Raw genomic sequence first — 266,365 nt, forward strand, 5'->3', positions numbered from 1 at the left:
TAACCTCACATTTATCCACATTAAATTGCATCTGCCATGAATTTGCCCACTCACCTAACCTATCCAAGTCACCCTGCATCCTCTTAGCATCCTCCTCATAGCTAACACTGCCGCCCAGCTTCGTGTCATCCGCAAACTTGGAGATGCTGCATTTAATTCCCTCATTTACGTCATTAATATATATTGTAAACAACTGGGGTCCTAGCACTGAGCCTTGCAGTACCCCACTAGTCACTGCCTGCCATTCTGAAAAGGTCCCGTTTATTCCCACTCTTTGCTTCCTGTCTGCCAACCAATTCTCTATCCACATCAATACCTTGCCCCCAATACCGTGTGCTTTAAGTTTGCACACTAATCTCCTGTGAGGGACCTTGTCAAAAGCCTTTTGAAAATCCAAATATACCACATCCACTGGTTCTCCCCTATCCACTCTACTAGTTACATCCTCAAAAAATTCTATGAGATTCATCAGACGTGATTTTCCTTTCACAAATCCATGCTGACTTTGTCCGATGATTTCACCACTTTCCAAATGTGCTGTTATCACATCTTTGATAACTGACTCTAGCATTTTCCCCACCACCGACGTTAGGCTAACCGGTCTATAATTCCCCGTTTCTCTCTCCCTCTTTTTTTAAAAAGTGGGGTTACATTAGCCACCCTCCAATCCTCAGGAACTAGTCCAGAATCTAACGAGTTTTGAAAAATTATCACTAATGCATCCACTATTTCTTGGGCTACTTCCTTAAGCACTCTAGGATGCAGACCATCTGGCCCTGGGGATTTATCTGCCTTTTATCCCTTCAATTTACCTAACACCACTTCCCTACTAATATGTATTTCGCTCAGTTCGTCCATTTCACTGGACCCTCTGTCCCCTACTATTTCGGGAAGATTATTTATGTCCTCCTTAGTGATGACAAAACCAAAGTAGTTATTCAATTGGTCTGCCATGTCCTTGCTCCAAATAATCAATTTACCTGTTTCTGTCTGTAGGGGATCTACATTTGTCTTAACGAATCTTTTTCGTTTCACCTATCTATAAAAGCTTTTACAGTCAGTTTTTATGTTCCCTGCTAGTTTTCTCTCATAATCTTTTTTCCCCTTCCTAATTAAGCCCTTTGTCCTCCTCTGCTGGACTCTGAATTTCTCCCAGTCCTCAGGTGAGCCACTTTTTCTGGCTAATTTGTATGCTTCTTCTTTGGAATTGATAGCATCCCTAATTTCCCTTGTCAACCACGGGTGCACTACCTTCCTTGATTTGTTCTTTTGCCAAACTGGGATGAACAATTGTTGTAGTTCATCCATGCGATCTTTAAATGCTTGCCATTGCATATCCGCCGTCAACCCCTTAAGTGTCATTTGCCAGTCTATCTTAGCTAATTCACGTCTCATACCTTCAAAGTTACCCTTCTTTAAGTTCAGAACCTTTGTTTCTGAATTAACTATGTCACTCTCCATCTTAATGAAGAATTCCACCATATTATGGTCACTGTTACCCAAGGGGCCTCTCACGACAAAATTGCTAATTAACCCTTCCTCATTGCTCAATACCCAGTCTAGAATAGCCTGCTTTCTAGTTGGTTCCTCGACATGTTGGTTCAAAAAACCATCTCACCTACATTCCAAGAAATCCTCTTCCTCAGCAGCCTTACCAATTTGGTTCACCCAATCTATACGTAGATTGAAGTCACCCATTATAACTGCTGTTCCTTTATTGCACACATTTCTAATTTCCTGTTTAATACCATCCCCAACCTCACTACTACTGTTAGGTGGCCTGTACACAACTCCCACCAGCGTTTTCTGCCCCTTAGTGTTATGCAGCTCTACCCATATCGATTCCACATCCTCCCGGCTTATGTCCTTCCTTTCTATTGCGTTAATCTCCTCTCTAACCAGCAATGCTACTCCACCTCCTTTTCTTTCATGTCTATCCCTCCTGAATATTGAATATCCCTGAATGTTGAGCTCCCATCCTTGGTCACCCTGGAGCCATGTCTCTGTGATCCCAACTACATCATATTCATTAATAACAATCTTCACTTTTAATTCATCCACCTTGTTACGAATGCTTCTTGCACTGACACACAAAGCCTTCAGGCTCGCTTTTATAACACTCTTAGCGCTTATACAATTATGTTGAAAAGTGGCCCTTTTTGATATTTGCCCTGGATTTGCAGGCCTGCCACTTTTACTTTTCACCTTACTACTTTTTGCTTCTACCCTCATTTTACAACCCTCTGTCTCTCTGCACTGGTTCCCATCCCCCTGTTGTGAACTAACCTCCTCTCTCCTAGTCTCTTTAGTTTGATTCCCACCCCCCAACCATTCTAGTTTAAAGTCAGCTCAGTAGCCCTCGCAAATTTCCCCTCCAGGATATTGGTCCCCCTAGGATTCAAGTGACTGGTTTTTAGATGCCAGTAACCCACCCAGTTTGCCAGAGGTTGCTTGGTGATGCAGCTCAAAGTTCCGGAAGGGCCTATTCTGCATTGTATCTCTAAGTAAAATAAAATATAACCAAATCTCATCTAATGATGTAGAATGTTCAAAGATCACAATGACCTTATCCTTTCTGCTGCTGACCCCTCAATGATGGTTTGTGTGTCTCACAAACTTCCCCTTCCTGAACTCCACAATCATTTCCTTGGTCTTGTTGACGATGAGTGCAAGATTATTGTTGTGACACCTCTCAACCAGCTGATCTATCTGACTCCTGTATGCCTTATGGGAAGGTTCTGGGAAACTAATGAGGCTAAAAGTTACAGATGGACTGTGTCCTAGATATGGCTGCAGAGATACTGAAAGCATTGTTTGTGATCTTGAACACTCTGCTAAGGTTTAACCAGATTACCAAACAGTAAAAGTCACCATCAACATCACGTGCCATGTCGTATGATGTGGGCGATCAGGGTCTTTGATCATGACTGTTCTTGGCAAATCTTTCTACAGAAGTGGTTTGCCACTGCCTCCTTCTGGCAATGCCTTTACAAGACGGGTGACCCCAGCCATTCTCGATACTCTTCAGAGAATGTCTGCCTGGTGAAAATGATCGCATAACCAGGACTTTTGATATGGACCAGCTGCTCATACGACCATCCACCGCCTGCTCCCATGTCTTCACATGACCTTGATCAGGGGGCTAAACAGGTGCACCTTGCCCACGGATAACCTGCAGGCTAGCAGAGGGAAAAGTGACTTTCGCCTCCTTTGGTGGCGACCACCTATGGTAAAAATAACACTCATAATTAAGAAAGGAAGGAGACAGAGATCTTTAGGCCAGTTAGCCTGGCATATTAGGGAAACTCTAGAAACCTTTCATAAGGAAATAATAGCAGGACACAAGTAAAATCAGTACAGTCAACCAGAATAACACGGTTTTACCAAAGAGAATTGTGGTTGACAAATTTAATAGATTTTGGTGCATAAAGGCAGCTTCTAAATGAAGTGTATTTAGGGTTTCATAAGACATTTGATAAGATGTCACATAAAAGCTAACTTCACAAGGCACTGGGTTTATTTATCACTGTGGATTGAGGACTGACTAACAGGAAAGGAAGATTCACGATAAAGGGGATGTTATTTGGTTGGTAAGTCTTCAGCTGATTGCCACGAGATGATTTGCTGGGATCACAGCTATTTACAACCTATGTTAAATCTCCAGATGAGGAGCCTGGGTGTTACAGACAGGTTTGTAGATAATAGAATGATATGCAGGAAAGTAAGTTCTGAAGAGGACAAAAAGGCCAAAACACTTCTGATGAAGGGTTTCTGCCCTGAATCATTGACTCTCTTTTATGAAAAAAAAGAGAGTCAATGATTCAAGTCGCTGATTCCTGAAATGCTGATTTTCTGTTTTTGCTTTGTAGGGACATCTGATCCACACCTGAGTTTCATGCTTTGATTAATGCTGAGTTTTACTTTAATTTGTGCTTTGCAGCAGTAGGGTCAATATATGTAACTGAGACGATCTCCCATTTTATGTCCTCACTTAATGCCTTTTTATTCATTGTTGTTTATTCTGAAATATTAGTGAATCAAGGTTGATTTATCATTGCCTAGATTTGTTATTACGTTGTTGCTTACGCAGATTGGACTTACAAGGTGATGTAATGCAAGTAATCGATATAAATATTTAGCCAAATTTTGCAACATTTGGCCAAATATTTTAATTGTATTAATTTGGGATACTCCATTAAGATGTCTTCCAAATGCTCACCAAGTGGTATGACTGTGCCTGGAGCTAAGCAGCGTTGAAGGGACACAGGTCCACAAAATTAGAAATTTCATGTTGATTCCACGTGGTACAAACGTTTGTACATACACCGTGGATACTGCAGTGGTGCTCAATTTGTGATCTATTGATGGTCAAGCTGAAAAGTTGATAGCCGGTGCTAATAGTGACGCCCCTTCCAGTGCTATCAAATTTTGTAGAATCAGAAGTATGTTAACGCAGTAAACTGAAAAATTGGTGTTCAAACTCAGCAAACTATAAGACCATAAGATATAGGTTGTTCATTGCACAACACCCAGTTGAGAATAGCTGATCCTTTAGTGGGCTCAACCACAAGCTGCTCTAAAGAGCCATCTCTAGGCACTCTAGAAATTCACCCTCCTGGAATCTAACACCAACCCCATTTTCCCAATCTACCTGCATATTGAAGTCCACCATGACAATTGTAACATTGCCCTTTTGGCATACGTTTTCTATCTCCCATTGTAATTTGTAGGCCACATCCTTACTACTGTTTGCAGGTCTGAATTCAACTCCCAGCAGGGTCATTTTACCCTTGCAGTTTCTTATCTCTAGCAACAATGATTCAACACCTTCCGACTTTATGTCACCTCTTTCTAATAATTTGATTTCATTTTTTACCAACAGAGCAATGCTGTCCCCTCCACCCTCTTGCCTGTCCTTTCGATACAATGCTTATCCCAGCTATAATCTTTCAGCCATGATTCAGTGATGTTACAACATCATACCTGCCAATCTGCAACTGTGCTGCAAGTTCCTCCACCTCATTCTGTATACTGTGCGCTTTCAGATACAACACCTTCTGTCCTGTCTGCACACTTGTTGATTTTGCTGCCTTTTACATTGCAACACATCCTGTTGACTACAATTTTGCCCTATCAACAGCCTCTCCTCACCACACATTGCCTCTGTTTGTAAACCAGCTACGTTATCTTCAGCACTATCATCCACTGTTCTGCATTTAAATACAGGCAACTCAGGACACTAGTCACACCATGCTCAACCTTTTGATTCCTAACTTTGTCTGAGGTCTTACCAACATCTGCCTCCACAACCTCTCCACTAATTTCAGGCACTCTGGTTCCCATCCCCTGCAACTCTAGTTTAAACCCCTCTGTGCAGCATTAACAAAACTTCCTGCTAGGATATTTCCCCTCCAGTTCAGGTGTAAACTGTCCCTTCTGTACAGGTCCCACCTTCCCTGGAAGAGAGCCCGAAGATCCAAGCATTTTATGTACCCTCCCTTCTACTCCTTAACCACGTGTTAAACTGTATTCTCTTCCTAGTTCTGGCCTCACTAGCACATGGTATGGGTAGCAATCCCAAGATCACAATCCTGGAGATCCTGCCCTTTAAATTTAACTTCCTCAACCCCCTATGTAGAACCATGTCACTCGTCCTACCCATGTCACTGGTAACCATATGGCCCACGACAACTGGCTGTTCAACCTCCCACTTCAGAAAGCCGAGGACTTCATCTGTGATGTCCTGCACTGGAGGCAACACACCACCCGGGAATCTCGTTCTTGCCCACAGGACCTTCTGTCTGTTCCCCCAACTAATGAATCCCCTATCTTCACAGCGTGCCTCTTCTACCCCCTTCCCTCCTGAGTGACAGAGGTAGACTCAGGGCCAGAGAACCGACGACTGTGACTTTCCTCTGTGGGTCATTCTACCCCCACCCCCACCAGTATCCAAAGTTATTGAGGGGGATGGTCACGGGGTTACTCTGCACTGGCTCCTTAACCCCTTTCCGCTTCCTGACTGTCACCCAGTTTCCTGTGTCCTGCGCCTTGGATGTAACTACTGTTTTGTATATTCCATCTATCACCCCTTCAGCCTCCTGAATGGTCCAGAGTTCATCCAGTTCCAGCTCCAACTCATTTACACGGTTTTTTAGAAGCTGCAGCTGGATGCACTCCTTGCTGTTGTAGTTGGCAGGGACACTGGAGGTCTCCCTGCTTTCTCACATCCCACAAGAGGAGCATTTCACAATCCTGCCTGTCATCCCTGCTCTCCTAGCTGAGCAGTTATAAAGAAGGGAATGAAAAAACTTGAGTTTTTCTTTTCTTTGCTTTCTCTGAGTGAAGCCTCTCTTTGTGGAACCACTCTGACTACGTCCATTCAGACAATGACTGCTGTGCCTGACCCTGTCTTCCTTTAGCTTGCTCTTACTAATCAATCCCAAACACTGATTGGCCGCTGGTCGAAGCTCTATTACACTGCCGTGACCCGCTCCTGCCTTTTATCCTTAGGCAGTGAACCTGGTTGAAGTCCCCTCCTCTCCAAACTTCCGACATCTGGATTGGCTGCTGGTCAAAACTCCAATGAGCTATCCCAGTGAGTTCTCTGATTATTCAGAATATTCTGCTTAGAAAACTCCTAAAATTATTGAAGAGAGAGGCTTCTCACTAATGCATTTTTTCCAAAGTGGATGAAGCTGGATTCTTTTGCAAATAAATGCCAAAAAGGACTTGCATTTCTCAGGACAGGAAGTCAGTGCTTGGATTTAAAACAATGAACAACCAATTAACTTGGCTACTTTGAGCCAATTTTACTACTAACTTAAAGTTGAAACTTCTCTTGGTCTTCAGGCCAGTGGACTTCTGTGGCCTCAAAGATTATTACAACAGATATCTTCCATCGACTTCTAAGGATACGTAATAAGAAAATAAAGAATGGTTGCCATAGAAACATAGAAACATAGAAAATAGGTGCAGGAGTAGGCCATTCGGCCCTTCAAGCCTGCACCGCCATTTATTATGATCATGGCTGATCATCCAACTCAGAACCCTGCACCAACCCTCCCCCCATACCCCCCGATCCCCACAGCCACAAGGGCCATATCTAACTCCCTCTTAAATATAGCCAATGAACTGGCAACTGTTTCCTGTGGCAGAGAATTCCACAGATTCACCGCTCTCTGTGTGAAGAAGTTTTTCATAATCTCGGTCCTAAAAGGCTTCCCTTTTATCCTCAAACTGTGACCCCTCGTTCTGGACTTCCCCAACATCGGGAACAATCTTCCTGCATCTAGCCTGTCCAATCCCTTTAGGATTTTATACGTTTCAATCAGATCCCCCCTCAATCTTCTAAATTCCAACGAGTACAAGCCCAGGTCATCCAGTCTTTCTTCATATGAAAGTCCTGCCATCCCAGGAATCAATCTGGTGAACCTTCTTTGTACTCCCTCTATGGCAAGGATGACTTTCCTCAGATTAGGGGACCAAAACTGCACACAATACTCCAGGTGTGGTCTCACCAAGGCCTTGTACAACTGCAGTAGTACCTCCCTGCTCCTGTACTCGAATCCTCTTGCTATAAATGCCAGCATACCATTCGCCTTTTTCACCGCCTGCTGTACCTGCATGCCCACTTTCAATGACTGGTGTATAATGACACCCAGGTCTTGTTGCACCTCCCCTTCTCCTAATCGGCCACCATTCAGATAATAATCTGTTTTCCTATTTTTGCCACCAAAGTGGATAACTTCACATTTATCCACATTAAATTGCATCTGCCATGAATTTGCCCACTCACCCAACCTATCCAAGTCACCCTGCATCCTCTTAGCATCCTCCTCATAGCTAACACTGCCGCCCAGCTTCGTGTCATCCGCAAACTTGGAGATGCTGCATTCAATTCCCTCATCCAAGTGATTAATATATATTGTAAACAACTGGGGTCCTAGCACTGAGCCTTGCGGTACCCCACTAGTCACTGCCTGCCATTCTGAAAAGGTCCCGTTTATTCCCACTCTTTGCTTCCTGTCTGCTAACCAATTCTCCATCCACATCAATACCTTACCCCCAATACCGGGTGCTTTAAGTTTGCACACTAATCTCCTGTGAGGGACCTTGTCAAAAGCCTTTTGAAAATCCAAATATACCACATCCACTGGTTCTCCCCTATCCACTCTACTAGTTACATCCTCAAAAAATTCTATGAGATTCGTCAGACATGATTTTCCTTTCACAAATCCATGCTGACTTTGTCCGATGATTTCACCACTTTCCAAATGTGCTGTTATCACATCTTTGATAACTGACTCCAGCAGTTTCCCCACCACCGACGTTAGGCTAACCGGTCTATAATTCCCCGGTTTCTCTCTCCCTCCTTTTTTAAAAAGTGGGGTTACATTAGCCACCGTCCAATCCTCAGGAACTAGTCCAGAATCTAACGAGTTTTGAAAAATTATCACTAATGCATCCACAATTTCTTGGGCTACTTCCTTAAGCACTCTGGGATGCAGACCATCTGGCCCTGGGGATTTATCTGCCTTTTATCCCTTCAATTTACCCAACACTACTTCCCTACTAACATGTATTTTGCTCAGTTCCTCCATCTCACTGGACCCTCTGTCCCCTACTATTTCTGGAAGATTATTTATGTCCTCCTTAGTGAAGACAGAACCAAAGTAATTATTCAATTGGTCTGCCATGTCCTTGCTCCCCATAATCAATTCACCTGTTTCTGTCTGTAGGGGACCTACATTTGTCTTTACCAGTCTTTTCCTTTTTACATATCTATAAAAGCTTTTACTGTCAGTTTTTATGTTCCCTGCCAGTTTTCTCTCATAATCTTTTTTCCCCTTCCTAATTAAGCCCTTTGTCCTCCTCTGCTGAAATCTGAATTTCTCCCAGTCCTCAGGTGAGCCACTTTTTCTGGCTAATTTGTATGCTTCTTTTTTGGAATTGATACTATCCCTAATTTCTCTTGTCAGCCACGGGTGCACTACCTTCCTTGATTTATTCTTTTGCCAAACTGGGATGAACAATTGTTGTAGTTCATCCATGCAATCCTTAAATGCTTGCCATTGCATATCCACTATCAACCCTTTAAGTGTCATTTGCCGGTCTATTTTAGCTAATTCACGTCTCATACCTTCAAAGTTACCCCTCTTTAAGTTCAGAACCTTCGTTTCTGAATTAATTATGTCACTCTCCGTCTTAATGAAGAATTCCACCATATTATGGTCACGCTTACCCAAGGGGCCTCTCACGACAAGATTGCTAATTAACCCTTCCTCATTGCTCAAAACCCAGTCTAGAATAGCCTGCTCTCTAGTTGGTTCCTCGACATGTTGGTTCAAAAAACCATCCCGCATACATTCCAAGAAATCCTCTTCCTCAGCACCTTTACCAATTTGGTTCACCCAATCTACATGTAGATTGAAGTCACCCATTATAACTGCTGTTCCTTTATTGCACACATTTCTAATTTCCTGTTTAATACCATCTCCGACCTCATTACTACCGTTAGGTGGCCTGTACACAACTCCCACCAGCGTTTTCTGCCCCTTAGTGTTATGCAGCTCTACCCATATCGATTCCACATCTTCCCGGCTTATGTCCTTCCTTTCTATTGCGTTAATCTCCTCTTTAACCAGCAATGCCACCCCACCTCCTTTTCTTTCATGTCTATCCCTCCTGAATATTGAATATCCCTGAACGTTGAGCTCCCATCCTTGGTCACCCTGGAGCCATGTCTCTGTGATCCCAACTATATCATAATCATTAATAACAATCTGCACTTTTAATTCATCCACCTTGTTACGAATGCTCCTTGCATTGACACACAAAGCCTTCAGGTGCTCTTTTACAACCCTCTTAGCGCTTATACAATTATGTTGAAAAGTGGCCCTTTTTGATGCTTGCCCTGAATTTGTCGGCCTGCCACTTTTACTTTTCTCCTTACTACTTTTTGCTTCTACCCTCACTTTACACCCCTCTGTCTCTCTGCACTGGTTCCCATCCTTCTGTTGTGAACTAACCTCCTCTTGCCTAGCCTTGTTAATTTGATTCCTACCCCCCGACCATTCTAGTTTAAAGTCACCTCAGTAGCCCTCGCTAATCTCCCTGCCAGGATATTGGTCCCCCTAGGATTCAAGTGCAACCCGTCCTTTTTGTACAGGTCACGCATGCGCCAAAAGAGGTCCCAATGATCCAAAATCTTGAATCCCTGCCCCCTGCTCCAATCCCTCAGCCACGCATTTATCCTCCACCTCATCGCATTCCTACTCTCACTGTCGCGTGGCACAGGCAGTAATCCCGAGATTACTACCTTTGCGGTCCTTTTTCTCAACTCCCTTCCTAGCTCCCTACATTCTCCTTTCAGGACCTCTTACCTTTTCCTACCTATGTCATTGGTACCTATATGTACCACGACCTCTGGCTCCTCACCCTCCCACTTCAGGATATCTTGAACACGATCAGAAATATCCCGGACCCTGGCACCAGGGAGGCAAACTACCATCCGGGTCTCTGGATGCGTCCACAGAATCGCCTATCTGACCCCCTTACTATCAAGTCCCCTATCACAACTGCCCTCCTCTTCCTTGCCCCACCCTTCTCAGCTACAGGGCCAGACTCTGTGCCGGAGGCACGGCCACTGTCGCTTCCCCCAGGTAAGCTGTCCCCCCCAACAGTACTCAAACAGGAGTCCCTATTGTCAAGGGGCACAGCCACCGGGGTACTCTCTATTACCTGACTCTTCCCCTTCCCCCTCCTAACCGTGACCCACTTGTCTGCCTCCCGTGGCCCTGGTGTGACCACCTGCCTATAACTCCTCTCTATCAACTCCTCACTCTCCCTGACCAGATGAAGGTCATCGAGCTGCAGCTCCGGTTCCGTAACGCGGTCCCTTAGGAGCTGCATCTCGATGCACTTGGCGCAGATGTAGACGTCCGGGAGGCTTAGAGACATCTTTAGCCAAAAGCTGGCAATTTGAGCTGCTTCAACATGGTAAGGATTGTGTTAAAGAGAATTACAACATGAATGTTCTTATTACAGTATAACCTTCAAAGCTGAAGACCTCCCCAGCAGTGATGATTTCAGTGGTAGTGTGGAAGTTTGATTGTTTTGCTACCTTTGGCCATCCAAGATCTCATCACCACCTTCAATCCATTTTGTTAACTGTGAGCTTTTGACCAGTTCCTCAATGCTTCTGATGAAGATAACGATAAACCATTAATCTGGGAATATTTTGATGAACACAACATTCTCAAAGATGCTGATAAAGCATAGGAAGACATATCTTGAAGTTGTATGAATGGTGTTTGGTGTAATTTATGGCCAGGGTGCAGCAATAACATTAGAAACTTCACAGATATTTTACAAAGAGTGAGAAATTATATCCCCAGGTGTGTGAAAAAGACAGTATTTAAAGACCATAAGGAGCAGAATTAGGAAATTCAGCCCATCGAGTCTGCTCCAACATTCCATCCTGGCTAATTTATTATTCCTCTTAACCCTGCCTTCTCCCTGTAACCTTTGACATTCTTACTAACCAAGAAACTATACACCTCCGCTATAAATATGCCTAAGGATTTGGCCTCCAGAGCCGTTTGTAACAATGAATTCCACAGATTCACCACGCTCTGACTAAAGAAATTCCTTCCTCATCTTTACTCTGAAGGGATGTCCTTGTATTCTGAGGCTGTGCCTTTTGGTCCTAGACTCCCCCACTATAGGAAACATCCTCTCCATGTCCATTCTATCTAGGCCTTTCAATATTTGATAGGTATCAATGAGATCCTCCCTCATTGTTCTAAACTCCAGTGAGTACAGGCCCATAGCCAGCAAATGCTTCTCATATGTTAACCCTTTTATTCCCATGATCTTTTTCATGAACCTCCTCAGGACCTTCTCCAATGCACGCACAACCTGTCTCAGACAAGGAGTCTAAAACTTCACAATGCTCCAAGTATGATCTGAGCAAAGCCTTATAAAGCTTCAACATTACATTCTTGCTTTAAAATTCTAGTCCTCTGGAAATTAATGCTAACATTACATTTGCCTTCCTTACCACTGACTCAACCTACAAGTTCAACTTGCCTGAGGTTTTCCAAGTCCCTATGCATCTCTGATCTGAATTTTTTCCCCACATATAGACTATGCCTTTATTCCTTCTACCAAAGACCATAACTATGCACTTCCCTACACTATATTTCATCTGCCACCTCTTCGCCTATTCTCCCAATCTGTCTAAGTCCTTCTGCAGACTCCCTGCTGCCTCAGCACTACTTGCCCCTCTACCTAGCTTTGTATTGTTTGCAAACCTGGCCACAAAGCCATCAATTCCATCATCCAAATCACTGACACATAATGTGAAAAGAAGCGGTCCCAACACCAACACCTAAGCAGCCGGCCAGAAAAGGCCCCATTTATTCTAATCTTTACCTCCTGCCAATCAGCCTATCTTCTATCCATGTTAGTATTTCTCCTGTAATAGCATGGGCTTGTTTAGCAGCCTCATGTGTGGTCTTCATAAAATCCGAATAAATAGTATCCACCGACTCTCCTTTGTCTATCCTACCTGTAAACACAAAACTCATCCTTAATAAATGACTCCAACATGTTTCCAACTATTGAAGTCAGGCTAACTGGCTTATAATTTCCAGTCTTTCTGCCTCCCTTCCTTCTTAAAGAGTAGAGTGAAATTTGTAATTTTCCAGTCCTCCAGAACCATTCCAGGATCTAGTGATTCTTGAAGGACAACTACAAATGCCTTCACAGTCTCTTCAGCCACCTCTTTCAGAACCCTGTGGTGTGGTCCATCTGGTCTAGGTGACTTGTCTACCCTCAGCCCTTTCAGTTTTCCAAGCACCTTCTCATTAGCAATAGCAACTACACTCACTTCTGCCCCCTGAGACTAGGGGAATGGCAAATCTGGATTGGGTGATGTGAAATGAAAAAGACTTGATTAGAGAGCTTAAGGTAAAGGAGCCCTCAGAAGCCAGTGGTCATATTATGGTAGAATTCACCCTGCAGTTTGAAAAGGAGAAGCTAAAACCAGTTGTATTACAGTGGAATAAAGGGAATTACAGAAGAAGCATGAGAGAGAGAATCTGGGCAAGGCTGATTGCAAAGGGACACTAGCAGGGATGCCAGCAGAACAGCAACAGCTGGAGATTTTGGGAACAATTTAGAAGGTACAGGACAAATACACCCCAAAGAAGAAGTACTCTAAAGGGAAGATGAAGCAATCATGGCTGACAAGGGAAGTCAAAGACAACATAAAAATTAAAGGGAGGGCACATAATTTAGGAACAATTAGTGGGAAGTTAGAGGATTGGGAAGCTTTTAAAAACCAAAAGAAGGCAAGAAAAATGCAATAAGGAGAGAAAAGATGAACTATGAGGGTAAGATAACCAATAATATAAAAGTTTTTTATGATATATAGAGTTTAAAAAAAGGCGAGGATGGATATCTGACCCCAGGCAAATGATACTGGCGGAGATAGAGAGGGGGAGAGAGAGAACGAAAGAGAGAAAAAGAGAAAAAAATGCCATCCCGGTTGCACAAGGTGCTTTGTGCAGCTGAATGGCTTCAAGAAGGAAGAACCACTGCTCCCGTGGGCGACCTGTTTGTTCGAGATGGATTTCGAACGAAATTCAGAGGGCGGTGAGTACTTTCACACAGAGGTTCCAGCGCATGAGTTACAGACAATTTCAAGATGAGCTCCAACTTAAAGTGTACATTTCACTGTTTAAGAGTAATGGGCCCTTTTCTCTCTTTCCTTTATTTAATAACTGTTCACTTAAATTAACATTTTAAAATATACTTCTTAATTGTATGCAGTGTACGATCAGTTATTTCTTGCTGAGGGCAGTAAATCACACAACAGTCACACTGTTATAATGTGAGCATTATTAAAAGTAAGTTAATACTAATTAGGATAATGGGGGCTTACTTCCATTCTTTTTACTTCCGGTGGGCTTTTTACATAGTGTTCCTGCCATGCTGTATGGGTTGTGAAAGCCTCTGTATATACATATCGGTTTTGACGTTCAAGATAAAGTGGTTTCTTTGGGCATGAAGTTGTCGAGTGTGCCTTTTTAAGGTAGAAGTTACCACATATTTTTGTTGATGAGGTAAACTGGTTTTGTGGACGTGCTCGGAGCAGCAGCGCCGATAAGGGGCCTCACGTTCAGTTGGCTACATTTGGGACTATCACTGAATTTGTGGAGTTAACGGAGGACTGGTCGGAGTATGAGGAAAGGTTGAGACACTTTTTCTGTGCTAATGGAATTACTGAGGAGGCTAAGAAGTGCTCTGTTCTCCTGAGTGTGTGTTGGGCAAAGACTTACAAGCTAATAAGGAATTTAGCCACACCGTGGAAACCGGGGGACATTCCCTATGATGAACTGGTCAAGCTCGTGGGGAACCACTACAATCCAAAACCTTCTGTGATAGTCCAACGGTGTAAGTTTCACACAACACACATCAAAGTTGCTGGTGAACGCAGCAGGCCAGGCAGCATCTGTAGGAAGAGGTGCAGTCGACGTTTCAGGCCGAGACCCTTCGTCAGGACTAACTGAAGGAAGAGTGAGAATTCCTGTTGTTTGGGTGTAAGTTTCACAGCTGTTTCAGGAAGCCAGGTCAGTCTGTGGTCAATTTTGTGGCCGAGCTTCGGCAGCAGTCAGAGCGTTGTGATTTCGGAGGGGTGTTGGATGACATGCTCCAGGATAGATTAGTGGGCAGCATTAATAATGACGGCATACAATGCCACCTGTTAGGGGAAACTCCACCGTTGACTTTCAAGAAAGCCTTAGAGATTACCCAAGGCATGGAGATGGCTGCTAATAATGTCAAGGATGTCCAGAAAGGACATGTGGGGTTGCAGTCGGCGGCAGTGCACCTAGTCAGGAGGGAGACTGGTAAACAGGCAAAGCGGCTGGAATGTTTCCGGTGTGGAGGGACGCACTATGCAAATGATTGCAAATTCAAAGACACTGTCTGCCATGCTTGTAGCAAAGAGGGACACTTAGCTAAAAAGTGCAGAAGTTCAAAGGGTAAGATTAAGCCTGGGCAGGGGAAAGCTCAACAGGCTCAGGCAGCCACACACCATCTAGAAGATGCAGATGAAGAGGCAGCGTGTGCCTACAACATGTTTGTAGTGGAAACAGTTGAGGAACCACCTGAACCATATTATGCCACAGTCACTGTCAGGGGAAAGGACACTAAGTTTGAGATTGATTCAGGGACTACTGCATTGGTCATTAGTGAGGAGACCTACAGGAGGACATGGGGGTCCAACCTGCCTCCCATTAGACCATCAAAGCTCAAACTTAGGATCTATACGGGGCAGCCCATACCTCATTTAGGGGTGTTATATGTGGACATTTCAGCCGGGGGTCAGAAGGCTGAAGTCAGGCTAATGATAGCCAAGGGAAGGGGGGCCAGTCTTTTGGGTCGTGATTGGCTTTGCAAAATCCGGCTAAACTGGCATGAAATTAAGTATGCACACACGACGGAGGACATTCTGCAGCGGTACAGTGACGTTTTCAGGGACGAGCTGGGAACACTGAAGGGTGTGACAGTGAAACTCCATGTCAACCCTGAGGCTACACCACGTTTTTTAAGCCCAGGTCGGTGCCCTATGCCATGAAAGACAAAGTCGAGGAGGAGCCGGAATGTTTACAGAGGCTGGGCATTATTGAGCCCATCCAGATTTCAAGGTGGGCGGCTCCCATTGTTCCAGTACTGAAGGCAGACAAAACGGTGAGGATATGTGGGGATTATCAGCTTACAGTGAATCAGGTTTCTAGGCTGGAGGAGTACCCATTGCCATGGGTGGATGACCTGTTTACGACCCTGTCAGGGTGTAAGCTGTTCACAAAGCTGGACATGAGCCACGTCTACCAACAGCTGCTGCTCGACGAGGATTCAAAGGAGTATGTCGCAATTAATACGCACAGAGGATTATTCAAGTACAATCGCCTGGTGTTTGGAGTGGCGTCCAGCCCTGCTATTTTCCAAAGGACAATGGACACTTTGCTGCAGGGGATTCCGCACGTAGCAGTGTACCTTGATGATATTTTGATCACGGAGGCTACGGAGGTGGAGCATCTGGCTAATTTAGAACGGGTGCTGAAGAGGCTCTCAGACGCAGAGCTGCATTTGAAACGCAGAAGATGTGTGTTCCCGGCATCAAGTGTGACTTACCTGGGACACAAGATCACAGCTGAGGGGCTTTGCCCTGTGGAGGACAAAGTGAGAGCTATTAAGGAGGCCCCAAGCCCTAAGACCGTCACGGAACTCAGATCATTTTTGGACATGGTGAATTATTATGGCGAGTTTCTTCCTGACCTCTCAAGGGTTTTGACCCCACTGTATAAGCTGCTTTAGAATGACACTAAGTGGCAATGGGGTGAAGAGCAGGAAAAAGCTTTCAAGGAAGTGAAAGAACTCCTCCACTCAGCGAAGCTGCTTGTTCACTATGACCCAGACAAGGAGATCACCCTGGTATGTGATGCCTTGCCCTATGGAATCGGGGCAGTTCTCTCACATGTAATGGAGGACAGTTCAGAGAAGCCTATTGGTTTTGCTTCACGTACCCTGACAGCTGCAGAGAAGGGATATTCACAGCTAGACAAAGAAGGTCTGGCCATTGTTTTTGCGGTCAAACGCTTTCATCGATACCTTTATGGACGGGTATTTACAACTTATACGGACCATAAACCACTGATGAGCCTGTTCAGTGAGACTAGAGGCATCCCACCACTAGCTCTCACACTGTCAGGCTACCAGTATACTATAGTGTACAGAGTGGTTGGGGATAATGCAAACACCGATGCACTGAGTCGACCACCTTTACCTGAGACACCTGTTACTACACATGTGCCCCCAGAGACTGTGCTTACATTGGAGAGGCTGTCAGAGACACCTGTAAAGGTGACCCAGATCAAGCAGTGGACAGAGAGGGACCTAGTCCTGTCCCAAGTCAAGACTTTTCTTTTACGAGGTTGGCCCAGAGTCGTGGAAAGAGAGGAACTGAGGCCTTATGCCAAACGCAAGACAGAACTCAGCCTGCAGGATGGCTGCATTTTCTGGGGGGTGAGGGTCATTGTGCCTCCCCCTGGCCATTCACAGATTGTGGAGGAAATTCACGAGTGTCTCGGATGAAAAGCCTTGCGAGATCCTACGTTCGGTGGCCAAGAATGGATCAGGATCTGGAGAACAAGGTAAAATCATGTACGCAATGTCAGACTAATCAGAATATGCTACCACCAGCTCCTTTGCACCCATGGGAATGGTCAGACCACCCGGGGTCTAGGCTACATTTGGACTTTGCTGGCCCTTGTATGGGGAAGATGTTTCTTGTAATGGTAGATGCGCATTCTAAATGGATCGAAGCTCACGTCATGAACATCACAGCCCCCTCAACCAAAGACAAACTCAGGCAAGTGTTTGCAGTCCACGGGTTGCCTGACACTCTGGTCACTGATAATGGCCCAACGTTCACCAGTGAGTTGTTCAGTGAGTTCATGCAGCAGAATGGCTTTCATCACATTCAGACGGCCCCTTTCCACCCAGCCCCAAATGGTTTGGCTGAGCGGGCTGTTCAGACAGTGGAAGAAGGCCTGAAGCGGATGACAAGGGACTCTCTTAGCATTCGGCTTTCATGTTTCCTGTTTAAATACCGCCTCACGCCACAGACTACGACTGCCCGCACTCCAGCAGAGATGCTGATGGGCGTGGGCCCAAGTCAAGATTGGACCTGCTGCGCCCGGACATGAAGGCGAAAGTGGAGAGAAAGCAGGAAAAACAGAAGGAGGGACATGATCAACATGTGCGAGAGAGACAGTTAAAACCGGATGACAATGTTTATGTGAGAAACAATCAGCAATGGCTGCCTGGGGTTATTCTTAAGCAGAGTGGTCCCGTCTCCTATGTTGTTAAGCTGACTGATGGGCGTGTTTTCCGCAGACATCAGGACCATGTGCACCTGCGTCATGATACCGGCTCAGAGGCAGACAGTTCCATGGAGTTTCCATTTGTGAGACAGACTACGGTGGAAGCATGTCCACCAGTGACTTTGCCAGAGGGCGAGACGCTGGCAGAGGGGTCGGGGTCCCTTGAGGAGGATGGATATTCTCACGCAGACACACAGACCCCTCTCATGCCCCCAAAACCAGATCCACCCAAAACACCATCACCAGCGGTGCCTGCTGAATCACCGGGGGTAGTGCGCCGATCACAGCGCACTCGTAAACCTCCTGACAGATTGAATCTTTGACGGGACAGTTTTTTTTTGTTATTAGATTGAATGTTGAATCTGTCATGTTTTCCAGGTGTTTTGTGTTGATAAACTGTTGCTGAGATACTAGTAAACAACAGGAATTCTGCAGATGCTGGAAATTCAAGCAACACACATCAAAGTTGCTGGTGAACGCAGCAGGCCAGGCAGCATCTGTAGGAAGAGGTACAGTCGACGTTTCAGGCCGAGACCCTTCGTCAGGACTAACTGAAGGAAGAGTGAGTAAGGGATTTGAAAGTTGGAGGGGGAGGGGGAGATCCAAAATGATAGGAGAAGACAGGAGGGGGAGGGATAGAGCCAAGAGCTGGACAGGTGACAAGCAAAAGGGATACGAGAGGATCATGGGACAGGAGATCCGGGAAGAAAGACGGGGGGGGACCCAGAGGATGGGCAAGAGGTACATTCAGAGGGACAGAGGGAGAAAAAGGAGAGTGAGAGAAAGAATGTGTGCATAAAAATAAGTAACAGATGGGGTACGAGGGGGAGGTGGGGACTTAGCGGAAGTTGATGGCGTGAACATCGACTTCTCTAACTTCCACTAAGGCCCCACCTCCCCCTCGTACCCCATCTGTTACTTATTTTATGCACACATTCTTTCTCTCACTCTCCTTTTTCTCCCTCTGTCCCTCTGAATGTACCTCTTGCCCATCCTCTGGGTCCCCTCCCCCCCCCCCGTCTTTCTTCCCGGACCTCCTGTCCCATGATCCTCTCGTATCCCTTTTGCCTATCACCTGTCCAGCTCTTGGCTCTATCCCTCCCCCCTCCTGTCTTCTCCTATCATTTTGGATCTCCCCCTCCCCCTCCAACTTTCAAATCCCTTACTCACTCTTCCTTCAGTTAGTCCCGACGAAGGGTCTCGGCCTGAAACGTCGACTGCACCTCTTCCTACAGATGCTGCCTGGCCTGCTGCGTTCACCAGCAACTTTGATGTGTGTTGCTGAGATACTAGTATAAGTTTTCAGGGGTACGCAAGTTAATAACACCGCTGTTTTTATTTCCTAGTTTTTTACATTTGGGGAATATTGGATTTTAAAGGGGGGAGAAGTGTTGTAATGTGAGCATTATTAAGAGTAAGTTAATACTAATTAGGATAATAGGGGGTTTCACTTCCGGTGGGCTTTTTACATAGTGTTCCTGCCATGCCGTACGGGTTGTAAAAGCCTCTGTATATACATATTGGTTTTGACGTTCCAGATAAAGTGGTTTCTTTGGGCATGAAGTAGTCAAGTGTGCCTTTTTAAGGTAGAAGTTACCATACACACAAACCGGGATTTGGGTGGGCGAGACATCCCAAGCTCACGGATTTGGCGGGTCCAAAGTTGTACACGTCCCTGATATACAAAGGTGGGTTTATCGCCGCTGAATCCAGTGGCTGCGAGCAAGGAGCTAGCGAGCCGGTTTTCCAGAAACGCCCAGAAAAGGGCTGGCGGGAGGGGGTTAGTGAACACAGATGGAAATAAGATACCACATGAATCATGAGACATAGGGGAAATAAAACCTTGTGTGGAAAAAGAAGTAAACAGCTTGTTGAATAATGCCACTCAAAGCAATCTAATGCCATTGATACTGCTTCAGCTGCACATTTTATCTGCTGTACATTCTTGTCCATTTGATTTTTTTTGTAAGATAACTGTATTTAACTACTAGGCTGACAATCTTTATAGGACACTGCACCTCACAAGTCTCAAAGACTCTCTGGTACTGTTTTTCTCAATTCCCTTCCCCCAGAAATCCAAGATGGCAGTTATCTGTGTTATCTTCATTACCTTTCTATGGTGTGGAGTCCTGTTGCACTCCCCAGGTGCGATCCTGAAACAGAATCCAAACTATTTTAAGGTACTATTATAAACACTAGAAAGTCTGCAGATACTGGAAATCCAGAGCAACACAAACAAAATGCTGGAGGAACTTAGCAGGTCAGGTAACATCTATAAAAACGAATAAACAGTCGACCATTTGAGCCGAGACCCTTCTTCAGGACTGGAAAGGAAGCGGGGAACACTGTCCTTTAAGCTACTGTTGGTGCATTGATAACAATAGGTGAGGATCATCCAAATGGAATGCTTTCTACGGTGCATCAATAACAATTCGTGAGGATCAATCTGGATACACCAGATTTCTTTAGCCTCCCGAGGAAGTAGAAGCGTTGGTGAACCTTCTTGGCCATGGTGTCGCCATAGTTGGCCAGGACAGGCTATTTTTACGGCCGATGATCACTCAAGAATTTGAAGCTCTCAACTCTCTCAACCTCAGCAATATTGATGTAGACTGGTGCATGTGAACCTCTGTCTTCAGCAGTGTAAGAATCTCCAGTCTCCTTAATCATGTGGCCAACCAGGAGTACAGCCTAACAAAGAACACCCAAAATAAACAACCCCATTAAGATGGAAGAGTGATAGAGTTTTTCTTTGTAACTAATCCCTCCTGTGGCTGATGTGCGCAAATGTCTTTATGCCACCAGCTTATTCCCTGCCAGTTGACTCTGCTGATACCGAAAAATCAATATTGTAGCTTGTCAGGTCACCTGGGGAAAGGGGACAGAGGCTCACTGTGGTCTAGAACAAGCAAGATAAACATAGCTAACAGTAACTAGTTAACATCATGGTCCATCCAATTGATGGCCCTTCATTCACCCAAGTTTCTGATCTCTGCTGCATCATTTTTGGTAAATGCTCATTACAGGTCAATAATTTCTCTCAAGCTAAGAATGTGAATTTAAGCGAGAGAGAGACTGGGCTATCTTTTTTTTGTTAGCTGGAAGAGAGAGGCAGAAATATAAAATCAACTGGCAATTCAAGTCTTTTCCAGTAGTTTAGTAAGCAAGCATAATGGGAAAAATATTTTAAATTATCATTTCCTTTGGATGTGGAAAGCTTTTCTAATCAGCTATTTTCCAGCTTAGTTAGCCGCATAACTCGCAATTCTGTTAAACACTGGGGAAAACTTGACCTTTTTTTGAGGATTTCTTTTTCTCTTATTCTGATGTACCGCTGCAGCAACATCAATTGATTTAATGTTTTTGGGATAAACACGTTATCTTTATCATCTGGGACAGAATAAACTAAACCAAGGTTTTTATTTGGAAATGTATTTTCTTTGAAATGCTGGAATTCAGAAATATTTCCTCGATGACAGTTTGTCATGCATCACAACCAGTGATGTAACAATCTTTATGTAACAATCACGGTGATTTTTTTACCCTGATAATGTAATAAAGGTATGTTCTGTCACTGTAGCTGCCCTGCTCCAATTCACTGACGATGTCACAGAAGTACAAAATACAACACTGTAGTGGTAACATCTGTAGTTGTAAACAAAGGAAGATGGTTAATAGAGTGCTTTCAGTTGGACTGATCAACTCAGCCCAGAAATACTTGACAGCAGAGAACTTCAATTTCAAAGTCAATGCAACTAGCACAATCTTGAAGATAAAACAAATCTGGACTTTAGAGTTTTTGGAGGAAAATTCCTCTATGGTTTACATCAGAAGCTTTCTGACAAGGTACTTAGGTGGAGATAATAATGGGAAGATCACATGTAATTGGGAGGTTCCCAATCCTTATAACAAGTTTGTGATTATTACACATCCAGATGGCAAAGTCTCCTTCCAGTCGGAGGAGACCAAACGTTACTTGGGAGGTGCAGAGGACAATATCACTTGTTTTGCCCAGGCAATCACAGAAAGTGAGAAATGGGTGGTACACCTTGCCATCCATCCCCATATTAATATGTTCAACCTGGGCAAGAAGAAATACCTACGTTATGAAATCAATGAAAATGCGGTACAGTGTGACAGCGAATTACCCTGGGGTCGAGACTGTGTTATGACTCTCATCTTTAACTTCAGAGGTACAAGAACTAATAAAAATTTTTAATATTCTTGACACTATATTATATTCTGCATTATAATGAGAGGCATTGATCGTGTGGATAGTCAGAGGCTTTTTCCCGGGGCTGAAATGGCTAGCATGAAAGGGCACAGTTTTAAGGTGCTTGGAAGTAGGTACAGAGGAGGTGTTTTTTACTGAGAGTGGTGAGTGTGTGGAATGTGCTGCTGGCAACAGTGGTGGAGGCGGATACGATAGGGTCTTTTAAGAGACTCCTGGATAGGTACATGGAGCTTAGAAAAATAGAGGGCTATGGGTAACCCGAGGTAATTTCTAAGGTAAGGACATGGTCGGCACAGCTTTGTGGTCCGAAGGACCCGTATTGAGCTGTAGGTTTTCTATGTTTCCGTAATGATCCACAGTTTCCTCTCGCCTTCTGCCACTGTGGATCTGATTGATGTAAGGGCACATGAGAAGCAGTGGCTAAATCATCTGATGAAGGGTCTCGGCCCGAAATGTTGACTGTACCTCTTCCTATAGATGCTGCCTAGCCTGCTGCACTCACCAGCATTTTTTATGTGTTGCTTGAAATTCCAGCATCTGCAGATTTCCTCGTGTTTGCGGGCTAAATCGTCTGCTGATTTTATGTTCTCCCCACTGTTCCTTCCACAGGTTCTCAATAGTGTACTCGAAAATATTCTGTGAGAAAGAATTCCAGGCAGGAGTGTCTGACGGCCCTGAAATATTTTTGCTAATTTTTTTTCAGTTTATTTTCTTTGAGCACTCAGCTTCGAAGGACTATATTTCTTCCAGCTCTAGTGTGATTATTCATTCTCGTATTTGGAGTCAGCAAGGCTTTCAATGATGAATCACATAAGCCTGGCATTTATGTTTTCCGCTCGGAGACAATGGAGCTGGAACTCAGCTCAGAAGCAGTGACGCCATTTGCAGCAATCACATTACTGTGATTGAAATGACCATTTGCATTGAATCTTTAATGTAGCAAAACATTCCAAGGTGCTTCACAAGAGCATTATATAGAAAATCTGACACTCAGGTATATGAGGAGATATATTGGTCAGGTGACAAAAAATTTGGTCAAAGTGGCAAGTTTGGGGAACAGGAGAGGTAAAGAGACAAAGAGGTTCAATGGTAGTTGTTACGTTACATTGCTATTTAATTATATTTATATCTGCATTTGCATAGTTTGTTTATAGTTAACAGTTCCTGATGTTTACAGGTTACAATTATTGTTCTATACATTTGCTAAGTATGCCTGCAGAAGGCTCAGGGTTGTATATGGAGACATGTATAAAGTCTGATAATAAATTTGACTTTGACTTTGTTAGTTCAAAATGTTGGTAACTAAAGATGTAGTTGCCAGTAATAGAGCAAAGACAAACAGGGTGCGTAAGAGGCCAAGTGTGGGAAGCATACAGCAGCACAGAAAACTTGCAGAAGTTTGTACAAAAATATGATAATTGAGGTATTTTGCAGGAGAATGGGTAGGAGGAGGTGGACAGGGAGATCCTAAAACAGATTTAACGAGAGGAAAGTCATGAATTTGAACTGTTGCTGGATTGGTGGTCAAACAGAATTGTTGGGTTAAGGATAAGCAGAGCCCGGTGTGAAGCCCAAGAGGAGTTGCAATGTCCTGAATTGGGGCGGTTTAAGTGGAAATAACAAAAATATTCATGAGGTGAATAAAGTGCAATTAAAAGTTCGGAGGAGACCAGGGATAGCAGCAGTAACAGAGTGCAAAGTTTTTGCAGTTGATCTTTTGACTGTGATGGCATTGAGGAATTGGAATAAAACAAAGGTGGTCTTACTCAGTCAGACTGTAGAGACTGCTCTATGTTGCGGCCAATGACTCTAAAGGCCACATACGTCTTGAGAGGGATGAGGAGGAACAGTATATGATAAACATAATTACACTGGGCATAATTTGATGAATATCACTTATATGCTGTGGTAAGATTCATATATGGGCATGATTTAAGAAAAGACTACTTGTTCAAGAGCTCGGAACAGAAAAGATGAATGGCTAAAAGGGCAGTATAATTAAGAACAAGTATTTTGAAGAGTGATTTCTATCAGAGCAATAACATAATTGTTGCTGATGATAACCAGTGCACACTTAAAATATTACTATGATTTATAATGTTTAAAATTTGGCATGACATAAGGTTTTCTGCCTTTCATTTTATTCTTTAAGAGAAGAAATACAGTATAAGGACGAGTAGTGGAGATCTTATTGACTGCAGTGGCAAGCTTGAGGCATGCCAGTCATCAAGGACCTTATATACACCAGAGATAAGGTGTGGAATGTTTTGCTTGAAAGACTCTGAAGGAAGGTTTTTGAGTGGAAGGGAGTGCTATGTTAGAACCTTCAAAACTGACAATCCCAGCATGGATGAATTCTTCTCTGCTGACCCAAGCCCTGGACAAGTCACCATTCGATCATTGTTAAACTGCAAATATGTCAGTCTTAGACCAGGTAAGAAGCAAAGGAAAATGTGACATCAAGAAACATGATGAAAGCTTTCTTAACAAGTTAGATCAGGTGTGGAGATATTAATTATTTTAGTTTCTCCATTAATTTAAGGTTAATGTTCCTCCTTTTGTAACACCAACAGAGCAGAACAACGTAAATGCTTGTAATTTGGAAAGAAAATATAACATGCTGGAATATTATAGAAAATATAGATGACAGTAATTCAAGTTAATATTTCAAGAGCAGAATTTTAAAAAATTTAAATATTTCTGCTGGTACCCCAGAACCAAGCAAAATATTGTTCTAATTCAGCAATTGTTAATAGTAGAGGAGCTCAATATCCAATCACCATCACTACCAGATAATTCCATGGAGAGCTCTTCTCCGAGACATTTATCCGCCGCAAGCATTTTTAGAGAGACTTTTGATAATCCCTGTTAAAATTCAAAGCTGTCCTGGTCGTGTGCAACAAAACAACTGATTTAATTGACCATTCCACTCTGTGTAGTGGTTATGCTGAACTGTTTCAAATACAAAAGGACCTTTGAGGAGAAAGAAGAGTACATTGGGAATAAAAATTGAGTACTTGACAAGTTTTCTTGGCATTATATTTTCCAAACCTGTTTATTCATAGGATGTAAATGGGGCTGGACTACTGACCACTTCATTAATTATATATCACCACATATCCTTAACCAGTATGATTTAATCTACAGCATCTGGATCCCCAAATATAATTATAATTCAAAGCAAATCAAATCAAATCAAGTTTAATTATTATTCAGCTATACATGGATACAGCCGAATGAAACAGCGTTCCTCTGGGGCCAGGGTGCAAAGCATACACAGCATATTCATAATAGCATGCAAAAAACCCATAGCCATGCAAAAGATAAACACTTATATAGCACCAGACATGTCCTGCAGAATGATGGCACAGTTCCCGCACCGCAATCCGGCCTGTCATTCCACCAATTGAACACTTGAGAGCAGCACTGATGGGAGAGGCCAGCCCCCAACCAAGCACGGATGCCACTCTGTACTGCTTTTGGTGTCTCTGATTTACACCTCCTCCAGACAGATCAGCTATAATTAGCAGGACTTCACTGTCCTTTTAGTCAGTATCCTCACCACCTGCATCATTTAGTCTTTAAGGATCTTCCCACTGCAGACATTCCCTTTGCCCTCTGCAGCTTGAGGCCTAGTCCTAACTACAACCAAGGCTACACAGCTCCCACGTCACCTGTCACACCATCAAACAAGGGAAGCAGACCTGTGGCATCTTACATTATCAATATCAAACAGGGTCTTGCGATCGCAAGGGAAACATCCAAAGCAATCACCCACAGTTACACTGCATGCCACCTTTGCACACCAACTCCAGTGTTTCCAATGCAGCTCCTCTGAACCCAATCTAGTTCATCTGATATGCTGGCCAGCTCCTCCAATTAATGAGCAGCTTACTGATGGTGTAAGCCTGCAGTACTCAAAGTTCGTGGAGTCCAGTATTATCTTGTGATCATAAAAAACACATTTAACAAAGAAAAAAAAACATCTTTGGTTGGCCCCCGAGAAACCGCTGCATCCGAATGTGCTACCATCTTACCGGAAGTGCCCCCTGCCAAGTGCTTTTTACTTGAGGATCCTAATTCTGGAGATCCCTCATACTAAATGCATTGTTAATAATAGTTCCAGCAAATGTATCCATCTACACAAGTACCTTGCTGCACTTCCAACTATTCTATTGTTTTTTCTGCTGATTATACATGTAGGATATCAGCTCCTTAAATTACTACCCAATCTTTTAGTAGAATAGAAGGAGAGAACAGTGGTTTGAGTTTACATTTAGAATTGCATTTAGATTTCATGTAAATTTTCACTAAAATGCTACAGCAATCCTTTGATAGGTGGCAATGTCTATGCTCATCGAACACAAGTGAAAGATACCGAGATCTTTCAGATAACCATCAATAACACGACCAGAAAAGCTTGTTTTCGTGGTATTTCAAAACAATACCTTTCAGTGGTAAGTAATAACATACAGATCTTCAGAACTGGTTGATTCAGAAACTTGTGGGTAGAGTTAAGTAACTGCAAGGGTAAAAAGATCCTGATGGGAGTTATTTACAGGCCTCCAAAGAGTATCCAGAAAGTGGGGGATAGAAAACACGCGTCAAAAGGACAATGTAATGATGGACATGGAGGATTTCAATATGGAGCTAGACTGGGAAATTCAAGTTGGTGCTGGATCTAAGAGAGAGACTATTAAAAGACTTTTTAGAGCAGCTTGTGGTTGAGCCCACTAGGGGAAAGGCTATTCTGGATTGAGTGTTGTGTAATGAACTAGATTTGATTAGGAAGCTTAAGGTAAGGGAACCTTTAGGAGGCAGTAATCATAATGTGATAGAATTCCCCCTGCAATTTGAGAGGAGAAGCTGAAGTCAGATGTAACAGCATTACGGTGGAGTAAACGGAATTACAGAGGCATGAGAGAGGAGCTAGTCAAAGCTGATTGGAAGGGGATACTAGCAGGGATGCTGGAAGAACAGCAATGGCTGGAGTTTTGGGGAGCAATTCGAAAGGAACAGAATAGATACATCCCAAAGAAGAAGTATTCTAAAGGCAGGATGAAGCAACTGTGGCTGACAAGGGAAGCTACAAACAACATAAAAGCAAAAGCGAGGGCATATAATAGAGCAAATATCATTGGGAAGTTAGAGAAATGGGAAGCTTCTAAAAACCAGCAGAAGGCAACTAAAAAGCCACGAGGAGGGAAAAGAAGAAATACAAAGGTAAGCTAGCTTGTAATATCAAAGAGGATGCCAAAAGTTTTTTTCAGATATATAAAGAATAAAAGAGAAGTGAGAGTAGATATTAGACTGGTGGAAAGTAGTGCTGGAGAGGTAGTAATAGGGGACAACACTAGCAGAATGCTGGAGGTTCAAGAGTGTCAGGGGGAGTAATTACTTTTGCTAGGGAGAAGGTGCTTGTGAAGCTGAAAGGTCTGAAGATGGCTAAGTCATCTGGAGCAGATGGACTACACCCCAGGGTTCTGAATGAGGTAGTTGGTGAGATTGTGGAGGCATTGGTATTGATATTTTAAAAATCACTAGATTCTGGCATGGTTCAGGAGGACTGAAAAATTGAAAATGTCATTTCACTCTTTTGGATACTAAGGAAACCAAGGAGTACAATTACTATGTTGGAAAACGGTATTGAGGCAGAAGAGTAGCAATGATCTCATGATAAGAAGTGAGAGAGGCAGAAGAAAGGAAATTATAGACCAGTTAGCCTGACCTCAGTGGCTGGGAAAATGTTGAAGTTAATTGTTAAGTATGAAGTCTCAAGGTACTTGGAGGCACATGATAAAGTAGGCCAAAGTCAGCATGGTCTCCTTAAGGGAAAACCTTGCCTGTTAAATCTGTTGAAATTCTTTAAGGAAATAACAAGCAGGATAGACAAAGGAGAATCGGTGGATGTTGTGTACTTGGATTTGCAGAAGGCCTTCGACAAGGTGTCACACAGGAAGCTGCTAAACAAGAAAAGAGCCCATAGTATTACAGGAAAGATGTTAGCATGGATAGGAGGTAGGCTGATTGACAAGAGACCAAGAGTAGGAATAAAGGGAGCCTTTTCTGGCTGGCTGCCTGTGACTAGTGGTGTTCTACGGTGATCGGTGTTGGGACCGCTTCTTTTCACATTATATGTAAATGATTTGGATGTAGGAATTGAAAACTTTGTGGCTAGGTTTGTGGACAATGCCAAGATAGGTGGAGGAGCAGGTAGTGTTGAAGAGGCAAAGGTGTTGCAGAAAGACTTCGACAGATTAGGAGAGTGGGCAAAGAAGTGGCAGACGGAATACAGTGTTGGGAGGTGTATGGTCTTTCACTTTGGTAGAAGGAACAAAAGCGCGGACTATTTTCTAAATGGACAGAAAATTCATATAACCGAGGTGCAAAGGGACTTGGAAGTCCTTGTATTGGATTCCCTAAAGGTTGGTTTGCAAGCTGATTCAGTGGTGAGGAAGGCAAATGCAATGTTAGCATTCATTTCAAGAGAACTGGAATATAAAAGCAAGGATGTAATTCCTGCTTTATGAGACACTGGTGAGGCCTCAGTTGGAGTATTGTGAGCAGTTTTGGACTCCTTATTGAAGAAAGAATGTGCTGACATTGGAGAGGGTTCTGAGGAAGTGTACAAGGAAAATTCTGGGAATGAAAGATTTATCATTTGAGGCGCATTTGATGGCTCTGGGCCTGTACTCGCTGGGATTTAGAAGAATGAGGGGGTATCTCATTGAAACTTAATGAATGGCCTAGATAGAGTGTATGTGGAAAGGAAGTTTCAAATTGTGGGGTAATATATGTTGGACCAGAGGGCACAGCCTCAGAATAGGGCGATGTCCATTTAGGCTGAGATAAGACAGAGATTTAGCCCAGAGGTTGGTGAATTTGTGGAATTCATTGCCACAGGTGGCTGTGGAGGGTGTAATTAAGGCAGAGGTTGTTAGGTTCTTGATTAGTCAGGGAGTCTTGATTAGCCTTGTTAGTCTTGATTAGTCAAGGTTATAGGGAGAAGTCAGGACACTGGGGGTAAGAGGAAAAATGGATCAGTCATGATGAAATGGTGGAGCAGACTTGTTTGGCTGAGTGGCTTAATTCTGCTCCTATCTCTTATGGTCTTATGTTGAAGAGTGTAGTAACTATGTGTAGACTGGGCATAACTGGACAAATTTGAGAGTTTTTTCATTCCTGCTTGAATCCTTGAACTGTGGGATTTAAAGGATTAGGAAAGATATCCAGGTTTTGGCTAGTTGTTTAAAAGAGCTGAATTGATGCCAATCATGAAGTGCCTGCATTACAGGTGTGCTGTATGTCCTGTTTTGTGGCTGATGTACAGTATAATGGTTTTTATGTTCAACTGGTACATGTATTGGTGGGGTCTCAATTGCCTTAGTAAATTGTGTTATGTGAGTCACTATTACAAAATTGTATGGAATGGACCTACGTTCACTTCAGAGTCAGTGGCCACAATTCCATGTTTTAAATTAAAAACAGGAAATTCTGGAACTAATCAGCATGTCAGACAATATCTGCAGAGGTAGAAACAGAGTAACGTTTCAGATATTGTGAACACAGAAAAATCAGAAACCAAAGATATTTTAAGGTGCGGAAGGCAAAGGGAAAGTCTGTGATGGGAAGATCCATAAACTCTCAACGATGCAACTGGTGGTGATACAGTAAAGACTTGCTAATTATAGCTGATCTGTCTGGAGGAGATGTAAATAGGACATGAAAAGAGACAAGATAAAAAAATAGTGCAGGTACTGCGACATTAAAAACACTGAAAATCTGAAATGTAATAAATTCTGGAAATAATCAGTTACCATTATGTGTTGACAGTCTGGTCAGTTCTAATACAAAGACTGGTGATCTGAATTTGTTGAATCTAGTGTTGGGTGCTGATGGCTACAATGTGCCAAGATGGAAAATGAAACACTGTTCCTCAAGCATGTGTTGGGTTTCCTTGCAGTAGTGTTAGAGGCCAAACACAGAGTGGGAGTGGGATGGAAAATTAAGCCAATAGGGTGCTAGAAACTCAGGGTTGTTCGTGTTTTGTGAGGCAGTGACCAAATTTGCATTTAGTTTCTTCAGTGCAGTGGAGATCACATTATAATCACCAAATACAGTGTACCAAATGGGAAAAACAAGTGAATCACATGGGAAAGTAGGTGTTGATGGATTTTGGAGCATGAGGGAATGGTCCCTTTGGAATGCTGAAATGAGAGAGAAGGAGAAAGTGGCATAATGTTGCAGACATTGGAAATTATGGAAGATGAATCAATGATCGGGGGACTGGTGACATGGAAGATGAAAACTAGGTGGGAAGTTGCTCAGAGTGGGAAGCAAGAGGGAGAGAGCATACAAATATCTATTGCTCTTCAAACTATTATTGCTCCACATAACTTATTTCTTCCCAACTTTGCTCTATTTTTTTTGTCCTTATCCATTCTCTTCCTACTAAAAACCATGACATGTGTCCAGGCTATACCTGTCTCTTTGTGGGGAAAATCCTCTGCCTCTCTCACCTCTTTTCTCAGCATATTGATAGTTGCAGAGAGCAGTTACCTGTTGCTGTGTGGAACATGAAAACTTCAACACTTTGCTGCCAAGCTCTTCCCTGATCATAATGTCTATCTCTGATTCTTCTCTTTCCTCTTACCTTCATCATGAGGATAGCAAGACAATTCCACAAGCTTCCACTGATATCTTGACTACACTTCCATCCTAATTCCCAGAAAGACTCCATTGCATTCTCCCAGCTTCTCTAGCACCTGTTTTAAAGATGACACTCCTCCATACCATCACACGAGGTATTTTTTTCCCATCTGATTTGTCCTCCACCCTGATTCCCAAGACCCTAAACTGTGTATATTCTATTTCTTATTCTTCTGCTCTCATTTCCTTGCCTTCCATTCCACAGACATTCACATTCAACAGACCATCTTCTGCAATTTTTTTTTCATCTTCAACGTGATACCATCACCAGACACATCTCTTCCTCCCTTGGCCTTTCACAATTCTGAAGAGGACATCCTTTCTGCAATTTCTTGACTCACTCTTCCACCTCCACTAACCCCATTCTGCTTCTTGCAAAACCATCTCTTGTAACAGCACTAGGGAAAACATTTGCCTTTCTAACTTTTCCCTTCCTGCCCTCCAGGGATCCAAACATACTTTCTGAGTGAAACAGCAATTTGTTTGTATCTCTTGCAATCATGTACCGTATTCAATACTCAGGAATTTGGAGAAAAATGTATAGGTGACCACTTTGCAGAATATGTCCAGTGTCCAAAAGGTTGGCCTTGACCTTCCAGCTGCTTATCACTTTAATTCTCCACTCTCTGTCTCTGTCTCTGTCTCTCTCACCTGTTGTAATAGGAAGAGGATATAATTTTCTGAATAGGCACACTACAGCAGTGAATTCAGTAATTTCAGAAAAGCAAAGTTTCCAGTTTGAGAGAACTGGAAAGGTCATTTATCTGTAAGCTCAGCACAACTTTTTTTCTTTCTGAACATGCTAGCCGACTTACAAAATATTTTCAGCATTTTCTGTTTTTATTAATTCAGCATCATAGCCAAGCTGTTGAAAAAAATTCCCTCTTGTCCATAAAAATCTTCATTATTCTTTTGACTATTTTATATGCTTCCAAAATATATTTCTGTCAAATTTTAAATTGACATGTCTTCTTATCCTTTATTAGGTCCTCATATCCTCCATTAATTTTTCATAGCATGCTCTGAATGTAATCTGATTTCATGTGTATTATGTTCCTGTTGGTCATGATCATCCATTTTCTCTTTTATCAAACTTCTATTTTCTTCTCCTGGGAGCTCAGACTTTCAAGTTTTATCTTGTCCTGGTAGTGCATGCACCCTGAAGGCCTGTTATTGACAAGTTACTGTTTTCCCTGTCTAACTGTGATTCCAGTTGACTTGTGCTAGACTCTTTCACAGACTACTACAATTTTCTTTATTTGGGCCACCATTTTTGACCCTTTGCATAATTACTTTAAAGATGTATGAAATAATCAGATCTAAGACCAGATGTTCTCCTATATTATTCCCCTGAATTAGATACCATAAGACATATGAACTCAGCCCATCGAGTCTTGCCTTTCACAGCCATTTGTGGTAATGAATTCCACAATTCACCACCCTCTGGCAAAACAAATTCCTCCTCATCTCTGTTCTAAATGGACATCCCTCTATTCAGAGGCTGTGCACTCTGGTACTAGACACCCACTATAGGCACCATCATCCCACATCCACTCTCTTTAGGCCTTTCAATATTTAATAGGATTCAAAGAGATCCCCCTCATTCTTCTAAACTCCAGCAAACACAGGTCTAGAGCCATCAAACAATCTACATACATTAACCATTTCACTCCTGGAATCATTCTCATGAACCTCCTCTGTACTCTTTCCAATTTTAGGAAAGGGCTCAAAACTGCTCACAAAAATCCCAGTGTAGTCTGACCAATGCCTTATAAAGCCTCAGCATTATAATGATTGATTTTGTATTCTAGTCCTCTCAAAATGAATGCTAATGTTGCATTTGCCTTCCTCACCACCAACTCAATCTGCAAGTTACTCTGTAGGACAGGGGCTCCCAACCTAGGGTCCACAGACCTCTCGGTTAATAGTAAGCGTCCATGTCATTAAAAAAAGGTTAGGAACTTCTGCTGTAGGGAATCTTGCACAAGGATTCCCAAGTCCCTTTGCACCTCTGTTTTCTGAATTTTCTCCCCGTTTAGGAAACAGTTTACATCTTTATTCCTTCTATCAAAGTGCCTGACTAGACACTTCCCTGCCCTATGTTCCATCTACCATCTCTTTGCCCATTCTCACAATCTGTCCAGGTCCTTCCGAAAGAATCCCAACTCCCTCATCACTACCTGCCCCTCTACCTTTGTCTGTGTTGTCTGCAAACCTGGCCACAAAGCCATCAATTCTGTCATCCAAATCATTGACATATAATGTGAAAACAAGCAGACTGAACTCTGTGGCACACCACTAGTCACTGGTAGCCTTCTAGAATAGGCCCCCTTTATTCCCACACTTTGTCTCCTGCCAGCCAGCCAGTCTTCTATCCATGCTAGTATCTTTCCTGCAATACCATTGGGTTTTATCGTTTTTAACAGCCTCATGTGTGGCACCTTGTTAAAGGGCTTCTGAAAATCCAAGTAAACATAATCCACTGCCTCTCCTTTGTCTATCCTGTCTGTTACTTCCTCAAAGAATTCCAGCAAATGTGTCAGGCAAACTTCCCCCTTAAGAAAACCATGCTGACTTCATAGAACATAGAAACCTACAGCACACTACAGGCCCTTTGGCCTACAATGTTGTGCTGACCACGTAACCTACTCAAGAAGCTGCCTAGAATTTCCCTACCACATAGCCCTCTATTTTCCTAAGCTCCATGTACCTATCTAAGAGTCTCTTAAAAGAGCATATTCTATCCACCTCCACCACTGTTGCTGGCAGTGTATTCCACGCACTCACCATTCTCTATGTGAAAAACTTATCTCTGACATCGCCCTGTACCTACTTCCTCATGCTAGCTATTTCAGCCCTGGGAAAAAGCTTCTGGCTATCCACATGATCAATGCCTCTCATCATCTTATATACCTCTGTCAGGTCACCTCTCATTCTCTGTCACTCCAAGGAGACAAGGCCAAATTCACTCAATCTACTCTCGTAAAGCACACTCTCCAATCCAGGCAACATCCCTGTAAATCTCCGCTGCACCCTTTCTAAATTATCCACATCCTTCCTGTAGTGAGGTGACCAGAACTGAGCACAGTACTCCAAGTGGGGTCGAAGGTCTTACATAACTGTAACATTACCTCTCAGCTCTTGAACTCAATCCCACGATTGATGAAGGCCAACACACCATACACTTTCTTAACAACACTGTCAACCTGTGCAGCAGCTTTGAGTGCCCTATCGACACGGACCCCTAGATCTCTCTGATCCTCCACACTGCCAAGGGTCTTACCATTAATACTGTATTATATTCTGTCTGCGAGTTTGACCTACCAAAATAAACCACCTCACACTTATCTGGTTGAACTCCTCTGCCACTTCTCAGCCCAGTTCCGCATTCTATCGATGTCCTCCTGTAACCTCTGACAACCCTCCAGATCATCTACAATACCCTCAATTTATGTGACATCAGCAAACTTACTAACCCATCCTTCTTCTTCCTCATCCAGGTCATTTATAAAATTCACAAAGAGGAGAGGTCCCAGAACAGATCCCTGTGGAACACCACTGGTCACCGTCTTCCGTGCAGAGTATAAACAACTACACTTTGCCTTCTGTGGGCAAGCCAATTCTGGATCCACAAAGCAAGGTCCCCTTGGATCCCATGCCTCCTTACTTCTGAATGAGCCTTGCATGGGGATCCTTATTGAATGCCTTGCTGAAATCCATATACACTACATTCCACTACTCTACCTTCATCAATGTGTTTTGTTACAACCTCAAAGAATTCAATCAGGTTCATAAGGCATGACCTGCCCTTGACAAAGCCATGCTGACTATCCCTAATCAGATTATGTCTCTCCAAATGTTCATAAGTCCCTCCTCTCAGGATCTTCTCCATCAACTTACCAACCACTGAAGTAAGACTCACTGGTCTATAATTTCCTGGGTTGTCTCTACTCCCTTTCTTGAACAAGGGAACAACATATGCAACCCTCTAATCCTCCAGTATTTCTCCTGTCCCTATTGATGATGCAAATATGAATGCCAGGGGCTCAGCAATCTCCTCCCTCACTTCTCACAGTAGCCTGGGGTACATCTCAAACCCAGTGACTTATCTAACTTAATGCTTTGCAAAAGCTCCAGCACATCCTCTTAATGTCTATATGTCTTACTTTGGCCTACTTTATCATGTTCCTCCAAATACCCTGAAATCCCATCCTTAATTGGTCGTGGATTTATGGAATTTATTGCCACATACAGCTGTGGAGGCCCAGTCATTGAGGGTGTTTAAGGAGGAGATTGATAGGTATCTAATTAGTCAGGGTATCAAGCGATATGGGGGAAAAGCCAGATATTGGAACTAGATGGGAGAATAGTTTAGCTCATGGTGGAGTGGTGGAGCAGACTCGATGGGCCGAATGGCCTACTTCTGCTTCTTTGTCTTGTGATCTTAATAATGGGCTCCAACATCTTTCCAACCACTGAAGTCGAGTTAACTGCCTATAATTTCCTTTCTCCTGCCTTCCTCTCTTTTAAAAGGGTGCAGTGACATTTGCAATTTTCCAGTCTTTCAGAACCATTCTAGTGACTCCTGGAAGTTCATTACTAATGCTTCCAGAATCTCTTCAGTTTACCTCTTTCAGAAGCCTGGGGTGTAACTCATCTGGTCCAGGTGACTTATCTACCTTCTGATCTTCCAGCTTTCCAATCACCATCTCCTTAGTAATAACAATGGCACTCACATCTGCCCCCGACACCCCCAAATTTCTGGCATACTGCTAGTGTCTTCCACAGTGAAGACCGACGCAAAATACTTAGGTTTGAGTTCTGTTTATTTTTCCCTCTTTACTACCTCTCCAGCATCATTTTCCAATGGTCTGAACACCACTCTTGTCTCTCTTTTACTCTTTATATATCTGAAAAAACTTTTGGCATCCTCTTTTATATTATTGGCTAGTTTACCTTATAGCTTTTTTGTTGCTTTCTGTTGGTTTTTAAAAGCTTCCCAATCCTCTAACGTCCCACTGATTTTTGCTGTATTATGTCATTTCTTTTGTCTTTGATTTCCCTTGTCAGCTACGGTCCTCATCTTCCCTTTAGAATACTTCTTCATCTTTGGGACATATCTATCTTGCACCTTCTGAATTGCCCCCAGAAACTCCAGCCATTGCTGTCTACCTTCATCCTTGCTAGTGTCCCCTTCCAATCAACTTTGGCCAGCTCCTCTGTCATGCCTCTGTATTTCTCTTTACCCCACTGTAATACTGATACATCTGACTTTAGCTTCTCCCTCTCAAACTACAGGGTGAATTCTATCACATTATGATTGCTGACTCCTAAGGGTTCCTTTACCTTAAGTTCTCTAATCAATTCCAGTTCATTGCACAACACCTAATCCAGAATAGCTAATCCCCTAGTGGGTTCAACCATAAGCTCCTCTAAAAGACCATCTTGTAGGCATTCTACAAATTCCTCCTCTTGGGATCCAGCAACAATTGATTTTCCCAATCTATCAGTATACTAGAATCCCCTATGACTATTGTAACATTGCCCTTTCTACAAGTTTTTTCTATCCCCCATTGTAACTTGTAGCCCACATCCTGGCTACTGTTTGGAGGCCTGCATAGAATTCTCATCAGGGTCTTGCAGTTTCTTATCTCTACCCACAAGGTTTCTTCAACATCTGATTCTATGTCAACTCCCTCTTAGGATTAGATTTCATTTTTTACCAGTAGAGCCACACAACCCCTCTACTCAGCTGCCTCTCCTTTTGATACAATCTGTATCCTTGGACGTTAAGCACCCAACTATTATTTTCTTTCAGTTATGACGCAGTGATACTTTATACTTTATTGTCACCAAACAACTGATACTGGAACGTACAATCATCACAGCCATATTTGATTCTGCGCTTCCCGCTCCCTGGATTACAAATCGATAGTAAATATTAAAAATTTAAATTATAAATCATAAATAGAAAATAGAAAAATAGAAAGTAAGGTAGTGCAAAAAAACCGAGAGGCAGGTCTGGATATTTGGAGGGTACGGTCCAGATCTGGGTCAGGATCCATTCAGCAGTCTTATCACAGTTGAAAGAAGCTGTTCCCAAATCTGGCAGAATGAGTCTTCAAGCTCCTGAGCCTTCTCCTGGAGGGAAGAGGGACGAAAAGTGTGTTGGCTGGGTGGGTCGTGTCCTTGATTATCCTGGCAGCACTGCTCCGACAGCGTGCGGTGTAAAGTGAGTCCAAGGACGGAAGATTAGTTTGTGTGATGTGCTGCGCCGTGTTCACGATCTTCTGCAGCTTCTTTCGGTCTTGGACAGGACAACTTCCATACCAGGTTGTGATGCACCCTAGAAGAATGCTTTCTATGGTGCATCTATCCCACAACATCATACCTGCCAATCTCTAACTGCAGTACAAGATCATCTACCTTATTCTATATACTGTGTGCACTCAAATATAACATCTTCAGTCCTGAATTCATCACCCTTTTTGATTTTGCCCCCAAGTTACACTTCAACCCCTCCCACTGACTGCAATTGTGCCCTATCATCTGCCTGTCCTTCCTTACAGTCTCATTACAGTATACCAACTGCCCTATTCTCAGCCCTATCACTCCAGATCGCACCCCCCTGACAAATTAGTTTTAATCCTCCCCAACAGCTCTAGCAAATTTACCTGCAAGGATATTGACCCCCGTTATATTCAGGTGTAACCCATCCTTTTTTTTTATTGGTCATACCTTCCCCAGAAGAGATGCCAATGATCCAGAAATCTGAAACCTTGCTCCCCTGCATCAATTCCTCAGCCACTCATTCATCTGTACTATCATCCTATTCCTGCCTTGACTAGCACATGGTGCTGGGAGTAATCCAGAGTCACTACTTTGGAGGTCCTGTACTTCAGCCCCTTCATTAACTCCCTATACTCACTGTGCAAGACCTCTTCCCCTTTCTACTTAGGTCATTGGCGCCAGTGTGCACCACAACATCTGGGTACTCACCCTCACTCTTGAGGATTGTCTGCAGCTGCTCTGAGACATCCCGGACCCCAGCACTTAGGAGGCAGCACACCATCCTGGTTGCTCCTTCGCAAATGCGGGGTCTCCTGTCCATCTCCATAACTATCGAGTCTTCTATCATTATCATTCTGCCTGAGTTTACCTTTCCCTGAGTAGCTTCAGTGCTACTGGCCTGGCTGCTCCTGCTGTGCATCACCCCAGCAGTAATCAAAGGGATATACTCGTTGCTGAGGGGAATGGCCACAGGGGAACCCTGCACTGGCTGATTACTCCCTTTACTTCTCCCAGTGGTTATCCCTCTACTATCTGAAACCTGCACACTCTGGGTGTGACCACCTCAGTAAATATCTCATCTATGAGATCTTCAGCCTCATGAATGGTCCTGAGCACATCCAGCTCCAGCTCCAGCCCGAGTTCCATGACCTTATCTGTCAGGAGCTGAAGTTGGGTTCACTTCCTGCACATGTAGTCATCAGGGAGACCATTAAGTACCCTGCGATTCCACATCTTACTGGAGGAGCGTACCACTGCCTTAACTAACATCCTGCCCGCACTTGTCAAGCTTAAATTCCAACTTCTCAAACTTAAATTCTAGCCTGAGCCTGTTCTCACCCAAGCCTGGCCACTCTAATGCTGTGCACTCCATCCGTGGCCACTCCACTTATACCTCACTTCATTTTAATGGCCCCTGCTGAGTGACTAAGAGATCATTATGATTGCAGCCAACCAAAAAGTTCTGCAAGTTCCCAGGCTCTTCGTATTATCTGCAAACTTGGCCACAAAGCCACCAATTCCATCATCCAAATCATTGACATACTTTATACTATATTGTCGCCAAACAATTGATACTAGAATGTACAATCATCACAGCGATATTTGATTCTGCGCTTTCCGCTCCCTGGATTACAAATATTAAATATTAAAAATAGTAAAAATTAGTAAATATTAAACATTTAAATTATAAATCGTAAATAGAAAATAGAAAAATGGAAATTAAGGTAGTGCAAAAAAACCGAGAGGCAGGTCCGTATATTTGGAGGGTACGGCACAGATCTGGATCAGGATCCTTTCAGCAGTCTTATCACAGTTGGAAAGAAGCTGTTCCCAAATCTGGCCGTATGAGTCTTCAAGCTCCTGAACCTTCTCCCAGAGGGAAGAGGGACAAAAAGTGTGTTGGCTGGGTGGATCGTGTCCTTGATTATCCTGGCAGCACTGCTCCGACAGCGTGCGGTGTAAAGTGAGTCCACAGACAGAAGATTAGTTTGTGTGATGTGCTGGGCCGTGTTCATGATCTTCTGCAGCTTCTTCCGGTCTTGGACAGGACAACTTTCATACCAGGTTGTGATGCACCCTAGAAGAATGCTTTTTACGGTGCATCTATAAAAATTAGTGAGGGTTTTAGGGGGCAGGCCAAATTTCTTTAGTTTTCTCAGGAAGTAAAGGTGCTGGTGGGCCTTCTTGGCAGTGAACTCTGCTTGGGTGGACCAAGTCAGGTCATTTGTGATATTGACCCCAAGGAACTTAAAGCTTTTGACCTGTTCCACATATGAACTGGAAAGAAGCAGTCCCAACACTGACCACTGCGGAACAAAGTTGGTCACTGACAACCAACCAGAAAAGGCCCCTTTTATTCCCACTTTTTGCCTCCTGCCAATCAGCTAATCTTCTACTCATGCTCGTGTATTTCCTGTCATACCAAGGGTACTTATCTCATTAAGCAGTTTCATGTACAGCACTTTGTTAAAGGGCTTCTGAAAATGAAGTACAAAACATGTATATAGATTCTTCTTTGTCTATCCTGCTTGTTATTTCCGCAAAGAATTCTAACAGATTTGTCAGGCAAGATTTTTCCCTGAAGGAATGCATGCTGACTTTGACCTATTTTATCATGTGCCTCCAACTATCCTGAGACTTCATTCTTAACAATTGACTCCAACATCTCCCCAACCGCTGAGGTCGAGCTAACTGGCCCATAATTTCCTTTTTTCTGCCTCCCTCCCTCCCTTCTTATTGTGAGGTCATTGCTCCTCTTCTGGCTCAATACCATTTTCCAACATTATAATTGTACTCCTTGCTTTCTTTAGTACCTAAAAATTTCCTGTTCAATCACTGTGCAATCACTGACCTCCACAGCAGAGAACCCGAGACATTGACAAGACACAGAGGGCAAGGTTTTCTCCTCACTATAATCCTAAGTACCAAACCCTTATTCTAAGACAGTGAAACCTCAGTTCCAGCCTACCCTCTCAGAAAGTTCTCTTACCAAAGTCTTGTCTCAATGGAAAAGTCAGCAGAGGAATTGTGAACAGTTTTCATTTCGAAAACTAGGGGAAACCTTTTCCATGCCAGAAGAGTCAGAAGACAGACTGCATAGACTTAGGGTTGTTGCTAAAAGTACCAAAGGAAATAATATGCATTGTGGTTGTCAAGTTTATCTTTTTCTTTATATGAGTAAATCTGTAATATTTGCTTCCTCCAGTCCTCGTGTACCACACTCCACTCTGGCACCATTGGAGGATAGTGGTTAGGGTTTCTACTATTATTTATCTCCGCAGCTCTGATGCAACCATTTATGCTGAGAGACATTTCTACCCTTGAGTATCAGCAATGGTAACTCCTCTTACCATGAAATTTGCTAAGTACTTGAAGGGAAAGTTTTGAAGAATAGAGTAAAAGACAGAGCTCACTCTTTCACTGGCATAGGATAGGTGTGAATTACTTCCTGCTCTGCTTTATACTTTTACTGTGATTTGCAACTTAACCTTGTAATGTTTCTTACTTTAAAAGCCCACTAAGTTTCTTTGCATAGTTGCAGAAGTCCCTGAATAACTATGAACTGCCAATGATGTTAGTTTCATACCAAAATCTCAATTTAAATAACTAATTGTGAATAATGCCTAAATGTGCATAAGGAGGCCAGTGTGGAGTAATTGCCAAGTCAGGTGGTATAAGGAAGTTAGATTCATATACATTAAAGACATTCAGTAATATGGTATTCCTGCGTAGCTGGAGTTCTGGGATTGACACAGTGCCTCTGAGCTACCCAATACTTTCTGGGATATTAGACAAAGACAGAATTAAGCATGATTATGAAGTCCATTATCATATTATGGTGACAAGCAGTCACTCCAATATTCAGTGTCTTGGTTCACACAAGGATTAAATACTTGAGGGAGGCTTTAAAGCACTGACTGACATACACTAGATGTAAGTAGTACCTCCAAGGGGCAAGAAAAATGTTTTCAAATTTTGAGTACAATTGTGCAATCAGACCCTTACATCAAATGATTTTTTAAAAAATTTCTTAAGGGTCCTCAAAATACAATTATGACAAGTCCAATTCTGACTGATGATTGTTGGTTTAATATCATGTACAATGGACCTAAGGTGACTATAAAGACAGGAGATGGAAAACTTCTGAGCACAAAGTCCACTGGGCAGCTTGTAGTCGGATATTCTGCAGCTGGTGAGTTACAATTTATTCATTCATTCAGTCCTGTCCCTAAATGGATAAATAGATATATTAATAAATGTTTGAATATTTCTTCTCTGATAGATTGGTGGGAAAAATATTGCCAGGGTGCTCAGAACAACAGCTAATTGGGATGATTCTCAGTATGTGATGCTCTTGTCTGGTTGACTCCAGTAGTAGCATTTGGGCATATATGACAAATGGTACATTAATTAGGAGGAAAGAGCCAAGTTCACTTGCAGTCAGAGGGAGTGCTTGTACTTTCTCATATAACATTCAGTGACACAAATATAAACTCGAATTTAATTCAACAGTATGATGACTTTCATGGAATTTTTTAATAGAGGATTAGAAGACTTTTGGAGGTGGGAATGAAGGTGTGGTTAACAGGTTAATTGTTAAACCTCAGAAAGTGATGTGATGATGTTTGAGGATGCAGGGGTGCCAGAGATGGTACAGGAAGGAGGCACACTGTAATCCAGTGAAGAAAGTATAGTGTGCGGAAACTGAAGGGTAGAAGAAGACTGTAGAATGTGACTATGAAGCAATTTTAAATTGAAAACAGCAAATTCTTTGTCAGTTGATGGAGAACCAACAGAAATCTACAAAGACAAACAACTAGTAGAGGGTAGGATATAACTTTTCCCTCAGGATTGGACTCATTAGCATCTTGAACTTTTCCTGCCAAGGCTCTCCCCACTGGGAAACTGGATATCCTAATTCCAATTTAATTTCCCTTTATGTTTCCTCCAAGTCAATACAGGCAGCTTGCATTAGTAACTTACTAACAGATACTGGAACAAACTTTTACCTTTGTTGTTAAGGCAAAGTTTAACAAGAATGGCATCACATGAAAATTGTTAATTATGCCTAATGTGAAGAGTTTCTGCTGGGACTCCATTTTAAAACTTATCCACACATACTACCCAGTTATTTTAATGGAATAAAAAGTTTATTGCTAGCTGTGATGAGCACAGCATACCTACATTGATATCAACAGGACATTGGCACCTCAATGTGGCCCCACTGCTGCAGCCTCCTCCATTAACTTTGGGATCCCCATGGCTTGGACATGATTACACTATTCTATTTCTTCAGAGGGTCTCCATTTGGAGACCAGTGTGCCATTACACCACCTCCATTCTAACCCAAATCACTCCCACACCATTCGCCGATTTATTTCCCCTCATTATCTACAGACAGGTAAGAGTCTTGCAGACATTTGGTCAAAAAGACCCTTGCTCTGAAGCAACCAATAGGGCTAATGTCAATAAGGAGTCTGATAATGGAATACTCCCCAGATAGGTGCAGGAGTTCATCATTGACGGTGGTTGGTGGTTGGTATCCATTTGTGTCAAAGGACAATGGGTGATGGTGATCACCTTCACAAGCCAGGGTGGGAAGTATGGAGATCCTGAGATGCCAGCCTCTCGGCTTCACCAGTTGTAGTCCAAAGGAAAATTTATGAAGCAATATGCTTGGCACCAGCTTGGCTGTAGGAGCTGCTGGATGGATGTCTAATGACGTCCAGTTTAATGACTGAAATATTCAACCAATATTTTAGTTTGAATAGACTACTAAGGATGGAGCACCTGAGAGAATCAAAATGATGCAGCACAGAAATTCATCCCATTTCTATGAATATCCCTGTTTTTTAAACATGCTCTTCCAAATGATTCAACCTCAAGTATTGACCCAATTTATTTTGGATGTTATGAAGGAAGTTGTTTTTGCCAGTCCTGTAGCCCGTGCTTTCTAATTAACAACACACGATTGAATAGAAAACTATCTTCCTCATGCAACCATGAACAGAATAGGAACAAAAATTACAACTAAAAGTTGCTCAGCAGCTAATTAAATGAAGACTCTTCATTAAAACCGGAGGTTTTGATGATTGTATTATGATGTATTGGTTTTCAGATAATTCTCAAGAATTCATTATGAAACTCGTGAACCGACCACTCCTAATATTGCAAAGTGATTTTGGCTTTGTGGGATTTGGTTCTGGAACACAAAGATTAGATGGAAACAGGCCTATGTATGAGGCAAGTAGGATGACTTCTGATGAAGATGGCTATTACCAATTCAAACTTGGTAAGTTTATTAACTTTATTTAGTGTTAATAATCCTTTTGGATAAATTGTAATTGCTTTTAGATTTGCAACACAGCTCTAAATAAATCCATGATTAAATTATTTTTATTTTCTAATCTTTCAATCTTCTATTTTTACTTCTGTGATGGCTCTCGTAATATTACGAAGACAGAACTCCTTGAAGAACTCGGCCAGTCAAGCAGCATCCGTGGAAAGATTTTGGTCAGTGACCAACTTCACAGATTTCTAATCTTCCACTCACCCTTGACTTCTGAGAAAGGGTCAGTGATATAAAATTTTCCTTCTTTCAGTTTCTACAGAGGCTGCTTGACCAGCTGAATACTTCTGACATTTCTGTTTCTATTTCAGATCCAGCACCTGCATTTTCATTTGTTTCCCTTGCAAAGAAACAGTTTTGTGAGGGTGAGCTACCCTCTGGTATATATCCAAATGACCTTTCTTCCTTTATTATCCCTGTAGACAGTTCAACTGTGCAATGTACCATAATCAAGTCTAACATCATGGTCTCTTGATGACTTTCAGCTCACCTCCAGGTCTTATGCACCAAATAAGATGAAGAATTTACTGAACCAAGGATAGTGAAAAAATGAAAACATGCACTTGCAATTTAAAGAATCATGACTGTTAGACTACCCTCTCCAATGAAATGTATACCATATAATAAATCTGTAAGATAGATCTTAGTGATACATAGAAACATAGAAATATAGAAAATAGGTGCAGGAGTAGGCCATTCGGCCCTTTGAGCCTGCACCGCCATTTATTATGATCATGGCTGATCATCCAACTCAGAACCCTGCACCAGCCTTCCCTCCATACCCCCTGATCCCCGTAGCCACAAGGGCCATATCTAACTCCCTCTTAAATATAGCCAATGAACTGGCCTCAACTGTTTCCTGTGGCAGAGAATTCCACAGATTCACCACTCTCTGTGTGAAGAAGTTTTTCCTAATCTCAGTCCTAAAAGGCTTCCCCCTTATCCTTATCCTGATGAAAGCTGTAACGAAAGCTTTCAAATACAGCATTAATGTTGAAGTAACTCCTTTTGGAATTGTTCCACGTGGCTTGAAATTTTCTGGTTAAACTGATTATATTAATATATTTTAGGACCAGAATTGCTTTTCACATCTATTACGCAATTACTTTATTTTACTACATTAAGAATACAACAAGCAGTTGGGCAAGATGAGCTGCTTGAATGGTTCAGCATGGACTAGATGGCTGAAGGCCTGGTTCTGTGCTGTACTTTTCTATGACAATGGGAGATGGACAAGATTATTTGACGGGATGGTTTTGAGGACTGAGGGGGGAATTAGGGTTCAGGTTAGAGTTTTGGGACAGAAATGTGGGGTAGTTACAGGTCTAGGCCTCCACTTTGTGTTCAACAGCCAGGATGAAGGACTTCCATGGTCAGATGCTGGGCCGGCTGACCAGCGAAGAAGAGGGCTGGTGATATACCCCGCTCCCCACCCACCCCAGGTCAGGGAGTTTTTGGTGGGTTGTGGAACTGGTGTTCTGTGTGAGCTGGAGGTACAAGGCTGGTGACCCCCCAGGTATGCAAATCGGTGAGCCTGGAGTCCGAAGCCTAGTGTTCGGAGTCATGTCATCAGTGAGTTCGGAGATCGGGTCCTCATCCACCATCTTCATTCATTGTCGTTGACAAGTCCTGGAGTCAATGCTGAAGACTGAAACACGAAGGTCCATCAGAAATCCAGAAGTCACGGCAAATTCACTGGGGAAGATAAATGCCTATTTTCTGTGAATACTTGAATCTATTGGAGATTGGGGAACGAGGACGGCATGTCCTGGGGTTGGAGGACTGTGTGTGCATTTGGGAAATATGAATGGGCAGACACAAGGAAATCTGCAGATTCTGGAAATTCAAGCAACACACACAAAATGCTGGTGGAACGCTGCAGGCCAGGCAGCATCTCTAGGAAGAGGTACAGTTGACGTTTCGGGCCGAGACCCTTCGTCAGGACTAACTGAAAGAAGAGCTAGTAAGAGATTTGAAAGTGGGAGGGGGAGGGGGAGATCCAGAATGATAGGAGAAGACAGGAGGGGGAGGGATGGAGCCAAGAGCTGGACAGCTGATTGGCAAAAGAGATATGAGAGGATCATGGGACAGGAGGCCCAGGGAGAAGGAAAAGTGGGGGGGGGGGAACCCAGAGGATGGACAAGGGATATAGTCAGAGGGACAGAGGGAGAAAAAGGAGAGAGAGAAAAAGAATGTGTGTATATAAATAAATAACGGATGGGGTACAAGGGTGAGGTGGGGCATTAGCGGAAGTTAGAGAAGTCAATGTTCATGCCATCAGGTTGGAGGCTACCCAGACGGAATATAAGGTGTTGTTCCTCCAACCTGAGTGTGGCTTCATCTTTACAGTAGAGGAGGCCGTGGATAGACATATCAGAATGGGAATGGGATGTGGAATTAAAATGTGTGGCCACTGGGAGATCCTGCTTTCTCTGGCGGACAGAGTGTCGCTCCTCCTCTGCTGTAAAGATGAAGCCACACTCAGGTTGGAATGTGTGGCAACACTTGTCAGCTGCCTCCGGCACGTCCTTGGGTTTGTTGGTTGTTAACGCAGAAGACACAGTTCATTGTATGTTTCAACGTACAGTGGATTCCGGTTAATTAGGCCATCGCTTAATCGGGGCAGCTAATTATTTAGGACAACATTTAAAGAACAAAAACTTGTCAAGAAAATTACTGTGATTCACTTTGTTTATTTGGAACACCATGCTGCTTAACTGGGGCAGGAAACTGTTGCTGAACGGGGTCTAACTAGCTTCAGTCATGTGCATTTATGTGGCTGTTAGATGCCACAGCATGCTTAGAGCGAACAGTTTTTAAATAACATCAGTTGCGTGTGTTCGTGTTCAAAAAGCAGTAATCTTTGCCACTGATCACAGGTAAGAAATAGACAGCAAGAAAATTTAGAACTGTTTTGCTCACTGCAGTTTCAAGCATTAAGGCTGCGAGATGCCAGAAACGGCTGGGAGTGAAAATAAAACAATTTCACTACAAAACATTTGAAGGTATCAACAATCATCTTGAATGTTACAATGAAAATGAAGATTTTGACAATGCAGTCATTGATAGCATTGTATGAAGGCAGTCCATTATCTGCACTAGGTGTCTGAGCTTATTTTGTTCATTGCACACACTGGATGAATTCCTCCATCAATAACTATTAGGAACTAATGCAGTTTTATAGTACTTTAGTAGTATTGATAGTGTTCCGAATGTCATTTAAATACTTAATTTGTTACTCAGTTTGTCTTTTTTATACCGTTTTAACTATTTCTGTGAAACTTCGGCTAATTCAGGTAGCCGCCTAATTGGGCCAAAATGTACTGGCCGCAATGTGTCCCCATTAACCGGAATCCACTGTATTATGAGATAAGTAAATCTGAGAAGTAAGTAACTGCAAATGCTGGAATCCGGATCAAAAATTAAACTGCTGGAAGAAATGAGCAGCTCAAGTAGCATCAGTGGAGCCAAAGAGATGGTGAGACCCACCATCTGGACCAGGTGTGGAGGAGAGATAACTGGTACATAAAATTTGGGGAGACAAAGGCTGGTACGTGGTCGGCAGAACTAGCTGTTGAGGGAGGCAAGGTCTGATGGGCTGATGAGGCAAGTTGAGGAGAGGAGAGGGAGTGTTTTAGATAGAGGTTGGTAGGTGGCAGGCAGAAACATGAGAAATATAGGGTGGAAGAATAGAGAAAGAGACGGAGCAGATAGGTGGAAGCAGATAAGGGATGTTGAGTAGATCATTGTCTATTTCTTTGCTGTTGTTCTTCTTCTTCTCGTGTTTCCAGATAGACCAGGTTGTGGTAAGCCAAAACCATATTCCCAGACTGTTTCAAAGAGGATTTCCTTTAGTGATATTAATTTTATCCCAGAAATATTGTAAATGAAAATAAATATGAAAAATATAACTTTTCATTCTTAATCATTTAACTCCTTTCTCTTCTTCCCCAATGCATGGAATCTTGGTTTGTTCTTATTCTGTGCTCCTTCTTCTGTATTTATCTTTTTCTGGAATTTGAAAGTATCTCCTCACATTTTCCGACTGAGACAAGGCATCAGGCATCACTGGAAACAGGGCTCATCATTCCTAGCAATAGAGGAGTCCTTTTTTAAAGCTGGAAATGTTCTCTCAAAGGACAACCATGCAAAGGGGTAATGCAATGCTGGGCAAGTTGTTATAGATGAAACTGCCACCTGATACTCCAGGCATGAAGTCATCAAGAGACATAAATAAAGTAGTCCCTGCATAAATTGAGGGTTATTTGATCATTCTGACAGATCCTTTATATTAGGTGAACATTTTTAAATCCTCAGTTAAGACTGCTCAAATGACCTTTTCATTGTGTTAAATCCCAAGCTGACAAATGTCTGCTTCTTTCTGTTCTGGGTCAGTGTCCACAGACAAGCACTGGGAAATGGATAAAGATGGCTACATCACTGGTACAGGAGAGCAGCCAATCAACTTCATTATCCAGCTGGTCGGTTCGAATGTGCTGATCCTCAAGGCGCCCAATGGCAAGTACGTGATAACACAACAGAGAGGAGACTTCAGAGCAATAGGGGAGGATGCCAAGTCTGCCTCAATGTTTCTTTATTAACCAGCTTCGGATCTGATCTTGAAAGAAAAAACAAATGCATTAAAACCCTGTAAAATCTATATGAATAGCTAAAATAAATTATATATGTTATACTTTTAGATCTCATTCTTTGTTTCTTTATCAGCCTTCTTCAGGATAGGCATCCGAATCAATCAGTTGCTTTATAAGACAACTTTTGAAAATGGAGAAACCACATTAGAGATCTAGATTTCCTGTCTAAATTGTACTTTCAAAGCAGTTGTCATGAAGTTGAATTTGTAGCACATGAAACAAAACTTGGATTTACAACACTCAGTGACATATAATCACAGTGCTTGCGTTACTTAAAAGAGCAATAGGAGATATGGAATTCCTATTGGGAAAGTCTACAAATTAATTAGGTAGGAAATAGCACAAACATGCTCATTTTAATAAAATTAAAGTATACATTTAAATAATATACTGCCAGCTTGGGGATGTTTCAAGGAATAACAACACTGAAGATAACTTTGGAATAGATATTGAAGAAACACAGAAACTGTATTTCTGATTGTAAGATGAAGACAAATCTAAAGAAGGACCTAAAATGGACCCATTAAAGGTAAGAGCAGGGATATGCAGATGAGATTTCTTATAAAATATCAAAATAATTATTTATTAGGAACTGGAATAAACAAAATAAATATTGCCTAATGAGAGAGCTTGTAAAGTTCAAGAGTTGGCAATTCCACCTTTATATTGTTAAAGAAATAAAGATTAAATCCATTTAGGTTATATCCCGGAAAGCAATCTTGAAGAGCAAAATCATTTCCAGAACACTACAGTATCTCAAGTGGAGAAAGTTGTTGCTGTGAGGTGAGATGAGTGTCATCCTTTGTAAGTGAACAAATCATGAAGCTAGATAATTATGAAGTAGGTTTGGGGACTTTAAGGAGCCACAGAGTTATAGAACAATGTAGCTGTGGTAAACCATATATATGTTGTAACTGGGTTAACTGTCTGGACACGCCCCTCTGCTGACTGCCCCTGTGGCTCCTCCCACAGACCCCAGAGTAAAGGTGATTTCGCCTTGCCCCTCCCCCTCAGTCTGGGGGCAGACACTCAGCATGGAAGTCGTATCTTACTGGGAATAAAAGCCTTTCAGTATTTACCCTACTTCAGTCTTTTGGAGTTATTGAAGGTGCTTCAGTAGCATAGATGCCGACCCCTTGAGCCAACAAACCCATTTTGACTGTGGTGCCAATCCAGCTAGACCCAATTCATGAATGCATCAGGAGGTGAGATTTTATAGACCAGAAAATCTGAGATTTAAATAATATTCAGTCAAATCAGTTATTACTTTAAGGGGAAAAATTATCTCATTAAAAGGCAATGTCATTGTTAAAGATAATGGCAAACGAATTGCAACATACAAGGCTCTCCTTCAATGCAATTCTTTGTGATGAATCATCATCATCAGGTGCCATGTCCAGTTTGAGCTTTGACTGCCATGGCTCATACACTCCTGTTTCAGGTCAAGTGGAACAATTCACTGGTATTCATTTCCAGTTCTCTGGCTGCTGCCTCCAACATCATTTGTCTTTGCCTTCCTTTTGCTTTCTTCCCTTCAATCTTTCCGATAATTACCGTGCATTCTAACTCCTCTTTCCTAATCACATGTCCAATGAAGTTACGTTGCCTTTTCATGATCTCATACATTATTTCTCTTTTTGTGTTTGCTCTGTTCGTGACATGCTCGTTAGATATTCGTTTCGTCCATGATATTCTTTGCATCCTCCTCAAAAACCACATCTCTGCTGCTTCAATTCATTTCCTCATGTTACTAGATATTGTCCAACATTCTGATCCACACAACATAACTGGATAAACGTAACATTTCAGTACTCTGAGGCGGGTTGTCATGCCTAGTTTAGTATTGGTCAGTATACTCTTCATTCTCCTAAAGGTATTTTTTGCCATCCCTATTCTTCTTTTGATAGGGATGTGATTCTTCTTTTGAATAGGGATGTGATATCCTGATATTTTTTAATAGTGAAAACTAATGAAATGCAATCTTAAAAATCTTGAACATTTGGAAAGGCATTTTAGACCCATAGCAATTTGTACTTGCAGTATCATCAAGTGAAAAACATACATCATGGATTCAAAAAGCATCATCCATACTTTCTATTGCTTGATGAAATGAGGGATGTAGCCACATGGAAGACAACCTGCCCTTTTAGTCCTATGTATTTACAATCGCTACTCACAGTTTACTGAATTTAACAAACGTGTTAACCCACGAAAATTCCAGCAGGAGGCTCCTCGTCTCTGGGAACGAGACGCTGCATCAACCACAAGTGGTAGAGTCAATCCGTGACGCTGCGCCGCCTGCTGGCCGGAGGGCCGCCAGCGGCCGGTCGCCGGTCGCCGGTCTCCGGTCTCCGGTCTCCGGGCAACCAGAACGCGCACAGCGGAGCGCGGCCGGCGGCTGGCGGCCATGGATAGCCCTGCAGGTAAGGGCACTAGTGGCACACTGTCAAAGGAAGCGGAATTAGGAAAGGTCCTCAGTGAGCCAGCCTACAATCACGATGAACTGAGCAATGGATCATTTCTTAGAATCGCTTAAAAGTTATTAAATTGTCAAATATTTATACTGAGGAAGAGGAGGGGTGTTTTTTCGGAGGTGAGGGGCGTAGTTGCTGTGTTTCAGAATCACAAACATGTTTTTAAAAATTTTTTTTGCTGTTTTAAGCGTCCGACTGACTGGAACAGTATTGAAACGGGGCCATATTATTTTTCTCAGCACTCTCTCCAGCTCCTAACTTCTTCCTTTCTCCAAAAACGTTTCCTCGTGTTTAAGAAGTCCAGGTTCTCCCAAATACTTTGCATAAGGAGCCGTTCTTTCGCGAATGGTTACGCAAACAACTATTGCACAGTGTTTAGTCTCATTCCGAACTCTGCAAAGTATATACTTGTGCAAAGCAAGACTTGGCTGATATGTGATGCGTGAGATTTTCTCCAGTTACTAATTGGTCCAATAAGACAAAGTAGAATGACTTTCCCTTGACATTTAAAGAAATTACCATTGCTCAATCACCTGTTATTAGGGTCAGAATCAGGTTTATTATCACGGACATATATGGTGACATTTGTTGTTTTGTGGCAGTCGTATAGTGCAAGACCTAAAAGAAATTACCAAAAATTACAATAAACAATAAAATAAATAGTGCAAATATGGAATAATGAAGTAGTGTTCAAGTATCTGATTGCAGAGCAGAAGAAGCTGTGCCTTAAGTGTTGTGTGTGCGTGTCATCTAGCTCCTGGACCTCCTTTCCGATGTTAGTAATGAGAAGATGGCATGATGCCGCCATCTTGAGGCACTACCTTTTGAAGATATCATCATTGGTGGGGAGGCCTGTGCCCCGCCATGGAGCAGGCAGAGTCTCCAACACCCTGCAGTCGTCGTTCATCCCATGCCTTCCTACCGGCAGTGATACAACCAGTCAGAATGTTCTCCATGCTACATCTGTAGAAATAAGCATTTCTATGGAATTGGCATTTTCCGTGGAAAAGTGAAATAACAACAGAAAATGCTAGAAAAACTCACCAGGTTAGGTATCGATGGAAAGTAAAACAAAGCTAACTTTTCAGATTGAAGAACACCTAAAATCTTTTGGATGACTGCTTTTCCAATAATCCTAAAATAGGTTCATACAGTACAACTTTGATTGGACTGATTGACACTAATCTACCATTCCAAACATTCAACATATGGCTGCAGAGTGTACCATTAACAAGATTCACTAGACCATTTAAGCAAAGCTTTGCCCAAATATTAATTTCCATTGTATTGATGGGCAGGGTTAATGGGTACTTCGGAAGATGGCCAGTTGCAAAATTTTTCTCCACTCTCACCATATCCTGAATTGGAACAATATTACTGCTGGTGTGTTCTCACTGGGTCAAAATTCTGGAACTGCCAGCCTAATGATAAGGTGGGATTGTGTTCAACCCTTGTAGCAGTTTAAGAATCCTTAACAATGGTGAAGCTCAGTATATCAGTAAAAGAGAAAAAGCTGAAACAGTTTCAACCACACGGTTCAGTGGATGGATCCAGTTTGTCTCATTCTCTTACTGCCTTACACATGCTAATTTGATTCACTTCATGTGATGCCAAGAAATGGCTGAGAGAACTGGATACAGCAGAAGCAATGATTTCTGACAACATTCCGATTCTCAAGCCAAAGACCTGCTTCAGAGTAGGTTACATCTCTAGCATAAATATTAACAGAAGATAATTGAAATACTCAGCGGGCCAGCCAGATCTGTGGGAAGACAAATAGACTCACGTTTCAAGTCATAGACCCTTCATCTAACCACAAAGCAAAATAGCTGTATTTGTTCAAGGCCCATCATTCCTGACCACGGGTTCATCTAGCAAGTGTCCTAGTTTCAACTATTTATGGCTGCATTATCAGTTATCTTTCCATGCCTCTTACCCCTCCTTCAGCTATGCACCCAAGCCCCATTGAGCCAGTTACTGGAATGTACTCAGATGTGTGGTCAATTTGCAAATCCATTCACAACTCCTCAACTAGTGAAGGACCCTGCGCCTACATGAAACAAGATCTGGACAGTCACAAAGCACTGGAGGAACTCTGCACGTCAGGCCGCACTGATGGAGGGGAATAAACAATAAATGTTACCAACTCCTGATGAAGGGTCTTGGTCACTAATGTCCACTGTTTATTCCCCTCCATAGGTGCTGCCTGACTTGCTGAGTACCTTCATCATTTTGTGCGTGTTGCTCTAGATTTCCGGCATCGGCAGGTTTTTTTTGTGTTTAAGATCTGGACAATATTCGGGCATGTGGCAATTAACATTTGTAAGTATCAGGCAATGATCATCCCCATACAAAGAGAATCTAACCATGTTTACTTGATGATCATTACATTATTTTTACTGAATACTCTGTCATCAACATCTTGGAGATCACAGTTACCCAGAAATTTAGTTGAATTCCCACATAATCCTGGGGTTACAAGAACAAGTTAGAGGTTATGAATCTATTGAGTGACTCAAAGCAGAACTCACTATGAATATAATGGGAATACTTTCCAATTGTCTAGATAAGTACAGCTCCATTAACGTCCAGCAAACTTGCAGAAATCTAGGGACATAAGGAAGCTATTTGCCATCATGTTCATATCGGTCAAGACTTTTAGATATTTGGCTTATTTCCCCTTCCCCAGATCTTCATCTTCCCCAGATCTTCATCTTTAGCCTCTTGGCACTTCACTTCTACAGATGTACCGTGGGGAACACTCTAACTGGTTGCATCATTGTCTGGTGTGGAGGGGCCACTGCAGAAGATTGGAAAAAGCTGCAGAAAGTTGTAAACCCTGCCAGCTCCATCATGGGCACTAGCCTCTCCAGCACTGAGCGATGCTTCAAAAAGGCAGCATTCATCAGTAATGACCCTCGTCACCCAGGATGTGCCCTTTTCTCATTGCTACCAGCAGAGAGGAGGTACAGGAACCTAAAGGCACACGCTGAATGGACAATGAACCCATGAGCACTACCTCAGTGTGTTTTGCTCTCTTTTTGGAATACTAATTAAATTTTTTTAATATATACTTCATATTGTAATTTATATTTTTATTATTCTATATTGCATTATACTGCTCCTGCAAAACAACACATTTCATGACATATGCCAATGATATTAAACCTGATTCTGAAATTAATTCACCCTCTCCAACACTAGCATTCCATGATTACAGCATGTGGTGTTGACTGTGTATATAACAGCAGCTTCCCAAAGCATTTCCAACAACGCCTCCCAGCCTACAACCATGTAAAAGGACAAAAGTGGCAAGTGAGAACGCCTGCATTTACTTACTCTTTAAAGTCATGTACCGTAATGACTTGGTCATAGGTTGCTGTCTCTTCAACGCCATTGAGTCCAGTTTGGCATTGCACAAGCTACAACCTACTGCATGGTTCTGCCTAGCCCACCTACGTTTGTCACTCCTATGCCCACACCTACCAACAGCATCTCCTGGACATCTGAGGTTCCAGCATGATTATCATTGTGACTTTCACTACAATAACCAACTCCAGCAAGCCAGTCAGGTCCCCATAGCTGACCTGTAATCAGTAAGACTCTTTTAAGATTTGACAGCCAACCAAACTATGTCACCTGGCTGAACTGGCTGTCAAACCTATGACAATATTGCTGATCTTTACGAATATTCAAAAATAATGAGGAACAATGAAAAATAATTATACCATTAAAATGTAAAATAAAATTTCTTAAACATTGAAACTTGCAAGACACAAGAAAACATTTAGAATAATGTATCTTATCATCTCAATTAATTGAAATATATAGCCCAATTTTATAAAAGGCTGTTGTGGAAGTAAGGGTAACACAAGGGCAATTTTGAGGAAAACAGCAGTTCTCTGGTGTGTGTCGATATGTGTCCATCCCCTAACTCAGTCCAATGCAGAATGATGAAGTTTCATGCTTTAAGTATCCCCATTTCACTGTGTGGTGCACACTGCTCAATTCAGAAGATATTTCAGTTTCTTGCACTGGGGTACATAGCATAAATGCTATGCCTGTTGAAGGAACACATAGGGATGCTTCTGCAAGTGTAACGAGCAATGATAAAAACGTCTGGCAGAATCTGTGAGTTGACATAAATGTTGTTTCTGGAGATGTTCGCCAAACTGCTGCTGGGTTTTCTCTTATTCATTTTCTACCCAATAAACGAAAGTGTTAGGTTGTACCTGCCAGAGTTATTATTGTGTAAAAACGTCTCCTATTCAGATGAGCGGTGCATAGCTAACCCGGGAAATGTATCAGCTGTGCTTTCGGCAATTGTGCTTGGAGGTGCTGGACTGACTTCCCAACTAGCAATGATTCAGTTATGGGAAACCACTTTAAGGCAAGATTTATGCTAAAAATGCAAATTAGTATAGTTTTAAGGTGTTTGCTTTTTCATACAAGTCTCCATACTTAAAGATTAAAGCATTTAGAATCTTTAATACTCTGATACTAACCTCACTTGTGAATAAGTTTTCACACAACTTACTCCTTAAACTCTAAGAGTATTGTTTATATTACCCTGGGTAATGTGATATATTTTTTCAACTTGTGAATGAAGAATCATCACTTGGTTGAAGTGGTTGAGGTACCAGAAGGTGCTTGCCGTAAATATGACTTATACCTTTGAGAGGGGAAGGACTTAAAACTGTTGCAAATCGAGAATGTGAACCCTATTGATCGAGCATTCAAGTGCAGGTCAGTGGAGTTAATTGCTTTCCTTCATAGAAATGAATGGTCTCTCCCTCTTAAATCATTCCAGAGTTTTAGTCCACTCCAAGTATCAATGAAAGCTAATGAAAAAAATGGTTCAGGTATCATTTACAGAAACGTGCAGCACAGAAAGATGTCCATTGAACCCACTTCATCCATGTCAGTCATGATACCAATCTGCATTGGATTTCAGAATTAGAATCACTTTATTGCCAGTATGTGAATCATATCAGAACTGATTGTGGTTTGGTGCCAAGAATAAAACACAGGACAATATCATAACAGACAACACAATAGTAACCAACAATTTACAAGACAATGTCAACAATCAAACTAAAATAAATATAAACATATAAACAGACTAAATAATTATCAACAGAACAAGGATAGGAGGAATGACCATTTGATGGATGTTGTGCAGGGACAGTTGGTGTATTACACCTGAGTGAGTTTTGTTGAGAATTTGGTTAGCTACAGGAAAGAAGCTTCGGTGATGGACTGGTAGCATCTCCCTACTGGCAGTTTGGTGAATAGGTGACTGCTAGGATGGGTGGAGTCAGCAGTAATTTTTTTCATCTATTCAGTCTGGTAATGAACAGATCTTTGCATTCATTCATTTACTTACTATTTATTTATTGAGATGCAGTGTGGAATAGGTTCTTCCGGCCGTTTGAGCCACACCATCCAGCAATCCTTGATTTAATCCTAGCCTAATCATGGGACAACTTACAGTGACCAGTTTACGTACTAGCGGCTATGTCTCTTGACTGTGGGAGGAAACTGGAGCACTCAGAGGAAACCCACGTGGTCACGGGGAGAACGTACAAGCAGCGGCGGGTGTTGAACCCAGGTCGCTGGTACTGTGAAGCTTTGTGCTAACCACTACACTACCGTGCCAACCTTAATGTTGGTAGCTGATGGCCAGTGGTCTTCCCTGCTGAGTGGGCCACTCGCTGCAACCTGGAGCCAGAGAGGGAGGAGGCAGTGAGAAACAAAATGGTGATAGAAGTGCTCACAACACTGTCAATGATGGCTGAGTAAAAATTCACCAGGATACACCCAAAGATGTCAAGTTTTTCCTAAGCTGACATAGGAAGAACAATCTCTGCTGTGATAAGTGTAACGTGCTTGTCCCACTTCAATGTATTGGTAATGGTAGTCCCTAGGAATTTGAATGGACATGGCTTGACCATTAATTTCCAAGGGAGTTGGAGGTAGGGGGTTGTCAGTGGAAGTCTATCCTCATTTCCACTGTCCAACATCAGATGCTCAAAGATTTTCATAACCACTGAAGTCAGAGCGATTGGCCTATAATCATTAAGTCCAGTGGTCTTGTCTTTCTTGAGACCTGGAATGATTGTAGCAACTTTAAAGCAGTCTGGAACTCTGCATAATTACAGGGAGATGTTAAATGTCTCAGTGAAGACAGGTGCTGGATGATCCACACAGTGCCTTAGAGCAGGTGAGACACCATCAGGGCCTGCAGCTTTCCTCATGTTCTGTATTCCAAATAGTCAGCAAACTTCTTCTTGCTTCACAGAAGAGATAGGGTGGGAGGGAGGGGGGGGGCAAGGGGAGTGGGGTTGGGGTGAAAGGGGGATGATGACATTGGAGTGATAGGAAAAGGGAGGGGTATAGGGGCTCAGCAGATCAAGATTAGAAGAGGTGAGAAGATCAAACTGGCTATAAGACTGATTGAACTGATTGGCCAAGGTGGGGGAGGGAGGACTTGGGAGTACTTCTGTTCGAAGTTAGTTATAGTTTTCTGACTTATATTTTAATGAAATTCACAGCTAACTGTGGATTAGTACTCAGGATTTTATGATTTTACCTTACAAGGATTTTCTGCTTCTCTTTTTAGATTAGGAGACCTCATGCATCTGACGTGGCAGCAGTATGGATGTTTGTAATGATTCTTTTCCTTCTAATGTTGCAGCTAATTTTGTTTCCTCAAATCTGTTGTCCAGAACTGGAGAAGAGCTGGAAAACAAAGGAACAGAAGAGCACACTGAAGAGGTATTGTAAAGCTGCTGATAGACTTTTCTCATCAAACTGCTTTCACCAATCTGTTGCATTAAAAACAATTAGGGAGCAGGTTTAAGCCACACTGTTGATATATCATTCATTTGGATTATGTGGTTAGTGCTTTGTTATTGATTTCTAATAATTTATTGGGATTACAGGGAGAAAAGGGATGAAAATATTATGGTGAAGCCCTGTACAGTGATAAGGCTTTTCATGCCTTAATGAGGTCATGTGAAGTGGCCCAAGCAAGTGCCTTCTTCACTTTGAAAGAAGCAACTATGTCAGGCTGAGAATTCTGAAATTTTCTAATCATAAAACACTGTGAATAGAGCTGAGACCTGCAGGATAATTCAAACCATCCCAACACCAAAGAAAAGAATGAAATAAACTTAAAAATTACAAGACAGATAGAACTAAATCATTCTATAAAACAACTCTACCAAATGCTTTTGATCATTTTAAAACACATAGAATAATTTAAATTAGCAATCCATCTCTCTCCTCTTACTGAACTGTATGAGGTATCCAGCATCAGAATGTAGCTGACTGCCAACGGTCTCAGACAACCCACTTCATGCAGCTTCAGTAGCTCTCTGTTGAGCAAAAGAAAAGGTCTGGAAGTTGGCAGGGATTATGCCTGGAAACAATTCCCAGTTCTGGATTGAGTAGATCTGGACTGTGTAAGTCTGAATTGAGTAAGACTGTGTTGAGTCACACTGGATTGAGTAAGGCTTGCTTTCACAGCCACATCTTGTTCCTTAACAAAAACTCTCCAGCTCCTACACAGATTCTACCTTATCAGCTTGAATCCACTCAAGATCACAAGTACATTCAGACTATCCAGTGTTTCACTAATCTCCGTTCTTTTTGCACATTCTCATTAATGTCATGCTCTTAACCTTTCTCTATAATTTCGAGTTAAAAGTATATTTATTAATAAAGTACATACCTCGTATATGTCACTATATACATCCCTAAGATTTATTTTCTTGTGGGCATTCACAGTAAATACACAGAAACCCAATAGAATCAATGAAAATCTACATACATAGACATCTAATGGATAAAAAAAACAAATTTTGCAAATACAAAAAGAAAAACAAAATAATAATAAATATATAAATAAGTTAATATTGAGAACGAGAATTGTGGAGTGCTTGAAAGTGAGTCCATAGGTTGTGGAATCAGTTCAGTATTGGGTTGAGTGAAGTTACCCACGCTGGTTCAGGAGCCTAGTGGTCAAGGGGTAATAACTGTTCCTGGTATGGGACCCAAGGCTCCGGTACTTCTTTCCTGATAACAGCAGTGAGAAGAGAACACGGCCTGGATGGTGGGGATCCATAATGGTGGATGCTGCTTTCCTGCGACAATGCTCCTTGTAGATTTGCTCAATGGTTTTGGAGGGCTTTACCTGTGATAGACTGGGATATATCCATTACTACTTTCAGGCTTTTGTATTCAACAGAAATGGAGTTTCCATACCAGGCTGTGAAGCAACCAGTTATATATACTCTCCACCATACATCTACAGATATTTGTCAAAGGTATAGATGACATGCCGAATCTTCACAAACTTCTAAGAAAGTGGAGGTGCTGCTGTGCCTTCTTTGTAATGGGAATTACATGCTGGATCCAGGATGATTCTCTGAAGTATAAAACTCCAAGGGATTTAAAGTTACTGACCCTCTCCACCTCGAATCCCCCTGATGAGGTCTGGCTCATGGACCTCTAATTTCCTCCTCCTGTAGTCAATGATCAGCTGTCTGGTTTTACAATAGCACCAACTTACTCTGTCTCAAAGCTGTCCTAGTCTGCAGTTGCACTTTATCCTTTGCTGCATTTGTTGTTTCAACAAAATACATTTTTCTTTTCTTTCACACATCAAAAATCTCAACAGTTTTTGAATTCTGAAAAAATTCCTCCAGGTTCTTCTACCCCACACCTTCTGAAACCCACATTGCTTCCCAGTTGCATTCTGCTGCATTTTTCAGTCTCTCAGCTCAGCTTCCTCTGTAATTTCAAGTGATCTCTTCTCAGCAGAGACTTCCTCTTCATCTCCACTGTCCCCATCCTAATTTCAAGCTTGACATGAACTCTTAATTTGTTATGGCAGGACAGATAGCTCTTCAGCCCACCATGCAGCTGTCAGCACTGTAATACTAGCCCCCTTTTGTAATTACCATGTACCCTTACATATTATTCTTTCTCAATGTCCCCTTACTTTCTTTTGCTACTTACCCACGCAAATAAACTGCCATCACATCTTTAGAATGCAGGAGGAAAGTGGAGTAATCAGGCGAGAATCCGTGCAGTCGCAGGAAGAATACACAATATTCAGACCCCATTCAAACTCAGGATTGAACCCAGGCAATAACAGCTATGCCACCATATTTTTCAGTCCTTTGCTGCCTTTGCCATAATATCCATTTCTTTGGATGGGGTCTTCACACCAGATTGTTGACCCCATTCTTGAGACCCCAGTCCGATTATACTCCTCCTTCTGGCCTCTTCCGCTCTCTGGATAGCTCTCAATGTAAGACGGACCTCCTTAATTTCTCCATTCTCCTTACTCATACAAATCTCCCCTTGTCCTCTCAATAAAGACTAATCCTGTGACATTATCATCAAGCCTGCTGAAAAGGGCAATGAAGTTGTAGTTGATAATTAGATCTGATCCCCGCAGAAGCCAAATATCAGCTCTCAGATACTTCCTTAAATCTTGCGAAGAGTAATGAATTCAATATTGCCTTCAAGCCATTGTCCCCCAAACAGTTACTATTCTCATTTCATCAAGAGATTTTTCCTCCACTGCCTTTAGCCTTATTGTCCATCAATTTTGCATGGTTCACTTTTACCTCTCCTAAGATCCATGAGAAGGATAGATACATTGTTTTACCCTGCTCTTGCCCCTCAGAGCTTATTTCTTCACATTTACATTTGTAATACTTCTAATGCCCTCAACCATATTGACAGTTTTGATTTCCTATCCAGCCCATCTTTACCAAAAATATTATATCCTTCTTTATATCCATCCCACGCCAGGATAGTTTGAGGCTCTTTCATTTCTTCCTTGAACTGTGAATGAATCAGCCTCCTTCCATCCTCCTCTTGATCTGACCGAACTTGTATGGAGCAAATTTTCCTTCAATCCCACCATTTTTTCAAAATGAAACATTCAGCTGTGACAACTCACTTAGGCCCAAGCTATGCTCATCTCTTCATTGAGAAGAAGGAACTACACTTTTTAAAGTCTTATTGTATATTATAACCTCATCGGTGTTCCTAAAATAAATCACCTCACATTTTTCAAGATTAAATCGACAATCTCACATACGCCCAAGACTGCACTCCTCATAATCACAGCACTACCAATTTGTTATAACTCCTCCATTCACATTGAGATCATTTATGTATGTAACAATGAGCGAGGTGCCAATACTGTTCCCTGCAGTAGACCAATGGTCACAGATTTCCAATTGCAAAAGCAGATTAAACATCACCCTCTGTCTGTTATCATCAAGCAAGTTGAGACCGTAAGTCATAGGAACAGAGATAGACCAAGTCTGCTCCGCCATTCATGGCTGATTTATTATTCCTCTCAATCCCATTCTCTTGTCTTCTCCCCATAGCCTTTGACACCCTTACTAATCAAGAACCTATCAACCACCACTTTAAATATATCCAATGGCTAGTTCTCCATAGCCATCTGTGGCAATGAATTCCACAGATTCACCACCCTCTGGCTAAAGAAATTCCTCCTTACCTCTGTTCAAAACGGACATCCCTTTATTCTGAGGTGGTGCCCTTTGGTCCTAGACTCCTGCACTGTAGTAAGCATCCTCTCACATCCACTCAATCTAGGCCTTTCAATACTCAATAGATTTCAATGAGATCCCCCATTATTCTTCTAAACTCCAGAGCCATCATACATTATCACTTTCATTCCTGAAATCTTTCTCGTGAACCTCTTCTGGGCTATCTCCAGTGCCAGCGCATCTTTTCTTATATGGCGGGCCCAAAACTGCTCACAATACTCCAAGTGTGGTCTGACCAATGCTTATATAGTCTCAGCGTAATACATCCTTGCTTTTATATTCTAATCCTCTCAAAATGAAATGCTAACATTGTTCTTGCTTTCCTTACCACCGACACAGCCTGGAAGCTGACCGTTAGGGACTCCTGCATGGGGGCTCCCAAGTTCCTTTGCACCTCTGATTTCTGAATTTTCTCCCCGTTTAGAAAATAGTCTACAACAATAGTCTATAACAAATGGTTCCCAAACTTTGTTAAGCCATGGACCAATACCATTAAGTAAGGAGTCCGTGGACCCCGGGTTGGGAACCCTTGGTGTACAGCTTTATTTCTTCTACCAAAGGGCATGACCATACACTTCCCTACACTGTATTCCATCTGTCACTTCTTTGCCCATTCTCCTGATCTGTCCAAGTCCTTCAGCAGACTCCCGCTTCCTTAACAATATCAGCCCCTCCACTTATCTTCATATCTTTCACAGCCTAAAACTTTGACAAACTTTGTAGATGTGTGATAGAGAATGTATTGACCAGCTGCATCACAGCCTGGTATGGAAATACCATACCATTAATTCCATCATCCATATCATTGACAAATAACATGAAAAGAAGCGGTCCCAACATCGACCCCTATGGAACACCTTAGTCACGGGCAGCCAACCAGAAAAGGTAGTCCTAATTCCCACTCTTTGTCTCCTGTCGGTTAGCCAATCTTCTATGCATGCTGGTATCTTTGCTGTATTAGCGTGGGCTCTAAGTTTGTTTAGTAGCCTCATTTGCAGCAACTTGTCAAAGTTTAGGATCCCATTTACCAAATTGTCTTAGATGACGGTGGAGTACCACGTGGGCCCTTGTCAAAGGCCTCACTGGAGTCAATTCACACTATATCAATGACAGTACTTTCAAGATCTCCCTTTAATAGACCCCTGCCGATTATCTTCAATTAATATCTGACACTCTGAGTGCAGATTAATCCAGTTTCTCAGTGTTTCCAATCATTTCCCACCACCTGCTGTTATACTCACCAGTCCCTAATTAACTGGCTTATCTTTGCGACCCTGCTTGAATAAAATTCACTATCTTCTGTTATATTATCAATTATCTGGCATCTCTTCTTAGAATAGAGCAAATTTGGAAATTTCTGTCAGAGCCCCAACAATTTTCTTCATTGCCACCCAAAGCAGTCTGGGACAATTCTCATCAGGTTCTGGAGATTTATCCAACTTTAAACCTGCTGAACAGTTAATGCTTCCTTATTTTCAATGTCAATTTGTTTCAGAACTCAACTTTTACTGAATTCTCCAACCACAATGCCCTCTCTACAGTAAATATAGATGAGAAAGAAGTATTTATTTAAGACCTCACCCAAGTGTTTGGTTGCCCACACAGATTGTAACTTTGGGATGTACACATTCCCTGTTTACCCACTTACCCCTAATATATTTATAAAATGCCTTTCACTTTCCCTTAATTTATGCCATTTAGTGGCTCCTCTTCACCATTTTAATTACTATTTTAAGATACTGTATGAAGATTCCTATTTTTTCTTAGATTCATAATCAGCTTTATCAAATATACATCAAAATATACAATGAAATGTTTCATTTGCATTAGCAACCAACACACCCACGAGTTTGCTAGGGACAGCACACAAGTGTCACCACATATTCAGAGCATACCCACAATGTTACGCAGAACAACACAGAACACAACAAGTAAAAAACAATAACAGCAAAGCAAGACCTTTTCCTCCCTCTCTCTCTCAACCACCCAGACACGCAGACAGTCCGTCAACCCCAGGCCTCTGGGCCTCCAGTCCCTGGTCTCCAGGCTTTGGCCATTGGGCTTCAACTTCCAGACTTCAAATCAAATCTAATTAATAATCCAGTCACTTGATATCCAGGCTCGTTGGAGATATTGGCCTTTCCTTTTCCCCTCAGAAAATATATTGGCCTTGAACCCAGATCATTTCATATTTGAATGGCTCCCACTGGTCACACGCAGACAAAAACAAAAACAGAGAAGTGGAGGAGGATTAGACCTCTCAGACTCTCTTGACTGCCCTGCTTTTCAGTATGATTATGGCTGATCAAGGCTGGCTTCAATTCCTTGTCTAAGCCAGTTCCCCATAATCCTCTATCCTTCAATCTTTAAAATATTTATTTACCTCTTTAATATACCTATCGACCTGATCTCCACCACCCTCAGGGGCAGAGAGTTGCAAAGATACACTACATCCTGAGAGAGAAAAACAATACCTTGTACTTCAGTTTAAAAGCCTGGCCTTTATTTTGCAGCCAGCTTCCCTGGCTATATCCTCCTTTCAATCAGGTAAAGCTCCGGAACCAGATGGATTTACAATAGAATTTTTTAAGACTTCTACTGAAATACTTATACCTCATTTATGCCAAATTTTCACTGATTCTATATCGTCTGGGACCCTTCCGAAAACTTTCTATGAGGCATCAATTTCATTAATTCTCAAACAAAGACTTTAAGCCCGATCGGATCTCAATAGCCATGAGTATCCTCACTAAAGGGAGATTATACTGTAACTACCCAATCTTCAAAGACTAATTTACTTCCTTGTTTATTCTCCATGGCAAGGTTAGCTGCAAATACCCACTATTCAAGCAGTGGGTGCCCCCTCCCTGCCAAGAAGAAGATACTTACAGCTAACAAAGTATTTTAAAACACAGTTTATTTATTTTCAGTGATACATGCTTAAATCCACACCTTTTAAAAACACATTTAAGACTCACAGAGAGTGCCTATCTTATAAAAAAAACTTTCAAATTTCAAACCATTTCTAACACAAAGGATTTCCAAAACACAGGTACATTTCCTGTAAGCTAAAAAGACATAACAATGATGTAAACGAACCAGTCATCCTTCACAGAAATCGAAGGCAGAGGAAAGGACCCCACCTTGTGTTTCTTTCAAGCTTCTTGATGTTCTTACTCCATTCCTAATAAGCCTGAACTGCTATCTACATTTATACAGTTTTTTTTTGCCACTTGGGTGATTTCACATGTATAGAGTATTTTCTTAGATACTCTTTCTACTCAAACGGTCTAAAAGCTTCTTGGAGACATAGGTCCCAGGTACTGACAATTTATGCTATGAAGCTAACTTCCCTGACTATACAAATCTTCCAACTTATTAATAGATCAGTTATTGATATGCTAAGTGATTGTCTCCATCTTGTCTATAGGCTTCCTTGAACTGAGTAACTTAGTCCGTGTTGTCTGTTTTGAAACTAGCCAATTTAAATAATCCATTGTTTTATACTGCAGCTCTTCAGCAGTAAGATATGTGCTATAAGCCAGCAGGTCTGTTGCTTTGTGCAGTGTTCATTTGTAAAGCTGTGCTTTCAAACTTCAAGCTTTCCATTTACATTAAGAACTGAAGACTGGCTCTTGTTACTGACCAGAAACTAAACAAAGAATTTAGTTGTAAGTTTAACTTACAACTTTTTGAACTTTACAAGTAGCAACTGCTATGTTTAAAAAGCTAAGCTTGGCAAAAAGAAATACAAGAGGCCCCCGGCCAGGAAGCGAATATCCATCACACTCCAATGCTACTATATCTTTTTTGTAGGTAAGGGGTTCAAAACTAAATTCCAGGTGTGGCAACAGCAATACCCCTTCAAAAAAATCCTCCCTATTCTTAAACTCCAACTTTTTTGCAATAAAGGCAAACATGCCTTTTGCCCCTTTAATGGCATTTGATCTGTCTGCTAACCTTATTTGACCCGCGCACAAGAACATCAAAATATCTCAAAAGTCCATTCATTTGTAGTCTCTATTGAGATAATAATCTGTCTTTAGAACCTCTTACTTATTTTTACCATTCCCCACATTAAACTCCATTTGCCAGGTTTTACCTGATCATTCAATTTATCTATACCCCACTGCAGAATCATAATGTCCTCGTCATGGCATCCCCTTCTACCTATTTTTGTGTCATTAGCAAATCTGGCAACTTTAGACTTTGTTCCCTCCTCCAGGTCACTAAAGTAAAATAGCAAATAAGTGAGGGCTAAGAACCTATGGCTGGAGTACTCCACTAGTAGTTATATCTCTCTGGCCATTTACTACAACTTTCTGTTTTCTATGTAACATCCAGTTTTCAATCAATGCTAACATACTTCCACCAGTACTTTGGACATTTAACTTATACTCCAGCCTCATATGTCAGGTATTTTGTATTACTATGCACCACTCTATGGCTACGTCCACACTACGCCAGATAATTTTGAAAACAAAGCTTTTTCTCTTCGTTTTGACCCTCTGTACACACTAAAACGGCATTTTCAGCCCCCGAAAACTGAGGTTTTCAGAAACGGTCTCCAGAAAGAATAAATCTGAAAAAGCCTAGTATCCGTTGCAGTGAGGGGAAATTCCAGTATTTGTTTTTTTTTAAGTTTTAAGTCCTCCTGCGCGAGAGCCAAGAGCAATTCCTTTTAAGTTTTTCTACTCTGTAACTGGGTGAACGCGCACTAAGTATACCGTTTCCTCTTCGCTTGTTTTCTGTGTGTCCTGCGCATGCCCAGTAGAGGAGATTCGCCCAAATATCCGTGTTAGTGTGGACAGAGATATTTTGAAAAACGCTTAGGTCGTTTTTACTCGAAACCGGCGTTTTCAATATTATCCGGCGTAGTGTGGACGTAGCCTTTATCACCATTCTGATCCCCCCCTATATTAGCAAGGCTCCTGCACATCCTAAGGCTTTCAAAGCCAGGGACGGGGGGATGGTGGGGAGGTGGGGTTAGTGGAGATAAGCTCCCGCTACCTGTTAAATGCTCCCAATGGCGTGTGTCTCAAATAACCTCTGGCAACCAAGTCCAGCTCCTGGCCTTCATGTCTGGCTTAGTTACTAAGCGCAGCGGAACTGTTTCTACTGACAGGAGAAGGGGCAAAGGCAGTTTACTGGCTTCTTAAAATCAGTCGCTTCGGGCAGATGGGGCTCGTCAGCCGTGTTGGCAGCTCATCTAGGAGAAGGAAAACTCTGATCTAAACCTTCTGTTGCCTTGTGGCTATACCCACTCAAGGGGAAGGCTTTGGGAGTAAACCCCGAAGAAAAGTCCAGAGCTGGAATTAAGGCAGTCCTGCATTCAGTTCAACGCTGACTGCGAACTTCTATAATGCAGCTGTTGCCAAGTTATATCAATCTCTGTTGTCCTTTTGGATTTATCAACTGGCTGGAGAGTGGGAGCCTGCAGCACGGGCAACAACTTGCTCACTATATCGTACTGCCCTGGCTTGACAGCTAGAACACAACGTCTATGGTTGACCCCGACCAACAGAGAGCCTTAGAAGGCTGCACATCCTTTCCATTTTGGTCTGTTATTTTAAAACCTGGAATACCGAACACCCAGTCCTGGTCACTCTCCAGCCAGTCTCCATAATACAGGAGCTACTAGATCATACCCATATGTTTCTAGCTAAGCTGTTCACTCACTTATCTGATAGCAAGTGCTGTTAAGGTTAAACCTGTTAAGGTTTGATTTTTTTAAAACAGTTCTTTGTAACTCTGGGTTTTCTCTGTGTTGCACATTTCTTTTTACAGTTTCTGCTCCAGCCTGCCACCTTTGTCAATTTTCCCCTCACTATTCCCTGCCACTGTTTGTTATCTGCTGCACTCTGACTGAACGTCCTAGTTGGGTGGTCTTCCACTGATTCTGTTATGGTTATTATTCTGTAGATTTATTGAGAATCCCCACAAGAAACTGAATCTCAGGTTGTATATGGTGACATATACAGTATGTACTTTGATAATAAATTTACTTTGAATTATTTTATTCTATTTAATTTAAAACCTTGTCCCCACTATTTAATGGAAAACCTTGTCCACAACCCTACAGTATGTATGTGATTACGTAGTTGCTTCCTTTCCATTTTTGCCTGTCTTGTATTGAAATCAGACTTCCCCCATTTCTGTCCTGGACCCAGCAAGGGCGTGGACCTGCAGCAATTTGCTAACCACCATAATAAGACTACAGCGGATGCAATCTTACTGGCTCTCCACTTGGCCTTGGACTTCCTGGACAACAACAATACCTATGTCAGGCTGCTGTTTATTGCTTATTGTTCAGTGTTCAACTCTATCATCCCCTCGGTACTAGTCAACGAGCTTCAAAACCTGGGTCTCTTTACCTCCCACTGCAACTGGATCCTTGGCATCCTCATCAGGAAACCACAGTCTGTATTGGAAATAATATATCCTCCTCGCTGACAATCAACACAGGCACATCTCAAGGATGCATGCTTGGCCTACTGCTCTGCTCTCTACATTCGTGACTGTGTGGCTAGGCACAGCTCAAGTGCCATCTATAAATTCACTGATGACTCAGCTGTTGTTGGCAGATTCTCAGATGGTGACGAGGAGGTGGTGACAGGAGCAAGATAGATCAGATGGTGTTATAGCAACAATCTTGCACTCAGTATCAGTAAGACCAGGAATTGATTGCGGACTTCGGGAAGGTGAAATTGGGAGAACACACACCAGCCCTCATCGGGGGTCAACAGTGGAATGGGTAAGCAGCTTCAAGATCCTAGTTTTCAATTTCTGAAGGTCTGTATATAGCTACAATTACAAAGAAGGCATGCTAGCAGCTACATCTCATTTGGAGTTTGAGGAGATTTGGTTTGTCACCAAAGTTTCTACAGATGTATTATTCTCACTGGTTCCATCACTGTCTGGTATGAAGGCACCAATGCACAGGTTTGGAAAAAAGCCGCCGAGGGCTGTAAATTTAGCCAGCTCCATCACGGGCACTTGCCTGCCCACCATCTTCAAAACACGATGCCTCGAGGGGCAACATCCACCACTAAGGACTCTCACCACCCAGAACACATGCCCACTTCTCATTTCTACCATCTGGCGGAGGAACAGAAGCCTGAAAACACATATTCAACATTTTAGGAGCAGATTCTTCCCCTCTGCTATCAGATTTCTGAACAGCCCATGAACACTGCTTCACTATTTGCTCTGTTTTTGCACTGCATATTTAATATCTTTTATTTGTTATTGTAACTGGCTGTAATTTTTATGTCTTGCAATGTACTGCTACAACAAAAGAATATGTATTTCATGACATCTATCAGTGAAAATTAACCTGATTTTGATTTTTATTCTGGTCACCTCTGATTGCATCTCCTTCAACCGCCAGCTGGCCAGCACCGTAAGTATGCTTTCCACATAACACTCAGCCACTGTCATACTTTTATTTTAAAATACAGATCCTTTGCTTAATATCCAATTCACATAAAGAGGATAATAATAAAAATTACGATAAATGAGCTGCACCTCAACTTTTATCTGGATACATTGCAATTATCAGGACATCATATTCTTTCTCCTTCTCCATTCCTCCCCTCCCTCTCTCCCTTTTCCATCCTCTCTCTCCCTTCTCACCCCTCTCTTCCCCTCCCCCTTATCTCTCCCTCCCCCCCTTCTCTCTCCCCCTCACCCCCTCCCTCCCCACTGGCCCCCTCTCCCCTCCCTCCCACCGGCCCCCTCTTCCCCCTCTCTCTGCCCTTCTCTCCCCTCTCTCCAACCCTTCTCTACCCCTTTTCTCCCCCTCTCTCCCCCCCTCTCTCCCCTCCCTCTCTCTGGCTCCAGTTTCTAAAATATTTGCTACCTTGACAGAACTCTCTGACAGATATTCACTCTGTTCAACCCTTTTTGCAAATTCCATTTCTGACAAAGTCCTTGGTCTCTTCTCACTGAAGTATCAGACTTGCTGAATGTTTCAGTATTATTTTGTTTCACTGTTGTATCTGGACTGTTTAATTTCCCCTATGATTTCTATGCATTAATTTGAGATTCAAGGACATTCTGTACTCCATTTCTTCATGCTTTTCTTGTTTTAATATTAATTCAAAGCAACTGAACATTGTTTAGTATAATGCTGTCTTGAAGAGGTAGAAATTCCTTGGGAAAAGGAATAGAAAAGGAGATCCTGGCCAATGAAAGCATTGTTTTTGCACTCCCTAGGTTATTTTCTCAAGCTTTGAGAGCTGGTTTTAATTATTGTTCCTTTATTCGTGGTATGTACAGTAATTGATTTTACTCAATTTAAAAAAATATATACATTTTCTAAAGTCAGCAAATAGAGGTACATGCCCTAATGATGTAAATCAGAGGCAAACACAAAAAGATTAGATTAGAACAATTGGGTGGGCTAATTCTTAAAAAAAATCTGATAAATGGGCTTTAGCTTTAGGATCAGGATTCGCTTTAATTATAACCACTTTTTGAAAATCGATTCCAAAAGCAAAATTCCAATTGGCTTTCTGATCTGTGTGGTGGAATTAAAATCTGCTTTCTGCTCTGTCTGAAGGATGCAAAAATGGAGGAGGCTAAGGATTATGCACTTTTTGAATCTCTGTGTGACACTGTCCAATCGTCACTGGTGCTACTGCAGAACAGCGTCGGAGAGGTACGCAACAGATATTTGTCTATTTATATCTTTGCAGAATGTGTTCATAAGATCTGTCTTTAATCTGGTGCTGCAATAGTGCTTGGTAAAGCCTATTTGAGAATCAGTACTGTTTTATCCTTTCCTTCCTGCCTGACATTTCCTCTGGTATGTATGTGGGATATTGATGACATTTTATTTATGAGGACTGAAGACTCTGAAACTGTCCTCACATTACCTTGACTTATTACGTTGTCAAGGAATCAAACTATCTGAAATTTTTGACACTACAGAATAATGGTTTTAATTGTTGGTGATACCTAGAGTGAAGACACCCTGTAATATGCTGCAGGACCACAGTTCAATATTTTCTCTTTCTAGTTTTGAAGGTACAATAAGCAGCTGGAGTTTTGCTATGTGCTTCATTTTCAGGTCACGTGATAGCTTTAGTTTTTTGGCCACTGCAAACATTATCCAGCATCTCCCACGTAAATGCCAGGTTTAAAACAACGTTGAAGGTGCTGAATTATAACTACTAGACCACCATGGTCATGTGGTTAGCCCTGTGCTGACTTTTCTCTATTGATATATCTCCTGTGGAACTTCATCTGAAGTTACATATGAATAACGGGCACTTGGATCACAATCAGAATCAGATTCACAATTGGGTTTATTATCACCGGCATGCGATGTGAAATTTGTTAACTTAGCAGCAGCAGTTCAATGTAATACATAATCTAGCAGAGGAAAAATAATAAATAAAATAAGATAAGTAATAATAAATAAACAAGTAAATCAATTATGTATATTGAATAGATTTTTTAAAACGTGCAAAAACAGAAATGCTGTATATTCAAAAAAAGTGAGGTAGTGCCCAAAGATTCAATGTCCATTTTAGGAATCGGATGGCAGAGGGGAAGAAGCTGTTCCTGAATCACTGAGTGTGTGCCTTCAGGCTTCTGTACCTCCTACCTGATGGTAACAGTGAGAAAAGGGCATTCCCTGGGTGCTGGAGGTCCTTAATAATGGATGCTGCCTTTCTGAGACACCGCTCCTTGAAGATGTCCTGGGTACTTTGTAGGCTAGTACCCAAGATGGAGCTGACTAGATTTACAACCTTCTGCAGCTTCTTTCGATCCTGTGCAGTAGCCCCTCCATACTAGATAGTGATGCAGCCTGTCAGAACGCTCTCCACGGTACAACTATAGAAGTTTTTGAGTGTATTTGTTGACATGCCAAATCTCTTCAAACTCCTAATAAAGTATGGCTGCTGTCTTGCCTTATTTATAACTACATTGATATGTTGGGACCAGGTTAGATCCTCAGAAATTCTAACACCCAGGAACTTGAAGCTTTGGGAGTAGTGGTAGTATATTTCGCCATCACCAGAAGAGTGACATAATAAGGGAGGTCCATTAGTAATAAGATCGGTCCAAGCTAGTTCATATTTACATTGCAAGTAAATTTTGGCTGTCATTGGCAAAGTGAAAGTGTGCATCATACTGGATCCCCTTGTTACAATTTTAAACCTGGACTCAGACATGAATAAGCTATTCAATCTATTTGACACATATTGAGCAATCAAGCTATTTGAAAGCTTTGATATTCCTGGGTTATGGTTTTATTTGACAGTGATATCTAGAGTGAAAATATCATTGATCCATAAGGGAAGTTTCATCTAAGATTGTTCATAGTTCTCTTAATATGCAGGTTTGTGACAAGGTGGTTCTTTTTTTTATGTAATTTGTTTTTTATTGAAGTTCATCATCAAACAAAACTTTCCATAAGATTTATTTCAGATACTGTATATAGTCATATTTGTCACAAATCACCACATAATATTTATCTGAGGTATACACTTATAGAAAGGAGAGGAAAGAAAGAACAATCAAAAGAAGCAAACTATGTTCAAAGTAGGGAGTGATCTTTTTTTTAACAACATATCCATTGATTTGTGAGATTAAAATCAGGCCTATGAGGAGTTATGTAGTTAAACCATTTTCCCAGTATGAATCAAATCGTTCCAACTTATGATTAACAGATGCTGTTATCATCTCCATTTTGTAAATGTCCATTGTCATTTCCATCCATAAATTTAAAGTTGGGCTCTCCTGTGATAACCATTTCCTGGTAAGGGTCTTTTTACCAGCCACCAGCAGTATATTCATTAAATATTTATCTCTTTTCAACCATTCTTGAGGTATATACCCAAAATATATGGTCTCACTTTCTAAGGGTATTTCACATTTAAAGATGTCTTGTAAGGCATTGTGTATAGTCTTTAGTCTTTGATAACAGGGCATTCCCTGAAAATACGATAATGGTTTGCATTTTGATTTCCACAATTTCTCCAGCAAACAGGGAGGTTACTATCATAATGGGATTTCTGAGAGGGTGTAATAAAATATCTTATCAAGTTTTTACACCCGAACTCCCTCCATTTCTGTGAACTGGTACACTTCCATTGATACCTCCATATTATTGTTCATTCTTCCTCAGATATTATTATCCCTCCTTCCTTCTCCCATTTTGTTTTAATATATGAAGTCGAATGTGTTTTAAGATTTGACAAAGCCTTATACACGCTTGAAATTATTCTATTACCGTTGTCTGAATTATATGCTTTTCTAAATGGCTCTATCAAACATGTACTTGCCTTGGTTACATTTTTAACCGTCCTATAACATACACCCAGCATCTATAAATATCAATAAAAGCCTTGTTTTTCTAATGAGTGTTCCTCTTTGAGTATTTCAAAACTGAACAGCATTCTTTCTTTCATTATATTGCAAATAGCTGTTATTCCTTTAGCTGTCCAGTCCTTAAATCTGGCAAACAGTTATTCAGCGTAAAATCCGAGTCGTCTGCACACCATTTAAGAATTGCAATGTCTCTCTCTAGTTTATATTCTTTTATAATAGTTTTCCATACTTTAAGAGTCCATTTCACCCATGGGTTATCAATAGTATTTATGTAACTTTGTAGGTTGTTATCAGCCAAAATTGCTTGTATGGGGATGGAAAGTATCCTCTCCTCAATGTTTTCCCATTGAGCATCATATGATGGATTGCACCAGCATATCACAGCTCTCAATTGTGCTGCAAAATAGTAATCTCTAAGAGAACACAAAATAATCTGCAGATGCTGGGATCAAAGCAACACGCACAGTACGCTGGAGGAACTCAGCAGGTCGGGCAGCGTCAGTGGAAACGATGAGTCGACGTTTCGGGCTGGAACCCTTCGTCAGGACTGAAGAGGGAAGGAGGGGGAAGGATTTGAGGAATGCTTGTAGGTTCTGTTGAAAGACCAGTAATTTAAAAGACAAAGGGGTGGGGGAGGGGAAGCAGGGACATCATAGGCAGGAAAACAATGGGTAGTAGAAGAAGGAGGCGGAACCATGAGGGAGGTGATAGGCAGCTGGGGGAGGGGGCAGACTGAAATAGGGATAGAGGAAGGGAGGGGGAGGGAATTAACAGAAGTTGGAGAATTCTATGTTCACACCAAGGGGCTGGAGACTACTTAGACGGTATATGAGGTGTTGCTGCTCCAACCTGAATTTAGCCTCATCATGGCAGTAGAGGAGGCCATGTATAGATATATCTGAATGGGAATGGGAAGTAGAGTTGAAGTGGGTTGCTACTGGGAGATCTTGTCTGTTGTGGCGGACGGAGTGGAGGCGCTTGTCAAAGCGGTCCCCCAATCTGCGTCGGGTTTCACCGATGCAGAGGAGGCCACACCGAGAGCACCGGTTGCAACAGATGACCCCAACAGACTCACAAGTGAAGTGTTGCCTCACCTGGAAGGACTGTTTGGGGCCCTGAATGGTGGCAAGAGAGGAGGTGTAGGGACAGGTGTAGCACTTACATTTACAGGGATAAGTGCTGGGTGGGAGATCTGTGGGAATGGATGTGCGGATAAGGGAGTCGCGGACGGTCCAATCCTTGCGGAAAGCAGAGAGGGATGGAGAGGGAAAGATGTGCTTAGTGGAACTAATTACAAAAGACTTACAATCTTTAAGAGAAGGTAGGCCCCATCCCCCCTTTTCCTTGGCTAATTGCAAAGTTTTGAGACGAACTCTAGGCCCTTTACCTTGCCATATATATCTTGATAGCATCTTGTTCCATTCATTGAATTGATTTTGGTTCATCTCTATCGGTAGGGTCTGAAAGAGATATAGTAGTCTGGGCAGTATATTCATTTTAATAGATTCAATCCTTGAACTGAGACCAAGAAAAGGAATTAGGTTCCATTTTGTTATATCTTCCTTAATTTTTTTATAGTCAAGGTGGTTCTAATTGTGAACTATAGGTACAGGTTAACAGTCAGTCTGAAGGCAGCAAAGGGCGTGCAATAATGTGAACTAAATCTCTTACTATTCTGGAGCATGAATCATTATCAATTAGTAATCTTTCTTTATCTCTGTTCCTTTTCTACAGCTTCTTGACTTTAAGGATCAACTGATGAATCATCCTCTTCCTAGCAACCTCCTGGCTCATTTAGTTGTTACGACAGGGAGGATTTTCCACAGGTGTTGCAAACATACATATTCAAGATCATTGTATCAGCTCCTACTTAAGTAATTTCTACAAGTGCATTTAAAACTGTGCAGATAGTAGCATCTGTTGTTCATCCCCTCTTCATATGATTGTGGCATATTTTAAAATCTAATCCTGACCATTGCCTAACCACTTCTACCTGAATTATCATAATCTTAACTATGACTAATATTTAATGTTCTTGCTTCTAAGATAAAAGATTTTGGGCTCAGATCTCATTCCAGAAAATTGAGCATTAAAAAAACTATGTTGACATTTTATTGAAGTACTAAAGAAGAGCTGTTCCATATGACCATTTTAACTTTTATTTTGAGAGTCCAACATTTTAAAGTAGATCAGAAGTATTTTCATGAATCTGTAGTTATTGCTCAAATCAACTTCACAGAAATAGATGATCTGTTCATCTGTAAGGAGCTTACAGCGAGTTCCTACAAACAATAGTCTTGCTGCTTGTAGGAACTTGTTGTGAGGAAATTAGCCAATCTTGGCTGGACATTTTTTGATCCACAAATGCTGTTAAAATTGCTGAACCTGTTCTTCAAGGATCAACTTTATTCACCATATATATTCACATGAACAATTCTATAAAATATGGTTGTAAGTACAGATCTGAGATAAATGTTCATAAATATGTATTTACTGGAATATATTTATAAATAAACAGCTTATTAAAATGGGTTTATGGGTTTACAATGCAAAGCAGTAACTGAAGTAATAAGAGAAGGGGTGGGGTGATCTAATTAGAGTGGTTGATTAGTTAACTGCCTGGGGGGAAGAAACTTCAAAGACAGAGTGAAGGTTTTGCTTTAATAGCCTTAGAGCACTTTCCAGAAAGAAGCTTTTGGAAAAAGCTGTTTGCATGGTGAGTAGTGTCCCAGTGATTTTTCCTACCTGTTTCCTTGTCCTGGACACGTTCAAGTCTGCAGTGATAGTAGACTGCAGCTAAAGATGTTTCTGCTGATAGTTCACTATAGTTTTCATAGTTTTTGATGATGCTTCAGCAAGCCAAACAGTGATGGCTGATGTGAGGATGCTCTCTATGACGGCAGTGAATGGATGAAGTTGGAATTTTACTAGTTGCTGCAAGAATGCATCCTTTGCTAAGTCTCATGTTCTCCCACGAGTTTTAGTTCCTGTGAAATAATGATATCCTGAAACCTAAATGTTGAAATGGTGCTATCTGTAGAGTGTCAATGATGAGTGGGTGGAAAGGAGCCACATTTCTCCTGAAGTCAATATGCACCTCTGGCTCAAAAAATTTCTACCGGACGGTAAGCATTGTCATCAAATGAAGCCACCACTTCCCATAGTGTGAGCTTGTAAGGCTATATTGTCAACAAGGACATTTTTATCATTATCAAATATCATGAAAAAAATTGCCTCAAAGAGAGCCTGTTTGACTCTGATGATGTTAAACATTTGTCATTTAGAGGTGCCTGTATGCTACTCTTTTCTGAAGTTGGGTTCTAAGTAAATTTCTTATCAAAGTACATATGAGTCACCATATACAACGCTAAGATTCATTTTTGTATGGGTAATCACAGTAAATACAAGAAACATAATAGAATCAATGAAAGATTGCACCAAACAGGACAGGAAACAATCAATGTGAAAAGAAAAACAGACTGTGCAAATACAAAAATAAAGAGAAGAATAAATAAATCAATAAACAAATGATAAATATCGAGAACGTGAGATGAAGAGTCCTTGAAGGTGAGTCTCTAGTGATGGGGTGAGTGAAGTTATCCCCTCTGGTTCAAGAGCCTGATGAAGAAGGGATAATAACTGTTCCTGAACCTGACGGTGTGGGTACTGAGGCTCCTGTACCACCTTCTGATGATAGCAGTGAGAAATGAGCATGGCTGGAATGGTGGGGGTCTTGATGATGGATGCTGCTTTCCTGTGACAGTGCCTTGTATAGATGTGCCCAGTGGTGGGGTGGTCCATGTTGACTGTTTTTTGTCGGCTTTTCCATACAAGGGCATTGGTGTTTTTCATACCAGGACGTGATGCAACCAATCAATATACTCTCCACCACACATCTGTAGAAGTTTATCAAAGGCTTAGATGATTTGCTGAATCTTCGCAAACTTCTAAGAAAGTAGATGTGCTGCCCAGCTTTCTTCGTAATAGCACTTACAGTATGTGCTGGAACCAGGACAGGTCCTCTGAAATTATAACTCCGAGGAACTTAAAGTTGTTGACCCTTTCAAAGTGGTTTGGACAGTGTTGTTGGTGGTCAGATCAGGCTTGAGCTAAAGCCTAGTGAGTGGAAGGAGGTGGTAGCTGGTGAGTGGCGATGAAAATGAACTGTGTAGTTTAAGGTGCGGATAGATAGATAGATAGAATTGTGGTTGTTTGAAGGAATTGCAATTAGGAACTGAAAATGGCAATTTTTCTGAAAGTGTTTAATTTAGGTGCAGAGATTGACATAATTTACTTAAAAATGTAGGGGTTGGGTTGCAGATCAGGACCAACATTATTGGTTTAAAGTGGGAAGTAAATCAGTTATCAAGACTACACATGGCTGGTCAGATTGGAGGGAACTGAGGATCAGGACCACTACTGGAATTATTTGTTTCACTTGGCAGGATTATCTCGACCAAGGATTGGGTATTTAGGGCATAGAACAGAAGTTGCACATGGAAAATTTTAGTGAAAATGTGGAATTATCTAGCCAAGCAGGCTATGGAGGCTCAGTCATTGATAATACTGAAGCTGGAAATATGATACATCTTTTGATATTAAAGGAATCCAAGGATATTGAGTTAGCACAGGCAAGAGGAGCTATGTTGAGGATCAGCCAATATCTTACTATATCAAAGTTCAAAGTAAATTTATTATCAAAGTACTTATATATTATCATATACTACCCTGAGATTTATTTTCTTGCAGGCATTTATAGGAAAAAAGAAGTACAATAGAATGTTGCAATAAACTATACATAAACTGAAACAGACAAACAACTAATGTGCAAAATAAGACACACTGTGCAAATAAAAGTAAGACTATAGGTTGTAGAAGAGGTGAATGAAGTTATCGTCCTAGTTCAAGGAGCCTGATGGTTGTAAGGTAATAACTGTTCCTGAACCTGATGGTGTGGGGCCTAAGGCTTCTGTACCTCCTGTCTGTATCAAGAAGAGGGCAATGGCCTGGATGGTGGGGGTCTTTGATGACTATAAGATTATATGATATTGAAGCAGAATGAGGCCATTCAGCCTATCAGGTCTGCTCCACCATTTCATTTCATCATGATGGATGCTGCTTTCTTGTGGCATCACATCAGCGATGGTATGTAGAACTTAGTTGTCTGAACTGCCATTTTTGCCCCCTTTTGTATTTTTTTTCATGCAATTTTAGGCTTTTAAAATCTGAACTTGACCTAATTATTACTTTTCTTTTTCATTTCCATGATGTAAAAGTTTGGTAAGGAGTCACCGATTAACATTTTAACCCTTGGGGTGCTCAAATAGATGTACGTAGATTCAATTCCTCCATTTTATGGAAAAAAGAAATTGTTGGATGAGATACGAGAAAAACGGTTTACTTTGTGATTCTATTGTTCTCTCTTACATGTACCCATTTTGTGTTTCTGACCTAGTGCTTCTGACGTGTTCGGTCTAACCACTGAGCTTGTTCATCTTGCACGATTGTATGGTACTCCGTGGGAACAAAAGAAAGAAATCCTGGAGCACATATATGTGAATCATGAGAGGTATAGTTAGTGCATGCTTTCCACATAATGGAAAGTATTCAAGGATAATAACTCTTTATTGGCTTTCTGGATTGCTGCACGGGAAAACAAGTCATCATGAACCGTGAATCTTATTCAGGACAGAAGAACCATGATTCTAGACAACAGGAGTGAATTTTAATATGATGGAGGCAAATGTTGAAGTGCCTTTTTAAATGTAGCAAAGTTCATCTATCCATAAATGTCCAGATGGGGCTTTGCCGACCCCAACCTAGCAACTGACTGCAGGAGCAACTGACTTCAATAGACAGAGTTGAAAATAAATATTTTGTATCTGTTCCCAGAAGGGAAAGTATTGTAAATAATTATTTTAACAGAACATTTCTGCTTTTCATTTCCAGGAAAAAGCACCAGCTCAGTGTAGCACTGAGGAAATTGCAGGTACTTGATAGTCAAGTAAGTCTCCTCACATTAAGTGAATTCAAATACCAGGCACTTTGGCTAGACAAAGATAACTAGTCCTCCAAACTCAAAGCCCCATGTTGATTATTAGTTGTGCTGGAAGACAGGTCACCTCAGTCTGGTGAACATATTGGTGCTAAGGGAGACATTATTCTCTCTGTATTTGGATAACAAGCAAGACTGATGTGGGAATAAAATGCAGTAATGCTTTCTAATTACACTTGCCTTTTATTACTTCTTGGACCTATTAGCTTTGGCTAAATAATATTTGGTCTTCTTTTCAACTGTTTTCTTATAACTATTTTCATCTCCCTACATTTTGAAGAACGTCTCTCCTTTACCATAATATCTATGTAAAGTATAATAGACTGTTCAGAAAATTTTAAAAAACAGATCTTTAATTACCTAAACATGAGGAATTCTGCAGATGCTGGAAATTCAAGCAACACGCATCAAAGTTGCTGGTGAACGCAGCAGGCCAGGCAGCATCTCTAGGAAGAGGTACAGTTGAAGTTTTGGGCCCAGACCCTTCGTCAGGACTAACTGAAAGAAGAGCTAGTAAGAGATTTGAAAGTGGGAGGGGGAGGGGGAGATCCAAAATGATAGGAGAAGACAGGAGGGGGAGGGATGGAGCCAAGAGCTGGACAGGTGATTGGCAAAAGAGATATGAGAGGATCATGGGACAGGAGGCCCAGGGAGAAGGAGAAGGGGGGGGACCCGGAGGATGGGCAAGGGGTATAGTCAGAGGGACAGAGGGAGAAAAAGGAGAGTGAGAGAAAGAATGTGTGTATATAAATAAATAACGGATGGGGTACCGGGGGAGGTGGGGCATTAGCAGAAGTTAGAGAAGTCAATGTTCATGCCATCAGGTTGGAGGCTACCCAGACGGAATATAAGGTCTTGTTCCTCCAACCTGAGTGTGGCTTCATCTTTACAGTAGAGGAGGCCATGGATAGACATATCAGAATGGGAATGGGATGTGGAATTAAAATGTGTGGCCACTGGGAGATCCTGCTTTCTCTGGCAGACAGAGCGTAGGTGTTCAGCAAAATGATTTCCCAGTCTGCGTCGGGTCTCGGCAATATATAGAAGGCCACATCAGAAGCACCGGACGCAGTATATCGCCCCAGCCGACTCACAGGTGAAGTGTCGCCTCACCTGGAAGGACTGTCTGGGGCCCTGAGTGGTGGTAAGGGAGAAAGTGTAAGGGCATGTGTAGCACTTGTTCCGCTTACAAGGATAAGTGCCAGGAGGGAGATCAGTGGGGAGGGATTGGGGGGACAAATGGACAAGGGAGTCGCATAGGGAGCGATCCCTGCGGAAAGCAGAGAGTGGGGGGAAGGAAAGATGTGCTTAGTGGTGGGATCCCGTTGGAGGTGGCGGAAGTTACGGAGAATAATATGTTGGACTTGGAGGCTGGTGGGGTGGTAGGTGAGGACCAGGGGAACCCTATTCCTAGTGGGGTGGCGGGAGGATGGAGTGAGAGCAGATGTGCATGAAATGGGGGAGATGCGTTTGAGAGCAGAGTTGATGGTGGAGGAAGGGAAGCCCCTTTCTTTAAAAAAGGAGGACATCTCCCTCATCCTGGAATGAAAAGCCTCATCCTGAGAGCAGATGCGGCGGAGACGGAGGAATTGCGAGAAGGGGATGGCATTTTTGCAAGAGACAGGGTGAGAAGAGGAATAGTCCAGATAGCTGTGAGAGTCAGTAGGCTTATAGTAGACATCAGTAGATAAGCTGTCTCCAGAGATAGAGACAGAAAGATCTAGAAAGGGGAGGGAGGTGTCGGAAATGGACCAGGTAAACTTGAGGGCAGGGTGAAAGTTGGAGGCAAAATTAATGAAGTCAACGAGCTCAACACAAGTCAACACCTTACGTTCCGTCTGGGTAGCCTCCAACCTGATGGCATGAACATTAACTTCTCTACCTTCCACTAATGCCCCACCTCCCCCTCGTACCCCATCCGTTATTTATTTATATACACACATTCTTTCTCTCACTCTCCTTTTTCTCCCACTGTCCCTCTGACTATACCCCTTGCCCATCCTCTGGGTTTTCCCCCCCTCCCCCTTTTCCTTCTCCCTAGGCCTTCTGTCCCATGATCCTCTCATATCTCTTTTGCAAATCACCTGTCCAGCACTTGACTCCATCCCTCCCCCTCCTGTCTTCTCCTATCATTTTGGATCTCCCCCTCCCCCTCCCACTTTCAAATCTCTTACTAGCTCTTCCTTCAGTTAGTCCTGACGAAGGGTCTCGACCTGAAACGTCGACTGTACCTCTTCCTAGAGATGCTGCCTGGCCTGCTGCGTTCACCAGCAACTTTGATGTGTGTTTCTTTAATTACCTATTATGTGGATAAGATCTTTTAGTTAAAAGTGGCAAAGAGGCTCTGAATTCAATTTTTTAAAAACATGTTATCTATTGATCCAGAGAAATTATATATACTGCAGGTGCCAGAAATCAGAAATCATGAAATGCTGCAAGTACTCAGCAAGTGAGGCAACATCAGTCGATAGAAAATTCAGGGTTCACAATTCAGGTCAATGAAAAATCAGGGTTCACAATTCAGGTCAATGAAAGATCATCAACCCTTTTCTCTCCCCACCAGCCCTGTTTGTGCTGTTGAGCATTTCCCGCATTTTGTGTTTTAATTGATGCCTTTCATCAGGCTATTTTCAAATAGTTTACTCTGAAAGATAAATCAAGTTATTTTATCTATGTAAGATTAACAGTTCCTTAATTTTGTTGGCTTCTTTCCTTGCACATTAGCTTATAATCAGTTGAGTGAAATGCTCTTTTTTCATTCATTTCTCATTATTGTTGGTACTTTTTAATAGATTTTATGCGTAACCTTATTTAAGACCTTTAGGTACGTATTTTTAAAATGATATTTATCATAGTATAGAACTGTATCATTGACTTAGATGCCAGGTGGACCAAAATTCTTAGGAGATCAGGCAATCCCCAATTATTTCCTAAGTTTCAAATTTACCCTTATTTAAATGTGGCTAGTATCAGTCTGGTGCTGATACTGTCTGCAGTAGCAAACTAGCCACACAGAATACTGAATCTTCGGTAATCTTGAATGATTCCCTCACCATTTGTCATTGCTGTATTCATTTTCTGAGAGGCTGAAAGCAGCTCCCTGTACTTTCAAAGTTAGACCCTGAAATAGTGATGCTTATTCTTTTCATTGTCACAATTTCTCCTTTTTTTAAGGCCAAGTGGCTTGCTTGGGAATGGCAGATCTTGAATTGGGAGAAGTTATTTTCAAAGCTAATGGTATGTGATTTTGAGTACTGTTGAGTACATGTAAATAATGCAAGTCCACAGAATAATCCTAGCCATGCATTCTATAATATTGCCATTCAGTATGTTTGCAGTATTCCAATGCTCTAATAACACTAAAGTACCCAGACGCTCCAGAGAATTATGTTATAAACACCAAATAAACATCTCGGGTCATTGTGCACTGTATTGATGAGAAAACTTTAGTTTTAAATTTTTGGTACTTTATCTTCACTCTGCAGACAGTGAAGGCCCATGGGAGGCGGTGGAAATTTCGAGTAGAACATCTGAAAAGGAAAGGTGAGCTGAGGTGGGTGAGAGCCTGAGTACCATATTCATTCACTGATGGTTCCAGAGCAATTGTTGTTGGGATTTGCAGATCATTCTTGCTTCTGTTGCAGCTCAGAGCCACAGATGTTTATGGGGAGTCCCATTCACCCAGAGATGAGCGACAGACAGATTGACCCCAAGCAACGTGTATTAAAAGAGGCAGTAAGTGGTATTGTTTTAAGCAAAGATGAAAGGTTGACAAAATTTGCTTATTCATTATCTGCTTGCTCGAGGCTAGTAATTGACACCTTAATGAAAATCAAAAAATACTGCAGATGCTAGAAATCTAAAACAAAAGCAGAAAATGCTGGAAACACTCTCTGGGGCATCTGTGGAAAAGGAACCAGAATTAACATTTCAGATTGAAGATCCTTCATCAGAATTGGAAAAGAGAGAAAGCAAGTTACAATTGGAAATGTCGGGGAGATAATGGAAGCATTAAATCATTTCTTTGCTTCATTATCAAGGAACAGGCTGAATATCGGATGATGAGATGAGTAAAAACTCCCAGTCTGGATGGATTGTGTCTACACATTTTAAAAGAAAACAGGACTGTGATAGCAGAGCCATTGCTATGTATAATTAATAATTTCACTGTTAAAGATTAGAGTGGGATCTGGGTAATTAAAGATGAAGCTGAAAGAGAGTAGAAGATCAGCCGGTGTGCAGTTTAAAAGGGAACATCTTTTTAAACCAAATTAATTGACTTTTTTTAGAGATACCAAAGAGTATTGACAGTGGATATAATTGAGTAAAATTTTCAAAATGCCTTCAATAAGATAGTACACAATAGACTAATAAGTAAAGTCAAAGAGCTTGAAGTCAGGGGATAAATTGCATCATGGATTGCAAGCTAGCCTGAAGACAGTAATCTGAGAGTAGTAGTGTAGCAATTCACAACGAAAAGAAGTGGGTCATGGCATTGATCGGTTAACAGTTATGGAACTACTAGGCTATATAATTTACATTAACAATTTAAGCTTTGAAATAATGAACATAATTCTAAATTTGGAGATGAACTCAAATTAAGATTGGAGTTATCACTACTTGAAGTGAATTGCAACAAAATGAAAGAGATGTTTGCAGGATGGCAGTTAATTGACAGGGATGGTACAGGAACATAGAAAATAGGTGCAGGAGTAGGCCATTCGGCCCTTTGAGCCTGCACCGCCATTCAGTATGATCATGGCTGATCATCCAACTCAGAACCCTGTACCTGCCTTCTCTCCATACCCCCTGATCCCTTTAGCCACAAGGGCTATATCTAACTTCCTCTTAAGTATAGCCAATGAACTGGCCTCAACTGTTTCCTGTGGCAGAGAATTCCACAGATTCACCACTCTCTGTGTGAAGAAGTTTTTCCTCATCTTGGTCCTAAAAGGCTTCCCCTTTATCCTTAAACTGTGACCCCTCGTTCTGGACTTCCCCAACATCGGGAACAATCTTCCTGCATCTAGCCTGTCCAATCCCTTTAAAATTTTATACATTTCAGTAAGATCCCCCCTCAATCTTGAGACTCTTCTTCTGGACTGGGAAGGAAGGGGGAAGATGCCAGATTAAAAGTGTGGGAGAAGGGTGAGGTAGAACTAGTGGTGTGCCTCAGGGATCTGTACTGGGTCCAATGTTGTTTGTCATATATATTAATGATCTGGATGATGGGGTGGTAAATTGGATTAGTAAGTATGCAGATGATACTAAGATTGGTGGCGTTGTGGATAATGAAGTAGGTTTTCAAAGCTTGCAGGGAGATTTAGGCCAGTTAGAAGAGTGGGCTGAAAGATGGCAGATGGAGTTTAATGCTGAAAAATGTGAGGTGCTACATTTTGATAGGACTAATCAAAATAGGACATACATGGTAAATGGTAGGGCACTGAAGAATGCAGTAGAACAGAGGGATCTAGGAATAATGGTGCATAGTTCCCTGAAGGTGGAATCTCATGTGGATAGGGTGGTGAAGAAAGCTTTTGATATGCTGGCCTTTATAAATCAGAGCATTGAATATAGGGGTTGGGATGTAATGTTAAAATTGTATAAGGCATTGGTGAGGCCAAATTTGGAGTATTGTGTACAGTGCGGGTCACCGAATTATAGGAAAGATGTCAATAAAATTGAGAGAGTACAGAGGAGATTTCCTAAAATGTTGCCTGGGTTTCATCTCCTAAGTTACAGAGAAAGGTTGAACAAGTTAGGTCTTTATTCTTTGGAGCCTAAAAGGTTGAATGGGGACTTGATAGAGGTATTAAAAATTATGAGGAGGATGGATAGAGTTGACGTGGATAGGCTTTTTCCATTGAGAATGGGGGAGATTCAAAAAGAAGACATGAGTTGAGAGTTAAAGGGCAAAAGTTTAGGGGTAACATGAGGGGGAACTTCTTTACTCAGAGTGGTAGCTGTGTGGGACGAGCTTCCAGCAGAAGTGGTTGAGGCAGGTTCGATATTATCATTTAAAGTTGAATTGGATAGTTATATGGATAGGAAAGGAATGGAGAGTTATGGGCTGAGTGCAGGTCGGTGGGACTAGGTAAGAGTAAGAGTTCGGCGTGGACTATAAGGGCCGAGATGGCCTGTTTCTGTGCTGTAATTTTTATATGGTTAATCTTCTAAATTCCAGCGAGTATAAGCCTAGTTGATCCAGTCTTTCATCATATGAAAGTCCTGCCATCCCAGGAATCAATCTGGTGAACCTTCTTTGTACTCCCTTTATGGCAAGAATGTCTTTCCTCAGATTAGGGGACCAAAACTGCACACAATACTCCAGATGTGGTCTCACCAAGGCCTTGTACAACTGCAGTAGAACCTCCCTGCTCATGTACTCGAATCCTCTTGCTATGAATGCCAGCATACAATTTGCCTTTTTCACCGCCTGCTGTACCTGCATGCCCACTTTCAATGACTGGTGTACAATGACACCCAGGTCTCATTGCTCCTCCCCTTTTCCTAACCAGCCACCATTCAGATAATATTCAGATAAAATTCAGATAAATATCATTCAGACATTTTAATTCCACATCCCATTCCCATTCTGACATGTCTATCCACAGCCTCCTCTACTGTAAAGATGAAGCCACACTCAGGTTGGAGGAACAACACCTTATATTCCGTCTGGGTAGCCTCCAACCTGATGGCATGAACATCGACTTCTCGAACTTCCGCTAATGCCCCACCTCCCCCTCGTACCCCATCTGTTACTTATTTTTATACACACATTCTTTCTCTCACTCTCCTTTTTCTCCCTCTGTCCCTCTGAATATACCCCTTGCCCATCCTCTGGGTCCCCCCCCCCCAACTCCTTGTCTTTCTTCCCGGACCTCCTGTCCCATGATCCTCTTATATCCCTTTTGCCTATCACCTGTCTAGCTCTTCGCTCCATCCCTCCCCCTCCTGTCTTCTCCTATCATTTTGGATCTCCCCCTCCCCCTCCAACTTTCAAATCCCTTACTCACTCTTCCTTCAGTTAGTCCTGACGAAGGGTCTCGGCCTGAAACGTCGACTGTACCTCTTCCTAGAGATGCTGCCTGGCCTGCTGCATTCACCAGCAACTTTTATGTGTGTTGCTTGAATTTCCAGCATCTGCAGAATTCCTGTTGTTTCCATTCAGATAATAATCTGTTTTCCTGTTCTTGCAACCAAAGTGGATAACCTCACATTTATCCACATTAAATTGCATCTGCCATGAATCTGCCCACTCACCTAACCTATCCAAGTCACCCTGCATCCTCGTAGCATCCTCCTCATAGCCAACACTGCCGTCCAGCTTCGTGTCATCCGCAAACTTGGAGATGCTGCATTTAATTCCCTCATTTAAGTCATTAATGTATATTGTAAACAACTGGGGTCCCAGCACTGAACCTTGCAGTACCCCACTCATCACTGCCTGCCATTCTGAAAAGGTCCCGTTTATTCCCACTCTTTGCTTCCTGTCTGCCAACCAATTCTCTACCCACATCAATACCATACCCCCAATACCGTGTGCTTTAAGTTTTCACACTAATCTCCTGTGTGGGACCTTGTCAAAAGCCTTTTGAAAGTCCAAATATACCACATCCACTGGTTCTCCCCTATCCACTCTACTAGTTACATCCTCAAAAAATTCTTTGAGATTCGTCAGACATGATTTTCCTTTCTCAAATCCATGCTGATTTTGTCCGATGATTTTACCGCTTTCCAAATGTGCTGTTATCACATCTTTGATAACTGACTCCAGCATTTTCCACACCACCGGTGTCAGGCTAACCGGTCTATAATTCTCCGGTTTCTCTCTCACTCCTTTTTTAAAAAGTGGAGTTACATTAGCCACCCTCCAATCCTCAGGAACTAATCCAGAATCTAAAGAGTTTTGAAAAATTATCACTAATGCATCCACTATTTCTTGGGCTACTTCCTTCAGCACTCTGGGATGCAGACCATCTGGCCCTGGGGATTTATCTGCCTTTAATCCCTTCAATTTACCTAACACCACTTCCCTACTAACATGTATTTCCCTCAGTTCCTCCATCTCACTGGACCCTCTGTCCCCTACTATTTCCGGAAGATTATTTATGTCCTCCTTAGTGAAGACAGAATCAAAGTACTTATTCAATTGGTCTGCCATGTCCTTGTCCCCCATGATCAATTTACCTGTTTCTGACTGTAAGGGACCTACATTTGTCTTAACCAATCTTTTTCTTTTCACATATCTATAAAAGCTTTTACAGTCAGTTTTTATGTTCCCTGCCAGCTTTCTCTCATAATCTTTTTTCCTTTTCCTAATTAAGCCTAATTATATGGTATAATATCATAAGTAGAATGGAATGCTTTTTGGTAGGATGATCAAAATGTTACTTATTTAGTTGGAAGGCGCTAGGTCAGGTAGGATTGAGGAACAAAGAAACCTCTAGAGCAAATATAACAACCATTAAAAATTGCACCTTAGGTTAGCAAGGCCATAAAATAAACAGGGTGCTGTTTATTTCTAAAAAGATGTAGGGAACTTACACTCAACCATTTCAACCCTTCATTAGATTCCACTTGGAGTGTTGTCTCCAACACTCTGTAGCCTGATTATGGAAAGGTGTTGAGGCAACAGAGATGACAGATTTGTAACATATATTTGTAACATGTGACATATACTTATCAGGAAAAGACGAACCTTTGAGAATAGAAAACTGAGGGCCACCGCTGAAATGTGGAACTCACTGCCCCAGTGAAGGGAAAACCATGGATCAGTCTAAGAGGAGGTTTATGGTGGAGAAGGGAATAGAGATGACACTAATTGATTTAATGAGGAAAGATGGGAAGAAGCTCACTCAAATGGAGCTAAAATGCAGGAGTTACGATTAAAGTTAGGCTGCATGACCTATTTCTGTGCTGTATATCTCATGTGATGAATAAATAGAATGCTATCACTGCTCTATGAAGGAATCCTTAAAGAGACTGGTTATCAAAGAGCATCCAGGGGCTGATACAGAGGAAAGCAATGAGGAAGAAGACAGTGATTTGGAGCAGGTCAAGGCACAAGCAGAGAGAGTAAGTCTTTTTCAAAATTTAATTTTTGCATTTTCCTGAGCAAAGAGAATAAAACTTTTATTTGTACCATTCTGTTATATAATACAGAATGTCCAAATTGTCTCACAGTCGACAAAGTATTTCTGAAGGGTATTCCCTTCAGCAATTGACAAGCTCCAAGAGACCATGAGATTCAAAGTTTCAAATTGCATTTATTCACAAAGCAAGGAGCACAGAGGAACCCAATTTAAAAATAGACCAACTTCCAGTGCTCACAGAGAAAAGAAAAAAAACACTAAACAAATAATGCAAACAATAGAAGCGAGCAACAACAACATTCCAAACCAAATTGATTCCTTAGATCCAAATCCCTGGTGTAGACCCAAAACATTGGTGTTCAGTAATCATATTAACAGGGCAAATCGACACGAAGTTTGCAAACACGAAGCACGGCAGCCGGAGGCAGTCTCACAGCCTTAGTGTCGCAGAGAGAGGAGCCCCCAGCCTATCTGGGTACCTGTTTAAATTGTCCAAACCTTGCACTAGGACCCAGCCCTGCCATGCCAAACCACTCCAGGCCTAGATTTCGCTGCTGGAGAAGCTGTTCTCAACTTCTTCAAATCGGTTCGGTGCCCAGAGCGACCCAACCTTGCCGACACCCTGCCTTCCTGTCTATCTGGGCCAGCATTTAGATTTCCAAACACCGTATTGTACCTCTGATTAGGACCCGGGCCTCGACGTGGTGAATTGCTCCGGGCCTAGAACATACCACCCAGCGATTCGCTTCGGACCTAGATTTCACTGCCGAAGAAGCCGTCCTCGATCTCTCCAAATCGGCTTGGTGCTTAGAATGATCCGCCCTCATGCCTGGGTAAGCTGGACAAGCATTGGAACTCCTCCATCCCATCTACTCCCCTCCAAATTGTCCACTCCGTCCAGCACGGCTCCTACCCCCAAATGCGTCGACTTTGCAGTGCACCGGCAGGGCACATCTTGTGAATTTGCTTTGCCTTCGCTCGCCTCTTCATTGCTTGTGATGATAGTTGACCACAATTTACTTAAAAAAAATAGTATTATTAATAACGTTTTTAATCGAATTCCTTTGCTTTTGAACTACCAGTAAGCTGTCACACGTCTTTGGTAGCGCCATCTTAAACCGGAAGTTAAATGACCAGTTAATCTGTCTTAGTTGTGTTGTTGAAGAGGTAGATATTTTGACTGCAGTACTCCCTAATCCTTTTAGACCTGTACATCAGACAGAACAGTGAAATCATACTTTAAGGTCTCATCTAAATGTGCAAATGTTAATCACTGCAATACTTTCATGATACTGAATTGAATTATTAATTTAGATATGGAGGAAATTAGAGATGATTGAGCCAAAGCCAATAATTAAATACACTAACTTTTACAAACCTCGAGATCTTGACTTTTACTGAATTAACTCTTTTCACTTACGTGATTGTCAATGTGTTGCAAACATGTTTAGATGCTCCAATCTGGAAAGGAGGGTAGAAACCAATTAGGGAATGCACATAAAACGTCTTTTTGCAATTATCATATAGTACTGGAATGTACACCCAGTATTGGTATTGCCTTCTGGTTTGTCAATACCCTTGTCAACTTTCACTAGGTAAGGACTATCACTTACATTGTAGAAATAATTTTTTACAGGGTACAGTAATTTGGAACTAGGAGTTGTAGAGAGGAACTTTATACTAACATTCACTTTTATGTGGACAGAACAAGTGTATTCAAGAACTTTCTCTGATCGGTAAAAATCAGCAGTGACCCATCATATTTGGATTATACCCTAAATTCTTATCCCACCATTGTCCTTCATCGAAATAAATCAAGATTATTTCACATAGCTTATGCACTATTCCTGCACTAATTTGAAAACAAGAGCTCAGATGTTACATTTCTCTGCTGATCTTGACACAAATATTTTCATTCAATTCTGCATGGAGTTTCCTTTTTGCTTTCCTAACCTGTTCCTTTCTCTGCATTTTCCTTGGGAGGGTGGAGGTGCTGTTTTAAAGAAGTAAATCATATGGAACATATTAAGAAAGCATGGTGAAACACAGACAGAAGAGCAGGGTACATGGACAGGTGATCCTCTTCACACCAGGTAAGAGAATATATAGGAGGAGCAATTAGCGTGAGTATATATACATACATTTAACTTCTATCCATAAAGGGATACTCCCATAGTGTTACTTGTGTTTATTTTTGCCTTTACTTTAGCTGAACTTGCAGAACATGAACCCCTTAACCTGCTAATTAAAGGGACACTGATTATATAGGAAGTGTCATTATTCTTCAAAATTGCCAAGAAATAAACTTACACAGAATAAGCCTAAAACTTTTAATATACAGGAAAGCTAGAAAGCTATGAAATATATTTACCAAGCACAGTATCTAGTTCTTATGTTTCTGCGCTAGAACTTTGCTGGAAACTCCAAAAGTTGTTACCTAAAGTTGTCCAGCTGTATACTGTTATATTAGCTACAGATACTAAACACAGTTTAAAATCGAACAGTCATTGAGTTTGGGCGTTTACTCATTTCAAAGATAATAGTAAGTTTTGTTAAATTTCCAAATTCTGGGTCCATTATGTAAAGTCAAATACTTTGTAGCACCATTCGGGCGTTGATTGATTCAACAGGAATTCTAAACTGGAGTTTCTATCTCAATTTTGCTTCTGATTTTCCAGTAATTGATTTAATATCAGATAACAAAGGCTACCATGAATTGGATGTTCATGTCTTTGAACCTGGATCCTTGATTCTATATCCTATAGTGAAGCCTTGAGATGAAAATGCTTTCTTAATATGTTCCATAGGATTTCCAGAGTTTCTTGTTCTATCCCCAGCATTCTTTATTTTAGTGGACTTTACTCATGGGCATTACTGACCACTGGTGAAGGCCAGCATTTCCTTTTGTCAACCTTCAATTTATTTTCATTCAGATTTGGCTGCATGTCTGTGACCAAGTTTTATGGCTGCTTTGAGCAAGGACTGTCTTGCTTACTAACATATCAACAGGAGCGTCAGCAGATTCAACTTGTTCAGGACCAAGCAAGACAGAAACACAAAGCACCAAAGCAAGTCAAAATAAATGAAAGCCAACACGGTAGGATGAGGAGTCAAGTAACGTTTACGTACACAATATAGAAATAAACATTTTCTTGAAAATAACTACTTAACTTCTCAGCCATTGTAAAATAATTTATTCCTAAGTATATCAGCATTTCCTTGATGGTTTAGTGGATAAATGTAATTTGTGTTATTCTGAAATATGCAAAGGTAGAAAATTAATACCTTGAGTACAAATTGATTATAAGCTGAAATGTCTAGAGCAAATAAAAAACATGACTTTACTGGATGTTGGATCACTGGAAAATGACACTGAACAGGTAGTAACGGGGACAAGGAAATGACAGATGAACTGAATAAGTATTTTGTATCAGTCTTCACTGTGGAAGTTCTAGGTGTCAGGGGGCTTGAAGTGTGTGAAGTTACCTTTACTAGGGAGAAGGTCTTTCAGAAACTGAAAGGTCTGAAGTTAGATAAGTCACCTGGACCAGAAGGTTTACACCCCAGAGTTCTGAAGAGGTGACTGAAGAGATTGTAGAGCCATTAGTAATGATCTTTCAAGAATCACTAGATTCTGGAATGGTTCTGGAAGACTGGAAAATAGTAAATGTCACTCCACTCTTCTAGAAGGGAGAGAGAAAGAAGAAAGGAAACTATAGGCCAGTTAGTCTGACCTCAGTGGTTGAGAAGGTGTTGGAGTCAATTATTAAGGATGAAATCTCAGGATACTTGAAGGTACATGATAAAATAGGCCTTAGTCAACATGGTTTCCTCAAGGAAAAATCTTGTCTGACAAATCTGTTGGAATTCTATGAAGAAATAACAAACAGGGTACTCAAAGGGAATTGGTTGATGTTTTGTATTTGGATTTTCAGAAGGCCTATGATAAGGTGCCACACATGAGATTGCTTAACAAGCTATGGGCCCATGGTATTACAGGGAAGATTCTAGCAAGGATAGAGCTGTGGCTGATTGGCAAGAGGCAAAGAGTGGGAATAAAGGGAGACTCTTCTGGCTGGCTGCCGGTGACCAGTGGTGTTCCTCAGGGGTCTGGGTTGGGACTGATTCTTTTTACATTATATGTCAATGATTTGAATGATAGAATTGATAGATTCGTTGCAAAATTTCAGAGGATATGAAGATAGATGGAGGACTACAGTTTTGAAGAAGTAGAGGGCTACAGAAGGACTTAAACAGATTAGGAGAATGGACAATGAAATAGCAGATGGAACATAGTGTCGGGAAGTATATGATCAAGCACTTAGAGGAAATGAAAAGGTTGACTATTTTCTAAATGGAGAGAAAATACAAAAAACTGAGGCACAAAGGGATTTGGGAGTCCTTGTGTATGATCCACTAAAGGTTAATTTGCAGGTTGAGTCTATGGGGAGGAAAGCAAATGAAATGTTAGCAGTCATTCAAGAGGTCTAGAATACAAAAGCAAGGATGTAATGTTGAAACTTTATAAAGCAGGAGTGAGGATATTGGGAGCAGGTTTGGCCCCCTCATCTTAGAAAGGATGTGCTGAAACTGGGGGGCAGGTTCAAAGGCGATTCAAGAAAATGATTCCAGGATTGAATGGTCTGTCATAAGAAGAGAGTTTGATGGCCCTGGGCCTGTATTCACTAGAATTCAGAAGGAAGAGGGGTGGCTTCATTGAAACCTATTGAATGGTAAAAGGCCTTGATGGAGAGGATGTTTCCTATGGTTGGAGAATCAAAGACCAGAGCCTCAGAAGAGGGGTGTTCTTTTAGAACGGAGATGAGGAGGAATTTCTTTAGCCAGAGTGGTGAATCTGTGGAATTCTTTGCCACAGGCATCTGTAGAGGCCAAGTCTTTATCTATATTTCAGAGTGAGGTTGACAGATTCTTGATTGGTCAGGGCATGAAAGGATATGAGGAGAAACCAGGAGACTGGGGCTAAGAGGAAAATTGAATGATGAAATGGCAGAGCAGTCTCAATGGCCTAATTCTGCTTCTATATCTTTGGCTTGTGAGCAATCACCATTTAGATAGGTGGAATGCAGGATAGGAAAATAAGAAAATAAGCTATTAGACACAGCTTTCTCCAACCATTGACCAACTTCGTCTTTTTTGTGACAGCTCTAACCTTTCAATTCCGGTATTATATTTGTGAATCAATTTTGTACTTCAATCAGTGCCAGAACCAACTTTATAATATGAGGTAATGTTTCTAGGCATAAATATATTAATTCTTTAGTTTAACCTGTCTCATCACTGCATTGTGGAAGTAAATGGGAATTAGGAATGAAGTTAGTTTGACGTAGAAATTCTTGTTTTTTTAGCTTTACCATAATGAATTCATTTAACGTGTGATGTACACTGTTGATTTGATTGTGTGTAATATGGAGTTGATGGGAGTGTGGGGTGAAAAAAGTGGGATTAATGAAGAATTAGTGTAATTGTGTGGTTGATGGTTGCCGCAGACTAGTGAGCTGAAGATCCTATTTCCGTGCTGTATTTTTCTGTGACTGCAGGTTAATGAATTTTTTAGGCAAATGAGACTGGCTTAGATCAATATCTTAGTCGGCATGGATGAGTTGGGCTGAAGGGTCTGTTTCTGTGCTGTCTAACTCTATGACTCAATTAATGCTTCTGTAATCTGGCTTTGGATAGCATTTTGGAGCCTTGTGAAATGATCTATACTCTGCATGCATCTTTGTTGAGATTGCTGAATACAGTAAGCTGCACAATATTTCATTGTCAACCTCTTTTGTTTGTGTAAAGTTGTAAGCTAAACTTAAATGGAGTGAAATATTGCATTGGTAATAAAATATCCCCTGTGAAGCTAGTAATAAAATGTGAATAGTTGGATTCAAGACTCATTTAATGTAGCTTTCTCGTTACAGATTTGCCTGTTACTGTGTCTGTGTCTGGAATTTTAAAAGCTTCAGAAGCACCAAACAGTGATTTTGCAAAGTCAGCAGTGGAGCATGTGGTGAACAGGTACGCGGTGTTCCTTCCTCGTTATCTTCTAAATTGAGTCCATGAGCCTTACTTCCACAGGTGATTGATAACCTCCTTTTGAAGCCTAAAAGTGGAATGTTGAAATTGGAAGTCCAGCGCTATTTTTTAATCTGATGGAAAATTGTTCTACCTGGAGTAACGTTGACACACTTTCTTTTCAGATTCAGATTTATTTGTCACATGTGCGTTGAAACACGTCGTCTGAAATGTGTCGTTTGCATTAACCAACATGCCCAAGGATGTGGTGTGGCAGCCTGGAAGGGATCACTGCACATCCTGGTGCCAGCATAGCATACTGACCATGCTCGGCACCACAACAGAAAATACAACAAACAACAAAGCAACAACAGCAGAACAAGCACTGTTTCTTTTCCCTGCCCATTCCCCCAAACCACACACCCATGCACATACATTGTCCTCTAACCCCAAGCCAGGCCAGCTTCTTTGGCCTCCAGCCTCCTGTGGACTCACAGATTCACACACTTCAGGCCTTCAACTTCCCCAGTAGACATGCAGAGATCGGCAGACTTGGGTGCTCTAGCCACTGGGCCTTAACTTCTTAACTTACAATATACCTCCAGACTTAGATCTGGAGTTCTGAAAAGCCTTTTGTTTCAGTCTTCAACATCGACCCCAGAACTCACCGACAAAATCACCCTAACACTAGACATTGGATTTTGGACACACCGACGATGGGACCCTGAATGCTGGGTCTCGAACTCTGGTCTTTGTCGACCTGTGTACCTAGGGTCACTAGCCCTCGTGCCTCCTTGCCAGAGTCCGCTGATAATTCACTAACCTGGGGAGCCATGAGCCGTCCCTAAACCCTAACCTGACCCCGTGTCTGTCCTTACAAACCTGAAAAAACAACCATGTCTAAGCTATGACCCAGTGGAGACCAGAGCTCGGTGCCATCTTGACCAAATTTCCTTATTTCAAGATGAATCCATTCCCTCATGTAATACTGCTCTTGGAATATTACAGGTGAACTTAGACCACATTGTTCTGGGACCCCTGCCATTGGGTACAGCTGGAACACTGTGTTCTCATTTGCAAAGAAGCAATCTGAGAGGCATGAAAGAGATGTAATTCTTGGACTCTTCCCATCCCATATTGTACTTGTTTGCCCCAACGTTCCCAAATCTCTAGCCTATGCCCCATTCAACATCCCCCAAACTGAATGTTCTTCCCCTTCCCCTGTATAGCACCCTCACTAAAACGTTGCTGGTGTTGATCTCCCACTCTCCCGGCAACTAAATGTGCCAGATTTCCCACTCAGTCCTCCACCACACTGCTGTTGTCTCAATTCCCCAATGTCTCCCTTCCCAAAAAACAACCCAACGCCGCCTCCCATGTATTCCGATTCTACCTCCATCCCAGAAAACATCCTGTTAATCTCCTTTATTACAGACCATTCCCCAACTTCACCCAAAACACAATGAAAACCTTTCCCAGTTCACCAACTCTGACTGCTGATCCTTTTCCTATAACCCCCACCACCTATTTCAGGCAAAATGAAAGAATTGGCTTCTGAAATTCAACAATGTTACATGAGCAGTTTGTTCAGCAGGAAATCCAAAGGACATGGCTCTGGAAATGGAGCATTATTGTTTTTAATTCTAATTAATTCTACTTAAAAGAAGTCCTTCAGTTTATGAACATTTAGAAATCTAAGATTGGTACTTTATTGCTAATTCGTCACAGTCTTGTCCTTTCAATCTTTATGACTTTGTACATTTTAGCCCTTTTTGCTTGAAGAAAAATCTTTGCTCAGTTTGTGGTCAGATAAGAAAAGCCATAAAGAAAATGATGGTTAATTGATAGAATTGATGTAGATTTAAATCACTTTTTCTTTTATGCCTGGGATTGTAATTTTTATTTTGCATCTTAGTGGTCAGGGGGCAAAGTTTGAAATGGTGAAGGATTCTGCTGTGGTGAAGGTGCTGCTTTTTCATGATCAGAAGGGAGTGATTGCTGATGGGGAGTTCACATTGCCACAGGTAGGCATTTGTAAACTATTGTTTATCTTAAATATAATTTACTTACTAGTACGATTATTGGCCACCACACACTCCACTCTCTAAACGAAACTTAATTTTGTAAATACATAATGTAGAATGTATTGACATGCAAGTGGAGACCTGATTGCCTTATTCTGATTTCCCCACAGGATTTGTTATTGTAACAGAAACATGTCGGCGACAGAGAAATTCAGCTTTTCACTCCTGGGCCTGCACAATCACCACCAAGAATCATTGCAGCCTTATGCCTCAGCTTTTGTGTTGAGGAGCTGGTCGAATCAATGTGGAAAGACCAGTCCACCGAGGCTTGGAGTCTAGAAGAACTTATAGTGGATGCCACAGGTAAAACTGGTTCAGGAAAGTATACAGAAATATGATGAAAACAAGAGCTCAGACTTTACTTGATCTGGTGGTTTGAAAAATGACAGGTAAGTATCACTTTCTGTGATTGTAATATGTTTACACTCACCACTTTTAACCTGTAGGTTTCATCAACAATTGGGGCTTCATTAACATTGAAATATTGAGGTCTGATTACAAAGGTTGGAACTTGGTGCTATCTTAATTGTGAAATGTATAAATCACTTAGAATCAGAAAGAGGCCTTGGAAAGAAATCCTTTGGACTCCTCTGTCCTGGGCAGAACTGTAGGCTATCTTAACATTAGATAGTATCATAAGAAAAAAGATTAGGCATATGCTATACAACGTACCTGTTATTTATCAGCATCATAGTTGATCTTCTACCTCAGTGCTGTTTCTCAGCACTATTCTCAAATTCCTTTAATATAGAATGGTTCTGAATGAACACAACAACCAGACTTCCAGTCTGTCACAGGCAGTGAAATATAAAGGAACATTTTTAAGTCATGAAGGAAGTTGGGGAAATCCAGATGATTTCTTTAAAAATAAATAATTCAACATTTCTAATGGCTTTCTTTATAAATGAACTGCACAGTATAGTACTGAGCCGTAAAGCCACAATTATTCCCGCTTCAGTCGCTAATGCCCAGTTTCCTGGTCTTACCTTGAAACAATATAGGTGGACTGTAGTTTGCTTAGGTTGAGAAGAATAGCAGTAATCACCTAAATTCACCTCCCCTGCTCTTCTAGTTGGAAAATGTAGGATGGGACTGATCACAACGTTGATAATCTTCCCAGTTTAAAAGTGTGTTAACACCTACAAGTATATTTTGATACTTTATGGTGTTCAATACAAAGGAACTAGACCTACCAAGGAGCTAGTATGTTCAAGAGGTGGAAAAGGAGAGTTCATACCAAATTAAATGATAATTCTTTCTTGGGTCTTGGTCTTGGTATCAATTTCACCTGTAAAGAATTGTTGTGAATCATAGTCTAGCTTCTGTATTAATTGTGGAGATGTTTCTGAGGAATAGCAGAGCTCATGCTTTCCCCTGCACATTTTATGACAACTTCTGGTGTTTAGTCATATAATCAGAAATATAGACTGTGCATTTCCCCAAAGGCGGGAGGTGGAGGAATCATCTTGTTATATTCTGAGCCTGGAGAAACCTAAGCTCAAAAGCTTGCCTGTTACAGATTTATATTTGTGTGATTTCCCCATCCCCCCTCCCCACCCACCAGGGATAGATCTGAAGGAAACTAGCCAGGATGAGCTGGAGAAATGCCTCAGGAAACCGGAGCTAAGAGAAAGCTGTACTTCTGCCATGTCATGGGCTTCCTCTTCCATGGTAAAACCTGTAAGTGTGAAGTATAGACATGCAAGAGACATTATGGGCTAAAGGGTTTTCTCTGTGGTATTAGACTTTATGACTGTATTAAATTAATCAGTAGCGTTTTCCCTTTTTTTATGGGGTTTGTTCCTGATGATCAAGTGCAACTATTGATAGAGGAACACAATCTCCAGCTTTCCCAACAACAGGAAATGCACCAGTGAGTAAATGGCTAATTATAAATGGAGACATAAATTTCACATCAATGAGAAGATTGACATTTACTACAGTAATTAGCATCTTACTTATTAGCTAAGTGTATTTGAACCAAGACATTTTGAACATTTGGAAATTGAATGCAATAATGTTTTAGAATACTAACTTTTGACCATAAGACCTGGTACTGAATCCGGCCCAGAAAGGAAATGGAGGTCTTCTCTCTATGACAGGAGATTAAGGATCTCATTTTCGTCTGGGAACTGAGATCAAATCAACTTTGTGAACAGTTCTATATTCTCAAAAGATATTTGAGCTAGCTGTTTCCCAGCTAACTACCTTCTTTCAAAATATTTTTTGCCCCAGCTGTCAGGTTGAAAGGCCAGTGAAGGTCTTCGTAAAATGAGCTGGGACAAACTGTTTCCAGTTTCCAGTGGACACAAAAACACGCTCAAACATCATTGTATTTAATGCATCTGTACCAAATTAATTGGTCATAAAACAAATGAGTTTGTGAAATATAAATGCTATTCCAAAAGATCTCTGGCATAGAGGTCAATAATGAGTGTCTTAAAACTAGTGATAGAAGGATCAGGGATAATTTCAACTACATGAATATGGGCTACCTACTATGCTGAAAGTCTCTGTAATTATAAGGGGGTTGTGTTGGGCACATGGCCAAGTGGTTAAGGCGTTCGTCTAGTGATCTGAAGATTGCTAGTTTGAGCCTCAGCTGTGGCAGCGTGTTTGTGTCCTTGAGCAAGGCACTTAACCACACATTGTTCTAGTGTCTGTGCGAGGAGTGGCGCCCCACACAGGCTTCCAATCTGCACCTTGTAAGGCATGAAAATGCCCGATGCAGGCCTCTCATGGTCTGAGTCGATATTCCCTCCCTCCTCCCTCCTGTATGATATAGTGTTTTTAGTTTATTGTCAGTGCTGTACTATCTGTCATTCCTCTTGTTTCAGTTTTCAGAGTTGGGTCAGTATCAGTGTCATGGTCCAAAAATTCCAATCTAATTCAGTTTTGTTCCAAACTGAAGCTCAGCACTGCAAAATGTAGCCCCATAAACACAGGAGATTCTGCAGATGCTAGAAATCTTAAGTAACACACACAAAATGCTGGAGGAACTCAGCAAGTCAGGCAGTATCAATGATAAGAAATGAGCAATCAATGTTTTGGGCTGAGACCCTTCAACAGGTCTGGACAAAATATAGACCCACCCTATCAGTTCCCAAGTGTTTGAAGTCCCAAGAACCATTACCCAGAATTACACCTCCTTTATCACAACCTATAAAGTTGGGAATATTTTCAAAGAGGAGGTTGTAAATGTATTCACGAGGTTAATGATGCTACAAGGGTATTGTGCTCTCAACAAAATTCACCTATGACTAAACATTTGATCAGCTGTCCCATCTTTTCCATTGATTGAGCATTGATTTTTGTCTGATTATTCATTTGTAAAGTCTGCAGTTATGTTTTTGTATCAATACATATGAAAGCAGGAAATGCAAAAAATATTCAGAAGGTCAGGTTGCATCTGTTCCCGTTAATTTGCCTTTCCTCAGAATCAGGAAAGAACTATAAATAAATAAGCATTAAAGTGAAGGATAGAAGGGAAAAGACAACTGGTTGTCATGGAGTAGAAGGCTTGAGGGTATCATGCAGCAGAAAAAAGTAGATTTCAGGGTACCTGACAATCTCCCTGATACTACATCTGCAGGAAGTGCACCCAACTTCAGCTCCTGACTGACAAGGTCACAGATGAAGCTCTTACTGAGATGGTCACACTGAAAGTGCAGGCTTCAGAGGGTAGATGGGTGACCACCAGGAGAAATAAGGGAAGCAAGCAGTCAGTGCAGGGTTCACCTGTGGTCAATCCCGTCAGCAACAAGTACAGTATACCCTTTGGATACTGCTGGGGGAGGGGGGTGTAGGGGGGAGGGTAATGACCTATCAGTGCACCGCGCAGCAGCCAGGCCAGTGATGCTGAAGGTGAACGGCCAGAGGTTGTGTTACACATTGGCACTAACGGGGGAAGGGGTCCTGTGTGGTGAGTAATTGGGAGTTAGGAAAGCAGCTGAAGAGCAGGACCTCCAAAGTAGTAATCCCGGGATTACTCCCTCTACCGTGTGCTAGTTAGGGCAGGAATAGGATGAATGGGTGGCTGAGGAACCAGTGCAGGGGGCAGGGTTTCAGGTTCTTGGGTCATTGGAACTAGTCCTGGTCCAGGGTGTCCTGTACAACAGGGATCCCCAACCTTTTTTGCACCGCGGACCAGTTTAATATTGACAATATTCTTGCGGACCGGCCGACCTGTGGGGGGGGTGGGAGGTGATAATCATGACCGGAATATAGATGATAAGTCAATTATTAGTCACTTATCAGTGGCTAATACACTCAATTTTGTTTCTAAAAGAGTTTATCTAACGAATTTAATATTAAACACACAGCACATATTTTCCTCACGTGAATATAGTGATAAGTCAATTATAAGTCATAAGGGGGTTCCTTATGTCCAGTCTATTCCACAATTTAGTTTTCGTTGCATTCACGGCAGAAAACTCCACTTCGCAGAGATATGATGTTGGAAATGGAAGCAACGTTTTCAGTGCTTTCGTGGCTATCTCAGGATATTCAGCCTTGACTCTGATCCAGAATGCTGGCAGAGATGTTATGTCAAACATACTTTTCAGCCCACCGTCATTTGCAAGCTCGAGGATTTGATCTTTTTCCCATGCTACATGGATGATTCACCGGGGACATTCACAAATGGGTCACGGACCCATTCCTTTGCACGTCTTGGGTCATTTGTGGTTGGGAAGTAACGCTCGAATTCTGTCGACAGCGAAGATAGGTGTTCATGCACCAGCTGTGAGCCTCAGTCTCTCCCAAATTCCCAGCTAATGTTGGGAACATGTCAAATATGCCTCTGTCCACTTGCTGTCCCCACAGTTCCAGTTTGGCTGTGAAAGCAGACACTTTATCTGCCAACTTGAAGACAGTTTGTCATTCTCCCCTGAAGTGACAAATTGAGTTCATTGAGCAGGTTGAAGATGTCACACAGATAAGTGAGTTTTGCTATCCACTCCTCGTCACTGAAGTGTGCTGCCAGTGGTGACTTTTTTCCTTAAAGAAATCTCTGTAGCTGCTCTCTTAACTCAACAGCCCTGGCCAGGGCTCTCTCCCTTGACAGCCACCTGAGTTCAGTGTGTAAGAGAAGGCGTTCGTGCTCTGCATCCATTTCCTCGCAAAGCTGCTCAAACAGATGTGAGTTAAGGGCCTTTACTTTAATGTGATTGATAACTTCAACAACATCACTCAATATGCTGTTAAGGTCAGGTGACATTTTTCAGCTAGCCAGCATTCCCCTGGGTGTGACACTGTGTAGACTGGCATTCAGGAGCAACCTTTTTGACTCAGGTAGTGAAACCAGACTCGCTAAGCTGTTCCAACAGTTATGCTTCGATGTCCTCCACTATATCATCGATCCTCCTTGAAACTGTGGTAACTGAAAGAGAAACCTGTGCCATCTTGATAGATGCAGTTTCTCCCAAAAGTTCACAGCACATGTGCTTGGCAGCAGGCAGAATCAATTCTTCACAAACAGTGAAAGGCTTCTTAGCCTTAGCAATACGGCTAGCCACTAAATACGACACACTCAGAGCAGCAGCATTTGTGGAGGTGGTGGCTCTCAGCACTTGGTTCTGTCCCGCTTGCTCACGTTTTTTCTACTCAAAAACTCGACAGGTTTGTCTTTAAGTGCTGGGTGCTTGGACTCAAGGTGCCAAAGCAGTTTTGAGGGCTTCATTGCCTCATTAGACAGCTTGTCTCCACATATCACACACAGGGGGCTTGGAGCGTGCGAGTCACCGGTCGCAATAAAGCCATATTTTATGTACGATTTGTCGTATTTTCTGTTGAAGGAAGCTTTCTTTTTTTTTTGCAGTCTCGGCCTCAGCTGTCTCTGTGTTATCAGCATCGTTAGGCCTTTTATGTCCCCTACCACCTCTTCCAAAGAAACTCTCAAGCGACATTTGTTTTCTACTCATCAAGTAGTTGTAGGTTAATGACCAACTGACGTCCTTTCGTGGGTAATAACCTTGCGTGCGTTCAAGTTCAACAGTGGGCATGACAGGAAATGAGGAAAGGTGCAGTTGTCTCATGTCGCCAAATCATATCGTTTCCTCGCGGCACAGTTGCACATGCTTTGCGGCCTGGTACTGGTCCACGGCCCGGTGGTTGGGGACCACTGCTGTACAAGAGCGACGTGTTGCACTAAACTGCGGTAGTGGGTGCTGGAATGCGCTGCCTGGGATGGTGGTAGGGGCAGGTACATTAGGAAATTTTAAGAGATGTTTAGATATGCACATGAATGTGTGGAGAATGGAGGGATTAGTTTAGATAGGCAATTGAATATTCATATATTTGGTTTGGCACAACATTGTGGGCCAAAGGGTCTGTTGCTGGGCTGTGCTTTTCTATGTAAAACAGATGTTATTTCTCATGTCAGTTGCTTAAACATCGCAGAGGCAACCTGTTAAACCTGAAGCTGTTGGGGAGGAACATAACGGCATAAGTAAACATTGTCTGGGTCCTGGGAGGGAAGGGAACGGGTGAGGATAGAAATATTGAAAGTAGCTGCACAGTTTAGGGTCCTGTGAACTACGGTGGAGAGAATTCCTCAGGTGAGAAAGAGGGAACCTAGCACTGGAAGGGTAAGTGGCAATGTCACCAAGATGGGAGAGCGATGTAAGGATTAGAGAACAGAGTGGAGTCTCTTCAAGAGGAGTAGTGGGAAGAAATGTTGTCAAGGTAGCAGTGGGAGTTATTGTTCGTCTCTCACTAATGTCCTCAAAACTGACGCCAGTGCCGTTCAACATTGCTACTCCTGTGCCTAGACGCTGTGACACACGATGAGTTCATCTGCATCCACATGTCCATTGTAATTTATCTGGCATGCCCCCATTTACCCCCAGAAAACTGCCACCTGAATTTATTATGAATCCCTTACATTAGTGGTCAGCAACCTTTTTAAGCCCAAGATCCCCTACCTCGACCTTAGTGAAAGGTAAGATCTACCTACTAAATCGTTTAGAGATAAAACAGCTCAGATTGTACTGCCAATTTGAGGCCTTTTATTTGGGCTAATTGTATTTGAATTACACAAAATACTTTTGTCAAACTTTCAAATTAATTCAAACAAGAAAACACTGTAACTAGCATATCTTTCTTTAAGAATATTACAATACTTCACACCTTTAATTCTAAGTTTCATTATTTAATTTTATTTCAACATGAAAAATGAATGAATAAAAATTGACTGTTGCACTCAGTGTGATGACTGGGGCTGAATACTAATTGCTAGTTCCCTGAAATTTGGCTCATAACTACAGACAGCCAGTCTGAGACAGTCTGTGAGGTGTCTGTCAGTAAGACAACTCCTGTACTTAGATTTAATTTCACATATAAGTTGACCCGAAGTAGGCACTGACTTTTAGTGCTATAAAACCAACGCGCACACTGCGCATTGCTGGGGCCCCATCAGTAGTAATTGCCACCAGTTTATGAATGGGGTTGTCAATTTCACGGACATATTTTTTAAACTCATTGTAAATATCCTCACCTCTCGTTCTCTCCTTTAATTGCAAAAGAGTGAGGAAGTCCTCCTTTGTTGTAAAATCCTGGAAAGCCATTCTGACAAATACAACAAGCTGAGCTGTTTGCATTACATCCAGGGATTCATTGAATTGTAGTGAAAAATATCTACGTCCTCTGACAGTGACTCTACCCTCCTTGTCACTGTTGCAGGGCCAAGCGGTATATTATGTATTGCGGTTGTGATGTCATTTTTGTTTTTAGAGTCATTAAAAACCGCCTCTGCGGTAGTGGCCATTGCTTCCTTTAATAAATCGCCATCTGTAAAAGGCTTCTTGTGTTTAGCCAAAAGGTGACTTACACGAAATGATGCTTCAAGAGCAGCCTTATTTTGAGCTGCATGTTTTGTGAAAAATGATTGCTGGGCCTTCAACCCTGATTTCAGCTCCTCAACTTTCCTGGCACGAATTGCACTCTTTGGGGGTGTAGGTGTTTTTAAATTTCTGGTGGTTGGTGTTGTGGTGCTGCTCCAGATTCCCTCTTTTAGTCAGTGCTTGTGTTTGGTGGCACAACATACATACACACTTGTCTTTCGCCAAGGTAAATAGAAATTCCTCTTCCCATTCTGGATGGAATTTGTACGTTTTCACCTTCTTTCGTGGAGCCTCCGCCATGCTATCAGGATATCACGAGCGAGTGTCATATATTGATGTTTGCAACAGTCTGTACTCTTATCCAGTGGTTCCCGACCTCTGGGCTGCAAAGAATGCAGCGGTACAGCGGTGGCCAGAATGCACCCAGCACATCTTTAAGAAAAAAGCCGAAATAAACAACTTAATTAATTAGGTGCCGCCCAGCACGTAAATGTGGGCCCAGATCAGAGGCGACACAATCGTCCTGACGAAGGATCTCGGCCTGAAACATCGACTGTACCTCTTCCTAGAGATGCTGCCTGGCCTGCTGCGTTCACCAGCAACTCTTATGTGTGTTGCTTGAATTTCTAGCATCTGCAGATTTCCTTATGTTTGCGTATCCAGTTTAATTGATGCAGCACAAGCTACACTGAAAACGCAGTTCATGGCGGAGGTGCTACACACATGCGCACTGGGCAGAAAGAACGGAACTAAAACCCCGCAACCCGGAAACAATCTCTCTTTACAAACAGCTTTGTAGCAAAAGTATTGCTATATTACCATTATCCTAAGTAGTATTACTTATTTTTATAATGCTCACATTACAACAGTATTTGTGTATTTATTTTTGATTTTTTTCGGGATCTACTGGGAAAGTCTCAAAGATCGACCGGTTGATCGCGATCAACGGGTTGGCGACCCCTACCTTACATTATTATTCTCGTTTCTTAAAATCCAGTGGTCACATTGACTAGTTATTCTATTGTATTCCTTTTGTCAGGTGCAAAAAAACACATGCCGAACTTATTCAAGATCCAATGACCAAGTTTCTTTGATTTCATTAGCCTTAACTGAATGAAGCATGAGTGATTAGGCTACCTAATTAAGATCTGGCAAAGAAATCTTCTTCTGCCCATGAATGTAATAATCTAGATTAAAATGAACTATCTCAACACATCTTAATACAAATTTTGTTATGATATTTTTAGATGAAATTTCTGTCAGAAAAATTATATGGGAGATTATGAACCTTAAATTCAGTTTTTTTTAAAATTTTCCTGCAAGAAAATATTCTTAAATGTCCTTGAAATAGAGGTACAAGAGTTGAGGAATGTAAGAGTAAGCAATAATGATGTAAAAGTGAAAAAGAGTGCAAATTGACAGCAAAGTTCAATACAATCAGTATACAGGAAAAAGCAATGAGTTGAGCTGAAACAAGAATCTTCCTCTTGAAGCATAAAGAGCCAGCCTAGCATGGACCCATACAGGTTCTCCTTAACTGGAAGAATTAAACTATTTGATGTGAGTTCAAAATCGGCAAGGAAGAGGAGAATGAGCTAGTTTTTATTCTTTCCTCCCTTTCCCCATCTCTATGCATCTTACGTTGCTTTGGTGAAACTGCAGTAACTTTTCTCTGTCCGGAGATGTTGTCCACTATTTAAGGATCTTCTTCTAAGTACTTATTATTACTTTTGAGAAGCACTCTTTTATGTAAAATATACTTACATTTATTGTACTAGTCAATCAGTTAGTATCAAAAATGATAGCATACATAAATAATTGTAGTAGCAGCAAGTATTGTTTGAAAGAGCTCAAAAGTTCAAAGTATATGTATGTAGTTTGATACAGTAATACATTTTCTTGCAGGCATTTACAGGAAAAGAAAGAAATACAATGGAATATATGAAAAAACTCTACATACGCAGACAAAGACTGACAAAGAGCCAATGTGCAAAAGAAAACAAACTGCAAATAAAAATGCTGAGAACGAGTATTGTAAAGACTATTGAAAGTGAGTCTTTGGGTCACAGAATCAGTTCAGAGGTGTTGAGTGAAGTTATCCATGCAGGTTCAGGAGTCTGATGGTTGCAGGGTGTAACCGGATCCTAGACTTCCTGACTGGGAGACTTCAGTCAGTCCAGATCGGGAGCAGCATCTCCAAAACCATCACACTGAGCACGGGGGTCCCCCAGGGCTGTGTGCTCAGTCCACTGCTGTTCACTCTGCTGACCCACGACTGTGCAACAATACACAGCTCGAACCACATCATCAAGTTTGCCGATGACACGACCGTGGTGGGTCTCATCAGCAAGGACGACGAGTCAGCATATAGAGAGGAGGTGCAGCGGCTAACAGACTGGTGCAGAGCCGACAGCCTGTCTCTGAATGTGAACAAAAAAGAGATGGTTGTTGACTTCAGGAAAGCACGGAGCGACCACTCTCCGCTGAACATTGACTGCTCCTCTGTTGAGATCGTTAAGAGCACCAAGTTTCTTGGTGTTCACCTGGCGGAGAATCTCACCTGGTCCCTCAACACCAGCTCCATAGCCAAGAAAGCCCAGCAGCGTCTCTACTTTCTGCGAAGGCTGAGAAAAGTTCATCTCCCATCCCCCATCCTCACCACATTCTACAGAGGAGGTATCGAGAGCATCCTGAGCAGCTGCATCACTGCCTGATTCAGAAATTGCACCGCCTTGGATTGCAAGGCCCTGCAGCAGATAGTGAGGTCAGCTGAGAAGATCATCGGGGTCTCTCTTCCCGCTATTACAGACATTTACACCATACGCTACACCTACAAAGCTAACAGTATTGTGAAGGACCCCACACACCCCTCACACAAACTCTTCTCCCTCCTGCCATCTGGCAAAAGGTACCAAAGCATTCGGGCTCTCACGACCAGACTACGTAACAGTTTCTTCCCCCAAGCCATCAGACTCCTCAATACTCAGAGTCTAGACTGACATCTACATTATTTATTATTATATTGTAATTTGTCCTCTACTGTGCTTTTTGTCTTGTTTATTAATTATTGTACTGCCCTGCACTGTTTTGTGCACTTTGTATAGTCCTGTGCAGGTCTGTGGTCTAGTGCAGTTTTTATGTTTGTTTTACATAGTCTAGTGTAGCCTTGTGCTGTCTCACATAGTCTAGTGTAGTTTTGTGTTGTTTCATGTAGCACCAGGGTCCTGGAGGAACATTGTTTCATTTTTACTGTGTACTGTACCAGCAACTTATGGTCAAAATGGCAATAAACTTGACTTGACTTGATAACTGTTCCTGAACCTGGTGGTGTGGGACCTAAGGCTTGCAACGTTAGGGCGAAGTATCAAATGGCCAACATTTTCTGGTTATGTTGTTAAAAGAATATCATTGGTACTTTTCTCTGAAATTGCAGAAAGTAAATGAAGACCCTTCTAGAGTCTTTCAGATCATCTGTACCAGACATTCCACTCGATCATACTTTCTTGACAGGTGGGTAGAGTATACAGGGATATACTTTCATATGGATGTTGTTTTATATATTCAGATGCATTTCGATGTAAGAAGTTTAAGTTTGAGAGCAGTGAAGTATAAGACCATAAGACATAGGAACAGAATTAGGCCACTCAGCTCATTAACTCTGCTCAGCCATTTGATCATGGCTGATTTATTTTCCTTCTCAACCCCATTCTTCTGCTTTCTTCCTATAACCTTTGATGCCCTTACTAATCAAAAAACTATCAACCTCCACTTTAAATATACCCAATGACCTGGCCTCACAGCTCTCTGTGACAATGAATTCCACAAATCTGCCACCCTCTGACGAAAGAAGTTCCTTCTCATCTTTGCTCTAAAGGGACATTCATCTATTCTGAAGCAGTGCCCTCTAGTCCTTGATTCTCCCATTATTGAAAACAACCTCTCCATGTAAACTCTATACAGGCCTTTCAATTTCAGTAGGTTTCACTGAGATACACCCCCCCCCCACCCACCCTATTCTTCTAAACTCCAGCAAGTATAGGTGTAGAGCCATTAATATATGAGCTCCTCGTGCAATAACCCTTTCATTTCCAGAATTATTCTTGTAAACTTCTCTGGACTCTCTGCAATGACAGCACATCCTTCCTAATAATGCTCACACTATTCCTCAGCATTAAGTCCTTGCTTTCATATTCTAGTCCTCTCAAAATGAAAACTAACATTGCATTTGTCTTTTTTACTACCTACTCAACCTGTTAGTTAACCTTTAAGTAATCCTGCACTTTTGCAACTCCAATTTCTGAATTTGCTCTCCATTTAGAAAATAGTCTACATCTTTATTGTTTCCACCAAAGTACATTTCACGACCCTGTATTCCTCTTTGCCAATTCTCCTAATCTGTCCAAGTCCTTCTGCAGACTCCTAGCTTCCTCAACAGTACCTGCTCCTCCATCAATCTTTGCTTCAGTACTGATATACAGTACATTGTTAAGTGATTTGTTGTGACATTTTGATTTTGACTAGGGGTTGTAATACCACAAAATCTGGATTTAGGACAATCATAGTTCTCTTTGTAAAAGAGTCAAAAGTTGTGATCCCAACAATCCTTAATTTGATACTTTTGTGTCCAATTATAAGACGGAGCTGTTAGGGCCATAAAATATCTAGGTCAGGGCTTATTTTGGATGAGTTAACTAGAATCTTTAGGGACAGCAGTATATCAGTTTAAAACAATGTACTTATTTGTACCTGTGACTCATACAATCAAGAATACACATTTTCAATTGTTGTCTTTCCCTGGTATTCCCTCTCTGTCAGATCATGCTTCATAATCTAATAATTTGTTTCGGTTGTTGTAATTATTAAATATTAATTAGTAGGTTTTGGCTTTGAGCCACAAATGGGTGAAGAAATCTGAATAATGTATTAAGAATTGACCTTTGTTTGAGATAATCAACTAGGAATATGGTATTTTTTATGGGAAATATGAATGGTACTGTGTATAGCAGAACTGGAGAACTCCCTGCTCTCTAGGCCAATTTTACAACTCTTTGAAGGGAACAATAGATGGGCACTTCACTCTGATTTTTAACAGAATCTGCAAAATGCATTAGTTTTACGATCCATTGAAGATGTTTGAGCACTACATGCTGTGATTATTATTTCTTTTCATGATGGATGAGTTAACACAAGCAGCACCTTCTTTGTTGTCTATTCCAATCTTGAGAAACTGGTTAATTTTTTTTTCTTGAAGTAGAACTCTTTGGTCTTCCTGCCCTAGCTAATTATTTCAAGACTTAAGGCAATCAACTGAAGAGTTAATAATGCATCTTGAAGCATCAGGTTTTATTAACTGACTGTTTAATTTGACAGGATTGAGATGTTTGTGTTTTTGAATAGATGAGCTAGAGAAGATTCCAAGATCAGAGAATGAACGACTAACAGCTGAGAACCAGGATTATGAGACAAAGGGAGGACGGGCACTGAATCACTCTGCTTGAGATATCAGATCAGTACAAGGTGGTCCAAGACCCCCACCGAAAAGTTGAGGAGCTGGTAGTGGCTAAATCACCCAGCTACAATAAATCAAGAAAAAAAGGATTAGATAATCAACAAGTGATAAGTTATTTTAAATATTTATAATAATTTAAGGAAAGGGAGATTTATTTGGTGAAGAGAGAACATGAGAATACCCATTTTTAACCAGGTGCATACAAAGATGTATGCTAAAGGTCTGATACACTCAGAACAAGAGTTAATTACTTATAAGGAGAAGGGAAATAAACTTGCCTATACTGTGCATTGCATAAAACTATAGAACATTGGCAGATCCAATGAATACTCATAAGTTCCTCTCTGACACTGCGAAGCAGGATGTATTGGTGACGTGGTGCACTTGGAAAGGAGTGAGTGAAAGAGAGCAGAAGGCTTGCACCAAGGAAGCCTTTTTAATTTTTTTAATTTTATTGAGATGCAGTGCAAAATAGGCCATTCCGGCAATTCAAGCCATGCTGCCCAGCAACTCCTGATTTAACACTAGCCTAATTATGGGACATTTTACAATGACCAATTAACCTACCAACTGCTATGTCTTTGGACTGTGGGAGGAAACCAGAGCACCTGGAGGAAGCCCACGCAGATAGGAGTAGAACATACAAACTCCTTACAGCCAGCAGCAGCACAGCTCTGATAAGCTCTTGATCTGGATTGAGAACTGAGTAGTTTAATCACTCCATAGTTCCACATCATACAGAAGGGGGTATTATAAGCCACTTATGTGTCATCCCTTTCTCTCAGGATGTTTCTCATAACCTAGTCTCCCTAAATTCTGCTCAATAGCTTCTACCTTCTTCCTCTCCCTTGCACAAGTGTGAGTGTTAGTGAATGGTAAAATGTCGGGGGGGGGGGAGATGGTCAGCATGGATTACGTGGGCTGAAGGGCCTTTTTTCTGTGCTGTATCACTATGAAATTTTCTTGGTTCTCAGAGAGAGGCATTAACAAACTGGTGGTACTTTTACCTTACAAACTATTAAGAATGCTGCTGACAAGTACAAGGGGTGACTGATAAGTTCGTAGCCTAAGGTAGAAGGAGTCAATTTTAGAAAACCTAGCACATTTACTTTTTAACATAGTCCCCTCCTACATGTACACACTTAGTCCAGCGGTCGTGAAGCATAAGGATCCCTTCTTTGTAGAAGTGGTCCTCAGCAGGGGTGAATGATAAGTTCATGGCCTAAGGTAGAAGGAGATGAGTTATACAGCTCTCATTACATGCACATGCAGTTCAACTCTTTGAGTGAAAATGCAGAAAGTTTTAAGTTTCTCCTCATCTCCTTCTACTTTAGTCAACGAACTTATCAATCAACCTTGCTGTGGACCACTTTCTGGAGGTCCAAGACGTCGACTTCCACAAAGAAGGGATCCATATGCTCCACGACCACTGGACTAAGTGTGTAAATGTAGGAAAAGTAAATGTGCTAGGTTTTCTAAAATTGACTCCTTCTACCTTAGGCCACGAACTTATCAATGACCCCTCGAAGTTTATAATGCAAACATCTTTCTAATACGTGTGCTAATGGATTGTTTGCTTCCATTTTCATGGTTCACAAATGCCTTCTAATATGTTGATCATTTAAGTTCTTGGCTTTGCTTGTTCCCTTCCCCGAATGTATTTGTCTGCCTCACTGTATTATTCTGTCTACTTCTCCCCATAGTGCTGTTACACGACAAAAGATTAGTATGAGTAAGAGTCTTCTGCTGAAAAAGAAACTCCCAGTGGATGTAAGTGAAAGTCAATAAAATCACTCTAAACCATTTACAATATAGGACTTTAATAATAATTTGTTTTTTTAAATGGGAGAAACAAAGATCACAATACTGTATTACAACTATTGAAAGGACAATATAAGTCCAAAAGTAATCATTGGATGGGTCAACATTGAAACTGCCACACTCTTATTAAATAGCAGAGCAAACTTAAGGGGACAATTAGCCTATTTCTTTTCTTGTTTCTAATGTTTCATGTAATACACTAGTTGTTTCTAAAGCTGTGGACTACAACAGGATGAGTCACTTGAATCTCCTGGCTGAATCAGCCAAGTTTAAAGATAAGATCAGGGACCCAGAATTCCACTGCCATTGAATCTGGATACATTTCCAACTATGCTGACCTAACAACTGTTAGGAAGGGAAAAGCATTGGGAATATTGGCTCCTGGGAAAAGTTAGATAGGTGCCAAGTTGTTAACAGAGTTGCCCACTGCTGAGTAATGGAGGTATATAGAGAATAGTTATTGCATAAAAACTTTCAAATCTGTCCCCATTTGCTCGCTGCTCCTGGTCCTAGCCCTTCTGGCACTTTGCCACACTTACATTTGATTGTTCTGTCTCTGCTGTCAGTTTCCATCTTCCACAAACTTGAAGTTATCCAGAACTTAGATGTCCTTTGTGTCATTTGTACAAAATCCTTTATGGCAACCCACCAAGGCCGTAGGGCGCAGTACAGATGATCGATCACTTCACCAGTTGCCCCCACCTCTCATGGTTGTGGGTCAGTGCCTGGGTTGTGGCAAAGCTCTGTCCAGCCACTCCTGTTTATCCTGTTTGTCTGTCCTTTGTGTGATTGCTTAACCAGTTGCCAATATACAGAGACTGGCAATGTCTCACTTTTAAAATTATCATCCTTTTGGCCAAATTCCTCAATAGCTTCATTCTTTTCAGCATCAGTAATCACCCCCACACCCGTCCCATAAACCTATCTCCTTTTGAGATTTCTATCTATTCCTGTTCAGCATTCCCATTGCTAATTGCAATCAACCCTACAGCTGGCAATGAATTAGTTATGACATACCTTCTTTAAAATTTTCTCCTGTTATACATTATTTTCTTTTTTAAGACATTTGAGGACATCTACCTTTAAGAACCTAACCCTAACATGTTACATGCTGTCAATTTTTGTTTAACAAAACTCCTGCGAAGTATTTTAGTAATATACAAATATAAACTCAGGGAATTACAAATTCAGTGATGCTATATTAACGGGAAATTAAGTATTATAACACATTCTGTTTCTGAGGAATCTGCATAAAAATATATTGCATCTTGATCTTCAGGCTCAGTCTGGTTTGGGTTGACCTATCGGATTAGTAGGTTAGATTGACATGAGAAGAGAGAACATTAGATTAGATTATTAGATTATGAGAATACTCAGTCCTCTTTTATTGTCATTTAGAAATGCACACGTGTTAAGAAATGATACAATGTTTCTCCAGAGTGATATCACAAAAAATAGGACAAACCAAAGACTAACACTGACAGAACCACATAATTATAACATATAGTTACAGCTGTGCAAAGCAATACCATAATTTGATGAAGAACAAACCATGGGCACAGTAAAAAAAAAGTCTCAAAGTCTCCGAGTCGATCGACTCCTGAGTCCCCGATAGCAGGCGGCAAAAGGAAGAAACTCCCTGCCATAAACCTCCAGGCACCATCAACTTGCCGATGCCTTGGAAATAGCTAGCCACAGCCGACACTGAGTCCATCCATCCAAAAACTTCGAGCCTCTGACCAGCCCCTCCAATACAGCCTCCTAAGCGCCATCCTCTGCCGAGAGCCTTCGACCTCGCCCTGGCCGCTGAAATAAGCAAAGCCGAGGATTCGGGCCTTCTGCTCCGGAGATTCCGGTTACCACACAGTAGCAGCAGCAGCAAAGCAGGCATTTCAGAAGTTTCTCCAGATGTTCCTCTGCACTCTCACGTCTCTTTCCATCAAATCAGAATTGTGCGCGGTCCCCTACTTGACAGATTACAGATATATTCACCGGACAGGCCGCGCGTGCTGCCGTCCCGCCACCATCTTCTCCTCCTCATAGAAATCTACAGCACAATACAGGCCCTTCAGCCCACAATGTTGCGCCAACCATGTAACCTACTCTAGAAACTACCTAGAATTTCCCTACCTCGGAGCCCTCTATTTTTCTAAGCTCCAGGTACCTATCCATGTCTCTAAAAAGACTCTGTGGTATCCGCCTCTACCACTGTCACTGGCAGTGTATTCCACGTACCCACCACTCTCTGTGTGAAAAACGTACCCCTGACATTCCCCTTGTACCTACTTCCAAGCACCTTAAAACTATGCCCTCTCATGTTAGCCACTTCAGCCTTGGGAAAAAGTCTCGGGCTATCCACGTGATCAATGACTCTCATAATCTTATACACCTCTATCAGGTCACCTCTCATCCTTCGTCACTCCATGGATAAAAGGCCAAGTTCACTCAATTTATTATCATAAGGCATGCTCTCTGATCCAGGCAACATCCTAAATCTCCTCTGCACTCTCTCTATAATATCCACATCCTTCCTGTAGTAACATGACCAGAACTGAACACAATACTCCAAGTGAATTCTAACTACGGTCTTGTATAGCTGTAACATTACCTCATGGCTCTTGAACTCAATCCCATGGTTGATGAAGGCCAATACACTGTATGCCGCCTTAACAACACTGTCAACCTGCGCAGCAGCTTTGAGTGTCCTATGGACAAGGACCCCAAGATCCCTCTGATGCTCCACAGTGCCAAGAGTCTTACCATTAATATCATATTCTGTCTTCAAATTTGACCTACTGAAATAAACCACTTCACACTCAGACTGGGCAGAAACACCATGAATTTTACCTGTAGGTTTCCTCTGTTCTGACCTAATATCCCGTAATAATATTCCAATTTTCAAACTTTTGTTACCCTGATTAATTTTTGGAAGAGACATCCCCTCATAATTTTTGATTTAAATTAACCAATGATTTAAATTAGACAGGAGGGGTTTCTTCATCACCGTTTTGAAAAAAACTAGCCTCATTATTGGAAGCCGGAAAAGCTACAGTGACTCTGTGTGCCGCTATGCGGAAGTTCGAGTCCTGGTGCCAGGAAACTAACACCTTCCTCAATATCAGCAAGATAAAGGAGATGGTTATTGACTTCACAAGAACACACACCACTCACACCCCTCTATGTCGGTGGTACAGCAGTGGAAACTGCGAGCGGTTTCAAACTCCTATGAGTGCACATCTTGCACAAACTTTCATGGTGCAGAACACATCCTATACAATCCAGAAAGCCCACCAACTTCTCTACTTTCTGAAGAGGGTGACAAGAGCTGGACTATGCACATCTGTACTTCTACAGTTGCACTGTAGAGAGCATCCTAACATGCTGTATCACTGGAAGGTATGGAAACTGCACTGTGGCAGACAGGAAGGCTTTGCAACAGGTAGTCAAAACTGCCCATTGCATCACTGGCACCAGCCTACCTGCCATCAAGGACATGTACAGAAAGGTGCCAGAAAAAAAGGCCAGCAATATCGTGAAGGATCCCACCCACCCTGCTCATGGACTATTTGTCCCACTCCCATCAGGGAGGAAGCTATGTAATATCCACACCAGGTCCACTAGACTCAAAAACAGTTACCTTCCCCAAGTAGTAAGGCTGATCAACATCTCCACTCACTAACCCATCCCTCCACACTACCCACCACTACTTTATCACTTCCTGTCAGAGTCACATTATATACAGAGATTCCTGTACCTAGCAACACTTTATGTACATATAATCAATCTATGTAAATAAGCCATCTTATGTATTTATTGTGGTTTTTACTATTGTGTTCTTTATCTTAGTACAATTTTTATATGCTGCTTCGGATCCGGGTTAACAATTATTTTGTTCTTCTTTGCACTTGCGTACTGAATTGACATTAAACAATCTTGAATCTTGAGTTGGGTCTTGTTGCCTTCTAGTGACAGGACAGGGCATAACCCACAGCAGACTATCCGGGCTGAGGCGAATAAATAGTTTTGTGGTTGTTTTAGGTTTGGGAGAGGATGAAAATACTGGAAGAGAATATGTGGAGAAATAAACACAGTACAATTGAAAAGCTTCAGTCTGAGACAAGCAGCAAACTGGAGAACCAGCTCTCAGTCCAAAACAGGCTGCAAGTGCATTCAGACAACATGGAAGATGATAGCAGAAGCAAAGGTTTGTGTTCTAATTCAGTACGTTGCCTGTGTAAAAATAAAGTCAAACTTTTTATTGCTACTTTTCACTCATGTCTCCCAAAAGCAGTGATTTGTACTGGTGTACAGATCCAACAGTATTGGATAAGTTTTGAGTATAACCTATTCTTTAATCTTAAGTGTCTTGGTAACTGCAACACCTTAAAACTGAATGGCAACTCTTTCCCAAGGTAATATTATACTGTGATATTAAAATGCATGCCACCTGTTCATGGTTTACAGGTAATTTATGTTTTCAAGCAGTGTGTGCATTCTGAGAGGAAATACTATTTCTAGCAATGCTTTTGTACTGTTGTGAATATTAATCTTGGAATTTCTTTAAAGATCAGGAATTCCCATCTGAAGTATAATTCATTAAATCCCTTTTGTCAGAGAAACAGGCCAAAAACAATTAGTTCCATATAGCACAGAGGAGTTCTCTTCTATTCCCAATTGTCAATCTCCCTAATTTACCCACATTGATGCAGTCAGATTGAAGCCAACCAGAGTCCTAAAGTGAAATCACCTTCATTTACACACTACTGATTATCGCAGTCTGTTGTGTATGTGGAGGCCATGTCCTCTCTATGAAAGGAGCGCAACAGAAAGAGGAAATACATTACAAACAAGAGAAAATCTGCAGATACTGGAAATCCAAGCAACACACACAAAATGCTGGAGGAGCAGCATCTAGGAAAAGAGTACAGTCGACGTTACGAGCTGAGACCCTTTGGCAGGAAATACATTAAGTTATACCACAAAGCAAATTTGTTTGCTTTCAAACCGTAAAGTGATTCACATAAAATATCAGCATAATGAAGGTAAGATAGTAATTCAATACAAAAAGGAAATTGAGCTAACAAGCATAAGAGCCTATGTTTCATACTTGCCCTGTGTCATAAGCCATTTTCTACGAAAACAGTTTGATTCCTGCTCCTAATCACCAGCCTTGCTGGAAAGTGCATGTATATTTGTGAGCTTGGCTCACCAATAACCAGGTACTGTACCAATTGGCAGCTGCCATTGTTATAACAGAAAACCGAACAGCAAATTCTCAGAAGTGCACAACCAACTGAGCACAGGCTGAGGTTTTATCATTTCTATTTGTGTAAGATTAGATCAATTCAATGCGGAGCAAGCCTAGTAACATCAAATGTTCACTATATCTGAAGTGCGCTGGTTGATCAGGATGTTGGCCAGGACACATTCATTTATTCACTTCTTTCTTTCTTCTCAGTAGATGAAATCTGCTTCCCTGCACTGTTCATGCCAATGAGGATCAGACAGGTATTCACCCCAAAGGCTCATTTGTACTTTCATCCATCGGGTTCAGCAGGCTTCTATCGCCTGATCCAGGAACCATCGGTAATCAGCCTGCCTCCTCTTGGCAGCAGTGCTGTATCCTTCACAGATCACATGTAATGGGTATTCAAGTGGGAAAGTCGAAATATATTAAGTCAGTAGAGTGTTCTTGTGAAATCCCATCAGGGTTACTGTGTGCAGTGCTGACCGCACAGAATATTATTGCTGTGGAAAGAATACAGAAGCAATTAATAAGGATGTTAAGCATGAGAGATTCTGCAGATGCTGGCAACCCAAAGCAACACACACAATGCTGGAGGAATTCAGCAGGAATTCCATGGAAGTGAATGAACAGTTGACATTTCAGGACTGGAAAGGAAGGGGGGAGATAACAGAATAAAAGGTGGGGGGGCAGAGGGGACGAAGGATAGCTGGAAGGTGATAGGTGAAGCCAGGTGGGTGGGAAAGGTAAAGGGCTGGAGAGGAAGGAACCTGATAGGAGAGGAGAGTGGACCATTGAAGAAAGGGAAAGAGGAGGGGACCCGGGGGAGGTGATAGACAATATAAGAAGAGGTAAGGGGCCAGAGTGAAGAATAGAAAAGGAGGGTGGGGGAGGGAAATTTCTTTTACCAGAAGGAGAAATTGATATTCATGCCATCAAGTTGGAGCCTACTCAGATAAAATATAAGGTGTTGCTCCTCCCCCTGAGGTTGGCCTCATCATGGCACAAGAGGAGGCCAAGGACCAACATGTCAGAACAGGAATGGGATTGGGAATTAAAGTGTTTAGTCACCGGGATGTTCCGCTTTTGGCAGATGGAGCGGAGGTGTTCAATGAAGCAGCCCCCCCCTATTTACAGCAGGTCTCTCCAATGTAGAGGAGACTGCATCGGGCGCACCAAACACAATAGACGACCCCAGCAGGTTCACAGGTGGATTGTTGCCTCAGCTGGAGGGACTGTTTGGGGCCCTGAGTGGAGGTGAGAGAGGAGGTAAAACTGCAGGTGTAGCACTTTGGCCACTTGGAGGGATAAGTGCTGGGGGAGGGGAGAAATTAGTGGGGAGGGATGAATAGACAAGGGAATCAAGGAGAGAGTGATTCCTGAGGGAAGTGGACAGAGGTGAGGAGGTAAAAATATATTTGACAATAGCATCCCTTTGGAGATTGTGGAAGTTGTGGAGAATGATGTGTTGAGTGTGGAGGCTCATGGGGTGGTAGGTAAGGACAAGAGGAGGGAAGATGGGGTGAACATGGGTGTTTGGGAAATGGAAGAGATGCATGTGAGGGCAACATCAATGTTGGAAAAGGGAAATCTTGTTCTTTGAAGAAGGAGGACAACTCTGATATCATGGAAAGGAAAACCGTATCCTGGGAACTGATGTGGCAGAGACAAAAGAACTGAGAGAAAGGAATAGCATTTTTACAGGAGACAGGATGGGAAGAAGTATAGTCAAGATAACTGTGAGTATTGATATGTCGATACAAGGATGTCGGTCAAAAGTTTGTCTCCACAGATGGAGACAGAGAGATCGAGAAAGGGGAGGGAGGTGTCAGAAATGGAACAAGTGAACTTAAGAGCAAGATGGTTCCAGATATTGAGAATATCAAATATGACAGAAGGTCAACTGGAGTACGTTTGAGTAAGTGCAATTGTAAGTTTGGTTGTTAGTAAAATGGCAGTCTTTTTTCATATCATCCACTTTGAGTTCTATTGCAATCAGGAGGCTGAGCAGCCAAAATGGAAAAAAAAACATTAATATTTCAAGTGACATGATGGGGGGAGGGGGTAACCCATGATTAATATTCTCATACAGTTCTTGGTTAGGTAGTAGCATTCATTAGTTCAACAAGTTGTAAAATCAAGAACACAGTTTAGCACGGCTCTCTGTACAGTGCAGTAATATTGAAAGCAGCATATTTTACTTGATTCATTTGCTGCTTAAATAGCTCAGAGGTGTATGCAAAGGATTCCTTCTCAAAAAGAGTACAGAATTCCTGCATGTTGTCCAACTGTCTGCTGAACCACACCCCAGATATAGATTAAAACGTCATCCTGCTGATGTTTAAGGAACTCTTTTTACACAAAATTGACTTGATTTTACATACAAAACAATAATAATACAAGTAGCTCTTTTGGTGGCGTACTCACCTCAGAGTCCAATAAGCTGTGGGGTTCAAGGCTCAGTGTAGAAATTAGGGCACAAACACCTGGGCTCCCAGGCTAGGTTAGTGGAGAGATTGTGCTTCCTTGTGGGAGCTGTTACTTTTTATTGCTTCATGAACCTGAGTCTACGAACTCAGAGTTTCAATCAATCAATCAAAGTACATTTATTATCAAAGAGTAAGATTATCCTGGAGAAAAGTTATTCCTAGTGTCTTGCCAGCACTAATTCCATTAACCAACATCTCTGAAGAAAACAAGTCAACTTGCCATTATGGCTTTGCCATTTGTGGGGACAGCCAATGCGAGCCATGTTTCCTTTACTATTACACGGCAAAAGTACTCCATCAGCTCTGTTGGGAAACCCTGAGATTGCGCAAATGCAAAGCTTTCGCTTTTAAAAGTAATTAATTGATTAGGAGAATCTTTATGTAGATATACACTGTTTAAAAATCTAAATTTATCTATGACCCTTATTGTATTTTCCTTAATATATCTGTTCAGAGGATGTCTGTTCTGAATCTGTTGAACCCAAGCATCACATTGCCTTTGACTTCAGCTGGTCGGGATGACCATAACCCTGAAGGAGCTGGTACTGTGGTAAACAGGTTGACACCTGAGCCATACCCCATATATGAATCTTGGGCAGGTAGCGTGAGCTTACCTTAAGAGAAATATTAACTGAACCAAGATTCTGAAGGTTAGAGGGCCTTGACTGAATCTATTGTTGGTCCTATTCCCCTTATACTTTGTGTTTAAAGCTACTGCCTCATGTTGGGGTTTGGATTCTATACAGCTGACTTGACTGAATGATTATAATTGGTGGAGTCGAGTACACGTAACAACATGTTTGTTACTGAACTAGTGTGAAGTCGCTATTAGGGTTCAACCACTATTGTTCAGGGTTGATGAGTTCAAATCCCATCACAGCAGCTGGGGAATGTATAGATAAATCTGGCATAGAAAGCTACCATGAAATTTCCAGATTATAATATAAATCTATCTATCTGGTTCAGGGAAGATAAGTCCTCCATATCTAGGCTTACACAGATGTGTCTCTATATCCACTAATGTGGTTAACTCTTAACTGGTCTCAAATGAAAGCTGTAATGGAGCAGGAGCATTTTAAGTGTTGCTTTGCCAGTGAATGAATGAAACTAAAATGATTAATATGTGAGCTAAATTTTCAGTGTTAGTAAGTTGTTTGTTTGTGGAGATATTACAGCCAGAACTCTTGCTGTTCTCACCTGATCATCACATACAGACACATTCAAGCAATAATTCGAAAAGGAATCGTTACTTATTTCTCATCCCCAGCATACCAGTGCCAATTATCATGCCATACCATTGCTGCAGCTGAACTCACCATGAATATAATCTTGTTTCTATTCAGGCATTTAGAAAACTAGACTAAAGTTACATAGGGTAAATACTTCAGTGGCACTGCGTCAGTTTTTTTATATATATTCGCTTTTATGAGCAGAGATTTTCTACCTTCTGACTTGTTCTTGAGGGCAGTATCTTTTAAATGTCTGTTCTAATTTGGTACAGAAAATGATTGAAAAAGGATAGAATAAATTCGCACGAACAATGAAAAAGGTTTCTATAAGAAATTAAGAAGGAAGAGCATAGAAACATTTTTTAAATTTTTGCAAGTCCTGCTTTTCAAAAGGGTAGCAGCAAATGTTTACCTAGATTCTGGAACCATCCCAGTAGATTGGAAGGGAACAAATTTAACACCATAATTCAGGAAATTCTCAGATCAAATTCAATATTGGAGTCAATTATTACAGAAGTGGCAAATATTCAAAAGGAATATTTGCTTGACCAATCTTATAGAGCTTCCTGACAATATTGAAGATAAATAGCAAGGTAGATTAAAGCTAAGCAGCAAATGTGTATTTCATTCTTAAAAAGGTATTTGACAAAGTGCCACACCAAGTGTTGATATCTTAAATTAAGGGTTCCCAAAGTTCAAAGTAATAAACTACAATAGATCAAGATTCAGATTTGTCACATCTGCATTGAAATAGACAGTGAAATATGATATTTGCATTAACAACCAACACACTCAAGGATGTGTTGGAAACAGCCTGCAAGTGTTGCCACACATTCCAGTGGCAACATAGCAAGCCCATATGCTCAACAGAACAGCACAGAACACAACAGTAGAACAAGCCCTGTTCCTAAGTCCCACCCATCCATCGATCCATGTCCTTCAACCTCAGAACAGACTGTCTTCGGCCTCCAGAAGACTGACCTTGGCTCATAGACATTGGGCCTTCAAATTCTCCAGTGGATTCGCAGAGATTTGCAGATTCTGGGCTCAGGCCATCAAGCCTCAAGTTCTGGACTTCCAATAAGTGGCTTATAAGTCAGAAAACAAAGAATAGAAACATTTTCTTTCAGGTTGATAGGATGTTACTAATGATATGTCAGCAGGAAGAATGATATTTACAATCTACATTAATAACACAGATATTAAAAAATGTATTATAGCTAAGATTTTTGGCAATCTAAACAAGCTGGACAGAAAGTTTGTAGATTGAACTGGAAATAGGCTGGTTGGTTGAGTGGGCAAGAAGGGGCAAGTGTATATGTGGAAAATGTGGGAAAACTTGTAATAGGAATGGAAAAACAGGTTCAGTTTTCAGTCAGTGGTGAGCCACCCAGTCACCAATAGCCACTGGATAAAATCAGAGTTAATTGCAAACTTCCTTGAAATGTGTCAGAGAAATGTCAGATATGGGGCATCTTGTACGGATTAGGAATACAGGCAGCGAGCATTAGTACAAACATGAACCAACCAGCCTTCAAAGAACCTGTTGAAATGGGTAAAGTACAAACAATAATCAGTCTTATTAACTAAAAGGCAGGTTTAAAAACGAACGTGACTGATAGCTCATAGAAATACAAGATTCAGTTGATGTTGACACTCTGCTTCTAAATACTGTAGGTTATTTAGAACTATGAGTAGTATAAAATCATTGTACTTAGACTATATCTTGCATCATATAGGGCTGAACATATCTGTTCCATTGTTTTATCCCTGATGAGGATCTCGAGGAATTTTACTACTATTGATATTTCAATTTAAGCTTATTGTTCCTTGTTTATTTTTAAATTTTTTTGAAATAGTTGAAAATGGTTTTAATCCCTTTTAATATTTAATGTTTAAATTGAGTTATACATTTTTACCCTTTTACTAATTTTTGTCTTCATTTCCAGTATTATATTGTCATTCTCCGCAGGTTACAGATTGTCATCATGTCCTTATTTTCTTCAATAATCAAATAAGCAAATCAATTAGCTGAACTCCCCTCTGATTAATTTATAAACCTTTGCTGTTCAATGTCAGCTCTATTTTTTTCTCCTTCCTATTTGTAGTTAAAACATGGCTTCAATTTGATGGGCTGAATAGCCTAATTCTGCTCCTATGCCTTATGGTCTTTTTTTTTGATTATGAGGACACGTAGTCCTCCTTTATTGTCATTTAGTAATGCATGCATTAAGAAATGATACATTATATTGCATTCTTTAACCTATGTTTATAATGAAATATTTGGCCTCTATGTGAAAGTGGAAATAAAACTAAATAAACATGATTTTTGACATACACTTTGAGTCCCCTAACTCAAACGCCATTAAATGCTTTTAGTTTTGTTTTTGTTCGATTGTATTTTCCTCTTCCAAGTTTATAGACAATCTGAACTGTGATGCAAAGACATCAGATGTATTCCAATACATTTTCCATATTGCTATAATAAATATATTCCTCCAGTGAGAGTCAAGAGATTATTCATCTTTGGACAGTATTCAGGGCAAGCCTCGTCTTGTCCTCATTAGAAGATGTAGAAAAACACTTCCTTGCAGGATTGACTGGACATTGTGAGTATCCCTCCTTCCTTCCTTCAGTTTGCAAATCTAAAAACATTAAAGTCGTTTGTAAGAGCTTTATCAATTGTTTTTCAATTAATTCAGAACATATCACCCTCTGAAAGTTTCAAAATCTCACCTTGTGATTCATCAGCGAAACATTAGGTGAAAGCTGCTTTCAGTTATGTCATCAACATAGGGATAAGATTATGATTTATACCATATTATGGTGCTCAGTTGCTCCTAAATTATGATAATTTAGGAGTTTAGGAGCAGGCAGGTAGAATCTGTTGATGTCTATCATTGGTCAGAAAAATAAAATGAAGAATGTACAACAGATTAAGTTTCCTATGTGCTTCTGTTGGTTAATTGACAAGTGTTGATATTTACTGTTTTTGTCTCTAGCTTTCGAAAATGGAGCTCCTGTTCTATTTCACATCCCAGCTGGTGCTGCCCTGCTAGTCCAGCTTCACACGTTTCTAGTTTGTCAAATTCTAAATTCATGAGCCTTGTTAAATACTAACTGCTAGCATTTCACACAAAATAATTTAGCTTTTTCCATGTCTGAAGAAGCACAATTAGTATCTAGAATACAGATCAAATACAGGATAATTAAAACTTGCTCTGGCATTCAATGCACACTGGCCCAAGTTGAAGTTATTTAATGATGAGACTTCATATAACAGTGATTTCATAAATAATGCATACAAATTAGAACAAACAAGAAAAATAAAAGCAAAATAATATATAATGCTTGTTTTTCAGATTTTGATTGCAACTGCTGTTTTTTTCACAAGCCATTGCACCCTCCCTCCTTCCCTACCCCTGCACCATGTGTCCCTAGCAGCCCTGGGGCCTTTCCCAGAACTTTGTACCTTGTACTTCTCCACATATGCTACTTCTCGTCCAGTTTTTAGAGAGCCTACAGCTCAGAAGTGAAGGAAGGTGGCAGAATAGTTGGTTTGAAAGAGAGGCAGCCATTGGTTGGGAGACACAAACAGGGAGGAGTAAAGGAGAGCGAGAAGGGGGGATTGTGAGCCACAGAAAGGGGAAGGTATGAACATGGGCCAATATGAAGAGTAGATTGGGGGAAGGGCTGGGGGTTTTGAATTATTAATTTTGTAGTAATTTGTATGTGTAAATGTATGCAACAAGTACGATTTAAGCCATTAAGTTCATTGAAGCCGTGTAGTTATTTTTATGGAATTATTCTGTTATTTTATTTCAAACAATTGTCTCTCCTCCAGAGAAAACAAACACAGCATCTCCAATTTTATAGTTGAAATGTTCTAATCCAGGAAACATCCTAGTTAATCTGCTCTGCATCTTTCCCAATGTAATTACATCCGTCCTGCTGCAACAGTATGCTCCACGTGAGGCTGAACCAATGTTTAATTAAGTTGCAACATAACATTCCCGGCTGTCAAGACAAATTTACTTGACTTTTATTTGGCAGATCAAACCCTTGGGGCAGCGTTCAGTTTCGTCCCTTGATGTGACTAACAATTGTTCGAAAATCTCAGCATTGGGTACGCCATTGTTGACTAGAAAAAAGTGCATTAATTTCTACACCAAAATGTCCATTGTTATGTATGACTGACATTAACATAGTTCAGACGTTGTTAGACTAGGATAACACCATGTTAATGTGATTTTCATTCGTGAACGCCCACTTTTTGGATGTTGCACAGATTCCAGAGGCAACTACATCTAGAATATTAAAATATTTTTCTGGAGGAAGCAGGAATGAAATGCGTTGCGTGTATCTAGTGTTCAAACCCCCATCATGTTAAACTTTTCATCAATTTAAGGAGTCTATATCATCAAAGTGAGGTTATGTTTCAATATTAATACCATCATACAAAAGGACGCCCCTGCCTTATGCAACTAATCGACCGCAATAGGTCCAAACACGTTTGACTTGACAAGGAATAAGAACTGAAAACGTTCAAAGTAAATTTATTCTCAAGGTACATATGAAATTCATTTTCTTGTGGGCATTAACAGCAAATACAAGACACACAACAGAATCAGTGAAAGACCGCACCCATCCGGACGGAAGACAATAACTATGCAAACACAAAAAGCGAAAAAAAAATAAACAATAAAGGACATGAGATAACGAGTCCGCAGGCCGTTCAGTGACGGAGAGTGAAATCCGGCCTGATAGTTGAGGGGAACAGCTGCTCCTGAACCCTGGTGGTGTGGGGTCCTGAGGCTCCTGTGCCTCCCTCCTTCGCAGCAGCGAGAAGAGAGCTTGGCCTGGATAGTGGGGATTTCCGGGGGTGGATGCTACTTTCCTGCTACAGTGCTGCTTGTAAATGTGTGCTCAATGGGGGTGCAATTTGTTTCCCTTTTGAACTCCCGCTTTAATGGAATTTTGTTAATCCATCTGCGCCCAGCATAGAGATATGAACCAAGATAGCAGATCGCCTCTCTGTGCGCCGCATTGCCTGAATAGAAACGTATCTGCCAAAATCCGAGCGGCTGCGAAGTGCGTGTCCCAACCCCCGTGGACGTGGCTAATCAGCGTTCGGCTGCAGCGTCGCATTACCGAGTGACGCATTCTCCAAGTGCTGAGCTGTGTTTTGTGAGCGCTGTCGAGTCCGGGCCAGCTCCACTCTCTCTTCCTCCTCCTCCTCCACCATTATGATAAACCTTCCTTTGAGCTCACGACTTCTTTTGGATTTTATTTTTTGCTTTGCCAGTTTTTGTTTAAATTGTGAATAAACCGAATGGTCACCGGTGACCTCAAGGATGGCAAGGAGAGCGAGTAAGAACTGGGGAGACCAAGAGATCAAAGGGTTGTTGTCCATTTGGAAAGACAGGTCCATTCAGGATCAGCTGGCCGGAACAGTGAGGAATAAAGATGTGTTCGTGAGGATCTCCAACAACCTTAAAGAATTAGGGATTAATCGCGATTGGAAGCAATGCCGGGCCAAAGTGAAGAACCTGAAATACGAATACAGGATCATGGTGAATCAAAGGAAATCCGGCAGGATGTGTAAATCCATGCGATTCTACAATGAAATTGATGCGGTGTTGGGATGTCGTAATCCCCAGACCGAGAGAGTTCAGGGCAGAACCTTCCTTAATGTGGTCATCAAGGAAGAAGAGGAAGGGAAATTACAAAATGCACTGCCCCCGGTCTCTTCAGCATCCGAAAACATTACAGGTAGCCAGTCTCTCCAATGGGGAAATTAATAATTAATTGCATAATTTTAACGTATGTTTTTAAAAATTAAATTAACCCTAATGGTACAGTTTTACAAAATGTGGTGACGGAAACGGCAACTCTGAAGGTATCGAACGTAGGTTTAGGGCGCGTTATTAGGCGTCCGAGAATATTATGCTCTTCGATGTATGGCATTCAGATTTTTATTATACTGTCCTACTTTCATGCAAACCTAGAGACCTGAAATTACTTGTAGTTCAAGAAAATAAGATTGTCAAAAAGATAGAACATTGAATATTAAAAGCATATTTAAAAACTACACCAAATTAGTTAAAAATCTTTACTCCCCAGTCCCTATGTGAATAATATACCCCGAAAATTATTTTTTCTAATATTCAGAGCACAGATTACGGATGCTTCGAAGGCATGTTACTGTGAGGAGTGGTGATTGCAGAGAAGACGTTTCGGGGAATTGCGGGCCAACGTTGCATGATTTTCAGGCTAAGAATTTGGCCTGTTTTCTGGTTGCATTTATTTGTAAATTCAAGTGGATAGAGACCGCAACATCCTACCCGTGTCAATCCATGGTATTTGCATCTGATGGGGCAATCAAAAGTAGTTCGCATTGGCATTCAAAACGTTGATGCCTACATGTTTAGAATGTTTAGAAGAGAAATAATCTCTCTCGGCCGAAGAAACTTGCTTTCGCTCTTTTTTGACAGGGCTGTTTCTTCTATTCCTCAAATACATTAATACCCAGGTCATCGAAAAGCAGTGGCAATTATAGAATGAAATAGGTTTCATAGGTACATTTAATGTAAGAGGAATTATACAGTAAACATCTTGAAATAATGCCTTTTTAATAAGTATTATTACCTAGCTCTAAAATTATATCAAAAGACTGCACACAGTTAATTATTTTGAAACCCAATGACAGAATGTAGCAGAATATTCCAATTTATTTTACAAACTCTAATCTATATTTCTAGCACTTTTATTTTAATTTCATATTTTATGATTTGATTCATAGTTAAAGGTTGCAAAAGTCCTAACGTATCTCTAGTATTAATTTTGATAATATTTCCACCCACGTTGTGTCTACACTACCTTACAATATATACAAATAATCATTACTTTATTCTTGAGTTATTTTGTTATGTAGACATTTGGAGGTTAACTATTTATCTGTTTGTCTACTTGCTCTGTCAAATTTAGCCATAAAGCTGGTGTCTGCCATGATCTTCTGCAACAGAATTTAATTTTATGTTGATCCCCTACCTGCAATGTGCTGAATTTGCTGGTCATAGTCTGCACTATAACTAATAGTAACAGTTGTTCTGCCCAATATGTTTGATGTCTCATCCCCTGTCTGTGCTGAGCTACCATCTTGTTCAGGATACTGGGGAGGGAAATACTGTACACCTTGGTACAATTTATTCCAGAAAAGAAATTTGATTAAGAGTTCCTACTTGTGGAGCCTGGCAATAATACAGATGTATGAATGTGGATTTGGGGAGTCCATATGGATTGAATTTTGGCGGTAACACCAACGATATATAGTGTTCATTGGGCGCGGTATCAAAGCACACCATTTTTCATTGGAATGAAGGGCTTGTCTTATGAGCAAATTGGCCAATGCATTTTGAAGTTCAGGTTATGTAGGGCACCATTTCCAATGGGACTGTACCCCAATGAAAGAGAAGTGAGTGGGGAAAAGTGTTGTGATTTACAGATATTATTTGAAGATATTATAACTTGAGTTCACCATGCTTTTGCTTCTGGTCTCTCTGTCAAAATTAGGGAAAAGCACTGTTAGGGATTCATGGGTTGCAGAATCGGGTGAGTGATAGAAGACATTAATTCAAACATGAATAAATCTTAAGTTCTTAATTGCAAGCAACAATTAGTTTGATATGAACTGTCTACAGAGCACAAGCTACTGGCACACAGCAGGAGGCTGGCTGCTGAAGGGAGATGGCTGATAAAGTGAGAAAATGGGAGTATTTTAATTGACATACATCAAACCAGGCACCACCGGCTAAGTTACTTTGCATCATTGTGACTGAGTTCAAGGAAACATCCAGGCCAGGTTGATTTTGAAATCCATTACATAAAACATGGTGACGGTCATATTGGTCTGTTGATAATTGGGATTGTGTGTACTCGTAGATTCAGCTCTCACAACACTGATTTTGGGTGTCTGGTTTTCTTTGTACTCAGAAACATTTTACACCAACTGTGTGAATTACTTCGTGCCAACAAAAATGTTTGAACTGTAGGAGGCGTCTTGTCAGTTACAATGTGCTCCCATTGTGAACATTATTCAATGGAACCATTTGTCAGAATATTGAAGAAAATTATGTCATTGTAGCTATTGAAATTGCATTAAATCACCTGGTGTTTTTTTTTAAAAAAAAGGTATAACTTGACATAGTTCAAATTTAGGGAGACTTGACTAAGAGGTTCTCTGGAAGAATGTTTGCTTACAGGGATAAATTAAAAAAACATACAAATCAGCTGGATTTAGTGATGTTCCAGTGACTCATTTCACAGTCACAACAAATGATAATTGCTACTAAATTTGCCTAAGCACTCACACACTTTATGATAAACTCCCACAGCTTGCTGTGCCCAACCAGTCACAACCATCAGCAGAGATGAGGAAGAAGATGAGGCTCTGCCTGAACCACAGTCAGGAGCAGATGGTGTTACAGGTATGTGTTATGTTATGTGATATGTAATAAAAAGAAGACCTGTCCTGGGCATTCCAATGGAACTTTGGTAGCCCAGAAAGCGATGTGAAAGTTACCAAGTAAATATCTTATTAAGAGATGTTCAGTCTTCTCTCTTTACTAAAGTTCTTGAGTAAAACTCTTCTATTTCTCATAAGTCTCTTTACACTTCATGACCGAGTATTATCACATTCTACGTATGTACTGCACGTGCGGAAAAGAAGCAGAAATTGTCTGTGACATCTTCTGCCATTCAGTAAGGTGATAATTAATCAACTCTCAGCCTCAACTGCACTTCCCTGGCAGTTCACAATGATTCTTGATTCCCCTCTAATTCAATAGTTTCACTTGCCTCAACCTTTAATGACTGGCATAATTCCACAGTACTTTGAGATAGAGAGTTGCAAAGATTCATAAGCCTCTAAGGAAGGAAGTTCATCCTCATTTTAAACAGTGAGTAGGTGAACCCATATTCTGAAATTATTCATCCAGTTAATAAATACAGTACAAGGGGGAAATTCTTCTTGGCATCCTTTAGATTACTGTATGCTTCAAAATCAGCTCTCATTTTTCCTCGTTCCAATCTGAATAGGCACAACATGATCATAAGATAAGCTTTTTATCCCAGGAATCAACTGAATGAACCTTCTCTAAATGCCTCTATGCAAGTATATACTCTTTAGGAAGACAAGAACAGTATGCAGTACAGTACTCCAGGTGTGGTCTTACCAACAGCATGTATATCTATAGTAAGACTTGCAATAAAGGCTACTGATTCATTCCAAAATTAATTTCTGTATTGGAAATGCCAATCCCTGTTTGATGTACAAGGACCCCTGCATCTTTTGGTCTGGCAGCATTCCATAGCCCCCTTTCAAACGTCATGATCTGCCACTTTACCCATTCACTTAACCTAAACACATCCAATTTCAGGCTTTCTGCTCATCACAGATTGCTTTCCCATCTATTGTTGTATCACCGGCAACTCTGGCCACAGTAGACGTTCAGCCCCTTCACCCAAGTTACTTAGATTGTAAATGAGATTGGCAAGCAGTGTTGCAAAAGCGATAAGAGGGTGTTGTAAAGATCAGCATTAAGGCTGGCAATCCCACTTCTTTATCCTGGACACAGAGGTTCTACAGTGATGGTGGACTGCAGCCAATTAATTTTTTTTTACGTCTTAGGAATTTGCTGTGGTGTGTTGGTCAGGGCATGACATGCAATAAAAAACATTATTCAACAATTATAATAAATAAAGAATTGTATAAAACTAAAGTTAGTTAAAGAACAGATTTGGAATAAAATGTGGATAAATACAAAAATACCAGCATGCATTTACAATGTAAACAGCATTATTAAAAGTGGTTTAAAGTATTTACTGTGTAGTACAGTGATGTGGGTAATAGAGGGGGTGGGGGCTAACCAGAATGGCTGATCAGACTAACTGTTTTAATAGCCCTATAGCACTTTACAGATAGCTTTTGGAAAAGTATTTTATTCGGCGAGTTGCATCCGCAGTGATTTTTCCAGCCCACTTCTTTGTCCTGGACACATACAAGTCCTGCAGTGACGATAGACTGCAATGGTTTCTGCTGACCTGACAGTTCACTGTTAACTTTCTTGGGCCCTTTGCTCCTAAGTGGAGCAGAGGCCATCGATGCTCCCCCATCCCCGTCTCCATCATCCTCTGAAGTTGACGGTATGGTTGGAGTTCATCAATGTTTCTGCCATCCACTGCTTCCACTGTACAGGGGATTGGTCCAGCTTCACCAGAGCCTTGTTAGCCGCCCTTACCTATTTCCACCTCTCATGACCCTCACTGCAGTTTTTACATGTTTTGTGAGAGGGGGCTGCATCAAACCAGACAGTAATGGTTGATGTGAGGATGTTCCAGTAGAACGGTACCAGTATGTTCTGGGGAAGTTGGAATTTTACCAACTGGCACAAGAAGTGCACCCTCTGCCAAGTTTTTTTGTTAATGATTCTCCCACCTGAGATCCTGTGAAATAATCATGCCCAGGAACCTTAGTGTTGAAATTGCACTAACTGTAGAGATATTAATGACGAATGGATGGAGGGGGCACTCAGTTCTCCTGGAGTCAATATGCATTTTTGAGGGCATTTACCTCCAAGTTGTTGTGATGGTAAAGATGTTGGCTCTAGTGGCAAGTACGTGACTCTTCCACTCTTAATCACTTTATAAGGCTTGGATCCTTATTGACGCATTGTATCAATTGAAATTCATGGTGTTCATTGTCCAATGTGCAAGACTTTTTTTTTCTGATAAAACAAAATTGAATAGAGGATAAAATAAGTGAAATGCAAAGGAGAAATGTTGTAACAGTGCTTGGGCCTTGAAACCTGGAACAGTTGTGGAATGTAATCTATTCTGAGAGCAGATTAGGATTTGCTATTTGCAAGAGTGAAGAATTAATTCCTATAACAAACTATTTTCAAGTAGGACACAGTATTAATTCAATTATTGAATTTTTTGGATTAAATTATGGCTGCAGGTTAACATTCCAGCTCAATGGCATTGGTTACAAATGAGACTGATTCCTTTCAATTTCAGTGGGAGTCACTTGGATGAATGATGTTGTGCTGTAATGGGACTGGATAATTTACTGTTATTGATTACTTATTTAGCAGACACAGAAGCTCCCGTAGAAGAAGAAATGATGAGCACAAGCTCAGAGGACCCTGTCACTGCAAGCAGAAAGAGGACTGAACACCAGCATGGTATGAAGCTGGACAGGAATAGTACAGTGAAAATAAGATACTGACTCTGCCGAATGACATGTTACTTCCTCTTCATATTCTCTCCAGTCACTTAACATCCCATGATATCGGTGTACCATTTGGCGAGAGGCTGCTACTTCTGCCTTGGCAGCTGCAGCTTGTTCTTTCCTTGCCCAACTCTTGGGATGTTGCTGGCTTCTCAATTTGAGCAAAGCCAGTACTTTTGTTAGAAATGAACTGACATGGTTTAAAGCAGCGGTCCCCAACCACCGGGCTGCGGACCGGTACTGGGCCGTAAAGCATGTGCTACCAGGCCGCGAGGAAACGATATGAGTCAGCTGCACCTTTCCTCGTTCCCTGCTGCACACTGTTGAACTTGAACATAGGATTGCCAACTGTCCCGTATTTGCCAGGACATCCCGTATATTGGGCTAAATTGGTTTGTCCCATACGGGACCGCCCTTGTCCCGTATTACCCCGCTAAGGTAGAGCGTTCCTATGAAACCGCTCGTAAGCGGAAATGGTGTAAAGTGAAGAAGCAATTACCATTAATTTATATGGGAAAATTTTTGAGTGTTCCCAGACCCAAAAAAAACCTACCAAATCATACCAAATAACACATAAAACTGAAAATAACACTAACATATAGTAAAAGCAGGAATGATATAAATACACAGCCTATATAAAGTAGAAATAATGTATGTACAGTATAGTTGGGAAGATGAAGAGATAACCGATTTGTGGGGAAAAGTAGGCACATACGCGCATGAGCACATCACATGCACACACAGGTGCCTGTGGAAGGCTTCATGGTCATAGCAGTCTTTCCTGGGGTAAAGTGTCCCAGGATTTGACAGCTACTTTTGTCTCTTATTTGGGAGTGTGAAAGTTGGCAACCCTAACTGTAAAAGACATGTTGAGGTGAGTTTAACCCTACTTGAACACCACCACCCCCACCCCCCGGTTGGCCGGTCCGCAAGAATATTGTCAATATTAAACCGGTCTGTGGTGCAAAAAAGGTTGGGGACCCCTGGTTTAAAGTTTCTACATGTTGTCACTGTTCTCTGAACTAAACAAAATACTTTGTCATCGTTAACATCATGCAATGTGGAACCCAACACAGAAATCAGAAGATACAGTTTTTCTTTCCTTAACAGTACTGTGCTAAGGAGTGAAAAATTATAAATTCTTTGGGTTCTTATCATTGATTTATGAAAATGCATGTGTCGTCTTTAAAACTGAGCAGCATGCTAAGTGTATCTAAACTCACAACCCTGACTTCTGTCACCATGCTCCGCTGGCATCAAGGCTGTCACTGCATGCAGCCTATTCCAAGTGGAAGGCTATATTGAAACTGTACTTGACACAAAACTCTTGAAACAGGCACACTGCACGGAATGATATCAAGGCAAGTGATTACCAGTGGTGAGAGAAATACTGAAAGGATGTTCTCAAAGTTGCTTGAAAAAGATGTAACCAGTTCATGGGAATCCAATCAGAGGAGGAGTATTTGAGATGGTATTATGGACATTATCCCTGTCTTTTGGGAACCTGCAGAAACACTGTGAGATGGCAGTGGGGCCAACATCCCAAATGAGGCTCAGGTCAGGGAGTATATTCCGCTCCCATCTGCATGTGACCCCTATAGTTGGTGCCTATCAGGCTTAGAGTGGGTAGCCAAAACCCTGTGAAAACGTTGAAAATTAACCTGAAGATGAAATTTGTACCTTGAGTTATATTGACACCATTTGGTTGGGTTCTGGTGCCAGAAAATGTTAGGAGAATGAAAATCTTGACTGGCATGATGACAGCCAGAAGTTCCTCTGCTCTGCATTGAGCCAGGTTGCATTGAGCCCTTTAGTTACTGAAGCTCTATGAACAAACCTCCCCCTTATTCAAAATAAAGTAGGTAGGAGGAGGGGAGTAAGGGAAATCTTGTTACTCACAGAAATGCATATTTCCTCTCCAGAGAAGAAAAGCATGCAGAGGTGGGGAGAACATTAAAAACTCCAGATTCAGAGGTCAGGATCAAATATCGGTTCTTGAGGTGGTGCGGTGGCGGCACAAGCAGGACTTTAATGGTTTCCATCCCCCTCCAGTAGCCTGACCATGCTGTCTTGATAGTTCACTGAAATGATGAGCAAGTGCTACCATGTCATGGTTGAGACATTTAAATCAATGCCTTGCCCTGTTGTCTCAGGTAAATATAATCAATCCTGTGGATCATTTCTCTCCAATGTCTAGGTCCATATGGATAACATAACTAACATAGTATACCTCCTTCTGCATCTGGATCCTTGACTTCCTCATAGACAGCTACAGTCAATGTGGATCGGAAATAGCCTCTGACAGTCAACACAAGCGGACCTCAAGGGTGCGTGCTTAGCCCACTGCTCTGCTGTCTCTGAACTCGTGACTGTGAGGCTAGGCACAGCTCAAACACTGTCTATAAATCTGCTGATAACACAACTGTTGTTGGCAGAACCTCAGAGCGATGAGGAAGCATACGGGAATGAAATGGATCAGCTGGTTGAGTGGTTTTGTAACAACAATTTTGCACTCAACATCAGTAAGGTCAAGGAACTGATTGTGCACTTCAGGAAGGGGAACTCAGGAGAACACACACCAGTCCTCGAGGGATCAGTCATTGAAAGGGTGAGCAGCTTCAAGTGCCTGGGCTCAACATCTCTGAAGATCTATACTGGGCCCAATATTGATGCAATGACAAAAAAGGCACGTCAGCGGCAATATTTCATTAGGAGTTGGAGGAGATTTAGCATGTCACCAAAGACTTTCACAAATTTCTACAGATGTATGATGGAGAGCATCTTAACTGGTTGCATCACCTTCTGGAAATGGAGGTTCCATTGCTCAGTATCGAAAAAAGCTGCAGCCTTAGCCAACTCCATCACGGGCACTAGCCTTCTCATCATTGAGGTATCTTCAGAATGGGCACATCAGGAAAGCAGCATCCATCATGAAGGACCCTCACCATCGAGGGCATGCCCTCTTCTCATTACTACCATCGGGGAGGAGGTACAGGAGCCTGAAGACAGACACATTTTTGGAACAGCTCCCTCTCTGCTATCAGATTTTTGAATGGCCCCATGAACACTACCTCACTATTTTGCAATATTTACTTAGATTTTATATATTCTTAGTGTAACTTACAGTATTTTTTTATGTCTGCTGCCCAAATTGCCTCCTTGTGGGGCTAGTAGTCCACCAGAAAACCCACAAACTGGACTGGAAGCATTCTAGACTCCACCCAAGGGAAGGCAGCCTAAGCCCGTTAAAAGTAATTGCTTGAGTTAGGATCTTTTGTCCTTCATACCCAAGAAAACAGGTTGAGTGAACTCGGCCTTTTCTGCTTGGATGAGAGGTGACCTGATAGAAGTGTATAAGGTGATGAGAGGCATTGATCATGTGGATAGTCAGAGGCTTTTTCCCAGGGCTGAAATGGTTGCCACAAGGCTTAAGGTGCTGGGGAGTACGTACAGAGGAGATGTCAGGGGTAAGTTTTTTTACTCAGAGTGGTGAGTGCGTGGAATGGGCTGCTGGCAACAGTGGTGGAGGCGGATACGATAGGGTCTTTTAAGAGACTTTTGGATAGGTACGTGGAGCTTAGAAAAATAGAGGGCTATGGGTAAGCCTAGTAATTTCTACGGTAGGGACATGTTCGGCACAACTTTGTGGGCCGAAGGGCCTGTATTGTGCTGTAGGTTTTCTGTGTTTCTGTTTTTAATTAATATACTTGTGCCTGCGGCAATTCAACACCTCTTTTGATTATTAATAAGTAAGTTATTAATATAAATAACTTAGAGTATTTTTAATGTCTTGCACTGTCTGCTGCCCCAATACAACAAATTTCATGACATATATCAGTGATAATAAACCTGATTATGAGATTATTTTTGTTTTCAGATTGTTGTTTATGGGTGTTTGTGGGCACAAATTGTTTCCTGCCCTTCATACGTTATAATTATATCTTTGTGATATCCTGTACTTATCAACATCACTGTATATAGTAAATTCAAGTTTTTTCTCCCAAGTAATCTGATCAATAAATTTTGTCTTTTTATAGATTGCTCGGTGCCAAAGAAGAGGATGAAGGTGAAGAGAGGAACCATGTTTCAGAGACACATTGGGACCATTATCAACACCTTCATGGACTATCAGAGGAAAGCAGAAGAAAGGTTCTACAAATGGGAAGAAGAGAGGCGGAGAGAGGAACGTGAGCATGAGTTGAGGATTATCCAGCTGTTGCTCGATCATTCTAGATCCTCGATGATTCAGACGCCTCAGACTCCGGATTATCTGAGATCTCTGCACAGTCAGAACACCCATATATTCACACCTTCTCCCTCAAACAATTAACATTTACGTTTTCTTCATTGCTTATGTGCTCTCTTCATCAATGTTAACCAGGAGTGCATGAGCTGCAGCAGTTTTTAACCTGGTCTGCAGCTCCTACAGGATCCTAGTTTAAAGAAAAAGTAGGGTATAGAGACCAAGTTGACTTGAAGACACGTTCCCTTGTTAAACTAACCATTAACCTCGATACAGTAAATGTTCCATGAAAACAAGCCAAGTTAATTGAACTCTGCCTTTGGGTGTTTTAACATAATTCTCTCGGCTTGACTGGGAGGAGCCAAATCCGCATGAATCATTCTCCAGTTTAAAAGTACATGTGTGGATATTGGGGGGGAAGGTCAAAATGGAGCACAGATAAAACTCGCTCCCTCCACACGTTGAAAATCCTGCTTATGTTTGTTGCTTACATTTACATATTAACAATTGGACTGGGTGCCAGAAGCTTATAAGCGGTTGTGGAATGCTATCCTAGTACGAATCTGGAGAGGAAGGAACTTTTAATTTTAAAAGCAAACTGTGAAGGCTAAAGCATTGAAAAGAGAAAGAACTCCGGTGTATTTTGGATAAAACCTGGAAAAAAATTTCCCTTGAAAGATGTTCCCCCCCCACTTACATCCTTTCTTGTTTTGTAGAAGTTCACACCTGGCTGCTACTGAAGTCTGATGCTGTAATGTTCAATTGCTTCAGAAAAACAGACAGTTTAGATGTGCAAAGATTGATGAGTGATATTTGTTACAGCATAAATCAGTAAACACTGATTCAGCAGGTAAACCTGTTGCTTCTGCTGTTTTAGAATGCTCTATCACTGGGAAATACGGTCCCTCAGATTGAATAATAACTTACTGGATAAATGCACTGTGGGATGTGCTGAAAGGGAAATGTAGCTTTCAGTTTTGATTTCCTTAATACTTAGGCAAAAGTATTTTTGGGAATAGTGCCATTATTTTGGAGTTATTCAGTTAGAGCAGAAATCAGTCCATCCAATGCTAATAAGCATTTTTGTGCTGGGTGACAACTGATGACTAATTATAGTATTTCAGAACAGTACACCAGAGTATAGTCATCCAGTTAAAATCATTGCCGCATTCTGTTCAAGTGTTCATCCAGTTCCTTTGAGTACTATTGATGTGTTTCCACTAAGCTATCAGGCAGCAGGTTCCATATATAAGCACAATAGTTCCATCTTTTCGTCACATATTTATGGCTGTTACATTAAATTTGTGCTGTCAGATCAATGCCCAATCAGCTATTGAAAACATTTCCTCTTTTTCCACTCCACCTGAATCCTCCTTAATTTTAAACCATTCTACAGATTTTTCCCTTGGGGCAATTGACATTCAGCCATAGTGGGGTGTTGGGGGCAAAAGAGGATGCTAGAGTCAAACATAGGCCAGATTGGGTAAGGATAGCAGATTTCCTTTTCAGAAGGGTGTAAGTGAACAAGTTGGGCTTTGAAATAATCAATCCGGTGATTTCATTGGCAGCAGCACCTGAAACCTATGGTCAAGTATTGGTATGAATGAAACCTGTCAGGTTACAAGTCTCGTCATGTTATCTTAGGACCCAGCAACTGGTCTACTTGGATTCAATTCCTGATGTTACACTTTCAGGAAATAATTTGTGCTCGTTGATTAGTAGAAACTGAAGACTACACAAAGTAGAGCATACTGTACAAGCATTGCATTGTGCACCATTACCTTTTATGATACAGTAGTGTATTTCACAATCCAGCTTTGGAATATTGTATATGTTAAATGAGATCTTTCACTGGTATGCTTCTATCATTCATGTGCAAAAATAATGAAAATGGAAATACTAGCCAACTTCTGGTTTATTAAAAATGAATTAAATGTTTATTAATCCAGTATACCAGAAACATAACTAGATCATACAACTGGACAATAATTCTGTGGTTACTATAAGAAACTTTGAGGTTCAGATCTCCTTCTGACATCCTAATTTCCTTTATCCATAAATCATATCAGGAATGCGATGAAGTATCTCAACAAACCTGGATGCATTAAGTTATAACAAAACTTCTGCTTCTCACCATCCTGGACAAAGCACTTGGCACTCTATCCACTATACTGAACATTTGCTCTCTACACCAGTAGCATATTCTAATTGCTGTTTGTGTCATCTATGAAATGCGCTGCAGCAACTCTTCAAACCATGAGCTCTGCTGTCTAGGATTAGAGCAGCAAGTTCTGAATTTGCATTCCTCCACCCTCGTTAATCTAAGTCTGGGAAATCCTTACCCAACAAGTCTGTGGGAGGAATCTTCACCAGAAACTTTGCTAGTTGAAGAAAGTGGTGCAACACGACTTCTAGGGTAATTAAGGACATTTCCAGCACTCATAAATTAAGAGAACAAAAACTTTCAATTGACTTCTAGCTGATGGATATGACCAGTCAATTCAGTTTTAGTTCTAGTCACTTAACATAGATATATTTAAATGTAGAATTAAAAAATTAATCCTTGCAGTCATTGCATCAAAGCATTAATCTGAAAGACAGGATATTTAGAAAAGTATTGTGGTATTCTGCGTCACACCTCACAAATAACTCGAGTAATTAGGAATAGCACTAATAGTGAATGATGTTTGCCGAGTCACAAAATCTCAAACACTTCCAAAAAATGCAGCACTCTGTGTTGATCCACACATATTCTGTGCACAGATCTTGGGTTGAACCCATTGAATTCATGAGGATGAAGTTGCCGGAGTGAACCAGGCCTCCTGAATTCATAAACAGCTGAATGACACAAGAAACCAATGTTCAGCTCTCAGTAAAGCTGTTTCAATCCGCAGCTTAGATGTTTTGCAATGTTACTTCTGCAGAGATTCAGAGAAAGAATTTAAACAAAGACCAAACAAGAAATGAATATAGTTGGTTGGTAGGGTCACCCTTGAGTAAATCATTAAAATATTGAGATTTATGTAGTGCTTCTTACTGTTTATCAATTTCAAGCAAGGGCTTAGATTAAGAAAAAACTGATTAATTGTAGACCCGTTCTTCCATGCAAATGGGGGATAATGATTGTATTGTGAACCACGCTAGCCATATGACACCTCTGTGGCTTTCACAGCAGCTTTGTGTATGATATTGACTGTCCATACAGGCAAAAATCATTGGCGAACAGATGTAACCCACTAAGCATATGATGGATTGAAAATAGTCTGTGCTGAAGATTGGTTCTCGGATTTTGCCAAACACTGATTGCACCTGGAGGTGAAGGCATGCCTATTCAATCAGAAAGGTCAGGTTCTTCTGCGATTGCTAAGTATCTGGAACATATAACAACAATTATGACTTTTGTTCAAATTGTCGTCAAAGTTGCCCCACTTACGTTCTTAAATCATGGATGAGAGGTGTATGGAAGGATATGGTCCAGGTGCAGGTCAGTGAGACTAGGCAGGAAAATGGTTTGGCACCGCCAAGAAGGGCCAAAAGGCTTGTTTCTGTGCTGTAATGTTCTTTGGTTCTATGGTTAATTGTAGCCTACACTGGATTATTTACATAAAGGATTAAATACTTAAGGTTCCCAGTTCATAACTGTTAACATTAAATCAGTGCAGCATTTGTGTTTAATGTTAATGTTTGTTAAAAGTACTATCAAAATTGTGATCTCTCGTCGTAGGGTTCACACGGTCACCGGGACATTGGGGAACAGATAAACAGTCAGATTAAGGAATGGTGTAAAAGCAATAGGGATGTTGTCTTGGGGGATTTCAACTTCCCTAATATAAACTCGGACCTTCCTAGTGCAAGACGAAGAGTTTGTTAGGTGCATCCAGGAGAGTTTCTTAAATGGGTATGTAACGGGTTCTATCGGCTGTGTAAATCTAGGGAAGACGATCTCTGGCCCCACCAAATGTATGAGATTGAGGTGCAAACCTCCTGTTGGTGTGGATGCTGTGTGATGTGTGCCCCTGTTACAAATCAGTACCACAAAATAACAGACAATACACCATATGCAATTAAACGATTCGGCTTTATAATTCTTAATTTGACTAAAGGGTTAGTAAAGTAAAACAAAAGGAAGAGGGCCATTTTAAGGAAACAGTCTAATGTGCACAAGTTGGAGCTCATGGTTTCCCTTCCGCTGGCCCTCCATCGATTTCCCCGGGCTTTGTCGACTCCTGGCCCCACCCCAAGTCCGCTCCTCTCCGGTGTCTACAGCCTCTCCTTTCTGGCATCCTCTCTCTTCATCTTCCACCAAACAAAAGACCCAGATCACCTCGGTTGCAGGCACATAACAAGAAATAAAGCACTCCTTTCATTGGACGGCTCACATTCCAAAGCCCCCGTTATCTCTAGCCGTAACCCAAACACTGCTGCTACAGAAAAACCATTACATTAGCAATGAAATCTTTCCCAGGGTGTTACAAGTATGTAGATAGTCCAACAAGAGGAGGGGACTGTACTGGATCTGGTGCTGGGTAATGAGCCTGGCCAGGTGACTGACATTTCAGAGTGGGTGAGCAATTAGAGAACAGTGACCACAACTCCTTAAGTTGAAGATAGCTGTAGATAAGGATAAATATGAACATTGTGGGAGATTATTAAATTGGAGCAAGGCAAATTACTAGCGCATTAGGCAGGAACTAGAGTTAATTAGGCAAGTCCACATCTGACATGTGGAGGATGTTTAAACAAAAACTACAGAGTACAGGACAGGTACAACAAGTTCCAGTAGAAGGAAAGGACAAGGATGGCAAGGTAAGAGAACCTTTAATGTCAAGAAAGGGGATGAATTGAGTCATGAAGAAAATGGAGAAGTATGTAAAGTTTGGGACACTTGAATCAAAAAGAGCTCTCGAGGATTATAAAGAAGCCAGAAAAGAACCCGAGAGGACAGGCCATGAAACATCCTTGGCAAGGAGAAGTAAAGAGAATTCCAAGCCATTCTATAGATCTGGAGCAAGAGGATAACCAGGGAGAGGATGGGAGCACTCAAGGATAAAGGGAGGAATGTTTGCTGGGATGCAGAGAACATGAGAAAAGTCCTTAATGAGCACTTTACATTAGTATTTACCATGGAGAAGGACATGGAGGATAGGCAGATCAGTGCTGAGCATATTGATAAACTCGGGCATTCTGAGATAAAGAAGGTAGTGTTGGGTCTCTTAAAGAGCATTAAGGCGGATAAGTGCCCAGGGCCTGATGGGATATACCCCAGGTTATTAAAAGAGGCAAAGAGAAACCGATAACTTTGTGTCCTCTCAACCCTCAGGCGAGGTCTCAGAGGACTGGTAAGCAGCTAATGTTGTTGCATTATTCAAGAAGGGAACAAGGGATAATCATTAAAATTATAGACTGGTGACTTGCATATCCATGGTAGGGAAGTTACTGGAGAGAATTCTTAGAGATAGGATTTATGAGCATTTGGAAAACCATATCTTAATTAGGGAGAATCAGCGTGGCATTGTGCAGAGCAAGTTGTGTCTTACTAACATGATTGAGTCTTTTGACAAGGTGACAAGGGCGATTGATGAAGGTAGAGCTCTTGATGTTGTCTACATGGATTTTAGAAAGACACTTGACAACATCCTTCAAGAGAGGCTCATCCAGAAGATTAAGTTGCATGTGAATTCAGAACTGGCTTACTCATAGAAGACAGATGGTAATGGTTGAAGGGACTTACTCTATCTGGAGCTCTGTTATTAGTGATGTTCCACAGGGATCTGTACTGGGATCTCTCCTCTTTGTGACGTATATAAATAACCTAGATGAAAATGTAGATGGGTGGGTTTGTATGTTTGCAGATGATACAAAAATTGGTGTTATTGTGAATAGTGTAGAAGACTGGCAAAGGATACATCAGGATATAGATCAATTGTAGATATGGGCGAAGAAATGGCAGATGAAGTTTAACCCAGTCAAATGTGAAGTGTTACACCTTGGTAGGTCAAATGAAAACAGACAGTATATTGTTAAGGGCAAGATCCTTAACAGTGTTGACGAGCAGAGGGATCTTGGGGTCCAAGTTTATAGCTCCCTGAAAGTGGTATAAAGTTGATAGGGTGATTGAGAAGGTATATGGCATACTAGCCTCTATTAGTCAAGGCACTGAGTTCAGAAGTCAGGAAGTAATGTAGCAGCTTTAGAAAACTCTAGTTAGGCTGCACCTGGAGTATTGCATACAGTTCAGTTGCCCAATTATAGGAAAAATGTCAAGGCTTTGGAGAGGGTGCAGAGGACATATGCTAGAATGAGAGATTGGACAACATGGGTTGTTTTATCTGGTGCCACAGAGACTGCAGGGCGATTTGATAGAGCTTTATGTGATTATGAAAGGCATATATAGACAGACAGTATCTTTTTTCAAGAGTTGAAGTGTCTAATACCAGAGGGCATGCATCTAAGGTGAGAAGGGTTATTTCAAAGGAGACGTGAGAAGAAAGTTTTTTTAACATTTTAAAATTATTTATTTATTTATTTTACTATAGAGTGGTGGGTGCCTGGAGTGATGATAGAAGAAGAAACAGGAGAGACTTTTAAGGGCCTGGTTCTGTGCTGTAACTTGGACTTTCTAACTCTATGACAGAAGAGAAAGCCAAATTATTTATAGACACAAGCTGCTGGTGTTTCAGCAATGCAGATACACGATGATTATAATGCATGTTTGATTTCCAGTCATATTGTGTATATGGGAACAGTTAAGTTTAGCCTAGTAAAATGTTTTCTTCACCCAGGATACAACCCACATCTTTCACGTTGTGGTCACCCAGGAAGTCCCCGATTTCCTTCGGAAAGCAAGGTCACTCTAGAAACGGATGGTATGTGGCAGCCCAGAATTTCTTGCAGCACTTATCCCAAACATCCAGCCAAAAGAATACAGATCACGTTCAAAGTCACCCCCACTGCAACCCAACTTTAAGTTTCCCTGAGAAAAGTATTCACTATTCCTCCACTGGATGGGATTGACTTGGAGCCGCATATATTTTACTCCCACTGAAAACAAAGTGCTTTATCTTGTTCACCTTCTCCGTGGAAAAGTTCTTCGAGGTTGTACTCCGTGTAAACTATTCCCCGATACTATCCGCCACAACTCTTGTATACGATGAATGGCAGAACTCGCGCCGGCAGAGGCGTCGCCATTTGGACAAAAGAGCTCCTTGGTATTAGGAAAGTTGCTAAACAACACGGCTCCGTTGCTTATGTGGTGTCTGTGATGGTACATAAATAATTTCAAGGATTCTTTTTTCACTAATTTTTGCCGTGATACCCTCCCCCTCCCTTCCTGTGTTGATATTGGTCAATGTCCAGAGGCGCCAATGTGAAGAAAAGTTTGTTCTACCGTCGGCTCTCCCTTCCAGACCCAGCGGCCGATTCCGGGGCGAGGCAGGCGCCTTCTTGCCCGAGAGCAGGCGAGAACCCCGAGAGTTCCGAGATCAGAGTCCGCACTTCTGAAGAGCCGGCGGTTTATAAACAGAGCGGAGCAAATCAGGAGCGGAAGTTGGTGAGATAGAAACTGAAATTCGTCGTTTGCAGAGTAAGGAGGAAATGTAGAAACACACAAGGTTTCTTTCACCGAAGTTGAGCGGGGGGGTTCGCTTCAACCAGTCCATTAAATATTTAATATTCGGCCGAGCTCCAGCAGTGTCCTACCAGGCAATGTAACCAGGTTTTGCCGAGGGCCAAATCACCCACCCTCGCCCTCCAGTTCGGCGGCAAGCCGAGTTCCTCTGTCAGAGTTGAATTGCTCACACTTCAAAGCGTCTCTGACAGTACAGGTTTTAACAAAGGATTCGGGTACACATTATGTGGTAGACGCAACTGAATTTCAGTTCGATAAGATGGAAATGAGTGGAAATATCTTTAAATATTTTGTGGTGAATCCCTTGAATTTTGAACCACAGAACACTGTGGATCCTAGATGACTGGAGGTATTAAAGAGGAGTTCGATTTTTGAAACATCTGAAGGTATGACAGGCTGAAGCCAGAGCAGATGATATTGAATGGTGGGGTAGTGGAGGGACTCATTCACCTGCTCTGTCTTCTATTTTCTTGTGTTCCTGTCGCACCCCATCATTGTAACTATTCTTCCATGGCTTGGATATTTCCCCAATACTGTCCCGGAGTTGGCGAGTTGGCTTCGGCGTTCCGTAAACACTGCTCTTCCATCAGTGTAGCCTTGGTGCCATTGCTCCAAAGGCTTGGACATTCCTCAGAGGCTGCCCCTCCTCAACCCGGCTACAGCTTTGGTGCTCCTATCCATTATTCCAGCTTCACTCTATAGCTGCCTTTGAGATGTTCCCCGATAGATCCCACTTTTGACATGGACGCTCCCTCATGGAGTCTTCCTAATGTCCTTACAAAGTGTTGAACAAACTTCTGGGTCATTGTTCTGAACAGCAATCCAAAGAAGGTTCTGTTTTGTTTTGATGGGCCTGCTACTTCAGTGCCTGATGTCTTACACTGGATCCAACTCAGCGCAACTATGTGGAAGAATCATTCATCGCCCACACCTCATTCAGTTCCTGAACATGAGTTACAGCCCATATGTAGACTGTAGTTCATCAAATAATATTGAATTGTGATGCATGATCCTATATGATTCAGATTAATTCACTGTAAGTGATGCTGAGGAGTGTCAGGATATTGCCATTTACTTTTGTATATGTACCCCATGAATAGTTTATGACCTTGTCTACAAAGTATCCTGTTCAAGAATTTTGGTAGAAATGACCAATGATTCAAAAGCACAATCTGAAGCATCCCAGTAAACAAATCTTTCTACAAATAGTCTTCATTACTGTGTGTTCAGAATGATATTCAGCTAAAATCGTTTATCCAGGAAGCATTTCCACCGTTTGACCTCCCTCCTGCCTCTCCCATGTTACAATCTATTCTCATGGTAACTCCTCAGTTTTTAATGGCAGCTTTAAAAGAATATATGCAGTGGTGTTTTGATTGGATCATTTGTGTGGTTGTTTTGTGATAGAAGGAATGCTCATCTTTACATCCTTTCTATCGCTGTAGCAGGTAACGATGATTTGCAACATATCAGAAGTAGTGGTTAACTGGGCTAAAGAATCTGCTGGTAAAATCTAATGGCATTGCTTAATTCCAAATTGATGCCTAATTTTCCCCACTCCTTGAAAAACTGTCAGTAGTCTCTACATCGCTGCACCATTTTGTCTGTCGTTATCATAACCAATATGGCCTAACCATTCATTCTGGCATTTTGTCAGAACTTGTTCAGTTAATTCTTAACATGACTCTTCAGAACATTTGTGTTCGGCTAGACTAACAGCGTGTTGGCTTTCTATCTGGCTTGATGCAAATGTGTGCATTGTCAGGGCAGATATCTTCAAACACAGTGCAGTACTATGGTTCCAGTGATGTGCCAATCAATGACTTTGAGTTGTCAATGCTGAAAAGATTCTTCCAATTTAACTTCAGTTGCCTCAGCCAGCCTTTCCCATTAATGTTTGCTGGAATGATGAGCAGCTATATTCTCTTTTTTTTTGTGTTGCTCCATACACTTTCTTTGCCTTAGTGTCTGTAAAACATCACCAGTTTATGGTGCTTTCTGGTCACTGGTCAACAACTTCACTCCAACATTTGAACTGGGAAAGACGTAAAACATTCAGCACTTCATGTCTAATCTACCTTTTATTCAGATCACAGCTAATCTGATTGTAACCTCTGCCCTGTAGTCTATCTACCCACCATAACCTTGTTTATTAAATGTGTATCTATCGTTGTATTGACATTATTCAAAGATTCTGATATTCTCTAAAGAAATAACAAGCAGGATAGACAAAGGAGAATCGGTTGATGTTGTGTACTTGGATTTTCAGAAGGCCTTTGACAAGGTTCCGCACCTGAGGCTGCTTAACAAGCTACAAGCCCTCGGTATTACAGGAAAGATTCTAGCATGGATAAAGCAGTGGCTGATTGGCAGGAAGCAAAGAGTGGGAATGAAGGGAGCCTTTTCTGACTGGCTGCCGGTGACTAGTGGTGTTCCACAGAGGTCTGTGTTGAACTGATTATTTTTATGTTATATGACAATGAGCTGACTGATGGAATTGATGGCTTTGTTGAAACGTTTACAGACAATATGAAGAAAGGTAGAGGGGCTGGTAGTTTTGAGGAAGTAGAGAGGCTTAGACAGATTAGGAGAATGGGCAAAGAAATGGCAGGTGGAATACAGTGTCTAGAAGTGCATGGTCATGAACTTTGGCAAAAGCAAGTGTTGAATATTTTCTAAATGGAGAAAAAAAACAGAAGTGCAAAAAGACTTGGAAGTTCTTGTGCAGGATTCCCTAAAAGTTAATTTGCAGCTTGAGCCTGTGGTGAGGAAGGCAAGTACAATGTTAGCATTCACTTCAAGAGGACTGGAATATCAAAGCAAGGATGTAATGTTGAGACACTGGTGAGGCCTCACTTTGAGTATTGTGAGCAGGTTAGGGCCCCTTATCTTAGAAAGGATGTGTTGAAACTGGAGTGGTTTCAAAGGAGGTTCATGAAAAATGATTCTGCAATTGAATGGCCTGTCATATGAAAATTGTTTGATAGCTCTGAGCCTGTATTCACTAGAATGCAGAAGAATGAGGGGTGACTTAATTGAAACCTATCGAATGGTGAGAGTCTAAGGCCAGAGAGCACAGCCTCCCAATAGAGGGACATCCTTTTAGAATGGAGATGAGGAGGAATTTCTTTAGCCAGAGAGTGGTAAATCTGTGGAATTCCTTGTCACAGGCAGCTGTGGAGGCCAAATCTATATGTATATTTAAGGCATAGTTTGATAGATTCTTGATTAGTCAGGGCATGAAGATACAAGGAGGAGGCAGGAGATTGGGGCTGAGAGGAAAATTGGATCAGCCATGATGAAATGGCAAAGCAGACTCGATGGGCCAAATGGCCTAATTCTGCTCCCATATCTTATGGTCTTTTGAAAAAGGTAAATTCCAAGACTATCTTAGACAAATATTTTACCTTATCTGTCTTAAGTGGGCTACCCTTATTTCTAAACAGAGACCCTTCATTCTTGATACGTACTCTCCACCTTCCGCACTTTCAGAGTCTTTTATATTTCCAGCAAGTTACCTCTTTTCAGAAAGTAATAATAATTCTGAGGAGTTTGTATCCTAAGGCTACCTAACCACAAATAACCACCTCACTATTACTGGATGGTGATGAATTTTTTTGGAATAAGAAATGTTTCAGGTCTATAATTCAGATCTATACCCTAATCTGTGTATTAGGAATATGTAGAGAGCTTGAACTAAACTACTATTACTATTAGGCCTGTTGCCACAGGCATAGCAACTGCATTGGTTTTGGACGAGTGGTGCAACAAATAGGATACCGATCAATATCATCACCAAGTAATTAGTTACGTTTTAATTTTTAATTGCCCTTCCGCCTCACAGGACAATCTGTGCTGTTTGCACCTGTGCCTATTGTATTTTTCACTGTTTCTCCTTCTTCCAGATATTGTGACTTATGTAGCCTTATTAATTTAGTTTCTGTTAGGGAAATATAGCGGGAGAGTATAATGATTTTCCCAACAGCAATACTAAGATTACAATGAAGCTGCCTTTTAAATACATGAAACCTGCAGATAGTCCAACACAACTGAGCAAAAAGAGTTGTCAGAGTACTTTTGATAGCAAATATACAATATAATAATTGTTAGTTTACTGGATAACATCACTATAAAACATTAAATGATATATGTCATTATTTTACCAATATGTTTTTCTCTTTTGTTAGAGAATATGTCTGAATGTGAAGATGACCCTGCAGTGTTTACTTGTGATACCTTGCCCTCTGACCTTCGATTCATGGCAACAGTTGCCAATGGATACATTGGTACTAGAATATACAGTGATGTAATGCACATTAATGGGGTATATAATGGTGAAGGAGGTGACTGTTGTCGGGCAGATGTACCATCTACTGTTAATATCAAACTGACTGTACCTGATGAGAACACTGCAAAGAAGACCTTCACGTTAAACACCAGGACAGGTAAAAGAGTTCCATTTAGCTTTGCAGTTTTAAACTTTTAATCATATTTTCAGCTTTTTGTTCAATATGGTGTTTTTTAAAAATTTGACAGAAATTCAGTTGATGTTGGATAGTTGTATCATTGTTGTGGTTTTGTTTTTATATCAGTTAGGGGATTACTGATTGAAAAACGGAATAATTTCTATTTCTTCCTCAGTGAAGCAGGAACAATTGTTTTCAGATGAATTGTAAAGTGATTAGATTCCGAGTGAAGTACTTTTGTACAAATTTTCAACACAAGTAATGTGATATTTTTGACTTGTGCACCTGCAACTTTATGATCTTTGAAATAACAAATATAAAACTCTACCACTCATTCATAATCAGTGAATGTAGAAACTAGGCCTTATATAATGCAAGTGAAAAGTGATTGTATTAAAAGGCACCGCTTCGTGCATATTGTTGACTTGGACATTGATATGAAGAGTAACATTTCCAAATGTACAGAAGATTGAACCCAACGAAAGGTATCCATTGAGGGTTATGATATTACCTTTCAAGGTAACACAAATTAGTGACGTAGAATTTCAAACAGAGATGTGTGAAGTGATGCACCTTTGAACAAAAGTAAAGAAAAACAATAAAGATTAAATGGCATGATTCTAAAGGATGTTAATGGGCAGAATTCCTGAAAAGCTGCAGGGCATGTTAAGAGACTGATGAGGAAACCCTGTGAAATTCTAGGATTCGTAAGTAGAAACATAGAGTATAAAACCATGTTTAAAACAGTGGTTAGGTCACAGCTGCAGCATTTCGTCCTATTCTGGTCATCTAATTCATGGAAGGATGCAAAAGTCCCAGGGAAGATTCAGAAATGGTTCCGGAAATGCCGAATAACATTGCGCTGGAGAAATTGGGGTCTTTTGAGCAAAGAAGGTTGAGAGGGGAATTGATAGGTAGGTACACGATTGGTTTAGACAGGGTAAGTAGAAGGAGATCTTCCTATTAATGCATGGTTCAAGGACCAGAAGCATAGATTTAAAACTTTGGGCTGAAAGTGTAAAGGAATCACAAGGGCAATCTTTTTCATGCAGAGAGTAGTTATGAACTCCAAGTCACTGACTAGAATTGTGGTGGAAACAGCAACAGACTTTAGATTGGGGGAAAAACACATGAGAGAGATTAAAATTAAGGGCAGTGAACGAGCTGGGGATTGGGACGAATGGGATTTCCCTGTCCGGAGCTGACGGTGATTTAGTGGCTGACTGCTTTGTTAATGTTAAATAAGTTCAACATGCTATTTTCCTTTGTTTTCCCATGCTGTCTATTTATTCCGCGTCATCAGATTCACTATTTAATTGTCACATGGTATCCTGCTTTATCATGTTGAAATTCTTTCATAGCCTAAGGTTGAGGAAACATCTTGAACTTATCTTGCCACGGGAGGCCAGCCTTAGCATTCCAGGAGAGAAAACAAAGGCACGAGATTCCTTTCTTCAACAAATGTGTTTTTGAAAAAGGTTTAATGTCCTAGTTGCAATAAAGGAGAACTTTATCAATGGCGACTCCTTGCCAGTGTTCTTTTCTCTGGGGCGTATAATGGTTTCTGTTTTCCTTTTGCTAGGTACATTTTACAGTACTACAGAGACAAGGGATTTTATGGTGACCCAGCAGATATTTGCCCATCGTAGTCAGGTCCACCTCATGGCTCTCACCATAACTTTGGAACGGATTACCGTTTCCAAGGAACAGTTCACAGTGGAGATAAAGTCAATGTTTGTTCCCCAAAGCCAGAATATTGATTTTAGAAGAGGGCCAGACTTCATGGAAGCAATGTAAGTGTCTGTGAATAATTCTTGTCTTGCAATCCATGTCCTGCACTTAGGGACAACAATGCATATATATCAAAAGCTCAGTTATCCAGTATATTCTAGACTTGACCCATTCTGATTAATCAAATATATAGAGTTCAAAGGAAATTTATTATCAAACTGCATATATATCACAAATACTACCCTGAGGTTAATTTTCCTCAGGGAAGAACAAGGAAATACAATAGAATCAATGAAAACCTACACACAAAGACTAACAAACAACCAATGTGTAAAAGAATACAAACTGCGTAAATTCAAAGAACATAATAACGGTAATAAATAAACAATACTGACAACATGAGTTGTAGAGCCTGTTAAAATGAGTCCATAGGTTGTGGAATCAGCTCAGTGTTGAGTTGAGTGAAGTTATCCATGCTGGTCCAGGATGATAACCATCAGCAGCCTGATGGTTGAAGGCTAATAACTGTTCCTGAACCTGGGGGTGTGACACCTGAGGTTCTTCTACCTCCTTCCCAGTGGAGCAGCAAGAAGAGTGCGAGGCCTAAATGATGGAGGCCCTTGATGATGGATGCTGCTTTCCTGTGGCAGAGCTCCTTGTAGATGCACTCAAATGTGGGACTGGGCTGCATCCACCACTCTTTATTGGCTTTTCTATTCTTGCTGTTCGTGTTTCCGTACTAAGCTGTGATGCAACCAGTCAGATACTCTCCACTGTGCATCTATAGAAGTCCGTCAGAGCTTTAGGTAACATGCCAAATCTGTGCAAACTTCTAAGAAAGTAGAGGCACGGTTGTGCCTTCTTAGTGATGGCCTTAATGTGCTGGACCCAGGACCAATCCTCTGAAATGATGACGTTGAGGAATTTAAAGTTACTGACGCTTTACACCTCTGATTCTCTTATGAGGACTGGCCTATGCCCCTCAGGTTTCCTCCTTCTGTAGTCAGTAATCGGATCTTTGGCTTTGCTGACGTTGAGAGATTATCGTTGTGACACTATTCAACCTGATTTTCAATCTCCCACCTGATTCGTCAACACCTTTGATTTAGCTGACAACAATGGTGTCATCGGCAAACTTAAATATGGCATTTGGAGCTGTAATTAGTCTCACCGTCATAAGTGTAAAGTTAGTAGAGAAAGAGGTTAAGTTTTGTGGTGTACCTGGTGATTGTAGAGGGGAGGTTGTTGCCAATCCAAACTCACTAAGGTCTGCAAGTGAGGAAATCGAGAACCCAGTAGCATAAGGGGGTATCAGAGTCTAGGTCCTGGAGCTTATTGATTAGTTTTGAGGGAATGATAGTTTGAATGCAGAGCTGTAGTCGATGAGGAGCATCCTGATGTATGCATCTTCCCTGTTCTGGTGTTCCAGGGCTGAATGAAATGCCATTTGGTGCTGACCTGTTGTGACGGTAGGAAGACTGGAGCAGATCTAAGTCTCGCTTTAGGTGGGAGTTGATATGCCCAACCTCTCAAAGCACTTCATCCCAGCCCAACCTCTCAAAGCACTTCATCCCAGCCCAACCTCTCAAAGCACTTCATCCCAGCCCAACCTCTCAAAGCACCTCATCCCAGCCCAACCTCTCAAAGCACCTCATCCCAGCCCAACCTCTCAAAGCACTTCATCCCAGCCCAACCTCTCAAAGCACCTCATCCCAGCCCAACCTCTCAAAGCACTTCATCCCAGCCCAACCTCTCAAAGCACTTCATCCCAGCTCAACCTCTCAAAGCACTTCATCCCAGCTCAACCTCTCAAAGCACTTCATCCCAGCTCAACCTCTCAAAGCACCTCATCCCAGCCCAACCTCTCAAAGCACTTCATCCCAGCCCAACCTCTCAAAGCACCTCATCCCAGCTCAACCTCTCAAAGCACTTCATCCCAGCCCAACCTCTCAAAGCACTTCATCCCAGCTCAACCTCTCAAAGCACTTCATCCCAGCCCAACCTCTCAAAGCACTTCATCCCAGCCCAACCTCTCAAAGCACTTCATCCCAGCCCAACCTCTCAAAGCACTTCATCCCAGCCCAACCTCTCAAAGCACTTCATCCCAGCCCAACCCCTCAAAGCACTTCATCCCAGCCCAACCTCTCAAAGCACCTCATCCCAGTGGATGGAAGAGTCATTGAAGCAGGTTACAGTGTTCTTCTTGGGTATCAGTATGAAGTAGGTGGGTACAATACTGCTGAAGCAGAGGTTAAAGATATTAGTAAACACTCCAGCAGGTGACCAGCACAGGTTTTCAGTATTCAGCAGGATACACCGTCTGGGCCAGATGCGTTCCGTGAGTTCAGCCTCCTGAAGGATGCTGTCGCATTGACCTCAGAGAATGAAATCACAGGGTCATTGGCGACTGTGGAAGTTTGTGAAGGTGCCTCCATGCCCCGTTGGTTAAAGCAAGCGTAAGAGCTCACCTACACTCAGTGGCCACTTTATTAGGTACAACGTGGAAACCGTGTGCTCCTCTGATTCTGTAGCCCTTCCACTTCAAGGTTCAACGTGTTGTGTGTTCAGAGATGCTCTTCTGCACACCATTGTTGTAACGTGTGGATATTTGAGTTACTGTCAGCTTGAACTAGTCTGGCCATTCTCTCATTAACAAGGCAGTTTCACCCACAGAACTGCTGCTCACTGGATGATTTTTGTTTCTCACACCATGCTGTGTAAACTGTTATGTGTGAGAAACCCAGGAGATCAGCAGTTTCTGATCTCAAACCACCCTGTCTCGCACCAACAATCGTTCCACAGTCAAAGTCACTTTGATCACATTTCTTCACCATTCTGATGTTTAGTCTGAACTACAACTGAGCTTGTTGACCTTGTCCCCATGCTTTTATGCATTGATTTGCTAACACTTTGATTGGTTAATTAGATATTTGCATTAATGAGCAGGTGTACAGCTGTAATGAGGTGCCCACTGATTGTATGTTGCTGAATTTTGCTTTGTAAGAGGTGATAGTGTGGAAGCTCTACCACAGCTGTCAAGCATCTTTCTGTGATTCAGGTTTGGTTCATAATTGCAACTTTGCATGTGAGGTGGCTTTCTGGAGGTCATGCCTAGAGCTGTTATACTTCCCTTGGTCGCTGAACCTGAACACCACCAATCTAGCCCTTGGCAGATTGCAAATCTCTTAGTTCATTCAGGGTTTCTGGTTTGGGAAGACTCTGAATGACTCTGTGGGGACACACTCATCTACGAACATCTTTATAAAGTTGGTGACAACAGTGGCATATTCATCCAGGTCACCTGATGATTCCTTAAACATGACAAGCAGTGCTGCCACAAGAAAGTGCATCCATCATTAAGGGCTCCCGTCATCCAGGCCATGCTGTCTCTCGTCACATTTCTCATCTCGCACAGATGTCTTTTCTCTGTTGCTGGAATCATGATCCTGAGCCCCATGGCAAACTCTAGAATTCCCATGAGTAAATCAAGGATACCAACCCAGTACATTGACTCCTTTATGCCTAGAAGTATAACCGGAATCAGGTTTAGTATCACTAGCATATGTCATGAAATTTGTTAATCTTGTGGCAGCAGCACAATGCAATACATGATAAATACAGGAAAAAACTGAATTACAGTAAGTATATGTTTTATATTAAATAGTTAAATTAAAATAATTAAAATAAAATGGGTTCAATGCCTATTTAGGAATTGGATGGCAGAGGGGAAGAAGCTGTTCCTGAATCACTGAGTGTGTGCCTTCAGGCTTCGATACCTCCTTCCTGATGGTAACAATGAGAAGAGGGCATGTCCTAGGTGGTGGGGCAAAATATGCAGCAAGATATACAGCTGCATAACTTACTGTTGAATAATTGACCAAAAGACCATAAGAGCAGAGCACCATGTTAATACTATCTGAGGACTGTGGTGAACACAGAAGTAGCAGAGAACAAGTCCTTTCAACTCTGAAGACTTTCAAAGTCTTTACCACTATTTTTCAAGTTCCCAGAATTTATTGCATCATTTAAAATCTATCATTTCTGCAACATTTAAAATGTGTGCAATCTTAACTTCTTTATCCATTGCAACCCTTGCTTCTATATTGTTAATGCTTCGATGTTGCACTGGTTTGTGAAGGCAGATTTAACTTTTTTTCAATGGCTGATTTCTGGAAATGAACATTAAAATCTTCAAAATTTTCTTCATTAGAAGATGCTTCAGTGAACATCACAATAGCCAACCATCTTCTCTTTTTAATGTCCCACATTTTAAATTAGGTATCTAGTTGTTGTAAAGTGACTGAAAAACTTGAATAATCCCTTGATGGTTTATCGGTGTTCTGAGGACTTCGTTTCCTATGGAAAACATTTCAAATTTTGAAAAAAATACTTTGGTTGCATCAAAGAAGTGCCAAGAATTGAACTAAAATGAACTCTTTCACTGAAGTCAAAACTTCCTGTCTTTTGCATTTGGAGCTACTGATATGGGCACTGTCAGTCTATCTGTAGCTCACTCAAATGATATGGAGTCTCAGTGGACAGTAGGACCATTGCTCTCTATGTACACTCAATGTCCATTTATTAGGTACCTCCTGTATCTTATACAGTGGCCAACAGGTGTATATTTGTGATCCTTTGCTGCTGTAGCATGTCCACTTGAAGGTTTGACAATTGCATGTTTAGAGATGCTCTTCTGCACACCACCGTTGTAACACATGTTTATTTCAGTTACTGTCACCTTCCTGTTCACTTGAACTACTCTGGCCATTCTTTCTGACCTCTCTTATTAACAAGGCCATTTTGTCCACAGAACTGCTGTTCACTGGATATTTTTCTTGTTTGTTTTTCACACTATTCTTTGTAAGCTCTAGAGACAGTTGTGCATGAAAACCCCAGGAGATCAGCAGTTTCTGAGATACTCAATCCACCCCGTCTGGCACTAACAATCACTCCATAGTCAAAATCACTTAGATCATATTTCTTCCCCATTCTGATGTTTGGTCTGAACAGCAACTGAACTTGACCATGTCTGCATGTTTTTATGCTTTTATGCTGCCACATGATTGGCTGATTTGATATTTCCATAAATGATCAGGTGTTGAGGTGTACCTAATAAACTGTCCACTCGTGTGTATTCAAGCTGAGTATTTTTGCTCCTCATATAAGTCATGTGCTAAACAACTCTGACAGGCATTGGTGCTGAGCGTTATATAGTGCTCCCCTCATGTCCTCTCGTAGGATAAATTACAACAGATTTGTTTTAATTTTAAAAATTATCCCACACTAGTCCACTTAAATATGTCACACTGATATAGCAAAATATTACAGACACTGAATTACAAAGATTTTATTTAAAATGCTGAGTAATGATACAAATGAAATGCAATATCTAGAAGACCGGAGTTTCATATTTAATTCCAAATGTGAACATAAATTCTTCCAGGTCTTTTTTTTCACTGTATGTATCTGTTCCAATGGATAAATATTTCCTTAGTATTAGCTTTCATCAACTTGTCAATATAAACTTTCCATTTCAATCTACTGTAATTCCCTCTAATACTACTCATCAATTAATCATATAGGATACTTTATTATGTTGGACATGTCAGTGCTCCTTTAGAAAACTCTCACTCTTCTGAGTCACATTAACCATTTCAAATTATCCAACACTCGTTGTTCAGTGCAAATTTACAAAAGATGATGACATACTGTTTACCTCACATGGAACCAATAACACACTGATATCCTGGTAGTGTGTCCACGTGTCCCCTGGTTGGTTGTATGTACAGTACTTGAGTTGCAGCAGCAGATCTCCCAGATCACTATACCTTTTGCCACTGTGATTTTCCTCTCTTGATTTTACATTTATTTACATATTGTTTACTTCCTAGCATACAGTATCTTAGCATAGTAGTTTAACGCCCATGTACTAACAAAGAACAGGGACCTCACCCTGATCTCATCTGAACACCTGCAGTCTGCTTTTCCCCAGTCTTTGTACAGTTGATTACTTTGAGCATTTTATATTACAAAACCCCATTGAAATGTCAAATTTTGGTTAAGTTTGTATGCAATTACCTTGCTCTTCAACCTAAGATGAGCCCCACCCAGGCCAGGTGACTCGTTTACTTTAAGTCTAGTCATATAGATTTTCCTTACCGATTTTCTTTGTAATGTAGGTACATCCATGGAGAAACAATTACCCCAGAGGTCAAAGGTGCTGCAAGGCAAAGTGTTCATATGATCTTGATGCCACTTCCGGAGTCCCTGACGCTGCTGCCTACCGAGCAGAGTAGGTCTTGGGTATTCCTGACTGCAGTAGCTGACACAGAAGAGCGAGTTAAGGAGTGCTTTGTGGAAGGACAGACCCTGGTGCAGTCAAATCAACTTTACTCATCACATGTGTTAGCTTGGACCACATTGTGGAGGCAGAGCTGCATCAATTTGAGAGGATGTGGGAGGCTAAACCGGGTGCTGCATGGATGCCTGTACTACGTGCTTAGTGCCCTCCCCCCAGGGAAACCTACAGACTTTCAGTACATTGGTCTAAGTCCTGGGGGTCTCTCCAATGGGGGGAAAGGAGAAGATTACTTTGGGCACATCTTCTGGGATCAGGTAGGAGATTTTGGTGAAGAGCCAGCTCATTTATTTAAAATATGTAGGATATATGACAATATCTTTCTCCCCACTGCAGTGGCTGAGTGCTCAGTGACTAGATGATGCTAGATTAAGCTTACTTCAATTTTATTGGCATTATTGCCGTTTCTGTCGTAGGTGAGATAAGGATTAGGAAAATTGGGCTAGCTATGGAAGGACAATGACAAGCCAAAGCATTTGATGTAGTAGACTATGGCTGATGCCTCTGGACAGTTGCAATTTAAAAAAAACAATAACATGTACATTTTATCTTAAGATATTCGGTATTTTTTAAGATTCTAGTCTGGGAATCTGAGAAGATATTATTTCTAGGACATGTTGGTAAAACAAAATCCTGTGATTTACGGCTGAAGTTGGTTTAGAAAAATAAAAGATAAACAGAAAATACTGGAAACTCAGCACATTTTGCCCACAAAGATGCTCTTGACCTGCTGAGTTTTTCTAGCTTTTTCCGTTCTATTTTCAAATTTCTTCCAATTAGCCTAGTGTTTCGAGGCCACTGTCTGTGTCAACACTGATATTCCCCTTCTTTTTAATCTTTACAGTGGAGCAGAAGAACAAAATAACATCATTCTTTATTATTATACCGTTTTCTGTTTGGATGAGATCCACTATGCATGAATTGGACTCTAAATGACAGGTTCACAGTCAGGTCATGTGATACATTAAACCATTGGAAAAGTCATTTGTTACTATTATCAGCCTTTCTGCCCTGAAATGTTAATGGTGATTCTGCTTCCGCAGATCCTGTCTGACACTTCGAGCATTTTCAGCAGTTCCTATTGTTATTTCAGATGGATAGCTTCCTCAGTTTTTTGTTCTCATAAACTGACTGTTCCAATTTGTGATTTTTTTTAAAGAAAAGCATTCATTTACGGGATGTGGGCATCGCCAGCTATTGTTGTCCATCCCTAGTTGCCCTTGAGAAGGTGGTGATGAGCTGCCTTCTTCAACTGCTCCAGTCCCTGAGGTGTGGGTACACCCACAGTGCTGTTAGAGAGGGAATTCCATGATTTTGACCCAGCGACAATGAAGGAACGGCGATATGTTTCCAAGTCAGGATGGTGAGTGACTTGGAGGGGGACTTCCAAGTGGTGGTGTCCCCAGGTATCTGCTGTTCTCGTCCTAGATGGTCGTGGCCGTGGTTCTGGAAGGTGGTGCCTTCCAGACATAACTGCTGTTATTTAATGACATTAATTATCTTGTGCCAAATATAAATTGTCATTCTCTATTAAATGTTTAACATTGCTTGTTTCAGGAAATATGGTTGTACCCTATCGTGCTTCTATTCTACCCAGAATTAGCTGCTACCCTTCTGAAGAACCGAATTCGAACACTCCCTGCTGCCAAGTCCATTGCAGCCCAACAAGGTTTCTTGGTAAGGAAATGATATCACTTAAAACCAGCAACCCCTGGCATTGCAGACTTGCAGCCTTTTACCTACGATTTATCAGTGATTAGGTTTTCCCCATTTCTCTTCTGCCCTGGATTCCCATTCGTGCTTTTCTTTGCAATCCTGCATGTTCACTCTATTGCAGTGACGAGGTAGATGGGTATTTTAACAAGATGATTTTGCCATCCACCTGTTCTTTTTTTCCAACCTGTATCCAGAACCTAAAAGTTCGAAGTTCATTTATTATCAAAGTATGTGTACATTCTACAACAGTGGTCCCCAACCTCCGGGCCGCGGACCGATACATTGCTGCGAAGAATGCAGTGGTACAGCGGTAGCCAGGACGCACCCAGCCCATCTTTAAGAAAAAACCCGAAATAAACAAGCTAATCAAATAGGTGCCGCCCGGCATGTAAATAATTAGCTTGTTTATTTCAGCATTTTTTTCTTAAAGATGTGCTGGCTGCGTTCCGACTACCGCTGTACTGCTGCATTCTTCGCGGCAATGTGTTGGTCCACGGCCTGGAGGTTGGGGACCACTGTTCTACAACCTTGAGATTCGTCTCCTAACTGACAGCCACAAAACAAAGAAACAAATCATACAAACAACAAATGTAAGCAAAAGCATTCTGAACTGAAATCCACAAAGAGAGTCTGTCCCCAGACCCTTAGTTCAACACAGAGTGGAGTATACGTCATGGAGCAGCAAGCTGAATTACCCCGAGTTACTCACGTAACAGATGTTATTGAAATATTTCAAATGCTTTCTCTCTATACAGTAATACTTAATTAAGTGGAGGTCAGAGAGCTGATGGTCTGTGAAGTTTAACTTTCGCATGCACTTTTTAGCAAGAAGGAATAAAGTTCCTTGCACGGTACCTCCAAATCATGTCCTAATTTAAACCTTATATATTAGATAGGTTGAATGAATTTCTTTGCCATAAATTTAGAGAGCAGAGTCCACTAAACTTTGGTTCGTTATTCATATTGCTCAAATTGTATAACATAAATAGACCAGAAAGCGAATATAGTTAAATGGAGTGAAATGAAAATAAAAGCAAGTCCTGATACTTGTGTTCTGTATATAATATCTGCAGGCATTACTCTTAGTTGTAATATTAGGGAAATATAAAATGGGCCCCAACACTTACTTGGGTAGCATTTCTGTCACTATGTTCTGATCACTTCATTCCAGGAATGATTTGGAATGTTTGTGTTGTGTGGATTTCCAGCATCTCCAGATTTTCTCTTGATTATGATTTATTCCCTTGCATTTTTTGGAAAACAATATCTAAGCTTTTTTAGAAACCTTCTTTGACTATAGAACCGATTCAGATTCAGAACCATGGTTGTTTTAACCTCACTGCAATTCATTTTTCTTACTGGTGACATTGATAATTACTTAATGACAAATAAAAATTGTGAAGGAAATTAAATATGCCTTGTTTTGTAAGGGTGCCAAATACCCATGGGAAAGCGCCTTGACTGGATTTGAGGTCTGTAACGAAGATATTTATGGATTGAAAGAAATTCACATCAACAGTGACATCTGCTTTGCATTTCAACAGTATTTTTATCTCACCCAGGTGAGCTCAGTATGTTCTGCACACTTTTTTTTAGCAGATTATCATTTGTATCACTGTGTTACTATGGACCATTTGAATAAGGACTGTCTCAGTTCTGGGGACAACATATAAAATGAACTTGTCGAATGCTGTTCAATCCCAATTAAATTTCTGGGGTGTCTGACTTACTTCTTTATATTAACCCTTAGCATTTCTCTGAATTTTCTATTTGCTAATCATAAACTGTAAATGTCTCACAGTTGGTCTGCTTAGTGAAATCCGTATTGCTGAGAGCAAGAGTCATGGATAATGTCTGGACTCATCATTTCCCAGCATCTGTAATGGTTACATCACCTAATCACAGCAATGTCCTATTGGATCTAATTTCTAGTTTTTTTTATTTTTAAAGAATAGTTTTCTGTAAGGTTTAGTCATTTTCTACTCAAGAGGTAGAATATTTAAATATAGGCCATGGTAGATCCTCTTGAAGTCCTGTGCACCAATACTACGGAGGCTATGATGGAACTGACTAATTTTACAACTCTGTACAGTTTACTTTGATCCTGTGCAGTAGCCCCCTCCCCCATACTAGACAGTGATGCAGCCAGTTACAATACTCTTCACGGTAAATTTACATGAATGATAAGGTCAGACCCTTCCCCCTTAATTATTGCTCATGTGGGTCTCAATGCCTATTTCAGCATGTAAGCAATGGTAAGACTCTCACATACACATGACAGTTTTGTGCAAGTGAGATCAGAATATGCTTTGATTAGCCTTTGATATTATGGTGCTTATCGTGTGGACTCCATGTGTTTGTTTACATTGCGATCACAGAGAACCCTCAACAATGGCACGATACTACTGCACTAGTCATAATTGTGATAAAATTCCATTGTATGGTCACCTTTCAAGTTGGGTTGTATGAAAGTATTCTCAACTTCCAAGCTTATAGAGAAAAATAAAATTGCCTCATTATCTGGTTTAAGTCATTTGGTAATGATGTAGCTTTGCAGGAAACGTGTAAGCCTGCATGCACTAATGACGCAACTATGAGGTATCACTGATATCAGGGAACCATTGGATTGTGCATAGCAGGAACAAGATTTGAAAAGGAGCAAGCGGGGTTAGATGGAACATTCTGCACGTCACAGATTGTGTGGGTTCTGCGTAGCAGGGACGAGATTTGGAAAGAAGCAAGTGGGTGTAGTTGGGACATTCTGCACCTGGGGTAATTAGGCACTTGGTAAGAGCCAATTAAAAAAAAGTTAGGTTTAAGCAGAGTGGCCACTGTGGGAACAGCCATTGTTGGAGTGGGCCAGTGTTAGAGTGTGGAGTTGAGGCTTTGGTGAGGAGAGGGAGAGGCTGTAGGGAGATATCTTTCTTATTGCACAGTTGGAGCAATGGGAATGCCAGGCAGAACAGTGGAATGCTCCTCTTGCTGAATGTGGGAAGACAGGGAGACCTCCAGTCTTCCTGATGACTTCACCTGCAAGAAGTGCACCTAGCTGCCGCTTCTTACGGATGGTTTTAAGGAATTGGAGTTAGCGCTGGATGAACTTCAGATTACTCAAGAGGCTTGGGGTTGAGTGAAAGGTGATACAGGGAGGTAGTTACACCTAAGGTGAAAGACATCATTGGTAACTGGGTGACTGTGAGGAGAGGAAAAGGCAATAGGCAGCTAGTGCAGGGTAATCCTGTGGCTGTTCCCATCAGTAATAGATACACCACTCTGGATACTGTTGTGCAGGATGGCCTAGCAGAGGAAAGCCACAGTGGTTAGGTGTCTGGTAAAAGGACAGAAAAGGTGAGCTGTAGTGATCAGGTATTCAATAGTTAGGAGAACAGGCAGGAGGTTCTGTAGATGAGAACGAGATTCTCAGATGGTATGTTGTCTCTCGTGTGCCAGAGTCGAGGATATCTCGGATTGAGTCTGAAGCATTCTTAAGCAGGAGGGTGAGCAGCCAGAGGTCATGTTCCACGTTGGTGCCCATAACATGGGTAGGAAGGGTGACGAGGTCCTGCAAAGTGATTTCAGGGAGTTAGGTACTAAGTTAAAAGTCATGGCCTCCAGAGTCATGATCTCAGTATACTACCCATGCCACGTGCTAATGGGGCCTGAAATAGGAAGATAATATAGTTTAACAGGTAGCTGAAGTGTTGGTGAAGGAGGGATGGCTTCCGACTTTTGCATCATTGGGCTCTCTTCTAGGGAAGGTAGAGCTTGTACAGACAGGATAGTTTCTACCTGAACTGGAGGGGGACTAATATCCTTGCAGGAAGATTTGCTAATGCTGCATGAGGAGGTGGGTGTTAAATCAGTGTTGCTGGGGAATTGCAATAGAGCACCAGAGCAGATAGTGGAGTGATTGTGGAGAAAGATGGAGTTAAGCGTACATTCAAAGTCAGGAATCAAAATTCATGGGATTAATGTTCTGAGTTGTGTGTGTTTCAATGGAAGGAATATTGTAGGGAAGGCAGGTAAGTTTAGAGCAGGGATCAGCACATGGAATTATGACATTGTAGCCATTAGTGAGATTTAGTGGTAGCTCAATGTAGCGGGGTTCTGTTGTTGTAGAGATGATAGAGTGGGAGAGATTATAGGGGAGGTTATTACTAGTCAGGGAATATGTGACAGCAGTACTCAGATAGGACAGACTGGAGAGTTCGTATACTGAGGCTATGTTGATAGAACTGAGAAATAGGAAAGGGATTATCCTTTAATGGAATAATGTTAATGGGATTATACTTTATACTTTATTGTTGCCAAACAATTGCTACTAGAATGTACAATCATCACAGCGATATTTGATTCTGCGCTTCCCGCGCCCTGGATTACAAATAGTAAATATTAAAAATTTAAATTATAAATCATAAATAGAAAATTGAAAAATGGAAAGTAAGGTAGTGCAAAAAAAAACCAAGAGGCAGGTCCGGATATTTGGAGGGTACGGCCCAGATCCGGGTCAGGATCCGTTCAGCAGTTTTATCACAGTTGGAAAGAAGCTGTTCCCAAATCTGGCCATACGAGTCTTCAAGCTCCTGAGCCTTCTCCCAGAGGGAAGAGGGACGAAAAGTGTGTTGGCTGGGTGGGTCGTGTCCTTGATTATCCTGGCAGCACTGATTATATTATAAACAGTCCAACAGTCAGCAGGAGTTAGAGGAGCATATTTGTAGAAAGACTGCAGACAGTTGCAAGAAACATAAGGTTATGATAATAGGTGATTTTAACTTACCACATATTGACATATTGTAAAAGCACTGGTTAGGACAGAGTTTGTAAAATGTGTTCAGGAAAGCTTCCTTAATCAATATATTGATCTCTCAATTAGAGAGAATGTGATATTGGATCTCCTGTTAGGGAACAGTACAGGCAGGTGACAGAAGTGTGTCTATAGGAACACCTTTTAGATCTAGTGAACATAATGCCATCTGGTCCTTGGGTTGAGATTTTAAATTGGAGAAAGGCCATTTGGATGGTATCAGAAGGATCTGGCAAGCGTGGATTGGCATAAGTTGTTTTCTGCAAAGGTGTGCTTGCTAAGTGGGAGGCCCGGGATCAATAAAGTATGACAATGACTATGACTTCAAAATTGAAATCTTGAGAGTGCAGAGTTTGTACATAACTGTCAAAACAGAAATCAAGGACAATAGGTTTAGGGAGATTTTGAGGCCCTGGTTAAGAAGAAGAAGGTTCATAGCAGGTATAGGCAAGTAGGAACAAATGAAGTGATGATGGAGTACAAGAAATGCAAGAGCTCACTTGAGGGAAATCAGGAGAGTAAAAAGGCGGCGTGAGGTTTCTCTAGCAGGACGGCGAATCCTAAGGGTTTCTATAGATATATTAAACGCAAAAGGATAGCACCGGACAAAATTGATCCTCGTGAAGTTCAAAAGTGGTCATCTATGTGTGGAGCCAAAAGAGATGTGGGAGATCTTAATTGCATATTTTTTGCATCTGTGTTTACTCAGGAGATGGATACGGAGTCTATAGGTGAGGAAAACTAGCAGTGAAGTCATATACAGACTAGGGAGGCGGAGGTGTTTGGTGTCTTGAGGCAAATTAGGATGGAGAAATCCCCAGGGCATTCCCTCAGACCTTGTGGAAGGCTAATGTAGAAACTGCTGGGGCCCTGTTAGAGATACTTAAAACATCCGTAGCGACAGGTGCGTTACTGGAGGATTGGAGGATAACTAATGTTCTTTCATTCTTTAAGAAAGTCTGTAAGAATAGGCTAATAAATTATAGGCTGGTGAGCCTGACATCAGTAATGGATAAGTTATTGGAAAGTATTCTAATGGATCAGAGATACAAGTGTTGGATGGACAGGGATTAAATTAGGGATAGTCTGCATGGCTTTGTGAATGGTAGGTCATGTCTAACCAGTCTTATAGAGATTTTCAAGGAAGTTTGCCAGGAAAGTTGATGAAGGAAAAACAGTGGACACTGTCTGCATGGATTTTAGGAAGGCCTTTATCAAAGTCCTGGATCGCAGTCTGGTCAAGAAGGTCCAGCCACTTGGCATTCAAGATGAGCTAATAAATTGGATTAGATATTGGCTTCACAGGAGAAGCCAGAGTGGTAGTAGCTGGTTGCCTTTCTGACTGGAGGCCTGTGACTAGTGGTGTGCCTTAGGGATCAACGTTGTTTGTCATTGATCATGTAGGGGGATCTTTTTCACTCAGAAGGCAGTGGAAGTGTGGACTGAGCTGCCAACAGAAATGGTAGTTGTGGGTTTGATTTGAACATTTAAGTGGAATTTGGGTAGGTACACGGATGGGAAGGGTATAGAGGGCTATGATCAAGGTGTAAGTTGATGCAACTAGACAGATGAACAATTCAGCATAGACTAGACAGGCTGTATCTGTTCTGTATAACTTTATGACTCTAGGTAGGTAACATTTGAAAATCCCAGGGAGAAGAATAAACATTTGCTGTTCAACGCAAACACGAGGAATTCTGCAGATGCTGGAAATTCAAGCAACACACATCAAAGTTGCTGGTGAATGCAGCAGGCCAGGCAGCATCTCTAGGAAGAGGTACAGTCGACGTTTCAGGCCGTGACCCTTCGTCAGTACGTTTGCCGTCCAAATCTACATGGACCCATTTTACATTCTATCATGGACCTATTTGATCTTTTACCTTCAGAAATGCATAATTCCAGTTTGCAAATTCTTCTAAAAACTATCTAAAGGGAGCAACTCTTGAGATGCACTTTCAAAGAGGACTTTTTTTCTGTTGGGTGTTCCTGTACTTGCAAGATCTTATATGAGCTACTTCTTGGCCATTTGTTTAAATTACTTTATTTTCTTTGTTTTTTTAGGACCTGGAGTTTTTTCAGAAGGAAGGGGGTTGGGATGTGGTACGCAGCATTGCTGAATTTTGGCACAGCCGAGTGACTTGGAACCCTTCTGAGATGTGCTACGAAATTAAAGGTATCAGATGTAATACGTTGCAGGCAGAAGTTACATTCTCTTCTATGCTGACAATATCTATCCTAACAGACAAGCTGTGAGAATGAAGGTTTGAGCCTAACTGCTCTGAAAGAATTTGATAAATAAAATAAACTCTTTCTATGGTGTAAATTTCTACATTTCTGTGAACCCCAAGCTCATGACTACTCTTGTTAGAAAGGGTGAGTTGTGCCTGATTTTGATCAGGTTTACATTTTATACTGAGCACACTACTAAAACTGTGATATGTGAGTGTCCTGATTTGTTAGGAATACACTTAATTAAAGCATTCTGTGGGGAATAATCCAATCAAATTAGGAATATACTGAATGTTGTGCTTGCAAGTCACTGATTATTTAATCTTATCTAATTTCAAGGAGTGATGCCACCTGATGAATATCAATCAGATGTTAACAATTCTGCCTTCACTGCTGTGGGTGCCAAGTACAGGTGAGGGTGCAGCAGAGAGCGGTGAGATTTGTATTCGTTTTGCAAATTCACCAGTTTTAAGAATGAGAGTGATAAATTTCTATTGTGTCAATCCAGCACAGGGGAGAGCACCGATGGTTGGAAATGTCTTGTTCAGTGTTATTTATTTGGTGGAATTGAAGTTCAAGCATTCAGGAAGCATAATTTCTTTTGGCCCATAACTTTCTCTCGCTGAAGCACCACCTGCACCCGACCGCTGACTCCAGGGTTACCTTTAACACTGACTGGAGCACACTTGCCATTCTGGCAGCGCCCACTCTGTTCCACGTGGTGGCCCACCCTTCCAGTCACCCCTACCACTCTGTCGCAACTCCATAAAAGGGGAAGCCTGTGTGACACCCAGCAGAAGCACCGTGGAGTGAAGATCCACTGTAGGACTTCACTCCTTCTCTATAATCCAGTGAATCTGGGCCCAGATACGGGGCCCACTAGACGCCAAGCCCATTTAGCATTTGCTTCACATCCAATGAGATCAATCCTCCAGGTATTGAGACGTAACAGATGTCATCCTTTCCAGGCCTTAGATCAGACACTCAGAAACCAGGTCATGATTGGGCCAGTCTTCTGGACCCAAGTTCAAGTGTAGGTTTAATTATTATTCAGCTGTGGGTATCTATACAGCTAAATGAAACAACGTACCTCTGGGACCAAAAGGAAGAACTGTGTGTGTGTGGTTTTTGACTTTTGGAGCTTTAAAATGGAGTTCAGTACTTCTGGTAAATTCCATTGTTAGTGATTATTAATTCAGCTTCTCGGATTATTCTTTGAATTTTTTCACACAGCACTGCTCCTAATTGCCGTTATTTTCCAGTTAATCAATGGAACTTCTGTCATATTTTCCAGCTTACTTTTTGCTACAGAGTTGGCGTCCAAGCTACAGATCGAAGTTCCATCAGAATGGATGGAAATAGCTGGGAAAATCAAAGTGCCTTTTGACCATGAGAAGCAATATCATCCTGAGTTTGATGGATATAAATCAGGTGGTGTAAGATTTATTTTAAACATCCTTAATTTACAATCATATTGCCTTATGGCAGATGGAGTTCATTTGGCACATCCAGCTGTCAGAGCAATCCTATCATCCAGTTTATTCTCCTGTGACCTTTTTACCTACACATGCCCCCTCCCAGCAACCCCCAACCCCCCTAGTATGGTCCTTCAATCACCTATCTACAGTGGAAGCAATCTGCAGTAGGCAATTATTCGAACAACCCACATGTCCTTAGAATGTGGGAGGAAACAGGCACATTTGGGAAGAGCCCATGAGGTCACAGGGAAAATATGCAAGCTCGACCAAATAGCACTGGAGGTCAGGATTCAGTCCAGTTTACTGGAGCTGTGAAACAACTGCAGTTCCTGCAGGATCACTGTACCATCTAGTGAAGCCCAACTTTCTAAGGGAAGAATGGAGAACAAAAAAATTGAGGGCCAAGATTAATTGTGGATACTAACTGAACAGCTCTTTCAAAAGCCCAGCTGTATCAAATTGGGTTTATGGATTACATTATATAACATGTGCCTAAATACATTCGCTCCTCACTTCCTGTGCATGCACATGCACGAGTGTGCACGCACACACATGCACACGCACACACACGTCACAAGTATTCAATAATAGTGTGGGAAAAGATCCCAGACATTGACATGCCTCCCTCCATGGCAGTCAGCAGTCCTATATGCAGCTGACATAGGGGGAGTTCCTTTAAGGCCTGGTGCCTTTTCCAGTGGTCAGAATGGAATAGATGTTTCAGTTGTGAGCCTGTCAGTCAGAGATTACACAGGTCTCATATCAGAAAATGAGTCTGGGTGAAAAATCTTTGGCCAACAGCTCCAATTGCCTTCTCTCTGGTCTGCAGCACATACTTAGCACACCGAACAAGGAATGAAATAACTTGTGTGAGTAGCTGTTTCTTCATTACAGGGGATGTTGTGAAACAGGCAGATGTTGTGTTGCTAGGTTACCCACTCATGTATCCAATGAGTCCTCAGGTGCGGAAGAATGACCTGGTAATATATGAAGCTGTGACGGATCCTGAGGGACCAGCCATGACCTGGGTTAGTACAAGTTTAATTCTGGATCTTAACAGGCACAGAAGAGACACCATTTTAAAAGATTATTGTCAAACTTAGTTAATTGTCATCTGACTACACATAATGAAACAACTTTCCACCGGACCATGGTGCACCCACAAAACATATATCGTGTGCTGTGTGTGATATATGTTCATGGGTGCACTGTGGTCTGGAGGAACGTTATTTCGTTTGGTTATGTATATGTACTGTCAGATGACAATAAACTTCAACTTGAAAACTTACCAATAAATAAAACAAGTAGCAAAACATTTCATTAAAACCATTTTCTTTGTTAGTATATTGAGTTGATTAGCTTCTGTATTCATAGAACATAGAAATCTATAGCACGTTACAGGCCCTTCAGCTCACAATGGTGTGCCAACCATGTAACCTACTTTAGAAACTGCCTAGAAATTCCCTACCACATAGCCCTCTATTTTTCTAAGCTCCATGTACCTATCTAAGAGTCTCTTAAAAGACCCTGTTGTATCTCCCTCTACCACTGTCACTGGCAGTGCTTTCCACACATCTACCACTCTCTGTTTAAAAAAACTTAGCTCTGACATCCCCCTGGTACCTACTTCCAAGCACCTTAAAACTATGCCTCCTCCTGTTAGCCATTTCAGCCCTGGGAAAAAGCCTCTGGCTCTCCACACGATCAATGCCTCTCATCATCTTATGCACCTTTTTTAAAATTTTATTTATTATTATTATTTTTTTTTCTCTGCTAGATTATGTATTGCATTGAACTGTTGCTGCTAAGTTAACAAGTTTCATGTCATATGCCAGTGGTAATAAACCTGATTCTCATTCTGATTTATTGGGTCACCTCTCATCCTCCGTCACTCCAAGGAGAAATGGCCAAGTTCACTCGACCTATTCTCATAAAGCACACTCTTCAGTCCAGGCAACATTCTTCTAAATCTCCTCTGCACTCTCTTCATAGCATCCAGATCCTTCCTGTAATGGGGTGACCAGGTATTCAGTGGATTGAGATGCGACAAATGACCAGTGAAATTCCAAATGCTAGGGTTGAATTTTTTTTCTGAAGCATTGTCAATCCAATGGATATAAATGGAATAAATTGCTTTATCATTGTCACATGAACCTAGGTTCAGGGAAAATTTTTGATTTCCATGCCATCCATCCCTACAGAGCATTTCTTCATCTCAGTACGTTGAGGTAGTACAAGGGAGAAGCAATAACAGATTGCAAGATGAAGTGTTACAGAGAAAATGTGGTGCAAGCGGACAATAGGGTGCAAAGCCATAATGAAGTAGACCGAGGCCCATTTTATCAGACTGGGGATCTTATAACAGCAGGATAAGCTCTCTTTGAGAGCTTCTATCCTGGTGTACATGCCTTCAGACTTTTGTATTTTCTGCCTGATGGGAAAAGGAGGAAGAGTGAAGGTTTGGGTGGTAGGGGTCTTTGATTATGTTGACTGCTTTACTGGGTCAGTGAGAAGTCTATGGAGGGAACCATGATCTGTGTCCACAACTTTCTGCAGTTTCTTGCAGTCTTAGGCCTAGCAGTTGCCAAGCGCAGCCATGATGCATCGGGATGGGATGCTTTCCATCTGGATAGATAAAAATTGGTGTGAGTTAAGGGAGATATGGCAAATTTCTTTAGCCTCCTGAAAAGTAGAGGTACTGGTGCATTTCTCATCCATGGTATCTACGTAATTGGACAAGGACAGGTAATTGATGACATTGTCTCCAAGGAACCTGAAGCTCTCTACCCTCTAAACCTCAGCACCATTGATGTAAGTAAGAGCATATGCACCCCTTCCCATCCTGAAGTCAGTGACCGGCTCTTTTGTTTTGCTGACTTTGAGGGAAAGATTGTTGTCATGGCACCGTGCTACTTGGCTCTTCGTCTCAAATTCAAAGATTCAAAGTACAGCCACGAAACAAGGAAGACCATGGAACCTGTTCAAAGAAAACAATCAAACCTCCCCCCATGTGCAAAAATAAACAACACAAATGGTAAAAAAAAATGAAGTGAGAAACATAGAATATATAAAACACAAAATCGAAAGAGTCCAGGCATATTCAGTTCATCTCAGTTCAGTCTAGAGCTGTGCTCCTTCCAATGTTCTGACTCATCTTTTTTGGGATTTGGCCCAGTGTGGTGGAATCATCTGCAAACGAGCAAAGTCGTGAGTAGAGTTGGAGGCTGAGGATGCAGCCTTGGGACACAAGCGTTCAGAATATTCATGATAGTGGTGTTGCTGCCTGTTCTTACTGATTGTGGCCTGTTGGTCAGGAAGTCAAGAATTCAGGTGCAAAGGGAGATGTTGAGTTCCAAGTCTGAGATCTTGGAGATGAGTTTGCTTGGAATTATAGTATTGAAGGTGGAGCTGTATTAATTTTGTCTAATGCAGCTAGCTCTACTGGTCAGATAGTTCCTTCATTGAGCAAATTGGCACAGTAGTGTAGTGGTTAGCACAACGGTTCACAGTGCAAGTGACCTAGGTTCAATTCCTGCTGGTGCCTGTAAGGAGTTTGTACATTCTCCCTGTGACCGTGTGGGTTTCCTCTGGGTGCTTCGGTTTCCTCCCACAGTCCAAAGACCTACCAGTTGATAAGTTAATTGCTCATTGTAAATTTTCCCGTGATTAGGCTCAGATTAAATTGTGGGATTGCTGGGGGGGGGGGCGCGGCTCAAAGGGCTGGAAGGGCCTATTCCACACTGTATCTCCATAAAAAAAATTACATTGTTTTTCAAGGGAACAATATCTCCAAGTCTTTTTGAAAATATTCTGTTTACTACTTCATGGAAATGATATAGGTTCATAATATTGTTAGACTCAGGATAGATCCTCAGAGATGTTGACATGCAGGAGCTTGAAGCTACTCCCTTTCCACCGCTGATCCCTCAATGAACACTGGTGTGTGTTTTCCATCTTCCTCTTCCTGAAGGTCATAATTAATTCCTTGGTCCTGCTGACATTGAGTGCAGGGTTCTTGTTGCAACACCACTCAACTGGCCAATCTGTCTCACTCCTGTATGCCTCCTTATTATTACCTGAGATTTTACCCACAACAATAGTGTCATCAACAAATTTATAGATAGTATTTGAGCTGTGTTGAGTGTAGACACACAGTTATGAGTGTAGAAAGAGTAGAACAGTGCGCTAAGCGCCTACTTTGAGGTGTGCCTGCATTGACTGTCAGTGAGGAGGCATTGTCACCAATCCATACTGATTGTGATCTCCCAATGAGGAAGTCGAGGATCCAGTGGCATATGGAAGTATAGAGGCTCAGGTTTGGAAGTTGCTTAATATCATAAGAGTAACTAAATTTTGACTAAAATATGAGTTCATTGTTATTAGAACTTTAAGGTGATTACAATTATATCCAATTCTATCTAGTCCACCTGGATTTGTAAAGATGACCTTGTGTTGATCAGAGAAGGGAGACAAATAATCTTGATAAAAGGAACTTGTTGAGTGTACAAAACCATTTCATATATTTAGAATAATGTTTTAGACTTATTTCAGCAGGGCAGGAGAAATCAGTTTGAAACCTTTGAAGCAATGTTATTTTTCTTACTAGTAATTCAAAGATTAGCAAAGTTTGTCAGCTTTGCTGAAGAGCTGTGAAATTAGTAGTGGATGACAATGAAAATCTGAGAAGGGGGGCAAAAATTTAGGCTGCTTGTTGAGTGTGCTTCAACATTTGTAACACTATTAAATGGTGTGCTATGTACATGACAGCTGACAGTTTCACCACAGAGTGTACCAGTGAGAAAAGAAAGCTAAACTAAATTCCGAAGGCTCTGATTTTCTATGAGGATAGAAAATTCCATTTTTGCCCACTCACCAGAGAGGTAGAATGCAATTTTCTCTGCTCTTAACTGAATAATTTAATTCTTGTTAAATGAGAACCAGACATTCTAACATGCATATGGCATTTAGAGAATCTAAATCTTGAACTTTAAATTGGCTAAAAATGTAACTTTAAATAACTGTATCTTTTTGAGTGAAGGCAGATATCTCTGTAATATTTATTTAAAGATCATGAGTTTTTTTTTCCCTTCTATGGAAAAAGACATTGCAATACAATAGAATTCCCATTTCATAGAGTTATGGAGTCATAGAATAGCACAGCACATAAACAGGCTCTTCATCCCAACTCATCCTTGCCAATCAAGGTACCACCTAAGCTAGTCAGACTTACCCAATGTTTGACCTGTGTCCCTCTAAACTTTTCCCATCCATGTACTTATCCAAATGCCTTTCAAATATCATTATTGTACCTGCCTCAACCACTTTTTCTGGCAGCTCATGCAGTATACCCACCACACCCTCAGGTCCCTTTTAAATCGCACCCCTCTTGCATTAAACCTAAGCCTCCAGCTTTTGGTTCTCTTTCCCTGGGTCAAAGACTATATGCATTCTTTCTACCAATGATTTTATATATCTCCTGACTCTACCTAGTCTCCAACACTGAAAGGAATAAAGTCCTAGCCTGCTCAACCTCTCCCTCAGCTCTTCAAGTCCTGGCAATGTTCTCATAAATCTTGCACTCTTTCCAGCGTATTGATATATTTTCATCCAGAATGAAATTATTCAATTGAAATTCAATTTTCCCCAAATCAAACGCAATAACGATCAATTCCAGGATGTTCTGAGTAATTTCTGAAAATTATCTAGGCGCTTGCTTCTAATGTGACTTTGCCATTTGCCCATAGGGAGATGTCTTTCCACTTGCAGCTGTTGCAGCTATTCATGTTGAGCATGGGAGGACAACATAAACTAAGTTATCCAAGGAGCAACCATCATTTGGCACTCCCTGGGGCAATGATATTTTAGCAATGCAACACTGTACTCAACATCCCTGTAAGGTGAATCCATGTTAACTTTTAATCCTCTGGGTCTCCCTTAATGCACTAACCCTAATTGCAACTTTCCTCCTTCCTTTCCGGTCTTGCAATTCTGGATCAGAATCAGCCAGAAAAATAGATATTTAAAAAGTAGTGAGGTAGTGTTCATGAATTCAGTGTCCATTTAGAAATTGGATGGCAAAGGGGAAGAAGCTGTTTCTGAATTGCTGAGTGTGTGCCTTCAGGCTCCTGTACCTCCTTCTTGACAGTAACAACGAGAAGAGGGCATGTCATGGGTGGTGGGGATCCTTAATGATGGATGCCGCCTTGAAGGCACAGCTCCTTGAAGATGTCTTGGATACTATGGAGGCTAGTACCCATGAATGAGCTGACTAATTTTACAAGTTTCTGCAACTTACTTGGATCTTGTGCAGTAGCACCCCTCCCTGGGCAATGCAATCAGTCCAAGTGCTCTCCACGATATATTTGTAGAAGTTTTCGAGTGTTTTAATTGACAAACTGGATCTCAAACTGCTAATGAAGTATAGTCGCTATCTTGCCTTCTTTATAATTGCATCGATATGTTGGGACCAGGTTAGGTCCTCAGAGATAATGACTCCCAGGAACTTGAAACTGCTCACTTTCTCCACTTCTGATCCCTCTATGAGGATTGGTTTGTGTTTCCTCGTCTTACCCTTCTTGAAGCCCACAATCAGCACTTTAGTCCTGCTGACACTGAATGCAAGATTGTTGCTGTGATACCACTCAACCGACTGGTATATCTCGCTCCCGTACACCCTTTCGTCACCATCTGATATTCTACCAACAATGGCTGTATCATCAGCAAATTTATAGATGACATTTTAGCTATGCCTAGCCACACAGTCATGGGTGTAGATACAGTAGAACAGTGGGCTAAGCACACATCCCTGTGGTGCACCAGTGTTGATCCTCAGTGAGGTGGAGATATCATTTCCAATCCGCACAGATTGTGGTCTTCCAGTTAGAAAGTCAGAGATTCAGTTTATTGTTCATTCCAAAGGACACCCAGGTCCAATATCCCAAAAATCAGATCCCTTAACTCCCATAGCCCCTCTGTTCATCCTAACTTACTGAGATCTCTCATTCAAATCCTGATCACCATCTACACCCAAAGGCCACAATCTTTTCGTGCAGCACACCATAATCTGGAACAATTTTGTGTCTTCAGCCCCTCCTTCTCCTTGAACAGACCCTCATACTGGGTGACATAGATTCAGTCAGGACAGATATCATAAGAATATAAGAAATAGGAGCAGGAGTAGGCCATCTGGCCCATCAACCCTGCTCCACTATTCAATAAGATCATGGTTGATAAGACAGCTCCACACACTTCCTTTTTCCCCATAACTCTTAATTCCCCTGCTTTGTAAGTCTATCTAATAGTGTCTTAAATATATTTAATGAGGTAGCCTCTATTACTTCGTTAGGCAGAAAATTCTACAGATTCACAGCTCTCTGGGAAAAGCAGAGTCCCCAGTCATAAATCTATTCCCCAAATTTTGATGCCATGTCCCCTAGTTCTAGTCTCACTTACCATAGGAAACAACTTTTCTTTCTCTGTCTTATCGATCCAGTTTATCGGTTAATATTTCTGTAAGAACCCCTGTCTTTCTTCTGTATCCCAGGTCAACCAGTCTCTCCTCATGGCCTAACCTCCTCATCTCTGGATTCAATCCGGTGAACTTCCTCTCCACCGCCTCCAAAGCCTCAGAATATCTTTCCTCAAGTAGGGAGACCAAAACTGCACACAGTACTCCAGATACTGACCAATACTGGCCTCACCAATATCCTGTACAGTTGAAGCATAAGCTCCCTGAACTTAATTTCAATCCTTCTAGCAATGAAGGGCAATAGTCCATTTGCCTTCTAGATAATCGGTTGCACTAGCAAACCAACCTTCTGTGATTCATGTACGAGCACTCCCAAGTCCCTCTGCACAGCAGCATGCTGCAATCTTTCACCATTTAAACAATAATCTGATCTTCTGTTTTTCCTTCCAAAGTGGGTGATCTCCCATTTACAAACATTGTGCTCCATATACCATACACTTGCCCACTTCACTTAACCTATTTAAATCTCTCTGCAGGCTCCATATCCTCTGCACGATTTGCTTTTCTGCTGAATTTAGTGTCATCAGCAAACTTAGATACGCTCCATTTAGCCCCCTCTTCCAAATCAAGTTATGGGTTGAAAAGTTATGGGGTCATCACTGACCCCTGCGGCACTCTGCTCACTGTCATCCAGAGAAACACCCATTTATATCAACTCTTTCCCTTCCTTTGATTAACTCTTCCTCTATCCATGCTGATACATTACCTCCAATCCCATGTACGAGTCATTTATGCAGCACCTTGAGGGATGCCTTCTGGAAATCCAAGTGTACCACATCCACCTGTTTCCCTCTGTTGAGTGTGTTCATAATGGTGAGTGACTTGCTGTGACGCTTGCTTAGCACACCATTTTAGTTCATTATAATTTTTTGGTTAAGCTTTTCTCTGCCATGTCCACTTGAGGTTGAGGAGAAGATAGGAGTGGGGGTGGAAGGTGTTGAGGAAGGGGGTGCAGGGTCTCATGTGAAAATTAAATCCTTATTCATATCTCAAACTGCTGATATTAAAGCATTTTGATGTTCTGAGTTAGATTTCAGCCAGCCATGAGTACCAAAGGCTAAAACCTTTCCTCTCAATCAATGAGATTCAAACAAGCAATTTGGCCCATCAGGGTCTGCTCCACCATTCCATCATGGCTGATTTATTATCCTTCTCAACCCCATTCTCCTGTCTTCTCTCCATGACCTTTGATGCACTTACTAATCAACAACCTATCAACCTCTGCTTTAAAATTCCTAATGGCTTGGCCTCCACAGCCATCTGTGGCAATGAATTCCACAGATTCACCTGTGACTAAAGAAATTTCTCCTCCTCTCTGTTCCAAAGGGATGTCCTTCTATTTTTAGACTGTGCCACGTGGTCCTAGATTTTCCTACTGTAGGAAACATCCACTCCACATCCACTCTTGTCAAGGCCTTTCAATATTTGATAGGCCTCAGTGAGATCCCCCTCCCCCCATTCTTCTAAACTCTAGTGAATACAGTCCCAGAGCCAAAAAGGGCTCCAAGAATGTTAAACCTTTCATTCCCAGGATCATTCTCATGAGCCTCCTCTGTACCTTTTACAATGCCTACATATCCTTTCTTAGATAAGGGGCCCAAAACTGCAGACTGACTATTTCCTCATAAACTCTCAGCATTACATCCTTACTTTTACACTCTAGTCCTCTTTACACACTGTATTTAAATTGTCTGCATTGCAGATACTAATAGGTCTCATTGACACTGTCTCCTGTACTTTCTGCAGAGCCTCTGCATATGATATGCCCATTTCCACCCAAACACGCCGCACTTCACAGCTTTCCTATATACAGGACACCCTGCATTAACAAAGTTATGTTCTCCACGATTGCCATAATCATGTTCTCCACCACATCCACCACACCACTTTTCACCCTTAAACACAGCTGCTACTCGACCAAACCTCTAGCATTGTAAACATCTCAGAGGGGGCGGCACACAGACTTGAACCATATAACCTAAGTTAACCCTCTCCGGTAACTTTTGTCCCATCAAATTGAATTAATACCAATAAACTATCTGTTCTAGCTCTACCATGAAGCCTTTTTAAACATTTGGCGTCCACAACCTTTCCCCCGACTAAATTATTTTTTTACTTGGTCCATGATTACATCTAGAGGCACTCCAGAGATTACTCCCCAAAGCCACTGTTTGTTTCTTTCTTTTCAAATCTTTTTATTGTTGTATGAGACAAAAGAAATAACATGGGTACACTGAAGTAACAACACTTATAATGTCTCAAAAAAGACATTATCTTAAAGATTGAAAAAAATCTTGTGATAACAAAAAAAACCTACTAAGCAGAAAAAGTGAGAAAAGAAAAGAACCCATTAGGTGTACAACCCCGGAGTCATGTGTCATACAAAAAACTTCTAAAAAGCCACTGTTGTTTAATATAATTTCTTAGTGTTACTTTTCTTCTTCCCACATCTTCTAACTCCAAAGCTTTCTCATTTCATTTACTATCTTTAAAAAAATACTAAGAATGCCCCATCTCTTAAAGGTTTTACACCCACAATATCTTCTAGTCCTTTTTACAAATCCTTAGTTGCTCTAATTGGATTGATATTAGAAACAGGTCCACATTCAAAACTCAGCAAAACCTTAAACTCTTCCTTCTACTGCCTTCATCGCTGCATGAGAAGCTGCTACAGTCCTCAGCCGGCTGCTTATTGATCCACTTTCCAGAAATCTGCCATTCACCTTCCTTCAAAAAACTCAATTACCCAATACCGCTTCCCATTTCCTACCTCCATCTTCTCCGTAACTTCCTGCTACCTCTATCCCCCTTCCTGCCTGAGGGAAAACCCCCAACAGCAGGCTCAGTCCTTTGCCCCAACTGCAGTCAGTTTAACTAGCTCCTCCTCCTCAGAGCCTCAGCATAATCCCCCTCCTGGCATGACATTTTAGTCATCCTGTATTTGATTGCTAATTTAAGATAAATTGTGTCCTGCTTCATGCTGTTAATTCTCACTCCTGTGCAATCAGACTGATGTTGGAACAATCCAAAATAGAGAGTAAACAATTAAAAACCAATTCCTATGGACAAAAGCACTATTTCCTCTTGACCACATTCCTTTTCAGCTCGGTCTGCTTTTGAAGTTTTCTCTCCGTTAGCTACAGGAGCTGTACAGGTCTGGAGAGTATCTGCGGAGACAGAAACAAAGTTAATGCCTCAGATCATAGAAGGATTACGGCTCAGAAAATTTCGCCTATCATGGTCACACTAGCTCTCAACTAGAACAATTCTCTAGTTCTATCAAACCAGCCCTATCTCTGTAAATGAAAGGTCATCTGCTTGAAATTTTAGTTGCCTCCACAGATGCTGCCTGTTTCTTGTCTGGACGTATTATTTTATTTTATTTTTTATTTTTCAGAGCATGTTTGCAGTTGGATGGTTGGAGCTGAAGAATGCTACCCAAGCTCAGCAGCAACTGAACAAGTGCTATAGCAATATTCAGGAACCATTCAAGGTACATAAGTGTTGTCATGAAAACTTCTTATGGCTCTTTCTGGTTACCCGCACTCCAAACTAAAATTATCAGAAGCTATCTAAGTGCTTCATCAAAAACTTTTATACGATCTTTGTAACTGCACCGGTCCAATGAAATAATGCCCACGCAACATACAGATGTCTTTGAAGATTTATTTTTATTTCTTTCTCTCTTCCGTAGACACCGTGAAAACTACAAGAAAATAAAGTACATAAAGTTTGAAACATACATCCCTCAGTCTTTAAAAGTCTCTCAAGCTAGTGTTCACCAATAAACAGGCCCAAACATGTTAGTACATCAGAAGTGTGCTGAAATTAATCATGAATTTATGACAAAACATATAAAATAAACATCTCAATGAAACATGTCCCTGAGACAGTTACAATCTTTGTACATAAAACTCGCAACATAGCTAGACAGAGGGAACAGGACAAATAACATGCTTGCTTTCATGGCTATGGCATGGACTACAAGGGTTGGGATACCATCTTACTAGTATACTAAACATTGGTTAAACTGCACTTGTGTAGTTTTGGTTGCCAAATCATAGGCTGTCATTAAGTCAGAGAGTGTAGAGAAAAGAGAACGAAGTTACCAGGTGTGTACTATTCAGCTGGGTCTTCCAATATAAAGGAACGAACTACAACAGATTCAGAGTGGATCACATTATTAATGCATTTATTATTTTACTTGCAAGGGGAGATGTACTTCCAGCCAAGTTTCGTCTGGAACTATACAGTAGCTCTGATTTCTGTTTCAACCAAAGTTCATGTATACCTTTTTTACAAAGAACAGCGACTAGCTTGCTCCATTTCATAACATTACATTCCTCGGTTATTTCGTTCACATGTTTGATCTTTAGGAGTTCCATCCTGTTCCCTGTGTTATCAAACATCCCCTCAGTTCACAAAATAATTACCTGTCATCAAAGAAGATAGTTTGTTCGCATATAACACAAACACACTTTCACATTTTCTCATCCAAATCAGCAAAGCACCTTAGGATTTCATAGACTCCATTTCATTACATTACATTTTACAAAAGTTACAATTTCATAAAGACTTGAGGGTTACAGATATATTTCCACACAGGACTGGAGGGCTTGAACTATAAGGAGAGATTGGAAAATTATGAAAGGCATAGTTGATAGGATTGTCACAAATTGATGGATTTTCACAAGTTGGTTAAAAAGGCATATGGTGTGATGGTCTTGGGGAACTGAATTCAAGAGCTATGAGGCTCTATAAAACTGTGGTTAGACTACACTTAGAATATTGTGTTCAGTTCAGGTTGCCTCATTATAGGTAGGATGTGGAAGCTTTAGAGAGGGTGCAGAGTAGATTGACCAGCATGCTACCTGGATTGGAGAGCGTGACTTATGAAGATAGGTTGAGTGAGCTAAGACTTTTCTCTTTGGAGTTGAGGAGGATGACAGGTGACTTGATAGAGGTATACAAGATGATAAGAAGTATAATTTGAACGGACAGCCAGTGCCTTTTCCCCAGGGCAGAATTGGTTAATACGAGGGGTCATGACTTTAAGGTGACTTGAGGGAAGTACAAGGGTGATGTCAGAGGTGAGTTTTTTTTACACAGAGATCGGTGGGTGCGTGGGTAGAGGCAGGAACTTTGAGGACATTTAAGGGACTCTTGGATAGACACATGGATGACAGAAGAATGAAGGACTCTGTGGGAGGGGAAGGTTAGATTGATCATAGAGTAGGTTAAAAATTCAGAACTACATTGTGGGCCAAAGGACCTGTATTGTATTGTTATGTTCTATTGGAAGGCTGGAGGATCACAGTCTTTTCCGGATGGTAGGGGGCATAGACTTCAGGTGAGAGGAGGCTGATTTAAAAGGAATCTGAGGAACCATGTTTTCACATGGAAACAGAGTGAGGCTCTGAGGCTCAGTGTGGGAGGGTAAAGTCACGTAGATCCATAGTGGTAGGAGACTCGATAGTTAGGGGGATGGGCAGGAGATTCCGTGGCCATGAAAGTGATGCCAGGATGGTGTGCTGGGTCGAGGATGTCTCAGAGGAGCTGCTGAATATTCTCAAGAGAGGGAGGGTGAGCAGCCAGAGGTGGTGGTGCACATTGACACCAGTGACATAGGTAGAAAGGGGGAGGAGGTCCTGTGCAGTGAGTATAGGGAGTTAGGGAAGAGGTTAGTGGGCAGGACCTCCAAGGTAGTAATCTCTGATTTACTCCCAGTGCTATATGCTAGTCAGGGCAGGAACAGGATGATCGTACAGATGAATGGGTGGCTGAGGAACTGGTGTAGGGGGCAAGGTTTCAGGTTCTTGGATCATTAGAACCTTTTCTGGGACAAGAGAGACAGGTTACACCTAAACTGGATGGGAACCAATATATAGACACGGTGCTACTTGGGAGAGTTTAAACTTGTTCGGCAGGGGGATGGGAACCAGAGCACCAGGTCATAAAGTGGAGAGATGGAGAGGAAGGTAGATGTATGAGCCAGTAAAACCAGATAGGAGCAAAGTGATAGATACAATAGGACAGGTAGTTTGAATATGTGTATTTTAATACTCGGAGTAAAGTTGATGAACTTAGAACCTGAATCAGTACGTGGAACTATGATGTTGTGGCCACTACAAAGGTTCAGCGGTTCACTTTATTTTCAAAGTATGTATGTACAATACAACTCTGATATTTGTCTTCTCCAGATAGCCATGAAATACATGAAAAGAAAACAAAACAAAACAGCAGACCCCAGAATCCCCCACGCCCTCCCCGCAGAAAAAAGCAGTAACAAGACCAACAAATTTCCACCCCTTCCCTGGAGAAAAAACATTGGCAATTAACAGTCCCTGACCCCTCTTTCGCAAAAAGAACAGCTACAGTACCATCAAAAATGCCCTCCCTCCTCTCCCCCACCTCCAGCTTACACACAAGGAACTAACAGATCACCTACCCGCCAATTGGCCACAAGAAAGAAAACACTGAGAAACTGAAGGAGACCAACTTAAAGTACAGTCCAATCACATAGATCTGGGAACACTGGACAATCCTCCGTGACTCAGAACTCACGCCTGGTCTGAATGGTGGCCTCCGTTGGGAGCGATCAGTGACATCCTCTGCATTCACCTCAGTGGCCTCTGTAAAGAGCGCTCACTGACCGGGTCTGAACGCCGCTGACCCAGTGGCCTGTGTTGGGAAGATCGCTGACCCCTTCTGCATTCACCTCGATGCTTCACTCTTCCTCGCCACTTCGAGATGGAGTCGTTCATGACCCTGCGTCTCATCTCTGGTCTTTCCCACGAGCCAGCTCATGTTCTTGGTCCTTTTCGGTCCCCACGTCTCTGATCTCCATGAGGCAGCTCTCCGGACACAGCTTAGCGCCAAATCATTCAATCGAGTTCCAAGCTGCACATCACAGATTCCAACCGTTTCCATAACACAACCAAGATGGAAAGTACAAACAGAAGGTATAGAAAAAGTGAAATAATTTAAAAGATTTGTCATTTGGAAGATGTTGCCTGAAGGATCATTGGAGCCATCTTGACTACAGAGACTTGGTTGAGAGAGAGAGAGATTTTGATGTTTTAGAAAAGATAGAGAGGGAGATAAAAGAAGTGGGGGAGTTGCACTACTAATCAGGGACAATATCACAGTCACACTCAAAGGGGACATAATGAAGGACTCATTCACTGAGTTTTTGTAGGTGGAACTCAAAAATAGGAAGGGTGCAATCACTACACAGTCCACAATAACCACCGTGGGCCTGGTGTTGGCTAATCATTCTGTCCAGGTGAGAGACCTTTCAGTGGGTGAGCACTTAAGGAACAGTGACCACAACTCCTTAAATTTTAAGATAGCTATAGGTAAGGATAAGTATGGACCCTGCGGGAGAGTTTTAAGTTCGAGCAGGGCAGATTACAAGAGCATTAGCCAGGAACTAGAGAGAGTTAATTGAAAACAGCCATTTTGGACAAGTCCACATCTGACACGCATTGGGTGTTTGAGGACCAACTGCGTGGTGTACAGGACAGGTGTGTTCCAGTCAGAAGGAAGGACAAGAATAGCAAGATGAGGGAGCCTTAGATGTAGAGAGAGGTGATGAATTTAATCAAGAAGAAAAAGGAAAAATGTGTAAAGCTTAGGAAGCTAAATTAAACAGAGATGTTGAGGGTTATAAAGAAGCCAGAAAAGAACTCAATAAGGGAAGTAAGAAAGCCAGGAGGGGCTATGAAAAGTCCTTTTCAAGTAGGGTAAAGAGACTCCCAAGGTGTTCTCTACAAATATGTCCCCAGGGTCTGATAGGATATACCCCAGGTAATTGAAAGAGCCAAGAGAAGAGATTGCTTGGGCTTTGACCAATATCTTGGTGTCCTCTCTAGTCACAGGCGAGGTCCCAGAGGACTGATGAGTATCAAATTTTGTTCCATGATTCATGAAGGAAACCAGGCATTATCCTGGAAAACCATGGCCTAATTAGGGAGAGCTGGAATGGCTTTGTATGGGGCAAGCCATGTCTTACTAACTTGACTGAGAGGGTGATTGTTGAAGGCAGAGCTGTGGATATTGTCTACAAAGATTTTAGTAAGGTGTTTGACAGGGTCCCTCATGGGAAGCTCAAAGTTCAACAGTTGCAAGTTCAAAGTAAATATATTATCAAAGGACATATATGTCACCATATACACCTTGAGATTTGTCGTCTTGAAGACATACATGGTAAATCCAAAAAACACAATAGAATCAATGAAGGTCTGCACCCAACAGGGCAGACAAATAACCAACGTGCAAAAGACGACAAACTCTGCAAATACAAAAGAGAGAATAAATAAATAAACAAACAAACAAACAAACAAGCAAGCAATAAATATAGAGAACATAAGATGAGGAGTCCTTGAAAGTGAGTGCATAGGCTGTGGGGAATCTTCAGTGGTGACAGGGCATCCCGATCTTTTTTATGCCACGGACCAATGCCATTAAGCAAGGGGTTCGTGGACCCCAAGTTAGGAACCACTGGGTTAAGGCCATCAAGATATTGGAATAGATGTGATTCAGCAAATCAATTCAGCCACCAAAATATCATGAACAATGGTGGGCCTAAGGTTAAGTAATTAGGAATTAATTTCAAAATGCAGAGCCAGGGGATTTGAGGAGACATTTCCACAGTACATATTGAAAAATGAGGTCTGGTGGTGGGGGGGGTGGGAAGTAGAGATGTATGGACACAGTGAAAACAGGAATGCGGTCAGAGATTGCCCAACTGGTAAAAATAGCTGTAATAACTGACAAGATTAAGAGAGTGGTTATAAAAATGGTAGCAAAACCTATATATAATAGGATTCTTAGGGAAACAAGGAGAGCTGACATGAAAGATTACATGTGTGTTCTAGACTGGAATATCAAGAGGCAGTATTGGGAATCTGAATGTAGAATCTAAACTGTTGTGAGAGTGGAGCAATAAGGAGGCAAGGAAGAATGTAGGCTGAAGACAAGAAGTGTATTTTGAGAGGTTGGTACTTCTTGCATTTTCATTGCATTAGACTTGCATGTAATGAAGTTTATAATGTTTTTAACGATGATCCAGACTTTTCAAAGGAGGTGTGTTGGAAGCACCCTTGTTGAATTCCCAACATTGCCCTCCATCTCACCAAGGGATGCTGTCAACATACTTCCCTGTGAACAGGGATTGGAATTCTTGACCTTCTAAACCTGGACGTCATGACACTGAGAAATACAAGTCAAAATTTGAGCAAGGTGCTTGAGTGACAGTTTTCATGATACTGATATTTCCTTTATTTTTCTCTCTCATGGCCTCAGATTTGGAGTGAAAATGCAGATGGGTCAGGAGCTGTGAATTTCTTAACAGGAATGGGTGGCTTTTTACAGACTGTACTATTTGGCTACACAGGATTCAGGTCAGTGCAAATATACTTTTTAGGATTCTTGGGATATCCACCAATTGATTTTATTCTGCTCAAACACTTCTATTCAAGTTCAAATTCAAGTTTAATTGTCATTCAACCATACATGAATATAGCTAAATGAAACAGCGTTACTGCGGGGTCAGGGTGCGAAACACAGTACCGATAGTCATACACAGCACAAGGCGTACATATAGGCAGTAAAATACAGTCACACAAAAATATATAGTCTAAGCCCCTGAGTCCATGAATGTTGCGGCAGTCTGCAATTGAACACGATACAGCTGATCTCCTGCTGAGCGAACACTGGGTTGTAGCACTGACTCCAGCATGGGCACTGTGCCGCATTGCCTCTTGCACTCCAGACGAGAGCCCCACTCCAATGCCTCCACCTGGGTGGCTGCAAACAGGCAACACTGTGGCTTGAGGCCTAGTCATCACTATGGCTGAGGCCGCGTAGCTTTCTCGCTGCCCACTCCTGCTTTTTGCCAATAAACCAATGAATTGTACTTGCAGCATTCCACACCACCAGTGTCCAACAGGTCTTTTAATCAGAAGAAAAGCAACTTGCTTTTAGACCGTACGCCCCCTTCACACACCAATGCCTCTCTGTTGCAGGCAGCATTACAGTCTGCACCAGGTCCAGCTCCTTCAGTTTCTCCAACAATGAGCAACTTGCTGATGGGGTAGACCTTCAGTACTTGATGTTCACACATCCACAATTTCCAGGCTTGATCTTTGGCTACCAAGCAGCATTAGAAATCTCTAAGCCTATCAGCCTTTGAATAGAGGTAGACATATTTTGCACAGATAGCAGATTAAATATTAGAGTTATTCAAGTTCACTGATCATTCACTGAGACCACACCTGGAGTACTGTGTGCAGTTTCGGTCTCCAAATTTGAGGAAGGACATTCTTGCTATTGAGGGAGTGCAGCGTAGGTTCACAAGGTTAATTCCCGGGATGGCGGAACTGTCACATGTCGAAAGATTGGAGTGACTGGGCATGTATACTCTGGAATTTGGAAGGCTGAGAGGGGATCTTATTGAAACATATAAGATTATTAAGGGATTGGACACGCTGGAGGCAGGAAGCATGTTCCCGCTGATGGGTGAGTCCAGAACCAGAGGCCACAGTTTAAGAATAAGGGGTTAGGCCATTTAGAACGGAGTTGAGGAAAAACTTTTTCACCCAGAGAGTGGTGGATATATGGAATGCTCTGCCCCAGAAGGCTGTGGAGGCCAAGTCTCTGGATGCTTTCAAGAAAGAGATGGATAGAGCTCTTAAAGATAGCGGAATCAAGGGTTATGGGGATAAGGCAGGAACTGGATACTGATAGTGGATGATCAGCCATGATCACAGCAAATGGTGGTGCTGGCTTGAAGGACCAAATGGCCTACTCCTGCACCTATTGTCTATTGTCTATTGTCTAATTGGAAACAAACTTTTAAAATTTATCTTTTTAGCAGTTGACTCCAGTTTCACAATAAATTCTGTTTGTTCCGAGAAAAGTGTGGTCATTCTTTAAAATTATTTCAAAGATAAATACTTTCCCATGTGAGGGTAAAATGATAATGAACTAACCTAGATAATTGTATTAACACATCCTTATGGCCTTATCCTGTATATATCTGCTTGGTGTATATTCAACATTATCCCAAGACACTATAGGTGTAAATATTTCAGTCTCTGTGGAATTCATTTTCCACAGTACTCGGTTGAGGGGATATGCTTCTGAGTGTGACTCTACACAGACATCACGCAACCTTTCCTCCCTGAACAAAGAATCACGGTTGAGGACCTTTTTTGTTGTAGTTACTGCCATTCCCAGTTACTGATTTCATTTTATGATGTCCATAATTAAACCAGATCTTTGCTTTGTCTTTTTGTTCTGCAGAATTACAAAGAATTGTTTGCTCTTTGATCCCATTATCCCAGAGGATATTGATGAATTACAGATTACTGGAATTAATTACCTTGGAAATATACTGCAACTTAAACTTTCAAAGGAACAGGCCACCATTGTTTTGATGAGATGTGAAATTCGGTACATGGCCTTGGAGATTGTTCTACGGGATTCAGGAAGGATTTTTGTTTTAAACAGAGGTACAGGAAAGCTTGTTCATGTAATGCTGTGTGCAGTAATTAATTTTATAAACATACACATCATCTTGCTTGTCTGTTCATATAGAAAAATATGCTACCTATCTTGCTTAAATCAATCTCTTGGGAACAAGTTAGACAGAGGACTCATCCATTTTATAATGTTGGTTCCCTCTTCTCTACTTATATCCATTTTATGTCAACTTAAATACAACTTCTATGGGTAGAAGTAGTTGGCTTCACTCTGATGCTGCTTTGTTACTTGTTAAAGGTTATTGAATGATAATGAAAATTATATTGTTCTATTGATACAAAATATGTCCCTTCTTTGGGGAAGCTAAGCGCGTTCTTTATTTTGAATTAATATGTAAAACACACATTCTAATGAAGTTGAGAGGATCCGATTTTAACCTGCTCTGTATGTTCAGTTGTATGAAATTAATACTTTGTGTTTGGCCTGATTCTATCAAGTGTTGCTGAATTAAACATGGTGACGTTGGAGTTGGGGAATGTTCAATAGTTTAATGGTTTCATTTAATATCAGAGAAATGTATACAATATACAACCTGAAATTCTTGTTCTTCACAGACATCCACGAAAATAGAAGAGTGACCCAAAGAATGAGTGACAGTAAAAATGTTAGAACCCCAAAGTCCCCCTACTCCCTCCCCCCACGCACAAGTAGCAGGAAAGCAATAACTCTCCCCCTCCCCTACTTCAACAGAAAAAAGCATCAGCACCCTCCACTCACCAAGGAAGCATTAACAAAGCCCCCAAGAAAGACCATGATCCGCAGTACAACAAAAACTAATTGTTCACCCGACAATTCAACACACCACAGGTTCTGTTTCTCCCCGATAAAGGGACAGAGAAATGTCCCCTTTCACAGTGAGAGGGGAGACATAATAGAACATCTCGCTGATTTGCAATCATAAAGCTTGCCGTGTTGCTTTTTTCCTTGTTCTCTGACTTGAGAATTGGCAACAAACTCTCCCTCACCAACGAGAGAGAGAGAGAGGGAAAGAAAATATGAATTTGCCGAGCTGATGAGATACGTAAGTATCTATCTCAGATTATTAGTGGTCACTAACATTTGCTATCCTAATTACATTTTGAAAACAAGAGGCACACTTACGTATCACCAAGGTCACAAGAAACATTGAAAGGCATCAATAAAGATGGGAAGTGATGGAACTATTGCATTGAGATATCGGATGAGTCATGAACACATTGAGTGGCAGAGGGGACAGCACGGTAATGTAGTGATCAGAACAACACTTTACAGTGCCAGAGGCCCGGGTTCAATTCCCACCACTGTCTGTCAGGAGTTTGTACTTTCTCCCCGTGACTGCGTGGGTTTCCTCTAGTGGTTCGCTTTCCTCCCACAGTCTAAGATGTACTGGTTGGTAGGTTAATTGGTCATTGTAAGTTGTCCTGTGATTAGGCTAGAGTTAAATTGGGGGTTGTTGGGCAGTGTGGCTTGAAAGGCAGGAAGAGCCTAGTCCACAGCACAGCTCAATAAATAAGTAGGTAAGTAAAGCAGGCTCAAAGGGCTAAATGCTTCTAAGGCTAAATCCGAAATTTGTAACAATTTATTTCATTCTTTATTACAGATCAACCTGTGTCTTTTCTTCTGGAACCTGGGAAGATTCAAACTAGGTGTAATACTGATTCTTCTGAAATGTGTACAAAATTATAGCTTGTTATTGAACACTGTTTATCACCTGCAAAATTCAGGTTCAGGCATTTTTTTAAAATGAAAATTTGAGAGACATTGCATGCCACCGGGATTGTAAACTTTATAGTGAATTCTTAATTTCTTTCTTCTGCCTTTCTACACCAAAGATGTGGATTCTTGTTGAGGTATGATTCCACTAAAGTGCAGAGTTATCGAATATTCAACTGTTATATTTTTATATATAAGCCTAGACTGTGAGGAATATTACATCAGATGAACCTGAAGGTGTGTTTGCATGGATATTTCTGAGTGGAGTCATTGTATTTGGGTGAAGAGTGGGAACTCTGACCGATTCCCTTCACTCCACTCCCAGCTTCTTTTTAAGATCAGAGTTATTTGCAGACTGAGTCTGCAAGCTTTTTACTTCAAGTGTATGTGAATACTCTCCAACATATCACATATTTTATCGACAATTGTTGGAGCAATCTAGTGTGATCCATTCATAAATGCAATTTAATCCTAATGTCTATGAATTACTCAAACACAAAACTATCTTTAAAATTCAGTATAAATTGTTTCAATAAATGATGCCTGTTGACTCTTATTTTCTGTGTTTTCATTTTTAACTAATATTTTTTGCTTTAAACTGTATTCTCCTCACAAAATGTAATCTCATATCTTGGCATATCTCATCACAAAATGCAACCTTATGTCTTGGCATATCTCACACTTTACTATTACTAGTAGGCTAGGGGCCTGTTCCTGATTCGGTGAAATGTGCAGAAGGGTATGCTAAGCATCATTAGATGTACTGAAAAGTGACGTGCCAGTCTAGGACAGTATGCTGAATATCACTAGGCCTTACTGGAAAGTGAGGTGCCAATCTGGGAGGGGAAGCTGAATATCACTAGGCCTTACTGGAAACTGAGGCACAAATCCAGACATCCCACCTCTTTCAGAAGTTCCGTGAGTCTCCCGCATATTGATAGCGGGCTCCCTGACGCCCGCAAATTATATACAATATCCCGGAAATCGATTCTTTTGCGAGCGAGTGGCAGACGTAGCGAGAGAGTGACAGAGAGATCATCCTGATTGGTCTCTCTTTGTGCTAAGTAGTCCTATCAGTTTTCTCTGTGGGCGGGCTTTACAGTCGACCTCTCGCTCTCGCTTTCATTGTCCATCATTTCCGTTTAGTGTCCTGCAGCGCCATGGCTGAGTGTTCCAAAAAAAAAGAAAATATAAAACGTACTTCACCCCAGACTACACTAAAGTGTACCCCTGCCTAATAGGGGTCAAAAATAATGACAGTGTTGCTCGCTGCACTGCTTGCAACAGTGACTTTTCTATTGGCCATGGTGGGTTAAATGACTGTAAAAGGCATGTTGAGGTGAGTTTAACAGGTGTCATTCATTCATTGGCATAGCTAACGTTATTTAAACTAGCTGGCTAGCTGCTAAGGAGCTACTCTACAAGGAATACTCAACAAGGAATATATATATATATATATATATATATGTGTGTGTGTGTGTATGTGTAAATAGTTTCAATATGTGATCAAATAAATTGTTGTGTTCTTTCATGATCAAATGTCCTGTATACATACACCCTTGGAGGTCGACCGGGACGGGGGGGCGGGGGTGGTGGTGCTACCTCCCTGAAATGAGTTTTTGCAGGGTTGGATGTCTGCCAATCTGGGAGAGTATGCTGAATATCACTAAGCCTTACTGAAAAGTGAGGCGCCAGTCTAGGACAGTATGTTGAATATCACTAGGCCTTACTGAAAAGTGAGGTGCCAGTCTAGGACAGTATGTTGAATATCACTAGGCCTTACTGAAAAGTGAGGTGCCAACTTCGTATTGCTGCCACACATGACTGCACCTGTGCCAAGTATGACCAGAACCAACCTCAGTAGTCCATTTATGAATGGTGTTGTACAGTATTCAACATGGCAAAGCCAACACTAAAACATATAACCATTTTCACCTGGAAGTGACAAATCCTGACGAAGGGTCTCGGCCTGAAACATCGACTGTACCTCTTCCTAGAGATGCTGCCTGGCCTGCTGCGTTCACCAGCAACTTTGATGTGTGTTGCTTGAATTTCCAGCATCTGCAGAATTCCTGTGGTTTGTATCAGTCTTGTCTTGTTTAGAGCACACTTGTTTGATATTATCCAAAACTCGTGACTTCTGCTGGTCTCAACATTATTTTCCAAGCAAATTTTGCAACTGTAATTCAGTTTCCCACGCCCAGTCCATAAATGTATGAGTTACTGGAGCAGCAGTTAGAGTTCAAGACCATTCATCTGGAGACAAATTCAATTCCAAACTTGGCAGGAGTGGAATTTAAAGTCAAAATTTAAATAAATGTGTACTTAAAAAACAAGTTTCAGCAAGTGGTAAACTGTAGCCTCAGCTTTGGGTGCACTGAGTGTAAGTTACTTCCTGAGTTACATTTTGCTAACCTGTCGAGTCTCAACTTGCACAAACTCAGATGCAACAATGCATTGTTGGCATTATAGTTTCATACAGGATTTTTATCGTGGACATCTACACTTCCCAAACTGGGGACAGCGGCATGCTGAGCTTAACCGAGACCAACATGGGCATGTGAATTTTGGGTTAGGATTTTAGAAGCAGGAACAGGTTAGATTATTCCTGGCAGTATTTGTTGAAGTGGGAAGTTTAGAGTAATACACAAAAACAAAATGTTGCAAATTCTCAGCAGGTCGGACAGCATCTGTGAAAGAGAAACAATTAACTTCTCAAGTTGTCAGAACTAGGAAAGAAAGAAACTAACTTTCCTTAGAAATCTAACCTGCTTTCTCTCCGTTCTAGTTCTGATGGAAGGCCCTAGACCTGAAACATGAATGATTTCTCTTACGTGAACAGCTGAATGTTGCCAGCCTTTGTGTTTCCATTTCAGGTTACCAGCATTGACATTCTTTTGATCGCTGTGACTGCATTGGAGAGCATGTAGAGGAATTTCACAAGGATTTTTTCTGGGATGAGGTGTTTCAGTTAGAAAGAGAGGCTTTTCCACATTATTTGAATTGTAGGTACGGGCAGTCCTACTGTTGAATTTGTCAGAATTTTGGTACAGCTATAAGTCCTCTAACTTAATTTTAGTGATCTAAAAAGATTATAACTAAATGTTCCTGAAAACCATACAATAACTACAGTGTATAGCAAAATACTGCAGCTCATTGCCCTCTTCTCATTGTGACTGTCAGGTAGGAGGTACAGAAGCCTGAAGGCACACACTCAGCTATTCAGGAACAACTTCTTCTCCTCTGCCATCTGATTTCTAAATGGACATTGAGCCCATGAACACTACCTCACTTTTCCATTATTTCTGTTTTTGAACAACTATTTTTAATTTGACTATGTAATAAACATATACTGTAATTCATTTATTTATTGTTTTTCTATATTTATCATGTATCACATTGTACAGCTGCTGCTAAGTTAACAAATTTCACAACATATTCCGGTGATATTAAACCTGATTCTGATTCACTGAATTGACTTTATTATTTATGTCCTTCACATACATGAGGAGTAAAAAGTATATTTATGTTATGTCTCTGTCCAAATGTGCAATGTGCAATTTATAGTAATTTATCTACACGTTCCACGACGCTTGCAGAGACCGCCTTCTTGACCATCGGACCTTCCATGGGTCTCGTCCGCTCAATCCGTCGGAGTCTGTCTTCACATGCTGGGATAGACAACTCCCTATCACACCGAGGATTTGAGACCCATCGGCTACCCTCACCCGGTTTAGCCGGCTTGTCGAAGCCGTTGCCCAGGGTGTGGCCACTGTCGCATGCAAACAGCTACGGGGAGCCGCAGGAGAGAGCGTGTAGAGCAGGACAAGACACAGAAGACGTCCTGGTCATCCACTGAGCCTAGTCGCATCTCCAGCCATCTAGACTCTGTCTTGCCACTGGATCCAGATGGGAATTGGGAAGAGAGAGTGAGGCTGACGCTGCACAACTCTCCCTCATTTAAATCCAAATCACGCGCTAGTCTCGACACCATCACTATGGTGTCGAGGTCCTCATCGACGTCAACGATGGACGAACAACCAACCATAGTAATTTATAATAAATAGTATGTACAACAGGACAGTCAGTATAACTTAGAAATACAATTGTATCAGCATGAATTACATAGTCTGATAGCCTGTTGGAAGAAGCTGTCCTGAAGCCTGTTGGTCCTGGCTTTTATGCTGCGGTACCATTTCCCAGATTGTAGCAGCTGGAACAGTTTGTGGTTGGGGTGACTTCGGGTCTCCAATGATCCTTCAGGCCTTTTTTACACACCTGTCTCTGTAAATGTCCTGAATCGTGGGAAGTTCACATCTACAGATGCGCTGGACTGCTTGCACCACTCTCTGCAGAGTCCTGTGATTAAGGGAGGTACAGTTCCCATACCAGGCAGTGATGCAGCCAGTCACAATTCTCTCAACTGTGCCCCTGTAGAAAGTCCTTAGGATTTGGGGGCCCATACCAAACTTCTTCAACCGTGTAAGGTGAAAGAGGCATTGTTGTGCCTTTTTCACTACACAGCTGGTACATACAGACCACATGAGGTCCTCAGTGACGTGTATGCCGAGGAACTTGAAGCTGTTCCCCCTCTCAACCCCAGATCCATTAATGTCAATAGGGGTTAGCCTATCTCCATTTCTCCTGTAATCCACAACCGGCTCCTTTGTTTTTGCAACATTGAGGGAGAGGTTGTTTTCTTGACACCACTGTGTCAAGGTGATGACTTCTTCTCCGTAGGCTGCCTCATTATTATTTGAGATTAGGCCAATCAGTGTAGTATTGTCAGCAAATTTAATTAGCAGATTGGAGCTAAGGGTTGGTGACACAGTCACAGTGTATGAAGATGTTTAGCTTCACAGCTAAGGAAATATGAAATATGTGAACTTGGTATAAGTTGCATTATGAGTAATTGCATAAGATCTCGCTGATATATTTAAACAATACTGAAGATGGAAGTCTTAAATGAAAACAATGCTATAAATGTTCAGCGAGCATTATCAGAAAGAGAAGCACAGTGAACATTTCAAATTAACATCCTTTCAGAAGAACTGGGAAAGACTAAATAGAATCAAGGTGCTCAGACTGAGGGAGATTACGAAATGAAGAAAAAGGAAGATGGGAGCAATTTATTGACAAGAAATAGTAATGTCACATGTACAGGATCAAAGGTAGAGGTGTAAATGGGAGAAGCACAATAATTGTTTTTAATTAATCAATGAAAAAACTGATGGAAATGTTGATTATAAGACCATAACATTTTGGAACAGAATTAGGCCATTTGGCCCAAGGAGCCATTGGGTCATCGTGGCTGATCCAGTTCCCTCTCAGCCTCACTCTCTTGCCTTCTCTCCATAACTCTTCATGCCCTGACTAATCAAGAATCTATCAACCTCTGTCTTAAATATGCTCAAATACTTGGCCTCCACAGCTGCCTGTGGCAACAAATTTCACAGATTCACCACTCTCTGGTGAAAGAAATTCTTCCTCATCTCTGTTCTAAATGGACGCCCCTCTATTCTGAGGCTGTGGTATCTGGTTCTGGACCCTCCCACCAGAGGAAATATCCTCTCCACATCCACTCTATCGAGGCCATTCAACATTCGATAGTTTTCAATGAGATCCCCCTCCCCCCCATTCTTCTTAATTCCAGTGAGTACAGGTCCAAACCCATCAAACCCATCAAACACTACTCATGTCATAAGCCTTTCAATCCTGCATCATTTTCATGAACCTCCAATGTCAGCACATCATTTTCGGGGCCAAAAGTTGCTCAAAATACTACAAGTGAGGGCTCACAAAGCCTCAACTTTACATTCTTGCTTTTATATTCTAGTCCTCTTGAAATGAATGCTAACATTGCATTTACCATCCTCACCACCAGCTCAACCTGCAAATGAACTCTCATGGAATCCTGAACAAGGACTCTCAAGTCATTTGCACCTCAGATTTTTGAATTTTATTTCCATTTTAGGAAATAGTCTATACTTTTATTTTTTCTACCGAAGTGTATGACTGGACTCCCGACACCGTATTCCATCTGCCATTTCTTTGTCACTCTCCTAATCTGTCTTAAATCCTCCTGCAGCCTCTCTGCTTCCTCAACGCTATCTGCCTCTGTACCTAACTTCATAACATCTGCAAACTTGGCCACAACGTCATCAATTCCATCATCCAAGTCATTGATATATAACGTAAAAAGAAGCGATCCCATCACAGACCTCTGCTTAACATCGCTAGTCACCAGTAGTCACCAGAAAATGCCCCGTTTGTTCCCACTCTTTGCCTCGTGCCAATCAGTCAATGTTCTTTCCATGCTAGTATCCTTCCTGAAGTGCCATGGGCTCTTAACTTATTGAGCAGTCTCACATGAGGCACCCGGTCAAAGGCCTTCTGAAAACCCAAGTACACAACATTCACTCATTTCCTTTGTCTATCCTGTTTGTTATTTCTTCAAAGAATTCTAACAGATTTGTCAGGCAAGATTTTCCCTTAAGGAAACCATGCCGACTTTGGCCTATTTTATCACATGCCTCCAAGTACCCTGAAACCACATCCTTAACAGTCAACTCCAACATCTTCCCAACCACTGATGTCAGACCAACTGGCCTATAATTCCCTTTCTTCTGCCTTTCTCCCTTCTTGAAAAGTGGAGTGACATTTGCAATTTTGCAGTCCAGAATCTATTGATTCTTGAAAGATCATTATTAATGCCTCCAGCCACCTCTTTAGGAAACCTGGGGTATAGACCACGTGATTTATCTACCTTCAGACCTTTCAGTTTCCCAAGCACCCTCTCCCTAGTAATAGAAACTTCACTCACTTCTGGCCCCTAACAGTCTCGAACTTCTGGCATACTAGTGTCTTCCACAATGAAAACTGATGCTAGATACTTATTTTATTTGTCTGCCATTTCTTTGTCCCCTATTACTGCATTTCCAGCATAATTTTCCAGCTCTTAGAAACTCCAGCCATTGTTGCTCTGCTGCCGTCCCTGTTACCAGAATCAGAATCAGGTTTATTATTGTGACGTGAAATTTGTTAACTTTGCAGCAGCAGTTCAATGCAATACATAATCAGGCAGAGAGACAGAGAGAAATAAATTAAATAAAACATAATAATAAATAAACAAATAAATCAATTACGTATATTGAATAGATTATAAAAAATGTGCAAAAACAGAAATACTGTATATTAAAAAAAGTGAGGTAATGTCCAAAGCTTCAAAGTCCATTTAGGAATCGGATGTCAGAGGGGAAGAAGCTGAGTGTGTGCTTTCAGGCTTCTGTATCTCCTACCTGATGGTAACAGTGAGAAAGGAGCATGCCCTGGGTGCTGGAGGTCTTTAGTAATGGATGTTGCCTTTCTGAGACACTGCTCCCTAATGATGTGCTGGGTACTTTGTAGGCTAGTATCCAAGATGGAACTGATTAAATTTATAAACCTCTGCCTCTTTCGGTCTTCTGCAGGCCCCCCCCCCACCCCCCATGCCAGACAGTGATGCGGCCTGTCAGAATGCTCTCCATGGTACAACTAGAGAAGCTTTCGAGTGTATTTTTTGACATGCCAAATCGCTTCAAACTCCTAATAAAGCATAGCCGCTGTCTTGCCTTCTTTATGACTACATCAATGTGTTGGTACCAGATTAGATCCTCAGAGATCTTGACACTCAGGAACTCGAAGCTGCTCACTCTCTCCAATTCTGATCCCTCTATGAGGATTGATATGTGTTCCTTCGTCTTATCCTTCCTGAAGTCCACAATCAGCTCTTTCGTTTTACTGACATTGAGTGCCAGGTTGTTGCTGCGGCACCATTCCACTAGTTGGTATATCTCACTCCTGTATGTATGCCCTCTCATCACCACCTGATATTCTACCAACAATGGTTGTATTGTCAGCAAATTTGTAGATGGTATTTGCCTAACCACACAGTCTTGTGTAGACAGAGAGTAGAGCAGTGGGCTAAGCACACACCCCTGAGGTGCACCAGAGTTGATCGTCAGCGAAGAGGATATGTTAGTATCCTTTTTGCAATGAACTTTGGCCAGCTCCTCTCTCATGGCTCTGTAATTCCTTTAAATACACTGTAGTACTGATATATCTGATCTTAGCTTCTATAAAGGGGTGAATGCTTAACCAAAAGATGAAGTGCTGTTTTAATTTCAAACTGCTTCATTACTTTTCTAGGCTTTCTGCATCACTGAGTTTTCCCTATTTGTCAAAAGTTTTTACTGATTTGCAAATTGTCTCCTGTTCATTCCCCAACATAGCATATTGCATTCCTTGCTTGCTGGAAAGGATTTGAAGGAAGAGAGAATTTGCAGAAACATCCTTTCCAGCAAGGAAGGAATGCAATACTCCAGTTAAGTTGAGGAATAGTTCCTGCTGTAAGTTTAGAAAGAATAAACTGTGGTTTAATTCCTTGGAACAAGAGTGCCTTCTAACTGGAGACAATAATTTGCAAGGATCTGGAGAAAGGGTATAGAATTTTAACGGGATCATTTAATGTGGAGAAAGGGTGAAGTCATAACTTCACCCTTCAATAAAGTATGACTAGGACATGACTATGACTGACTATGTTTGCGGGAATGTCAACTGAGATTTCCATGCGAGGCAAGGCAAGGTCAAGATTGCCGTGGGAGTCTTCAGCATAGGGTACTGTGCCTACGAAAATGATGACTATTGCAAGAGCCTATACACCAATATACAACTTAGAAGATCGGTATTTCCAAATGCATATTCAAGCAACACCCTTTATACTCAGCAACAGAATCCTAGGCATGATAAATTTCGCGAGATCTGCTGGGGGCCCGAGAGTTTAGTGCGGAAGAGGGACAATTACGTCAGCACGAACTACGTCATGGACGGTTGTCTCACTGTCATTGGCTGGTTCTGTAACGGCCACTGAATTTAAAAGTTTAAACGGGTGAGGGCGCGCGAGTGGTGTCTGCTATTGTGCTCCGGTGTATCCGCTGTTTTCGGTCGATCCTGGAGTCGCCGGTGAGTACCTCGGTGTTGTCTAAACGTGAGCTGGGTTGGGGTTGGAACCGCGGCCCCTTCCCAGGCGGGTGGCGGAGATGAACGGGGTGGGGGGACAGAGGGAGACGGGAGCGCGGGGCCGGGAAACCTTCCCCCCCGTCGGCCCGCAATCTGCAGGGTAGGATTAGTGGGGTTTAAATACCACGGCGAGGGGGACGTGATTGCAGAGTTGCTGACTCCAGCGTGCTGAATGAGAGGAAGTTTTTAGTTTGGCTAAGGTTCAATGACTATGGATCCGCAGTACTATTTGCTCTACGTCCATAGCTTTCAGTATCCTGAAGATATGCACGGTTTGAAACTGGAAACAGGTGTTCAAGAAACTGCAGATGTTGGAAACTGGGGCAAAAACATCTGCCGGAGGAATTCAGCGGGTCGAGCAGTTTCTGGGGGTTCAGTGGAGGGTGAGGAATGGTTAGTGTTCCGGTAGAGATCTGCACCAGGACTGAGTGTGAAGAGGGGGAAATATCCAGTATGGTGAGGGCATGTGGTGTGAATCATATCTTCCCTGGCTGTAAAAGATTGTCATTCCACCTCTGATCACAGTGCTAGATTTCTTATAAACTTGCATGGAATAATTTCTACAGGATGCCACATATGCAATCGCGGTTTATTTGCAGGTCCTTAAATTGCAGCTGTGTGGAAAATCACTAAATCTATAAAATAGTGTCTTTATTGTTTACGGCTATGGGAGGAAAGACGGATATATGGAGACTAGGTTGCATCGTGACATACACTCAATGGCAATTTGGTGTAGGAGAGGAATGGGTGTGTGTCTCCTGCTGCTGTATCCTACCCATTTCCAGGAGAGACATCTATTACATTCAGAGATGCTCTTCAGCACACCACTGTGGTAATGCGTGGTTATTTGAGTTACTGTCACCTTCCTGTCAATTTGAATCAGTCTGGTCATTCTCCTCTGATCTCTCAAGTTAATAAGACATTGTTGCTCACTAGATTTTTTTTGTTTTTCACACTATTGTCTAAGCTTTACAGACTGTGTCTGAAAATCTCAGGGGATCAGCAGTTTCTGAGATACTCAAGCCACCCTGTCTGGCACCAACAATCATTCCACAGTCAAATTCACTTAGATCATATTTCTTCTGTATTCAACCCATTGACCATGTCTGCATTCTTTTATGCATTGACTTGCTGCGATATTATTGGCTGATTAGATATTTGCAGTAACCAGGTGTATAGGTGTATCTAATAGTGTCACTGAATGTATTTATATGCATTACGTATCTGAAACCTGATTGTGAAATACTTTTGGATACCTTGTGCGTGCATGACATGCTTTCCAAAATTAGAACGGGTTCCAAATGTGTTCACCTACAGAGGCTGCTGAGCTTGTGAAAACACCATTTCTTGGTATTCAGTGTTTTTGTTAGTGATTTTTGGGTTTAGATAATTTACATTTAGCAAGTGGCTTTGGCCACCAATCTTCTATTCCTTGACAATGTACTGTGGATTTAGTTTGTAGCAATGCATTGCCTAAAAACTGTGAGTCCTAGTCCAGATGCTGCTGGTGCCCGTGGGACGGATGTGAACCAGAAGGTGTGAAGTTTGCATGTAGTTTCAAAGAGAGCATTATCTATACTTTGTAAATATGGAATTGTCCTTTATGTTAAGCACGTAAAATACCAAATAAATGTATTGTGGATTTAATTTGGAACAATGTGTTTCCTAAAAGCTGTGGATCCCAGTCCAGACGCTCCTGGTGCCGGTGGGAATGATGTAATCAGAAGGTGTGAAGTTTGTATGTAGCTTCAAAAGAAAGCATTGTCTATACTTTGTAAATATGGATTGCCCTTTGTGTTTAGCAAATAAATATTGAGCCCCACACTAGGCCCAGCAGACCTTTCCATCGAAAGCATCTCCATATGGTGCCTGCTGTACCTTCTTTTGTCGAATAAAGAAGCCGCTTTGTATCTACCAGTAACTCTCTCTCCGGTGATTTCATTCACGCAACAGCAGTTTTTGTCTTGTGTTACATTTTATAGCATGTCCACCACTAATAAATGGTGTGCGACTCTTCTGTAGAGAGGTTGTATTCAAAGGTTTAAGCCTGTTAGGGGATCCTCCAGCGTGGGAGGATTAAAGGTTTAAGGTTACTCCTGTATATTATGAATACTTTACATCCCCCATCTGTAATAAATCTCTATTCGTGCTGATGTTCTCCGTGATCCCTCATTTCACAATCTAGCACTCTGATCTTTTGTATAGCCCACTGATCTCCTCAATAGCAAACTTGCCTTCAGTTTTTTATTTTGTTTTTTTTAAATTGAGATACAGCATGGAATAGGCCCTTCTGGTACCCAATAATCCTCTGATTTAAAAAAAAATATATATATATTTTAATCCTACCCTAATCATGGGACAATTTTACAATGACCAATTAACCTACCAACTGGCAAGTCTTCGGACTGTGGGAGGAAACCAGAGCACTCCGAGGAAACCTGCACAGTCACGGAGAGAACATATTTCTTATAGGCAGTGGTGGGAATTGAACTTGGGTCACCTGTACTGTAAAATGTTGTGCTAACCATTATGCTATCCATCACTATGCCTGGTCTAGTTATCTGGAAATGATTGTAAATGGCTAATAGTTCTTTTCCTTTGGGATGATTATGGATATAATATGCAAAGTTTGTTTACTCCAATTTTAAATCTAATTGGGTCATTGAAATTATTTGTTTCTAGCCATCTTACTGTCAGTTTTTAAATTCTACTTTTGTTATTTAGGGCACCATGGCTTCCAAAACGGCAATGGTGGATACAGATAACATGAAGTATTTTAGTGAGAAACTCAATACTATCATTGAAGATTTCGAAGAAAATACAGTATGGCTGAAAGAAATCTTAGAAGAGGCGGAGAGGATGTTTATCAGGTAAAAATTGCCCTTAGATATGGTAATCATCAATTTAGTAATTAAACTTCATTAGGTCAGCATTTTAGTAGCAACTAAAAGCAGAAAACTGCTGTACTAAAATTGATGCTGGCCAAGATTGCTGTGTTCAAAATAGTTTTTTTTTGTACTCATCTGGAGGTGACAGAAGAAAATCCGGAACGATTTTGAGTTGGTTGCTATTTTTCGTATTATCTCAGTAGAGTATCCTGACTGATTTGCGTCATGGGCTGGTATGGATACAGTCCAGTCTATCACAGGTAAAGCTCTCGTTATCAATCAGCACATTTATAAGGAGCACAGTCAGAAGGGAGCAGTACCCATCACCTGGGCCATGGTCCCTTCTCGCTACCACCACTGGGTCCCATGCTGCTAGATTCAGGAATGGTTCAATATGTTCAATCTTTCTATTGATATGAGTTATGTAGTTCATTCAATAACTGAATGTGATTGTAAGGGTCCTCTTTTCATCCTGTGAACACAGCATACAATTTTTATTTTTTTTAAAAGCAAATTTGAACAGGGCTATTTTTTTATTGCTGTAATTTAGTCATAGTCATACTTTATTGATCCCAGGGGGAAATTGGTTTTTGTTACAGTTGCACCATAAATAATAAATAGTAATAGAACCATAAATAGTTAAATAGTAATATGTAAATTATGAAATAAGTCCAGGACCAGCCTATTGGTTCAGGGTGTCTGACCCTCCAAGGGAGGAGTTGTAAAGTTTGATGGCCACAGGCAGGGATGACTTCCTATGACGCTCTGTGCTGCATCTCGGTGGAATGAGTCTCTGGCTGAATGTACTCCTGTGCCCACCCAGTACATTATGTAGTGGATGGGAGACCTTGACCAAGATGGCATGCAACTTAGACAGCATCCTGTTTTCAGACACCACCGTGAGAGAGTCCAGTTCCATCCCCATAACATCACTGGCCTTACGAATAAGTTTGTTGATTCTGTTGGTGTCTGCTACCCTCAGCCTGCTGCCCTTGAGAAAAGTTAATTTCTCAAAAAACTTGTTTTCCAGTGATTTTAATGCAGAGCCTGAATTGATGCCAAAGACTCCTTCAGAGAGAAAACGACGCAGGAGGCGCCCATCTGTGGCCGGTGATCACAATAAGAGGTAACATTACAATTGCACTTAATGGGAAAAGATGCAGTTCAAACCTATTATTTATGTGATTTAAAGGCTTGTCTTTTCCTGAAGCGTTGAATTTTGCTTTTCAGTTAGAACAATTTAAGGCAATCTAATAATTCTAAATAATTTGCTAAACATTAGATTAATTTGGAATTGCATCTTTAAATCAAATGCAATTAAATAACCAAGAAGAGTTGGTGGTGAGTGAAAGTGAAGTCCAGGTTCATTCACTTATATTTTATTTACTATACTGGGAATAATAGCCTGTCTAGTTCATCAAATTTATCTCCTTAATTAAGGATAATTGTTTTCATTGTCAACATCATAACTATTGTTGGATTCTATTTGATGGATGAGCAGCCAAGTAATAATCAAGAGTTATACTTTGGTCATAATTTGATAAGCAACATCCATACAGCCATGACTCAATTTTGAAGTGGCTTTTCTGGCTACTTTTTTAGATTCTACTCGAACATTTGAATATTGGCAAATAGTGTAATTTGTTGTGGACCAGTTGGTGAATATTTATAAAAACTATTTGTACTGATTTTAAAATGTCATGGGTAACTGTATTTGGTTTGCTGAAGTAGTAAACTATTCTAATTAGGTTCAGCCTTTTGGTTTTAAAAACAGAATATGATTGCTAAAGTTGGTCTGTACTAGTTGGAATGTTTAAAAGTCTTAAAGGCTGCCAATGAGTTTAAATTTGATTAATGGGTGTAGAAAACCTCCAGCAAACGGGGGCAAAAGTTTTTTGTGCACAATCCTAGAATGCACTGGTAACTGTAGTGTGACTGGGTAGAAATGGGAGGCTCTGTTGTCAAGTAAATGAAAGTAGGTAGGAACGAATGAGGTATGTGGGAGTTGAAGAAATGCAAGAGAACCCTTAAGAAAGAAATCAGGAGGGTTTTAAAAATAAAAGGCATGAGGTTGCTCTAGCAGACAAGGTGAAGGAGAATCCTAAGGGCTTCTACAGATGTGTTAAGAGAAAAAGGATTGCAAGGGACAAAATTGGTCCTCTAAAAGATCAAAATGATAATCTATGCATGGAGCCAAAACAGATGGGGGAAGACCTTAAGCTGATTTGATTGAATTTTTTTTGTTTTTCATCTGTATTTACTCAGGACGCAGTCTATGTAAATGAGGCAGAGCAGCGGCAAGGTCATGAACCCAATACAGATTACAGAGCAGGAGGTGTTTGCTGTCTTGGCAAATTAGGGTGGACAAATCCTTGGGCCCTGACAAAGTGTTCCCTCAGACTCGGTGGGAAGTAAAATGCAGAAGTTGCTGGGGCTCTAGCAGAGATATTTAGCTCATACTTGGTAATGGTGAAGTGCTAGAGAATTGCATGTGTCCAAGTGGTTAAGGCGTCGGTCTAGTGATCTGAAGGTCGCTAGTTCGAGCCTCAGCTGAGGCAGCGTGTTGTGTCCTTGAGCAAGGCATTTAACCACACACTGCTCTGTGACGACACTGGTGCCAAGCTGTATGGGTCCTAGTGCTCTTCCCTTGGAGAACATCGGTGGTGTGGAGAGGGGAAACTTGCAGCATGGGCTTCCATACAACCTTGCCCAGGCCTCAGTCAACAGAGAAAATCGATGGACAGCCGAAGAAGAGGATTGCAGGATAGCTAATGTTTCACTGTTTAAAGAAATGCTCTAAGAATGAACAAGGAACTTGTAGGTCGGTGAACCTGACATCATTAGTGAGAAAGTTACTGGAAGCTATTCTAGGGGATTGCATAGATGGACAGGGACTGATTATGGATAATTAGCATGGCTTTGTGCGTTGTAGGTCATGTCTAATCAATATTAGTTTTTCAAGGAATTTGCCAGGAAAGCTGAAGGTAAGTCGGTCTACATGGACTTGATCAAGGCATTTAACAAAGTCCCACATGGAAGGTTGGTCAAGGAGGTTCAATTGCTTGGAATTCAGGATGAGGTAGTACTTTGGATCAGACATTAGCTTTGCTGGAGAAGCCAGAGAGTAGAGGGAGATGGCTGTCTGTCTGATTGGAGGCCTGTGACTAGTGGAGAGCTGCAGGGACTGATCCTCAGTCCATTGCTGCTGGTTGTCTGTATCAATGACACCAAGATTGGGGGTGTAGTGGACAGTGAGGAAGACTATTAAACCTTGCAGCAGGATCTGAACCAGCTGGAAAAATAGGCTGAAATATGGCAGATGGAATTTAATGTCGACGATTGTGAGGTACAGTATTACACTTTGAGAGGACCGGGATAGGTCTTACACAGTGTGCGGTACGGCACCGAGGGCTGCAAGAAAACAAAAGGATCTGGGACTACAGGTCCAAAATTCATTGAAAGTGCTGTTATGGGAGGGTCATAAAGAAAGCATTTGGTGCATTGGTGTTCATAGATCATTGTATTGCGTACAGGAGTTGGGGGTGTTGTGTTGAAATTGATGATGCTAAATTTGGAGTATTGTGTGCACTTGCCCACAGGAAAGACGTAAATGAGATTGGAAGAGTAGAGACAATTTACAAGGATACTTCTGGGACTGGAGGACCTGAGTTATAAAGAAAGATTGAATAGGTTGGAACCTTATTCCCTCAAATGTAGACTATTAAAGGGTGATTTGATAGAGGTATACATAACTAAGGATATAGACAGGGTAAATGTAAAAAGGCCATTTCCACTGAGGTTGGGTGAGATTACAACTAGAGGTCAAGAGCTAAGGTTGAAAGATGAACTGTTTAGGGAAAGCATCTTCACTCAGGATGATGAGTATGTGGAATGAGCTGCTAGCACAAGTGGTGGATGTGATTTTTGGTTTCAATGTTCAAGAGAAGTTTGGATGGGTATATGGATGGCTATGGTTCGGGTGCAGGTAAAATGGTTCAGCATGGACTTGATTAGCTGAAAAGTCTGTTTCTGTGCTGTAGTTTTATGACTCTAAAACATATGGTGGATGTATGTAGTGGATTAGGAGTCTACTAGAGAAAACAAGCTTAACATTATAGATATTTCAGGGCCAGGATATTTTTTAAAAATTTCATTTTTGAAGAAAGGTCATTGACCTGAAAGAGATGGTGTCTGAACTGAGTATTACCACTAATTTGTTTGAGATTTCCAAAGCCTTCAGTTCTTTGTTTTTTTTTCTTTTAGCATCAAGGATGGTAGACATTTTGATTTACATAGTCTGTTAAATTAGTTGCTCATCTTTTTATCAAAGGCACTGACAGGAGTGGTGCAAGATGCTTGTTTTCCAGTGAGATGAGCTACAAAGAATGCAGGTATGGATATGTGGTGAGACCAGGAACTGATTTGGACGTGGTGGCTGCTGAAATATTTCCAGTCCAGCTTTAGAGCTGTGACACAGGAGCTACCTGATTCCTGTGAATGTATTTAGAAAAGGAGGAAGGTTTCTCTTTCTAGTTAAAGAAAGTACAAACTTGCAAATGTCAACAAATCCTAATAATACTGCATACTTAATTTCCTATAAAAATACTTTTGGGAGATTTCTCATTGTTTCAATTGTGCATTCAACAATGGTTTCATTTATTGAAATAATATTCCTTCAGGTATTCTAAAAGCAGAAAGAATTTAAGGCGCTCCTCAGTTCAGAGGAAGAAGCTGGGAAGTAGACTCTTTGCAGAAGATGATGGCAGTAACAAAATTGTGGAGCAGACACAATCACTGCGTTTGACCCGCTCAGCAACACGTGCAGCAATGATAGCAAAACCAGAAAGTGAAAAAAACAACCTACCAGCTATCGTTCCAGTGAATGGTGTGATGCCTTTGATTATATTGTCACCAAATGAGTGTAAGGTCGTGGAATTCAAGAAAAAAGGTCAAGTGACAAACTTATCCCAAATTCCATGCGCCTCTGAAGATGTCAAGTTGTCCCAAAAGGCACGTGAGGGAAAATTGGATCCTTCACATGAAGTGGCTTTGGAAATATTGTCTCCTGTTGCCAGGAGCCCAAGTCGTACAGCAACAAAGGTGAAAATAGCAGAGCCTGTTACTGATGAAGAAAATGAAATAAAGAATGTATCTCCTTTAACTGTCCAGGAGTTGAATAATGTTGTGGAAGCATCAACTAATGGTGAAAACTGCATCTCTGCAACTGAAACTAAGGGTCTGCGTAGATCAGTACGAAGAAGTATTGCCAGTCGCCAGTCAAAGTGCATGAGTTTGGTGAAAACTCAACGGACTGTTATGCTACAAAGATCCATGAGAAAATCATTGCGTAAATTTAACAGGAAGAATGTGCTTCAAACTTCTCCTAGTTGTGAGTATAACTTTGAAATGAGCATTTGTACAATATTTTCATATTAGATCTAGCTAGGATGACAAGTGTATCTTAACAGATATTAATATTGGGTAATCTTGGCTGCTTTAATTATTTCACATTTGTTAAGCGTATGAGAAATTTGTATTTTCTCAACCTGTGTAGTGATTAAGTGATTATTATGGCTAGAATTTTGTGTCTGGTGTACATGATCAAGGAATAATAATGAAATCCATTGGGATCAAGAAACCGTCAAGTTTTCTTGTTTTGCGGAATGGTTTAAAGGGAAGGGATAGCTAGAATTTTGGGACTTGGCTACAATTAGTGCAGATATAAAATATTTGAATTAGCCTTTTGCTTTTTATTGCAGTTGATGTTTATGACCTAACTTGACCTGACAATTCCCTTAGTTTATTCAGGGTACGGATCCTACCTTTATTCAATTAGCAGCTTTACTCGCTTTCTGAAGGGGGGAAAAAAACTATTCCTGGTTTACTGTCATAACTGCCCTTTGTTAACAAGTCCTTTACTGACTTGATGCGTGTTGCTTCCTTTTTAAATCATTAGCCGTGCTTTGACTCAGTAACGGCACTTAATCGGTCACAGATGTAATATTTATGTGACTCGTTCACTGGTGTAGATTGAACAACCACCCTTTATTCACCAGACTTCCATTTTTTTAAACCCTTTTTCCACGTCCTGACGTCATACGCACTCTGATACTACGAATACTCACACAGTACATTACATCCCCCTTCTCAAGATTTTTTTTACAACACTGTGAATTACCAAAACAATGCCTCTAGGTACGCCCTTCTTACAGTGCAACAACCATGACATAAACTAAAAAAAATATTAACTTGTACTGTATTCTGCATTGTATTTTACAATACTAACAGCAGTGTATTTTCTTTTACCAACATAGACTAATAAACCTTTTATTTCACACCTTGGAACTTATGACATGTGTGACTTTACCTCAAACTGTATGTCTAGTCTCTGTATCTATCTGGAAGTTTGACTTGTCTCCCAGACCGTGTGTGATACAACTGTGACTGTGCTTGACGTTCATCCGTGTCAGTCTCTCGAGTGACCTCTGTGTCTTTGCAGTCTGCACCATTCTTGGTGTCGTTTGTTTCCAAGTCTGTATCTGTGGAAATGTCCTGTGCATCTGTACGTGGAAACTCGCTCTCGCCTGTCTTCAGCAGAAGCTTCCTGTTCCTCCTGTAGACTCTTCCATCCGGCGTGCGAACTATGAAGGATCTTGGTTGCTGATGTCTGTTCACAACCACAGCTGGTTGCCAAGTGTCTCCTCTCTGTATTCTGACATTTTCACCTGTATGCAGATCTGGCAACTGTCTTGTATGTCTGTCATAGTAGCTCTTTTGCTTTATTTGCTTGTACTTTTGCTTGTCATGTACTTGAGCATTACCTTCAGGAGTCAGTAGAGTTGTGGATGTTGGCAGTTTGGACTTCAGACAACGTCCCATCAACAGCTGCGCAGGAGAGAACCCCACACCCTCAATCGGTGTGTTGCGGTATTCAAGCTGAGCAATGTAAGGGTCACCGTTGCTGCTTTGTGCCTTCTTGAGCATGTTCTTGACAGTTTGTACAGTTCTCTCTGCTTGTCCATTAGACTGAGCGTGCCCTGGACTGGAAGTAACATGTTGAAATTCCCAGCTTTCTGAGAACCCTCTGAACTCCTGGCATATTGTGGACCATTGTCTCTAACGACAATATCTGGCCTACTATGTCTTGCGAATGTCGATTTCATTGTGGTAACGACACCTCGACTGGACATGTCACTTAACTTGGTGTTCTCCGGATATTTTGAATAGTAGTCCACACAAAGCAGATATTCTGCACCATTGTGGTGAAGAGATGTGTGCCAATCTTCTCCCATGGTCTTCCTGGTAGTGGGCGGGGAAGCAGAGGCTCTCTTGGATTGCTGTTTTTGTTTTCATTACAGACAGCACACCGAGACACAATGTCTACTATCTGAGTTGACATGCCTGGCCAATAGAGAATGTCTCTTGCTCTTTCTTTACATTTCACTATCTCCAGGTGTGACTCATGAATTCTGTTGAGCATTTCCTGTCTCATTTGGTTTGGTACGATGAGTTTTGCCGTTTTGAACATTAGCCCTGATGCATAGCTGATTTCCTCTTTAAATGTCCTGTGCATCTGTACGTGGAAACTCACTCTCGCCTGTCTTCAGCAGATGCTTCCTGTTCCTCCTGTAGACTCTTCCATCCCACTTCTGACACCATGTAATATTTATGTGACTCAGACACCGGTGTAGATTGAACAACCACCCTTTATTCACCAGACTTCCATTTTTTAAAACCCTTTTTCCACGTCCTGACGTCATACACACTCTGATACTATGAATACTCATACAACAGAAAGCCTGACTGCGATCCATGCTCTTTGCAATACCTGCCTAAAATGGCTGTGCAAGGATCACAGTGATAGAAATGACAATAAAATGGCATTTGGGGTTAACTTTACATGGCTTCAAGTATCTGGCTGATGCCTTTAAATTGATCAGGAATATGTGCAGGAATAAAACATCTGGTCCCCGGATGCTGTTCTTGCATTCAATGTGATGGCTGAATTTTTCATTGCAACTCTCTTGTGTCCCACTCTGTTTGTGTATAGGAATCTTAATGGTGTAGAGACTCACTTGAAATGTAATGAATTTTAATAACACTATTTGATTCTATCTTGCTGTTAGACAGCTACCATGGCACTTTGACTCTAGTTTCATACTTTAGCCAGGCCACATAACCTCTTAGAATCTATCGTGTTCAACTCTGAGGTCAGTGTTTCAAAAGAGCACCTCATTATTTTTAAATGTGAACTTCAAGTTTGTTGAGGATTTGACTTCACTCTAGACTATGCACTCTCTGGAATGTTTAATGAAGGTCTGTGGTCTCTTACACTCCCATGCACCTGAATACTTTGATATAATTTTAGTGTTAATTACAGTATAAAGCCTCTTTACTGTTTATGCAGTAAAGGCACATGTACATTGTCCTTGTGTCCGTAAACACAAATTTTACAGATCTAAGGATAGGTTTGCTGTAAAAGCTAACATGTATTGGCCTACAAATATTTGTTAATTCAGGCATACACCTTATGAAGCACTTTGATTCTCTGGGAGGGTCATGGGGAGGCTGATTGAGAGTTTTTCATCATCAGTTTGGTCAGTGAAGATGGCAACATTTTGTGGTATATTTATTGGTTACAGAAGATTTGATGTGGGAAGCAACCACTTTAAAAAATAAAATAAATTGGCAAATTGTCACTGTGTAGTCTTGCAGTAAAGTATTGGTCCATGCATTAGCAATTTAACGCACAGATGATTTTGATCTTGAATCAGATCAATCCTTTTCATCAATTTTTTGGTACTCAGCTGCTACAATTGTTTTGTAATATGCTTTCCTCTTAGGTCAAGACAATAATGACGATTTTGAAGGAGATGATGAGAAAGAATGGTAAGACATTTTATTGGAAATGCACATCTGTTGCTTAGTTGGATCTGAACGTGCAGATGGTGAAGTGCAGCAAATGCATGCTTATCTAAACTCTCCTGTTCAAAAATTTCTGAATATTTCAGCAGCTGGTGTCCTGAGTTGGAGATTTTCCTGTGAGGTGCTGGTCTTGGACAATAATTTGTGTTAATCTAGTAATTGTGTAGTACCTAAGCAATTTTTAGTTTATAATCTTTACATTAAAAATAAAACTGCTCTTTAATGCAGGATTTGAAAGTAGCTGATTTGCCATACATGCATTGAAGCTCCCGAAAATCCAAATCTGATGTCTATAAGGTTTTAAGTTTAAAAGCTAACAGCTGCTGAAGTATGCTGGATTACGTCTAGGTGGCCATTGTATGGAAAATATCCAGTTTGAGGAGCATTTTGCCACTGTTATAAATTGTATTATTTAGTGAGATATGATCAAAATTCTAGCAAAATATGAAATGTACAGATTTTGAGATTATTCAATAAGCAAATAATTTTTGGCGTAGGAAATTAAGTGCAGTCACAACCTAAAAGGTGTGGCACGTGGCCAAGCAGTTAGGGCGTGGGATTAGCGATCTGAAGGTCATGGGTTTGAGACTCGGCCGAGGCAGCGTGTGTGTCCTTGAGCGAGGCACTTAACCACACAATGCTCCCGTCTACCCAGCTGAGAATGTGTACCAGCAGAAATGCACCGGTCTGATGGGCCACAAGGCTCGTGACAGACTTTAACAACCTGAGAGGTTTGCTGGAGAATGGTAGACAGAGCTCTTATTCATTAGGGTCCCATCTTTTGGACTTTAGTGCAAAATCTAAGCTAAAGTTTGTAGTGCTAGCTTAACAATACTGTGAACATAGTAGGTAAATTGTGTACGATAGGATCTTGTGAGTAAACTTGCAGTAGTAATTTGATTTTTGTTGTTGATGCTTTGCTGCATGCTTGAGTGCTAGGTGGAAGGATGCGGATGCTTTTTTCTGTTGGTCTTTGCCTTGCTGCTGCTTGTGCATGGGACGGGTTGGGGGAAGCTTCGGGTTCTAATGTTTTAACTCATTCATTCTTTGGGGCACTTCTGTTTTCATGGATTTTTCAAAGAAAAAGAATTTCAGGATGTATATTGCATACCTTTCCCTGAAATTAAATGTACCTATTGGAAAAAAAAATATTAGCCAGGACATTATAGTTATGTAAATTTTAACTTGTTTTCTGAGCAGTGAAATCAAGGAGGTTTCTACAGAGGATACTTCAAGAATGTAAGTAAAACATAGCAAATAATGCAAAAAAATTGTTATATTTGTGATGGTAAAGCAATACACCATACCTGTTTGATGCTCCTGTTGTGAGACGACTTAAGAGATTTCAGTACACATTTTGTGCTTTTAAGACTTCATTGGAATTAAAAACCTTGTAATATAATTAAGCAGGAATATTACCTTATTTATACACAAGATACTGGAGTATCTCAGCAGGTCAGACAGCATCTATGGAAATGCATAAACAGTTGAGGTTATGGGCCAAGACTCTTCATCAGGACTAGAAAGGAAGGGGGAAGATGACAGAATATAAAGGTGGGGGAAGGGAAGGAGGACATGCTGGAGGTGAGAGGTGAAGCCAGGTGGGCGTGGATTAAAGTAAGAAGCTGGGAGGTGATGGGTGTAAAAGGCAAAAGGCTGGAGAAGAAAGAATCTAATGAGAGGAGAGTTTCCATAGGAGAAAGGGAAAGAGGAGGGGCACCAGAGGGAGGTGATAGGCAGGTGAGGACAGAATGGGGAAATGAAAGGGGAAGAGGAAATTCCCAGAAACTGATGTTCATGCCATTAAGTTGGAGGCTACCCTGGTGGAATGAGGTGTTGCCCCACCAAACTGAGGGTGGCCTCTTCGTGGCAGAAGAGGAGGCTGTAAGCTGACATGCCAGAACTGGTATAAGGATAGGAATTCAAATTCTTCTGCTTTTTGCAGATAGAGTGGAGGTACTTGACAAAGTGGTTGATATTATGTCTCTCCAATGTAGAGGAAGCCTCAACAAGAGCACTGGATACAGTGGGCACCCCCAACAGATCTGCACTCACCTGGAAGGAGTGCTTGTCTCCCTAAATGGAACTGAGGGTGGAGATGAATGGACAGATGTAGCATTCCTGTTGATTACTACCTTAAGTTGTTCACTTTTTCTGCTTCTGAAAGGGGAGATTAGTCTTTTGCAAAGTTTGAGGCTTTGAAGAATCAAATAATTCACAAGCTGAAGTTGCAAAGTGCCATGTTGGAAATTTGATGGATAATTGTTTTTGTAATTTCAGTGTTGAAGTGGTTTCTAGCACCCCTCCTAAACGTCAGCAGCCAAAAGTGGTGAAACAACCAGATACTCTGGTAATGAAATTTCTTTTCAAGAGTCATTTATTTGCCTCATTTTCATGTTAAAGAAACATAGTACTGTAGTTCTAATTTCTTTGCTCTGTACAGATTACTGAAAATCAAGAACGCAGATACACACGGAATGCTACAAAACTTGCCGTTAGCAATCCAGAGAATGAAGTGGAACCTGCTAAGTCACAATCTCCAAGAAGTTCACCAAGAATTCAGAAGAAAGGTTTGTAATTTGGTTAATTTCATGCCTTCAACAGGCTCTCTTCCATTTTCTGGAAAAATTCCATTTTATGATTCAATGTTTTTACTTGATGTTTCATTTAAAACTGTATTGAAGATTGAAGCTCAAGCAGGAAGGATTCCCAACTCTGGTAACATAGAAATTGTACACCCTGTTTAATGTTATGGACAATACAAGGAGAGTGCCGATTTTTTTTTTTTAAAGTAAGGAGTACTTTTGGCTCAAGTGTTTTAAAAGAGAAAAATAAATAAATAAACAATTCAGTGGTAGTCAGAAAATCTGGTTCCTTTTGGGTAGATACAAGAATAACAAATTTTTTAAAAAAGTTCAAATCAAGTTGTTGTCGTATGCGTAAGTACATGTGTTGGAGGTACAGTGAAAAACTAACTTGTAGTAGCATATCAGGAATGCATAGCATCATATAACCAGAATTCACAGGAAAAATATAAGTTTAAAATTTTGAAATCAACTTTTACAAGAACAAAAAAGTCCATTTTAGTGCAAATTAATTATCAGTGTAGGTTTATTTGAGTATAAGTGCATATAAGCATAAAACCTTTCTACAAAGTGTATATAAATGATTTAAAATGTGAGTTTATTTTAAGATTTTATCCCCTTAAGTTGAAACTTGAAAGCTTGAATTCTTCAACTTTTGCAAGTAAATTAATTTAGTTTCTTGGCATTGCAGATTAGGAATTCTCAGTTTCAGATCTTGCTCTAAACACGCACCCCTCCCCCATGAAGGACCTTGACAATGGCCTTACTAAAATCCACAAAGACAACTTTCAGCACACCTCCTGGAAAAACTCAATTAAGAAAAACACAATTTTCTTCTGACAAAGCTATAGTGACTAATTACTGACTGTCCCTAATTACACCTTAGTTTTCCAAAATGATAAAGTCACTGGAGTTGACCAGTTTTACAACACCAGGTAAATAAAAGTGAGCTAATTTCCTGCTTATTATTGAGCCATTGTAGCTAGTATTGCATGTTTCTTTTGTTTTTATGTTGCTATGTCAAATTTTAGCAACATGATATTCTAACTAAACTTTATCAGAACATTCGTCTAGTGTAGAACTCAAGAGCTGTGAATAAAAGGTGAAATCTTATTTTATTTTGTGATATTTTTGAAAGAAAATTGGTTGTCTGTTTTCTTTTCATTATTGTCTGATCCAATGTGGAGTATGAAGTTGCATTATTGAGTTTAAAGTTGTCTGCTGTAGTACACTGCCATAAAGACAAGAAGTATTTATTGTCTTTTGTTTTAAATGCAGACAGCGGTGATTCTGATAAATCGAGCTCTTCTGATGGCCAAAGTGCTGGGTAAGTATGGGAAATGCTGGGTCCTCCTTGGTGCAAGTGGTTTAGATGTGGCAGAATTTGTTTGGTGCTTCCAGGAGGGTTTCTTAAATCAATATGTAGATACTATAATGGAGGATGAGCCATACTGTATCAAGGTGGAAGAACAATTTGGTAACGGTGATCACAACTCAAGTTTTAAGGTAGCCACAGATAAGTGTGGACCTTGAAGGAGAATATTGAGGGGGAGCAGGGCAAATTATGATAGTATTGGGCAGGAACTAGGGAGAGTTAATGAAGAAAAGTTGTTTGAGCAATTCCACGTCTGACATGGAGGGTTTTTAAAGGCCAGATGCATAGAATACAGGACAGGTACAGTATACTCCAGTCAGAAGTGTGGCAAGGTAAAAGAAACTTGGATGTCGAGGGAGGTGATGAATTTAGTCAAGAAGGAAAAGGAAATACGTGTAAGCTAAAATCAAACAGCTGTTGAGGATTATAAAGAACTCACAAAGGTAACTAGGAAAGCCAAGAGGGGCCATGAAAAGTTATTGGCAAGTAGGATTAAAGAGAATCCCAAGACATTTTATAAATCAAGGTGAAGAGGATAACTAGGGAGAGTGTGGGACTCCAGGATAAAGGAGGGAACATGCAATTGGAGCTACAGAATGTGGGTGAAATCCTAAATGAGCACTTTAGGATAAGGAGATCAGAGTGGATCATGCTGATATGCCAGAGCATATCTACTTATTTAGAGATAAATAAGGAGGCAGTAATGAAAATAAAGTGAGAGTCTCGGGTATTCAGAGAGACACAAGATGAGGTTGCTGGTGCCTTGACAAGAAATTTATGTTCGCTCTAGTCACAGGCAAAGTCCCAGATGGCTAGTGAGTAGCTAATATTGATCCATTATTCGAGAAGGGAAATGAGGATAATCCTGATATTATAAACTGATGAGTGTCTTGTCAGCACGGAAATTACAGGAAAGGATTATTGAGACTATTTATGAGCATTTCACTTAATTAGGGACAGTAAGTAATTAGTATAGCTTGGTCAGAGTCAAGTTTTCCCTTGATTGAGATTTTCCAGGATGTGACAGAGGTAGAGCTGTGGATTTTAGTAAGGCCATTGTCAAGATCCTTCATGTAGACAAATTTGCCAAGAACAATCATGGTCATTGAAAGTACATGATCGCCTATATCATGTGACACAGCACATAACAAGATGCACATACATATTTTGTGCAAAAGACTTAAACACATGTATATAGATGGGGTGCTTAAGACTTTTGCACAGTATTGTATTTGTCAACATGGAGTGACAGCGAGTTTGTAAATCTGGAGGGAGTAAGGTATGTTGGGAATGGCGAGGGTGGAGCACTGAGAGAGAGGTGCGAGACAGGTGGCAGAGAAGATGGGATGTGAGGGGGTGGGGGATGTGGTGTGGGTGCAGACACCAGGCAAGGTCAAATATAATATACAACTAAAAGCTTGATGGTGTTTTGTATAGCATAGAAGACCGCCGAAGGATATAGAACAGTTGCAGATACGGGAGATATGGGTGGAGAAAAAGCATATGGAGTTTCACCTGCCAAATGTGAAGTTCTGAACTTTGGGGATCAAATGTAAAGGAATAGTACACTGAACGGCAAGGCCATTAATAATGTTGATGTGTAGAGGGACATTCAATGCCATAGCTCTCTGAAAATGCCTACACAGGTTGATAGCTTAATGCTTTTATACCCTGAAACATAAAATTATAAACCTATTCACATTTTTGTTCCCTGATGTGGAATTGAATTCGGGCTGCTGTTTAGTGGTAAAGAAAAAAAAAAAGTGCTACAGTAATATTCTAAATTCTTAAGTGGTCCAGGAGATAAATAGTTGTAACCTTGCATTTGGGAGGAATGAGATATTGATTGGGTTTTTTGCTGATGAATATATAAATATGGGTAAGATAGTCCATTAAAGTTTTTGTTCCGTTAACGTATTGTACAGAGACGAGGTAAAGAGAAAATCAAAAATTTTTAAAGGAACCACAGTGTAATTACATAATTATTTTACAGTGTGCATGCATGATTAATGGTCAATGATGCTCAGCCAGTCAAGAATTCAGGATCTGACAGTACAGCTGCGATTATCTTTTGTAACGCAGGTTTATATTGTCATGCTTATTTGCAACATTAACTTAATTATCTCTTAGGCGGAAGCGAAGTTACAAGTATGCAGTGGCAAATTCAGATGATTATTCTGAGGAATTGGAAAAAGAGAATTCTTCGCCAAGAAAGAAGACTCCTTCACCACCACCACCCTTCACAACTAATAAGGTATTGTTCTCGATGTTCTAGCCTTTTGAAATACATGGGAGCTCAAGATCTATTTTTTTGTGAAAATTGAGACCATCTGTTCTACTGCTTCACTTGTAGCCTAGCCAGTTATGAACTCAAACTTCCAATTCTATTTCACTGCAGGCCTTCCCCATGAACTTGCCTTGAGCACGAGATCCAACTCTAGTTCCTTTGACTCTTTTTCTGATGCTATGTTCTTAATTAAATTTTGGACCCTTTTCTCCACCAGATCTGCACCAACCATGAGGCCAATCCAAACTAATCCCCATCAGCCTGCATGTGGTTTATGTTCCGCTGTCCCTTGCCTGTTTGTCTGCCCAAATGTCTAAGAAATATTATTGTATTTGCCACCTCCTCTGGAAGTGCCTGAGACTTGCCCCTCACATCTTTAAAACTTCCCCCTTTCACCTTGTGCCTATGCCTCTATCAGAAATTTCTATCGTGGGGATAAGACTCTCTACCATATTTCTATTTCTACTGTATACTGAATCTCTCATAATCACAAAGATTTTTTTTTCTGAAGGCTGTTACATATTTCATTTCTTTTTTAACTAGATAATTTTCCTAAATGCTTAAAAGGCAATGCTGACCAACTGAAGTGCGTATCATTTCCTAGCGTTTAATGTCAAATTACTGTCCATTATGTCTATGTCCTTGCTTGTCCTCAGGGTTGTTCTGTAATTAGACAGTCATTTTCTTTCCTTGGAATAGTCAATTCTGTGTATGAACATTTTTGCACTGAATTACACACTGTATCCTGTTCAGCCTCCTCTACATTGATAAAATCGGAAGTAGATTGGCGGATCTTCGCTCCATCCACAACAAGCGGGTTTTAGCAGTGACCAACCATTTTAATTCCAATCCCCATTCTGACATGTCTGTCCATGGCTGCCTCTACTGCCATGATGACACCACTCTCTGGTTGGAGGAGCAACACCTCATTATGCCTGCAACCTGATGGCATGAACATCAATTTCTCTAACTTCCAGTGACTTCTCCTACTTACACCTACTTTTTCTGTTCTAATTCCTCCTTCAGCCCTTTCTTCCACCCATCACCTTCCAGCTTCTCACTTCACTCTCCACCCACTACCCTTCACCTCACCTGATGTCACCAATTACCTTCCAGTTTGTCCTCCTTCCCCTCCCCCCACCTTCTTATTCTGGCCTCTTCCATTCCCCTCCAGTCTTGATAAAGGGTCTCCACCCAAAATGCCGACTCTTTAATCTTTTCCATAGATGCTGCTGGGTTTGTCCAGCATATTGTATATGTTACTCTGGATTTCCAGCATCTGCACAATCTTTTATTTGTAATTACACATTACATTTTGGTTCCCATCAGATTGGTGCTTTCACCAGACTTGATAATCCTAATTCTTATTTAGATTGCCCCTCCTGAATTGCTTTGCAAAGTAAAAATATTTTGAGTAATTAATGTGAAGTTCTGCAAAGCAAACAGAAAAGGCTGAAGTGCAGGTAGCTAATCTGTGGCAGGAATTAAAATAATTGAAAATTTAACATGCATCTGAGGAAGCAATAACATTGACGGTATAATCAGAGTGGCAACATAAAAGAATAAGTGGAAAAAATTAAAATTTAAGAAAATAATAGTTGAGTTCCATAGGTAAGAAAAGACAATGAAGGGGGATGGTATGTAGCACACAACAGTTGTCAGGATTTTTTTTTTTGAAATTAACAAGGGAGCCTTTACCTTAAAACAAAATTTCCCTACATTGTTTACAGTTTGGTGAAGCCAAGTGGGGGCTCCAATCAAATGAAGAAAAAGGTAGCAAAAAGGCCAGTGTACCAAACACAGATCTGTCTTTATTTATTGAGATAAGTGCAGAATAGGCCCTTCAAGCTGCGCTGCCCAGCAGCCCCTGATTAATCCGAGCCTAATCACGAGAGGTCTTCTGGAGGTGTAAAGGGTAACGCAGAGTTTCCTTGAAGACCATCTCCACTTACATATACAGTAGTTATTTAGTGTCTGTCATCCTGTCATTCAAGTACTACCAGATTGTCCTTTACCTTTTTTTAGTAATTTGCTTTTTCCTTCCAAATTGTTTATCTCCATTTAATACTTGAAGTCAACCTGCTACAAGACAGTTGACAGCCTTTGACTATCTTAGTCTTTCTCATCCTTCTTCCAAATTTTGTAAATTTAATATTTTGGACACGAGTGAGATTTATAAATGTTCCTTAAAATACTTTGACTTGTTATCTTATTCTGGCTCTCTAATGAACAATTTATTCTCGTAGGTGGTTCAACCAAAGCACAAGAGTTTCCTCCATACAGTCCAGAAGAATCAATTGCTGATGACTCCTGTTTCAGTTAGCCGCACGGTGGTAAAGTCCTTCATAAAACGTAATACTCCACTGAAAGTTGATCCTAAGGTACGAGCAATTTGTTTCTTCAGTAATTATGTATACCGGACTTAAAAATAAAAGGCACATTTTCAAAACTCATCTTTGTAATCTTTCACAAATCTAAGACCCTTTATATTTGTTGAAACTGGCATTCTGAGTAATTCCTTATCTCAGTCTCAGTTCATTTCATTCTCGATCAGTTTTCAGCATCTAAGGTGTTGGTTTCAATAAATGCTTTCATATTTATTTTTTGTGAAAGCTCAACTTTGACAAAGTATTTAGCCATATGATAAAATGTCTATTTGAGGTTTCAGTGTCAAATTTATGTTCATAATACCCCTGTGCGATACATTGCCTTTGACAAAAGGTCCCAATATTGAAGTACCATTGCAATTTGAAATAAAAAGCAACGATTGCACGTAATGAAAGTTTTTCTAACTTTCCTGTTTTTTTTTCTCTAGGATCTGGAAAGGGTCCGTCTGGAAAATCATAAGAAGAAACGGGAACAGGAAGAAGAAAGAATACAAAAAGTTGAGGAACAGAAGAAGCGTAAAGTAGAAGAGTGTAAAAAGTAAGTGCAAAAGATCTAGCAGTGGAATAGACTGAAAATGAAGACAGAATTCTAAATGAGAACCATTTTTAAGGTTCTTTAAGATTACTTTAAGAGTATTTGAAACAAGTGGCATGGTCATACTCCAATTAAATATGATTCTTGTGAGATCACCTATATACAGGTCTTTCCTTATCTGAGAAACTATGTACTTAGTTGCAGGGATGGGCAATACAGAACTAGGCCACTTGGCCCGCCATATCCATACTTTCATTGTTTGCATCTCCATTTACCTGGTCCATAACCCTCAATGCCTGGGTTTTGTATTACTAATAGCTTTTTTAAGTATATAAAGGGTAAAAAAAGTTGATGGTGGATATAGGACCTTTAGAAAGCAATGCTGGAAATATTGTAATGAGAGATGCGGAGATGGCAGAGGAACTGAATGGGTATTTTGCATCAGTCTTCACAGTGGAAGACATCTGCAGTATGCCGGACATTCAGGAGTGTTAGGGAAGTAATTTTTCTGGTGCTCAACCATTTAAATTCCAATCCCCATTTCCATTGTGACAGGTCTGTTTAATTTCTCCAACTTTCTGTAATTTTCTTCCACCCTCCTTCATTTCCTCACTCTAGCACATCTCTTGCTTCTTCTCTTCAGCTGCCTACCACCACCTCCTGGTGCCCATCCTTCTCTTTCTCCCATGGTCTACTCTCTCATCAGATTCCTTCTCCAACTCTTTAGCTTTTCCACCCGTCATCTCTATGGTTCTTTCTTCATTCTCTCTTCCCCCCCCTCCCCCCTCCCCCATCCACTCACCTGGCTTCATCTATCATCTTGAGGCTTGAAATCATCCTCCTCCCTCCACATGCCCAGAGTCTAGGAAAATATAATGCCCCAACACACCAGAATGTATTTCTAAACTTGTTTGCTCCCCCAAAAAATAACCTTAAAGTTAAACTTTATATTGATAAAATCAATTTGCCATATGATCAATATTCAGTTGTTCTGGATGATCATTAACACCAGTGCATTTAGAGTAACAAGAATTGGTGATCACACCTCCAACATTCACATTCAAGTCATTAATGTATTGTAATATCCTGGTTCACATCTTTATTGTTGTGCTGTAGGTATTTAATTTAGCAGTTCTGTAAGAGCAGTCTGTTCTGCTTTCAGCCTGTCTGGGTTATTATTGAAGATGAGGGATGATGAGGAATTTGTGCCATCCAATTGGAATGCTGGAACTGGGAGGAGGTTTTTTTTGTGAGGGACATGGAGGTTGGTCTTGGGGCTTTTGTTTGGTGGTAGATGAAGAGGGGAGACGCTGGGGAGAACTGGTCGTAGGATACGACCCGGTGGGAGACCTGTTTGTTCAAGCTGGATTGCGGGCGACGTTTGGAAGGTGGTGTGAGCTTTCATGCAGACAGAGGGCTTAGCGTGTGAATGGCCGAGAAGTTCAAGATGAGCACATTTGACTCTTTAATTAAAAAGGGCCCTTTCGTATTTTCTTTACTGCCCCTTCAGTTAAGATTCATAAATATAATTCCTTTAATCGTATGCAGTGTGCTGTCTGGTATTTCACGGCACTAATTTGTAACTGGTAGCAAATTACACAGCATCCACACAAACTGTGGTTTGGGCCAGGAGAGCTGTCTCAATCTCATGAGTTTGGTGGGACTGGAGAGTGTCTTCCCTAGACTTAAGCAGCCAAGGAAACCAGGGGGTTTCAGTATATTGCAGAAATAAAAGGCCCACCACTGGGCCATAAGCCAATGAACACTTCCAATCAGAAAGCAACTCCATCCTCTGATTACTGCCCAACTGGGGATCTTATGGCCAGCCAACCCTGAAACTCATTGGCCTTAATGAAATTCAGGCAGACAGGTTCCACCTTCACTACATCAACATGTTTAGTTACTAGATCTTTTTTATATTTAAAAAAAATATTAACTTTGTGAGCAGGATTTCCTATGAACAAAGCCATGCTGACTCTTCCTAAACCATGCCCTTTTGAGTACAGATAAATCCTTTCTAGTAGACTATTAATTAGTTATTCAGCATAATTTTGATGCTTTTAAATAAGGAAACAGGTTAGTTGTATGAGAAGTCTTTAATTAGTCCACCTGCTATATATACTTCATTATCTTGGGATTTTGTCTCTGCCCACCTTACTCAACCCACTGAGTGCCATCTGAAGTTCCTCTGTTCCAAAGGACACTGGGGATTTAAAAACTATCTTCAAATGAACGATCTTTATTTAACCCCATGCACTATGTGCTCATGATTTAATTGAGTATGATTTGTTCTTTGCTAAAAGTAACCAGATTTTTATCTTGTACAGGAAACGGGAAATGCAAGTTAAACGTTTTTTGGAAACCCGATCCAGAGTTCAACAGCAAGAGGAGGAGAAGAAAAAGAAAATTGAGCAGAAGTTTGCTCAGATTGATGAGAAGAATGCAAAGGTATTTTGATGCTGACTTGATATAATTAAAAGGTCGTGACAGTCCAGTTTCATTTCCATTGAGTGTACATAATTACTTGGAGTTGATACATTCTGCTTCCCTTCACAGGTACGTGAAGAAAGGTTTGCTGAAAAAGGAAAAAAGAAAGTAGTTACCAAGAGGATGGAGGAAGCAGAAGCTCGAAGGCGGCAAGAGGAAGAAGCTCGAAAACAGAAGTTGCAACAGTTGGTATGGCTAAGTACATAAGAATCGCATTCTATTCAGCTATCTACTTGCCGCTTTTATTTAATACATTGGTCTCTCTTTTGCACAATTCTATGGAAAATTTGCTCTTTGGCTTACACCTATGTTTACTTGAGCCTGATTTACTTAGACATAAAAACATAGAAAACCTACAGCACAATACATTCCCTTCGACCCACAAAGCTGTGCCGAACATGTCCTTACCTTAGAACTACCTAGGCTTACCCATAGCCAAGGCCGGACTATAGGCAGGGCTAGGCTGGGCTGCAGCCCAGGGGCCAGAACTACAAGGGGCCCAAAATAGGTAGCTATCATCATGGCAGACAAAAAAAAATACGAGAGTGGAGCACAGAAGAGAAAAAAGGAACAAGAAAAAGAGGACTGTGAGAAAGAAGCATTGAAATTGACAGAATTTTTTAAACCTGTTCTCGATGATGCAGCAGTACCATCGCTCTTGTCCCAGTCTGAGACCGGTGGACAAATGGCGACTTGTTCAACAGCTCGCGCTAGCACCAGCCTTAGCACAGGACCACCGTCCTTGCCACAGTCAGCAGCTAACGTTGAAGAGGCAGAGAGCATGACTTTGGGATTCCCAACCACAGAGGCCTCCAAATAACCAAGTTGGGCTACCATTAATGTAAACGTTGCCGCTACTGAGGATCCTTACAGCACTGATCCTGCTCGCTGGGGAAAGGAAACGTTAGATGATTCAGTCCAAGCTTACTGGACTAAGAAAGGACCGGAGTCCTGCCAGAATAAGGATGTGGATATCAAAGTTTTGGAACGAGTATACAAACAGCAGAGATGTTTTTTCTCCAAATTTCACTTCAAACGCCAGCTCGTGAACGGTGAGAACATATCAAGGCAAAGGCTCTTATATTCCCCTTCCACCAGCTGAGTGTTTGGTTTTGCATGCCGCATCTTCAGTGATGGTAACTGTCAGTCCATCTTCCAAACTGGCTTTAGTGACTAGAAACATGCCATTGAGCGCATAGGAGAGCATGAAAATAGCAAACACCACAAGGAAACTATACTGTCCTACATTACACTAGTGTCTGACAGCGGAAGAATAGATACAGAACTGCAAAAACAGTTCGAGTCAGTGTGTCTACTCTGCAAGTCACACAGCACAGCCATAGGTTATTATGTGCTAGATCTCATTTTTCAAAAAGATTGTTGTAGTATTGTCAGGTTTCCTAGTTTGCCATAGTGCCATCTCTCTTGGTCTTTTTGTCTCTCATTTCCATTTTACTTTCTCAGAACACACGGTTGAGAAAAATACCTAGATAAAAATGCTTTGGCATTTGAGAAATGAGGCCTACGGTAGGTGCAGCAATAGCTAAATAAAGATTTAAGATTGGGTACATCATACTTTGTCTCCCTCATAACTTTACTAAACCTAGGTCAATTTTTGAATGCTTTAGATGCTGTCCTTCAAACTAAGAATCTGCATTACTTTCTGTCCTCCCTCTTAAGGCCTGTAAGTTTATAGCCTATGTATTGTACTAAACCAATGTCTTGGTCCACAGCTTTGATATTCAGACCAGTACGACCTTTGCTCTTGCTCTTGCCTTTTTTTTTTTGCTTGGTACAGCAGCATTTTACGGTGTCAGCAGGGGCCCATCGGCCTCCCTGGCCCCACTAAATCCGGCCCTGCCCATAGCCCTCCATTTTTCTAAGCTCCATGTATCCATCCAGAAGTCTCTGAAAAGACCCTATCGTTTCCGCCACCACCACTGCTTCTGGCAGCCTATTCCACGCACTGACCACTCTGCGTTTTTAAAAAAAAAAAAAATAAAATAAAATAAATGAAAAAAAAAATTGTCCTCTCATTATCTTGTACACCTCTATCAGGTCACCTCTTGTCCTCTGTCGCTCCAAGGAGAAAAGGCCGAGCTCACTCAACCTATTCTCATAAGGCATGCTCCCCAATCCAGGCAACATCCTTGGAAATCTCCTCTGCACCCTTTCTACGGTTTCCACGTCCTTCCTGTAGTGGGGCGACCAGAATTGAGCACGGTACTCCAAGTGGGTCTGACCAGGGTCCTATATAACTGCAACATTACCTCTTGGCTCTTAAACTCCTTCCCATGATTGATGAAGGCCAATGCACTGTATGCCTTCTTCACCACAGAGTCAACCTGTGTAGCAGCTTTGAGTGTCCTATGGACTCAGACCCCAAGATCCCTCTGATCCTCCACACTGCCAGGAGTCTTGCCATTAATGCTATATTCTGCCATCAATTTGACCTACCAAAATGAACCACCTCACACTTATCTGGGTTGAACTCCATCTGCCACTTCTCAGCCCAGTTTTGCATCCTATCAATGTCCCATTGTTACCTCTGACAGCCCTCCACACTATCCACAACACCCCCAACTTTTGTGTCATCAGCAAATTTACTCACTAGCAAATTTGCAGAGAGTAAAGTCTTGCTTTAAACAGCTGAGGTTGGACCACTCCGCTGTGGTCCAAAACAATCAAATTTGCTTTAAATTTCAAATTCAACTACTATTTGCTATAGCTTCTGGTTATCATTTTTTTCATTGATCCTTGTTTTAGTCCTATTAATTTGATTATTTTAGGTTCAGTGTTGCTGGATTCTGTTTTTGATGCAATTACAGGAAAAGTAGACTCCACGGATGCTGCCCGACCTGCTGAGTTCCTCCTGTGTGTTGAGTGTTGCTCTGACCCCAGCATCTGCAGAGTATTTTGTGTTTACAAGGATTCTACCTGCAGGTTTTGTTTGCTGCCATCTGCTCTACTGATTGAGCAGTTTTGACATGAGCTTTGCAACATTTGTACAGTGTGCCAATTGGGCTACATATTTTCCAATTCTTTCGATTAACACTGTTAATTTTGCAGTTGGCTAGTGTCTAAATGCTAAATTCTGAAACTGGATTTTACTCACTACCTGCCCGTATAGGAGGAAGAACGGCAAATAATGTTGCAGCAGAAGAAGCAGGAGGAATTGGAACATCAACGTAAGATGGTAGAAGCCAGAAAGCTTCAAGAACAGCGGCAAGCTGAGCTAGAGAGAGAGCGACAGCGTGAGCACCAACTGGCTGTAGAGAGGGAGAGGGAAAGGATTAAAGAACAGGAGAAAATCCAAGCAGAGAAGTATGAGTCAGTTGTTTTAGAAGGATATTTTATAGATAACTTTTAGTTCAAATTCTTCAATATGATCTTCATGATGCTCTTCACTAATGATCTTAACTTCATATTTTTTGAACTACCTGTACTTTACTAGTGTTTTACAATTCCAAATACTCTGTCTGTAAATCCAGGTTGGGTGGAAGACATAATAGTTTACTGAATATGCATGGATCAAATGAAATTAAATAATATTTTTTACAAATTTTAATGTCGGTGGAATTCTAATGCCAGCACAATAATTTAAAATATTTTAACATTCGTGATTTTAAATTGGAAGCTAGGTAAAATGGTCCTGTTGTGGAACACTTGAAAAGTGGAAAATTGTGTATTTTAAATTTTGGTCAAAAGCTTTTTATTCAATATTCTTGCTTTTGCAACTCTAATACTTTTTTTGATAGATTTGATTTAATTTTGGTGCAGTGGTTAGCGCCACTGAAGTAAGTTTAAAAAGCAAAAAGAAAACAAGCTGGAGATGCTGGAAATATAAATTGAGGAGAAAATGCAGAATTAGGCAGCATCTTTATGCATAGAGGCCATGTTTCAGACCTTTTTGTCTGTTTTTTTTCTTAAAATTTCCTGCAACTGATATACGAAACCATAAAACATAAGAGCAGAATTGGGACATCAGCCAGTGGGTCTGCTCCACCATTTCATCATGTCTGATCAATTTTCTTTTCAGCTTCATTCTCTTGCGTTTCGCCCCCATGACCTTCCATGTCCTAACTAATCAAGAACTTATTGAACTCCATATTTAAAAACACCCAATGACCTGGCCCCCACAGAGAAGTCTGCGGCAAATACTTCCACAGATTCACCAACCTCCGGCTAAAGAAATTCCTCATCTCCATTCTGAGGCTGTGCCCTCTGGTTCTAGACACCTCCACCATGGGAAACATCCTCTCCATATCCACTATCTAGGCCTTTCAACATTCGATGGGATCCATCTCTTTTTCTCTCCCCCTGCCCATTCTTCTGAATTTCAGCTAGTAAAGGCCCAGAGCCATCAAACGGTCCTCATACAATTAGCCTTTCATTCCCAGAATCATACTCATGAAACTCCTCTGAATCCTCTCAAATGTCAGCACATCCTTTCTTAGAGCACCTCAGATTTTTGAATATTCTCCCTGTTCGGAAATGGTCTGCCATTTTATTCCTATTACCAAAGTACATGAACATACTCTTCCTGACACTGTATTCTATTTGCCTTTTAGCACATTCTCCTAATCCTTCAGCAGCTTCCCTGTTTCCTCAACACTACCTGCTCCACCTATCTTCATCTTGACCACAAAGCCATCCAAATTAGTCAGTCATCCAAATTATTGACAAACAACATATAAAAAAAGTGGTCCAGACATCGACCCTTGCAGAACACCACTAGTCACCAGCGGCCAATCAGAAAAGGCTCCCATTATTCTCCCTGCCTCCTGCCAATCAGCCAATGCTCTATCCATGCTAGTATCTTTCCTGTAATACCATGTGTTCTTATCTTGTTAAGCAGGCTCATGTGTGGCACCTTGTCAAAGGCTTTCTGAAAATCCAAGTACATAACATCCACAGATTCCACCCCCCCCCCCCCCCCCCCAGTCTATCCTGCTTGTTATTTCTTCATGGAATTCAAACAGATTTGTCAGGCAAAATTTTCCCTTAAGGAAACCATGCTGACTTTAGCATATTTTATCATGTGCCTCCAAGTGCCCAGAGATCTAATTCTTAACATCTTCCCAACCACTGAGGCCAGGCTAACTGGCCTATAATGTCCTTTGTTCTGCCTGCTTCCCTTCTTGAAGAGGGGAGTGACATTGATCTCTCACCTCCACCATTATTTTTTGCTTTCTCTCACTACCCCCTTTCGTGTCTCTCTAACATTCTTCCAGACAGTTCAGCTATCATTAGATCATTAGCATGTCTTTGGACCACTTTTCCCAGATCATCTTGATCTTTGCCCAATCTGTACTCCTTTTTGGGGGTTCAATTCACTTGTTTTCTTAACAGTTCAGAAGAAAGGGCCATCAACCTGGAATGTTAACCTCTCCATGCAGATGATGCCTGACCTGCTGGGTACCTCCAGTATTTTGTTTTGTTTCAATTCAATTCTATGCTGAGGAAAGCATGTCACCTTTCCAGCAAGAAAAATAGATTTTAAAGGACACAACACTAAAGATATTTTCTTCCTTTTCAGTATCCACACTTCACCCATAAACCCCAGTAATCTTTGGCTTGCCTCTTGCTCTTGAACTTGTTAAGACCACCAAAAATGGATGCACATAAATAACAAAACAAAATTTAAGGTTCTAAGTTGTTAAATTAGATCTTGATTATTAATAGATTCTTGATGGTTAGAATTTCCTTTGTTAATGGAGCTGGAGATGGGTTTTCAATCAAATATATTTCCCTGAAAGTAGAATTGTGCACGATTCAGATTGAGTAGTGTATTTATCTTCTAACAGAGAACGTGCATATTTGGAGAAAAAGAGAGCTCTTCAGCTCCAGCGAGAACTGGAGCGAGCAGCACGGGAAGATGCAGCACTCCAGGCTGAACGAGAAAAGGAAAAGCAGGTGGGAATCTTTATCTTTGAGGAATTCTGAGGCACCACCTGCTTCTTAAACTCCCCTCTATCTATTTATTCTCATGCCCCACCTTCCAAAAGGGTTTTATTTCTTGGATGATAATGAAGCAAGTGCACTGTATGTAGCTTTTTGAGAAGCAAGGGTGGAGGGGTGGAGTAGGGCTTTTGTCAATTCCAGTAAGGCTTTTTATTTCTATTTGTATTTGATGTTTAGAATATGTTATAATTGCTGCAGTAAAGGGGTAATTAAAGCACAAAACATGTAAATCAGAAATTAATAACCTCAACTTGAATAAACAGAACCCATTAAATCATAAAAATATATACATTTAATTGAATAGCATAGATCCAAATGTTATCTGATTCATTTGTGCTGTGGCTAGTTAACTAATCACTACTTTTGGAGTGGAATAATCTTTAACTTTTGAAGATTATCATAATATTTTTTCAGGGTATTAACCACAGTTCCTCTTGTTTAGGGCAAGTTCAGGTTTGCAAACATGACTTTCTTCTAAATGCATCCTACAAGTTCACCCCTCTGAGAGTAATCTTGCTGAATGTGCATTATTGCCATTCAGTTCCTGTTAGCGGTTCAGAAGTTAAGGAGTTTTCTTCAGTATCAAATTTTCCACATTATAAGTTCTGACTACATGCTTGTCTGACAAGATTACATACTTGTTCAAGCAAATGAACCCACCTTGTAGGATGATGTCACCTAGAATTTAGCAACTATTTGTATTCTACACTTGTAGCTCAACTAATATAGGAGCCCTCAAGGTTATTGTTTCTTGTAGGAGGAAAAACAATTGGCAGACCTGGAAAGACAGCGTTTAGAAAAAGAGAAGATTAGAAAGGAGCAGGAAATAAAAGAACAACAAGAAAATGAAAAGAGAAATCGTGAAAATGAGGAAAGAAAATGGAAGGAAGAACAAGACAAGAAAGCTGAGAAGGAAGTTGCAAGCAAAAATATACTGAATGTGACTGTGGAGGTTCATGTAAGTGTTAGGGAGGAGTGTGAAATGAACAGATTTGTTGATTTTAAGCTTTGCATTTTATTACAATTATTTAGTATTTCCAAACTTGCATTGCTATAGTGTGATTTGTAGAGACATTTTTTGTGAATGCCAGTTGGCTGTGAGAAACGTGCTCAGTAAATGATCATGTGCATTTTTGTTTTAATACTAATGGCTCAAGACTAAATATTTTATATTGTGTTTCTACAAGATGAAATAGTGCCTGTGTTGCTGAGGTAGTTGAAATCTAGATTTGCATGACTAGTAAAGACGGTGGCAAACTAACATTGCTAGTTCGAAAACAGATAAGTAGAATGGGAGGAAGGAAACCTAAGAGAAGAGTATAGAAACATAGAAAATAGGTGCAGGAGTAGGCCATTCGGCCCTTCGAGCCTGCACCGCCATTTATTATGAGCTGATCATCCAACTCAGAACACCGCCCCAGCCTTCCCTCCATACCCCCTGACCCCCGTAGCCACAAGGGCCATATCTAACTCCCTCTTAAATATAGCCAATGAACTGGCCTCAACTGTTTCCTGTGGCAGAGAATTCCACAGATTCACCACTCTCTGTGTGAAGAAGTTTTTCCTAATCTCGGTCCTAAAAGGCTTCCCCTCTATCCTCAAAGTGTGACCCCTCGTTCTGGACTTCCCCAACATTGGGAACAATCTTCCTGCATCTAGCCTGTCCAATCCCTTTAGGATCTTATACGTTTCAATCAGATCCCCCCTCAATCTTCTAAATTCCAACGAGTACAAGCCCAGTTCATCCATTCTTTCTTCATATGAAAGTCCTGCCATCCCAGGAATCAATCTGGTGAACCTTCTCTGTACTCCCTCTATGGCAAGGATGTCTTTCCTCAGATTAGGGGACCAAAACTGCACACAATACTCCAGGTGCGGTCTCACCAAGGCCTTGTACAACTTCAGTAGTACCTCCCTGCTCCTGTACTCAAATCCTCTCGCTATAAATGCCAGCATACCATTCGCCTTTTTCACCGCCTGCTGTACCTGCATGCCCACTTTCAATGACTGGTGTATAATGACACCCAGGTCACGTTGCACCTCCCCTTTTCCTAATCGGCCACCATTCAGATAATAATCTGTTTTCCTATTTTTGCCACCAAAGTGGATAACTTCACATTTATCCACATTAAATTGCATCTGCCATGAATTTGCCCACTCACCCAACCTATCCAAGACACTCTGCATCCTCCTCACAGCTAACACTGCCACCCAGCTTCGTGTCATCTGCAAACTTGGAGATGCTGCATTTAATTCCCTCATCCAAGTCATTAATATATATTGTAAACAACTGGGGTCCCAGCACTGAGCCTTGCGGTACCCCACTAGTCACCGCCTGCCATCCCAGCCTGCCATTCTGAAAAGGTCCCGTTTATTCCCACTCTTTGCTTCCTGTCTGCTAACCAACTCTCCACCCACACCAATACCTTACCCCCAATACCGTGTGCTTTAAGTTTGCACACTAATCTCCTGTGTGGGACCTTGTCAAAAGCCTTCTGAAAATCCAAATATACCACATCCACTGGTTCTCCCCTATCCACTCTACTAGTTACATCCTCAAAAAATTCTATGAGATTCGTCAGACGTGATTTTCCTTTCACAAATCCATGCTGACTTTGTCCGATCATTTCACCACTTTCCAAATGTGCTGTTATCACATCCTTGATAACTGACTCCAGCAGTTTCCCCACCACCGACGTTAGGCTAACCGGTCTATAATTCCCCGGTTTCTCTCTCCCTCCTTTTTTAAAAAGTGGAGTTACATTAGCCACCCTCCAATCCTCAGAAACTAGTCCAGAATCTAACGAGTTTTGAAAAATTATCACTAATGCATCCACTATTTCTTGGGCTACTTCCTTAAGCACCCTGGGATGCAGACCATCTGGCCCTGGGGATTTATCTGCCTTCAATCCCTTCAATTTACCTAACACCACTTCCCTACTAACATGTATTTCGCTCAGTTCCTCCATCTCACTGGACCCTCTGTCCCCTACTATTTCTGGAAATTATTTATGTCCTCCTTAGTGAAGACAGAACCAAAGTAATTATTCAATTGGTCTGCCATGTCCTTGCTCCCCATAATCAACTCACCTGTTTCTGCCTGCAGGGGACCTACATTTGTCTTTACCAGTCTTTTCCTTTTTACATATCGATAAAAGCTTTTACAGTCCGTTTTTATGTTGCCTGCCAGTTTTCTCTCATAATCTTTTTTCCCCTTCCTAATTAAGCCCTTTGTCCTCCTCTGCTGAACTCTGAATTTCTCCCAGTCCTCAGGTGAGCCACTTTCTCTGGCTAATTTGTATGCTGCTTCTTTGGAATTGATACTATCCCTAATTTCTCTTGTCAGCCATGGGTGCACTACCTTCCTTGATTTATTCTTTTGCCAAACTGGGATGAACATTTGTTGCAGTTCATCCATGCAACCTTTAAATGCTTGCCATTGCATATCCACCGTCAATCCTTTAAGTGTCATTTGCCAGTCTATCTTAGCTAATTGACGTCTCATACCTTCAAAGTTACCCCTCTTTAAGTTCAGAACCTTTGTTTCTGAATTAACTATGTCACTCTCCATCTTAATGAAGAATTCCACCATATTATGGTCACTCTTACCCAAGGGGCCTCTCACGACAAGATTGCTAATTAACCCTTCCTCATTGCTCAAAACCCAGTCCAGAATAGCCTGCTCTCTAGTTGGTTCCTCGACATGTTGGTTCAAAAAACCATCCCGCATACATTCCAAGAAATCCTCTTCCTCAGCACCTTTACCAATTTGGTTCACCCAATCTACATGTAGATTGAAGTCACCCATTATAACTGCTGTTCCTTTATTGCACACATTTCTAATTTCCTGTTTAATACCACAGAAAGATGCTTTAATTAGGCTTTGCTGGGAATAAATGATTATTCAAAAATCTTGAGTTTTAACAGATGAACTTGTTTTCTAGCACACCCCACCTCCAGAGTCTTACACAATGACTCCCAATACTAAAGTCAAGATACCGAAAGTAAATTTGGACGATTATGGAATGGACTTGAACAGTGATGACTCTACTGATGATGAGGGAGCACCACGCAAGCCGATCCCTGTTTGGGCAAGTGGTAAGTGATCTCAAATTAAATAATCATAATCAGTTTTATTATCATCAACATGTTGAGAAGTTTGCAGCAGCATTAAAAGATACATAAAAGATACTATACATGTTATAATAATATATAAAACATAAATCAAAAAGTGAGCAAAATATTAAGAGAGGGTTCATAGACTGTTTGGAATACTGATGGCAGAGGTGAAGAAGCTGTTCCTAAAATGATGAGTCTCTCTTCAGGCTCCTGTACCTCCATGATGGATGCCACCTTCTTAAGGCATCATCATGTCTTCTATGTTAAAGAATTTGATAGAAGACAAATGTTTTGCATTTCACTAAAATGAAAAGCTTTGAGACTTCCCTCAAGTTTTTATTGACCAGTAGTTGTTGCAGGTGGAGGGTGATTTTTTTTTTTTTTTTTTTTTTGGGTGTTATATAGAGTAGAAACTTGTACATGCGGAGTCCCATTTCCCTGCATTTGATCTACATCCATCTTCCTCGTCCAGTTTTCCTGCGTTTGGCCAATATCCCTCTTTCTCATTAATGTAACTGTCCAAATGTTGTAGTTTTACTGCTTCTGGCGGCTCATTCCATAACCCTAGTATCCTCTGCAGTGAAAAATGTCCTTTGGGTCCCCTTTAACCTTTAAAATATAAACCTTATGCCATCTAGCTTTAAACTTCTCTACCTTCAGATGGGAGGTGGGGGGAGAGACTATGACCATTCACCTTTCTAAGCTGCATAATTTTGTATACCTCGTATAAGTTTAGCACTCTGCCTTCTACACTCCGGGGTAGATGCCCAGCTTCTTGTAACTCACACCCTCCAGTCCCAGTAACAACCTTGTGAAACTTTTCTGCAACCACTCCTGCTTAATAACCTCCTTTTGCTGCAAAACCAGAACTGCATGTGATGCTCCCAAAAACGATAGGCTCACCGGCCTTTAGTTTCCTGGCTTGTCATTGTGGTCCCTGATACCTTGTCACTTGAAGCTTTGGAATAATGAACCCCCATAATTAAATATAATGTTGCAATGAAGGAAGGAACTACTGTCCTAGGAGACTTTTTTTAACCATGATGTTTAGTTTAAAAATGCTGGGCCTAGAGAATAACTCATTCTGAACTTCACATGCTTCTAAATTTTGATTGAGCTATTTTAATCAGTTCTGCACAGATTCTTTAAGTTCAAGTATATTGTCGTTCACCTATACACAAACGAAGCATTGTTCCTCTGGGGCCAAGATGCAAAACACAGTACCTATAACTGTGTGTGACAAAAATAATATCAACACATGTCCCTGACTGGCATGGCCTGAAGGTAGACAGGTTGATATAAGGTGTTAGGTGCATGTTTATGTAGGACAGTATAATCTTACTGGCACTACTATAATAAAACAAGCAGTGGTATAACTGTGAGACAGCAGCAATAAAAGATGAAAAGTGACCAATGCAGGATGAGTGTGTGTGAATTTGGGAGTGGGGTGGGGGTGCAGCAGACATTCAGATGGAGTGTGCATGTGTTGCTTCAAGAATCTAACTATTCAAAATTGAGTATTGGGGGTAAAATTCAAATTACTGGAACAATCATTTGCAGTCACATTAGTGCAAGAAACAGTTTCATTATATTTCACCTGCCTTTTCATCCCCAAGACATCAAAAGAGCAAGTGTATCAACTAAATTACTTTGCATATACAATTTGAACTATAACAAATACTTCTATTTTCTGTATTACACTTAAAGTTTGAATTGTAATGGACTTTTTTTTTTCTCTTATCAGGTAAAGAACTGCAGAAAGCCCTCTTACAGCAGTATTATCATCCCATTGACCTGGACAAATTCTTTGGTGTCATTCAACCACCCAATCTTGAAACCATCTTCAGTAAAAGCAAACCACGTTATCTGAAACGCACTAGTTCTGCAGTGTGGCATTCACCACCACTATTGAACAGGATTAATGTACCCTATAGCTTTAAGAAATACTGAATTTTATACTTTACAGTAACAATCCAAGTTTTGTAAAATGTGAAACTGTCTCTTCAATCCTCTGCTTGACTACTATATCATGATTTTACTATCTTCTCTTTGTATATGTATATAGCTGATAAAGACTTCCAATGGAATATCAATCATCTGTTTCTCAGCAACCTTTTTATGCATGGGTCCACTTTGAAATTTTTGTACCAAATAGAAGCTGGGATTGTGGTGTAATTGCAAAATACTGGGGTCTATGCTGTGCATCTGACTACACACCTGCCAGAGCTTGATATTTGAATGAGCCATGTCCATCAAAGTTGCTTTAATGGTGTAGTAACTAATACTTGGGCTGTACCATACAGCTGGAATAACAAGGTCCAACTTCAAATCATGCTCAATGGTGGAGGCATCGTTGCATGTTGAAATCTGTTTTGCTCACTTACAGCTAAGCACTGGGAAAATCTCAAATTTTCTACTGTAGTTCATGCTCCTGGAGATGAGATACAGTTTCATTTACAAAAAAAAATCACAACCATTCTCTTCTGCTGCTTAGAATTTTGTGTACATATCTTCAGTTGGATAAGATGTCTGAACTGCCCCTGGAGTCCTGCTCTCGCCAGATGATAATAGTAACAAAAAGCCTTTTGTGTTTCAGATGCTACACCTGTGGCACTGTGCACAATTCTTTTATTATGATATTGGAGTGAGAAGCTGAGCTACATGATACCTTGTCTATCATGGCCTGACAAGTGTTTTATTAGTCTATTAAAATCTTGTCAGCAAAGGCTATATTATGATGAAAATGTGTACCTTTAAGTTCCTGACTATTAATTTTGTGAGGTTTTTAGATTGTTTTTTAAAAAAACAACAAAATTGCTGCATTAGTTGAAATGCAATACTGAGTAAAACTAAGTAAAGTTAGTTTGTCCTGAGCCTTGTAGCTCATCAGGCCAGTGCTTATGCCGGTTTCCGTGGCGTGAAGTGACTGAGAGTATGGACGCCAGTCTATTGCAAGGTTAACCCCTCCCAACATTTTGCCAGTACCCATTTTCAGCTGGGTGGACTGGAGCAGTGAGTGGTTATGTGCCTTGCTCAAGGACACAACACGCTGCCTCGGCTGGCGCTCGAACTCACGACTTTCAGGTCACTAGTCCAATGCCTTAACCACTTGGCCACGCGCCACAGAGTAAAACTAAGATGAAAGGATTATTCTGGAGCAAAGAAGCAAAAAAAAATAGACCATTAACCCTCCTATTCTGCTCTCCCCATCATTTTCTCTTGAGCAGAACTCTCATTTATTACTCCCTCTCTACAACTTGTTTGAATACCTTTTATGGAGGCACATGAGGCTAAACTGATTAAGTCTATAGTCTCACCGTATTTCTAGTGTAACCTGGTCTGTTTCTCCCACACTAATCTCTCAGTCAAACACTCAGCTCCTTGTTCAAATAATATTGTGTTAAATAACTTCTGATTGATCATACACCTTCACCAATCGAGCTGCTGGAATGCATTTGGAGAAGTCATTTATCTCAAGCAACTGATTCAAATTTAATCCGAACAACTGCCTGAGAGTGGTAGAGTTCTGCTACTAAAGTGCAAATTCCTTGCTCAGTATTGAGCCTCTAATTTGAGTACATACCATTTTGTGAAAATATAAATAAAGGCTTTGCTACCCATTATAACAAAGACACTATTCAAGTCACTCATGCAACAATTTTTTTTTGAATTGGTGCAACTTTGAGTTTTGAGTACTGATTGGGTGGAACAGTAGGAAAAATCCCTGTCTTCACATCAAACTTGATACAATTGAAGATTTTTGCCCCCTAAGACCTGCAGGCTTCGAGTTCAAGTTTATTATACAATATTCCTCCAGACCAAGTTGCACAACAAAGTACATGCATATACAGTAACTCACACATATAAATCAGAAGTAATATTACCACAAATAATGAGATGCATTATGATACAAATTAAAAAATAAACAGTATCACACTACTGCCACCACATGCATGATGAGAACCGGGTGGTGGTGGGAGTTGAGTAGTTTTATAGCCTGCGGAAAAAAGCTGTTTCCTTCCCAAACAGTTCTTGGTCAAATGCTTCCATACATGCTTGATGGTTGGGAGGGGGGTTTCAAGAGTATTGGACAGATGGGAGGGATCACTCAATGCTGAGGGCCCAGTGTAAGCAGCACTCCAGATAAATATCTCCAAAGGGTAGAAGAGAGACCCCTCACAGTACTTGCAATGCAGCTGGTCAGGACATTCACCATATTGCCCCTGTACAAAATTGGTTAAAATGGGGGAGGGCAGTGGGGAAGCCTCAATCTCCAGAAAGTGGAGATTCTGCTTTGCTTTCTTGACAAAAATGGTAGTGTTGAGGGACCAGGTGAGATCTTCCATTATGTGCACTCCAAGAAATTTCGTGCTCTTAACTCTCCAGAGAAGCTGTGTATGTGCAGTAAGGAGTGATCAGCCTGAACCTTCATAAAATCCACAATGTGACTAAACACATTGATGAAGGTAGAGTAGTAGGTGTAATGTATATAGACTTAAGCAAGGCATTTGATAAGGTACCCCATGCAAGGCTTATTGAGAAAGTAAAGAGGCATGGGATCCAAGGGGACATTGCTTTGTGGATCTAGAACAAGCTTGACCACAGAAGGCAAAGAGTGGTTGTAGACGGGTCATATTCTGCATGGAGGTTGGTCACCAGTGGTGTGCCTCAGGGATCTGTTCTGGGACCCCTGCTCTTTGTAGTTTTTATAAATGACCTGGATGAAGAAGTGGAGGGATGGGTTATTAAATTTGCTGATGACAAAGGTTGGGGGTGTTGTGGATAATGTAGAGGGCTGTCAGAGGTTACAGCGGGACATTGATAGGATGCAAAACTGGGCTGAGAAGTGGCAGATGGAGTTCAACCCAGATAAGTGTGAGGTGGTTCATTTTGATAGGTCAAATATGATGGCAGAATTTAGTATTAATAGTAAGACTCTTGGCAGTGTGGAGGATCAGAGGGATCTTGGGGTCCGAATTCATAGGACACACAAAGCTACTGCGCAGGTTGACTCCGTGGTTAAGAAGGCATACGGTGCATTGGCCTTCATCAATCATGAGATTGAGTTTAGGAGCCGAGAGGTAAAGTTGCAGTTATAGAGGACCCTGATCAGATCCCACTTGGAGTACTGTGCTCAGTTTTGTCATACGGCGGTGGCTGGGAATGGACCCAAGTGCAAAACACAGACACTGAAGTACTAGGGACAGGACTAGGATACAGGGCGATGGCAAGGACATGGACAGGAAAACCAGGAACCTGGAACAGGACTGAACAAGAGAGCTAGGAGCCCGGGCTTGGACTCCGAGCCAGAGACTGGACAAGGACGCAGTACCTGGGTCTTGCCTCTGGTTCGGACCCCAGAACTAGGGCAAGGACGAGGCTTGGCAGGAGGCAGGAAGCTGAAGTCTTCAGGCTTGAAGCTCGAGGCTAGAGACTTGGCTTGGCTTCGCTAGAGGCTAGAGACTTGGCTTGGCTAGAGACTAGAGTCTTCAGGCTCGAGGCTGGGCAGGAGGCTGGAGTCTTCAGGCTCGAGGCTGGGCAGGAGGCTGGAGTCTTCAGGTTCGAGGCTAGGCAAGAGGCGAGGCTTGGCTGGAGGTTTGAGGCGAGGCTTGGCTCCTCCTGGGCAGGGCGCGGATCACCACCCGACGGAGGCAAGGTATAGGAAGGGACAGAACCAACCCCAGGTAACGGCAAGACAGCCTAGCTTACCTGGGTGGAGGCAAGGGACAGTAAGGGAACTAGGTACAGGGTGGCTCCAGGACAAGACAGCAAGACAAGGCAAGGCTTCAGGCAAAGCAAGGCAAGACAGAACTTCAGGCAAGGCGAGAGTTACCGGCAAGACAAGGCAGGGCTTCAGGTGAGGAAACAGAAGGCAGAGCAAGGGATACAAGGAGTAAGGAGAAGAACAATCCAGCAACCATGCCCTGCTCTCTGAAGGTATTTATGCAGCCAGCCCCAACGAGCATCAGCTGCCTCAATTAGCTCAACAAGAACAAAAACAGGGTAGATAGGAAAACCTGGAGCAAGGGTCGATGGACCGGACCATGAACCGGAATACGGACTTCACGGACCGGACCATGACAAGTTTGGGTCGCCTCACTATAGGAAGGATGTGGAAACCATGGAAAGGGTGCAGAGGAGATTTACAAGTATGTTGCCTGGATTGGGGAGCATGCCTTATGAGAACAGGTTGAGTGAATTCAGCCTTTTCTCCTTGGAGCGATGGAGGATGAAAAGTGACCTGAAAGAGGTGTATGAGGTGATGAGAGGCATTGATCGTGTGGATAGTCAGAGTTTTTCCCAGGGTTGGAATGGCTAGCACGAGAGGGCACAGTTTTAAGGTGCTTGGAAGTAGGTACAGAGGAGATGTCGGGTTAAGATTTTTTAATGCAGACAGTGGTGAGTGCATTGAATGGGCTGCCAGCGACGGTGGTGGCAGAGGATACAATAGGATCTTTTAAGAGACTCCTGGACAGGTACATGGAGCTTAGAAAAATAGAGGGCTATGGGTAACCTCAGGTAATTTCTAAGGTAAGGACATGTTCGGCACAGCTTTGTGGGCCGAAGGGCCTTATTGAGCTGTAGGTTTTCTATGTTTCTACCTCTTTGTTTAGTGCAAGTTGAGACTGAAGTTGTGCTTGCATCATTCTACCAGCTGCTCTACCTTCACTGTATGCCATCTTGTTGTCATTGTTGTTGATGAGGCCAACTGTTGTGTCACTGGTGAACTTGATAATTCGGTTTGAACTGGATCTAGCAGTGCAGCTATGCATTAGAAACGGGCTGAGCACACAGCCATAGGGAGTGCCAGTGCTCAGTGTGATGTTTCTGCCATCACGGACTGACTGGCCTTTCTAACAAAAAGTCCAAGACCATTTACAGAGAGAGACGTAGAGACCCTATGAGGACGGTTTATCCACCACCTTCTTGGGTATGATCAGATTGAATGCCGCACTGAAGTCAATAAACAGCGATCTGCATATGAGGCACCATTTTCCAGAAGGAACAGAACAGAGTGGAGTGCAAAGGCTATGGCATCATCAGTGGATTGATTTGAGCAACAGAGTGAACTGGAAAGCGTCAAATGTAGCAGGAAGATGGGACTTAATGCAATCCATATTATTGTTGAAATCAGTGCCACTAGATGGTAGTCATTGAGGCAGGTTACTGTTGCTCTCTTGGGCATTGGGATAATGGTGGTTGCCTTGAAGCCTGAGGGGATAGTGAACTATTCCAGAAAGTTGGTGAATATGTCTGTTAGAACCCCAGTAAACTGTGCTGCACAGTCCCTCAGCACCCAGCCGGGTAGGTTATCAGGGCCTGCAGCTTTACGTATGTTGACCCTGGCTAGGTTCCTTCTCACATCAGCTGTGGCCAGATGGAGTGCCTGCACCTCAGGGGGTGGGGGGGGGGGGGGGGGAGGGACAGCTTCCTCACCGGCACAAGTTTCCATGCATCAAACTGCGAGCAAAAGACATTCAGCCTGTCTGGAAGAGAAACGTCACTGTCGTTGACGCGCAGCCTGTTGTAGTCCGTTATGGTCTGAATGCCCTGCCACACACGCCTTTTATCACTGGTGTCACGGAAGTGGCTGTATATTCTCTGTGAATAATCCTATTTTGCCAGACATATTTTCGTTTGGAATTTGTATTTTAAATGCATCAATTAGTTTAAATTATAGAAGTTATTGAAATGATAACAATTGAACACCATCAAAACTAAGTTGATTAAATTTGGAATAAAACAATACTATTACTGTCAATCACACATTCATAGATGTGTGTACATTCGTGGGAATTCAGAAATTAACAGATTGAGTTTTAAAGAGATGCTACAGTTGCAACCTTGTTTTTATTCCTAAATGCTTTCAACTTGTCTCGACCAATGGCGACATCATGCAGGGTGTTCTTAAAACCACTTCTTTTACTTATTTAAAAGATGATGATGATTTTACTACTCAACTGCATGTGATTGAAACCTGTAATTTACATTTTGATGGTGTTCTTGGACCGATTGAGCAATCTGGCGTTTTTCTGTCATCAAGGAAGTTTGGAGTGGAGTGTGTGGCCTGGAAGTCAGGAGGTAGTGTGTGATTCCATTGCTTTTCTTCGATGAGGCACCGAGGGCGCGAGCCTATGATCAACTCCATTGCTTTTCTCCGACTGAGGCATTGAGCAAGGTTGAAGCTGGCAAGAGCAGAGGACAGGCAGGTGTTCGGCCCATCTGCCCGTGTTTCACCGGTCTTCCTCTCCCTCTCGCTAGCCGCTGCCAGTGGAAAATGCAGGAGTCTTGGGATCCACATTGCAAGGATAGATCAGAGTGGCTGTGGACTCATTTTGGGGAACTTTGGGCTTCATGTTGCATGTGGTCCTGAATTCTGGTTACTCTTTTGAGCGGTTTGAGTGGGGTGATCAATGCAGTCTGGGGCATTTCAAGACAGAGTGCTTTGCTCTGCAGCTTGCAGTGGACTAGCGGTGCGACACTGAACTGACCTAAACTGAACACCACTGGACGCCTGCTTTGATGTTCGCTATCTATGTGTTGTCTACTTGCTTTTTGCCACTTGGGCAATTTGGTTATTTGGTGTTTTCTTGAACAGGTTCCATGGTGTTTCTTTGTTTCATGGCTGCCTGTGGGAGGGCAAATCTCAGAGTTGTATTCTGTATACATACTTTGATAATGAATGTACTTTGAATCTTGAATCTTATTCGAATCAGATGGAAAGGTTACTGCAAGAGGGTTTAGGAAACATCACCAGACAGATCCAAATACAGTCAGTGGAAAGGAGATAACGATGCAGGTCTGCATATCAGATGTCATCAGAATTGCACTCAGCACAACTTAACACAGGGTACTACTGGAACTAACCAGCAGCCGTTGCTCTCCGTAAGGTGTCATTTATGGAGCAAGAGTCACACAATTGAGTTAAGTTTCCACTTGTTTCAGTTCTAAAAATATTGAGATTTTGATCATTGGTTCTTGAATTCTTGATTAGATGAAGCATCTTCCCAGCATCTCCCCTGTGAATGCACAAAGAATTTTGCATATTTCAAAAGATCACCTCTCATTCTAGAGAGCAGAAGCCTGGTCTATTCCTTCTGTCTCAATATGTTTATAAGGTCATGAGGGTAACAAATGCAGTGAATGGCCAAAGTTTTTTTCATTAGGGCAGAGTATTCCAAAACTGGAAGTCGTAGGTTGAAAGTGAGAGGGAAAAGATTTAAAAGGGATTTGGGGGCACCATTCCCTCACAGAGGTTGACGAGAATATGGAACGGACTGCCTAAGGAGGTAGCAGAGACAAGTAAGATGACGATATTTATGAGGTATTTGTACAGTTACAAGGATAGGAAAGGCTTACAGAGGGATATAGGCCAAACACAGGCAATTGCAACCAACTCCATTTAAGCAAATCGGTCAATACAAATGAATTTAACTGAGGAGCCTCGTTCTGTTCTGTGTAGGTCTGTGCTTTATTTATTTATTCTCTATTATCATGTATTGCATTGTACTGCTGAAGCTAAGTTATCAAATTTCAAGACATACATCAGTGATATTAAACCTGTTCCTATTCTGATTCTCTATCTGACATCTCATAAACCAATCTGGTGATTCACTGCTGTATTCTCACTGTAGCAAATATTCAGTATCTCACTGTAGGAAAGGAGGCCAAAATTTTACATACTATTTAAGGTATAACTAAGATCCTACGTTATGACAAGATATGCCCATTGGTCAGGATGACATCCCTAGAGGCAGTATGGTAACCATCTGTACACAATTCCAACAATTATTATGTTTGAAAATAACTTCACGTAAAACTATTAACGGAACATCGGGAGAACTTGTAAAGTTTATCGGTATTTGGCAGACCAGGTCAAGGTGCATTATGTTAATAACACCTATTGAGCTGAAGCCTGAAGCAAAGAGATAAAAAACTAAATACAAACTGAATTCCCCCCACCAAAAAAACCCTCAAATATCAAAATGTCTAATGCTTTTCAAAAAGTCAGATATGCACTTATATACATTATGGCAGTGATAATCCAACAAACTTCCCATGTTAAACTGTCCCAAAGATCGCAATTTAGTAATTAGCTGTTTCATTTACACCTCATAGGAACTGCATTCAAACAATAAATGATGCACTGCTCTTGACAAGTACACTCCCTACAAATGCCCGTATCATGCCACAGTGATTGAAAAAGACCTTTTAATTCCGGCTTTCATCTCCCTTTTATGCAATGGCACCACTACATTTACGTCCTTGATTTTAAGTGATTGCTTGGTTAGAATATCTGCCTTATTTCCTTCAACCCTGCATGGGCAGGGACCCATATGGAATGTATACATAGGCCTAGACTCTGCGGCCCCAACAGATGTTGTCTAATACCCAGAAGAATGTCTGGCCAACAATTTGAAACACCTATTTTAATTATGTCAAAACCAAGAATGGATCAGAGTACAGAAGCACATAATCAGGCTGTACTTCTTCGATCCGCTCCAAAGCTAAAACGACAGCAACTATCTCAGATGCGAATATTGATACCTTGTCTGATAATCTTTTCTTAAGTCACCTGAAACTTTGAAACATAAACAGAAACACCTGAATGTCCTGCCACTGGATCTTTTGTACCATCTGTCTAGATATGCAAGTCATAATATCTGCCTTGCATATATTGCTGAGCTTCCTGTATCATTGATAAACAAACACTCCTCACTTTGATCTTTTCCAGGTTGGGTCTGTAGTGAGGAAGGCAAATGCTAGGTTAGCATTCATTTCAAGAGGACTAGAATATAAAAGCAAGGATGTAATGTTGAGACTATAAAGCACTGGTGAGTATTGTGAGCAGGTTTGGGCCCCTTATCTTAGAAAGGATGAGCTAAAATTGGAGAGGGTTTGAAGTATTTTCACAAAAATGATTCCATGATTGAATAGCTTGTCATATGAAGAGTGTTTGACAGCTCTGGGCCTGTTTTCACTCAAATTCAGAAGAATGAGGGGTGATTTCATTGAAACCTATCAAATGGGGCAAAGCCTTGATAAGACCAGAGGACACAGCCTCAGAATCGAGGGGCATTCTTTTAGAACAGAGATGAGAAGGAATGTCTTTAGTCAGAGAGCGGTGAATCTGCGGAATTCTTTACCACAGGCAGCTGTGACAAACAGTGTATGTATATTTAAGGCAGAGGTTCATAGATTCTTGGTAGTCAAGGAATGAAGGGATATGGGAAGAAGGCAGAAGATTGGAGCCAAGAGGAAAATCTGATCAGCCATGATGAAATGGTGGAGACTTGATGGGTCAAATGGCCTAATTCTGCTCCTAAATCTTATAGTCTATAGTCTTATTAAACAACGTAAGCTTTTGCGCCCGTGTATTTCCCATTCAGCCAAAACGGAAGTCCTTACGAATGCAGTGCACCCAACACTCCACTAACATTGGCAATATTGGATAACCAACTTATATCCTCATATATGAAACCAGTAATCCACTGCTAACAGTAACTTGCATAAACGTAAAGGTACTTCACCCATTTCTAGCAGCAACGCTGAAATTGGGGATGACTGAAGAGCACCCGCATATAATCTCAATGCTTGAGTTTGAACTTTATCGAGGGGCTTTAAGACCGCTGCCGAGGCTGACTAACCCATAAGCAACACATCCATAATCAAGGATAGATCAGCAAGGTACATTTCTTTAAATAACCTCCTGCTTGCCCCCAAATCACACCCAACTAAACAGGTTAAATGCTTCTTTTAATTTTACTTATGAATTTACTCATATGCACCTTTAATGGCGAGAACTGTTCGTGTTCAAGATTTAGGTGTGGCACCTCGTGAGTTACCGAGCGCTGTTTCTATATCATTGGCTGGTTCCGTAACAACCGCAGACCTTAAATGTTTAGCGGGAGCCGTGGTGAAGATTGTATTGTGTCTCCTGGGTGTTCTTCTGTATATTGATTGTTTTCAGTCAGTCTCTGGTAAGTAGCTCGATGATGTCTGAACGTGGGCCGGGTTCGCCGTGGAAGAGTTTTTGGGTTGTGGCACCGCGACTGTTGGGTGGATTGAGCAACGGAGGAGACCCGAGAGAGCCCGCCGTACCCCTCGAGCGTTAACGGAAAGCTAAATACGTGGCGGGATTAGTGCTGTTAGTTCAAATACTTAACTACAGGGCATCGAGGCGGCAGAGGTGCAGCCCACAGTGCCAATTCCCTGGTGAGCTGGGCTTCGTGATTGCCTGGAAGAGGAGGAAGGGTCGAATGTGGATGTCTAACGCAGGTATGTGAGGGGGCGGGGGGAGATGTAGGTGTTGAGGAAGGAAACTATCAGACACGAGAGCCCATGTCATTTACTTACATATTGCCTCTTCTTATCCCTTATCCCCATTCAGTTTATTCAATTATTGAGATTAAGTCCAGCCCTTCGATCTCCGCAATCCCCGATTTAACCCTAGTTTAAACATGGAACAACGTATGATGAATGGGCAATTAACCTACTAACTGGTACAGTACATATTTGGACTTCTGGAGGAAACCCACACACTGGCGAGGAGGAATGTACAGACTCCTCACAGATGACATTGGAATTGAAATCTGAACCCCTGAGCTGTAGTAGTGTTGCACTCACCGCTACCCTAGAGTGATTTTAATGTGACTTTTTCAAACTTTGTTTCTTTCTCTTTACGTGTTGCTGGACTAGTTGAGTATTTCTAGCATTTTTTAAAAAAAGGTTTTGGATCTCCAATATAGCAACCCCTTTTTTTGATGAATATATCCACTCATTTCTGATCATGTTCTTCTGATATTATTTTAATAACTACGTTCTAAAATATCCACCAATACAGAGCCATCAACTCTGCATATCATTCTACTTTGCTGCGGCCAGGTTGCAGCTTTCAGACACCACTTCTTGAAAAGAACCTCACTCTAGACCATTGGAAAATTGTCTCTGTCACCATTAGTAACCTCATAACTCTGGGGGGAAAACTCCCACCTGCTGCTCCCAAACTGGTACTTTCCATTGCTTGTTCCTATCTCCTACCTAGGACTCTCAAGCCTGATTGTCTGGTTAGACCCATTGTCTCTGCCTGCTCCTGCCCCACTCAACTTGTGGCTACATACCTCGACTCCATTCTAACCCCCTTGGTTCAGTCCCTTCCACTTACACCTGTGATATTTCACCTGCTGTCTAACTCTTCAACTTTCAATTCCCTGGCCTTGATTGCTTCATTTTCCACCATGGTTGTCTGTCCCTGTACACTTCTATCCCCCATCAAAAAGACTTTAAAGTTCTTGGCTTTTTCAACAAAAGACTCAACAAGTTCCCCTCCACCACCACCCTCCTCTGTCTGGCAGAACTGGTCTTTGCCTTCATATTTCTCCTTAGCACCTCCCACTTTCTGCAAACTCGAGGGGTAACCATGGGCCCCATCTGTGTCTGCATTTTCCTTTGCTAAGTAGAACAGGCCATCTGCTAATTCTTCCCTGGTAATGCACCCTGACCCTTCCTGTGCTACACTGCTGACTGCATTGGTGCTGCTTCATGCACCCATGCTGAGCTTGTCAATTTCATTGTCTTTGCCTCCAGCTTCCAGCATCTTGCCTGTTCTCCTCACCTGCCTATCACCTCCCCCACATTCCTCTCCTTTCTCCCACAGTCCACTCTCCTCTGCTAACAGATTCTTTCTTCTGCAGCCCTTTACCTTGCCCACCCACCTGACTTCACATATGACTTTCTGGCTAGACCTTTCCCTCTTTTCTTCTCCCCCCCCCCCCCCCCAATATTTTGTTTTGCCATCTTCCCCCCTTTCCAATCCTGAAGAGGTGTATCTGTCCGAAACGTCAACTGTTAATTCATTTCCATAGATGCTGCCTGACCTGTTGAGTTCCTCCAGAATTTTGTATGTGTTGCTCTGGATTTCCAGCATCTAAAGAATCTCCCATGTTTATTATTCTACCAGTGTTTGAAATGAGCATCTGTATCATTATCTCCTGTCCATGTGGGGATAGGCACTTTAAGATCGCTGATAGGTAGCACTGCTGATGTTATTGAACTCGTTAGTGCAGAGAGATGAGCTAGATTATGATTGTTTCTGTGGTGGCCCTTGATCCTGGAATTTGTAGTTGCTGAAGCAAGGGTATGGGCTATTTGTAAAGCTGTATATTACATTTTCTGGTGTTTTAAGTGGTATGTGTCTTATTTGGATAATATTCCTTGTCGAGAAAGGTAGGGTGATATAATTAGCTTCCAGTATTCTTGCCTCAACATAATGTGAAATTGTTATTTTTAATGCAGTCTGCAATCTGTTCCTGGATTTGTTGTCATAAATTTCTTTCCAAGTACATAATCCATTCAACTGTAATTGAAAGTTCTCTTTAATATTTCCATCCCTGATGTTTCTTCTACAGCTTTTGTAAATAAGCCCTTTGAGATTTCTGATGCAGTGAAATGTATGTAGCTTGACTATTAAACTAATGCTGTGAAATGTGATTATCTAAGTTTTAAATAAATGAGCTGTATTTGGCATAATTTTTAACTTCGTTATTTTAGTCATGTATTGTGTATTTTTATACATAAATTTCTGTATGGAATGAGACAAATAACTTAATGTAGGCATTCTACCCTTGTCCTTTTTTTAAATGTTGGCTGGGAATGATACGTCCAAGATTGAATTTCCATCATGAAGAGTGGAAACTCCAGGATTTATTTTGTCCTTTCACCTTGCTTGGTTGTAATCTGTTCTGTTGGTTTTGCTTCCCATGGTTCTCTGAAATTCACCAGTATATGTGCTTTTTTGTGAAATGATTTGTAGATGTGCAGTTAACTTCCATATCTAGGTCAACAAGAGCTACTTCAGTATACACATTATTTATATTGACATCTGTCAATCTGCTTGGAAGACATCCAAGGGAGAGTTTAAAATCCCAATAGTTGATAATTAAGAGTTCTTTCTCAATAGAGCAAGGCGACTAAGCAAGTAACAATGGGCACTTGCATCTCCAGTTACCCATGGTTTGACCATAACCTTAAGATACAGGAGCATAATTAGGCCATTTGGCCTATCACATCTGCTCTGCCATTTCATTATGGCTGAGCCAATTTTCCCCCAGTCCCAATCTCCTACCTTCTCTCTGTATCCCTTCATGCTCTGACCAGTCAAGAACCTATCAATCTCTGCCTTAAATATACATGAAGACTTTGCCTCCACAGCTGCCTGTAGCAATGAATTTCACAGATTTGCCACTCTCCAGCTAAAGAAATTCCTCCTCATCTGTTCTAAAAGGAGACCCCTCTATTCTGAGGCTGTCCCCTCTGGCCTTGAACTCTCCCAGCAAAGGGGATATCCTCTCCACAAACCCCTCATTTGTGTTATGTGGAGTTTCTGCACTTTCCATGACTGCATGTGTTTCATCTGGTTGTCATGCTTTTCTGCCACTTAAAGCCCTGCTGATAAAATGATTGGTGATTGTAAACTATTTGTTTTGTGGGTAAGCAGCAAAAGAATGAGGTGGTTGATGTGCATGGGGGGGCTGAGAAAATGAAGTATCAGCCCTGCAATGAAATAAAAAGCAGTGGGACTGATAGGATTTGATCTGCTTGGGACTTGCATGGACCTGCTGAGCTTGTGATAAGCAAGTTGTTTTGTACGGCAGTGGTTTTGCTCTTCACACTTTTTAATTGGTTTTTGTCAAGCTGCTGCTCCAAATCGTGGCCACATCGATGGGCCATGGCAAAGCTGTCTCAGATCTTGGTAAGAGGATGTGTTTATACCAGGTGAAGGATGTCTTGGGTTGGGGTGCCACGGGAGCAAGCTGGGGTTTGTCAGATGCCCCATTAGTGTCATGTTTGCTCTGTTTTGGCATGTTGGCTTTTGAGTCTATTTACAGCTTTTCAGTTTTTTCTGGTAGCTGTAGTAAAGACTGGGAGGAGTGAGGTGGGGTTGTCAATCGTATCTTCAGTGGGGGAGGGGGCGATGGTGTTGGTGTGCAGGTATTGGTGCCATTCATCGGAGTCGAGGCTTTCAAAGTTGTAGAAAGGTTTTTGAGATTTGAGTCGGGAAGTTGGAGCATTTTCAACAAGTTTGTAGAACAGCAGCTTCAGCAAAATTCTATGGATCTCTGGGGGTGCTATTCTGCTCACTGTTGGGTGCCATTGGACAGCTGTGGATCAACCTTGACGTTGTGTGGAGGCTTGCATGCTTCAAGAACTCCAGGCGATGCCAACTATTGTTGGAACAGCTGTGGACGAGATGCCAGACGAAGATTGATCCAACCCTGGCTCCTGAACGGACAGACTTGTGTCCCACGCCATTCTTCATCATGAATCAAGCCAACTTTTCAATAAGCAGGTTAACTGGTCCTTTTTAATTTTCATTTTAACCTGAATTTCAAGTTCTGTCATAATGCCCTTTTCTTCACCTTCTTCCAGAACAGCAATTAAGGCACTCAACAATACTTGGGTTACCTTCAGTTTTTTTTATTTTACTTTCAGTCCAGTGTTCCACAACAAACTCTGTCCATTGAATAATTTTCTTTCCTCTTCAGTCCTATACCCATTGAGGTGTACTGACTTCCAAGACCTAAATAGCTTCAAATTTAAACAATCACTGTCTTTTCCCCTGCTTTTCTTCCAGTCTCTTACTGAATGCTTTGTTTCTCTGTGTGTCTCACGTCTTCCTATTTTTAACAGGAAGGCTGGGGAAACTTTCCTTCATATCTTAATTTACCTGGTCATAACTTGCATCATAATGTTATAAAATATTTGAAACAATGCTGCATAGAAATATTAACACTTGGCTGTTCAGATAAAGGGCCTTTAAGTTAAAGATTCTTTGTCAAATTGTCTATGATCTCAAATAACAATTGTTATATTTAATATTGGCTTTTTCCCATCAGCAAACAATAGATCAGTGAGCATATAAAGCTTAAGGTGATACTGAGTTAGAGGAAAAAATGCTACGTTTTTGCAGTTGTCCTCAGGCAGGAGGTACAGAAGCATGAAGCCCTGCACCACCAGGTCCAAGGGCAGTTACTTCCCTTCAGCCGTTCACTACTTGAACCGGCTGGCATAATCCCTAAGACCACAGTTTAGCAACAGCATGATCACTTTGATCACTTCACTAAAATAAGACATTTTTTTTTCTAATTCTATTCTTGTAAAAATCATGAATAATTTATTTTCAATTATGTTTTTGTTATGAATGCGGCTATGTGACTGATGTCTTAAGCCCATTACCCCTGTAGGGCCATAGGCACTGTGATTCTCGGCTCTTTCAACTATCTGCGTAGTCTTGCTGACACTTTCTATTAATAAAGTAGATGAAGAGTGTAATGGTTGGATGGTTAGTGATTCAATAATTACTTTGCATCAGAAGACCGGTTTGTAATGTGACTGACTAGCAGGACAAGCATTTATCACCAATTCATGTTAGCATTGCTTAGGGAAGGAGGTGGTGTAAACGTAACTTTGCTGGATCAAATAACAACAGCACAAAAAGATCATTACTTTTCACCTGTTTATTTCTTCGAGCTCAGCTGGCGAGTGAACTTGGACCTGACATCAGGGAGAAAATCTTTCTCATCTCCCCAGCGGTTCTACAAGTTCACTGCCCGATGTCAGAAGTTATAAGGCCACCGATACAAAAGACCAGTCAATTTGATAACCATTCCAGTCAAGTCAATGGATTATTGATACAGAGAACAATCAGTTTGATAACTATTCCGGCCAAGTCAATGGACTATTGATACAAAAGTACAATCAATTTGTTAGACACTCCAGCCACCTTAATTAAAGAAAGGAATGTCCTACCTGGTTTGCTGGAGCCACAACTTAATGACAAAGATAAGAACATCTGTCAAATTTGTGCTTTAATTAAGAAAGGAATGTTCTGTCTAGTTTCCATCAGGTACTGCTTTTCGTCAAAATCAAAAGGTGTGAAAAGCCCAGAGACATCTTATGTGGATCTGGGCAAACTTTAACCCTTATCTTGCTCCAAAGAAAGCAGCTGTGAGACATTATTCAAACACACTGCAGTCACAGACATAGTCAGTACTGAATCCATTGTTTACAGGAATCTTGAGAATCCCCCATTCCCTTAAACTTTATCAGTGGTGGTGCTCAAAAACCTCAATGCTGTGGTTCTCCTCGTGATGCTCCCATAACGCAGTTTGGAAGTGAGTTCCAGATTTAGATCTAGTGATGAAGTAGAATGATATTTCATGGTCAACTTTATGCAGGGCACCTGCATATAGTGATGTTCCTATGTACCTGCTGCTTTCACTTTGTTCAGTGGCAGATGTGGATTGTGAAGTGCTGTTGTAATATGCATCGCAGAGCTGTGGTGTGCTTGTGGCAGGAGGAGTGAATGAATCTTGTCTTTGCTGCACGGCAAATCAAATGGATGGCTTTTGTTCTGGTGGCATAAGCTTGCACTGTTAGTTGTGCTCATTTTGGTAAGTGGCGAAAAGGCTTTAGGATGTCAGGTGAGTCAAAAGATACTCACCTACCCTCCAGTTTGGTCTTTTAGCCAGTGTTTTGTGGCTTGTGCAGTGAACAGAGACCCCAAAATATTGCAAATGCCAAGCACATGGGAGTTGGATTCTCTTGCTGGAGACAGTCGGTCAAAGTAAGTTTCTTGTCAGAGGGCATGTGTCGCCATTCGCTACCTTGAGATTCATTTTCTTGCAGGCATTTACAGTAAAATAAATGCAATAGAATATAGAATTATGAAAGAATTATACATCACAAAAGAGTAAATAAATGCAGCGTTATTAATGCTGGTTCAGGAGCCTGGTGGTAATAACTGCCTGATCCTGGTGGTGTGGGATCTAAGGCTCCTGTACTTTCTGCCTGATGGTAGAAGCGGGAAGAGAGCATGTGCTTGGGGTTTTTTTTTCAGTGGGGGGAGGTGTTTCCTGGATGATACTTTCTTGTGGTAGTACTCCAGGTAAACATACTCAATAGTGGGAAGGCTTTGCCCGTGGTGTTCTGGACTGTATCTACCACTTCTTGTAGTATCGTGTTCCTGGGCATTGGTGTCTCCATACTGAGCTGTGGTGAAACCAATAGGATACTCTCCACTCTGCAAACTTCTAAGAAAGTAGAGGCACTATTGTGCTGGGGTCAGGACAGATCTGATATCATGATGCCAAGGAATTTAAAATTTACTGCTTCCTCCCATCTCCAGTCTCTTAATATGGACTGGCTCAAGGACCTCTAGTTTTTTTTTTTTTCCCTCCTGTGCACAATAATCAGCCCTTTGATTTTGCTGACGCTGAGTGAAAGGTTGTTGTGGCACCATTCAACTAGGTTTTCAATCTCCCTCCTGTATACAAATTAATCACAAAGTTTGAATCAGTTAACAGTGGTGTCATCAGCAAACTTAAATATGGCATTGGAAGAGATGGTTTGGATCTGGAAGGGAATTAATACTGTATCCATGTGGGAATGTTTGCCAGTTCCGCACAGTGGGATTTAAACCAGAGTTGCAGGGTGATGGGAACCAGGAGGGGCAGAACTATCAACTCAGTATGCTGGGGTTCTGTTTTTAGATGTGAAAGAGTGGGAGGAAATGGAGGAGTGGCGTTACTAGTCAGGGGGAAATATCACAGTGGTCCCTAGCCAGAACAGACTGGGGAACTTGTCTAGTGGAGTGTTATGGGTGGAATGGAGAAATAAAAAGGGTATGAACACATTAATGGGGCTATATTATAGGCCACCCAACAATATGAGGGATTTGGAGTGATTGCAGACTGTTGCAAGAAACAAGATTGTTATAGTAAGTGAATTTTAACTACTTTCACATTGACTCGGATTCCCATACTGTAAAAGGACTAAATGGATTGTTTGTCAAATGTGCTTAGGATGGTTTCCTTCAATACATAGAAATCCCAACAAGAGTGACTTGATTAGTAACTCCTATTAGGAGAATGAGCCAGGGCAGGTGACAGAAGATTGTGTAGGAGAACACTTTGCATCTAGTGATCACAATGCCATTAGTTTCACAGTACGTATGGAAAAAGATCGGTCTGGTTGGCAGGTTGAGATTCTAAATTGGAGAAAGGCCAATTTTGATGGTATCAGAAAGGATCTGGCAAGTGTGGATTTGGGACAGGCTGTTTTCTAGTGACGGTGTACTTGGAAAGTGGGAGGCCTTCAAAAGTGAAAATTTGAGTACAATACTTGTATGAGCCTGTCAGAATAAAAGGTAAAGATAACTGGTTTAGGGAACCTTGGATTTTCACGAGATATTGAGGCCTTGGATAAGAGGTGCAGAGCAGGTATAGGCAGGTAGGAATAAATTAGATGCTTATGGAATATAAGAAATGTAAGAGAACACTTAAGAAAGAATCCAGGAGGGCTAAAAGAAGGTGTGCAGTTGCCCCAGCAGACACGGTGAAGGAGAAGCTTAAGGGATTTGACAGATGTGTTCAGAGCAAATTGATTGCAAGGGGCAAAACTCTGAAAGATCAGAATGGTAATCGATGTGTGAAGCCAAAAGATGGGGGAGATATTAAATGAAATTTTGCATCTGTACTTGGGCGGCAGGTAGTCTATAGAAGTGAGGCAAAACAGCAGTGAGGTAATGGACCCTATACAGATGACAGAAGAGGTGTTTGCTGTCCTGAGGCAAATTAGGTTGGATAAATCCCCAGGGCCTGTGGGAGGCTAGTGCACAAATTGCCAAGGCCTTAGCAGAGGTACTTAAATCATCCTTGGCACAAGTGAGGTACCAGAAGATTGGAGGATAGCTAATGTTGTTCTAGTTAAGAACAGCTCTTTTTTTCCTTTTTTTTAAAAAAAAGTTACCGATTGGTGAGTCTGACATCAATAGTGGGAAAATTATTGGAAGGTATTCTAAGGGACCAGATATGAGTATTGGTAAGACGTGAAATGATTAAAGATGGTCAGCATAGCTTCGTGCATGGTAGGTTGTGTCTAACCAATTTTATAGGTTTTTTGAGGAAGTTACCAGGAAAATTGAAGGCAAGGCAATGAATATTACCTACATGGATTTCAGTAAGGTATTTGCAAGGTCCCACATGGGAGGTTGGTCAGGAAGGTTCAGTCGCTTGGCATTCCAGATGAGGTAGTAAATTGGGTTAGACATTAGCTTTGTGGGAGAAGCCAGTAGTGGTAGATGGTTGCCTCTCTGACTGGAAGCCTGTGATAAGAGGGTCGCAATGATCGCTGCTAGGTCTGTTGTTGTTTGTCATTTATCAATGATTTGGTTGATAATGTGGTTAACTGGATCAGCAGACTTGCAGATGACACCAAGATTGGGGATTGGTGGACAATGAGGAAGGCTATCATGGCTTGCAGTGGGATCTGGACCAGCTGAAAAAATGAGCTGAAAAAATGCAGATGGAATTTAATGCAGACAAATGTGAGATGTTGCACTTTGGTAAGACGGATCAGGGTAGGTCTTGCACAGTGAAGGGTAGGGGGCTGTGGAGTGCATTAGAACAAAGGGATCTGGGAATACAAATCTATGATTGATTAAAATTGGCATCACAGGTAGATGGGGCCATAAAAAGAAGCTTTTGGCACGTCGGCCTTCATAAATCAATGTACTGAGTACAGGAGATAGAATGTTATGTTGAAGTTGTATAAGTTGGAGAATTGTGTGCAGTTTTGGTCACCTACCTACAGGAAAGATGTAAATAAAGTTGAAAGAGTACAGAGAAAATTTACAATGGTGTTGCTGGGTCTGGAGGACCAGAATTATAAGGAAAGATTGAATAGGTTTGGACTTTATTCCTTGGAAGGTAGGTGATTTGATAGAGCTTTCCAGTACAAAATTAAGGATATAGATAGGGTAAATACCAGCAGGCTTTTTCCACTGAGGTTGGGTGGGACTGCAACCAGAGGTCATGGGTTAAGGGTGATAGGTGAAAAGTTTAAGGTGAACATGAGGAGAAACTTCACTCTGAGGGCAGGTCAGAGTATAGAATGCGTTGCCAGCACAAGAGGTGCATACAAGCTAGAATTTCAATGTTTGAGAGGTTTGGATAGGTACATGGATGGTAGGGGTATGGAGAGCTGTGGTCCTGGTGCAGGTTGATGGGAGTGGGCGGTGTAAATGGTTTGACATGGACTAGATGGGCTGAAGAGCCTGTTTCTGTGCTGTACTTCTGTGAATGTGGAGTTGTACTTGGTCACTGAAAAGTATCAAGCAAGTAGAACAGGGCCAAGGACAGACTTTGCAGTGCACCTGTGCTAATGGTGTTTGTGAAGGTGATGTAGCCAGTCGTGATCCAGTTTTACAGGGAGGTTGTTTCGAGGGGATGATAATGTTGAATGCTGAGCTGCATTTGCAAATATGATTGAGCATGTGCAATTGGTTTATTTTTGTTGTCTCCCCCGCCCCCCCACAACTAACCTTGAGTTGAAAGATAAATTTGGTGCCCAGCAAATAACTACTTCATCAATGTCAACAAGACAAAGGAGATGGTTATCAACTTCAGGAGAACTCTCCTCTCACACCCCTCTGTTCATTGGTGGCACAGCAGTGGAAACTGTAACAGTTTAAAACTCTTGGAAGTGCACATCTTAGCACAATCGCTCATAGTCCCAGAACACATTCCATGCAATCAGAAAAGTCACCAGCTTCTACACTTTCTGAGGAGGCTGAAGAGAGCTGGACTATGCACATCTATACTTGTGTCATTCTGCAGATGCGCAGTTGAGAACATCCTAACATGGTACAAAAACCGTACAGTGGCTGACAGGAAGGCTTTACAATGGGTATTCAAAACTGCACCAGACTACCCGCCAGCAAGGACATCTTTACAAAAAGGGCCAGTGATGTGAAGGATTCCACCCACCTTGCTTGCAGACTGTTCCTCCCACTCCCATCAGGGCCACCAGACTTAAACTGTTACTTTCCCCAAGCAACACACATAAAAGTTGCTGGTGAACGCAGCAGGCCAGGCAGCATCTCTAGGAAGAGGTGCAGTCGACGTTTCAGGCCGAGACCCTTCATCAGGACTAACTTTCCCCAAGCGGCAAGGCTGATCAACACCTCCACCCAATAACCCACCCCTGCACTCCGTCTACTTCCACTACTTTACCATTTCCCGTCAGTCACCATTTGTACAGACATTTCTGTGCCTAGTGTCACTTTATGGGCATGCAATCCATGTATAAAAGTTATTTTGTATAGTGTGTAAATTTTTTTTTGTATTTTGTTTTGGGCTGCATCACATCCAGATTATCAATTATTTTGTTCTCCTTTGCCCTTGTGTACTGGAAATAACATTAAACAATCTTGAATTAAATCTTGGTGAGTACATCAAGTACTAAGAGGTGTTCTCATAGACAATATAAAAAGTTATGAAAAATTTTATTTGATTCTTGATCAGCTTGTTATGTGGGCTGAGGGTTGGTACCTGGCACTCAGTTTAGATAACATTTGTTCTTGTTTAGAGAGGCAGTGCCCAGCAACTCGTCTATTTAACACTAATCACAAGGTCATTTACAATGACCAATTAATCTAATTGGTACATTTTTGGACATGGGAACATAGAAATCTGTAGCACATTACAGGCCCTTCGGCCCACAATGTTGTGCTGACCATGTAACCTACTCTAGAAACTACTTTGAATTTCCCTATTCTAAGCTTCATATACCTATCCAAGAATCTCTTAATCTGTCTCCACTGTCACCGGCAGTGCATTCCATGCACCCACTACTCTGTGTGGGGGGGGGGGAACTTGCCCCCGACATCCCCTCTGTACCTGCATCAAGGAACCTGCTGTGCAAGGAAAGAGGAGGAAGCACATGACGCCACGGGGAGAACATACAAACTCCTTACAGAGTTGAACTCTAAACTTTGGAATGCAAGCTGTAATTGCATCTAGCTAACCACTATGCCTCTGGTTCCATTCCCAAAAAAGCAATACCTCAATTTCCACAGTGGGATTTGTACAGTGAATGATAGGGTGCTGGGAATTGTTGTGGAATAGAGGGACCTAGGAATGCAGTTTGCTGAAAGTGGGAATACTGGTAATATAAGACATTGAGGAGACTGTATTTGGTGTGTTGTGTGCGGTTTGGACTGAAAGACATGCTTGTCTCTCTGGCTCTCTTTGCTACCATTTCAAATATTTAATCAGTCTTCCATTAGTAAAACTACCAGAAATTAATGACTTTCTACAAGGTTTACTCTGTCCCTTGGAACAAATCCCAATAACACTGGATGACGAGTTTTTTTTTCCAAAAGTGCTGCTTCCTCAGAATTTTTTATTTTGTTACAGACTGCTTGAAGCTGAACACAATTTAAGACTACTTGTATCAGTAAAAATTTGAAGAAATTAATCTTTATTGAATAGAATGTGTTTAATTGCATAATGGTGCTGATGCTTTGCAATAATTTAACTAAGGTAAAATGTTTGCCCACCAATGTTGATCTAGCCAGTATTTGGATTCTTTCTCATTTTATTCGCAATCCTGCAGTTTTATGGTTGGACGCCTGTTGCTGAAGAGGATTGGAAGTTTGTAGTTCAAGTCATGGTAGTGGCTTTGGATATAGCTCAAAAACAGCAAGACAGGATATGTTGGAAACACTCTGCAGATTGTCCAGCATCAGTAGTGAGAGAAACAGTTAACATTTTAACCTACACATATCAAAATTGCTGGTGAACGCAGCAGGCCAGGCAGCATCTCTAGGAAGAGGTGCAGTCGACGTTTTGGGCGGAGACCCTTCGTCAGGACTAACTGAAGAGCTAGTAAGAGATTTGAAAGTGAGAGGGGGAGATCTGAAATGATAGGAGAAGGTGGGGGTGGGGGAGAGTGGGGTAGAGAGATGGAGCCAAGAGCTGGACAGTTGATTGGCAAAAGGGATATGAGAGGATCATGGGAGAGGGGGTCTAGGGAGAAAGAAAGGGGGGGGACCCAGAGGGTGGGCAAGGGGTATAGTGAGAGGGACAGAGGGAGAAAAAGGAAAGAGAAAGAATTTCCTCGTGTTAACGTTTCAACCTGTAGCCTTTCATCAAACACTGAAAATTACCCCTAGATCTGATGAGTTTTCCACTTTCTAAGATGCTAAACCTCTTCACTCTGCTGTTTACCTTGTTTGATATTTGAGTCGTACCCCTAAACTGCAGCACTAGTATTAACTTCTGAAGATGATTGTAAAACATCCATCAGGAATCTTGCCCACATACTCTGCATTAAATACAGGATTCTTTTATTGGTCATAATTTGCCGTACTATTTCCTTACTAGTCCATTTGCACTTGTTAAACGGTTTGTGGTTTTTTTTCATACGACCTTTGATTTTCAGTTTTTGTTTTATATTTCCTCTTCCATTTTCTACTCGTTGTCTGACTTTCTGCTCCACAGAGTTCACTTGGCATTTTTGCCTGGCTCTATCTTTTACACTTTTTTTTATATATAAAAAAAATATGAGTTTTTCTTTTTTGCCAATCCACCCACCTTCTGTGTGGGAATACATCTATCTTGGACACCATGATCCTGTTTCCTAAACATGTTTCATGGCTCTAAGACTGATCAATCTTCAGGCACCTATTTGAATTATTTCATTTTGCATCTGGTAAAATTGGGTTTATTGGACCCTTCTACTCGTATTTATTTTTTCTTTTTTTTTCTAAGTGATTAGCATAAATAAAAAATTTGCAACTACCTAGTTTCATTTCTAAAAGTTCTATCCAGAATTGGCACCCTCTATTTTGGCTTGCTACATAATGTCTTCTGAATGAAATTTTAGATTTTTGTTCCCACATACCCTGGAAAATTGTATAATTTTATAATTGTATAAGGGCTAAGAGAGTTGTAAAAGAGCGCCTGAAGGCTTTGTGTGTCAATGCAAGGAGCATTCGTAATGAGGTGGATGAATTGAAAGTGCAGATTGTTATTAATGATTATGATATAGTTGGGATCACAGAGACATGGCTCCAGGGTGACCAAGGATGGGAGCTCAACTTTCAGGGATATTCAATATTCAGGAGGGATAGACATGAAGGGAGGGGAGGTGGGGTGGCATTGCTGGTTAAAGAAAAGACTAACGCAATAGAAAGGAAGGACATAAGCCGGGATGATGTGGAATCGATATGGGTAGAGCTGCGTAACACTAAGGGGCAGAAGACGCTGGTGGGAGTTGTGTACAGGCCACCTAACAGTAGTAGTGAGGTCGGAGATGGTATTAAACAGGAAATTAGAAATGTGTGCAATAAAGGAACAGCAGTTATAATGGGTGACTTCCATCTACATGTAGATTGGGTGAACCAAATTGGTAAAGGTGCTGAGGAAGAGGATTTCTTGGAATGTATGCGGGGTGGTTTTTTTGAACCAACATGTCGAGGAACCAACTAGAGAGCAGGCTATTCTGGACTGGGTTTTGAGCAATGAGGAAGGGTTAATTAGCAATCTTGTCGTGAGAGGCTCTTTGGGTAAGAGTGACCATAATATGGTGGAATTCTTCATTAAGATGGAGAGTGACATAGTTAATTCAGAAACAAAGGTTCTGAACTTAAAGAGGGGTAACTTTGAAGGTATGAGACGTGAATTAGCTAAGATAGATTGGTAAATGACACTTAAAGGATTGACGGTGGATATGCAATGGCAAGCATTTAAAGGTTGCATGGATGAACTACAACAATTGTTCATCCCAGTTTGGCAAAAGAATAAATCAAGGAAGGTAGTGCACCCGTGGCTGACAAGAGAAATTAGGGATAGTATCAATTCCAAAAAAGAAGCATACAAATTAGCCAGAAAAAGTGGCTCACCTGAGGACTGGGAGAAATTCAGAGTTCAGCAGAGGAGGACAAAGGGCTTAATTAGGAAGAGGAAAAAAGATTGAGAGAAAACTGGCAGGGAACATAAAAACTGACTGTAAAAGCTTTTATAGGTATGTGAAAAGAAAAAGATTGGTTAAGGCAAATGTAGGTCCCCTGCAGACAGAAACAGGTGAATTGATTATGGGGAGCAAGGACATGGCAGACCAATTGAATAATTACTTTGGTTCTGTCTTCACTAAGGAGGACATAAATACTCTTCCAGAAATAGTAGGGGACAGAGGGTCCAGTGAGATGGAGGAACTGAGCGAAATACTTGTTAGTAGGGAAGTGGTGTTAGGTAAATTGAAGGGATTGAAGGCAGATAAATCCCTAGGGCCAGATGGTCTGCATCCTAGAGTGCTTAAGGAAGTAGCCCAAGTAATAGTGGATGCATTAGTGATAATTTTTCAAAACTCGTTAGATTCTGGACTAGTTCCTGAGGATTGGAGGGTGGCTAATATAACCCCACTTTTTAAAAAAGGAGGGAGAGAGAAATCGGGGAATTATAGACCAGTTAGCCTAACGTCGGTGGTGGGGAAACTGCTGGAGTTAGTTATCAAAGATGTGATAACAGCACATTTGGAAAGCGGTGAAATCATCGGACAAAGTCAGCATGGATTTGTGAAGGGAAAATCATGTCTGACGAATCTCATTGAATTTTTTGAGGATGTAGCTAGTAGAGTGGATAGGGGAGAACCAGTGGATGTGGTATATTTGGATTTTCAAAAGGCTTTTGACAAGGTCCCACACAGGAGATTAGTGTGCAAACTTAAAGCACATGGTATTGGGGGTAGGGTATTGATGTGGATGGAGAATTGGTTAGCAGACAGGAAGCAAAGAGTGGGAATAAACGGGACCTTTTCAGAATGGCAGGCGGTGACTAGTGGGGTACCGCAAGGCTCAGTGCTGGGACTCCAGTTGTTTACAATATATATTAATGACTTGGATGAGGGAATTAAATGCAGCATCTCCAAGTTTGCGGATGACACGAAGCTGGGTGGCAGTGTTAGCTGTGAGGAGGATGCTAAGAGGATGCAGAGTGACTTGGATAGGTTGGGTGAGTGGGCAAATTCATGGCAGATGCAATTTAATGTGGATAAATGTGAAGTTATCCACTTTGGTAGCAAAAATAGGAAAACAGATTATTATCTGAATGGTGGCCGATTAGGAAAAGGGGAGGTGCAACGAGACCTGGGTGTCATTATACACCAGTCATTGAAAGTGGGCATGCAGGTACAGCAGGCGGTGAAAAAGGCGAATGGTATGCTGGCATTTATAGCGAGAGGATTTGAGTACAGGAGCAGGGAGGTACTACTGCAGTTGTACAAGGCCTTGGTGAGACCACACCTGGAGTATTGTGTGCAGTTTTGGTCCCCTAATCTGAGGAAAGACATCCTTGCCATAGAGGGAGTACAAAGAAGGTTCACCAGATTGATTCCTGGGATGGCAGGACTTTCATATGAAGAAAGACTGGATGAACTGGGCTTGTACTCGTTGGAATTTAGAAGATTGAGGGGGGATCTGATTGAAACGTATAAAATCCTAAAGGGATTGGACAGGCTAGATGCAGGAAGATTGTTCCCGATGTTGGGGAAGTCCAGAACAAGGGGTCACAGTTTGAGGATAAAGGGGAAGCCTTTTAGGACCGAGATTAGGAAAAACTTCTTCACTCAGAGTGGTGAATCTGTGGAATTCTCTGCCACAGGAAGCAGTTGAGGCCAGTACATTGGCTATATTTAAGAGGGAGTTAGATATGGCCCTTGTGGCTACGGGGATCAGGGGGTATGGAGGGAAGGCTGGGGTGGTGTTCTGAGTTGGATGATCAGCCATGATCATAATAAATGGTGGTGCAGGCTCGAAGGGCCAAATGGCCTACTCCTGCACCTATTTTCTATGTTTCTATGTAAAAACTCCTCCTGATTGAGTTTGCTTTTATTCTTGGACTGTTTAGATTTATAGTGTGTTGCTAAAAGACCTAACCTTTTATTCTATTCTGATTTGATAATCCCTCTAACAAGTCACCCCTTATCGTAGCTGTGATCGATTCTCTGATTAAATATTGCCTCTTATCTTTTTAAATTCCCTTCTATCTGTAATGAAAGGGTTTTATTTATATGCCATTTAGATAGAAGCAGACTTGGGCCATTTGGCTCATTGAATCATTTGGTTCACCATTCAATCATGTCTGATTTATTTTTCTTCTCAACCCCAGTCTCCTGCCTTCCCTCCATAACTTTGGTGTCCTTACCAATCAATAACCTGTCAACCTCTGCTTTAAATTTACCCAATGACATTGAGATAATTATGCTTTTACTCCTGACCTTTTATGTCATGGTTTTGTAATAGTGTAGTTTTATTTCCCAAGTGCTCTTAACTAATCTACTGTGCTCATTATACCTCTTACATTAATTTTGTTGCCATTGACTTCAGTGATTTCTTTCCAATTGTCATTCCTTTGCCTTTTTTTGCCTTCTATTAGCAGTTCTGCCTCTGGAAGTTAAGATCCACGCATTGATCTGCCTATCCTCTAATTCTATACTCATTGCTCTGTAGTAATTGTTGGTGTCATTTAAATCTGATTCTTAATATCGGGTCAAATTTTATCTGCATGATCTTTTCCTCTTTCTATATTATTGGCACTGATTTCTGTGTCCTCTTGGATCCATCCATCAAGTAAGTAATTAACCTTGAATCACATCTGTGATGAACAAATCACTTGTCTGTATGCCCAGCAATAGAATTCCAACTCTGTCCTTGTTGAAGCAATCGTAGAGATGAGCTCTTGGCTGTGTCTTTCTTTCATTTATATTCAGAGCTGCATACTGCTTAAACGAAAAGATGTCCCGATGAAAGGTTTTGGCCCAAACTGTTGACTGTTTATTTCTTTCCACAGATGCTACTTGGCATGCTAAGTTCCTCTATTTTGTCTTTGTATCCCCAAAGATGCCCTTGGGACATTTTGTTTTTTTGGGTCTCAGAGTTGCTCCTTAATTGCATTCTTGATCCACAGCAATTTCCTAAAGAATGCAGTGTTCAAATACTCAGCCTTGTGGGTGACACTCAATGTCAGCTGTTGATGCTCTGAAGCATAGAACTGACAATTCTTTCTGCAGTTGTCCATGTGGGGCAGGGTGTGTGCACAACAGAACAGTTAAGTCTCTAACAGGTTAGCTCACTGAGAAGTCAGATTGTTCACTTGCACTGAATTCCCTACTTGCCAGATTCCTATATTTTGTTCTTTAGGAACATTATTGCACATGATTCAGTTTAGTCCTTCTTCCAGCCTTTCAGTTATGACCCTTTTCACTGGAATGTTTTTTTTACTTGATGCACCATGCACTTATCAATGGAACACTGCGGCAAACGGTGCATGGTAATTGGTTAGAAAGTCAATGAGGGTTTGGATAAGAAGGCATAATAAATGCCACTTCTCAAAGGAGAGAAACCTTTTGTAACCTGAAGGAACTATGCATCTGCTTAAAACTCAGTTGCACTAATTGAAATTGATGCAGTCAAATGGCAGAACCTTATCAGCTGTACAGTATTCCTGATTATTTCTTTCTTCATGTTCCATTATGATCTGACCCCTTTCTGGGCCAATTTGACTTCCCAGAATTGGCTACTTTGCTCTTGTCAGGATTAAATTCTATTTGCCAATGACCTGCCCAATGTTTCAACAGATCTATATCCTGCTATAGGCTTAGATAAGCATCACTGATATCAGTAGCAAACACTAATTTTGTCATCTGTAACTTGATAATCTTGCCCCTTACATGGACATCCAAGTGAATATATTTCATGAGCAGCCAAGGATGAAGCATTGATCTCATCGTACATCACTTGTAACAGTTCCTATTTGAGAAAGTACCCTTTCATTACTACCAAGCTAACTTCGGATTTAATTAGCCAGCTTACCGTGATGCCAATTGTTCCTCAACCTTTTGGACAGTAGACTATGCAGCTTGTTGTCAAATGCCTTGAATCCATATAGGCAACATCTGCCCTGCTTCAGACTCCTTTGTTATCCCTGAATTTTAAAAACTTAGATTTCCTCCTCAAAGCCATGCAGCCTATCTAATCAGTCCCTGCCTCTCCAAAAGAATGCAAATCCTGTCAAGTATTTTCTCAAATAATTACCCCACCGCTAACTTAAAGCTCACTGACATGTAAATACTTGGTATACCCTTGCTGCCCTTCAATAAATGAACAACATTGGCTAGGTGTGTCTGTCTCGCACATGATGAATGAAGAGGCAAAAACTGTCCATCAGAGGCTCTGTTATCTTCACCCTTGTTTCTCATAAATGTTGGGTTATATCTTCTGTGTTCCAAGACATCTAATTAATCTCTACCACCCCTATCAATGTGGTCCAGATAACTAATACATCTCCCTGTGATTTCACTCTCCTTCATGTTGGTAGAATCTCAGGTGGTGACAAGGAGGCGTACAGGAGTGAGAGATGCCAACTAGTGGAATGGTGCTGCAGCAACAACCTGGCTCTCAATGTCAGTAAGATGAAAGAGCTGATTGTGGACTTCAGGAAGGGCAAGATGAAGGAACACATTCCAATCCTCAGAGGGATCGGAAGTAGAGAGAGTGAACAGCTTCAAGTTCTTGGGTGTCAAGATCTGAGGATCTAACCTGGTCCCAGCACATTGATGTAGTCATAAAGAAGGCAAGACAGCGGCTATACTTCGTTAGGAGTTTGAAGCGATTTAGCATGTCAACAGATACACCCAAAAACTTCTATAGTTGTACCATGGAGAGCATTCTGACAGGCTGCATCACTGTCTGGTATAGAGGGGCTACTGCACAGGACCGAAAGAAGCTGCAGAAGGTTGTAAATCTAGTCAGCTCCATCTTGGGTACTAGCCTACAAAGTATCCAGGACATCTTTAGGAAGCGGTGTCTCAGAAAGGCAGCGTCCATTATTAAGGATCTCCAGCACCCAGGGCATGCACTTTTCTCACTGTTACCATCAGGCAGGAGATACAGAAGCCTGAAGACACACACTCAGCGATTCAGGAACAGCTTCTTCCCCTCTGACATCTGATTCCTAAATGAACTTTGAAGCTTTGGGTACCACCTCACTTTTTTTTAAATACAGTATTTGTTTCTTGCACATTTTTTAAATAATCTATTTTGATTTACTTTGTTTTATCTTGCTATTTTTTTTCTCTCTGCTAGATTATGTATTGCATTGAACTGCTGCTGCTAAGTTAACAAATTTCATGTCACATACTGGTGATAATAAACCTGATTCTGATGTTGTCACCCTTCTTACTGAATGCAGACAAGATGTACTCATTTTAGATTAGATTAGATTGAGGACACTCAGTCCTCATTTATTGTCATTTAGAAATGCATGCATTAAGAAATGATACAATGTTCCTCCAGTATGATATCACAGAAACACAAGACAGACCGAGACTAAAACTGACAAAAACCACATAATTATAACATATAGTTACAACAGTGCAAAGCAATACCGTAATTTGATGAAGAGCAGACCATGGGCACAGTTTATTTATATAAAAAAAAAAGTCTCACAGTCCCGATAGCCCCATCATCTCACGCAGACGGTAGAAGGAAGAAAAACTCTCCCTGCCATGAACCTCCAGCGCCGCAAACTTGCCGATGCAGCACCCTGGAAGCACCCGACCACAGCCAACTCTGTAAGTCCATCCGAAAACAGGCCATTTATGGCCTGTCTTGTATTCCCTGACTCCACGCAGAATATATAGTGTTGTAGCGTGGATGAAGTCACTGGTAGATACAAAGCAGCTTCTCTATTTGACACAACAAGATACAGCAGGCATCTACGTACGGAGACACTTTCCGCAGAAAGGTCTGCTAGCTCAATGTGGGCTTGATATTTATATGCTAAACACAAAGGCAATCGCTACTTAAGTTATAGACAATGCATAGAAAATGCTTCCTTTTGAAGCTACATACAAACATCACACCTTCGGATTTCATCCTTTCCTTCCGACGCCAACATGTCTGTGTTGGTATCCACAGCCTTTAGGAATGTAAGTCAAGTCTACGATGCATTTATTTGGCATATCCTGTGCTAACATAGAAGACAATTAATATTTATAATGTATAGATAATACTGTCTTTGAAACTACAGCATCAGGTGCCAGAAGCATCTGGTATTCACACCCTTTTAGGAAGTGCATTGTCAAACAGTTAAGATAGAAGTCTGGTGGCCAAAGTCATTTAAGTGTAAACAAATCATCTGCCCCAAAAAAATTCACTAACATATATTACTCTTCTGGTCCCTAAGGAGACCTGTATTTCCCTAGCTTTCCTTTCTCCTATTATATCTATAAAATAACAGCATTTTCAATATGACCTGTCAATGGTATTTCTTGCAACACATATCAAAGTTGCTGGTGAACGCAGCAGGCCAGGCAGCATCTCTAGGAAGAGGTACAGTCGACGTTTCAGGCCGAGACCCTTCGTCAGGACTAACAGTTAGTCCTGACGAAGGGTCTCGGCCTGAAACGTCGACTGTACCTCTTCCTAGAGATGCTGCCTGGCCTGCTGCGTTCACCAGCAACTTTGATGTGTGTTGTTTGAATTTCCAGCATCTGCAGAATTCCTGTTGTTAATGGTATTTCTTTACATCTTTTTGCCCTCCCAGTTTCTACCACCGTATTTCTGATGGGATTTACTTCATTGCCATTGTAGATACTCATCATGTGTTTGTTTGTATTTTTTTGCCATGATCAAGCCCTCAAAGTTTGTCATGCAAGATTCTCTAATCTTTCTTAAAAACTTCTCAGAATATGCTGTCCTTGCTAACGCCATCTTGGCTAAATCATATCTGACAACTTCTTCCATGCTCCCTTAACTGCATCTCTGCTCTGTCCACTGGATTTGCTTGAATTATCCTTTATCTTTAGGTTGATCTCCCTATCCCCTTGCCAAAATAATTGCAACCCTCCAGGTGGTGTGAGTAAATCCATTAGCTATAATTCATTCTCATACAAGGCTCAATTTCTCCAGATGCAGTCACAGAGATCCGAATACCCAAAGCCCTTTCTTGCACCAATTCTTCAGCCCTTATTTATTCAACCTATCATATTTTACTCTTTGTGACAGAATGACCCTGGAGATGCGCCTTTTGAGTTTCTATGGCTGCCTTGTAAACTTGAGGGCTGTATTTGCAATTGACAGTAAAACATGAATGTCTGGCTGGCCTTAAAGCTGCTTACAAGGATATAGTGATTTCTAATGAGAATTTAACTTTGACTTCAGAAGTTCAAGGCAAACCTTGATAACTGTCATTCAAGCTGGTCAAGCAGCCTATGAATAATTAGGACATGATGTACTGAGAAGCAAAATGCACATTTTTCATCTTTGTTAAAAGTATGTAGTGTCCAAATAAAGATTTGAACATGTACATCTTAACTATACCTCTTCCCACCCTGTCTCCTGTAAAACTGCAATTCCTTTTCTCAATTCATTTGTCTCTGCCACATCCGTTCCTAGAATGAGGCTTTCCTTTGCAGAATATCAGAGATATCCTCCCCCAAAGAATAGGGTTTCCCTTTCTCCACCATTGATGTGCTCTTGCCAACCCTTGTCCATTTCTTGGATGTCTCTGCTCGCCCCATCTTCCCACCACCTTAATAGGGATAGAGTTCTTCTTGTACTCTCCTACCATCCCATGAGTCTCTGCAACTAATACAATCTTAAATGGGACCCTACCCCTCCCACCAAACACATCTTTACCTCCCTCCCTCTCTGCTTTCCGTATGGGTTTCTCCCTCTGATTCCCATGCCCATTCTCTTCCCCCACCCCCACCAATCTCCCTTTTGCAAGTGGCAGAAGTATTGTATCTGCCCATTTACTTCATTCAGGGCCCCAAACAGTTCATCCAGGTGAGGCAACACTCTTCCCGTGAATCTGTTGTGTCCATCTATTGTACCCAATGCTCCAGATGTGGCCTCCTTAATATTGATGAGACATGACGTAGATTGGGGATGGTTTGTCAAGCACCTCTGCTCCATCTGAAACAAGTGGAATTTCTCAATGGCCAACTATTTCGTTTCAATCCCCAACTGAGTTTGAAATGTTGGTCCATGGCTGCCTCTTCTGCCGCAATAGGTTGGAGGAGCAACACCTCGTACTCCATCTCAGTAGGCTCCAACCTGATGGCATGAACATTGGTTTCCCTCTTCATTTCCCCACTCTGACCTCTACCTCTTCTCCTCACCTTCCTATCATCTTTGGTGCCCCTCCTTCCCTTTCTCCCATGATCTGTTCCTCTCAGATTCCTCCTTCTCCAGCCCTTTGCCTTTTTCACTTACCACCTCTCAACTTCTTACTTATCTCTTCCCCCACCACCCACTCACTTCACCTTCTGACGTTGTCCTCCCACCTCCCCGCACCACCTTATTCTGGCTTCTTCCCCCTTCGTTTCCAGTCCTGATCAAGGGTCTTGGCCAGAGATGTCAACTGGAATGTATTCTTTTCCATAGTTTCTGCCTGACCTGAATTTCACCAGTATTTTGTTTGTAATGAACAAGTCAATATACAAGATAAAATATAGAATTTAATAACTATGGAAATGTGAAGGCATTGGGTGAAAATTTTGGGGCAAAACTCTGGTAATTCCAGCTCCTCAATTTTTAAAAACTTATATATCCTTTGTGAACTGAGAATTTTCAGGATATTTTCTAGTAGGAACTTTTTAATGATAAATATCTAAAGCTTGTTATGTCTGGTAATTTCACCTCCACCCATCTACCTCATGATTCTGCTGCATTGAGATGTGCTGCATTTGTTTTTAAAAACAATAAATGAATGAATAAATTTATCCCTGTTGCTATTTCTTGCGTAATGGAGTGAATTCCTCCGTTGTAACCACCCAAAATCTTCTGAGCCATTGATATTGACAAAAATGCTGCAAGTGATGTGAGGAAAGAGGTTTGCATGGCTCTTGTACAAAGGGCAGGTGCAGTTTTTCTGCTCATTGTGTACAGCCAGAATTTAGAGGAAGAAAAGCAGGTGAGTTGTAATAATGGGATTATTCTTTAATAACTGGCCCGAGACTGGTGGGCCTAATTTCCAAAATGTTCCACACTGTCTGGTCTGTAGTTCTTGTTTTTTTTTCTCTAGAAGATGAAGATGTTGTTAAGTCACTCATAGAGTTGAAGTGCTTTGAGAGGTTGGTCATGTATAGCTCTCCTGTTTCAGCAAGGACCTGGACCCAGTGTAATTTGCCTATCGGCACTTTTGGTCTATGGCAGATTTGATTTCAATGGCTCTCGATGCATCCTTGGATCACCTAGACAACACAAATACTTGTGTCAGAATGGTGTATATTGACTCTAGCTTGATATTTAATACCCTCATTCCTACAGTCCTGATTGGTTGGGGGGGGGGGGGGAACTACAGAACCTGTGCCTCTGTACTTCCTTCTACAACTGGATCCTTGACTTCCTAACTGAAAGACCCCAAAGAAGGCCAGACAGTGGCTGTATTTCATTAGGAATTTGAGGAGATTTGGTATATAACAAAAAAAACACTCGCAGATGTACAGTGGAGAGCATTCTGATGGGCTGCATTGCTGTCAGATATGGGGTGGGGAGGCAGGCTACTGCACAGGACTGAAAGAAGCTACAAAAGTTGCAAAATTAGTCAGCTCCATCAAGGGTACTTGCGTCCGTGGTATCCAAGACCTGTTCAAGGAGTGGTGTCTCAAAAAGGCAGCATCTGTCATTAAGAACCCCCACCACCCAGGACATGCCCTCTTCTCATTGTTACTATCAGGAAGGAGGTACAGAAGCCTGAAGGGGCAGGGCACACTCAGCAATTCAGGAACAGCTTCTTCCTGCCATCCAATTTCTGAATTGAACACATGAACACTACCTCATGACTTGTTTTTTGTGTTGTTGTTTTTTTTTTTGGACTAAGTAATTTAGCTATTCGAAATGCATACAGTACATATATTGGAAGTTTTCATGTTTTATTGTTTTACAACAATGAACCACTGGATTTAAATTGGCTTTTTTGACACTGGTTAATAGAAAAGGACTTGTGTTAAAGTGAAAATGGATCTCTACAAAGTGATCTAAATTAATTACAAATATAAAACACAGAATAATTGATTGCACAAGTATTCACCCCCTTCACATCAGTATTTAGTAGATGCACCTTTGGCAGCAATTACAGCCTTGAGTCTGTGTGAATTCTCTATCAGCTTTGCACATCTGGACACTGCAATTTTTTCCCCC

The 266,365-nt window shown here is 41.3% G+C and overlaps 5 protein-coding genes across 19 annotated transcripts; all 5 read left to right on the forward strand.

Moving 5' to 3' along the window:
- Positions 1-21,621: 21,621 nt before the first annotated feature.
- On the forward strand, positions 21,622-48,138 carry LOC140205517 (fascin-like). Its single transcript, XM_072273139.1, has 6 exons — positions 21,622-22,147; positions 24,341-24,622; positions 26,527-26,645; positions 41,224-41,380; positions 43,307-43,480; positions 47,933-48,138. The coding sequence occupies exons 1-6, from the start codon at positions 21,622-21,624 to the stop codon at positions 48,136-48,138; spliced, it is 1,464 nt and encodes a 487-aa protein (XP_072129240.1).
- Positions 48,139-50,469: 2,331 nt separating this feature from the next.
- LOC140205133 (uncharacterized) lies at positions 50,470-121,783 on the forward strand. Of its 10 annotated transcripts, none has more exons than XM_072272364.1 (21): positions 50,470-50,612; positions 57,361-57,440; positions 69,828-69,926; positions 74,342-74,433; positions 78,063-78,176; positions 78,557-78,611; positions 81,837-81,899; positions 82,148-82,215; positions 82,307-82,397; positions 87,633-87,740; positions 93,688-93,784; positions 95,697-95,805; positions 95,976-96,168; positions 97,430-97,545; positions 97,681-97,738; positions 105,612-105,756; positions 107,140-107,216; positions 110,919-110,985; positions 115,075-115,240; positions 116,495-116,655; positions 119,225-121,783. In XM_072272364.1, the coding sequence occupies exons 1-11, from the start codon at positions 50,597-50,599 to the stop codon at positions 93,721-93,723; spliced, it is 822 nt and encodes a 273-aa protein (XP_072128465.1). In that variant the 5' UTR covers positions 50,470-50,596; the 3' UTR covers positions 93,724-93,784; positions 95,697-95,805; positions 95,976-96,168; positions 97,430-97,545; positions 97,681-97,738; positions 105,612-105,756; positions 107,140-107,216; positions 110,919-110,985; positions 115,075-115,240; positions 116,495-116,655; positions 119,225-121,783. The 10 variants fall into 10 exon arrangements, with proteins under 10 accessions (XP_072128465.1, XP_072128464.1, XP_072128466.1 ...); XM_072272363.1 differs by having other exon boundaries at positions 116,498-116,655; XM_072272365.1 differs by lacking the exon at positions 97,681-97,738 and having other exon boundaries at positions 116,498-116,655.
- Positions 121,784-125,131: 3,348 nt separating this feature from the next.
- Positions 125,132-139,143, forward strand: LOC140205135 (uncharacterized). 3 transcript variants are annotated; one of them, XM_072272373.1, is made up of 4 exons: positions 125,133-125,771; positions 128,393-128,485; positions 131,153-131,242; positions 135,327-139,143. In XM_072272373.1, the coding sequence occupies exons 1-4, from the start codon at positions 125,354-125,356 to the stop codon at positions 135,617-135,619; spliced, it is 894 nt and encodes a 297-aa protein (XP_072128474.1). In that variant the 5' UTR covers positions 125,133-125,353; the 3' UTR covers positions 135,620-139,143. The 3 variants fall into 3 exon arrangements, with proteins under 3 accessions (XP_072128475.1, XP_072128474.1, XP_072128473.1); XM_072272372.1 differs by having other exon boundaries at positions 125,138-125,771; positions 131,150-131,242; positions 135,327-139,141; XM_072272374.1 differs by lacking the exon at positions 131,153-131,242 and having other exon boundaries at positions 125,132-125,771.
- Positions 139,144-142,475: 3,332 nt separating this feature from the next.
- pgghg (protein-glucosylgalactosylhydroxylysine glucosidase) lies at positions 142,476-187,253 on the forward strand. Of its 3 annotated transcripts, none has more exons than XM_072272377.1 (14): positions 142,476-143,114; positions 147,347-147,604; positions 149,208-149,418; positions 155,536-155,971; positions 157,272-157,391; positions 158,861-158,992; positions 164,296-164,407; positions 164,803-164,875; positions 165,758-165,894; positions 166,872-166,969; positions 176,867-176,962; positions 182,776-182,873; positions 184,777-184,985; positions 186,596-187,253. In XM_072272377.1, exons 2-14 carry the CDS (start codon positions 147,352-147,354, stop codon positions 186,679-186,681), a joined length of 2,061 nt encoding a protein of 686 aa, XP_072128478.1. In that variant the 5' UTR covers positions 142,476-143,114; positions 147,347-147,351; the 3' UTR covers positions 186,682-187,253. The 3 variants fall into 3 exon arrangements, with proteins under 3 accessions (XP_072128478.1, XP_072128476.1, XP_072128477.1); XM_072272375.1 differs by having other exon boundaries at positions 142,485-143,114; positions 166,836-166,969; XM_072272376.1 differs by having other exon boundaries at positions 142,486-143,081; positions 166,836-166,969.
- Positions 187,254-195,630: 8,377 nt separating this feature from the next.
- Positions 195,631-231,440, forward strand: LOC140205137 (inner centromere protein-like). 2 transcript variants are annotated; one of them, XM_072272378.1, is made up of 19 exons: positions 195,631-195,708; positions 198,490-198,635; positions 199,684-199,779; positions 203,333-204,042; positions 207,497-207,542; positions 208,776-208,817; positions 209,859-209,928; positions 210,022-210,148; positions 211,442-211,490; positions 213,669-213,792; positions 216,072-216,206; positions 216,641-216,750; positions 219,075-219,195; positions 219,304-219,423; positions 222,365-222,558; positions 225,042-225,150; positions 225,956-226,156; positions 229,143-229,296; positions 231,062-231,440. In XM_072272378.1, the coding sequence occupies exons 2-19, from the start codon at positions 198,496-198,498 to the stop codon at positions 231,265-231,267; spliced, it is 2,754 nt and encodes a 917-aa protein (XP_072128479.1). In that variant the 5' UTR covers positions 195,631-195,708; positions 198,490-198,495; the 3' UTR covers positions 231,268-231,440. The 2 variants fall into 2 exon arrangements, with proteins under 2 accessions (XP_072128479.1, XP_072128480.1); XM_072272379.1 differs by having other exon boundaries at positions 208,779-208,817; positions 231,062-231,439.
- Positions 231,441-266,365: the final 34,925 nt, after the last annotated feature.

Source organism: Mobula birostris, chromosome 11 (assembly GCF_030028105.1).
Source record: "Mobula birostris isolate sMobBir1 chromosome 11, sMobBir1.hap1, whole genome shotgun sequence".
Lineage (NCBI taxonomy): Eukaryota > Metazoa > Chordata > Chondrichthyes > Myliobatiformes > Myliobatidae > Mobula > Mobula birostris.

Coding starts and splice junctions, on each gene's coding strand:
- LOC140205133 (XM_072272362.1), top strand. Junction 69,927..74,341: donor TGCAGAACAGCGTCGGAGAG/GTACGCAACAGA, acceptor CCTTTTCTACAG/CTTCTTGACTTTAAGGATCA. Junction 87,741..90,690: donor TCAAGGCACAAGCAGAGAGA/GTAAGTCTTTTT, acceptor ATTTTCATTCAG/ATTTGGCTGCATGTCTGTGA.
- LOC140205135 (XM_072272372.1), top strand. CDS start 125,354: ATGGCAAGGAGAGCGAGTAAGAACTGGGGAGACCAAGAGATCAAAGGG. Junction 128,486..131,149: donor AGGAGCAGATGGTGTTACAG/GTATGTGTTATG, acceptor TTACTTATTTAG/CAGACACAGAAGCTCCCGTA. Junction 131,243..135,326: donor GAGGACTGAACACCAGCATG/GTATGAAGCTGG, acceptor GTCTTTTTATAG/ATTGCTCGGTGCCAAAGAAG.
- pgghg (XM_072272375.1), top strand. CDS start 147,352: ATGTCTGAATGTGAAGATGACCCTGCAGTGTTTACTTGTGATACCTTG. Junction 157,392..158,860: donor CAGCCCAACAAGGTTTCTTG/GTAAGGAAATGA, acceptor TTGTTTTGTAAG/GGTGCCAAATACCCATGGGA. Junction 165,895..166,835: donor GTTTGATGGATATAAATCAG/GTGGTGTAAGAT, acceptor TCTTCATTACAG/GGGATGTTGTGAAACAGGCA.
- LOC140205137 (XM_072272378.1), top strand. CDS start 198,496: ATGGCTTCCAAAACGGCAATGGTGGATACAGATAACATGAAGTATTTT. Junction 210,149..211,441: donor ACCAAGAATTCAGAAGAAAG/GTTTGTAATTTG, acceptor TTTTAAATGCAG/ACAGCGGTGATTCTGATAAA. Junction 216,207..216,640: donor CACTGAAAGTTGATCCTAAG/GTACGAGCAATT, acceptor TTTTTTCTCTAG/GATCTGGAAAGGGTCCGTCT.
- LOC140205517 (XM_072273139.1), top strand. CDS start 21,622: ATGGTTAATAGAGTGCTTTCAGTTGGACTGATCAACTCAGCCCAGAAA. Junction 22,148..24,340: donor TCTCATCTTTAACTTCAGAG/GTACAAGAACTA, acceptor TTATTCTTTAAG/AGAAGAAATACAGTATAAGG. Junction 24,623..26,526: donor ATATGTCAGTCTTAGACCAG/GTAAGAAGCAAA, acceptor ATCCTTTGATAG/GTGGCAATGTCTATGCTCAT.